Here is a 245,333-nt window from a genome sequence, read left to right as displayed (position 1 = left end):
TTAATATATACTCATCAATTTTCCTTTCTTAAAACTGATAATTAGAGTATATGATCTAATTTTTCAGATCACTGCATACCGGGAATAATTTTTGAATCCTTTTCACTCCTCTCTGAAACTGATGACGTGCAATGAATGATTTAAGTGCGTCTTAAGTTTTAAAATGGCCTTGTTCATTGTATGATTGTCCGTACGAGATAGTTTAGTAATTAAAAATTTTCAGTTGTAGGTTATATAATAAATATATCATCAAAACAGTAACTTTACCCAGAGTGGATCACTATTGGTTGCCAGACGCAGATCATCAGATCAAACTCAATGTTTACATCTTAATTGATCAGATGTTCAGTGCCTAGCAACAAGACATAATCTGACCTTTGGATCAGGTTACAGTTACAATAATTTATATGTATTATACTCTTATCCATAGGGTAACCTTGTATGGAACCCAAAACTGAAATTTTATCCAAGGGCTTGCATAACATGCAATACATACCACATAATTGTTTTATGGTTTTTTGTGGGGTGATGGTATGTTAAACAACTGGGCCCAGTTTACATGAAATTTTCAGGTACATTAAAATTTATATCAAATGAGTCTCCCTTGCCAACAACTTGTGTTTTGTACCTTATTTCATATTGGTAAAATTATATCCATCTCAGAAACAGAATGAATAATAAAAATAAAACAGATTGAAATGTTTTATATGAAATCAATGACATGAAAGTACATGTAGGTACATGTACATACATTCATTTTACAACAGTCAGGTATAATTAACTCTAAAAGGTACATTAGACTTCAAAATAGTCAGGTATTCTGTCATATAATAAATAAAACTCTTCAAAATCATGATAAATAGATAATCATATCTGCACCATAACGTATTATATAACTACAAAATGTAGCAAAATAAATAGTTATACAGTCATGCAAAAATGCAACTCTATAAACTCGCAAAATTTATAGAGGAAGAAGACTCAACAAATTGCATCAAATGCAATGTACAATACTAAGAGATACATGTATCAATACAAAGGCGAGAATCTGTCAAACAAATATCACAGCCATATCTCCTTACACCTACACATCCCTGTTTCACCTGACAAGATACACCATAGAAATCTAGCTTGACTTCATGTCAACTGCAGGTTTTAATTAATATGAATGTTAGCTGCAATAATGTAGCCCTCTCCGATTTTTTATACCCCCCCCCCCAAAAAAAAAAAATTTGGGAGAGGGCTACATTATTGCAGCTAATATGAATGTATAAAGACACTCTCTTTTAAAAAAATATATGACTACATTTCATAGGAAAATGAAACCTTAAAAGTGCAGATGGTCATGGCTATTTTTTTTTTTACTATACATGTATTTAGAAGGAGAGCTTGTTTGAAGAAAAAGGAACATTAACTAATAATAGTACATGGATATATATGTACATTAAAAATATACGGGTAGTTTAAAATTTTAAGGCAAATTTGATGTTACTTACTCTGTTGACCATTCAGTCTGGTTAAAGATGAATGAGCACAGGAATATGAAAAAAATGTAATGTTTTTAACAGTTGACTCACTTGTCAAGAACAGAACTAATTGAAGTGAAAGTTTAAGAAAAACACACACCTATAAAAATCAGCAATACACATAAGTTACATAACACATTGAACTTTGTTTTTCTATAGAAACATACATGAATTTGAGACAGACTTTCATGAGAGAAAAAAAAACGAATTTATAAACAGTGATAAAAACAAAATTTCATCAAATTAAATCAAAGCATAAAAGAAATTACTTATTATTCAAATATACCTTAATGTACCAACTTTTATTCGTGTGCGAGAAACTTTTGCGAGATTCACAGGAGCCTCATCATTGCAAATATTTCTTGTCGCGAACCAAGTATTGTTGTATGGTTAATTGACCAAATGGATGTTGATAAGGCTTTGCTTCGAAAATAAGTTGCCATTTACAAGTTTATTTCTTTTAAATCATGAAATAAAGTTGTCGCGAATTAAAGTTGGTTTGCAGTATATATCATGCTGTGACATCAAGGGAGCTAACTGAGAACAGAGACCAACTTAATCCAAGATGAACTTACGATGGGATAAAAAATGAATACTGTAGTATATAAAACACAGAGTATTTTTAAAAAATACAGCTACACAGAAACTTTATTTTCTAAAAGTAACAAATACATAAATATTTAAGTAAATAAATGTACTTTGTTCAAAAAAATAACTCTGATATGATAGAAAAATATATTGACAACATGCCATTCATTAAAATAAACATAAACAAAATACGAGCTTTGTCAGTCTTTGCTCTTTGTAAAAATACATTCATTTAATTATATTCAAATATTTTTTTACAGACATTCTAGAAAAGATTGTAAGATTGTGACAGAGTAAGAACCTTTGTTGAATTCTAAGTACAAAAAAACAAAAAGTTTTCCAGTCTGATTCAAGCCATTCTGCTTCTCCTTACACTCATCAAGGCCCATGACCATTGTTAGGAGAAGGGGTGGTTTTAATCAGACTGTAAGTTTTCCTACATCCATTTTACTAAATGTAGCACCTGTTAATTATTCCTTATATAATGTCTATTAAGCTTTTATACCCTTAACAAAAACTCACAATTTGTTTACCGGTACATTATGTAAGGTTGACACTAAAGAAAAAAGAGAAAATATCTTTAAAGATAACAAACTCAAAAGTCCTGGTACTGTAAACCAAATAATAATTTTTAAATGCCTGAAAATTTCCTGATAATTATTAATTGCCAGATCTTTACCGTAATTTATGTTCCTTGCCATCCGCTTCCATCCATCTTGCCATCCACTCCCAGGTTTTCTATATGTCGCGACATATAGAAAATCTGGGAGCGGATGGAAGTTCTAATTTTAATTAGATTGGGCGAATTCAAGACAGGATGAAACTGATTGCAAGTGTAAAAGGGCAAATATTACAAAGGGCAAAAATAACCCTGTATAAAGTACCCGTTTTGTTGAAAACCAGCCATTCTTATTTAATTTGACTAGAAAAATCAGCCTGCTCTGTAATGTTTATAATGTGTGCGATGTTAATGGTCATTAAGTAAAACAACCTGATAATAAATAACAGGTAACCATGGCAATGATTTAGGTTCTGTACATCTAAAATGTTATGATCCACGTCACTAATACAACAAAGAAAACTCAGTCCTTACTAAATGTATAACAAACATCTACATGTAACATAACTGAGGTAAGAAGGGAAAATCAACTAATATAAAGTAAATAAGGGAAAAAAATCACAGACTGAGGACCTTGATGTCCTACATGTATAAACATTGTATAGTACCCTGTAAACACATTGCTTATTTTGTCATCATGATTTCATCAACTTCTTGGCCTAATAAGTATAAATTAATGGCATAAAAATGGAACATTGTGCCAACCAGGACAAAGAGGTGCCAGATGGCATGAGCAAAGGGAATGACGCCATCACTCTTGAAGAAGACAACACCAGTAATAAAAGACAGTCCTCCCAAAAACAGCTCATATATTCCTGAAGGTTCTCTCTGAAAGGAAACAGATGAACAAATATCCAGTGAAAAATAATTTTATAATTTTTAGAATAAATTTAAGAATTGTCTTACAGATAGCTCTATGTACACTTTTACATGATAAAAATGTTCTAAATTTACATACCATCATAAAAGCAACAGCAGCTGGACACACGCCAATAATAAGATAGAGAATGATCTCCAGTATCTTGTACCTGTGACAAAGGCAGACCACAGTGAGACAGAGGTAAAAATGCATTTTTAACTAAATTTAGTTAAATATCATTCTAATTTTTCAAATTCTGGTAATCTTCAAAATAAATATACCTATAAAATATAAATACATGTTATTTAGCTACAAATGTCATGTTGCTTGGTTCTTTAACAGCAAGACCAAAATGTCAATGGTTTTTTTATGTTATAAGCATAAACATTATATCAACAGGATGATTTTTAAAGAACCAAGTCATTAGTTTAGCTTTTTATCAAACATTACAATACAGTTTTTAATCTAAACATTTCAACCAGTAAAATGTTATAAGCAGGCATACAGTGTTATAAAACACCACTGTACTTGGGTTTTTCTTACTTTTCATGAAAAGTGTATGAATAAACAATTCCAATCACAGCCATAATCCAAATGAGCCACATCATTTCATCTTCAATTCCACTAAAATCTCGCAATGTTAACCTTCAATACAAACAATACCTACTTATTATCATAATGGTATTAATGATGGATAACATTTAAGGTAGTATGGGACACCTCCATTTTGTGACGTATTTTTGATCAAAAAAACAATAAAATCAAGCATAATTTATAAACTTTTTCTTTCCCAAAACCGTTAACTAATAGCATAGTGCAATTGGTTAGAGCGTTTCATACAAATCTGTAAGTCATAAGTTCGAATCCTGCTAGGGCTTTTATAATTTTTACCTTTTCCAAAAATTTTGAAACATATTTGTTAAATATTATAAAATTTAAAAAATTTACAGCAGTGAAAGTGTTTTGATCATAACGTACTTTTATCCACAATAATATCGAAAGATGTTACCACCTTAGCTATCTTCTTGGAAAATCAACATGTCTTTGACATACCGGTACTCATTATTTGTTCACCATTAAACAGTTTAAATTCTTATTTAGTCTTGATCAGATGTTGCCTCTGTCCAGGATATTCTTACCAAGGTGAGTAGGAGGAGGCTATGAATATGTAAATTACAGCTCTGTCAGCAATATGGAAAAAATTCTTCAACCGTCTACAATAAAAGGAATCTCAATTGAATGTACTCTTGCATTCATGAATATTTTGCTTTAAATGCAAAAAAAAAAAAAATCCTCTGAAAAATATTTTAGAAGTTTTCTTCTTTAGCAAAAATGGACATAGTAGTGTTCTTTAATCTTAGTAAAAAATAAGAATGGGTAAAAATATTGGTTATAACACTCTATACATTTCATATACATACTGAAATTTTCCGCAGAAAGCCAGGGAGTGAAATGTACAAGAAACAGAAAATAGTGCAATTAGCGCCCATCCATACACCAATGCAATCACAAACTGGAGCCGAGTCTGAGAGATGTACAGCATCCACAGCATGGCTAGAACACTGAGAGGAATGCAGCCCTGTCAATATAAGGAAGAGCAATCAATATTCAAAGATCTTATCTATTCCATTCCTATACAACAAAGTCTCCCAATTCCTATACAACAAACTGCTGCATTAAAGGCTCTTACATTATTTATCCCTTACCCCATGTGTAATTATGTTTGCCATGTGCTCAACATCGGTAGGTTTATATGCCTCCCCTTTCTTTGCTCTTGGATTCATCAGCCTGATAACAAATGAATAAATCTAATTAAGACAGTTAAACATAAATGAAAATAAATAACAGTATACCAGTACATGTGTTTGGGTCATAGGATGTTTAGTTATAGGATTGGTATTCTAACTTTTTTGCCTGCACTGATACCTTCTAAAGTCGTAGTGAGATGATACTCTTTTGATCGTTTTCATGGTGATCCACTGCTCTGTTTCTATAATTGTAACAGAAGTCAAAGTTATCAAATGTCATAAATAAAAAATCTAAGGATCTAGTGACATGGTACACAGATAAACTAATTTAATAAATATCATATATCTAAATCCAAATCAACGTTCATTTCATATTGACCACAAATTAATTCACTTACTTCAGCAAGAGATTATCACTATTTCATTTATCTGCATGCTTGACTGGATGGAAATAATACTGCACATCTCTATAGAATCCTAGGTTAGAAAAAAGTATAATTCAAATACACATGAAATGAATAGAAACTGCTACCAAATATTAACATACTAAAACCATTTTATATTTTAATGTTTCAGGTTAAGTGATACAGATCTTTTTTTATTTTCTGGTACATGTAGACACCATAAGTATGACACATGATTATACAAGTGGAAAGTACACTGCGACATCAGCTGTCAGCAGTGACAGACATCGGCTGTCAGCAGTGACAGACATTGGCTGTCAACAGTGACAGACATCGGCTGTCAGCAGTGACAGACATCGGCTGTCAGCAGTGACAGACATCAGCTGTCAGCAGTGACAGACATCAGCTGTCAGCAGTAACAGTATTAATCAGTACTAATGGAGAGCATCTTGTTCAACACCGTATTGTCTTCTTGGAGTATGTCATTGTGTTCACTGTCAGCCAAGTAGCCCACAGTCTGTGCAGTTGTTGGTGAGCTACCTCATACCCTGTCATACACTGTCAGTCATAACTGAGCCCGTCCACAGTATTTGCAGTGGCAGCGTGTAATGTCAGTCCTGAATATCAAAAGGCAACTTTGGGGCATGTGGTTAAAGGATTCATTGCTTTAGTGGGAGTGTAACTATAGGGTTAAACTGTCTTAAAATAACAGAACCAGAACAACCTTCAGAGACAATTATGTACAGTGTATACACTTCTGACATTGGTATATTGTACTTCATACTCTCCCATATTCATATATCGTATTGGTAAATGATGCTGATTCACTGCAATTTATTGTTTGAGTAATAACTAAAACAGGGATACATTTATACCAATCATTAGAAAATCATTATACCGTGAAGGATAGATACTAAGATAGTGTACATACTAAATCCCCTAGGGGCACCAGGTGTGAACTCAGGAGCAGGTTCGTCATTCATCAGTAATGTTTCAGAATATTAAAATCATATTTGTCCTTTGTCATCAGTCTTTTTAGGGACTTGAAAGCAAGGGTACTAAAAAAATATACATGCATATACAACATTTACATTGTCATTAACCCCCAGATCCCGTGCCGGAAAGCTATGTGAAAACTGAAACTATACTATAGAAATTCTCACAGTAGGCTAATCCCGAGTGATACTGTGATAGCACAATAAAATATGCACGTACATCAACAGCACCAGATGTGTTGTTAATTATATTTCAACGAAGTAAATTTCGGAGGCCGAAAATAAATGAACGATTAACATCCAGAGACAAAAAGAGTGATTCACTGATTAACATCAAGAGTGGATATAGAACATGTATGAACCGTAAAATCAAGATTCATGACATTGCTGTCTGATTATCAAAGACAAACTCACGCCATTATGTCAGCATATCACGCCTAGAGCATGATCAACATCTTCTTTTGTTTTAAAGGCAGCCCGCGCGTATTTTGTGAAACTCCCCAAGTTTGTTCACCCGTTTCTAACGGTCATACTAAAACACGCCTGCCGACGCCTGCCGAGGAAAACACGCCTGCCGAGAGAAAACCGCACGCCTGCCGTTTACCTGATGGATTATTTTAATATTTTCTTCGATATTTTATTTAACTTAACTAAATTAAGTATCATAATAACAAAAAGTTGACTTTATATTGATTATTTAGCACAAAATTAGCAAAAATGTTTAATGTTGGTAAAGATAGATAACTCTTACGTAGAATTCATACGCCTGCCGAGGAAATCTAGACGCCTGCCGTTTATTTGATGGATTATTTTACTTTTTTCTTTGATATTTTATTTCTTTTTACTAAATAGATGATAATAGAAATCAAAAGTTGATTTTATATTAATTAATTAACACAAAATAAGTAAAAATCGGGTAAGCTGGTAGCTCTTACGAAGAAATCATACGCCTGCCAAGAAAATGTATACGCCTGCCGTTTATGTGATGGATTATTTTAATTATTTCTTTGATATTTTAGTTTACCTAGCTTAGTAATTGATAACAGAAATAAAAACTTGACTTTAAATTCGTTAATTAACACAAAATTAGTAAAAATCGGTAAAATAGATAACTCTTACGCAGAATGCATACGCCTGCCGAGAAGAGTACATGCCTGCCTGTTATCTGATAGATAATTTTTTTTTCTTTGATATTTTATGTTTCCTAACTAAATACATGATCAAAGAAATAAAAGGTTATTTAGTAGTCGCTGTTTAAAAAAAAATTGTATTAAAAATGTTCAAAGTCTGTAAAGAAGACAAAGAGTTCTTACCCTGCTTACGCCTGCCGAGACACTGAGTTGTAAGCCTGCTGATTTAATCATTTATCCATGTCTTTTATTTTTATTTCTTGAAAAACTTCAGCTTTTTACATAGTTATCGTTATACTGTATTAGTGTTTTCATACCCTTATTCTTTTGTTGCAATTAATTAAACAGAAACTGTTTAAGATATATTACAAACTCGAATCAGGGACATCTGTACTGTTATATGTATATGACTTTTGTATGTCTCTGCTCGAATTTTAAGATTAAAGATGGTCTCTAGTTTTTCGAAGAACCCTTAAAATATGCATGTATTTTACGTATAATCAAAATATCTTATGTTATATATTCATACGATCTAAAAGTGGTGTCTGAAATAAGAAGGAAAGTATACTGATGTGAATATATATAATTAATGCACTGTTATACCAAGTTCAGAAATACGTATGGAGTCAAACTGTAAATACTGTGTTGGGTGAACATGTAAATACAAAATTCAAGACATGTAATGGAAATTAATATTTACACCAACTCAATCAATTCAAAAGATGCAATTCGACAATTTCATTTCTTTAGAGAAGTGGACTAGCATAACCTTTATCCGTGTATGAAGGCTATATAATGTATTTCTTAAACAAACAGGCTAGCGTACTTAAATTGTGTAAGCTTTCCAGATTTTATAAATATGTATGGTCCTAAATTATTAATTCTAGTAAATGTATATGGGGAAATGTTAGACTTTTTAAGCAAAGTGCATTTACATTTTCGTACACAATTAGTTCTGTACAATGTTCGTAACTGTTTACATCTTGAAAAACTTTTTCATCTCAAGACTTTCACTGCCTAGTTCACCAAACTATATCTAAATCTCTAGATTCTGATTCTGTTTCGCTGCGTTTTCAAAATCAAATATTACACAGGACATTCATAAGCCTGTAGCAAAATTTTACTTTGCATGATATCAGTGTAGCGGATAATTATTCCATTCAAGGGAAAGAGGGGTAGGGGGTATCAGTTTGAATATTTAAAAAAAAAACCTGGCTTTTTCTAACAAGAAAATCTAACATAGACTCAATCATACCCCACTATAGACTTTTGAAACCCAATACACGCTTAACCTTCCAGTGATGACTTATTCTGTTCGTAGAAGAAAAAAAGCAGACTTATAGAGCATGCAGTAGAACTCTTTAGGTTGATTCAATATTCAACACAATCAATATACCGGTATAATTGTTACAGCTACATGTTCAGTATATGCTTTATTTTGAGGTTATCATTCAATATTAAGTTCGTTTAATATTTCCAAGCTGATGAAAATGTGACCGGGTTAAAACTTTACGATTTATGGTCTCAGTTTTTAATGGAGAAAAAAAAAGAACCCTGGTTTATTGATTAACGTTGTAAAGTGATTCAAATTATGTCAATATTCTTGGTTATAAGCCTGGACTGTCTCGTAAATAATAATGAATGATATTTTCCCCTACAAAATAAGTCTTGTTTTTCTGTATATTTTATAAGCTTCTCGAAGATATATAGTAACACAAATGTTTCAATGTTTACGGCTATGAATGGACTATACACGTTTTATGAAGAGACGTAAGTCTGACCAATTAAAAACTGATGGCTTATTAATCAGAAATAGTTTTTTTTTATTAAGTGCGTGTACATGATATATACATATATAAGGATAAAATGTTAGTATTCTTCAATTTCATATAGATTCATAAAAAATACAGATATAAGAGTCAGAAACCATGATATGGCGACCTTGCTCTATCAGTTGGAATAATTAAAGTGGACTGCAAGGTTTTAATAATACTTTTGGGTTAATAATTAGGTGCAAGTTCAAAGGCTATACATAGTATCTTAAGACATACTTAGGTAAATCGACTCGTTCATAACTATTTTTCTCAGTCACCTAAAACACACGAGAGAGAGAGAGAGAGAGAGAGAGAGAGAGAGAGAGAGAGAGAGAGAGAGAGAGGTGGCTTGTGTACAAGGTGTGTGCTTCACGGGCGTCTTCCAATATACAGGTAGGTAAGGTCTATTGTTTCTTAAGAGACAAAAAACCGTTCAATTCACACAGAATACACAAGAAACTAACACGTGTATGTATACACGTGTATCAGTAGAGCAACGATCACTAGTTATCTTTGGACATGTAGCCCCAACCCCGATTCGCCCAAAATATTATAGCAAAGAACATAATGAGTAAATTATTTTGTTATTAGTACATGATTTGTAATAAAATGAGATAAAAATACATTAATCTGTATGTGCATGTTCAGATTGTGGTCCCGTTTTTTTATTAACAAAACTGTGAGTGAAACTGTTTGAGGGATAGTGAAGTGAATGATATTGTAAGCCGTATCGTATGATTATATACATTGAAGAATCAATAATAACGAATGCATGCATTAATCTTTTTTTTTTATCAAAACCTCCACGAAGTGAAGTTCAAAGACAACCGATCTGCATAGAATATTGCGTTCATTTTTGACTCAGAAATTTTTACTCATGAAATAAATTAAAACCGAAAAAAACCACCACGTTCAGATGTCAAACATTTGGAATGTGAATGTCTTACGCTTACCGACTCGCTGCAGTTTTCTCCATATTTTATTGAATTTTTTTTTTATGAAAAATACATGTACTAGAACAGTTGAACGCAGGTGCAACTACATTTATTAGTATTTTTTCTCTTGATATTTGAATTGTTTCCGTTTATGAAGAGAGAAAGAAAGAGGGCAGTGGATGGAAAAGACAGAGAGGAGAGAGAGAGGAAGTGAAAGAAGGAGAGGAGACAAAGATAGAGGGAGAGTGATAGAGATGCAAGAAAACAGCTTAATTTCTTGCTTTAACACGCAAACAACTATATATACACATATGAACACGCCACGTTTCTAAAGCACTCTCTTTTCTCATAAAGGTTTCCGTATATAGCAGTGGCGTCGGAAGCAAATTGAAAGTGGGGGGGGGGGGGGGGGGGGGCTAAACTAATCCTCTGAAATCTTGACAAGGAAAAAAAACCAAAAACCTAATCCCCAATTCCCTAAATCATGAAAATCCTAATCCATGGGGGGGGGGGGGGGGGGAGAGACTATAGGTAAAAAAAAATATTCTTACCTACCAAAATCCCCCCCCCCACAAATCTTGAAATTCCTAATCTGTGGGGGGGGGGGGGGGGCTATTATACCTGTGACTCCAACATCTCAATATTTCAATGTTTCCATCTTTTCATTGTAAATTTCGCAAAAATTATCTTTCTTGCGAGAAAAAGTTGGGGGCTGAACCCTCTATGATGCTATGTGCCCATTGGTTAGGTCTAACTTAGCAAAAAAAGTGGGGGGGGGGCTCACCCCCCCCCCGGTTCCGACGCCCATGTAACCACTGGTATCACCATTTCTGTTGGTTTACAATTTTATAACACGATTTTTTATCCAGTATTTAGAAAAACTTTAAAACAGGATTGGTCTATAGACCATAAGATCGTGGAACACTATTATAGATCGACCCTTGTGATCAGTAAGCTGTTGTAGATTGGGATGTTCTTGCTAACAATGTTAGTATAACTCATTGGCGGATCCAGGGGGGGGGGGGGTCCGAACCCCCCTCCCCCTTCTCTGGGACATATGATTTTTTTTTAAAACTTGTAATTCCTATTTAAAGGCAATCTTTCCCATCTATAATATAATTACTGTAATTATCTCAAAGAAATGCTTTTAAAATTGCTTCTTTAAAGAATGTCTTACAACATACTGTAATTTACATGTATTTCTTATATGAAAAAAAAACCCTAATGATTTTTTTTATCGACAAAAAGTACTCCCCTTCATCATCCAGTGTTCACTTCCATAAGTAAATATGTGGGAAATAAAAAAAAATACATAAACGTAAGCAGTATCGCTAAAAACACAGATTAAAATAACAACTACAATGTATTTTCTGTTCTATTTCTTTAAAAAAAAAATCGATCATAGTTCATACAGTTTTGAACTGACAAGCCATCAAGTAAAACGACGTTCAAGTACGAGTACATGCATTCGTTTTACTTTTAAAAGCTGCATTCAAATGTATTTTTTAGTTTATTAACTGAAGTAATTATAATAGAAAAGTTTTACTTCGTTTCATACGAAAAATATCTAAGAATTTTTCTTTGGCCTTGTAAATGATTTTCACTCATTCTTTTTATGAGTTGATCTACTCGGGGGGAGGTGGGTAGGGTTACCCCCCCCCCCCCCCCCTCGGTAAAACTCAAATTTCTTACGGAAGTGGGGGTGATGGAGTCCCCACCTCCCTTGGAAAATAATTTTTTTTTTACATACTAGTAAAATCACCAAAAATTTGCCTCGACACCCCCCCCCCCCTCGGGACAAACCTAAATACTAACCCCCCCCCCCCCCCCCCCCTGAAAAAAATATACTTGATGCACACGTTTCGTGTTACGTTTTAATATCATTGAAATCTAATTGTTGTGTCTTTATTCGTTTACTTGGTAAAGTTAAATGAAATATGAAATATTGTTTGAAAATACCAGATTATCAATTTTTGCGTTAGGCGAAAAGTTGTGATATTGATTAATAGTATCCCTCTTTACAACACAGACAGTTTTATTTAATTCTTATTCTATGATCATGTACACAGTTGACTGAAGAAAAAAAATAATGAGAAAATCATATCAGGCAATAATATAGGTATTCGACAAGCGTAAAAGCGTACACATGTATATTCCTTGGGCGTTTCGTATCTATAGACGTGTTGATAAATCTTACCCTGTATTTCTATCATAAAACGCTTCAGTGACAGGCGTAATAATCAAAATATTAAATTCTGATAGAAAACAAAACTTTGTCAAAGTTAAAAGGGATGACATACATATTATATCATACTCGTATCACCCGACTTCATATAATATGATGAATCAATAAGTAAAGTTATGAACATAATTATAAGGCAAAATGTTAAGTCTATATAATTATATTCATAAATTATTTTATACAAATAAAAATGACATAAATAAAATGGCAAGCGAGCATATTAAATTGACAGTCGTAAGATTTCTACATAAGAGGTCTCCCTTTATTTTTAAGCCATTTGCAATTTTTTTCCTTTTTATCTATGCTTGCTATTTAGTACAGTAAAATAAAATACTAACGTAAGAAAAATATCAAATCATCTTCAGGTAAACGGTAGGCGTATGGATTCCGCCTATATTTACCCATGGTTTTTTCTCATGTTGTGTTAATTAAAAAATGTGGTAAATTTTTAATTAATCTGATCATTTATCAAGTTAGAAAACATAAAATATAAAGAAAAAAATTAAAATCATCCACCGGGTAAGCGGCAGGCGTGTTCTCTTCTCGGCGGGCGTATGCATTCTGCGTAAGAGTTATCTATTTTACCGATTTTTACTAATTTTGTGTTAATTAACGAATTTAAAGTCAAGTTTTTATTTCTGTTATCAATTACTAAGCTAGGTAAACTAAAATATCAAAGAAATAATTAAAATAATCCATCACATAAACGGCAGGCGTATACATTTTCTTGGCAGGCGTATGATTTCTTCGTAAGAGCTACCAGCTTACCCGATTTTTACTTATTTTGTGTTAATTAATTAATATAAAATCAACTTTTGATTTCTATTATCATCTATTTAGTAAAAAGAAATAAAATATCAAAGAAAAAAGTAAAATAATCCATCAAATAAACGGCAGGCGTCTAGATTTCCTCGGCAGGCGTATGAATTCTACGTAAGAGTTATCTATCTTTACCAACATTAAACATTTTTGCTAATTTTGTGCTAAATAATCAATATAAAGTCAACTTTTTGTTATTATGATACTTAATTTAGTTAAGTTAAATAAAATATCGAAGAAAATATTAAAATAATCCATCAGGTAAACGGCAGGCGTGCGGTTTTCTCTCGGCAGGCGTGTTTTCCCCGGCAGGCGTCGGCAGGCGTGTTTTAGTATGACCCGTTTCTAACACAGTGTTTCTATCACCATGTCACGTTCATTAAAAATCACGTTTAAATAAGCGTTTAGATGAACGCGTCGTTCAAGTATAAAATAAGATTTTCCGGAATGGCGATTGAAAATCCGGAGAAGATTTATTTTATCCCGAAAACCTTCAAATGATATTAAAGTATCCGATCCATAAAAGCCCCCAGATTCAATGAATCTGGATGCATAGCAGATTTGTATTGGCTTAATACTCAGTATACTTGAAACTTATTTTCATATTTAAGTATCAAGATGCAAGAGTGGAATGTGTCCTAATTATACTAATGACCTTTTCCTTTTCTTGAAGAGTTGTTCCCCTTCGCTTTTATTCTATAAAAATTAGTTTTAAAAAAATCTATACGATATAAAATTTATTTTCAATAGTTTTTTTTATTTCTAATGATAAAATACATCTTTCCACCAAAGCATTTATTGATATTCAAAGTATTTAATTTTATATTTTAAAAAATGTGCTTGTTCCTATAGACCATAATGCAATCTTCATTAATCAATTACTGCTTAATTAATAATATTTTTGAATAACTCTCTCGGTAAATCTTTTTATACTCTAAAATGCTTTAAATTAATATCAAAGTTTTAAATACATGGCGGATATTCAAGGTTGGAAAAATTAGGTCCTAATATGGATCGGATACCTTAAATTGAGATTCAAATAAATTGAATATGACCCAGGGTCATTTTTCAACGTTGAATATTGATCTGGGAGTCTTTTTCAACGTTGAAAATTGAGAACAAAAGCTGTGAAATTTAAACCTCGGATCATTTTTCAACAGCTTAAATTTTAATTATTGTCTTATCTCTGATGAAATGCACCCATTGAAAAATGATCTTGTTGAAAATTGACCCCAATCACAAGTCCCTGAATAACAGACATGAAATAGATGATCGATCATCAAAATGATTCAAAATGAACAATAAACCATAAGTTTTGAGCTGTCGTTGAACTGGAACTTGCTCTACCAAATTTAAATAAATATACTTAAAACTTTCAGACACTTTTTCGTGGGTGTGTTACCATTTTTATTGTTGGAATTTATAAAGCACTAGACATGTCAATTTCATTAACGAAATTGCAACTGAAAAATCTACAGGAAGGGACTGCACCTGATACTTACCTACCGTTACGTACGCATGTAACCATCTTTTTAAAGCAACAAGAGTTAAAATTTTATATGCAAATTGTATTGTAATATTGTAATTTACCACTTTAGTGTAAGCAAAAATACAACATGCTAGATAAGTAGGTTGTACTGTACGTACTTGTTTTTAATAGATAAGTAGGTTTCAGTGTAGAGTACCATACAACTCGCAGGTATTTTATATGAGTATATTTTACTTTGACTGACTTTGTTACTTTACTAATCGAAGAAAGACTTTTTAACCCCCTCACCAACCCCAGACTTTTTCAAAAGTATCTGCATCTATTGTAGTTTTGTTTTCATAAAAAATGGCGATCATTGATCAGTACGTAAATTGATCACACTTTACTTTTATAAGTTGGTGAAAGTGTCAAATACGATTTCTGAGACAGGTAAAGAAATAAAAATTGTAAAGTTTCAAAAGAAAGAAGATGGGTGAATAAGGCGTGTAAACTGCCTATATGGGGAAAGATAAGATACTATAAAATTAAAATATGAACAAATCTCATAATTTCTTTCTAAATTATTGAAAACAATGTATATTTACCATAACATCGATTTATAACCTTTAAATATGTTAAATATTTAGAATAAGTTGATTTAAACTGGCGTATGCGTGTCAAAACCTCCAAATAGTGTCATTTTTAGAACTTCAATGCCTTTTCTTTTATAGAGTGGGTCTGGGCTCCATATTTTTGTCAAAGTCTATAAAAGGTTTAAAGGAAATCAAATAGATTTCAATCAACAAAAACGTGGAGAGATGACCCTCTATACTTTAAAAATGTCATTTTGTATCCCAACAATTGAACGTTTTAGAGAAATACTACAAGTCCGTAAATTCGTGGTTGAAGTTGCTTTTAGCATTTAACACTGAAGTTTGTTGTGGCCGAAATGGCTCAGTGGTTAGAGCACCAGATATTAGGTAACATTATAGAGCTAGGGTGTTTAGGTTGTGGGTTCGATACCACCAGAACTTTAGAGTTTATTTTTTTTCTTATCGTTTGATAAAATATTCAACACTGAATGTAGTTAGAAATTGAGCTTTTGTAAACTTGTAATATAACATCATCTAGTATATTTGGTTGGAACAAATAATTTTGAAATTGTTTTTTACGACAAAACCAAATGGGCATTTGCGCTATCTTGTTCCCCCATCTTCTTTTGAGTCAACTATTTTTAGACGTAGAGTATAAGTAAATAAACTAAAGAATTTAGTCCATATTTTAACACACACTATTGTGTGCAAGGAAATGCTTCGTATTTAATGAACAGTAGTGATATGGCTAAATCATTAATTTTAAATGCGACTTATAGACTTCTATTATTTTTCTAAAACGTTCGATTGTTGGAATACAAAATGATATTGCTAATTTAATGGGTCATTGCTCCAAGTTTTTGTTGATTCAAATGGTTCGTTCTTCGTAAGGCTATGACAAAAATATGGAGCACAGACCAACTCTTTAAAACGATAGTAATATTTAAGTTTCACGTTTATTCTCGAAAGTTAAGCGCTATATCGTAGCATATTTGCGTTATAAAGCGAAAGGTACGCGTTTATTCGCGAAAGTATGGCAAGGGTTCCGCGTTTTATCGCAAAGTTGCGCACTGAATCGCAAAAATTAAGTGTTTTTTTCCCTTTTTTGCGAAAAATTTATCATTATAGCTACAAAAATGAGCATAATTGGATTTCGTTATCAGACACATAGTTTCTAAAATAAAAATTGACGTTTAAAATACTTCTTAAAATACCTATTGCTTTCATTAGCAGGTATCCTGTGTAAATCAGTAAATGAATTTTTATTAATACATAAGTCACCTAAATTGTTCGATTTTTTTAATATACCGGTATAATGTACTAGGCAATGGTAAATACTACCATATAACAGACCTACGTTATACAGAAATTAATGTAAGTATAATATATTGGAAATATGTGTTTTTCCTTAAAATAATTGAAATTTATACATACACATGCACTGACAATGATTTGTATACAATTCTAAGTTGTTATTAAAATAGTTTGGTTGTTAGAATGCCAGAGACAGATCTAGAGACAGAGGTTTGCTTTCATTATCCAAGTTGTCATAAAAAATGCCAGTATATAAATTATTTTATTTTAACAAATCATTAATGTAGATTTTCTTCTAACTTTGGAACTTCAAGATAGAGTTATCAAGAAAATCAAGACATCACTAAAGTAGGGGGCGTTTTGCTGTCAGCACTGGTGTGGGAGGTCTAATTCACCAACCAGCCCCCTATGTACACTGACTCCTTCTAGTATCCCACCCCTCCTCCTGTTCCAAATATTGACTCATTACAACTTCAATTCACAATTACCAGGCAAACAAACTGTAGAAAATCATGTAATTAAGTCACATCAGAGTGACACGATTTTCATTCTGTTTTATAATATGCATCTGCGAACTGTTAAAAAATTCATCACTGTACAGTGAACATTGTTTATGAGGAAAGCTTTTTTCAAAATTCTTTTAAAGACAACCCACTTTGTTTTCTATTTCATTTGCATATAACTGGATATGACACACAGAGATTTCAACATTCTCAAGCATTAGCCATATTTATTTTTTTAATTAATAAGCTGATGAGGTAAATGAAAAAAAAAATCTACATTATTAAGAACTTTTAAACTAAAACCTAATTTTTGCTGAATGGATGTATTCAAAAACTATTCAATACAAATCAAAATAGGAATACATAATTATACAGTGTTTCCACACAGACTAGTTACAAAGTGAAAAAAAATGAAGAATCTATAAATCACTAGATTAATGATAATGTACTGTCTGATACACAAATAAATAACATATCTTGTAACTAACGGAAACCAAAAGCATTCTCTCCCACCATTTATCTATCAGCAGCCACTCCGAGTTCAACATCACACATTAAAACAACAAACAGATCTGTTGCCATACATCAGAACTGAAGGCCAGTGAAAACAAGTCATGTGTTCGAGAAGTCCGTTCTGTGTCGCCCTGTTCTACTGGCGTGGGCCTCAAACAGAAGTCTATTAATGCTGAAGTAATGAGGATTGTCTTCTTCCCTCAGCTCGGGGTCATAACCTTGCATTAACTCCTGGTAATACGGGTCACCTTGACCCATATTACAGGCCAGGCAGGCGGGGTTCTCAGCATTGAGGTTGTTATTGGTGGAGGTTGATGGGGGGTTTACTTCTGACAGGTGATTGGCATTGTGGGAATCACACTGGATTCGGGTATTGCTACTACACTGGGAGTGTGAATGAAGATCAACCGGTTCATTTGGGAGGGCTTTAGGAATACAAACTCTGAAAAAAAATAACAATCTATTAATATCAGAAAAAAATATTAACAACACCATTTATCCATAATATGATTTAAAAATATGGAATCTGCAATGCTTTTTAATAAATTCAAAACAAACTTAGATTCTAAATTGATTCACTTTTTTTAATTCACCCTGATCTATATGCTGAAAAACAGTCATTAAGAATACAATGTAAACATGAAATTCCTAAATATATACATTATGAATTACAATTTACGAGTTTAAAACCCTCACTTACCCCATTGTCTGAGCTGGATGTACACAGCTAGTACTTGGATTGGAAACTGATCTGCAATGACAAGATGAAAAATAAAAATTATTGAAAATCACACAAATTATGCAACAAATTTAATCCTTTAATCACAAGTCCAGTTAAGGGAGTCTGTCCTAAGAAACACCCTGTTTATAGTGTTCAACTATTTCACTGTGGCATGTAACATTGCTTTTTTTTAAGTGAAGAGGTCGTTTTATAGGAGTTATGAGGAAGATAAAGAGATAAACTCAGTCATAAAATTTCCAAAGAATTTTTCTGGTGTCAAATATTTTCATAAGCTTTGTAAAAAAAATAACTTAGAGAATAATAAATCAAAGTCCAAATTTTAAAATTATTACATGTATAAGCAAAGGACTATATAAGATAACGGCCTAATATGGCTCCCTATATTCACTGTAATTCTTTGATTCCTTTGAACAAATTTACATGTGAATTTTCTTCCTAATTTTCATTTTGATCCAAATGCCCACAATTTTGAAATATGACATCAAAAAGTTACTAGTAAGTTAGTAACCTTTTCCCACCATTTTCGCATTTTAGGCATAAAATGGCGCATTTTCCAAGTAGTTTTTCAATGTACCTGAAACACTTTTTAAAATGCCAAATTATGGAGGCCAAATTTGACTCATATCAAATATAACGGTAGTTCTTTGCATATTTTATTTACATGGACAGTAGTACGGTACTATGGCTAGTCAACTCTTTAGCCAGATTGTTCAGAATGTTCAATTACATGTAGAATGATAAGATAAAATTAGACACCGAGAACAAACAGTAAGAGTATCTTTCTTCGAATTTCAGCTTGCATATCGATACTTCTTGGGTGAAAGCTATCTTAAAATCAAAGTACAATAGGTCTACATACTCTATCTGTAATCGGTTAATTCTTTTAGAAATGGGGTAACAATCTTCACAGTCATCATTTCTTTGTCTCTTTTTACCTCTGTAAAATAAAAATCATCAATTTATTGATTAAATACTTCTTGGAAAGTAAAAAATGCCTATAGTAACCACACCATCCCATAACTATTTTTGGCCTATCCCTCATGATATGTACACTGATGTTAAAAAAGTTATCAATTGACCATCACATTCAAAATGAATTACAGTCAAGTCGTACCCAACCCGACTCGCACCCAAACCAACTCGTACTCAAATGGTCAGGTCGTACCCAAAACTATGTGGTTCACTACGGGCAGATCAATATTTATTATAAGAAAATAAAATGAATGGCTTTTATTCTTATGTTGTTATGTTTTGTATATTATCGATAACATTAATATGCGAATTGTATAACAAATTTAAAAGAATTTGTTATAAAAATCTAGCATACTATAGTTCTGTTCTTGAATGTGGACGGATCAAAGAATGACAATGAGCAGGTTAACTATCATCAATTAAAAATAAAATTAATTGCACTCCACCGAACGAAACTTCCGGCGCATATGGGTAGGCGAAGGGAGGCCACGTGGCATGGTCTTTGACTCCTATCGCAACTATAAGCGCGCTAAAAGACGCTTTAGAGATGCGCTCACTAAACAATACGAAGATCACATGCGCAAAGTATATCAAGATCTAGATGAAGCCGCTGAGTGCGATATACGTCTGTTTTGGAAACTTGTGAAAAAACACAAAGTTAAAACTTCCCGCACATACCCAGAAATCATTTCGACAGAGGGCGTATCCTTTCGCGATCCCCTGGGCGTCGCAAGTGCATTTGCGACGTACTATGAAAATATATATACCCCGTCTAAGGATTCGTCATTTGATGAAACCTTTTATGTTCAAACTGAATCTAAATACACGAACATCGAAACCGAATGTACTCAGTCGCATGACGAACTACCTGGTGGCCAAATATCAACCAATGACATATTAGCAGTGTTCAACAAACTCAAACGCCGCAAAGCTCCGGGACCAGACCTTGTTACCTATGAACATCTAATTTTTGGCGGTGACCTTTTGAATATGTGTCTCGTTAAACTCTTTAATGCAATTGTATATATCGGGAAAATCCCAGAATTCTGGAAACGTGGATTCATCGTACCATTATACAAGGGAGGAGACAAACCTAAGACATCTTGCAATAGCTACAGACCAGTTGCCCTGTTGTCATGTTTCCTTAAAGTTTTTGAAAATGTTATCAATTCAAGAATATCAGAGTTTGTTATTGACAGACATTTCCCCTGCGGACAACAGCAGGGTTTTCAAAAGCACCTTGGGTGTTTAACAGCTTCCTTCAATATGCAAGAAACTATATACCATAACGTTGAACAGGGCAGCAATATTTACGTATGCTTTTTAGATATCTCAAAAGCTTTCGATACGGTTTGGAGGCATGGCCTCCTTATCAAATTACGCGAAATGGGTATATCTGGAAAACTTTGGTCAATCATTAATGATTGTCATACAAACACAACCAGTGCAATTGTTGTCAATCAAACCCAATCAGACTGGTTTCCCGTGTCACAAGGTGTACGACAAGGTGGAGTTCTGTCAACCTATTTATATCTTGTGTATATTAACGAACTTGTTGTTAACCTTGAAAAATCCTGTACAAATACTGGTATTTTTAGTATAACCAGCAACTGTCCATCGCTTGCTGATGATATCGCGTGTATTGCAATAACACCTACGGCGTTACAGCGCATGCTTGATGTCTCTTCCGAATATTCCAGGAAGTGGCGTTTTTCCTTCAATGCTCAAAAATCGTGCATTTTACAAGTCCGCTCCAAAGGCTCCAAACTAGATTTTGATTATATATGGAAACTTGGTGATACAATAATTCCATGTGCTGACAACTATAATCACCTAGGCATTATTATCAACAACAAACTTACACTCTCAGATAGGATTATAACAGCTTGTAGAAAAGGACAAAAATCATATTTTGCTCTCAACGATATAGGCTCCAACTATCTTAACCCGCTTACTTTGTCACACCTCTATAAGACGATCGTTCTTCCCACAGTCCTCTACGGTTGTGAATTATGGAGCAGTATATCTACCAACGATCTTCAACGCCTAAATGTTTTTCAACATTTTGTTTGCAAAAATGCACAAAATCTTCCGACCAAAACAAGATCCGATATCTGTGAAAGTGTTTTCAACGTTCTACCTATCAAATCGGAAATAGATATCCGCAAACTCTTATCTCTAGGCCGACTCTGTCTCATGGATCACCAGTCTCTTTCAAAGAAGATATTTTCAACACGCCTATTTTCATTCCTGGAGAACATTTCCAATAAACAGCGAGGGTTTATTCCGGATGTCATCAATATTTTGTCCACTTACAGCCTCACTGAATACCTACAAACGTGGCTCCTTGATTGCTCATTTCCACCGAAACAGACTTGGAAAAAGATAGTGAGATCTGCTGTATCTAAGCTACACCAAACAAACCGTAACATTAGAATGATAAATGACAATGATTTTTACCGTTTCAAATCCATTATCCAAAACCAAAACCCAAGTTTCATCTGGTCTATTCCGTCCAACTCATACGAAATCTCTCTTTGTAAATTTATCTGCAAGCTTATAGCTTGCCCTCCGGAACAGACTCCCTTTATCTGCCTACTATGCAACACCATGTTTGTAGACGTTTTTCAACATATCGCTTGTTCCTGTCCCTCTACTAATGACTTACGTACATACTGGTGGGATCAGATCACCAACTCTTTTGATATTCACCTCTCCGCGGACCTGTGTGCCATGACTGAGGATGATATATTCTTCTTTCTTCTAGGTGGGAAATACTTCACATGGTTGTCAGAAAAAGATCTACGTGCAGTTCGTATACTTAATTTCCGTTACATCCGAGACACTGCTGCACGCTATAATCAGACCCTCAAATCTCAACCTAACCGAATGTTAGCAGCATAACCTGTGTACGTGTGTGCCCCGTCCCCCGTGTAGGACCTCCCCCCCCCCCCCCCCCCCCTTATTATTATTTGTATATATGTAAATACTTATGCTTTGTCTTATAATGATTTTTGTTGCATGTATGTATAATTGTATGTTCTGAAATAATCCTCATATGAGGGAAATAAAGTATGAATGAATGAATGAATTCAACCGATCAACCAATGAGTTTGTCAGCACAAAATAAACATGCTGCTCATAATTAAGTAGAAACACATATTTGCATCCCATTTGGAAGATCAACATGGTTCAAGAGAGGTGTGTTTCCTGCAAGAAAACGGTAAGTAAATCACTATATTAGATATTGTTTTATAATTTAAACATATTTTTTGAGTAATCAAATGGATTAGGCAACAGGCAAAGTTAATTTAAAGTTAAATAAAACAGAAATAAAAAACATAACATATGAATGAAAACTATTGTATTTTATTTTCTTAGTATAAATATATTTTTCCCTGTGGGTACGAGTTGACTAGTGAAGTCGTACTCAAATATTTGGGTACGAGTTGGTTTGGGTGCGAGTCGGGTTGGGTACGACTTGACTTGATTCCTTCAAAATCACTGCTATAGGTCAATCATGGTTTACAAATATCATCTTAAACAATATATTTTCTATGCAAGAATCAAAACATCATGTAATAAACAACAATACTACATGAGAAATTTAGAGGTTTGTCATAGTTGTGATCGCAGCAGCAATAAATACCCTATTCTCTTTTGAGAAGTGGACAGGCATAGCCTATGTAGGCTATGCCTGTCCACTTCTCAAAAGAGAATATAAATATCCATGTGACGAATACCATGAAATAATTACGTGGAAATTTGGTAAAGAAACAAAACATATTTAAAAAAAAATGAACATCTGGCATGCACAGAATTATGCACTCTGTAAGTGACTAAGGACTAAACTTAATCTGTAATTCATTAACAGAAAGTTGTCTAAAGTCAATGCGCCCTGGAATAACTATTCAATAATTCATGCTTTTTCAATAATTCGTTTCCAATTATCTGGTACAAATTGTTTACCTCTCGGATGTCATGTGCAACAGCTTAGCATGGGAGTCTTTGAATTGAATAAAATAGAGAGATCATATATTGATCATTGTCGTAAGGGAACAACCGGATGTACAAATATGATGAGTAACAAATCCCATAGCATAAATTTCTCCGGCAAAATATATGGAAATAGACCAGATTCAACATATTTAAAAAGTCGTTCAAAATTTATTCTAAAATCAATTCTATTATCATTGTTTTTATACAGCAGAAAGTAATGTTTACGTAGTTTTTACATCTTTAGTATTTTTAATCGGACTCGAGATTCCTTGGCCACATAATAGAGGAAATTCGAGATACGATACCCTGAAAGTCTGTTAGAAATGGAAATTCAGTTTCAGGGTAAACGGGCGCTTGTCACAGGTGCAGGGAAAGGTATACAATATCTTTGCGTCTTAGTGTATATTATAAAACTTAATTATATGATACTTAATTGACATAAATATCGTTCTTGCAGTATTTACTTTTCAGGATATGCTGAGATATGTCATCTACTCTAAATCTCGATGTAACTTTCAGATAACGACAGGTTATTATGTGTCTGCAAAGCTTGATCAAATCATTTTTTGAATATGTGATGTTCATTTAGCCTATTAATGAATGATAATTCGTGTCGTGTTTTATTTGTGATTCACTTTTAGCTCACCGGAGTACTGCAAGAAATATGAAGGGGTCTATTAAATTGTAGTTTTTAAAGCAACGCATAATTTCCAGTGTTTCTGCATTTTTTCATACATTTAGGAATAGGAAGAGCTATTGCCAAGAAGCTAGTGGAATGTGGTGCAGAAACTATAGCACTGAGTCGGACCCAGGCTGACCTAGATAGCCTGAAAGCCGAGGTAAATTGCAGTCAGCTGATCAGTCAGTTGGTTCTCTCAGAGAAGAATATCACAGGTCATCTAAAGATGTTTACTTTAGTTCGCCTTGAATATTTGTATTTGTATGTTTATTTTATTTCAAAGTACATAAGTTGTTTTAGACACAACCTTGTTCAGTTCTCATATACTTTAATTTATAATCCTGTTGTTTTTTTCATTCCAAAGTACATTGTTTTATACACAACCTTTGTTTAGTTCATGCAAATGTATTGGCAGGTTAGATAACAATTGTGTTTACTCTTGACAAGGTTAAAGGGATTATTCCAGTTCTCTGTGATGTGGCAGACTTTGATGCCACCAAAAAAATTGTTCAAAGCCTGGGTCCAATCCATCACCTTGTCAACAATGCAGGGATTACACGTCTGGGCAGTTTCCTGGAATTCTCCATGAAAGATTTTGAGGAGTAAGTTGGTTTTTTTACCTCGTCATATTCCCAATTTAATACTTTGCTTTAAAATTTTCATTTACATAATTAAAAGAACTTGAATATATATCATGGAAAACATGCAACCAACTCTTTCTGACAACTGGCAAACAGACAGAACTAGTACTCTTTGTAGTATTGTAAATATTCATAACTGTATGCAGGGTTATTTTTGCCCCGAGTAATTTTTGCCCTTCAACACTTGCAAACAGTTTCTACCCATGTTGGAATCGCCCAAACGCAGTTGTGTTTTAAGGGAGATAATTTGAGACACCTTGGAATTTGCTTACTCTTAAATTCGCTCACTCACATGATGGAGAAAGGGCCAAAAACAAAGCAATGGCAAATATTTCCCTGTATACAGTATTTTCAGTTTTAGAATGCTTTTATTTCATTTCAGTGTTTTGAATGTAAACACCAAGGCTGTATTTAACATGTCTCAGGTAGGCAGTTTCTGATTTCATGCTCATTTAAAATACCATATAAAACAAGCTGTTCCTAATTAAAAATACTATACATGATGTAGTTCATACAGATATATATATTGCAAAGTTGCAGAGGGATTGTGCACATTGAATTGTAGAATACAACTCAATTCAAAACATGTTTCAGTTTTAAGAGAGAAGTTGATAAGAATGTAATTTAAGTACAGGTGGTGGCAAAGGGTATGGTGGAGAGAGGAGGTGGAGGCTCCATTGTAAACATTTCTAGTGTGGCGTCTACACGGGCCTTGGACGAACACATAGCCTATTGCACCAGCAAGTCTGCAGTCGACTCCATCACTAGAGTCATGGCTCTGGAGCTTGGCAAACACAAGGTACCCCTTTATAAACAGTGTTGTGCTTATTCTCATACAATAAACACAAGGTACCAGTATATATATAGGCCAGGCTCCGATTTCTCAAAAAAATTAGGTTTTTCTCCAAGTTTGATCTCAAATTGTGAGAATTTACTCAGCGGAGATTTTTCTCGCTTCTCAAATCAAACTTCGTTAATTCTCAGCTGAGTTAAATTTTTTACATAGCTGAGTCATTAGAACAATTTTAACAAGACCTTGGACTTCAGTCGGGCATAGCTATCTATTTCTTGCGTCAAAACAAGTTAAAAATGACGTGGTTCCAAGCGAAATATGCACCGATTGTGTAGTCTTAGCTCAAAAGCCAGACAAATCTTGTTGATTTCAAAGAGCCACGGGTGAGTGGCCAACAATGAAATAGACAGGCCTACGTCACAGTGCTGTTTGATATAACTACCCAAAGTCCAAGCTCTTGTTAAAATGGTTCTAATCATCATATTAAATTTGGCTCAGTGGTTCTAGAGAAGAAGTCAAAAATGTGAAAAGTTTACAGATGGATGGACAGACGGATGACAGATAGGAGGATCAGGAACGCTCACTTGAACCTTCTGTTCTGGTGAGCTAAAAATGACCAAATATCCACTTTAAAAGGTTATAAAATCTTGTATTCTCTTCCATAAATTGCATTTTGGTGTATTAATGCAGTGAAATGCATGTAGTGTTATACATGTGTTTTATTTTGTAGATTCGTGTGAACTCAGTCAATCCCACAGTAACATGGACAGACATGGCCGCATTTGCTTGGAGTGATCCAGCCAAGTCAGGGCCCATGCTGGCCAAAATACCAATGGGGAAGTTTGTGGGTAAAAAAATTCTGTTCAGATGTCTTTATTTCTGTAATTTAATACTTGTTCACTGTAGAAAGATCATATGCAACTCTGATGTTTAGGATATACTTTCTATCAACATGCTTGTACATGTATGTGAAACAAAGCACAATTACTGGATATTCAGGCAACCTTTCTTTCTACATGTATTTATTTAACAAATGTTGGAGCCCAAAATAAATAAAACACTATGACAAATAAGTTTTAAAACTTAATCCTCCTTATTTTTCAGAACTGGAAGATGTTGTGAATACCGTTTTATTTTTGCTGAGTGACAAAAGTGCCATAACCACAGGACAGCACATCATCTTGGACGGAGGAATGTCCGCTTGTTGACTGCCCAGCCAGATGAGGGACATACTTTGTGTTTTCTCCCCATTGATCATACAACAGCCACTGATTGGCTGATACATGATAACCAAATTTTGTGCTACGCAATAATTTTGTTGATTTGATCTACTCTGTGCATGGAATGTACTCCGAATGAAGGGATCAAACTTTTGATTGATGACAGTGACTGTGATATATTTGATCATTGTATGATCTTGTGTGAAGACATTGATTGTTGAAGAAAAGACAGTAAAAGAATTATTTACATGTTTAATGATGATATACTGGTACATGTACCAGAACCAATGTTATGGGGCTCAATAAAATTGTGCAATTACAATCACAAATGTTTTTATAAAATTATATACATGTAGCATAAACAATCAGTCATTTGATGATCATTTAAGTATTATATATCTATATGACTAACGTAAATTACACGAAAGTCCAGACATCTATACCAAGTGTGATAGTGAAGAGACAATCTCGTTACATGATTACATGGAATTATACAATAATCAGATAAAATCATACATTAATTCATTTTGTAATAATGATATGGTATTGCACACTGTCTAATCATTGTTGATATCATGAAGCTGCATTTTCCACTAGGGTTGAACGAAGCTTCTCAAGAATTCTTATGATCTACCAAGATAAAATACTGCTAGATAATTCTTCATAATAAAAAGACACATGTATCTTCTCTGAATTCTTTCCTCTAGAAAACATTACTCATGTTTACTTTAGATTTGTGTTATAATACGTAATTGTGATAAAATAACTGAAAATTCTATCACGATTTTTATTTACCTTTTTGGCTTTGGAGGTTTGTGGACTAGCTTTTCCCTCTGATATATTTAACAAGTATTTACCACAAGCTTCAAAAATTTGATTGATACCATAGATGTCTGTTCTTAACAAATACTCAACCAAAAGCAGAGCTCTCTGTAAATAAAGTACAACATGTAAGAAAAGCATGTTATTTCTTTGATTCTGTGTATCTCATTCTTTGAGGTACCTACCATCAGTAGGGGTCCGTCTGTCGACTGTAGACTCTGACACAGCAGCTCCAAAACTTTATCACAGTTACAGGCCTGGCAGGACTTTATGAACTCTGTTATCTGAGAGTTTGTCAGCAGACGATCATTGCCAGTATCAACGGTTGATTTCACCAGGTTCTCTTCAGTGCTCCAGTCCTCGTAACTACTGCTGTCTAACCTATCGTCAAAATAGCTAAGATATGAAGTTGCTAAATAGTTATATTGTCCTGAACATATATATATAAAAGCTAACATCAAACTGAATATGATACATTTTTAAATTGTCCTCCATATTAAACACAGAGAAACAAGACTCTGTATAACAGTTGGTGCCTTCCCTTACCTAGACCTAGTGTCAGTATTGGAACTGTTGTGTTGTTCTGCCACGTTGTCCTCTACATTTTCATCAGTATTATCTTCGTCATCGTCCCAGCCTCCTCCTGCTTTACCAGGGATGTGAACAACCTCTACAGATAATAAAACATAAACTTTCCTGTTATAACAAAAGAAAAGTAGAAATGATATCCAAGTAAAGTACCTGGTAATGATTAAATCAAATTTTCTGGGATTTTCCAAAAATTCAAGATTCAAGGAGGATAATTCAACAGAAGGATAACGTTATTAAATTTTTAGGGGGATGAAATTTGAAGGTACACAAACTCTGATTGGGAAGAGGTACTTAAGGTAATTATTGTACAAAGAAAGAGGTGCTCAAAAAGGACCAATGAATTACATTATTCTTATAAAAATGTGCCTGTGAAATACAGTTAGTACACTTATTATTGTTTAAGAGCCAGGACCCATAAAATGGTATATGTACCCACAAATACTTTAATACACTAATTCTGGGGGTAAATGCATGTAAATGTAGGTATCCTTGATATAGAAACTCTCTATTCTAATTCTGGTGGTTATGAGTTACTCATGAATTTGGTAAACAAATTCTGATGGGTAAAAAGTACTTAAAAACAATTCACAAAATCTGATCCCTGAGAGAATCTCATAATGCAAAATATTTTTGCATTCAGCATGGCAGCTTCAGATTACAGTTTTGCTCCATGAGATTACCATGCATACATTAACTATAGTTTCCACTGACCTTACCAAAAAACATTCAAACAGAACTTGCCTTTCCGTCTTGTCACAGGCTGTATGCCCTCTAGGGTGTTTCCGGGGGGACAGAAGGTCAGGTCGACTGGAGGTTTATAGGACCCTGGGTTCTCCAGGGAGGATAAGACCGCCCTCTGGGGGTTCTCTGGCTCCTCCCTAAGCTGCTGGGCAAAATCGCTGATATTTTGTAGCAAGGATTTCCCAATCCCTACTGAAGAAGAGGAGAATCTCAACAGCTTAGTCATAGATTGCTAGAAAATGACATATCATTACCAAATTGTTACAATTATGATTAAAAAAACTTTGCTTTTTTATGTACATTTACGTACCTTGTGTTTAAATACTGCCTGTGTGGTGTACATTTTCAGTTTATAAATCATGATAAAATTCATGCATTTATTTTTCAAAATCAATATATCAAACTAATAATCCCAGAATACTAGTAGATTGTATAGGTAACAAATACGAGTAAACATAAAGAGCAGTCACAAGCTTTCGGTATCAACACAAAAGGAATTTAAGAGGGCTGGATGATCACTGCCATTACATGTATTAGACTATATTTATTTCCTAAAATGAAGAGCTCTGGATTTAAATAAAGGAAAATATTCCAAAGGTAAAATATTTGGATTTTTCTTGACTAAATAATAGTATATGGTCAAAAATATCATGTTTAAAAATTTAAGGCAGATCTGAGGGGCCAGCCACCTTAAAAGTCCTCTAACCTTTCTGAGGCGAGGCTGTATTTCCAAACCCTTCCATCTTGGATTTTGGACCTGACTGGGCTCCATAACCTGTAATATACTCTAAACAATTAGAAGATATTTAGGACTGATAATTAAATCAAAATATATTAAGTTTGTTTGAATAAAAACTTTGTACCTGGTAATAAAAAATATCAATGCCAATATATTGTGTGACATTTGCTCAGATTATATCAAAATTATCACCTGAGGATGCCGGGATGGGTTTGCTTGTAGTTGGAAAGTTCTCTGTGTCAAAAAGCATCTCCAATAATTCCTGTAAAACAATTGGATAGAAAGAGTTGCCAGAATTCAACACTTCATGTTGCTGAACTATCAGGTCATCAACCAATCAAATTATAGGAAATCACAACTGCCATTAAAATTTTAATGTATCTTTTTGTAAGAGGAGATTAGCACAATTCATACTCTTGGGTATAATCTAGCTAAAATCCTACAGAAAATACTTAACTTTGTATATATGTCCAACATTTAAATAAAGGGAGTATATATATTTCACTATATATTTATTTATTCACCAATCAAGGGCCCTCGGGGGGCATATACATTAAAAAAAAATAAAAAAAATAATATTATGATTATAACAAATAATGAATGAAATAACAGCTCACAATGTCCAGGTTCATATTACAGGCAACAATATGCAAAATGATTCATTAATACAATGAAATATATGTATGGGATTTACGCATTTAACTGTGTGAAATAATGCGTTAACACAACAGCTATACAGAAACAAAGTGGCCTGAAAACAGAGAGTACCAAGGGACAGTGTCTGCACAGTATAATATAATAATTCAAAACATTTTACAGAAAATATTAAAACATGTTTCTGTTACTCCTTCCTTAATATCATTAATTATACATCAAGTGTAATAAAATGTCAAGATTAGAATTACAGGTATCAATTTCACACTTTTACTAAAGCAGCATTCCTGCTTCTCAATACCTTTGCAGTTTTTCTCACAGCAAGATAAGGAATGTTCCCATGTAAGGGATCTGGTGGCCCACTGTGCTCTACAGTAAGTTAAAAAATTAGTACCGTACATATATATTATCACCACGGTATACAATTATACATATATACAGATCGGTTCATAGTAACATTTCAGAATGAATCAATTATTAATGAAATAATTTCCTTGTAAACCTACTTTTGGCTTCTGTGATACCCTGGGAGCACTTCATCAAGCCTAGCTTGAATTGAGGGTTCCCATGCATTAAGATGTGTTTCATTAATTTCATTACCTGAAAAATTTTAGAACTCTTCATATTTTCTGTTTTCTCACACTAGATTAGTAGTTGTTCCTAAGATGCACTAAAATTGTTTTTCTCAACAATTCAATTCAAGCAACATTTCATTAAGTCACTGACTAGTGTTAACATATAGGATTACAATACAAATGATGTGTCTAGAATATGGTGTATATATTTATACACTTAAACACATTGAACACGTTGATGGATATTGATGTTACCTTGATTTTAACATGACAGGACTTTTTGTTTAGTCTATCTACTAGGTATTCTAGCATGGAATCACTATACCCATCTGACTCCAGAGTGATATCTAGGTACTTATAAAGGAAACTGTATACTAAGTCAACAGCAAAGTTTCCATACTTTGATATTGACCACATCTTAATGATTTCATTGAGCAATAAAACAATACATAATTTATTCGGGTAAGTAAGGTATATAATATATAAATGATAAGTTTAGAATGTCAGCAATATAAAAAAAACTAATTACAACATAATAAGACTCTTAAAAAGATAAATTATTAATGCAAATTATTCAGTCATACAAAAGTGAGGCAGATCACAACTCCTTGAAACGGTAATGAAACCCACGATAAATCTTTAAAAGGATACTACAAACTTCCATGTAAAGATATCCTGGTATGGCAGATTCATCATCAGATGTGGCTTTCAAAACAGTACTGATCTGACAAATACATGGTACAGAAAATTTATTAAAAACACATGTCAATTTGTCTTTAGGATATATTATCTGGAACGTATATGCATGCATATGTCCCTCCTAATATCTAGCATAATATTTCAAAGTAACGTGTTGTTTTGCACAAAGCTGATTAATTAACTGGGGGTTTTTTGAAAGAAAATTTAAATATACATACTGTATATGCCATGAAAATCTCACAACTTGTTTTTGATTTGCATCGCTTGTCAATTAACCCAATTAACAAAATTGTGTTATTATGCAAAGATCTAACGTTAAATTGATTAGCTTATGTAAACTCCCTAGCCATGTCGATTTTTGTTGCTGAAAGAGTTACATAAATCTTAAAACTTATCAAAATACCTTGCTCACAAAAGAAACTTTTTCAAAGACAGCATTTACAGCTCTGTTGTCTGTCATTTTTCGAAAATGAAAGTAGAAAGAACAACGATCCCGATGACATTTTATGTCGATTGATCGAGTTGTTGGCCCTTTGACATTTCTCAACTTCCTCTGAAATTTCGCTATACTTTAGAGTTTTCTAGACTGAAATCTCAATATATTATTTAAATGATGATTTCTGTTCGTTCTTGAAAGTGGAAGGTGATCCCATGACTAGATTACGGAATTACCGACCGTTGGAAGTTACCACGATCTGACTGTAGTAAAAATTGTCACTAAGCAGAAAATGCCAACAACTAAAACTCTTCAGTTATCTAAATATGTCCGCATGGTACGTATATAATTTGTTAAAATCTCAATTTCTCTCTCTCTCTCTCTCTCTCTCTCTCTCTCTCTCTCTCTGCCCTTTTTTGTTGATCAAGAGATTACTTCCGATTAACACATTCTTCTACAGGTGCTAGAGAATGAGCTGAAACTAACATGTAAGGAGTTTGACGAAGAAGACATTAAGGCATTACTGAAGAAGAGCAATAGGGAATGTACACCAAGGGAGACAATCCAAGGATATCCTTCCTATCCTTTGTACAGAGAGATTGGTAACATGTTGCAGCAATGGATGGAAAAGAGGTATTTTCTTCATATCATGTTCTTATTGTTGCCTTGGATGTCTAAGTAACTCAATGGACTAAACGCTCACTTCTTACCGAAAAACCCAAATCAAATTAAGTTATATTCTTGTGATCGGAAGTGGTTGTATTGTAATAGTGAATATTAATTATATAATAGGCTCAGTACTGCGATGCTTCTACTAGTGGGTCAACCCTTTAGCTCAGTCGGTAGGGTGTGTTTTTAAACTGAATTGTCCCGAGTTAGAGCCTAGTTGTGATCTTTCCTCTTTTATTACATTGGCGCCCAACAAAATAACCCACCTGGAGTGATTTAGAGAGTCCTGTATGAGATTTCTAAGGGATAGAAATCTCAAAAGAAAAGGGGGAAGAGTGTAATAGTGTGTTGACTTACTTGACTTATTCCTGTTCGCTCCTTGGGGAGCATAGGGCTGCAACCACTCCCCGCCAGCAGACTGTTTTGGGTGACTTCCTTTAACTAGGCCCAGGTTAATCCTGCCTCTTTTGCCTTGGACTCCACTGATCTTCTCCAGGTTTGCCTAGGTCTCCCCACCTTGGTTCCAGTCCAGTGCCTGTCTTGTGATGTTTTCTGTGGATTTACGGAGAGTGTGGCATATCCATCCCCATTTCCTCCTTTGTTTTAATGTAGATGGGATCTTGTTTGGTCTTTTCCCAGTTTAATAGTGTTTATTTGGTGTATTATAGGTTTAAAACTGCTACGCTTTTACTAGTACTAGATAGTGGGTTAACCATTTAGCTCAGTCAGTAGAGCATTAATTTTTTAACTGAAAGGTTCTGAGTTCGAGCCTAGTATTGGTTATTCCTCCTCTTCTGTTACAGTATGTTAGAAGGTATGGTAGTTGCCTGTTTGGATGTGTGGATTTTACTGGGTACTTTGGCTTCCGCCAACATCATTGGTCTCCTCCCATTAACCATGTTAACACCCAAGCCAACAAGAGCTATTTAATGATATAAGTGAAAGTACTTGTGTTTCAATCATTGTAAAAATAAATATAGTTAAATATTAATACAATGTATTGTCTCTTTCTCAGTAATTTTAAGATTTGTGATAACACTTTGCTCCAAGGAGTTTTTAGCTCACCTGAGCCAAAGGCTCAAGTGAGCTTTTCTGATCACAATTTGTCCGTTGTCTGTCGTCGTTGTCGTTGTCGTCGGCGTCGGCGTTGTAAACTTTTCACATTTTCATCTTCTTCTCAAGAACCACTGGGCAGATTTCAACCAAATTTGGCACAAAGCACCACTAGGTGAAGGGGATTCAAGTTTGTTCAAATGAAGGGCCACGCTCTTTCTAAAGGGGAGATAATTGAGAATTATTGAAAATTTGTTGGTATTTTTCAAAAATCTTCTTCTCAAAAACTATTCGGCCTGAAAAGCTCAAACTTGTGTGGAGGCATCCTCAGGTAGTGTAGATTCAAGTTTGTTCAAATCATGGTCCCCAGGGGTAGGGAGGGGCCACAATGGGGGGATCAAGTTTGACATAGAAATATATAGACAAAATCCTTAAAAATCTTCTTCTAAAAAACTATCAGGCCAGAAAAGCTCAAATTAAAATGGGAGCCTCCTCAGATAGTGTAGATTCAAGTTTGTTCAAATCATGGTCCCCGGGGGTAGGGTGGGGCCACAATGGGGGGATCAAGTTTTACATAGGAATATATAGAGAAAATCTTTAAAAATCTTCTTCTAAAAAATTATTAGGCCAGAAAAGCTCAAATCAAAGTGGAAGCTTCCTCAGGTAGGGTAGATTCAAGTTTGTTCAAATCATGGTCCCCAGGGGTAGGGTGGGGCCACAATGGGGGGATCAAGTTTTACATAGGAATATATAGAGAAAATCTTTAAAAATCTTCTTCTAAAAAATTATTAGGCCAGAAAAGCTCAAATAAATGTGAAAGCTTCCTCAGGTAGTGTAGATTCAAGTTTGTTCAAATCATGGTCTCCGGGGTTAGGGTGGGGCCACAATTAGGGGATCAAGTTTTACATAGAAATATATAGACAAAATCTTTAAAAATCTTCTTCTAAAAAACTATCAGGCCAGAAAAGCTCAAATTAAAATGGAAGCATTCTCAGGTAGTGTAGATTCAAGTTTGTTCAAATTATGGTCCCCAGGGGTAGGGTGGGGCCACAAGAGGGGGGTCATGTTTTACATAGGAATATACAGAATTTTTTTTTAAAAATCTTCTTCTCAAAAACTATAAGGTCAGAAAAGCTTAAATTTGAGTGGAAGCATCCTCAGATAGTGTAGATTCAAGTTTGTTCAAATCATGGTCCCCAGGGGTAGGGTGGGGCCACAATTAGGGGATAAATTTTTATACAGGAATATATAGAGAAAATCTTTAAAAAAATTTCTTTTCAAAACTTTATGGCCAAGAAACCTCAAATTGTAACCATCCTCAGATAATGTAGATTCAAGTTTGTTCAAATCATGGTCCCTGGGGGTAGGGCGAGGCCACAATGGGGGATAAATTTTTATATATAGAGAAAATCTTTAAAAATCTTCTTCTCAAAACTATAAGGCCAGGAAAGCCCAAATTTAAGTGGAAGCATCCCAAGATCGTAAAGATTCAAGTTTGTTTAAATAATAGTCATGGGGTATGGTGAGGCCACAATGGGGGATGAATTTTTACATAGGAATATATAGAGAAAATCTTTGATATCTTCTTTTTAAAGACTATTTGGCCAGAAAAGCCTAAACTTGTGTGGAGGCATCCTCGGATAGTGTAAATTCAAGTTTGCAAAATCACAGTCCCTAGTGATAGGGCTGGGCCGTGATGGCGGTTTGAATTTTTACATAGGAATATATAGAGAAAAATCTTTAAAAATATTCTGGGAAAGTTTTCGGTCCAAAACTCAGTACTTAGTGTGAAAGCACAGGTTATGCAGATTTAAGTTTGATGAAACCATGATTCCCTAGAGAAAAGGGGGGCCACGAAATGGAGGGGGGGGGGGTAAATTGGAATAGAGAAAAATCTTCTTACAGGTACAACAACAAAAGGGGCTTGGTATTTACCCACAAAAAGAGGTGGATAAAAATTGGCAGATTTTTCTATTTTTTTTTAGCAAGATCTACTGTACTTAGTTGTCAAGATATTTTGATACTGTAATGCTAATTTGATCAGAATTAAGGCAATTGTTGCTCAGGTGAGCAATGTGGCCCCTGGGCCTCTTGTTGTTTATGGTGTCATAGAATTCAGAGTTTGTTTTTTTTTTTACCAGAAAATGTGTGATGATCTAATAGCATTTATTATCAATTGATATAAACTTTCAAATTAATTTCAAAAGTTTATGCATGGTTTGAACCACAAGTCTGCCTTTCTTTTCAATTTAAAATTTGCATGATTTTCCATTTTTTTTTTTATTTTATCGTTACAATTCAGTTGAGAAACAGATCTACATGTATAATTTTGTTAAACCTCTGGACAAGTTGCTACCTCATCCAAGCATTTGACACATGATTAGGAATGTCTCTAAAAATTGAAGTAGAAGGAAGAAATAAACAAGTAGAAGGGGGGATCTGGGGGTCTAGCTTATAGCTAAATTGTGTTTGAAATGCAGTAGTAGCCGGGTAAGTAAGGCATTAGGCAGGGTAATTCCCCACCGACCCACCCACCCCCCCTTCCCCACCCCCACCCCTGGGTCTTAGAGATAACCCTGCATGATATATTTCGAAATGCACAAAAAGCCTTTTATCAAATTCACAATTTTAAGCCCCCCTCTCCCCCAAACTCCTTCTTGAGGCTTGATCTATTGGGCCTCATCCTAAAAAAGAGAGCAAACAAACTCTGGTGAAGTTGGCCCTCCCCCACCCCTATTGGTTATATTAAAAAATATATAATTGTAAGCACTCCTTCATTTGTTATTTCCTAACACCTGATTGATTGAATAGGAGGAAAAAGTAAATGCACTAGTTTAACATCATAACATTGTACTAGTTGAACAAGGAATCAGTGTGGTAAATACAGGATCTGCAACATTTAAATATATTTACCGGTATATAGGATCTGCAACATACTGTAGATTCCTTATTTTACGCGAGTACTTAATTCTGTGATTCAGCCGTTTTCCTTCAAATAGCGAGAACATAAAATCTTGAATGCAGAATTTTTATCATAGTTTCATGTAGTTTACATAAAAAAAAAATATGAGATTTTTAAATTCGTGAGTTGCGCTTAAATAGGAATCTACAGTACATATACAGTAAAAATTGTTATGCTCTCCCCCACAAATTTACATCCTCGCTGAAAACAAATTTGAAAAGAGTTATCTTTTTTACGAAAACTAAAAACCAACGCATCCACAATATTACATCACCACGGAAAAGCAAAAAACCCACACTCCACAAAAATTGGCCCCCACAAATTAAAATGTTTCCACAGTCTGTTTGGGATACATATCAAACAACCAGTCACTTAACAATGTAATGTAGATATTTTAAGACAATAAATAAAAAAGGGAGGAATTAATAACGGTGTGTATTACTTGAACTCAGTGCAATACATGTACTACAACAATTTCTTCACCGTTTAGATATTGTCCAGCCCTAGATCTCCCAAAGTATGATCTACTGGATGAGAAGTCATACGCTGAATCAAGGTGGGTAGTTGTACAATGCTCTAAAGAATAGACAACTAGATAAGTAAATAAGAAGTTTGGTTAAAATTAGTCCAAATATATTTTTAATTTTTATTTTCTTAATGAAAAAGGTGAATTGGGGTGCCTTGGCAATGTGAACTAATTTTAATTAAATCGGTACTAAGTGAGTCACCAAACAAGGGACTTATCATGCTTATTTCTTGTTGATTCTGAATTGTTTGTCAGTCTCTGGTCCATTTTGTGAGTGATTTTACTTTATTTTACAGGGAGGCAAACTTCAAGTCCATCACGCCACTTCTGGACGGCCTTCAGACTTTGTGGGAAGATTGGAATGACGAAGAAATAGCTTACAGGGTCAAGGAAATAATGATTGTAAGTCTAGAATTTCTCTTTTTCTGAAAGTTGCCCTCTAGCTGAGAATGAGGTCATATAATAGAAGATTGTTGACAGAAGCAGCCATGTACTTGAATGTTATTCAATGATGGTAGTTTGTGATAATTTGATTGTATAAAAAGGAAATAAAGGTCTGCTTTAGAATAATTTTAAGATTGAATATGCCGAGTCCAATTCGATAGCTTTTTCAGTTCAAGATAATGCTTTCACTTGCAAAAAGCATCCTACAATTCAGTATACAATTATATGGGCATTTAAGTTCATCACAAATTTACTCAAAATATAAATAATGGCAGCTCTTCTCATTATTCTCAGTAAAATTATCCTGAAATCTTAGAATCATGAAAAGTATTAATTTTTAGAAAAAATATCACAAAGAACTATATATGTTATTAGTCAAATTTGGCCCCCATAATTCGCTATTTTTAAAGTGATTCAGATTCATCAATTTGTTGTGTTATATTATAAAAGAGCTGACATAAAATATGTTTTTCACCTATTTATTTGATTTATATGCACTCACTGGCAGTATATGACGTCAGAAGTGACGCTATTTTTTTTTAATTCAATAAAAATCAGTACAAAATTGATATTTTTCTTATCTTTTTTCGAATGGGAAATACAGAGCGACTCTTTGAACAAGAACGAACTTTTGCTCACTTATAGGTACTGGGTAGATACATCTTTGATGAAAATATTTTGTTTGTTCAAGCAGTTGCTCAATGTTTCCTTAAAGAAAAACTGCTTCAAAACAAGCCGTTTTATGCTAAAAATGCAAAAATGGCGGGAAAAGGTAAACTTTATGATGTCATATTTTTATATTGGGGGCATTAAAATCAAAATTAAAATTATGAAAAAACTACAAATGTATATCTGTACAAATAAAACAAAGAATTACAGTAAAATGACGATGTTCATTTAAAGGGGCCATTTTAGGCTCAAACCATATATAGTCCTTTTCTTTACATCTTTTAATTTCTTTGATTATTTAAACTCATTATTTTTATAATATGCCAATATATGATAGATTCATCTCATAGAATATTACAGTAAATATGATGTAAGTAATAATAATCATAATTAACATGCATAGCTCATCTGGTGTAAGTATAACCCTTAATGATCATAGCTCACCTGATGTAATAATCATAATCATAACTCACCTGATAATTTCATAATCTATCTGTAAATGGAATTAACAGCTATCACTTTTTACACCAATATCCATGTATAGATATATTGACGTAGGTACTCATTTATGACTCCCAAATTCCACCAGAAGTAGAATTGAGATGGGTCTGTTTTGTTCAGGTGAGCCACCAAGGCCTGCACCTTTTCTGTTGCTGTATTATTATTTCTTTTGGATGTATTGTACTTACGTTATTGAGGTAGAAAACATAGGGAGCTGTCCAATGAATTATTCAAAATGTAATTATAAACAGCAGTTCTCCATGTGTCAAGAACCTTTCTTAGAACCCTATTCTTTTGAAATATGCTTTATGAAGTCAAACTCTGAAAGGCTGTCATTTATATTCAGTGCCCAAAAGCATTATGCCTATTTTGCTGCTTGGTGGCTCTAGGATTAAACTACCCAGTGTCCTGACTCATCAGTACTTGATAGAGTTGTCTCTTATCATCCTTTTCTTCTCAAGGTCACAGCATATAGTAAAGAAAATCTGAGAGCAGAGTAAAATGTCTCTTATCAAATGAGATGTTACGACATGTGAAAGCTCCACTGATATAAACCCATAAAGTAATCGGAAAGAAAAAAAAATCCCCATTAGATCTAAAATCTGAGAATAGTCACAGTGTACCTTATTTGTCCATTTTGAAAAAAATATCCAACTTACAATTTGCCCCAATCTTATAAATATCCCAGAGCCCTAAAAATCTATTTCTTTCACGTTGTTAGATTTTGGGCAAAAGAGGGATGTTAGATTTACTGGGTGTGAGGAAGACAGTGGGAACTCAAGAACTGTGGCCAGTGGATAGAGAGCTGATGGTGAAATCCTTTACAGAGAGGCACAGGTCAGACACACACCAATGTGATCCCTAATCCCAGAATCCCATCATCCCTCTTTCAAACAATTTACAAAATGAGTAAAATATTGTCTTGGCCTATTTTGTAGTCCAAATGCTGAGATCAGTGTTGGAGCCCGGGCATTGTCCAAACACTACCACCGAGACAGCTCAACCTCCTGGTGGGGAGGGTGCACCGGAAGTAAGTCTCTCTCTCTCTCTCTCTCTCTCTCTCTCTAAACTGAAAGGGACAATATCCATATTCACATATTCATTCCTGTACCTTATTCAAGAATGTGAATACAGAATTGATTTAAAACTTTAATTCTTCCCTGTAAGATTCAAATAATTCTTAGTAATATCTTAAATCCAAATATGCTACAGATAGTTGTGTACATGTGTTGGTTCAACACTTTTTGTTTCTCTTTTTAGCTGAAAAACAGAAGAATGACTATGCACTGTCAATTATGAATAAGATTTTAGACGGTGCAACATGGATTAATATCCACTGGTTACCGGTATGTAACATGGATTAATATCCACTGGTTACCGGTATGTAACATGGATTAATATCCACTGGTTACCGGTATGAATGGATCAATAAAAAAATTCACACAGCACTTCTGTATGAATTATATCAACTTGTTACAATGCAGAAAAAGTAAAAGACCCACTTCTAGATTTTATTATCTTCTCGGAGATACTCTTGTCACAGATACTTGTATATTATCATAAGATGGCTCTCTGGCTACCTATATGATTTTTTAAATGATGTAGAAGAACGTGAATTTAAAGCATATGGTAATTTTTCATAATTCTCTTTTTTGTTGTAGCATGATGTTTATATCTTAGAAGTCAGACAAGAGGAAGGTAATAACACAATAAAAACATAAACCATTCCTAAACTTAATTGTCCCCTGACAGACAATATTCTCATTTTATTTGTACAAAGAGTGGAGTGAAAGATGTATATAAAATGAGAAAAAAATTGCTTTTTGTACAATCTTCTAATAATGGACCCACTAGCTTCCCAACATACTTGTCAGCTGAGATAGTTTTCTATTATTCATGGCTGTTTCTTTTCTATATAATGCCTACCAATATTGCTCATATATCAAGGTCCCTGATTATGTACCCAGTTTATTGTTGGATGGTACCAGTAATTGGAAAGCCAGCAATTTATGAGCAAATAAATTTGTTATTTGATGAATCTGGTTCATTATTTACAGAAGAGTTTTGAGGGATGTTGCAAGCATTTATCATTTTAAGACAATAGATCTATATTTGGTATTGTATTTGGCTGTAAGCAGTTACATTCATCCTTATTTCATTCAACAGAGATGTTGTTCAATAGAACCTTATGGCTGTTTGTTGGTTATGTTGGTTTTTAGAAGACCCCTCAGCCTCAGTTTATCTGAGAGAAGTGTAAGAGGATCCCAATGGCTTTAGGTGTTTTTTTGTGGGCGGTTTTTATTTGGGGGTGGGTAATAAGTTGGTTGCTTTTAGGTTACAGTGCTTGATTTCTACAATAGAAATGTTGAAATAAAGTATTTGATGTGGCTATTTGTAGGGTTTGTTGTTGTTCAGTATTTAAATTGACTATTTGTAGGTTATATTGATGCTCAGTGGTTCTCTTTGGTTGTTTGTAGGTTATGGTGCTAGATGGACTGCAGACGGCTCCAGCTTCAGAGGTTTCTTGGAGCCACAAATGGTTGACGGGCACTCTGTTGGCTGGAAACACTGAAAAACTTATCAGGAGGTGACAGGCTGAAACCTGAGGTCTTAAACACTGAAACCAATGGACCATGAACACTGAAACCAATGGATCATGAACACTGAAACCAATGGACCATGAACACTGAAACCAATGGACCACGAACACTGAAACCAGTTGACCAGAAAAACAAAAATGTTCAAGAAACAAGTCATTAGCAGAAATCTGATGAGTGTTTTCATTTCAGTGGTTCAGGCTATCTTTGATAGATTCATAAGAAAGTTTTAATTATAAAATCAGTAGACATAGTGCAGTATTAACTTTGTCACAATGTTGTTAACCTTTTTTAACAGAATTAAGAATTTTTTTAAGCCAAAATATGCTTCAGATAGATTGTTGATGTTTATTATGTAGTTATTTAAATTGTTGGCATTGTATTTTTCTCTGAATCTTTATCTTTTTTTGTTGTATGTCTATTGTTTGATAAGCTTGATATGATTGCATAGTTTTATTTTAAATTTTAATGTTGTTATTAAATCACACGAATACTCAAATGCTGTATTTGAATCCTTAGTTATATTTTTTGGTAAAAGAATGGTAGATCTTTACTTTCAGGAAATTATCTGTGGGGGATTGGTCATGTATCTGGTGAGATACTTTGGAGGTCTTCACTTTTAAATCATTTCATACACAGAAAGTTTATTCAAGGACGCCCCTGAACAATAATTAAAGGAGACTTCTAAGGCTTTAATTAATTAGCAGGAGACTTCTCAATAACTTTAGGGGTTTCCCTCTCAGACAGCTAAGGGAAATCCCTCAAGGAACTTTATTAACTAATCAGTTTGTGTAATTGACGTTAAGGGAATGTTTGCACTGTAGATAGGCACAGGTCAACTAAAAAAAGGACACAAGATAACAGATTTTTTTCCCTTTCTATTTTGTATTGTGATGTATTGATTGTACATGAAGAAAAAACATGAAGTGATTTCTTGATTTATTTTTAAACAAGTGAAAAGCTGTCAATGTGACAGCAAACTGGGTTTTCTTTTATGTGAACTGTATCCATAATCCATGTCAACCTATATCCAGTGAAATGGTGTACCCTATATGCAATATTTTGCCAAAAAATGACTAAGTTCAAAAGCTGGTATTTTTTTCATAAATTATCAGAAATCAAAATCCTAGCAATATGCACACCTCTGATATATGTACAATTGATCTGCAAAAGAACCACTTCCTATCTTGAAAACTGTAGGAGAAGTTATCCGAGAAATGAGGGTACCCTATATGCAATATTTTGCCAACAAATGACAAAGTTTAAAAGCTGGTATTTTTTTCATTAATTATCGGAAATCAAAATCCTAGCAATATGCACACCTCTGATATATGTACAATTGATCTGCAAAAGAACCACTTCCTATCTTGAAAACTGTAGGAGGAGTTATCCGTACAATGAGGGTACCCTATATGCAATATTTTGCCAAAAAATGACTAAGTTCAAAAGCTGGTATTTTTTTCATAAATTATCAGAAATCAAAATCCTAGCAATATGCACACCTCTGATATATGTACAATTGATCTGCAAAAGAACAACTTCCTATCTTGAAAACTGTAGGAGGAGTTATCCGTACAATGAGGGTACCCTTTAGGCAGCCGCCCGCCGCCATTTTCACCATTTTAATAACCGGTTTTTTCCTTCGGAAAACCCGGTTAAAAATTGTTTAAAAAAAATACATTTGTAAGATCAGGATATTTAGACTTGAATAGCAAGAGTATTTACTTTTTAATTGTTATTGTAAATAAAGGGGGTATTCTAGATGGCAAATTCTTAATGGTATTCCAATGTCTGATCCTACACATAAATCTTCCCTTGTTCCACTCCAACGGTCAAAGCCGATTCTTGAAAAAAAAATTTAAATCAGAAACTACCAGGCTTCTCAAATACTTCACAACATGTCGGAAACTATAAACGCCAGAATCATGAAAACAGCATGACAACTGTAACAATATCTCAACACATCTACAGCATCATCAACATATCTACAGCATCATCAACACATCTACAGCATCATCAACACATCTACAGCATCATCAACACATCTACAGCATCATCAACACATCTACAGCATCATCAACACGGAATATCTACAGCATCATTAACACTGAAACTTGTCAGCCACACGACCCACTTACATGTTGCCATGAAATCAATTAGGTACGCGAAACAAGTCTTACCTCTCCAAACCATATTCATACGATTCTATCTATTAGGTTTTGTCGCTGAAGTTTTTAATATAAAGGTAGTACCTATGATATAAAGCTAAACTGCATGTAATAATAGACAGGCAGTGTCGATAAGGCTGCAGCGCAGATTGCAAGTACTAGTTAATGGAATTTTAATTCGGTCGCGAAAATAGTCGCCGCGAACCGGTTCATCTCAAGGAAGTCATTGCGAAAAGAAGTTACAGCTTGAGAGTTGTTATCCCTCAAAATCAGGGTTATTGATTTTAAATTAGTATCTTGTAGCCATGTCATTCCTGGAAGTCACGATAATTTGTCTTAGCGTGCTACTCATGACTAGCGCTGCAGTTTTAAAAGAAGATGCTGTCTATGAAAGTAGTTCGAAGAGGCCATTGACGACGTTTAAGCGTTTGATTGTAGACACACGATACCTCGCTCTGCTTGGAACTGTTTAATCAGACTCTTTCTTTGCCTAAGACTCTGATTTTAAGGCTAATTAAAAATCAAAGACAAACATTTGCTGGTTTAAATTCCATTAGAAAGACCAGACCCGCAGAAGAGGCAGTAATGATGCTGGTTTATGCGGCGTCCTTTGATGTTTGTCGTCGAACAATATCGTCTGCTCAGAGCGGTTCTGATTTTTAATATTCCGCTTTGTTATTAAGTTTTGTTCCCCTGTTATCAGATTTCAAATGAGTAATTCGGTTAGAGAGACACCAAACTCCTAAACTGAAAGTTTGTAAAAATGGTCATTGATACCATCAGACCTTCATATTGGGTTTCACAATTCTTCGTTACTCGGAATACTCGTATTGATGAATAAAAAATGCAACAACTTATACCTTTGTGTTTATTTCACATTAAAATATTTCAATTTTTTGACATACAAAGGCAGTCTGAAAATATAAAACAAAACAATATCGAAATGACTTTCACAACAAAGGGAAGCGAAGTCATGAACCATATAGAAGTGTCCATTTTGCGATGACACATCAATAAATAGAGAATTATTACACTACTCTGTGTAAACAGAGATCTAAATTAATAAGTACAATGGCTAAGTACGGTGTAAGTACATGTACTTGATTTGGGGGCTGTGTTTTGTTTGCTACACCCAAGTAACCCTTGTTTGTTCATCTGTCTATCCGTCTTCAGACGTTAATCACGCCACAGGTAGCATCTCGTGGAATTGTTTTGAGAATATCAAAATAATATACGTTTAAAACTGGAAAAATTATATACCTATAAATTTGTATATACATTCAGTCGAGTGACAATTATAAATCTCCATAATGGTTCTGCCGAAAATCACAATGAGTTTTAGAAAATCTTCTATATGTTAATAAGGTGCAAGTTATACACAAGTGTTTGAAGCTGTTGTAGTGTACACATTATCAATACTAAAATTATATCAAAAGCCGTGTTCAAAACTGAGTGTAAACTATTAATTATTATACTAGTACTCGAAGAACGTGTCCTTCAATCAGATACCACCTGACGCTGAAAAAGTAACACTTTTACTGGGTCAAATACAGCGCCATCTAGTTTCTGGAACAGTACAACTTTAATTGGAGGTATGGGAGAATAACAGAATTAATGTATCACTTACAGAATACTTGGTTTTAAACATTATTTGTTTGAAAAGATATGTATTTTGGAAACATTTCAACTCTTACGGAAAGAAATAAAAATTCATCCAAAATAGTTTCACATATGGTACTGTCAATAAGAGGCTTTCTAACCAGTTTACAAGAGCAAATGATGGACTGATAATCAAACATATGGCTGACCTTCAAAGAACCCCTCGTACAGGTGAAACAACAAAATTTTCCAGTAAAAATGAACACAACAAGTGTTCAAATGATGTATACAAGACAATCTGTCATCAATACGTAAAAAAGACCAGTATTCTTTGGTTCAGTTATAACAGACTTCGTAAAACGAAGGCAAAGTCGAGTTTACCAAGGCCACTTTCTGGACAGTGTCGTCAAGTGATGTAGCCCTCAACTTAATCGTGTAAACAAGGAGTCCGTTTTCTCACACGCAATTTGAGGGGTACTAATGGTGAACACGAAAACACGAATGTACTGTACGAGCTTCCTGATTGGTTCGTTTTTCGACAGTTGCTGCACGACTGAAAAATCCAAACCTAATGCTCCCATTGCGCAAGCGCGGCATCTTCGGAAGCTGCTCCCATGTTAATCTCTACCGTCTCTGCCAGCCTAGAAAAAGCACAAGAAATTATATAAGAAAGGAACGAGAGAGAGAGAGAGAGAGAGAGAGAGAGAGAGAGAGAGAGAGAGAGAGAGAGAGAGAGAGAGAGAGATTACAGGAACTTTTCTAAATAACAATCTTGCTTTATGACTACCTACTTATTTTCGCCCCGTTTAAATTTCGCCCTTTTACGCTTGCAAACAGTTTCGCCCCATCTTAAATTCACCCATACACAGATGTGTTCAAAGAGAGATAAATTGAGACACTGGAATTCGCCCAGTCTTAAATTCACCCGCTGACAACGAGGGCAAAAGGGGCGAAAATTAAAACGGGGGTGAATATTTCCATGTAAACAGTGTCTACCTTTGAGGCCTTTCCTGAGCGAGGGTAGCATCCTTCTCTGCCTGCTGCTGTTGTTGGCGATGTAAAGATGAGTGGGAGGAGTGTCGTCTGCTCTTACTGGAGGAGTCATGTGACTTGTCCTTGCCCTCCTGTGCTCTCTCATTATTCACGCTTGAGTAGGCAGTCATACCGTGATGACTCGTGTTTGATTTAGACTATAATATTAGATAAGAAGGTCACACAGCTATCTCTCTGCATTTCATACAATAAAATGCATGGTTTATAAACAAAAATCAAAACGGAACAAATCATCATTTCAAATAATTCTATATGTAATTAGCAAAATTGTGTTAGCCAGTTAGCTAGTATCTTGATGCTTCTATGTGTTATAATCTACTTGAACACACTCATCTTTCACTAACTAAAACCGTAGAGGGGTTTTGAAAGACCACTTTCCTCTATTATGCGATTCGTAGGCCAGGTTAATGTTACAGGGGCTGATGGCAGTACACTGTTTTTATTATATTCCTTACTATTTAACTACAGAAAGTTAATAAAGAACAATTTATATGACTCGCAAGAGTACGTATAGCAAAGCCTTGGCTATTTACAAAACAAAACAAAACAGGAAATGATACACACTGATCGGACAACTTACACATTGTGGTTTTATATAAAAATATCTTATATAATATTCTAACTACCATCAGATCTTTAAAACTTTTAAACTTCTTTTTACATTCTGTATGTATTATTCCATATATTAATCTTTGTAACTATATTCAGCAAACTAGCGCCATTCTACGTATCATATGATTTCAGCAAACAGACTAAAGCCAAAATCCATACATGACAAATGGCACACTAATTTTATTAAGCAGACATTTTTGTGCAGGGTGGCAGCGAGCTCACAAATGCGTTCATCAAATCAGCATCTTCAATTCGCAATCTGTGGATTATGTCCTTGATTCTAATGACAGATGAATAATACCAACAATGGTACGATGTGGCTTATTGAGATTTACCGATAGTTAGAGCGGTTCATTGGGAGGGATAGATTAATATCTCTATATAAACCAAAACCTGACTAAAGGGTTAGAAAGTCCGCATGCTACCTCATTGCAGTCTGATTTATTAGTAGAACTAGTAATACACGTACCGCCTTCACCAAGTACCATACCTTTCTTACCCAGACAGAACTCTCCTTCCTTGCTTGTATTACATATATCTGGTGAAATAATACACAACTTTACAACTCTGCATTAAGTTGGGGGTAAAATGAAACTGACCATTCTTATTTCACTAGAGAGGTCTAATATAGCAGGTGCTCGGATTTATAGAAATCCTTGGCGCCGCCAGCTCGGATGCTGGAGTCACTATTTTGTTTCTTAATTAAATCAGTACACACTGAGAGGATTCTTGTTGAGGCTTCTAGCAAAAAGTTTCTTTGTAAATAAATCTTATTACATCAATACCAAAATACGTTTTTAACCAAAACTGCGCGTCTATAAGACGATTAGTTGTGTTAATCTTTACAGACGTACATCATGATTTTCAGTAATTACCCCGTGATGCCTCGTAAAGTCATTAATTTCAGCCGTTTTTTTACATTGTATCATAAAATGCCCTGATAGATAAAGTGCAGAATATTGGACAAGAACTGCGTCAACATTTAAATTTGCGACAAAAATTATCGAAATGTACGACCCATCCCCCGGAGACGTGCTCTAAATTCGTCTGTAATTGGGAAATCCTTGTTATCATGACAACTGGAGCTGTCACAGATCTCGCCTGGTCGCGGTCCCTGGTGAGCACAGCCACAGGACATGAGTCGGTGAGACCGATAAGTCGGCCATTATACCTATAGGTTTTACTTACCGATGATGTGTGACGCTGGCGTCCGGACTGCTCCGCCAGTCCATAGCAGCAGTAATAGAAGATGGCGGCGACCAGAATAAAGCCCCCCACGGCACAGGATATTGGACCCAGAACCTTGTACAAGCTGAAATTACAACAATAACAAGCCTGCTAATGACAGATATGTACAGGATTCACCCTAAGATATGTGACAGACATAAACGTTACCAAGACAAAAACAAATATCAAGCATTATACGGTCAGCGGAAATTGATTTAGTTTCTGCTAGAGTTCTAACGTAAAATTGATATGCTTATAAAGAAAGGATTGGCAAATTATAATAAAGAAGATTATAACCGGTGAAAATGTCATTATTTCACGACGGAGGGATTTGTATGGTTTTAGCTGACAGCAGCATGTAGAGCCGAGGCTGGCTTTATCGTGACTGCAGACTTGACCGACTCCGGCCCCTCTAACTCGATCAATTTCATCGTGGCGGGGGTGAAATTCAATTTGTGCCAATTTCAGACCTGAAACTTGACTGGATACAGACAGTTACTGAATTTTAGAGTTTATTTTTTTTCCTGGATTGATTCCACAAGTAACCGTTTTGCACCGAAATGATACTGAAATCTAATTGGGTTTATTCACACGCTCGTTTATCTTAATGCACAATTTATACAGTACTCTACAACAATTAGATCTGTCTATCTCTGAATGGTTATAAAGGTCATCGTAAAACGTAATTACAAATCAGTAGAAAAGAATTACAAACTGTAATAATTGCGTTGTCGAGATTGTGGCGTGGCAGCGTTAGAGTATAGACGAGAGATAGTGCATCTAATTGACTTCATCCAAAATACATTATAGAAAAATAGCACGCATTCATCACGATCAAAATGAGTGGTCACATTAGCAGAAAATTCAGAAAATCATGAGTGGTAACTCTGAACAAACTAAAGAACACGTCATACATGGGTTCAAGGAATCACATAGAACAAAATGACACGCCATACCCTGGATCATTGGTGATTGCATAAAACACAGTAGCACGTAATACACGGGATCATGAATGGTTACTGTAAACACAATAGCACGCAATACACGGAACTTAAAAAGGTAATCTTACGCAATAGCACGCCATGCACGGGATCTTGTGTGGATATTGTAAACATAATAGCAAGCCATACACGGAACATGCGAGGGTACACAATAGCACGTCATACATGGGACGTGTGAGGTTATCCTACACAATAGCACGTCATACACGATGATGAGAGGTTATTCTACACAATAGCACGCCATGCACAGAATCATGAGTGGTTACCTTAAACACAATAGCAAGTCATACACGAGATGATGAGAGGTTATTCTACACAATAGCACGCCATGCACGGGATAATGAGTGGCTACCGTACACACAATAGCACGTCATACACGAGATCATGATAGGTAACTAGTATTCTACACAAACCACGCCATAGACGGGATCATGAGTGGTAACGGATATCATAATATATCGTCACCCACTTATATCATTTTCTGATGACTTTTACAAAAAATATTACGTCGTGAAAAGGTGAAAAGAAGTAGAAGTTATATATCATTGACAGGATCATTTGTTACCACAGAAAAATGAAATATCGATAACTTAACGAAATCGATCATCATTTGATACAGTATTACGAGTATTTAATGGCGGCTGTAAGTTTAACGTTAAATATGTGAAGCATGGTCCCCTGATCAATGATGACACATATAGAAGCTCATATTCCGACCAATTCACATCAGCATTGTTGATGTTGTCTCATTACTGTGACCTAGTTAGCTCATCACATAACATTAATCATCTTCTAATAGCCACTATAGATTCTCCCCGTCCTATATTTCACCACCTTATTCCACACAGCTGATACAATCTTTTCATAACATGAATCTAGCAGGCAAATTTGCTACACTGACAGTAAGTGAAAATTAAAATAATTAAAGGTTGTCACCACAGGGGCCAAGCCCGTTTTAACATTAATTTCAATGTAACCATATTTACTTATGGTTACATTGAAATTAATGTTAAAACGGGCTTGGCCCCTATGGTTGTCACATACTACTCGTATGTATAATACAGTCTTGTTTATATAAAATCTGTTGGTTACTTTTAACGTCTAAAAATTCTAGTACATCATTTTTGGGAGTTGATTTTAATCAACTCTCCTATGCACTTACTCTGGCAAACCGAAAGTGAAACAGTGTTTGGACCTAAGCACAAATCATCACCGCTGACAAGACTTAGTTCTCGAAAATAATCGATAAATTCGCTTTAATGAATTATGAAGCACTGTTTTTCAAGGAAACTTATTTATAAATACCGTGAAAATAGTCAGATTATAAATGGTAGTAACAATTAAGATATTTTTTGAAGTGGTATGTATTCATACGCTAGAGATTACTATAGTCTGGTTCAACCAGACGATCGGTGGTTTCCGTAAATTTCGACAGGCAGAGAATCTCTCTTGCTTGTCGGAGATTTACGGAGAAAGCCGAGCGTCTGGTTGAACGAAATTAGAGTCCAGTATTGCTTGGATCCATACAATTTTTCAGAAATATTTCGATTACTGATACATACATATGTACGTATCTTTAAATATTACACGACATGATTAATATTCATATGGGTTTTATCGAAATTAATTTCGGAAAAGTCCGAGTTTTGATATTATAAAAATATGCGTAATTCAAATACATACATGTGTAAGCAGAGACATAAATATTTATGTCTCTGGTATAAGAAACTACTTGCCATGCAAAATAACGTATCGTTGATTCTAAAATAAATAATAATCGATAAAATCAAAAAATCAACTCCCGTCAGTACTTCAGTACTTTGATTTCACTTGGCATGGAATCTATTTCACTTGAAATAAAGCCATGTTCTACGAAAGCCCATTAAGCTCATTTTCGTAGGTAAAAAAAAAATTATTTTTCGCGAATAAACGTGAAACTTTCGCGAGTAAACGCGTAATTTTCGCCTGTACACGCGAAACTTTTGCGAATAAACGCGTTACTTTCGCGAATAAACGCAAAATTTTCGCGAATAAACACGTAACTTTCGCGATATAACGCGAAACTTTTGCGAATAAACGCAAAACTTTCGCGTATAAACGCGTAACTTTCGCGAATAAACGCGAAACTTAAATATGAATATTGTCATTTCATACAAGGACCCCTATGAAGAACAATGACTGAAAACAAACATATTAATTTTAAATAAAACAAAAATTTAATTTTATTTTATAAAGACTTAAATAAATCAGATTAAACCTGATACAAATTGATATAAATTTAAACGTAGGAAATCTTTAAAATCTTAGGACTGATTTTCAAAGGACATAATGCATCGCGCTTCTCACTTTCTAATGGGCCATGTATTATAGAAAATGAGGCATCAACATATTTTAATTATAACAGTTTTAATTCAAATTAAAAGTAATATTAAGTATCATTTTAGAATTGAAAGGATTTCATTGTTCAATACATAATAATATATGTTATATCGCCGCGACATAAATCAACGTCTAGTTTAATATCACATGAATAAGTCAAGCTGTGAATTGAAATTTTTAAGCTATTGTTCGAATCTAGTTGACGTCAATTCGTCCTCTAAATTTATTACATATGTCATTTGAAAATCAGTACTTAGATTTTTAAGGCTTCCGACGATTGAATTTATATCAATTTTATAAGAAGATAATCAATGAATGCCTGTTCGAACACAGGGTCGGCGAACAAATGAAAAATGATAAAATGATGCTCTAACTTAGTATCTACTTGGAACATATAACATCTAAAAATGTTATGAAGTTTTTTCAGATTTATAAATATCTACGTGTAAAAAAGATAATTTTGTCTTCTTAAATCAACATAACACGGATATTATTATAATAATGCATAATAAGTATTTTATGATTATTAAAAACTTAAAATGTGGTTGTTTTCAATCGTTTTTCGTTATAAAGGTTCTTGTATAATATGACAATATTTATATAACGGTTTCGCGTTAATTCGCGAAAGTAACGCGTTATATTGCAAAAGCTTCGCGTTTATTCGCGAAATTAACGCGTTATATTGCGAAACTTACGCGTTCATTGGCGAAAGTTACGCGTTAGTACGCGAAAGTTTTGTGTTTATTCGCGAAAATTACGCGTTTATTCGCGAAGGTTTTGCGTTTATTCGCTAAAGTAAAGCACTTTTATCGCGTAAGTTTCGCTTTCATTCGCGAAAGTTACGCGTTATAACGCAAAAGTTACGCGTTTATTTGCGAAACTAACGCGTTATATCGCGAAAGTTTTGCGTTTATTCGCAAAAAAAATATTTTTTAACCTACGAAAATGAGCTCAATGGGCTTTCGTAATGTTCCTCCCAACCCCAACGATATTATAATGAAGTCAACGGCACGTATTTTCATTCATTCATGATATGATTATATTGCAATAATTTTTATAAAGTGAACTAAATAAATAACAGCCGTAAGAACTGTACTTTTACGGACCTATTATATACATGTACATACTGCACACTGATTTCCTGATATTTTGGGGTAGTTAGATGGATCTGTCATTGTAATAGAGATTTTAAAAATCTGACATTTCGGTGTATGCCATAATTTGTTAGCATGCATTTAAAGTGCTTTGAACTATAGATCAGACAAAGATAAAGTAGTAGTAGTTCCATTGTCTAACGAATAAAATATATATAGAATGTCAACAGTCACTCTGGAAGCGGAATATAATATGCTCTTCACCGCTCCTTTACACAATATTAGATTGGATATAGGCATCCAGATTACTTTTACATAATTTCCAATGAAACATGAAGAACATTTTTCATTTTCTACAGAAGTTCCCTAACAGATTGAGACTAATCATACAAATGGGATATAATAGCTCGTATGGAATATAATATCCCAAACGGGATATAAATTTAATGTACAAAAAATGGATACTGTTGATTTTGCAAAAAAGTATTGTAAATCCGCATCAGACTAAATAAACTCGGACAACCTTTTAGTAAACAAGTTTCTCTGTAGCTTGACTGTTTTGAAGATTGATCTATGAATAGATCCAAAACTTCTTGAGGATAACATTACAAACTGTAGGCTTATAGAATAAACCTATTAACCAAAAGTTGTTGCAATTAATATATATTAAAGTGGGGTTGTACAATACATCATCAAATTATAAATGTTCAATTTTTGCACTTTAAATCTTTATCCTATTTGGGATATCATGTCCCAGTCGTATCAATATAACTCATTTGGGATATCATATCCCAGTCGTATCAATATAACTCATTTGAGATATCATATCCCAGTCGTATCAATATAACTCATTTGGGATATCATATCCCAGTCGTATCAATATAACTCATTTGAGATATCATATCCCAGTCGTATCAATATAACTCATTTGGGATATCATATCCCAGTCGTATCAATATAACTCATTTGAGATATCATATCCCAGTCGTATCAATATAACTCATTTGGGATATCATATCCCAGTCGTATCAATATAACTCATTTGAGATATCATATTCCAGTCGTATCAATATAACTCATTTGGGCGATTGGTCCTAGCTTGTTTAAAGCTGCAAAGTTCTGAAAACGATGATCATGCCATAATTAAACTGCATTTTCTAACTTGCACAAGTAAAGAATTTTCCTATTTAATTTTTTTTTTGGACGATTTTTTTCTACGTTAAATGACACATACCTTAAGTTAAAATTGAGCTATACAAACTCTTAATGCAAACCTTTAAATTATTAGTATACTATTCTAGAAGTATTTTTAACAAGCCTCGTAAGTGTATTGGAGGTCTCTAGGTGGGCTCGAAGTACTGGCCATTTTTATGCTATATTTACCCCAGTATGAAGATAATCTTTGTCTTTTTGTAGGAGTCGTCTTTTAATGCACTGGTAGTAAACAAGATCTCCGCATCGAGTAATATTATGTCACATTTACATGTCTATAACCCACCCCCCCCCCCTTCCCCCAGCACAACAACAGTATAAAAGTGTAAAATATCAACACTCACATTCTTTCGGATTGAGCAACTCTTTCATTTTCATTTTCTGTGTCATCTAGACCAAGGACGGTCAAGGTCAAACCTGGAGCAAGCATTATAGCACCAACAAAGACCATGGCTAGCAGTCTTCTCATGGAGAAGCCCTGGGGCTGCATTCTGTGGGAGCGGTCGGAACGGGACTTGTGCCTGTTCCGGACCACACTGGCGTAGACCGCGGGGCGCATGATGATGTGTACAAACTCCCTAGTTCTTTTCTACCATCATTTTCCTAAAGCGGAGTGATATCTGTGAAAGAAAAAGGTTATATTTGTTAGGATAATCATGCACATGATTCCCGGTGCTTGCCTGCTTGGTTAAGATGATTTATTAACTAGAAAGAAAAATACAAGATCTTGTGGGACTAAAACTATTTACTACAACGACTTACTCCTGCATTTGTTATCTGCCGGAGCTCATTGCGTCCATTACCAGAGGCGAGTGAAATCGACCCGGGCCATTCCGGTGATAATGGGGGGAGTAGTCGACAGACCGATGGTTATTTATTAAGGACATGTTGGGAGTTACCTCACGGAAGTTTATCGATCCCGGAACATCAACCATGCGGGCCAAGTGATTAAGTTGTGATCAAAGCCAATGCCACATTTTTAATAAAATGCACTTGTGAAGCAGATAAGTAATATCGTTTTTTACCCACCTAAAGACTTTTCAGTCTGGAAACTGCTATAGAATTTGTTCAGCCGACGCAACATATCATGATGTGACCGACTAAATTTTTCAAAGAACTTTATTAATTTTTAATTTCAATTGCTGCGCGCCCAATCAACTGTAACGATGTACGTTTGATATTTCTACGACCTTCTCGATCAATTGCAAATTTGAAAAATATATTTATCCAGATTAAATGCCATAACCTCACAGCAAATCTCACTGGGGAATACAAATATACCTGTTTGTTTGCTTCGTAAAGACTGATCAAACCTTTACCTCAATAAATCCGAACGAATATCATGGCTATGGTGACATCTATTTATTTAGTAACTTATCTCGACATTTGGGCGAGTATGATGATATTTGCCCACAGTTATATGTGGTGACATCTTTTGACGTTATAGCATTAGCAAGCGATGGGTATAAGGTGACATTGACAAATAGCAATTGATGTGGTTACATGTTTTGACATTTAGCATTAGATACTGAAAATCTGTTTACATATTATAGCAATGAATATTGTGACATGGCATATAGCGTTGGCAATTGTGACGTATGTGGAATATCTTGACATAGCAAATGCTTGTGACTTCTCATGGCAAATTCAGTGATTTTATCCGAGGACATAGCTTTCGGATATTGAGAGCGTTAAAAATATAATTTTGTCAAAAAAAGCTCTAAAATTTGAATAATCTTCAGTCATATCTGGCGGCATTTTCTGATATAAAACTAAGTGGAAAAAGGTTTTTTTTAATATCGGTTGAATAAAATACAAATAAAGCACAGTAACGGCAATTTGGTTAGAATAATTCGATTAAACTGATAAAAAAGAATCCATGAAAGTTAAAAAAGCTTTCCATAATTTTGATCATAGGATAATTAATCACAAATCACTCGACTCAATTGTTTGAATTATTCTTAACTTCAATTTGGATAAAATGCGAATAGTGCCATATCTAAAAAAAAAAAAAGTCCTCGTAGTGACGATAAAAGATCACGCAATAATTTAATTCTGGTTGTAACGCGCTTTCTGATTGGCTAAAAAATTATTTTATAACGTATAAAGAATGTTGTCTACGTCAAACATGAAGTAAGACTAACGTCAAAAACGTATCAATACGCCTGACGTTACGTTGGAATTTTGTATAATTTTACGTCATTTTAAAGGTCAAATGACCGTGTTTATCTACAATGAAGAGTAAAAAAATTAAATTATTTTAATTAAGCAATGAATTCAATATACGGTTTATAAAGCATAAACTGCCAAAAACCATTTTATATCGTATAAAACAAATAAATATTGAATTCATTCCTTAAATAAAGAGAGTATATTATCGAATTACAATAAGTAATATCGTTATTAAGAGATAAATATCGCGCAACTACGTTACGGTGATTTTCGTGTTGTAGCCAGTGATTTTCGTGTTGTAGCGGACTCTTTTCGCAGATAGTCGTCATGGATAAAAACAAGGTCATCATAGAAACTTGCCATGGAGCTAACAGTGTATATTTACTAATGTTCCACAAGTAATTCAGCTCATGTATGCTATATGGTAAGTTTTAAAGGGCGTTACTCTGAGAATTACAGTTTCTAACTTAATAATTAATGCCTTACAAACATTTATATTTAAAAAAAAATGTTTGGTACAGGTAGATTTTAAATTTCACTATTGATCAGCAGAGTGCCTCCAGGGCGGAATGTAATGAATTGTGTTTCCATTTTTTGGAATCTGAATTATTAACTTAAAATATCAGTCGAACAAAACACATTAAGAATAGTATCATATTTGTTATGAAAGTTTTTCTTGTACCTAAGTATGGTTCTGAAAAAATACGACATACATGCGATCTATTAATTTGATAAGGCACTCTTTCCCCGTTATTATATCTAAAGACGTTTTCTTGTTAATGTACATGCTTTCACAATGCCATACATTCTAGTATATGCCTGCCATGTTTCAGATTGAATTCTCATGGGCTTAATGTTATACCAAGGACTGAGGTTAACCGCTCAGACCGGCTTTTATTAATCCGAGGTGCTGAGACAACTCTGTTTCACGAACGACGTCACGGCATTGGCGGACTGTCACGCAACAATAATGTTTATGGTTCTGTTACAAAACGACTGCACGACATTGGGACAAGTTTTTGACACAGCCTGTACTGTACAAGGTTTTGATATGGCAACAAGAGCTGATGTGGAAGGATCGATCGAAGCGAACTGAAAAAAAATGTGATCTGAAAAAGGAAGTGTTAGCCTGCTTTTGCTTTCAGCTCCTATTGTCAACGGGTGCTAATTGAAGGTTCTATGCGTTAGTTAGTGCTATTGTGAGAATATATCTTCAGGGCCCAGTAGACAAGGGAAATGTCTCATTAAGGCCCCCTCCCCTTGTTACAGTATTTTGTATACCCGACTTCAAATATTATATCTTTCTGTTTGCGAGGAAGCGATGCTGATTATCTCTATGGCGTAATTGTATCATTAAAGAAAGCAATACATGTCATATTCTGACAACATTTAACAGTTTTTATCAATATTATTTTTGTTTCATTAAGAAGATGGGTGGATAAGGGGTCTAAAATACCTATACAAGGACGGATAAGATCTGAAAAATTTTAAAAAAAAGTCATCAAATCTGGTATATATTTTTAAAATTATCCAAAACAATGTATATTTAACATTACACAGTTATATGGATTTGTAACCCTGAAATATGTTTATTACTAAAAAATTGTTGATTTAAATTAGAGTATACGTATCAAAACTCTAAATAGTGTCATGTTTTAGAACTTCAATGTCTTTTCTTTAATAGAGTGGGCTGTACTCCATATTTTTGTTTTAGTCTACATAAGGTCTAATGGAAAACAGATCGATTTCAATCAAGCCGTGGAGAGATGACCCTCTATAAATTAAAAATATAATCTTGCATCCCAACAAGAGAACGTTTTAGTCCGTAAATTCTTGGCCAAAGTAGCATATAGCATTTAACTCATGCACTTTGTTGTGACTGAAATGGCTCAGTGGTTAGATCTTAAGTAACCTTTTAAAACTAGGCTTTTTATGTTGTTGGTTCGATGTTACAACAACTTTTTTCACTGTTTGTTAAAAAATTCAAGACTAAAAAAAATAGTTAGAACTGTGCTTTTGAAAACTTGTATTATAACATTATCAAACAGATTTAATTGAATTTGCTGTATCTTATCCCCCCACTTTCTTTAATAATCAAAAGTCCCAATTCTAATTAAAACAATTACTTATGACAAAGCCACTAAAACAATGCATGTATTAAAATACTTTGAACTTATCATATGTTTGATATGCGGAACATCGTTCCAGATAGCCAGTGGTTCAAAGTAATTGGCTGGAAACAATAGATGTTAGAGAATGAGTGAGGCTTAAAAGCAATCTAACCAACCGAATTTTTTTCAGATTTAGAATATGGTTTATTGCTAATGCAGATGTGCTAGGGAGGTTTCATATTTGAACAAATCTGTTTGGTAAGTGGTTAATCCGTCCTCCCCCTCATTTGACAATTCCCGAGGGTCTGATAACTGTACTACACATTGGGAAGAATATATTAATATTAAATTGTTATTTGTTTAATCAGAGAGAGAGAGAGAGGGGGGGGGGGCAGAGAAAAAAGGGGATTCATTCGGGTTAGACAGACACACAAAAGGCAATACATTAAAAGCCATTAATAAAAGACGAAACAAGTCAATTAGCGTCGGATAATTTCACCCAACTATTGTTGACATTTGGATGTTGCGTTTTTTTGTCCTCAGACTATCGAGTTTATACAAATTAATGACACGGCTGCTTTGTCAATACACGTTAGTCTCTATCCAGTCTGTTGCTTTTACTTCTTTTGTCATTGCAACACCTTCACTATACAAGGTTCGACTTTCAAAAATCGTCATAAAACGTGCTGAAAAAGCGCAAAATATTGATTGAAAGAGACCCATGTATTTTTCCAAAACGTTTTAAGGTTTTGAAGGTACATTATCCTTAAACAGTAAAATAATTTTATCGGCGATCATTTCCATTGACATGAACAAGTTCAGGCAATCTGGGCAACGAGAAAAACAAACCCAAACAGCGCTTTCTCAGAGAGAATGATCGAAACGCTCTCATTTAGTGATGGATGGAGTTTTTGAGAACATTAGAAGAAATCTTACTTTTCTGATTTTATCTCGACCATGGCCATTAATGGTTTTAATGATTTCCTGACAAATTATACTCCCCCGCCAGTCATGAATACAAATCTAGTAATGGAGCCAAAATATGGGGTTTTTTTTAATTGTATCGTGTATGGTTGAACAATAAATATTACGTGACAACTTTTAATAAAAACACCCCTTAACGAAGCCTACTTGTCAAGGTGATATTTGTAAAACTTGTTGTCATTTAATCGTCATTCGATGTTATTACTGATGATGATGATGATGATGATGATGATGATGATGATGATTTTGATGATTTTGATGATTTTAATGATTTTATAATTAACATAACTAACGTTGTATACCAATATTGCGATCGGTATAAAAGTCTTGATACAGTACATATTATTTAGATAAATAGGTTAAGGTAATAAAGAAACGGCGTCTGCAAGTATTTTTTATAAAACTTCATTATTATACATGTACCTAAATTCCCACGGAAAACTCGAATATGCTTTAATAATAACATTCATGCAATGTATTATTATGAAAAATTAATGGTTAACCCGTTAAGTTTTGAAATTTTCTTCTTTTGATGTATTTTAGTCCATTTTTTCAGACACAAGTTGCCATTCACTGGGTATTTTTGTTCACCAAGAAACTTAACGTTAATGCATCAAATGCCGATAAATTTGGGCAACGTTTTCCCATAGTTAGAAAACATTACGTACGACGTCTTTCAGTGAATCATACCAAAGATATCAGACAAGGGTCGGATCAGCCGATAAGTGACCTCAGTTTTCAAAAGGTGTCGGTTTTGATGGTCTATTAACAAGATCAGGTGCTGGTATTGCGACTCGATGACTTATCTTTGTCACTACTCGACTAAATAAAAGGCACACTTATATCGAATATATTACAACACTGGTTGTCCGAGGGGAAGTCTTTTGAGTATCGGACAGAAATCAGTTTTCCTATCAAACCTTCATCAGAAAAACGGTGTCTTTTACGGGAATCGATCAAACCAACGATCGCCGTGAAACCTCTTCAGAATGACTGCACAAAAGAGAGCAGTCCGTGCTTCTGATAACAAGTCTGTTTGGTAAGAGATAAAGCTGAATGTTAAACTGACTAGGAGACCTCGATCTCCAAGTCTTTAACAGAAGAACAAATAACCAGGAACGGACCAAGGTCAGTTTTCCGAGGTTAAGGGGCGAGTATTACAAGAGTATTTCTGAAGTGAAAATGGTAAAATGAAATCTATTTGGGAAGGAGGGTCAGAAAACTGCTCTCTCAGAATCTACTATATAACCATTATTTCACCCCATACACCCAGGTTTGCTATTGTCACGTTTATAATATCTTAAATATCATAGCGGATGGTATAATGGTTGTTTTGCCATTGTTGCCTAACAAAAGACTGTATTAAATATTTTACGCAAAATATGAAAAATTGCAGTGCCATTGCAGCTACATTTATTAACACGATCTTTTCATGTAGTGTGATAATTCAAACAGAAAAAACGTGTATTAACAACGCATAATACCTTTTGGCAATGGCAGCTAGACTAAATGTTGAAGTTGACACAAGTAGCACGTTACCAAGCAAAGCCACAGAAATTCCGACAACTGAACAATGGCGCCCTGTGGTCCAATGAAAACTGTGCTCAGACATTGCTCAGTCAGTGTTGAGAATAACGGACAAGAAACATAAATGTAGATTCCGGTGGCCTGGGGCGAATGTCACGTGATTTGCGAAATCGTGTCACAGTAGTGTCCACACGATGTTAATAAAACTCACAAGCATGTTTACAAATAAAAGTCAAATATTGAATTATCTGCATATACGTATATGGTAGTTGTCAGAAAAAGAGAAATAAACGTCATTCAGAGTCGTAAGAATTAGGAAAATGTTCTCTATTTTTGCACATATTTTAAGACAAGCACCCATTCAATAAACATATGTATTTCTTTAAAATTAGCCACCAATAAGATGTCAGCATAGGAATCACCTAGGGCCAATGGAAGAAAAATGAAAACTTTGAATAAATAGCACTAAAAGTATTCATTGAGACAGAGACTTATGTGATAATATTAAACACACACACACACGTCCCTGATTGGGGGCTGTACACAAATGAATTTTTTTTGTTTGCATGTAATTAAAAAAAAAAACCATTAACACCATTTTCAAAATAGGGTATGCGCCATTTTAATCCAGGAAATCTTTCAAGATAATTAATTTCTATATCAAAATCACGTTTACATTCTTACGTGGGGAGAGTGCGTGAAGATCAAGTTTTAGTTTATTCGTTTTGGTATAAAATTGTTATTAGAATACTTGATGGGTTGCAAGTTATGATATTTTACTAAATATTGCAGAAATTTTTTCTCTAATTTTTATTTTTTTTTTACGTTTTACGTTATTTTATAAAGAACCCCAAAATCAGTGTCCAGTCTAGAGAGGTCCTTGTTGTGTTATATGTTTAAAGAATCAAATTTGAATAAATTAAACGAAAAGCACGGTAATAGAAAACGCATGCGTTGACGGAATGTGTGTTTGGGGTTTGTTTTTTTTATGTTTTCTGATTATTTTTTGGGTTCGATTTTGTCGACTTCTAAATAGTACTAATTTTCTTAGATTTCCTGTTTTTTATCGATAGTCGCTCGACGTGCAGTACAATCAAAAAGCCCAAACAAGCGAAAATGATTTGCGCTCAGTTTGATTTCCTGATACGTTGAATGAAAGAAATCAATTTATCTTTTTTGAGTTTTGAGTAAAAATATGTTAGAAATTGTCAATAAGTGCAGAATTAGTTTATATTGCAACACATTACAAGCCTTTGACAAAGAGAATTATATCAATAAAAGTAATAAACAAAACAAAACGTCGCCTTTTTATCGAATTTGCCTAGAAACTGTGCAAACAAATTGTCATGGACTATAAAGCAAGATTAAATGGTTGCAAAAGCTAATTGCGCGGTTTTCTTGCGGATCCACGGGGCCATGAAACCCGTCGACATTAAGGAAAAATCTCCCAGGAGAGCTGAATGACGACATCTCTTCATCGATTTAAGGATATCAAGATGAATTAATTAGCTAGCGGAGATGACGATAAAATGTGTCAAAATGCACAGCCTTATCAGGTCCCACATACATACCTGTCTGTTGACAAATAAACAGTCACTTTTCCTTTTAAAGTTTCGTTTCAATGCAGTTACAAAATATAAGTATCCATTGATTGTGAGCCCGTAAGCATCAATAATTCCAGGAGACTGGAAGAACAGCAAGAGGAACAAAAAACACATCCTCTCCGGACTGAATGTCCATTGTATCAAGAGCCGGTAATCAATAGCTTACCTTAGGACAGGCAGTCACTTCTGGACAGGGACGATGTCAGGGCCCCACGCTGTAGCAATCAATGCATGGCCAAAGTATCCACTATACGGATCCGAGAGCTGTGCTGGAAAAATTAATCTCTAAAATAATTAAGAAATGTCGATGGCTTAGACCCGGTTTTTTGCTAAGGACTTCTTTGCAATTCGAATACCGTGTTCCTTGAACGTACGCACACAGGAGAGGGAAAGTAAGGCTACCGAGAGACGGTACCCAGTATATGTGTGGCTCGGGCGACACGGGGATATCGACCGTACTGCCGACGACGGTGTGTTTATGCTATGTATTAATAATCGGAATGTCGATATTCAGCCTATCAATTTTCAGGGTGACACACCGAGCAGAAGGACATCTTTTTGATGCTGACCTTCTTGACCCGAACAAAGACCGCCGACTTCCGCTTCTGGACATTGATTGGTTCTCCCAATATCGGTATGAGTAATGTTCTTGAGGACCCTTCTTCGGAAGATATTGCTCTCATAAAAAAATATATATGTTAAAAATCATACAAGAGTTTCTCTCAAATGGTAAATAATACAGATTTCCAAAATAAGCTCTTCCAATAAAAGTAGAGGGAAAGCGGGTCTTTTTTACAGATCCATTCAACAAACGTATTTTACATATTTACTTTACATAAATATCGTCTTATATAATTCTTTAACAAACACAACCAGTAGGTACTTTATAAGTAAGATAAATTGCATTTCAATTCTGGTAATGTCTCTCAGTTTTATTGAAAAGTAAATTAACCCTTTTCCATTGTTTACCGATCAATCTTAAGGGGTTTTTTTTATCGTGTTCGCTGCAAAAGGAGAACTAGAACTTGTTTCGAAACATTTAATCCCTCATCTAATCGAACATGAACACAGTGTTTAATGAGACAAAGAAGTTCATTGATTGTCGAATATCAGTTACTTTGGAATTATTTCATCAAGGAGAGTTGTCCTATACAGTGTCTCCGGGGGCATAACTTGCTTCTCTTCGATCAATAATTCTCTGTTTCATTAGATTTGAAACAATACACACTTTTTGTTAATTAAAATTGAATATTCCATTCTCGGCACATTAATTTTGAACTGTAGAAGGCAAGAATGAACCCCCGATTTCATTAGTTAACGCATGGGTTGTTACGTCGTGTTTACAGTTCCGGGTTATTGCGTCCTGCTTACAGTCCCGGGTTGTAACGTCGTGTTTACAGTTAAAACAGTTCCGGGTTGTTACGTCGTGTTAATAGTTCCGGTTGTTACGTCGTGTTTACAGTTCCGGGTTGTTACAGCCCCGGGTTGTTACATCGTGTTAATAGTTCCGGGTTGTTACGTCGTGTTTACAGTTCTGGGTTGCCACGTCGTGTTTACAGCCCCGGGTTGTTAGTTCGTGTTTACAGTTCCGGGTTGTTACGTCGTGTTAACAACCCCGGGTTTACAGTTCGGGTTGTGACGTCGTTTTTACAGTCCCAGGTTGTTACGTCGTGTTTACAGCACTGGGTTAATACTTCGTGTGTACAGCCCCGGTATATTACATCGTGTTACTCCCCCAGGTTGTTACATCGTGTTTACAGTTCCGGTTTGTTACTTCGTGTTTATAGTCCCGGGTTGTTACCTCGTGCTAACAGCCCCGGTCTATTACGTCGTGTTTACAGCTGGGTGATTGGTTCCTCTGCATCTTCACAACGTCAAGGTTTTTTGGAGTTCCGTATTCACAAAACCTTGACGTTGTGAAGATGGGTCCTCTGTTGTTGTATTCGTTGTCGTATGCGTCATCCTGTTAGAGCCATCAATGGTAGTTCAGATGTATACTTCGTGGTCAGCACCGACCTATAAAATGATCTATTGTAAAGTATTGATTCCAATGGATAGCATCGCTCTTGACGTATTGGGGAAAGGGGATAAACCTTTTCTGTGTAAATGCACCAGGTCGAGTGGTTTCCCTTTTGTGCTTGCATTACACAATTATCGAAAACCAGTTTATTTTTCAATAATCGGGTTGTACTCTTACTCAAAAACGAAAAGGATATTTTTTCAAGAAGCTTACAAGTTTATTGTATTAGTCTCAGTGGGATTATGGTATCGATGATTAAATTGTGTCGAGAAGCATAGACCTACGGAAACCGAATTGACACAAACTTAACCATTTAAAGTGGAATCAATGGGGATGTAAGCATGAAAGCATTTGTAATCAAAAATTAAGATTGTTTTCAACTAGTTATTCCATCGAATTTTTGGTTCACCGCATAAGGATAGCAGAAGAAGATAGGAAAACGTAAAATGAATGGAGATGGGTAAAATGAAAATGCACCTTGACCTTTAAGCTTTTGTCTTAAGATCAAAGGTGTTTATTTTTCATTGTTGAATTAAAAAGCTTCTACATGTATAAAGAAAGTTAAATTGTCATCTGAAAACTATGTACTAGGCATTATATAGGAATTTCTGACATCGACCTTCACATGGTATGCATGTGACATGGTTACCTTGACCTTTAATTTTTAGGATTAAAAAATAATACACTGTGCAGTGTATTGTTTAGAATGTTGATTGAAAAAGCTGAGAAAAAATATGAAAATTTATCTGTATTGTCTCTGTTTACGCCACAATGAGAAATGGTATCAAATACTTCCATTCATTCTGTAGCAGCTTATCGGGGTATACAGTTACAACTAATAAACACAGTAAAGCACATAGGTGGGTGTTTTACAGCTAGGAGACCCTAGTACATACATAAATAAGGAATATGACAGAAAGAAAAAAAATCAAAAGAACAAAAATTTATTACAGAAATTGGTTCTTAATTTCATACTAAAGTAAATATATTTGCCAATGTTACACATATCTTTAAAATTCTCATTATTAAAAAATTGCAGCAGTTTGAACATCGACGGTTTCTCATAGAAATACTTTTTAATATTTGTTTACGGTATTTAATATATACTGGACACACATGTGCTTAATATAAATAACAGTTCCTTTGGGTTCTGTGAGAGTTATTGTTCCTTCCAGTTTCGATGACTAGACGACGGGAAGACAATCTTAATTTCGATATACACTGTTGTAATTTTACAAGAACTGATTTTCTTAGTTTACATTAAAGATCAAATCCGTCAACTAAATATCTATTAAACTGAAATTTCTTCGCATTTTCTATTTTACCGAAAATATATTGTTAAGCCCGGTCTGCGATTCGTTGATCTATGACTTTTGGAGTAACTGCATCAATTTGTTGCTTACACCAAACTTCACTGAACCCAATCTCATTTAATTAAATTTTCTTCCCATCAGAAGCCCAGTTTTATGTCCGTGTAATTCACAGTTAATGTGCATTTCCTCATACACTTTTGAATAATATAATCATTACTTTATATAACACATCTTTCAAAATTTGAAAAGATCTTTTTTTTTTAGTAATAAGGGGTGGTCTGCCTAACGCTGTGCACACAAGAGCATAAAAAGCAGACCTATTCCCACCTTGCTTACGAAATCAAGATGAAGTTTTTCAGCATAGTTACCTTTCTGAATACCCCAGATTTCTGATGCATAATTTATGATACCACCAACATAACAATCAAAAAGAAGTAATAATGTTCCATGATTAAGGAGAATTTCGCTATTATTTTTCCTTAAAAGCAAACATTGGCTTTCTGTCCTTTTCAGATAATTGCTGTCCAGTCTTTTAAAATTTAGTAATACATTAAAAGATAATCCCCAAATAAGTAAAATGTTCCATGATTTCTAATACATTATTGCAATAAATCATTTTTCGTTAATTTAATTTTGCTCTTATTTCAAAAAAACCACATTTTTTTTCAACATTTATACACAAGTTCCAATAATGTGACAGTTCATATAAAAGTACATGTAGGTCTTCAATAGATTCAGAGAAAAGCACCCGTCATCTGCATACATTAGCAGAAACAAATTTAATGATATTGATTCGTGCGGTATATAAGATATATAAGAAAGATCATTTTAATTGAAATCATTTACAAATAGATTAAACAAAATTGGAGATGACACTTCATCTTGCATAAGACTGACATTGTTACAAAAATAATCATATATCTACATCTACCAAGTATGATTCCCTCTATTTCTTACAGATATTTATATTTAATTCATAGCCCTGTATATACTACATTCAGTGTATATTTCCCCTTATGTTTGCATTGGAAATCTGCTACGTTCAAATTTCTATATTTACATCTACCAAGTATTATTTCCTCTATTTCTTACGGAAACTTAAGGTTAGAGCTCTCTAATTCATTTAAGCATTGGATGCTTATTTTTGGATGTCGTCGGCTCTATGACACACCAATGCGGTGCAGACAAATTGAATACCGCGCGTAATCTCTAAGATTATATATTTCCATGTATGTCTCATACCCCTGACTGAGAGCCTATATATAGGCCTAATGGCTTTACGGCGACAATACAAATACATGTATATATATATACACATATATTTCATAAAAAATAGACAGTGTGAATATAAATATACGTTAAGCAGAGGCGGATCCAGCAATTTGGAAAGGGGGGTGGTTCCATTTGATGAAAACCAATGTGAGCAAAATTCATCATTTGTCAATAAACAGTGATTTTTTAAAACGTTTTCCGTGCGTATACAACTGTATTTAATAGACATTTATCTCAGCACTATCTAATTCACATCAATTTCAGCAGCACAGTGCACTGCATTATTGAGCGTTTTGCCGTTTTGGTTTAGGTAAGGAAGATAGGCCTCAAGAAACCCAAGTATCCAGCAATGAGAAAGTGAGTCTATGCTTGATAGAAAAGAAACACTAAGAAACAAAAAATAACTCAGACTAATTACGACAAACTATTATAAAAATAGATATTTTGGTAATTTTTTTTATGTCTTTGATGTTTTTAAATTCTGAACTATTCATCGATTTTGATTTCTATCGATTGCCTTCTTAAATAAAGGTCTAAATGATAGGATATGACAAAAAAAATGGGGATAATTTATCTGCTGAATAGATGGTACGTGTGTAATACAATGGTAAAAGTAATTGTCGTGATGCACAGGGAACTTGATGTACCTCTGTAATGGGTGCACTACATCATCCGGCACTAGTACAGATGCGATCATATTTAGAAAAGTTTTGAAAAGTTGGGCATTTTCATAATGGTTTATACTTAAACCCTTTACACGGTATTTTTGTAACAGAATTTCCGATTCTTGGAAACAAAACAAAAAAGGCTTTCTTTTGTGTTTCATGTGGGTATGAAGGTAGCTAGCATTCCAGAAAAATAGCATAACCCGCATAAGCAGGTCATGTAATTTTCATTGTATTTTTCGTATAAAACGAAGTAACACTCATCTATTATGATTACTTTAGTTAATTAACTAAACAATACATTTGAAAGCGGCTTTTTAAAAAGTAAAACGAATGCGTGTACTTGTACTTGAACGTTGTTTTACTCGATGGCTTGTCAGTTCAAAACTGTATGAACTATAATCAATTTTTTTTAAAAAGAAATAGAGTAGAAAATACATTGTAGATGTTATTATAAATCTGTGTTTTTTAGCATACTGCTTAATTTTATGTATTTTTTCTTTAATTTTCCACATGTTTACTCAGTGTAGTAAACACCAGATACTAAAGGGGAGTACAATGTACTTTATTTCGATATCAAATAAGCAATTAAAAATTCATGTCCCAGAGAAAGGGGGGGGGGGGTTCCGGGGGGATCCGCCAATGTTAAGCATTGAATGATTATTTTATTTTGGATGTCGTCGGCCCTGTAACACATCAAGCGTTGCAGTCAAATTGTATACCGCGCTAAACTAAAAGCTCTCTAAACAAATCGGATAATACTTCACGAATCGGATTTGGTTTTTTCCTTCCGGAAGTTCAAAGAAAGGGGGAAACTATTACCGAAGAACATGATATGATTTTGTTTATTAAATTACTGTGTAAAAAGATGGAAAAGTTTAATGATTGGTAAAAAGGTAAGCTTTGAAAAGTTTCAATATACACAATGATTTTTGTTTAAAACTTGACAACCTCCTCTGTGATAAAGGGAAGTAAACAAAACATGCGTCGACCACACCAGACCATGCCGCCTGAACATCAGGATTTTTTTTTAAATATCAAACTATGAATGGCGTTTATGCATTGTCGTTACCAATACTTGCTCGATGTCATTTGTAACGATAACATTTTAAATATTATAATTCAGTTAAGCAATAGATGACGGATGTAAGCCAATTGGAATGAATTTGTGAACAGGTGAACTCTGCTTAGGAGCTTAGGAGCTAACGTTAAACTCCGTGTAGGCAGGTAGACTTTGTATGCGATCATGCCACAATTGATTGAATTTTACACTGTACCAGAGGATGATCACTTGGTCGTTTGAACATTTGCTTTTTGGTTTAATTATTATTCTAACACTGAATCAGCCCATCAATAATTGTTTTTATTATTATTTTTTGGCGTACACTTTCAATAATTATTACTCAACTGAATACTGTGAGTGTACTTGAGGTCTACTTCACCAGTCACTGGTCTTAGTCTGGGGATTTTGAACTTTATCCTCATATAACCTTGCTTATCTTAATTCTATATGACTCAGCAGTAACTTTGATATGATCTAAAGGTCAGTACTGTCATACATGTGTATTGTCATCAGTGCTCATCACTATTCTAGGTGTTCAGAAAAGATTGACCCTTCAGATTTAAAGCCTTTATCTCTCCTCTCTTTATTGAACATTTTTATATTGCAGTTAATTGAATATGGAAAAGGCATTTCAGAAAAAAGATTGCAATAAGAGTCAATTGTAGTCTTGTAGAAATATTTCCTCCTAGTTAAGTTTGTCATGCTTGTGGTGAATTCCAAAATAAATCACAATGCTTCCTTCAATTGGTTTGAAGGGCAAATCCATTGTAAATAATCGTGTAATCTCATGAATTAAATTTTAAAAAATCAAGGGTAGGGCACCACCAAATAAGGTCAAATGCTGCTGCATTGAGAAGTATTGAATATGGATCAATACATGTACAATATGTTAGTTTTCAGTAACAAACTTAGAATGAAAGTATTCTCCTTTCAAATTTTTGCAATACCTGCCTGATGCATCGATGTAATATTTTGAAAATATGACCAGCGAAACTAAATATTAGTTTGACTTGTTAAATTATACATTATTAAAATATAATTTAAAAACAAGAGCACTTTTTTATATTTCAGATTTTACCGTTGATAAAGCATTTCTGCAATATGGTGATTAAATAAATATGAATGTATAAAAAGTAACATGCAAATGTTACTGATACAGCAGTTTTAATTGCAAATAACATAAACATATGTTTTTCGTATTTGAGTAGGTCCGATAAAGAAATGGACCTCCCGTGGTCGGACGGGATATACCCAAGTGATGTCCCTCGGGATTTCGAGGAGGTCAGAAATCGTGAAGACAGGAAGGAGAGAATCTCCCTCTACTGGGAGTCCATGGTGTAAGTCACCCTCTGATTGGCTATTCTGTCTTTTTTGCTGGGCTCTCTGATTAGTTATGATGTGTCTTTAGTCAAAATTGTTGTGTTCTCTGTTTGGTTATTATGCCACAATGTAGCGATATGACCAAGGTGTATATATTCTTAATGAATGGGCAAATTATTTGTTATACGAAAAAGCTGTGACATTTTAGATGAAGAATGATGATATAAAATTATTATGTTTATATAAGTTATATAAAGTTATATCTTGTTATTAAATAACCTCCATGATCATGATGATGATAAATTTCTTTGTTCCCAAAAAAGGTATCTTGTTAGAATATGTTTCAATTTAAGAATGAATCAAATTTCAGTCATTTCTTCAAATTTTGAGTCGTTCCTTTCAATAATTGAGTGTCTGACAGACCTGGCTTTAATAAATACTTTGAGTGTCATATTCCTTTGTTGAGTTACCTTTGTAAGATGATTTTTAAAACAATTTCAGAAACGATCAGGAACCAAAAGTACACAAGGTATGACTTGTATGGCATGTTCTTTTTTAAGTTTATTGGAGTTTTTTTTGAAAATTTAATTTGGTTGCTAAACTATGTGATAAACATACTGAAAATTAGAATCAAAATACATGTATGTTAAATGCTGTTATTTTGTTGTAGAATGCTCTCCTTCATCTAATGCAAGACCTGAAAGATGAGGGAAATGATTTATTTAAGGAGGGGGACTTTGACAATTCCTGGATGCACTATCGTAATGCCCTGTTCATAGCCCGGATACTGGAGCTGAGATTCTATCACATCGTAGATAAGGAGTTTAAGTCTACTCTCTTCTCTAATAGAGCATTCTGCTGTCTCAAAAAGGTATGATGACACCAAACAAATGAAAACCTACACTTTTTTCTCTTTCTCTCCATCCATGCTAAGTACTATTAGTACTTTGTGTACTTGGGGTTTATTTATTTATTTTTTACTTTTTACAATTCCAGGAAATGTATATAGAAGCTATTAAGGACTGCGAATCAGGTATCAAAAGTCTTCATTCAGAAAAAATGTTGAGTGATTAACTGTCTGACATGTTATCAATTTTGGATTTGTTGTTACAGCTTTACAGATTTTTCCTGGCAATATAAAGGCCTACTACAGACAGGTTCTGGCCCTGAAGGCACAGAATAGACTTACAGATGCTCTGTCAGTAGCTGAACAAGGCATGGAGATCAAGCCTGGGGTAAGCTTTGTGTATTTATATTCTAATCAGGGTATGATTGAAACTGTTGCTCGGTAAGATCCCATGCACTTCTATGTTCTTACTATTATTGTGTTGTTAGGTTGATGACACTAATTACCCAAACTGTGTTGATTTTTGGGAGTGAATTTTAATCAACTCTCCTATGCACTTACTCGGGCAAAGCGAAAGTGAAACAGTGTTTGGACCTAAGCACAAATCAATACCGCTGACAACACTTAGTTCTTGAAAATAATTAATAAATTCGATGCTATGTATTCTGAAGCATTGTTTTTCGAGAAAACTTATTTATTAATAGCATGAAAATAATAAGATTTTAAATTGTACAAACAGTTTAGATATTTTTTAAAGTTGTATGTATTCCTACGCTAGAGTTCAATGTAGTCTCGTTCAACCAGACGCTTGGCTGTCTCCGTTAATATCCAACAAAATAGAGTCTCTCTTGCTTGTCGAAGATAGACAGAGACAGCCGAGCGTTTGGTTGAACAAGACAAGAGTTCAATCTTGCCAGGATCCATACAATTTCTCAGAAATATTTCGAGATTACTGATACTACTTGCCATGCAAAATCACATATCGTTGATGAATAAATGATAATCGATAAAATCAACTCCCGTCAGTACTTCAGTACTTTGATTATCTAGTATGTTTTACATGTACTTTTATTCTGCTGCTTATAATATTAGGAAGTACAAAACCAGTATTGTTCATGCATCACACATGAGAGAAGTTCAGTGGTGTAGTTTTAAAAATGCATATATATTCAGAATATACATGTACATGTATTTAAGACTGTCATTACATAAGACTTACTCACATGTGCACTATTAATAGATAGTGGTAATTGATATATTTAGCAATGGGGATTTCCCAGAGTTTTTTTTATTTGTGTAATCCCACAGGTATGTTTATTACTGTTTTCTCTTTGTGAATTAATAATGTAGACAACTAGTAAGAATTGGTAGTTTTTACTTTTTCTTTCTTTGCCTGTCTGTTGTATACAGTGGTTGGATCATATCTTTGGGGAGGGGGGGGGAAGTTTCAAGTTTCTGTTTTGTTATAGCTAGTTGGAAACTAGATTTTTAAATGCAAGGTTTGATAAGCCTTTTCTTTTGTGTGGTTTTTCATTCATTGCATTTGTTGTTGGCAGTGATAAGCATTAAAGGTAGCTATAGGATTTTATGACTTCTGTCTTTCTGATTTTATAATTTCTTTTTTTTTTTGGATAAAAATTTGATAAAAGCTGCTTGGTCTAATCTTATATCAGATTTCATGTTTGCTTTAAAACGTTGGGTTTGTTTTGGATATGTATAATAATGGACATTAACTATATATATGAATATACTATAAACATGATAAATGAAGGAAATAAGTTTTCAAAAATGTTTTGGCAAATCAAAAATAAAACTTAAGTACGGTACATTATTTCACTAATCTTTCTGAAGTTTGTTTTGTTTACAAAAAATTGTTTCCTGTTCTTGACCCGCCCATGATGCATTTGGTTTGTTTTTTTGTATTCCCATAAATAAATGATTTTTATTTACCTTGAATGTATCTACCTTTGAAAGAAGGCTGATTCTGTTGGTGTAAATAGGTGAAAGTCTATAAAATTTAAGATAATTGGATTGTTTGGAAAATTAATCGATACTGCAATATCCCAAAAATTGGCACTAAGCAACTTTAAAGGAGGTTTTGAATTTCTTTTTAGAGTAGACACTCTAGAGTCTCAATGATGATCAGTTTAATGGATTGCCTTTAGCCTTGACTTGTGACAAAGTAATTGGTAGCGATCTGTATCACTAGCATTTACATGTACAATTACTTTTTGATGCTGAAATTTCTTGTTTAACTAACCAAGGATGTACAGTTTAGTTGTAAGACAATAAAATGTTTTGGTTTCGTAAGAAATTCATTTCATGGTCTACATTATTCTAAATCAGCAAGGTCTGTTGTAAAAATATAATTTCATTTAGTCTTAGATGTGTGTATATAATGAATTGTTAGTTCATATCATTCATAGACAATTACAGTCTATCTTTGAATTAAAACTTTTTATACCCCCGCTCCGAAGGAGAGGGGGTATACTGTTTTACCCTTGTGTGTCTGTCTGTCCGTCTGTCTGTCCGTCCGTAACAAAAATTTCTGTCGCATTTATCTCAGCAACTATTTATCGCAGATGCTTGAAATTTTAACACAGTGTTTGTTAAGGCATGCCATATCGTGGGATATATTTTTGTACCAATCGGACGTCAACTTCCTGTTAAATGACGACTTTGCTTATTTTTTAACCAAATTTTCAAACAAATTTTCGTCAAAGATTTCTCAGTAACTATTTATCGCAGATGCTTGAAATTTTAACACAATATTTGTATAGGCATGCCATATCGTGGGATATATTTCTGTACCAATCGGGTGTCAACTTCCTGTTAAATGACGACTTTGTTTATTTTTAGCCAACATTTTCAAACAAATTTTCGTCAAAGATTTCTCAGCAGCTATTTATCGCAGATGCTTGAAATTTTAACACACTATTTGTTTTGGCATGCCATATTGTGGGATATATTTCTGTACCAATCGGATGCCAGCTTTCTGTTAAATGTCGACTTTGCTTATTTTGCATATTCACATCAGAGCGGGGGTATCACTAGTGAGCATTGGCTCACAGATATCTTGTTCAAGGATGAATATTTTGATTTAATAACTTTCAATACAGTTTAGTTGTATACAATCTAGGAACTCTTGCACGCTGAAGTGGTTCTTGTTTCTTGTCCTGGTCTCCACGACCTATTAAAATTTTGTGTCATTAGACACGTTGACAACATCAGGTGTATTGAAGCCATTATTTCATGATATAACAAAATGTCTTATATTGTACACTCTGTCATACTGGTTGTTTAATTTCAGGTTTTTAAAGAAATATTAGAAGAATTGAAAGAATTAATAGAAGAAGAGAATAATACTGCTAGTGTGTCAGCCAAGAATGCTAAATCTGTAGAGGACCAAGAATTAGACGACGAATGGCTACAGGGAACCAATATTCACGTTAATAAGGTAGGTTTATCTGAAATTTTAAAATATTAAAATTAAAATAAAGTTAATTTTTGCTACGTTTCATTCAGACACTTTTGCTTCATTTGTTTATATTCAATTTATTTTTTTATTCTAGCAAATTGAAACAAAACAAAAAATGCCTGCAAAGAAAAATAAAGGTAATCATCATCTTTTGTGTAATCCATGCATCCAATCTGAAGATCATTTGTTCAGTTTGAGGTGTATGTATATATAAAGTGAAACCCTGTTATCTTGAACTCAGTTGGACAGAGAGAGAGAACTTTGATATGTCTAATGTCAAATATATGAGATTTATCAAGAAACAGTGGCTAGGACCTCCGACTCCCCTCGACATACCTCTAATTTTTGAGATTTCAGTGTTTGAAATACTGAAGTTGATCTGTACTCCATAATTAGACTACAGAAGACTTTGATGATTGATGTTAAATAAATAAGTTTTCTTGCCCTCAGGAAAGTCTAACAAGCAGCGTGCTCAGACCAATGGAACCAGTAACAATAATAATGCTAAGGTGGCGATGAAGCCGGCACAGGAAATAAAGAACGGGGACATGGAATCGTCGGGGGCAGAGTCTGGTGACACGGACGGGACGGATGACCGCCTCAGTGAGGATGAAAACTTTGTCAACAACTTCATGAGCATTCGTAACACTACACTGGGCAATCCCGGACACACCTTTATGCATAATTTCGCTCCAACAGTTGATATATCTGTAAGTTAAAAGTTTTTCTATTTATACAGTAAAACAGACAAACATGTATTTGAATCCTTATTGGAAGATGAAGAATTCAATTTGATTTTTTTTTTCAGGAACCAGAAATGAAGAACCAGGCAATGGGATTAGATTGTTTTTCCCCACCAGCAGGTATCAAAAGCTTATCTTCAAGTGTATTTGTGAAAACAATACTTTATTCCAGAACCCTTTTTTTTTTATAATCAAAACCTAACAAGAAATCTTTATGAGTTCAGATTAAAATGGTTTTGTAGGTAAATCTCCTTCTAAGGTCGAGTTTCCTCATCACACTTCTACCATCTCCAGTTCTGCCTCACCCCTGTCCTCCAGAACTTCTACACCAAGCATCAGGCCAATGAATCCATCAGCCATTATTGAAATAAAGAACATTAAGTTTCCATTGGATGATAATTATGACTGGAGGTTAGCCTGTAGACAGTGTTTTGTAAAGATAGGAGAGGGTATAAGGGGATTTCAGTATCGTGGGAACTTACCACATGAATGTACCAGACACATACTGCTAGTAAAAGTAAGAAGAGAAGGGATGAATTGGATTAAGGTTAGACCACGCCCAGAGTCTAAATTTCAGCAGTTTGGAAGTTACAAGATCTGTACCCACTTCAGCAGTGGCAACCCCTGCGCTGTCGGGGAGGAGAAGTGTACATTCGCTCATAATACAGCTGAGAAGACCCTGTGGAACATGGACAGGATAGGGAGCTTTCTTCTCTTAGAGTTCATTAGTAAACTCCAGCAGTATAAAATAGGTCAGAATACATGTAAAATGTTTTGTTGTTATCTGTGTAAATTCAATAATACTGTGAGGTTGATGAACATCCTCCTTTTGATGAGACTTTACTGATGGAGATCTGTCAAAGTTTGCCCTGAAGTGTGAAAAATTGTGTTCATTTGAATTTTAATGATATATACATTTCACCCTTGAATATACTGGTATATTATTTATTTAATCAAAAGAATGTGTAAATGTTGGGATGATGAACAATAAATGAATTTGAATGTGTTATTTTTTATTTCTCTTCCTCCATTGGCAGATAACGGTGAGGAGTTATCCCGATTACAGGCAGTAGAGTCCAATGAGGATAAGTCAGCCAGCATTCCAGGCCTCAACTACAAGACCAAACAGACAAAGCCTGCTCCGTTTGTTCCTGTGGAGCCCAGTCCGGCCCTTGTGAAGCAGCCCCTCCTGCCAACCCCACCTAGACACCAGGCCCCGCCCAGTAGTCTGCCGGCCGCCCCTATAATGAACAGGCCCCCCATGCCTGGACCCCCACCTCAGCGTTTTCATGACCCTTATCGTTTCATGATGCCTCCCCCTCCCCCAGGAATGGGACCCTTGCCTCCCCGATTGCCATATCCACCTCTTGCACCGAGGAGTATGTTCCCAATGCAAGGTATGGCCAAGTCACAAAAATGAAAATAATGAAATGACATTTTGATTTTAATTTACATTTCTGCTTTTCTTTCCACAGCTGTACAAAACAATATCTTTGAACGTTAGTTACATATCAACATTGGTCATCAAGTTCATTCATTACTTTCTCTCAAATGATATTGACTTGCCAAATCTGGACATCATACTTGATTACAAACTCTACATTTAATTGTTTACAATTGAATGCTTGTTTAGATATTCTGAGTTGACATTTAGTTTACTTGTATGTTTCACTACAGGTCCACCCAGAATGATGCCCCCATTTAATGCACCCACATCCCAGGCACAGATCCGACCTAACATGATGAGGGCACCTGCTCCCAGGCCAGTCGCTGACTCTGCTCCTATGGAGGACCCCTCAGAAAGTGTCTCTAATTTTACACAAGACTTTCCTCCAAGTCTGGCCTCAAAATTGGAATATAAACTGGTCTGTAAAAACTGTTATAAGGTGAACACTCTTAAAGGAGTATACATGTACCAACCAACTCAGCATGTATGCGAGGAAAATGTTCTGGTAGTCAGAGAAAAGCACTCAAATGATTTATGGCTAAAAATCAGGGAGAGGAAGAACCACCGGGTATTCTTTGGCAGCTACATAATGTGTAATAGTGTAGTGGTGGGAGGATTGTGTCGCTATGGTGAGGACAATTGTAGTTTTGCTCATAATAAATGGGAACAACTGTTATGGACCATGGAGAAAGATGAGGAGTTTAATATCTCAGAATTCATCATACAGAGTAGGTCAAAAAGTCTAGATAAAGGCTACTCCATTGCTGATATTCTGCAGAGACATTCAGGATACCTCAGCTTTGTATGTAAGGCCTGCTTCTATAATACACCCCAAATGATAAATAGAGAGGGAGCCGAAGGTAAATGTAGTGGTAAAGGGAAACATGATTGGTCGGACTATAAAATCCTGGCCCACTTCAGCACTGACGGCACAGTCACCATCATCAATCCCAGGGGGTTCCAACACAAGACGGCATTTTTCAAAGTCTGTAAATGGCTGCATTATTGTCGTAATAGGATAAATGCTGAGTGTAGGTTTGCTCACAGTTTGGTTGAAAGAGACTTGTGGATGTTTGAAAGAGACACAGGATTTTCTCAGGAGAAGATAGTTGAACTGGCCAATAAAGAGCTGGGTATATCAACAGGTGCCACTGAGATGAAGACTTACACATCAGAGATCACACCATCGGCTACTCTGTTCCAGGCCCCTGCTATGAAGACTCAAAATGTAGCCCCTAAAGCTGTCCCCCAGGTACCCGACACCAAACCTCTGGCCAGCGTTGACGAAGAGGGGGATGATCTGTGTCCTTTTATTATACAAGAACTGTGTTTAACTTGCTGGAAAAATGGCAAGAAAAGCTTTCAGGATGGAACAAAAGACAGGTGTGTGAAAATCCACTCCAACTGGAAAATGAACCGGGTGTACTTGGTGTCTCCCTCCAACAAGGAGATTCGGGTTCTTCCTAGGAAAATTCCCACTGGATTCCGGTTCATCCTGTGTAGTTATATCGAGAAGCGCGGGAAGTGTGGATACACTGGAGGCGGTCCATGTCAGTTTGCTCACAGTCAGGAGGAACTGGAGATCTGGCAGTGGATGTGTGTTCACGATGGTAAGTCAGCCTCTGTCTATACTGTAAAGCAGGGTTATAGCAGAGTGCAGGATAAAGCAGTTAGAATTCTTTTTAAACATTTTAAAATCTGATAAGTTTACAAAATAATTTTAAGATTAGGGCTTTGAAACTGACTTTGCTTAAAGCATGTTATACCGTACAAAGAGCAACCATACCTATTGCTACATTTTGCCCTGTATTTCATTTTTGATTCGTATAAATGTGAGTTTTATTGCTTACCAGTTAAGAAATTGGAAGATCTGTACATAGCTAGTAAGGAAGCCCAGATCACCAGGAGTGCCCAGAAGAACAAGGCGATTAGTGGAGAGTCGGTGGTGACTGTCACAAAGAGAGTCAACCTGCCCACTCAGGTCAAGTACAGTATGTACTACTGCTCGTACTGTGGGAAGCAGTGCAACAGCGAGAAACAGTGGGACGAACACACCGCCTCCGAAAAACACAACTTCAACGTCAACTCAGACAAGGAGCATCAGTGGAACCACAGACAGCCCCCGTGGGGACTACCCGGCACCAACTACGAACTCTGCTTCAAGTAAGGATCACCAATTATATCTTACCTCCTGCTAATTTGTAAGAAAATCATTAACAGAAATCATGTGGAAACCATATATACATGTATTCCATACAATGTCAGTGCGAAATATACCTCTCCTTGAGCAATATGAAGTCATTCTTAGAGCATCATGATGTCAAGTTTTGTACCCAAGTTGACATTTGTAACTGCTTGATTTTCATTATTTTATTTACTTTTTGTCATAAACACAAAGTAAATTCCATATGAGGCGATTCCCATTGGAATTTAATGATCATACATGTATATATATCATACATGTTTATTATACCTCTGTGAATATTTTCTTTATAAAATTACAACAAATAAACATCCTATTCTATCTAACGTGATTTAGTTTCCGTGCTATCTACCCATGGTAAATAGTCATCAAAACTATTCACCTACGGCATTTGATTTCCCCTCTTTGTTAAAATCGGAACACCTCTGATGTAAACCGTTCACTACATTAAATTCAGAGTCTGATAACTCTAATTTGTTTATCATAAAAAAATCTGCATAGCAGACAAATAAAGTTTTTTTTGGTATAACAAGATACCTATTTACTGACTATTCGGATTATAGCAAGTTTATTGTCCCCCTCGACAGCAACTATTTCACAAGGCGAAGCCAATGGAAATAGTTGCTGTCGTGGGGAACAATAAACTTACTATCGTCCTCCTAGCCAGTAAATAGGTATAAAATAAGATATATGTAATATATGAAACTGTTTACTGTGTATCTATTTGTATACTGAACTTATCATAACTTGTTTTGAATTACTTCTTTCAGACATGTGGAGGGCAGGAAGTGTCCGTACTCTAACGTCCCCGACATGTACAATATGTGTCAGTACGCCCACAGTGAGGAGGAACTGGACGAATGGCGGGAGAGGTACGAGTGGCGACAGATGAAACGTGAAATGGCTCGCCAGGAGAAGGTCTTCTCCTTCATGGATGAACTGCTGGAGCAGTACCAGTCAGCAGAACACGGGATAAAAGTGGTCAGTGTCCTTTAATCTCTCAACAGATATCGGTATCCACTTAATTTGGCACCTGTAGCAGTCAACTTTTTGTATCTTGAAAAACAGCATACTGGTACATGTATGGTTTGAACATATTTTCGTTGCATTTCCCAGATTGCAGAAGATCTGCCAGATGTAGAGGTGACCTGTGATCAGGAGTTAACTATTTATGAGGAAAAGAAGAATGCCGTGTTTGCCTGGATATTTGATGTTCAATCAAAGGTAGGATGTTGGGTTATTGTTTGAATTGTTGTGTCATAGACATTGATATATCAAACACCATGTGTATTTGTCAATGTCTTAATTAGTGTTTCTTTCAAAATGTATCAATATATATACTGTGATTAACTGAAAAAGATTTTAATGGTTCATTATAAGTTTGACATTGAAAACTGTGTATTGATATAATTGATGTAATAATGATAGCTAGAAAAAAAATACTAGCAAAGAGTATTTGTAGTGAATCAATACATGTATATATGGAGTAGAATGCAATGCATATTCTAGTAAATATAGCTGACCAAAAAAGTGCTAAGATAATGTAATTATACAAATGTTTTCATTATATAGAGAACACTGGAAAAAGTTGCCCTACTGTACAACAAAGACCGCCTTCATTTCTCTCTGAAGGAGAATGAGTTAGATAAGAACACACAGATCGCCCAGGGTGATTCATTCCAGGTCACCAACGACCATTACCGTGTGGAGGTACACTTCACTGGGAACATGTTCGGCTCATTCAACCAGTGGGTGATATTTGACTTTGGCACTCTGCCAGTACTGGTCAGGAAGCTGTACGTAGAGGTAGGAACCGTTGGGACTCATGAGAGGGTTAGGTCTCTCAGGGAGAAGCTGCAGTTTGACCACTGGACAGCAGAAAACAGGGAGATTGTTCGGTACGAGGGGGCTAATGTGGATGAGCTTGAAAAGAGATTGACCAGTAAGTATAAATCTCCAACCTCCTCTGACAGCGTGATCAGTCAGCACAGTGTGACCACAGAACTCAACTGGAACAACTACCACCACAAAATGCATCAGTTACTGGAGATGGAGGAGATGAAGCGACACCAAATTATATCCAGGTAACGACCATTTCTGGCATATTCGAACACCGGTAGTTTGTATGTACCAGTAACACTATAACCTAATGGTTAATACCATGAAATTTTAGCTTACATTAAGTATTTGAGTGTTTTTTCTCAATAAGTTAGTTGCAATTTTTTCTTTAAAGCTACAACTTGTGTAAGACTATCACAGTGTTGGGATCCATTCAGGAGCAGATGCTTGTGTTTCCTGCACAGAAGGGTGAACTGTTCGCCAAAGTTCCTCTGGCAGAGTACCTGACTGAGGACACAGACGCAGGCAAACTGATTCTAACCAGTGTCCGCTCAGTGCTGCTGGCTCCGCAGAGCCAATCTGGTTCCAACGTATATGAGGGAGTGATTGTTGGGAAGGATAACTTTGATTTTGATGGGCGTGGCAAGGAATACCTTTATTTGTGTCTCTCCAGTAAATGTGTGCAGGGTCTGAAGCTGAAACCTGGAATGACCCTGAATGTGGAGATACAGTTCCAGATGGACAGGAGGTGGTTCTGTATGATGCATTATGCTGTAGATAATCTCAGTTCCACCGACGTTGTATTCCCAGACCTCTCTAAGATTAAACCTTTCCATGAGAAATCTACACTAAGTATAAAGTAGGTCTACATTTTTTTCTTTATCATCCAAATAACAAAGTCGTCAATTTTTTAATGATTTTATAGGATTTATTTTTGATGAATTTTGCTTGTAGCTCCTCTATAACTGACTGGTGTATCGTATATTGTTTTTATTGTATCAACCAATTTTACAGCCATCAGTTTTTTATGATTTATGCATCTTGTTTACTTTAGCTCCTCTGTGTTGAATGCCGACCAGTTAACAGCAGTCCAACACATCGTCACAGAGCGGTCTGAATACAACCCACCATTTGTAATCTATGGTCCTTTTGGCACTGGTAAAACAGAAACTATTGCTCAGGCTGTAATGGTTCTTATCAAGGAGAGGAAAGACTTTAAAATCCTCATATGTGCTCAGTCAAACAGGTAAAACTTGAGATGTTTATATGTAAAGATTATCACAACAGTTGCTGAAAGTTGGTTGACTAACAGTTGTTGAAAGTTGGTTGACTAACGATTTTATTGTTTTTTGACTGTTATTTCAGTGCTGCTGACCTGTATATCACGAAACACCTAGATCCTTTCATAGAGAAGACAAAGAGTAATGCCAAAATCAGAAGAGTGTACTTCAAAGACAGACGAGTTAACACTGTCCAGGACAAGGTCAAGAAATACTGCATGTTGACCCCAGATAAGACAGCCTTTGAGTTCCCAACTCATGAAGACATTACTAAGCACAATATAGTGATAGTGACCCTATCCACCTCCCTGTTGCTGGCAGAGTTGGGGCTCCAGGATTACTTTACACACATCTTTGTGGATGAAGCGGCCCAGACTCTGGAGGCTGAGGCAATCATGCCCCTGACCCTGGCCAGTAAGAACACCTGTGTGGTTCTGGCTGGTGACCATCAACAGATCAGCCCGAAAGTCTACAGCCCCGAGGCTTGTGAGCAGAAGTTTGACATGTCTCTGTTAGAGAGACTATTCCAGTACTATGACTCCTTCTCCCACAAAATAGATCCTGCCAAGCCACTGAACATTCTGTTGAGGATCAATTACAGAACCAAGATGGAGATCTTACGGTTTATCTCTGCCATATTCTATGGTGGCCCTGATAAACTAGAGTCCAAGGCCAACCTCCCCTCTGTGTTGGAGATCACTCCTCTGATGTTTTATGCTGTGCAGGGGATGGAGATCCAAGATTCTGACAGTATCTCCTTCTACAACATGTCTGAGGTTCAGGAGGTGGTGGAGAGGGTTTATGAGCTGTACAACAGGTGGCCTACAGAGTGGGGCGAGAGGAACCCCCAAACCATTGGGGTAGTCACTCCATATTACGACCAGGTTAGAACATAACTTCATTATCACCTGAAACTTTATGAGTAAACTGTATGCTGGTAGTAAAACTCTTTGTGTTACAACTACATGTATGTCCATTTTCCTAACAGGTACTATTTATAAGAAAGTCTCTAAGAAAGAAACACCCAGAACTGAAGAATGTGACGGTTGAGAGGGTCAATAATGTTCAAGGTAAGAATTTTGTGGTTTTGTTATCAAAGAACAATGCTTTTTTAAAAACAATGATAGCCATAAAGAGTAAACTTTTGAATTCTGTTTTATAGGAAAAGAGTTTCGAGCACTGTTTATTTCTACTGTGAGGACTCGCAGCTTGATTGACAACAATTATAACCCGGATAAGGAGTGCGAAGGGGACGGAGGTAACTTTGGCTTCCTGTCAGATCCCAAGCTTCTGAACACTGCACTGACCAGGGCCCAGTCCTTTGTGGCGGTGGTTGGGGACCCTGTAGCCCTCTGCGCTATAGGAGAATGTCTTAACGTCTGGAAGACCTATCTGAAGCACTGCCAGAACATGAAGAGTATCCATCCCACTAGTTTGACTCTAGACTCCATCAAACAACAGGTGTCCAATCTAGCCCAGTCTCCAGCCAGGCAGAGAATGGTGGAAATGAGTGGACAGAACAGACCTCAGGCCTTGTCACTACCTACTCAAGGTCAACTGATGCCAGCACCCCTCTCTCATCCCAGCATGCAAGGTAAAGCTTGGAGCCAAAGTAAGCTGACTTTAGGGGGTAGTCCTGTAGTAAATGCAGAAGTTAGGCCTCTTACAAGGTCAGTGTCACAGTTAAATGAGATCAGAGGGAGACCTACACCTCACACCCAGGAGGACAGGATTGTGTACTCGTACGACTGGAGTGAATGTTATGATACAGCCACAGATGATCTGTTGAAGCAGATGGCAGAGGAAGCTATCAGAATGGAGAGATCGAAGAAGCAGAAAGAAAGCTCTCTGTTCCCTGATGGCCCAGTATATGTAGAACATATTGACTTTATAGAAACTAATGGTCACATTGAGCTGTGTTATAGTAAGGACACAACACAATCTAGTAAGAGTGAAGATTTTAAGGAGATTCAGTTGTATGATGAGGCGCATCTTCAGACCATGATGCAGAAGTATCCTGATAAGTTTAAGAGATGTATCTTCAGTAAAGACTCGGATAGAATGCATGCTGAGGTGACAGAGCAAAGGGCTAGTCATAGCGTAATAGAGATTGGTAATGTCCGAGACTGTGGAACAGCTATGGATGGAGATGAGGTAGTGGTAGAAATTCTGGCAACAGAGGATATAGATGAGTTAGAACTAGATAACATGGACACGTGTCTTCATGGAAGAGTGGTGGGAATTCTGAACAGGAAGATTGATCCGGAGTATAAATGTTTCGTGTGTCGTGTAGATCCAGATAACACAGGAATAATGATCCCCATCAACCCCGGGGCACATCAGATGTACTCTCTGTCGGCGTCGGGGGAGAGGTGTAACAGTGAAGTGCCAGTGTATCATATCTCTAAGGAAGGACAGGTTGTACAGAGTCAGGCTGTGAAGATTAACCAGATAAACTGTCAAGAAACTTTATTTGTTGTGAGGTTCTTAAAGTGGCACCCTAAACTCTACCTGCCGCTAGGATTAACAGTGGGAGTAATTCCTGCAGGCACCACTCAGCAGACAGCCATTAACATTCTGAACTTAGAATATGATATCAAGAAAGAGACTAGCAAGGCTGTAGAGCAAGAGGTCTCTTCTAATTTCTCTTCCGATTTCACCATCCCAATTGAGGAATACAGTAAACGCCTGGATTTACGTGAGAAGTGGACTTTTTCGATAAGCTCTGGGGACTCTGAAGAAATTGGTCAGGCATTAAGCATTGAAGAGACGACTGATGGAAATTATTTTATAGGGGTTCATGTAAGTGATGTGACTTATTTTGTTAAGGTGAACAGTAATATTGACACAGAAGCTAGGAACAAAACAGAGTCTATTATTCTTCCTAACAAAGAAGTAATTCACATGCTACCAGAAAAACTAAGTACGGATCTCTGCAGCATCAAACCAGAAGTAGACAGACTTACTCTGTCCATCTTCTTAACTGTAACCAAATCTGGAGAAATAATAAAAGCTGAACCTAAAAGGTGTATCATCAACTCCAAAACAAAGTTCACTTTCAAAGAAGTAGCAGACATTTTAATGGATCCTGATGCAGCAGCTGATTATCTGAAGAGCTGTATAATAGTCTTGTTCCACATGTCGCGAGTTTGGCGGAGGCAGAGACTGGGTAACGCGAGTCTGTATCAGGAGGCTGACATCACACACCAAGATAAACACTCACCCGAGGCCTACTTAATGCTACAGGAGTTAATGATACAGACCAATCACAAGATGGCAGTGTTCCTGCTTCAGCACTTCCCCAGCATGGTGCCCCTGTATTGTCAGAGCGAGCCTAATGAAGCGGAGCTTGAGCTATGGAGACAGGAGTATTTTGCTGATGCCCTTAATTCTGTTGCCCTCACTAAACCTTTCCTGGATGGTAACAAGACATGTCAGTGTAAAATGGCGTGTACTTGTATTATAAACTATATGAAGCGTACCAGTAACATTAAAGTACATGATTCTTTCGATGTTTGTCAGGCACTCTGGCAAGCTCTCTGTGAAGCAGCAGAAACAGGAAATGTGAGTTTTGTACAGAATGTAATCATTGCAGCCGAGAGCCACCCTCAGCTAGCTGTGGCCTTGGTCAAACTAAATGCAATTCAAAGAAAATCAAAGTATGTGTGTTCTGCTGATGGTACAGAGCTTGGCCATTATTCCTTAAATCTTGCTCCTTATGTCCACTTTGTGAATCCATTAAGTCGCTATATGGACCTGGTTATGCACAGGTTGTCCTTGGCTGCTATAGAGGGAACCGCTGTAGGCTATAACCAGTCTGATATAAAACAACTTTGTTCTTACCTTACTAACTCCAGTGATATTGTCAAACAGTACCAGCAAGCTGTTCAAGGTATCCATCTCTCCCTGATGCTAAAATCTAAGCCAATGACCATGTTACCATCAATAGAAAGGATAAATGAGGAAGAAATTGTACTCTGTTTTCCTCCAACCTTGGGGAAAATCCCAGATTCTAAGAGAGTAGTAAAGATAAAGACACTGGCATTGAGAGAACCTGCTAAACCATTGGACAGTAAAGCAGTACAGTTGTGCTGGCAGGAGCAGATATACGACCCGGAGGCTCCGTCTGAAGAGATCGCGACCAATGAGGAGGAGGAGATTAACCCGAACCAGTACATCTACCAGATCCCCTCATTCCATTGGCAGAAGCTCCTTATGTCCATCAGAGATGAGAACCAGTCTAAGCTACAAACCACTGTTATGTCTGTAAAAGACCAGGTCAAAAACCCCGCTCATAATAAAAACTTTGCCACAGAAATAACAACTGAACGCCTTGTAAATGGGAAGATGGTCCCGTATACTGATTTTACTGTCAAGTATGGTAACTCTGTCCTGGTAGAAGTACAGGTGGTTGCTGAGACATACAATGGCTTGCTGACGCCCGCCATTCAACTCCTGAGTATTGTTCCAAACTTGGACATTTGCCTTGAGCATCGTTCAGACCCCAGGCAGTGCTTTGCTAAAGAACGAGTTCAGTATGCCTCTAAGAAAACGTATAAAGATGAGAATGACTATGTGGATTCCTGGTTAAGTGTTCTTAATATTGAGGCAGCTAAAACTGCTGTAGAAGAGACTAGTTCTGTTGTAATAAGGAATGTATTTCTACACTGGAAGACTCAGGGGACAGGGAAGAAGATATACACAGCGGAGTTCAGTTTACCCCTGGAGTTTTGTAAGAACAGAAACATCAAGTTCAGTAATGACTCAATGTTAGAAGATTTATTTAATCCTGATAATGTACACTATGCTGAGAGCTATTTCATGGACTTTGTGTGTGTAAGGTACTGTAACCTCCAAGTGACTGGCCATAAAGAACAGGACAGATCAGTGGAGCAGACATTGAGTGGCGATGCGATGGTAAAATGGGTGGGGCATTGTGTGGTCACCTCGGTAACACATAATGATAAGGAGTTCAAGGTCAGGCTGCTGTTACACCAGAGTAATGTGGAACCACCATCTTATCTACGGAGTCCACAGATCAACAAGACACCCTGTACCATAGAGTGGGTCTCCAAGACTGAGAAAGCTAGGTAAGTGTAACACAACAATGCTCACAGATCTAACATCAGAATCCAGTATGTTTGAATTCTGTAAATTATTTTTTTCATTAATATTTTTTCAGACAGATGGAATGTGCCATAAGGACCATTCCTGACAGTGGACAGTTAGTTAAAGATATTGCTCTTGGCAAAACACCAGTTGCCTCTGGTATGTATCAAGTTTTTAGAAGAGGATTTGAAGTTCTGATTTATGTTATTTCACATTTTTAGTTAACTTTTCTATTACTTTGTTGCAGTGGACTACCGAGATGTCGAGTTACTGCAACAGTTTCCGGCTCCTGGATTACCTCCCCTTGATCGTGTACAAGAACAAGCAGTCTCCATGGCAATGAAGCAGCCATTCACTGTCATCTCTGGACCCCCAGGGACGGGCAAGTCTCTGATGGCTGCCCGCCTAATATATATGCTGTCCCTCAGGAACAAGATGGTCCCTGTCAGTGGGACCAAGCCTCAGATTTTAGTTTGTACTCCCAGTGACCAGTCCCTTGATGTGATTGTAGGTAAGAGAGAGAACAATATACACCAGAGTATATAACAGATCTGAATCAGTAAATTTACGGCAGATGGCTGTAGACAAATTAGCTATTGTAACTTTGTACTTGATCATCATTTTTCAGAACAATTAAACCGTCTTGGACAGAGCTGTCCAAAGATTTTAAGGGTGTATGATAAAAAGGTAGAACAGCAGGAATTTCCGAGTCCAAGACTGGTACCGAAGCTGAAGCTGGCTGTAGACAGTGGTGACGAGACTCTGGTTGTGGAGGAAAGGTTTGCTCTCCACCACAAGATCAGAAACCAGGATACATTGTTTGGGCAGTCTATCGTACAGTTTGACATGCTGTTTAGGTTGTATCCAGATGACATTACAAGTCAGCAGATTGAGGAGTATGAGGCGACATTGAGGAAGGCTGAGGTGTCTGAGCTGAGCGAGGCAGAGGTTGTGGTGTGTACCTGTATGACTAGTGCTAGAACCCTGATGAAACAAGGCTGTAATGTTAACCAGGTATGTCTGCAGATGAAACACTATAATGGAATTATTTTTTTTATTAGAAATTATCAAATCAGTTGAATATTTAACTGTGAGAGTAATTCATCATGACCTGTCTCTTTTCAGGTGGTAATAGATAACTGTGGCATGGCTTCGGAACCAGAGTGTATGATTCCCATTGTAACATTCAGTTCGTCTAAGCAGGTGGTTGTTTTGGGAGACTGCCAGCAGGTGCCTCCTAAAGTCAGCAGTCCGGTGGCCAGGAGTTTGGGACTTGGTGCCTCCTTGTTAGACAGATACAGGGATAGGGCTCTCACACTCAACACCCAGTACCGCATGGTGAGTCCAGCAGGTTCAATGGACATTACTCTGAATGGGCTGATGGAAAAGAATGACAGAGGCATTGAAAGCCATCACATTATAGTGAATTATGGAAAATCTTGCTATTCTACTCTCACATCTCATTAATGTACTGACAGTAGTTGATAAAAAGTGTGCCTCATATTGGGAATACATCCTTCCAAAAGAGAGTAGTTTTTAAATTCTTTTTCAGCAACAAGGCATCAGTGATTGGGTATCTATGGTAACATTAGGGAAGACTTTGGAGTTTGGTAATAAGGATCAGAAGCAGGAGGTGGCTCTGTTCAGTAATGATAAGTCTGTGACCTTCTGTCAGTTCTATGGTAAGGAGGAGTCCATCAGACAGGACGCCATTAACCAGGAGGAATCCAGCCTCGCGGTGAGGACACACTGTAGACAGAATTTAGTCACTTCATTTATAGATCCCTATCTGTAATCTGATAGATGTTTAATGATGGCAATTTTTCTATTCTACAGGTTGCTGTGGCCTCTAAATTGGTCAATCGTCACCGACTGACAGAGGAGAGTATTGTCATCCTGTCCTTCTACCAAGAACAAAGCGGCCTCATTTCTAAAAAGCTCCAACAAAAGGGCCACAAGAACATCACTGTGTTGACTGTAGACTGTTGTCAAGGTACGTGAATTTCTTGTCAAAATATCATGTTCATGAACTGTTTAGGGTTAAATCTCTTCTCAGAGAAAATTGTAATTAAAGTACTGGGTATTGAATAAAATCTTAAGTATAGCGTTCTTATTTCATGCACTTTAATTTTGACTGCATAGTTTTTATCTTGCAAATTTTATGTGTATGTTTATATTGCTTATTTATGTGTTTATTATTATTTTATTTTTATCAGGACAAGAATGGGAGAATGTTATCTTGTCCACGGTTCGATCATTGCCTGCACACAAAGTAGAGGTTAAATCCACCACTGAATGGAAAAACCAGCATCTAGGTCACCTGGTTAATCAGGGCAAGGTCAACCTGGCCCTGACTAGGGCCAAGAAACGACTCATTATATTAGGTGAGATTGGCAAACACGTAGAAAATAGTGATGTTTGTATGGAGAATAAAATGCAGTACCTTGTTTTAAAATTTGAAAGCAAAAGCAAAAAACTTTGTGTAATGAGCTTTGTTGTGAGAATTTAATTACTGGATGCATTACTTATTTTTCTATAACAGGAAATGATAATTTGCTGAGATGTGATGCATTATGGGAGAAGTATCTACACTTCTGTAAGAGTAAAGGCCAGGTTGTGGATGGCAGACAGTATTTGAAGTGGCTGAATTAGCGAGTTGTAATCAGAAAGAACTGGATGATTACACTAGGGTTCAGAAATGTAATAAACTTTAAATATTTCACATACCAATGTTATTTGTAACACAGAGCTTGAGATGCTTGTGGATCATATATGTACTATACAATGTACACTGATAAGAATACTGTTTATTCAGTTACATATGATTGATGAAAAAAACCATGTACATAACCTGTATACTTATTATGTTAAACATATAATAGGTTTGCTTATACAATTTAATAACTGCATTTTTGCATATTTTCTAATTATAAACTTGAATGCTTATGATAAACTTGGTGGCGGAACTGAAGTTGAAAACATATTAAAAGATATATTTGTAATCCTGTGTGTTAAACACTAGGAGCTTCCTATAAACAGAGAAACTTAAACTTTATACTATGCCAATGATTGACATGTATTTACACATTAAGCATTGAATGTTTCACAGAATAGTTTCACGTTCTTCAGATCGTTGGTTGTATTTTGTAGTAAGTTAACACGATGGATGTAATGCTATACACGACGGACATGGATGTACTTGTATATTCATGTGCAACAGAAATGAAACACTTCAACCAGTTTGTCTAAGTATTGATTCTGTGAAAGTGATGTTCATGAACATGTTGATGTAAACTAGTTGCCCAGATTGTTGTTGTTACACAACTAAAGTACATGTAACTTTATGAACTGGATTGTTTGAACATGGTGTTAATTAGTGGTGTTAATTAGTAAGCTTGATAATTTCATATACATGTATTAGTTTATGCATGAAATACAAGATCATAAGGTTAAGTCATTTTAATTTTTAATTTAATATGAATTATATGCTTTCTATTATAAAAGTGTTGTGTTTAGAAAAGATTGCAAATAGATATATAATGATTGACATTATTTCAATTAGTAACTGTTTGTTTGTTTATTTTTAACAGTAATTTTTAATGTATGTAAAATTTAATATCTGCTCTGTATTATAAACAAGATGTGTTTATAAAAGATTGCAAGAAAGATTTAAAATGATTAACAATATTTTAATAAGTAATGGTTTGCTTCTTTTTTTTTCTTATACTTGTTTGAAATTTTTTTTTTTGTAATGAAATAAAAATTGACAACTTCAAACATATCAAATTACCTTTGCTTGTTTCTGAGTATAAACAATAATAGTTTCCCGCTTTTTTCAATGCAAAACATTTAGAGGTGTTTTCTTGAAAGTTGGGATCTTAAACGAAATACAGTTGAATATGATATGCATAAGACTGATTTATATTTTCAGGTCAAACAGTTAAAGTTAAGGAAAATGTTTATATACTCCAATCCAATGTTTTTTGAGTTTTTACATTTGAAATCTGGTCAGCCATGAAATTAATGGATGTCCTCTCTTGATTTGAAGGTCAAGGTCACTAGATATGTTGTCAGACCAGCAATTAAAAGATGATTTACATGACAAGTGTGTAATAAATCAAAGTACTGAAGAACTGACGGGAGTTGATTTTGTCGATGTTTATTTATTTTAAAATCAATGATATGTTATTTTGCATGACAAGTACATGTATACGTAGTTTCTAATTTGAATACGAATTTTTGAACTTTTTCGACTAAAATGTCGAGAAACCTCCATATGAATCATGTTAAATAATATTTAAAGATAAAATTAATTTAATCAAACTATGTATCAGTGGTAGAAATATGTCTCGAAAATTGTATGGATCCAAGCAATTATTTTTAATTATATTGAACTCTAGTCTCGTTCAACCAAACGCTCGGCAGACACCGTAAATCTCCGACAAGGGTTTACGGAGACAGCCGAGCGTCGAGTTGAACGAGACTATATTGAACTCTGGAGTAGGAATACACATGACTACAAAAAATATTTAAATTGTTCGTACCATTTAAAATCTGACTATTTTTAAGGTATTTGTAAATAAGTTTCCTTGAAAAACAATGCTTTAGCATATATTACATCGAATTCATCAATTATTTTCAAAAACTAAGTCTTGTCAGGAGCAATGATTTGTGCTGAGGTCCAAACACTGTTTCACTTTCGGTTTGTCCGCGTGACTGCATAGGAGAGTTGATTAAAAATCAACTCCCAAAAATGAGGTTAAAAAATAACTATATAGTAAGATTAACTATTGATTAAACAAGGAGATGGCATATTGTGGATGGTTTTCAAACTATTCTTGGCTGTTGAATTAAATTGATGTTTGGCCACAGCGAATTGACTTGGTTCTCCAATCATTTTCAGCAAAGGCAGCTGAACTTGATGGTGATATGCTGAACTATACAGTTTTTATATATATATAAAAAAAGAAGGACATAATAAATAAATATATTATAAAGGACATAATAATACAATATATAATAATATATATATAAAGGACATAATAATGGTGTCATTAACAAAGACACGTATTATCTTGTGTACATGATATTATCTCATGAATGTGCATGACATTGTCTTGTGCTCATGACTTATTTTGCGTGCATGACACAGTGGTTATTATCTTTTGCACAATATATTACATGTATCTCATGTACATGACTTATTTTATCACTCGCATGAAATAATAATTGTGTACATGAGATGATATGTCTTGCTCTCACAAGATGTTACGCCATGGGTACAAAATAAGTGTGCATTGTGAGCACGAGATATATTTTGTTCAGTATATTTAGTATATTTATTTCTAATCAAAATTTGTCCGTTATCTGTCGTCGTCGTTGGCGGCATTGTTGTAAACTTTTCACATTTTCTTCTTCTTCTCCAGAACCACTGGGCAGATTTCAACCAAATTTGGCACAAAGCATCACTGGGTAAAGATGATTCAAGTTTGTTCAAATGAAGGGCCACGTCCTCTTTAAAGGGGAGATAATTTAGAATTATTGAAAATTTGTTGGTATTTTTCAAAAATCTTCTCAAAAACTATTAGGCCAGAAAAGCTCAAATTAAAATGGAAGCATCCTCAGGTAGTGTAGATTCAAGTTTGTTCAAATCATAGTCCCAGGGGGTAGGGTGGGGCCACAATGGGGGGGATCAAGTTTTACATAGGAATATAAAGAGAAAATCTTTAAAAATCTTCTTCTCAAACACTATTAGGCCTGAAAAGCTCAAATTTAAGTGGAAGCATCCTCAGGTAGTGTAGATTTATGTTTGTTCAAATCATGGTCCAATGGGCTAGGATGGGGCCACAATCGGGGGATCGAGTTATACATAGGAATATATATAGAAAATCTTTAAAAATCTATTTCTCAAATACTATTAGACCAGAAAAGCTCAAATTCAAATGGAAGCATCCTCAGGTTGTGTAGATTCAAGTTTGTTCAAATCATGGTCCCAGGGGGTAGGATGGGGCCACAATGGGGGGATCAAGTTTTACCTAGGAATAGATATAGAAAATTTTTAAAAATCTTCTCAAAAACTATTAGGCCAGAAAAGCTCAAATTAAAATGGAAGCATCCTCAGGTTGTGTAGATTCAAGTTTGTTCAAATCATGGTCCCAGGGGGTAGGGTGGGGCCACAATGGGGGGATCAAGTTTTACATAGGAATATATAGAGAAAATCTTTAAAAATCTTCTTCTCAAAACTATCAGGCCAGGAAAGCTCAAATTTAAGTGGAAGCATCCTCAGGTAGTGTAGATTTATGTTTGTTCAAATCATGGTCACAGGGGGTAGGGTGGGGCCACAATTGGGGGATAAATTTTTATATAGGAAATTATAGAGGAAATCTTTATAAATATTCTTCTCAAAACTATTAGGCCAGGAAAGCCCAAATTTGAGTTGAAGCATCTTCAGATAGTATAGATTCAAGTTTGTTTAAATCATAGTCCCGGGGTAGGGTGAGGCCACAGTGGGGGATGAATTTTTATATAGGAATATACAGAGAAAAATCTTTAAGAATCTTCTTTTTAAAAACTATTTGGCCAGAAAAGCTTTAACTTGTGTAGAGGCATCCTCAGTTAGTGTAAATTCAAGTTTGCAAAATCATAGTCCCTGGGGGTAGGGCGGGGCCGCAATGGGGGGATGAATTTTTACAAAGAAATATATAGAGAAAATCTTTAAAAATATCCTGGAAAAGATTTCAGTCCAAAACGCAGTAACTTGTGTGAAAGCACAGGTTGTGCAGATTAAAGTTTGATGAAACCATGATTCCTTAGAGAAAAGTGGGGCCACAAAAGGGGGGGGGGGGTTATAGGAATAGAGAAAAAATCTTTTTACAGGTACATGTACAACAACAAAGGGGCTTGGTATTTACCAAAAAAAAGTATGTGGATAAGAATTGGCAGATTTTCATTTTTTTTTTTAGCAAGATCTACTGTAATTAGTTGTCAAAATATTTTGATTTTGATACTTTAATGCTAATCTGATCAGAGTTAAGGCAATTGTTGCTCAGGTGAGCGATGTGGCCCCTGGGCCTCTTGTTAAGAATTCTAATATGTGCTCTTCTATGTTACACCTTAGAACTAAACAGAGAATATTGTTATTAACGTCTATTTTAAATCTCTTGTTTCATTATAGGAGAAAATATATATTCTGTGACCATGCATGTGTTTGATATAACTGAATTCAATGGTTGTAAATAAACAGCATCTTCATTGAATGATCAGAATCGTAGACAACCTATAATCATTTGATAGTTATTTTGCATCAAATTTATATCAGATCCGTGCGAAAATAAGTATACAACTTTTATTTTGAGACATTCAACGTGTAGTAAGTCAGGAAGTGTAAGGAAAACATGTTACAATACAGCCTTTGGCAACTCTGCGCTGCCGTAATTCAAAGAAAACGCTAGGTGGCGCTGCAGTGCTGTCGTGTCAAGTATGGCTGCTCCCGCAGAAAGCATGACTGAGGAAAACCCGGAGGATGTTCCTCTGGAGAAAACATACACCGTCGAGGGTAAATAAGTTTTAATTTATAATAAATTCAGATACGCCAATTTTACGGTTGAATTTCGTGAAGTTCGTTAAAGCTTGCAAAACGGTGGCCAGAGTCTTTTCTGTAGGAGAAAAGTGCATGTTGACCTGGCACCGGGTTGGTTGTTTGGGGGTAAATTTCACGGTTCTTCCTTCAGAGGTCTAATAAAATACAGACAATATGCTGGTATCTTTGAATCCACAAGTGATGAGTGCGGTGAATACCAAAACGTTGAACACAAACACGAAACAGCTGAAAATTACTATCAGGGGTGATCCATATGTTAGCTTTGCATATGTGGTACTGGTGCTTGTCTATTTGTAATACTGTATTACTAGATTTGATGAATTCATGCAACGTGTTGGTAAAGCGTGAGTGATTTGGGAATTGTTATGATCGTGACTAGAAATTTTTTCTATATCATCTGAATCATTTGTCTTTTGGATCTTTTGCTAGCATGAGTCTCAAGAAGGTACTGTTATTTCCTAGTCAACCTCACTCAGCACTGGTCTAGGACCAATTCTTGCTGAGTACCATTTCTTGCCAGTGCATAAAACGTCACAATATCAACACATAAAGTTTCATGAATCATTGATGACACTATTTTAAATGTAAAAATGGAAGCGGTTCTACTATGTTTAAAAGGAAAATATAACTAATTGATGAAGGAATTTTATTAATGTCCATGGATTTAAACTGAACTTTTCCTTACCATGACCCCTTATTGTATAAAAATTGTGGAAGTAAATGTATATAGGTTAAATAGAAGGCAAGTGTTATGTAAAAGTTACAACTGTTTTTAAAGTTTTGCATTAATATTAAAGAGCTCTGCTGCATTGATTAGCATTTATATGTTACGCATAACATTGTATATCTTGTTGTATTAAGAACATCTATTACAAATGAAAATGATGCAAATGCTTTGTAAGATAATCATGGAAAGTTTGATGCTAATAAATACTTTTTATATTACATGTAATAGGAATATGATAGCATGTAATAGGAAAATAAATTTGCTCTTTTACTGTCTTTAAAGACTTACATGCAAATGAATTGATTTTAGATATTATGAATACTTTTTCAAAAATTGCTGTTAAAACTATTTGTTGGTATTATATATTTATACAAAATGATTTTATTTGTAGTACTCCAGTTAGTGAGAGAAGCACAACAGCAACATGGGTTGAGGCACGGTGATTTTCAAAGATACAGGTAATCCATAATCGGTTGTCTTTTACTATATATTACAAGGTTTTGGTACATTTATTTGCATAACTCATATTGATCAACAAAACATCTCAAGTCTCTTTATTTTGCTGTTTGCAGGAGCTACTGTTCCAGAAGAATCAGGAGAATTAGGAAGTCCTTACATTTTCCTCAGGGAAACAAACATAAAGTCCAACCAAAGAAAATAACAGTAGAAAAACTGACCGATGTCAGGTGAGAAAGCCTAGAAACATTCAGCTTAATAAAACCACATGCAATCCTTATGTCAATTGTAGATTATTTAAAACATTACTGTAAGTAGTTAAGAAAGGTAACTATAGAAATATGATTATCTAATGTACAGATGTTATATATGAATGAATACATACAAATAGGTACCTACACCTTCCATTGTTTTGTGCTGAGAGAGCGTGGTATTATGCCATGCAGTTGAAATCCGAGGCCAACACAGAGCCCCGGAAAAGGTTCCACATGTTGGCCCGCGTAAGGAAGGCCCTGGTGTATGCCGAGGAGTTCACTGGTCTCTGTGAGAGTTCTAAATGTGATGCCAGGACCAAGCTAGAGAGTCAGGTCAGTTTACTTAAAGATCAGAAACGTTGTACTGAAGTTAAACATTGCGATGATGAACATACTGTTATGAGGCCTATGTACAATGCGTTTTTCACAGGCATATTTATCCCTGATGAAAGGAGGATTGTATTTTGAACAAGAAGACTGGAAGGCAGCAATGGAATACTACACAAAGGCAAAGTAAGTGTAGTATAGACTTTATTAAATTCCAAAGATTCACATGGAAAACTTCATCTGTAAACCTGAATATGTTGAGATTATGTATGTGACCATTTATTGTAGAACTATCTATGAGAAGTTGGGAAGTGCTTTCTCAGAAGATATTCAGCAGCTGTATCTTCAACAAGTTGAGGAAATCACGCCCAACTTAAGGTACTGTGCTTACAATATTGGAGACCAGTCTGCCATTGATGAACTGAGGCAACTCAGAAGGAAAGGCGGAGAGGATCAACTGACATCTCATCTAGATGTAAATACCCTCTTGTTATTTCACAGTCCATCACAAGCAATGATCAATCTAGCATTTTAACAATTATAATACATTTATACAGTCATGCAAATAATTTCCGAAGCTCTCACTTTATCTCTTGACTATTACATGTATTTAGTGATGATGTGGCTTCTCTTTTTCAGGATCTGCTTTCTCAAACGAGAGAGAAACAGACAGCCACACTGTCTGAGGTGAAGTGGCAGGGCCGCACTGTACAGGTGAAGAATGAACCGGTGCGGCTGTTTCTGTTGAATTTACAGGATAGCACCAAAGAAATAGAGTCTGCTGAAGGCATAGACAGCAAGATATCTATTTATGAGAGTTTGTTGAAACAGTGTATCGATGCCCAGCAAGTTCTGAGGGACACGCTGCAGGATGATCAGGTATTTCTATTGTTTTTCATTTTGAAAAATGCTAAATTTTGTATGCAATTTGCTCATTTTTTCCTTTTAATTTTTCTTCAAATGGATAAATACGGGTTTTGCACATTTCGATAAAAATTCATGTCTTTTATACTTGTAGAACTTCAAATTAGCTATTAGGGGACAAGAGATAGAAGGTAAAATTTCCAATCAGCACTACCTGCATACCTACCTGACCTTTATAAGGCTGAGTAAGACCGTGGAACGTAACCTGCTGCTGATAGAGACCATGAAAGATTACCTGCCAGGTAAAAAGGTGGAGGAGGGCCACAAGATCACCAAACCCCAGGACCTTGTCCGACTCTACGACATCATTATACAAGTAAGTAAACTGGACTGTATGACATCATCTTTCAGGTTAACAAGTTGGGTTTTGCATCATTATCCATAAATGTGTTGTCCCTATGACATCATCTTTCTCCTGCAGTCTGTATGACATCATACAAATGAAAAGTCGTTAATACTTTAAGACATTGTGAAGTAGACAATATGTCAGAATCAATGATACTGTTCAATCAACAACAGATGCTTCTGAAAGTAGTGATGGAATGCTGATATTACTTGGACTAATGATGAGCATTTGTTTGTTGTAGAATTTGAATGAGATCCCTAATCTGACGGGGTTAGACGTAGGTGGCAGTCTATCCGAGGAAACAGCTGTCAGAGTCCTAGGATTCAAAGCATTTAGGTAAAGTTTTAGACTGTTTGATTTTGTTATATACCCGGTAAATATACCCGAAAGCTACTGTAGTCTGCAGGTAGTTTACAATGTTTGAGAACACTAATTTCCATTGACAGGTCGTACTACATTGCTCAGTCCTATCTGGGAGCCAAGAAGTGGAAGGAGACAATATCCCTGTATGAGAGAGTGCTACAGAACGCACAGAGTGCCTTGAAGGGCTACAGGTCACTCCCGAAACCTCAACAGGCCCAGTTCAAGGTCAGTCCAAGTCCTACTTTTATAAGAGTAACAAGACTCATTCTGCTAAAGCATGATTAGTGTTATCATGCATGTGTTGCTGTCTTATGCTTAATACTACCTCATAAACAAAACCTTTTTGTTTGTTATAAAAAATCAAATAAAGAAACATGTACCTATGTAGTTTTGTGTAACTGATTTCAATGTAAACTAAACCAGCACAAGTAGAAAATCCTGTTTTTGTGGCTGTAGGTGGAGATGAGTAATTTAGAAGATCTGATCCACACTGTGGACGGAGAAAAATACTCTTGTCATGCCACCAGTGTTTTGGACATCAACCACGTGACGGATCAGATGGGAGCCATTACAGTCAACCCAAAAATGGTTCGTGTCATTTTGATATTTCATAAATTCCTAAAATAACTTAAACAAAGAGGTATATTGTAAAGAATTGAATTTACTTATAAGTGTTCCTCTAAGAATTTGTAGTTTTCCACATGGCCACCTGAGGCCTGTCCAGTGGCTTCTTGTTAATACTGTAAAATTACTACATGTACATTTGGCTGTGTATTCTATTTAGCACTTTTGGTTAAATGCAGCTTCCACTAAATCAAGTACTTCGCTAAATGCCATGCATATATGTATAAAAAAAAGTCACTTTCAGGAATATGCTAATTCAAATCCAGGCCAAATTGTTCAAAAACTAATTTCCGCCAAATATCGTACACTTCAAATTTAATATGTTTATAGTAGTAGTACATACATATATATGGCTGTGAAGGTGCTTTATTATTTGTCTTATTTACACAGCCGCTGATTGAGCGTTTGGAGGACTACGCTGAGGACTCCTCCCTGACCAGTAAAAAACCCAACCTGGTGTCCTTTCCGCCGGACTTTGAACCCATTCCCTGCCGCCCCTTGTTCTTTGACCTAGCCCTGAATCATATAGACTTACCTTCTCTAGAGGAACACTTGGAACAGAAACAGAAAGCGGCCAACCCCAAGGGCCTCACAGGGTTCGTCAAGGGATGGCTCTGGGGAGGGTCCAAATAATTGTTTTATTAGGAAATTAACCAATTTTTTTATACATTGTGCATTGATTAGGGAAGATAACTCTGTAAGCTGTGTTCAGTAGTTTTACAGAGTGGAAATATTTATTTTGGCTCACAACATTTTGTATCATTGTTTTGAAGCCATTATTGAAATTATGTTGTAAAATTGATAAAGTAGACAACAATATAAACTGTCATATAGATTCATTTTAAAATACCATTTGTTTCAAAGTGCAATTTCCTTGTAATCCTTTTCATGAAATACATCTGTACAGTAATTCATTCTATAAATGGATATGGTGATGTTGTTGACGAGTTGTGTATCTGTTGATATGATATTCTTCTGATTCACTTGTCTCAGAAGATTCTAATAACAAACATTTGATGATTTTGTGAAATAAAAGAGTAATTCAGAGTTATATTGTAGACTGTTTCTCAACCTTGTTAAAATTATCTTGTCACAGTTAGACAAGAAAAATATTTAAACAATATGCTACAGGTACAAAGTTTGGCACCTTTAATGTTAAATACAAAAGTATTTTGCAGGAAGATTTTCGGAAGTTTTGCCCCTTTATTAAATTATTATGTGTATTTAATCCGCACTTTTCCATTTAAGTGTGTAGAGCGTTAGCTTATTTACTTTTTCGTTCATTTTAAAAGTTTATCAAACTTTTTAGCTCACCTGAGCCAAAGGCTCAAGTGAGCTTTTCTGATCACAATTTGTCCGTTGGTTGTCGTCGTCATTGTTGTAAACTTTTCACATTTTCATCTTCTTCTCAAGAACCACTGGGCAGATTTCAACCAAATTTGGCATAAAACACCACCCACTAGGTGAAGGGGATTCAATTTTGTTCAAATGAAGGGCCACACCCTCTTTAAAGGGGAGATAATTGAGAATTATTGAAAATTTGTTGGTATTTTTCAAAAATCTTCTCTAAAACTATTTGGCCTGAAAAGCTTAAACTTGTGTTGAGGCATCCTCAGGTAGTGTAGATTCAAGTTTGTTCAAATCATGGTCCCCGGGGTAAGGGAGGGGCCACAAGAGGGGGATCAAGTTTTACATAGGAATATATAGAGAAAATCTTGAAAAATCTTCTTCTCAAAAACTATTAGGCCAGGAAAGCTCAAATTTGAGTGGAAGCATCCTCAGATAGTGTAGATTCAAGTTTGTTTAAATCATAGTCCCTTGGGGTGTGGCGGGGCCACAATGGGGGAATGAATTTTTACATAGGAATACATGGAGAAAATCTTTAAAAATCTTTTTCTCAAAAATTATAAGGCCAGGAAAGCTCAAATTTGAGTGGAAGCATCCTCAGATAGTGTAGATTCAAGTTTGTTTAAATCATAGTCCCTTGGGGTGTGGCGGGGCCACAATGGGGGAATGGATTTTTACATAGGAATACATGGAGAAAATCTTTAAAAATCTTTTTCTCAAAATCTATTGGGCCAGGAAAGCTCAAATTTGAGTGGAAGCATCCTCAGGTAGTGTAGATTCAAGTTTGTTCAAATCATGGTCCCCGGGGGTAGGGTGGGGCCACAATTGGGGGATAAATTTTTATACAGGAATATTTAGTGTAAATTCAAGTTTGCAAAATCACAGTCCCTAGTGGTAGGGCAAGGCCGTGATAGCGGTTTGAATTTAGGAATATATAGAGAAAATCTTTAAAAATATTCTGTGAAAGTTTTCGGTCCAAAACTCAGTACTTAGTGTGAAAGCACAGGTTATGCAGATTTAAGTTTGATGAAACCATGATTCCTTAGAGAAAAATGAGGCCACGAAATGGGGGGGGGTGTATATAGGAATAGAGAAAAATATTCTTACAGGTACAACAACGAAAGGGGCTTGGTATTAACCAAAAAAAAGAGTTGGATAAAAATTGGCTAATTTTCAATTTTTTTAGCAAGATCTACAGTACTTAGTTGTCAAGATATTTTGATACTGTAATGCATATTTGATCAGAATTAAGGCAATTGTTGCTCAGGTGAGCGTTGTGGCCCCTGGGCCTCTTGTTATTTTTCTGTACTTCTACATTTTAAATTTATACCATGTTAGAATATACACGTGACACTCTAAAGCTATATTTTATTAGCCATTATCTACTTCATTTGTTAAAGTATTTCTTCAAATTTCGTTGCTTTTCAAACAGGTAAGAAAATATCATCGAGTTGATTTATTAATAAAGAGATATTATAATATAGTGAATACCATGATAAAACTAAATATGTTGATTGAGAGAAACTACTGTTTGGACAATCGAACCTCTATAGATTAAAACACGTCTGATCACGATTTTCTCCAATAAAAGATTTTTTTGTGCGCACACGCGCAAATATTTTCAATGCATCTGCGTAATTGTGATAGAAACTTACTCAGTCCTCAGTAGAGCACATACAAACGTGTTCGACGAGGAATACTCAGGCTTAACAAATTCACGACGTGTCAAGTCTCTTTGACGAAAGTGATTTATGAATATGAGGGACAGTTTTTGATTTAGCGTTATTTCCACGTGTACTCAAGTTTACTCGTGCAGAAAGGTTTATAGAATTGTTTGATTTTGAGTTCGCTGGATATTACAACCCTCATACAAAATAAATGACTTTAAAGCAAGCACAGTGTATTTACATTTCTATTGCTGTAAAGGGCAATGCTTCAATTAAACTCAGTGCGGGTTTATCTCCAATTATTCTCATAACAAAGAATAACTCATAAGTGATATTTCGGAGCTGACCAATGAATAAAATCGACCCAGAACAAAACTTAATATACGTCAGTGTGCTAGGATACAAAACGACAAATGTTTTATTTGACAAATAATCTTATTGACATTTTGCATCATCAGGTTGGAAGGCAACGTACGATATCTCGACCTTGGGGCCAAACTTTCGTTCTTTAGTATATAATGCATTGTATAACACTTTGTCTGATAATAATCTGAAATATTTATTTTTAGATCATCGGAGTTTGTCTACTTTTTCTCCTCCTTATAAAATAGTTTCCAATTCGCTTAATAAAAGGAATAAAATTATTCCTCTCGTAATTTTTATGATTAATTCAAAATGATGGATTATGATGTGAAACTATGTATGCCTGAATTGTTATCAGTATCAATGTGAAAATCAACAAAGCTCATACCGGTAGTGACAGACGTTCTTGGAATCGTAGTTCAGAGAAATACTGATTTTGTTGCAACGTAGTTAAATTGCCCGTCTGTTTGGAAAAAATCGTAGCTCATCGCGGAACCTTCGGATTTGAATACGAGGTGATGCGAGTCGAATGCTCTTCTAAGGCGGTTTGTTGAGCTTTGATACGGTACTTATCGCAATATTTCAGCTGACGCGGTCTGTCACGATCTCATTGCCCGTTTATAAATACGAAAATATGTACGATCTGGTAAAATTGTCCACATAGAATTCCCGATTGGAACTTGACTGTACGATTCGACTCCGGCGAATATATGTAACCACATTGTTCAAAACCTCGCAACTGAACGCAGCGCAGCAACTTTTCCAAAGTTGATCCAGATCGTCACCATTAGGGGACACGACTAAATGCGACACGTTGTGCTTTGTAAAGATGCAATGGGATCTGATGACGATTTAATATTTGATCGTAGAGAATTTTATAATTTCCCGTCATTGGCCGTCAAAAAACTTTCTACTTTCTAAATTTTTACCACTGTTGAGATTTGATACGATTACTACGGTTACTCTATGTATAAACGGCAGTTTAATAACTAGAGGCCCACAGGCCTTGACGGTCACCCTAATACCATAGTTCTTAGATTGACATGTCAAATGTTTGAATTTTAATTAACCTTCATTTTGAAATCTAAACTCTAATATGAGACTCGATCCTCTGACTGTTACCCTGCTTTTATTATTTGATGTTTGAAAAATATTCATTCATGAAAATATGGAGGGGCGCTGTGTCGCGATTCAAGAGTCGGATGAATTTCGGATTATCTATTTTAAATACCTTAGCTCCAAGGGCCAAAAATGGTAAAGTTTGGTAATAAAAGACCTGCAGGCATTAAATAGTCAATCTTATATAGTACTCACAGTTTCATTTACAATGCACACAAAATGCATACAGCTTATTTCTACAAATATACAATTCCTAAAATAGAACGCATATGTAATTCAATGTTGCCATGTGACAATTACCACGTATAACGTTGTTTTCAAGATAAACAAATTTTTACAATGTATGATTTTATCTCCCACAACTGTGATAGTACAGAAGAAATATTATTAAATCAATACATGTTCATAATGACCCCCACCGAAGAGCCTAAACCCATGACCCAGGGACCGCGAATTTCTTTATTTAGGTAAAATACTTCATGGACATCATAACTATCCTTTAGTATTTCTAAAATATATATGAGGAGAAAATATTTTTAAAAGATTAATATATTTTCAATATATGGCCACATTGGCCTCGCTATAGGGCCTGACCCTGTTGCCGTGAATTTCACAATTTGGGTAGAGGACTTTCTGGACTATATAACCATGTTATAATTATTATTCAAAAGTTCCACATCAAACTGCGTGAAATTAATGTAAAATATTGTATTGATACAGCACAATTCGTTTGTTTCATCCACAATGCTCTTTCATCTTGACGGCGAATTAACGAGATTAAGTAGATGCGTATATCATGACATGAAAAGTAGTTCGCAAACACGCTTAGATCGCATTCAATGTCCGCAGATCATCGCTAAAGCCACGCTGCAAACGCTGTGAATGCTATCTCTAGTCCAAATGACAGTCGCGAATTAGTTTCACGGATACAAATTATATTTACATTTGTTTGGAAAACTTCAATATAGAGCCCGGAATTCTTGAATGAGTAATGAAGAAATTAAAAATAATGACGATCCTGAATGTATTTTTATTGAGACAACGCCCGATAATTACCAAGATACCAACCAACAACACGGCACTTATAAGATCGGTCAAATCAAACAACTTTGGTTTTGTTGTTTGTGTCATATAATCCTTGTCGCATTGGTGCCAATTTTCTGCACGTATTAGGAGAAACATTCGCAAACGAATAAAAACACAACGAAACAAAACGATAGAATATACTTTAACGACTGCTTCTTCTCCCTACCATTTAAAAACTTTAACACATGTTCATTACTAAACAGTTATATATTTTTTGTTCATCAAAACCCTTTAGCCCCAGAAACAGTAGCATTGGTACTGTACGCCCATGTAGCATCTTTCGGGAGTAATCGGGCGTATTCATCAGGCTAACGCTTAAAAAAAGTGTTCTGATATTCACTGTTCACGTTGATAACTGATGTGAAATTTTAAACTCATTCAAATTCATTTCTTTTGAGTAAAAAATGAAATGAATAATTCAGTTTCACATTTCGTCGCATTTGGTTACATGTCGTTTCGTGTCATTTCATGTCGATTTCTTTTTGATAAAGGGTTGTCCCGAATGTATGTTGAATTGAGCACACATTTGCACGCACTTTTTTAAAATTATTTTTATGAAATCTGTTAAAATTGTGGGAAAAAGTATACCCCAAATGCTATTTTTGATTAATTTCTATATCAGATTGGTACAGTATTGTTCAGAGGGATTATTTTATATTATAAACGAAGAAGAAAAATTAACTCCCACTTCTTAATATTTTCATCTCTTTAATTTACCGAAGTGTCCTATAAATGGTTATTTTGGTCAAACTGACCTGACTTTTAAATGCTCGACATAACTTGACCACTTTTAGCTTATTAATCTGCTAATACACTCCCAACCCAATAATATACACAAGTATATGAATATAAATAAGTTATATTATTGATATCATTGATTAAAACACACAGTCCAGTCTATATACAGCCCATGCCTGTACATGGATTTTGCTTCCATACAATTCCAGCTCTTTGCAAACTCCGAGTCTCTAGCTCCCCCTTTATATAATCTTGAAACATATAATCCCCCAAATTTTGGGTTTAAACGGTATGGCATGTTTACTTATTACCTATATAACCTGGATTGAACATGTTTATTCCGGTGAGAAATCTTGATTTAAAGCCCTTTCTCCTCCAAAGAACGTCGTCGAATAGCTCGCTATTGATCGATCGAGCGGAGCACAAACCCGTAACCATTCCCTGGGAAGATCCGGGCGCCTTGTTTACACTGGTGACAGCACAGCTACGTCTAGGATAGCAGCGCAGTAGTCTATAGTCTGCATTTAAAGGGTAAGCATTATCATTTGTTTTTTAATCTCAAGATATTTTGTTTTATATCGAATGCTGGGACGCCAATTTTCTGGTTTTTCTGAATTTCAGCCTACCTCAAACTTCTACGATGGCTTCCTCCGATGATTACGACTACGATGCTCTGGTAGAGAAGATGAAGGCGTTTGCTCTGACACAGACCAAGAATGCCTCCAAGATGGACAGCAAGACAGTGGGCAAGCTGGCCAAGGAATGCTGGCCCAAGGCGCTGCAGCCGAGGATCGATTCCAGTGTGTTCCCCAAAGTGATGGACAAAACCACCAAGTTAGTGTTGTCCTGTTATATGTTTATTTCAAGATCGTGTCCAATTTTGTGTGAAATTGATTGCCAGTTATTCGGCGACAGAATGAGACCGTAGAGTTGGTCATCGTCCGAAACCCATCGCCGGTATTGCATGCTATACTGGTCTTGGATTCCCAACAATGGCACAGAGAGAGAGAGAGAGAGAGAGAGAGAGAGAGAGAGAGAGAGAGAGAGAGAGAGAGGGGGGGGGGTATGTATCAATCCCAATACCGAACAGGTCTGTGTGGACCCCGTATTGTTAATCGTATTCAAAATAGAATGTGTCCGTTCACTGGCTGGCATTTAAACTCATTAGTGTATATTGAGCAAACTTAGTTCATTGTTGTTTACAGTGATAAATAAATGTTTATGAAATGATGCATTTGAAGTTTTCAACTTATTGTCTAAATATTTTTTGAAGACCAATAGATACTTTAATTATTAGTACCATAAAAATCGATATTTCCGCCTGCTGTTTAAAAAAAAAATATATTTATATAGAATTATTTATTAATTGTTGTTATCCAGGAGCATCAATCTGGACAACAAAGAGCAAGTTCAGAAATTCATTGCGGAGGCTTCAATTCAGTACGATGACGTCACCAAGAAAACCAAAGAGTTCAAGAAACACGAGAAATTTTTGGCTGATAAAGTCATCGCCTCTGACCTTGGAATCAAAAAGACGGTAAATGACAAAACTTTAAAACACAAAGCAAACACTTAAATTTATCGAAATTTTAAGTATCTGCTTGAACAATCAAGCAGTTCAATTGAAGGGTTTTTAAATGCTTCTCAAATTTTGCTGATCTTAAAACATTTTCCAATGTCATTTTATAAAGACCCTTTTACGTTTTTCTGTTGGTTTAGGCGATTTCCAAGACCGGCGGAGTTGACAAGATGACGGACGCTTCCAAGTACACCGGGGCCCACAAGGAGCGGTTTGACGACTCTGGGAAGGGTAAGGGCGCGGCCGGCCGCTCGGACAAGGCGGAAAACACCGGATACGTGGGGAACTACAAGGGCCAGGGCACGTTCGACAAAAAGTAGGAACGGATAGAAACGGATCTCCGCAACACGCACCATAAATCTATTTATTTGTCATGTGAATTGTTATAGACGCTGTGTGTATATATATGCATCCATTTTATACTATTCATCGAGTTGAACTTTTGAGTGTCTTTGAATGTAGTTTCCGTCCTTTAAAATCTGCATTGAATATCTTATACAATTAAGTCCGATATTTGAATGTTCTTAACAATATTTATTGTCCATCTAGCAATAAATTTAACTTATCGTGCAATAGGTGTGTTTAAACTCGACATTCTTTGCAGTTTGTTCCGTTGAAATATATGTTTACGAAGTAAGTCAATTTAAATTATTACAAATTCTAAGATTTGTTCTTTATAAAATTCCTGCAATAAAGTTTCTTTGTTCTGTATTTGTCAAGTGCGAATTTTAAATGTTAGACTGAAGGAGAGGTTTAATCATGTTTATATTTTATGCACTTGAATAAATCGATAACGCAAACCATGTTTCTTGTTGTCTATAGCAACTTCAGCAATAAAAACAGCCCGAGGAAGTTCACTAAAAATTATCCCAAGTGCAAAACATTGCCAATCAGTATTCTGTTGGCAATGTTGTATCATTCGATCGGGTATAATCGAAGCTTCAATATAAAATTCTTTTTCTACGAAGATGAACTAAATAAGTGAGGCGGGAAGCAATCTGATCAAAGCACAGAACTCTAATTACGATAGCGTAATAGAGGTCTGTATCGATAGCGTAATTAGAGGTATGTCCATGTCTGTTATGATAGCGTATTAGAGGTATGTGCAGGTCTGATCCGATAGCGTATTAGAGGTCCGTGCAGATCTGTTACGATAGCGTATTAGAGGTCTGTGCAGGTCTGTTACGATAGCGTATTAGAGGTTTGTGCAGGTCTGTTATGATAGCGTATTAGAAGTATGTGCAGGTCTGTTATGATAGCGTATTAGAGGTCTGTGCAGGTATGTTCCGATAGCGTATTAGAGGTCCGTGTAGATCTGTTACGATAGCGTATTAGAGGTCCGTGCAGATCTGTTACGAAAGCGTATTAGAGGTATGTGCAGGTCTGTTATGATAGCGTATTAGAGGTCTGTGCAGGTATGTTCCGATAGCGTATTAGAGGTTCGTGCAGATCTGTTACGATAGCGTATTAGAGGTTTGTGCAGGTCTGTTACGATAGCGTATTAGAGGTCCGTGCAGATCCGTTACGATAGCGTATTAGAGGTTTGTGCAGGTCTGTTACGAAAGCGTATTAGAGGTCTGTGCAGGTCTGTTACGATAGTGTATTAGAGGTCTGTGCAGGTCTGTTATGATAGCGTATTAGAGGTTTGTGCAGGTCTGTTATGATAGCGTATTAGAAGTATGTGCAGGTCTGTTATGATAGCGTATTAGAGGTCTGTGCAGGTCTGTTATGATAGCGTATTAGAGGTCCGTGTAGATCTGTTCCGATAGCGTATTAGAGGTTCGTGCAGATCTGTTACGATAGCGTATTAGAGGTCTGTGCAGATCTGTTATGATAACGTATTAGAGGTCTGTTATGATAGCGTATTAGAGGTCTGTGCAGGTATGTTCTGATAGCGTATTAGAGGTCCGTGTAGATCTGTTACGATAGCGTATTAGAGGTATGTGCAGATCTGTTACGATAGCGTATAAGAGGTATGTGCAGGTCTGATCCGATAGCGTATTAGAGGTCCGTGCAGATCTGTTACGATAGCGTATTAGAGATCCGTGCAGATCTGTTACGAAAGCGTATTAGAGGTATGTGCAGGTCTGTTATGATAGCGTATTAGAGGTCTGTGCAGGTATGTTCCGATAGCGTATTAGAGGTCCGTGTAGATCTGTTAGGATAGCGTATTAGAGGTCTGTGCAGGTCTGTTACGATAGCGTATTAGAGGTTTGTGCAGGTCTGTTATGATAGCGCATTAGAGGTCTGTATTAATAGCGTAATTAGAGGTATGTGCAGGTCTGTTATGATAGCGTATTAGAGGTCTGTGCAGGTATGTTCCGATAGCGTATTAGAGGTCCGTGTAGATCTGTTACGATAGCGTATTAGAGGTTTGTGCAGGTCTGTTATGATAGCGTATTAGAGGTCTGTATTAATAGCGTAATTAGAGGTATGTGCAGGTCTGTTATGATAGCGTATTAGAGGTCTGTGCAGGTATGTTCCGATAGCGTATTAGAGGTCCGTGTAGATCTGTTACGATAGCGTATTAGAGGTCCGTGCAGATCTGTTACGATAGCGTATTAGAGGTATGTGCAGATCTGTTACGATAGCGTATTAGAGGTATGTGCAGGTCTGTTATGATAGCGTATTAGAGGTATGTGCAGGTATGTTCCGATAGCGTATTAGAGGTCCGTGTAGATCTGTTACGATAGCGTATAAGAGGTCTGTGCAGATCTGTTACGATAGCGTATTAGAGGTATGTGCAGATCTGTTACGATAGCGTATTAGAGGTATGTGCAGGTCTGATACGATAGCGTATTAGAGGTCCGTGCAGATCTGTTCCGATAGCGTATTAGAGGTCCGTGCAGATCTGTTACGAAAGCGTATTAGAGGTATGTGCAGGTCTGTTATGATAGCGTATTAGAGGTCTGTGCAGGTATGTTCCGATAGCGTATTAGAGGTCCGTGCAGATCTGTAACGATAGCGTATTAGAGGTTTGTGCAGGTCTGTTACGAAAGCGTATTAGAGGTCTGTGCAGGTCTGTTACGATAGCGTATTAGAGGTCCATGCAGATCTGTTACGATAGCGTATTAGAGGTTTGTGCAGATCTGTTACGAAAGCGTATTAGAGGTCTGTGCATGTCTGATACGATAGCGTATTAGAGGTCCGTGCAGATCTGATCCGATAGCGTATTAGAGGTCTGTGCAGGTCTGATACGATAGCGTAATAGAGAGATCTGCGCTTTAGTCAGATTGAGTGGGAAACCACGCAGTTATATAAACATCAAATGTTCACTCCCCCGAGAAAATTAATGGAACATCCAGAATTAACCCAGTTAATTCACAAGCTTAAAATCAAAGGCCGGAACGGCCACAAAGGCGTCAAGCTGACATTTTCTTTTATATAGAATGATATCAATAATTTGAAATTCTGTACTAATATATATAGTCGTTTATCAAATAATATTAGAATAAACAAGGAAATGAATTACGTTTTGTGCTGTTTCAAAAACAATAATCAGTATATTTCGTTATAAAATATGTAGTGATGAGTTTATAATACAATAACTTATCATGGTTACAAAAATCGAAGAAATTTCAAAGTTAAAAAAAAATTATTATTTTCTTTCTGCTTTAAAAAGTCTTTGCACATTTCACAGGCTCATAATTTGAATACATTAACAGTGTGTCCCTAATTATAATAATAAAACATACTTTTATTTATTTCAATTCCCGTTTGAAACAAGATTACCTATGCTATGGTTGTTTACAAACAAATCCACAACACGTGTTATCTAAAATGCTCGACCAAACCAACTGCATTATCGTGTTTATTAATTGCAACAAAATCTCTAGATAAGTTTATCGCTTACAATTATTTTGAAGACCATGCCCGATAACAAATACATTTACATATCAAATTTTATTTCTATCGGGCACAGTATCCAATCAAAATGTAAGCGATAAACTTAAATAATATTTTAGTGAATGTTTACATTTCACCTTATTGTATTCATCCGCCATTTCTTGATTAAGCAAATTTATACTAATGCAATGAGTTGTCAATAACCAGGGAGGCAAAGTTGGGTTTCTTGTACACAATTTAGTTGAATAAAAGGAATACAAATCTTGTAATACGTTTAATACTTCAAGGAACTTATTTTTTTATGCGCATCAAAAAGGCGGTGCAGTGCATGAATTTTTGGACGATTGCCAATCCAGACGATCGCTAGAAGGCTGCCGAGCATTAGCTCGACGCCTTAAAAATTAACATTTAAAAAACTGCATAAATCTCAGAGAGAGAGAGAGAGAGAGAGAGAGAGAGAGAGAGAGAGAGAGAGAGAGAGAGAGCGGGGGGGGGGGTACATATGTCTGTATTTAAAATCATCTTTGAATTTGAAGGTCTCGAGGTTCGACATTTTAATTAGTAAACTAAATTAATTGTACCTAGGATCGCAATATTCATTTTCTGTTTGTTATCCATTTTAAGTCAATAAACTGCAGTACAAATAATATATAAGACATCGAGTTTTGTGCCGTGCATTGTATCAATATTCATTGAAGTACGTTCGACGACTTATGGAGAATGATATTTATACCATTCTAGGATTTTATGGTATACAAATTTTTGTCAGAAGCTAAAACAGATGTTAGCAAGTTTTAAGTAACATATGCATTGTTAGATAAAAGAAAATGAAACTATTAAACAATTAAAGCAAGACAGCATTGCTCGTATTTCCATTCAATAAAATCATGTAGCGAATCTAATTTCAGAAGCACACCCGGCATTCAATACCCGTATTAATCACTTCACTGGACACGTTTTGTTTGTTACAATATACAGTGTAGATAGTGCAAGCTGAGTTTTGCAGTGTTGGAGTTTGATAACAAAGACATGTATTCAACTTTTTACTTTCCCGGCCGTTCCTGTTGATACAGTGCAGCAGGCCCTACTTGTGATTTAAAGTAGCCGACTCCACCATCTTTTGATTATAAACTTTTACACAAATCCTCAATCTCCATAGACCCCCCCCCCCCATTTTTTAATCGATCGGTACACAGAAGATTTTACATTAATTTTAAAGATTTAGGATTTATGAAATCCATTTTTTCTTCTCTTACTGAAACATGAAGTATTCAACATTGGTTACGTGTTTAGACAATTATATTTAAATGATCATTTTATGGGGAAATAAACCGTAATAACAAATTATTTAAAAGTTTGTGAAAAGCATGCAAGTGGCAAATCTGCTATTTTTTTTTAGTATTAGCAAGGCTTGTAACGTACCGGTATACAAGCTGAAAATCAAACTCAACAATCTATACTTGTGGCAATTGATTTTTTCCTTGCATTTAATGCACCAGTATTTATAAAAGTTTGTTCTGTGCAGAGCAAAGAAAAGGGAGATAACTACAGTTATAAACCTATGTTAAATGTTCTTTTTAAAAATGCTGCTGCTCTTATATTGGTTACCCTGTACAAAAACTGGTTTTCTATATAGTATATGGTACAGCACGTTTTTTGATGGAATTCATTGCTTTGTCTCTGTCTTATTAATCATAAAGGATCAAGTCACATGCCGTATTATCATAAAGAATTTTTTTTTTACTGCAAACCAATATTCTAAAAACAATACCTTTCATGGTGCTCTGAAGATACCAGTACCAGCACCTTGGTTATTTAATGCAGTGTCCCACCTGATCTTACCAAATCCAAAAATGTACAAATATCCTTAGCTTAACACAATCTCCAATTAATAATTGATCTATTTTTTTTCAAATAGAAGAAAAATTTTAATACCGGTATACTGCTATATTAAAAAGATAATCTTTCTAAAAAAAAAAAAAATGTTGGTATAAACTTCCTTTATAATGAAAATCTTTTTACTTTATTAATATTGAACAATGGGTATAATCAAAAGTTGCAGAATATTTTAAAGCACTTTATCATTCAATCATTACACAAGAGATCCAGTGACAAAGCTAAACAGAAATACATTGTAGGACCTTAATAGAGTTTAGTTTGGCCAAAGCTTATATTGAAATTGGCACACTGTACAGTTGAAATTCATTGAACGGTAAAAGGAAAACAATAATACATCAAACCAATGGAAAGATCAGGCTAGATAGAACATTGCTAAGTCAGTTTTAGAAATGCCAATGTTTAAAGCTGCTTGGTCCGATTTTTTTAGTAATTACAGTATCAACATTTTTTTCATACAAATCATTTATCTTAGAAAGTTATGGACTTTCTTCTATTTACACCAGCAGAATCAGTCTCCTTTCAAAGTTAGAAATATTCAAAGTAAATAAAGATAATTTCTCTTTGGGCAAACGAAAAAACAAACCAAAATGCATCACGGGAATGTTTAGAAAAGGAAACTGCTTGGTTTCGTCCCCCGAATGATTGGGGTTATTCAACCCGCATGCTATGCATCGATTGTAAAGAAAGCAAACTTCAGAAATATTAGCGAACAAAACGTACACATGTTTATTTGTAATTTGTCTGATCATTTCGACCTTTATTTAAAGCGATGTCAAAATCGTAATACAACCATACCCGTCTCGTCGTCAGGGGTGAAATTTAACATGAGGCGAAATAACGCGGTACCTTTTAATGTCGTTTGTTTTGTTAGCAAATTTTGTACGTATTTTTCTTAATTGAAATTTGGCATAATTGACGGGTAAAACTACTGCAATGTCTATTATTATACATATACTAAGCATAGCCATCGTTTAAAAGCATGCATAAAATTTGATATAAAATCGGACCAAGCAGCTTTAATGTTAAGATATTAATGTTATGGAACATATGTGATAATATCATGCACTAGTTCTTTAAAGTACTGAACTCCTCTGCACATTTTCTTTAAAGATGTACTGGTAAACAAGATAATTAAATTTAAAACTTTTATTTTATATAAATATAACTGATGACTTCAGTAACAATGCACTGCAAAAGTACAAATTTTGGTCATTTTTATTTAAAAGAAAAAAAATACAAAACTTCTGAGGCAGATAACCCACCCTGTCACACATCCACACAAACTGAGAATTAGATCTGGATAATGTCTGCAAAGTACCGGTACACAACAATCAGATGACCTCACACACTGCAAGTTGTGGCCCTTTGTTGGGTGTCTTAGCTCTTCCTCTTCAGCACCAGGGGGCCTACATTGTCCCCGGTCTCCTCATTGTGCTTGTTGTGGCTGCCATCACACAGGGGGAACTGGAAAAGGGAAAAAATAAGGGGGGTAACTCAGGGACAACAAAATCAAGTTTTCTCTTAAATCTTCATAGTATTACCATAATCATCAGAACTGTCGTTTCAATGTTGAGAGAGAAAAACTTATTTCCAGTTTCAAAGGAGTAATAGAAGCTAATTCCTTTTTAACAACTATGAACATTGGTTTATGATATAATCTGTCTTCTCTACCTTCTTTGATCGCCAACACCTGCAATAGGTGACCTTCTCACCCAGATCTTCAATGTCCACCATGTTAACCACTTTAGGGGTCTCTTTCTGAATTTTCAGGTTAACTGGGGATTTCTGAGGTGGTGGTTTAGGTTTGAATGTCTGCACACTCATGTAAACTATAAGTGAGACAGCTCCCACAAATGGCACAAGGGATGCCCATTCTGTGACTGAAAATTAAAGAGCCATTTCAATTACTTCATTGGATTAAAAAAAACTATTTAAATCAGGAACATAATTGACCTGAATTAATTGTTTTCCAGGAAAATCTGACAAACATTTTCCTTGAAATGTAATAATACTGAAATACAGTACCTATACCAGTTTCTTTGCGTTTATTATAGCAAAAATGATTGGATATGAATATACTGACATTATTGCACATAATATTGAAACCATTAAATTAAAAAAAAACATTTCTAAACTTACAAAATTAGGCATATATAGTATTTTGTTATGGATAATTGTCATATCGCCGTTTATTTATACGGAGCTTCTTATGTCATGAAAGTCCGCTAACCCTCGGGTTTTTCTGGATTGCTGCCATCAGGACACACTTCGCGTTCTACATAATGACTTTACAATCCCCATTGCGTCAGGCGATGCAAAGATGCAACATAAAAAGGGAGACTGGGCTGTGTACCCTTATTTACATGCGCAATCAAACGTAAGGCACATGGAGTTGAAGAAATTAAAAAGCTGTTTTGAAATGACCTACGATCACAAAGTAAATAACAACCACAAATGTAAGACTGCGGCGTGATCCTAATTTTAAAGGTGTCTCTCTTATCCAATGTCTTACACTTAAATTGCAACAACAGTTGTTATACCTGATAAACGTGCAAAACCAAATAAAGACTTTGGAACCGGCAAATTCTTCAGATAATCTGAGAGAGATTCCGTCAGAAGACGGTTGACCACCTCCATTGCTTTTCACAAGATTTCACTAACTACCAGAACAGATGACGAAAAACATGATATGTGTGTTTATGAATAATTCAACAGTCATTGACATGGTTTTAAGCCCAGCATAATTTTAATTTATAATCATAATGTGGACAAAGCAATGACGACACCATTGTGTATTTGTATTGTTTTTGTTTGGATTTTTTTCCATAAATTAAATTGTATCAGTTTAATTCGTGTCCTAATCAATTCGTACCCCCAGTAAATCGAGTCCAATAGCATCAACGGACAGGCACCCTCCCAGTTGATAACTTCGCCATCTCAGGCTCAAGTTTGTCCACATCCTTCTATTTGGTAGACGTCGACTATAGTTGCAAAGATGTTGACCGAAAAAGCTTCTATGCCTTTGAAGATCTGAATTGACAAATTTCTCTACCTGGAATTTTAAAAGGGAAAAAAATTACCACATGAAGTGGCTCTAACACGCTTCCGTCATTATATGATATTTTCCTGTACTGTATTTTACCAGGGATGTATATATATATAGTATATACGTCCCTGATTATACAATAGCAACTTCTTGGGCCTTTCCGGTCTTGGAAAAACCACCCTAGAAGCTGCCCGGCATTGCTATATATATTATCATTGAAAGATATATCTTAACGCTAGGCGCCTGTATTGTCTACGATAAACAAATGTTACAATATAGAAAATAATTTATCTCGTAATGAAGATTTTTTTTCTTATCTTTTGATGAAGTTACGTAATTTCATTTTTTCATCTAAATTTTTCCTTATACCTAACTAAATTGCACATGCAACATTACAGGCACGTAGCATCGTTTTTTGAAAGGGGGGCAGACTCATCCAAACAATCTTGACAAGCAATAAAAAAAAAAGAGAAAAGAAAGAAAAGGTTACTCTCCAAAATCCTAATCCGTGGGGGGGGGGGGGGGGGGGGGTGAATGGATGGGTAGGTATACTTTTCACTTCAATTTCACTGTTTTCCTTATTTTCAGTTCAAATTTGTACATGGTCACAGAAAAGTGAGGGGGACCAACACTTTGTTAATTCAATTTTTTGTATGTCAATTTAAGAAAAAAGCCCCCCCCCCCGGCCCCCCTGATGTTACGTGCCTGCATTAAAATTAATTCACAACAGTATGCTGCTGACATATGAGAATACAATGTAGGTGAATAGTTTCCGTATTTACTGTACTACTGGCCTTGTATTTAAGACAAACGTTGCTTCGCTACCTTGCTCGACTGTAATATACATGTAACTGTTTTATGCATTCCATAAAAAATGTAGCTTGCTAAAACTACAAGACTAATCAATATAAACACATTTGTACATTAATTATCGTAATTATACATACTGCCACTTTACTAAAACCAATTCCTTCTTTGTCAAAGTTTGAAAATAGGCTAACATAACATGACAATAAAGCATTTGGCGGAGGACGGAACAAAACTCTCATATATGCCTAATATAAGTACAACATTTCTTGTACATGTAGTACGTTTACAGTAGTATTTAGTTCCTTAACTGTTAACATCAATCCAGTGACAAAGACGATCTTTCTCTTCCTTGATAGAATGTAAAAATAGGAGAGGAAAAATGCTTTTATAAATTATTTTTTTTCTCACATTTACCATTGATATTACTTATATAAGTAAGTGATTTATTTATTTATATATAGTACTTGTTTGTTCGACATGTAATCTGGCTATGCTGTAAATTTGATGATTAACAGTACAGTGTATATAATATTTTATTTAATTTTACCCCACCTGTAAATTTCTTCCATATTTCACATTTATCTGGATTCAATCAAGGGTACATGGAGATAAATAATAACATTAATTATTAATTTGTGTCGATGTAACGTTATTCATTATGTGTATTCTGGCTAGAAGTGTGAATTATTCATATCATTGCCATTCAAACTTTGAAGACGTGTTGAAATTCTGTATGTAGACCAAGGCACACAGCATGCCGAGCATGGCCAAAAAGGCCAATCAATATATATACCTTCATCTATAATGTTTATGTAAATGTATAGTAGCGTGGAATATAATAAGCTACGATAAGGCCGAGCATAGAATGATAATTATATGAAATTTTGGGCGGCTGGCGTAGTGAATAACTTCAATTTCAATCTTAATTTCCTTATTTTCATATAAATTTTTTATATGCTTCCAAAAAAGTGGGAGGGGGGGGGGGGCAACTCCATGATAATTAAAATTTTTATATGTAAATTTAAAAAAAATTGTTGCTGTGAGAAAAAATGGGGGGGGGGGGGGGGGGGCAGGTCCCGTCTGCACCCCCCCCCCCCTCCCGATGCCACGTGCCTGTATGCTATAATGCTATATAATATGTTATTTATGTCTCTGTTGAAATGGATGAATAAGCTATTTTAGAACATTATTTATCTTATCTTAAAAATTCAATAGAAAAAGCTTGATGGCTACTGGTACCCAAAATGCTGTCCATTATATGATACCCGCACCTGCTTTTTGGGTACACTGAGGACGTATGTTCTCGGGTACAAATTGCCCAGGGGGCGATACAAATATATATACGTGTAATTTAAAAAGAAAAGAATAATTTTTTTATTTTTATTTTTTAAGAGATTAATTTATCTTTTTATATCATACAAAGAATGATGTCATATATCTATATACCCGCTCATCACCAGCAACCAAGCATTAAGGATAACATTTCATTGTTGGGTTATTAGTAAAGTCCTTGTGGACAGGGTAAACATGGATTTTGTACAAATATAAAATGTCGCTCGACTGCATATTTTAAAACAACTGGTTTACAAGACAATCACCAAATGGTTTTTAGAATTATCCTGGTTATATGATACAGTCCAATAGCAGTGATCTGAGAGGAGATAATTAACTATAACAAATAAAGCCACTGTCACCATCATCATGGCTCTGAAATTAATTGCAAAGGTAACGTTATCTCTTATATTTATTTTTATTAAGGAATGAATTCAATATTTATTTGATTTATACGATATAAAATGGTTTGGGGCAGTTTACGCTTTATAAACCGCGAAGCGAAGCGGTTTATAAAAAAGCGTAAACTGTTTCAAACCATTTTATATTGTATAAAACAAATAAATATTGAATTCATTGCTTATAATTTAATTTTTTTAATCTTCATTGTAGATAAAAAAAGGTCATTTGACCTTCAAAATAATGTAAAAGTGTACAAAATTCAAACGTAACGTCAGGCGTATTGATAAGTTTTTGACGTTAGTCTTACTATGATGAAGGCAACATTCTTTATACGATATAAAATAATTTTTTAGCCAATCAGAAAGCGTGTTACAACCAGAATTAAATTATTTACAGATATTATATTTATATTTACTTTGTAACTCATATATTTTTTGTAAACATACGTAAAATAGTCTCACTCTTTGCTACAGCAATTGGAGAAGTTATACCAGGAGATTCCCGAGGAGTGTGGGTTCTCAGCAGGTCCTCTTGAGGATGATAGTAAGTGCTCGCTTCGTTTGAATCTGACATAAAATCTGGAAAAATATAGGCTATCGATGGAAAATGATTGGAATGATTTACTTAAAGCATTTAACCATTATAGTCAAGGATTATGAATTGAATGGCATCCCTTCTTGCTTTAAAGTTGCGTTGTGTGACAGCTGTGTTACAGTTAGTGTTACTGAATGTTTTGTAAAGTTGTATTAGCTCAGTGGCGTTTTGTGTAAAGTTAAAGTGAGCACAGCTCACCCACTGGTGCAAAGTGCTGGCAAGCACTGCAAGTTGTAAGTTAAATGCCTGGACAAAGAGAAATTTCCAACTATTGCTCCCTCTTACGTCGTACTAAATTTTCTGTTGTCAGAATCATTATCACCATTCCATGTAAATTGCACATGGCAATGTTCTTGTGAGAAATAGGTAAATATGTATTTAAGAATGTCACATAAGAATGTCACGCATTAAAAAGATGAAGAAAACATTCTGTTGATTCTAATATATGGTTTGCAACTACTCCTTTTAATCTATAATTTGCAAATTGTTCGAAGGGTTGTAACTTTGTGGAAATTGTTGAGTGATGTCTGCTCTTCTAACATGATGTCACAATGTCAAGACTGAGTAGGCAACTATTAGGGTCATGAATAAATAGATAGGTGGATCATGTTAAAAAAGTTGTGACAGTGTACAGAGTGAGTGTTAAGTAAATTTGTGTCAGTGTGAAAGTGTGTTAAGCAGTATTTGCCAAGGTCTGTTGGACCGTCGGACAAATCCGATAAAATTTCACAAAGTCCGATAAAATACCTATAAATCCAAGACCAAATGTCCAGAAAGGTTTTTAGTTATATTTTTTAGTATCGGTCATTGAAAGTCATATCCCGAAGATTATTTTGTAGCAAAAAAGCTTACAAAGATTAAGAAACCAGCAACCATGTTGGGCTAAAAGTATCATGAGGGGCCATTCCTGGTAAAAAAACAACTTTTAAAACGATCAAATAAATCAGGGAGTGAAAGCTCCAAACAATGGAAAAATACGAAGAGAACAGAAAGCCACCTCACCTTTTCTGTGTGTGTTTTTTAATACAGTATAATATTCTAATTTAATTTACCGGTAATGTAAATTTGGTCTGGTAAAAGTGTCACAGGTCTTGTAAATAATTTGACTGTGCCAGAGCAAATGTCTTGTAAAGATCTGAGGACCTTGGCGAACACTGGTTAAGTAAAATGGTGTCTGTGGGACAGTGTGTTAAGTAAAGTGGTGTTTGTGGGACAGTGTGGTAAGTAAAGTTGTGTTTGTGGGACAGTGTGTTAAGTAAAGTGGTGTTTGTGGGACAGTGTGGTAAGTAAAGTTGTGTTTGTGGGACAGTGTGTTAAGTAAAGTGGTGTTTGTGGGACAGTGTGGTAAGTAAAGTTGTGTTTGTGGGACAGTGTGTTAAGTAAAGTGGTGTTTGTGGGACAGTGTGGTAAGTAAAGTTGTGTTTGTGGGACAGTGTGTTAAGTAAAGTGGTGTTTGTGGGACAGTGTGGTAAGTAAAGTTGTGTTTGTGGGACAGTGTGTTAAGTAAAGTTATGTTTATGGGACAGTGTGTTAAGTAAAGTTGTGTTTATATTGTGACTGTGTGATAAGTAAAGTTGTGTTTGTGGGACAGTGTGTTAAGTAAAGTTGTGTTTGTGGGACAGTGTGTTAAGTAAAGTTGTGTTTGTGGGACAGTGTGTTAAGTAAAATGGTGTTAATGTGACAACTTGTTGTATAAAATTATTATAGCATGACAGCATGTTGTGTAAAATTGTGTTTTATGAAAGTTTATTGAGTTAAGTTATGTTAGCCTGTTTTGTAAAGTTGGTTAGCATGGCAGCATGTTGTATATATTTGTGTTCTGACAGCTTGATATTTAAAGCTGTGTTAGGCTGACAGCTAGTTGTGTGAAGCTCTGTTAGCAAAACAGTGTGCTGTGTAAAATTTGTGTGAGCAAGACAGCATGTTGTATGAGCATGACAGCCTGTTTCGTAAAGTTGTGTTAGCTTGACAGTGTGTTGTGTAAAGTCATGTAAGGGTGAAAATCTGTTGTGTTAAGTAGTGTTAGCATGTTGTGTAATGTAACATTAGCAGATAGTGTGTTGTTTAAAGTAGTGACAGCGCTTTGGCTTTTTATTTTATTAAAGTTGCGTTGGTGGAATGGCATGTTGTGTGGTAGGATTTTGTTTTCTCAATGGCAATTGGGCTCTTGCAATTGTACTCTCCTTACAACATTAGCTCTGAATGAAGTGGTAACCCTTTAGCTTGATCACAACTGTAGAGTTGTTTACCAAAGGTCCCAAGTTCAAACCCCAGCAGAGGCAAGATTAGTCATAACTATGCTACAACAGCAAGACCATGGGGTTGGATAGTAATGTGTCTAACGTAGCATTTACTGCTTTATTGTTCCTGTATATACATATAAACCATGGTTTACAAGAAATACAGTACCTTAATGTCTGTCATAAATATCAACATTCCTAAAGCTCTTTGGCCAATTTCCTCAAGATTGAGCAAATAAATATTTCTAAAAGAGTGAATGGACTGAAAAGCTGTCAATTACTGACACGTGGTAAATAAGATCATTGGAAACTTTATCAATAAATCACTAATGTTGTTTTATACAAAAAATACCACAAAATATTAAACATGCAAAAAGAACACTTTCACAAGATCAAACTTTTATCCTGATATAAAGTCAAGCTAGCAATCAACCAATTAAAAAGCAAATAAAGAGGGTCCAAGTTTAATTGAGTTTTTCCTTATCGAAATAAAAAAAAAATGTATCATTGGTAGTCTCTTGGGCAGTTTATCATTGATCAGATGCTTGATGCTTGCCTCTTCAGACTCACAACAGTGACTGTATTTATCTGTTTCAGTGCTACACTGGGAGGCCTCTATCCTTGGACCGGTGAGTCTTTGACGCTGTATATTCTCTGATTTTAATACAAGTATAGTACAGCAGGATAACTTTTTAACTTGTGTTGACTGTTGACAGGAGGATAGCCCCTATCATGGAGGGAGATTCTGGCTACGCATCGACTTCACTGCCGACTACCCATTCCGTCCTCCAAAGGTTCAGTGGCAGTTTCTATGATATCCTGTATTTCAGTGTTTGTTGACTCAATCTTGGAGTGCAGCTTTTGATCTGCATTGTACATGTGAAGGATAAATTTTTTAATTTCCATTTTATTTGACAGATAATTTTCCTAACAAAAGTGTTCCACCCCAATGTGGAGCCAGATGGTAAAATTTGCATTGATTTTTTACAAGATGAGTGGAAACCATCGTACACGATTGGATATCGTAAGTGTTGAATGGAGCTGTTCTTTAACTTACTTATGCACATTATAGACAATATCTGCAACCTTCATATGTAATTCACATACCTGTCCTGTACATGTATTAAAAAAATGCAGTCTTTTAGAAACAAAAAATCATATTTGTAGAACCAATTTAACAAGGCCTTGGACTTTCAAATTCAGTAGGACTTAACTTTTGTTGCGTCAAAACAAGTTAAAAATGACGCTGGTTTGAAGTGAAATATGCACCGTTTGCGCAGCTCAAAAGCCAGACAAATCTTGTTGATTTCAAAGAGCAATGGCTGAGTGGACTTCAATGAAATAGACACGCCTACGCCACATTGCTGTTTGACACAACTACCCAAAGTCCAAGCTCTTGTTAAAACTGTTCTAATTTGTTTAGTTTGTTTGAATCATGATCCCCAGACCTCTATTTGGGAAGGGGTCAAGAAGGGTCCAAAGTATCCTTTGAAGTTTTCTTCCAAAAAACGCAATACTGTGGAATCATTAAAATTCATGGTGGCTCAATTATCGTGGTATTCGTGGGTATCCCTCCCCCACGAATTTACAACCTCAACGAAAGCAAATTTAGAAAGAGTTATCTTTGTTACTGAAACTGAAAACCGACGCATCCATGAAATTACATCCCCATGAATAAGCAAAAAACCAACAATCCACGAAAATTGGCCCCCAAGGATTTAAATGACTCCAGAGTACTGTACTATAATTTAAATGTTACATAGCAAACATCCTAATGTAGATAAGATTCAGTTTGATCGTGATTTTTGGGCCAATCAAAGGGCTTATTGAAAGATACAAAGTTCTTCATAACAATTTGAAAAAATTCTGAACAAAATCTTTATATAAAGCAGCACATATGCTGAAATATGAAAACAGGTACATTGTAAGCTAATTTATATGGTAAAAAATTCAAACTTCCAAGGGCCAAAATATTTCAACAGTTGCAATTCAGTTTTTTTTTCACATCAGAAAATATAAAGGTGGATGAAAACACTTATCAATAAGTGTAAATTTGGTGGGTGTTGTGGATTGTTAACATTCCTAATTGGACTGTAAATTGTAATTTCAGTTTTAATGGCTATTTGTTCATTGCTGCTGCATCCTCACCCAGACAACCCAGCTCACCAAGAGGCGGCCAATATGTACCTCAGTGACCCAGAAAAATTCAAGCAGACCGCGGAGGAATGGACAAAGCTTCATGCTCCACTGGACGTCTGACACCAGTTTCCTTATATCCACTTAATTAATCAGATGGCTGTAACCAATCACTTCTCTCAAGACATCTTTTTTGGATGCTTTTGCAGTGATGACCTGATATCTTGCTTACTACAGTGCACACTCAAAACAAAACTACATAAAAACATATCCCAAGCCAGTCATGTACTTACATTCTAATGAAAGTTATCTTTGTACAAACTTCTGAAAAAAGTTCTTGTTCATAAATCTTTAGATACATTCCAAAAGCAGGAATTTTATGTTGCAAATGAACTATCACACTGATAACTGATTATTTGCTTTTACAAAATATTTCCAATAGGTTAATTGTGATTCAAATAATGGTAAGCTTAACTTAATAAGATCCTAGGCTTCTTAATATTATTTAATTTTTTTATTTTGAGACATTCAGGTACTTGTACATGTATCTTATTTGCTCTCTTGCACTGTTTGTATGAATCAAGTTTTAATTTTGACCTTCATTTTAATACTTATTTTTGTTTGACATATGTTAAAGCATTGCCATAATGATATTGCAAACTGCTACTTGTGTGTGATATTGTTGCATGATATCATTTTTTTATACACAATGCTGTATTAAATTTATTTAAGAAATAAAGAACGAGTTTTCGTGAATGTTGCAGGAATAACCTCCGAGAGAAATGTTGTTTAGAAATATAAAAGCCGACGCGTGGTATATTGGAGAATAATGTTAGCGGCATCTCTTTGATCTTGGCAATAACTGTAGTAGAATTAATGATAAACATGATTTAAACAAAATATATTTGTTCTTTGTTCAATAATTGCAGAGAATCGGAGTGCATTTTTCTTTCAGATATAACATCATTACTTCATGGTATTACCTTTAAATGAACATTTTCATTGTTTACCACAAGAGCTAGTTGCCTACAATGCTAAGCTTGGCTTTCAATTTGAAATTTTGCAAGCATTTTAAAAATAAGCATCAGGTTGTTAAAGCCCCATGTCCATTATTAAAGCCCAAGTCCACTGATTAATTAATGCATAAAGTGCAAAACACATACGCACGTCTCAATAATGTGCACCATGGCCCTGTAAATTATTCATGTTTAATTAAGCTAACTACCTGTAGAACATAGTTGGGTATAGTCCATTAATTGAATAAATTTCCATAGGTGGTAATGTTAATATTAGGATAAATAGCTTCAGCTCTAATTTTCGTTCAGCAATGAGGAACCCATTGAATGAAAGCTCATCAAATTGTGTCTCTCGTTAAAATTTCATGGTGTGAAGTCAAGATTCGTTTTCTGGCAAAATATGTTTATTGAAAAATTCTAAAAATGAAAGAAAAAGTAGGGAAGTTCACAGTTTTTGAAAGGGTTTACAAACAATTTCAATTCTTTCATTTAAATGATACATGTAATTCAATGTTGGTAACTGCTTTAAAAATTGCAAATCCTCTTTTCTGATATGTGTCAAGCATTCTGATTTAAAATATCTCAAAATATGCATATACTACTTTCTTTTACCAATTCTAAAAATAGGGGGATATATCCAGTTATTTCTAAGTCATCTATCTTACTGTGGCCAATCTAATGGTTTTAAGATTCAAATAAATAAACAAGCATTGATATAGTATGAAGTCATGCTTCATTTTACCTGCTTGTTTTAAATGCTGAAGATCTGGCCAGGTAAACTGATAATTTCACTATGCTGAACTGATGGTCTTCTGTGAATGGTTTAACTATTTACAAGTATTATATTATAGGATCAATCCTCATTAGTGGAACAAAGTTCAAGTCCAGTGTATTTTAATTTGTATGAAGACATCAGTAAATATTATTCATACCTGGCTACTTTTCTGATTTTTCCCATTTTAATCTACCTGGTACACTTTGTATGTTAATAGTAAATCATAAAACTCGCTGTAAATAATCTGTTCTAATAAAACACGTTTACAAATATAAATTAACAATCACCAGACAAGATATACAGATAAACAATTTATTTCCAAATTCTACCACACAACACAATCTCTATTGTGAAGCAAAATTATTCTGAGGTTGATAAAAAAGTAATGATTGAAATAAAAATGAGTCAATTCATGATGTTTGTTGAAGTGTGTGTCGACATGTTGGTCTCTTGTTGTGTTCAATTCCCATGGCATGTTTGTAATTAAAACTCTCTTCGATGGTACTTGTCAGGGTCGTAGTATGAGGTCACCACCACACGATTCGAGAACTTCCTCCCTGTCAGTGCCTGCTGAGCTTTCTGACAATCGATTATTGAATTAAACTCAACGAAAATCTGTGGAATAAAATAATATGTGTCAAGAAGCTGTTTTTTAGGATAAATACCTATTGCATACATCTTTGAGTCCACAAAAAATGCAATTTTAATAAACAAATTAGCACAAATGAAAATAATGAATGCTAGTTAATGGTAGGGAAACCCGTAAACAGTATTTATCAGATGTATTTTTGTTGACTTTACCTTCCCACATCCTGGAACATCTACACCCTTTATAGGTCTCGGGATTTCAATACTACGCACAACTCCATATTTAGAACATTCTTCTTTAACATCTTCCAAGATATCTGTTCAAGAAAAATATGATAAAGTATTATAACAAATTTCAGTTTAATATATGCAGGGGTGTTTTAAAGAAAATATTTCAGAAAGAACTAAAAGTACAAGATATTGAATCCCTTAATATGCTTCTACAGAGCTCTGTCACAATTGATATTGACTTATATTAATAAAGTCTCTGGGTAATTATAGTGTTTAGCGCATTGGTCTCCCTGTCACTGGTTTGCGACCTTGACCCATTTACCTTCATACTCCTCCTCGTCCTCTAGCTCCTCTGGGACAATCATGTTCATCAGACACAGAACCTCTGTGGGAGGACCTGCTCCCTGGTTCAGGTTCAAACCAGGGATCTGGAGCTGAACCGGCTAAAATTGTAAAAGTAGGTAATGTGAATAAAATACAGGACTCTTTCTTGCAACTAATATAATTTAAAATTTAAGTTCTAAACAAGAACAAATACATATATATAAATAAAATCAATTTTGACATGACTAATACGCAACTTACCACTTGTGAGTTCTTTGCTCCTAAACTGGCCCTTTGTACAATCAACTTTTTGTCTCCTAACTGCATTCCATTTAATCCTGCACATCCCTGTTCAAACACAGTGCCATGTCAGAACAACACATTTCGGATTTCTACCCAATAACTACTTCACCACATCATAATTAGATTGTGCAGTAAATACACATGCCATATTTTGATTTTTCTAGAATAAGAAATACAGGTATTTTACACACCTTACATATTGAAACACTACAATACCTAGTTGTGTAAAAAGACAAACCTGGTCAGTGACATTTGGGTCAACATATTCACAGAAAGCATAACCTTTGGATAAGCCAGTGGCACTGTCCTTCACCAAGTTAAAGGCCTTCAACGGTCCAAATGATGTCAACAGTTCCTTCACCTACAACAAAAACGCTTTCTCTCAGAAAATAGTAACAATAAAGATACTTTCAATCTCAAGTTTGTAAATTTATTTTGAGTCATGTTTGCTATTATTTCTCAGATTATCATTTACAAGTTAAACTTACCTATTTGCACACATCTGGGGATTAGACTATACAAAACATTCCTCACAAATAAAATTGTCACAATGAGCAAAACCCCGAAATCAATACGACTGTTAAGTTACAAATTCAATGTTAACAATTTAAAACACTTATTGGTATTTTTTTATCTTAGTTCATAAGACATGTTTTATTCAGTGAGGAATCTTTGTTTGTTCTTGCTCTTGTATATTTTGACAGGCTGCATATAACAGTCTCTTGTTTTCGTTTACCTCCATATCTGATTACTAGGGGATCCTAACTTTATTTACACACGATTTCCGCCCTGAATCATATACAAACCAAGCAGTCTCACCCACAAAAACGAAGACTTGCCTTTTGTTGCTGATGTGCTTAATTAACCATGGGAGGAGCAACCTCTTCCCCTAGGCTAGGGAACAAAGAGGGGAAGAAAAATAAAACGCTATCAGTCATATCATACATGTACATGTTAACAACTGTCAGAAATTTCTAGCTTACAGATCTGTTTTGAAAATCTACGTTTTACAAATTTAGAATGCATTAACATAAACCATTACAAAAAAAATGCCAAAGAAAATAATTTAATTACCAAAGCTGAAAAAGAATTCCTGCAAGAAATTCCTGAAAAGAAATTTTTGACTGCTTCAAAGGGACTGAAAAAGAAAACTTTACCCTCTTCCCACCCAAAATTTTACCCCAGGGATTCTAAATCATTTCTGAAAAATTTAGCTTTTTGAAAGGATGATAACTTGCTGAAAAAATAGACGGGAATTTTCTGACAGCACGGCAGCCTTTGTAGAGAGTCCAGTCCGCTGGGACCAAACACAGGTCACCTATGAAAAATTCAAAACGGTGACCTACAAACATTACCTGTAAACAGACACAAGAGCTTTCTAGGGATTGTTTTCTATATTTGTCTTTATACCTGATCCTCATTGAGATAGTTAGGCAGTCCTCCAATAAAAATTTTGTGTGGCGAGTCTTGTACCACTGTGGATACCACCCCTGTAATGCAAAATATATCTCTGTTAAGATTACTTTTAAAACTAGGATTTTTTAAAAAAGTTTCTGATAAAATAATGAAAGAATGTATAAGCATTTCCCCAGTTCTGAGCTGGATGTAATATGATCAGCTCCGATTCCCTACTGTTTGAATTGACTGGAAATTTATCTCCAAGTAACAAAACCAATCATCATTCCTTTAAATTTATCTGTATCTAAACCAGTTTCATAATTCCTATAAATTCAACTGTAAATATCTGAACCTATAAATTTATCTTTAAGTATCTGAACCAGCATCATCATTCTGATCCTACCTGGAACATTGACTGAGGGAGTCTCGGCCATTCCCGGCAGAGGCTGGTAATCCCGAGGTCTCCTTATTTTGAGGGACTGGCCTTGAAAGTTGATTCCATCAAAAGCCATGGCTTGTGTCGTCTCATCAACAGAACGGAACTGAGCGGAAAAAAAACAAGTTTATTGGGTTTTTTCCTAGCATCTAACTACAGATAGAGAATACAACAATACTATGTTCTTGACACTTTTTGAGCATCGTTTTTAAAGACATGTTTATTTAACTTTGAGTACACATATCCTGATTTTGATGTTTGAAATTAAAACACATTGTAGATTTAAGCAATAAACTGATACTGGCTACTTCACTGCCAACAGCATGTGAGCAATCTTCTTTTATGTTTAAGTCATAAAAATCACCTCAAGGAAGGCAAAGTTTTTGTCTAGATTGATCTGTACAGCAATGACAGGACTTCCCTCTGCCTGAGCTAACCCTGTCATTTTCATCTGATGATTGAAAAAATCCATCATGGCTTCCTATAAAGAAATAATAACAAACCTTGAAAATTGAAATTAAAAAAAAAAACACTTCTGGGTGCTATGAAATAATAATACAAAATCATGTTTAATGTCAATGTAAAAACCTAACAAATTACCTCAGTAACTCCAAATGGAATGTTGCCCACGTACAATCGCCTGGCCTGTCTACTGATGGCACTGCCAGCGAAGGGAACAGTGGTGTTGGTCAGGGCAACATTAGGCACCGATATAGCCTGGGGAATTTGACCAGCACCTGCAGCATATAAATATATGTTGTAAAGTATCAATAATTCAGAGATTGGGTGTGAATTACAAAACACAACTAGAACACACAAATACTATTCTTATGCAATCTTATAAGTTATAATAATTAAATATAACAGGCCAATGGGCCACATGTCCATCGCTTACCTGACCAACAACAGCCAAAATAAAATCAGCTTTATACAAAATATCTGGACAAAGTGTAGTAGAATAGATCCTGTATATGAAGATTTTTTTCTCCAGATATTCTTAAGTTAAACATTGAGCCTCTTTGTAACAGGATGATTTCATGGTCATGTCACATATTGAGAATTGCAATTTAAAACACTTCTTTATGTATTAGAGTAATTAATAATGTTGTATCAGAGTGTACACACAACCTCTTTTCCATGTTTTTTTTTTAGGACAGAAACTTAAAATTAACGATATTGAAATCTATGTACTCACTCTGCATAGCTTTATACTGCATTGGAGAGATGTGTTCAAACCCTGCAGGAGGAACATCCCAGTACTTGTAAGGCTTCTTCCTCTTCCTTCCACGTTCTCGAGAGCGACTGTTGTAAAAAAATTATATACATACTCTATTATTTTAAGCTAAATTTCTAAACTGCAATTCCAAAGAATAATAAGTCTTCAAACTTTGTTTGAGATTCTTATGTCTTTATTGGCATAGATTTATGGTTGGCTTTGTCGTTACCTTCTTGATCTCCGTTTCCTTTCTTTTTCCTTTGATTTAGATCTTTTCTTCTCTCGACTGCGTGACCTACGTCCCCTGGAGCGTGACCTTGAGCGTTTCCTTCCACCACCGCCACCGCCACCGCCTTTGTCTTTTTCAATTTCTATTAAAGGTATTTGTGGCATATTTTTAGTGAATAACATTAGCAAGATCTGATTATTTGCTTTATTACTTCATATATAGATAGGACTTTTTACGTGAATTACACTGTCCAAGTCATGTTTGTTATATGAGAAATAAAATAATTTATTTTATTTTTTTACATGCTGTAAAAAATACAAATGATTCAAATAATCCCGGCTTAAATGGGTTATGTGACATCAATCTTGGTATAAAGTTATCAACAGCAATAGTGACGACAAGAAAGAGGGGTAGACCGTTAAGATCGACCGATTTGGCAAGGAACGAAAAAAGAGAGACAAGCTGTGAAGGATAGCAACAAAGGGAAGATTGTCATCAGCGACCATGTAGATTGATGGAATAGAAATTAAAGCCAAATTAAACTTAAGTGTCCATCATGAAGTTGTAGGGGTTTTGCTAGTCATATTCATGTTCCATGTGTTCAATGTCTTAACTTTATTAGTTATAAACCACAAATGGATTTTCGTCTGGTTCAAACTATACCAAAATTATAACCTGGTAATTTGTTATTAAGGTGCTAATTTAAGTTGTAATGTCTGAATCACTAACAGAAAAAGGTGACTTCTAGTATTTTTCAATGTATGTAAATTATGAGATCCACTATCTAAATTTAGTTAAATTTACTATTTTAAGTGCTTTTTTAACTACAAATTGTTCCAGGTTAAATAATGGAAACGTCATGGCCAAAGTTCTGATCTAAATGCAAGGCAGGGCATTATAATGCAGAAGCTCAGTAAGACTCAGAATTATTCTCATTTGAGAAGTGGACTTGGAAAACCTTCATCCACTTCTCTTCTCAAGCCCTCTCTTCTCAAGCCCTCATATTTTGATTTTCGAAAACTTGTAAATGTCAAAACCCAAGACGGTCTACACAAGCCTTCACCCAACGACCCATGTTTTGACTCTAGTTTTCCTGAATTTTCATAACGACTTATCATTTCTACATTTCAAGAATAAATGCATGCATATTAAATTAACACTGTACTTCTTCACTCCAGGTGTGAGCATAGAAAATTTAAATTGAGAGAAACGTTTTTGCTGAACTATAATATGCCCATTTATCCCGTCCTATAAATTACAAAAATTAGCAGTCAAGCTGGTCATGTTGCTATAAATGATGTCTCTGAGTCGGGAGACAGAACTTATTTTACCCAAGGTCTTCTCAATAATCGTTACAGCAGCATGCTGAAGAAACGAATCAAAGCAATACCGTGCATTTATGCCACAGTATGTTCTTGGCCAAACGATCAAACCGTTCACAAATTAGAAATAATGTTCTTAATCACAGAGTGCAAGACAATTTTTAACTAGCGGTATACTTAATACTTAATGGAAGTTGACCTAACGCACACTTTGAAAACAGATCGAGACACCACATGAAATGCAACACAGTTGGTTTTCTACAAACATTAATGATATGTCTTTACATTGTATTTATCAAACATACCAGATCGATTTTCGGCGAGTTGACGCTCAAAATCTTGGAAATCGTTGTCGCTCATCATGGCCATTTTTCTTTCTTCTACAAAAATAAAATGGCGTCACTAAAATACCGGAAGTTTAAAATATTGCCTACGTATTTTTCCGGAAAACTAAGAAATAAATCATATTTCATAAAATCAGATCATAATCAAATATCTGTGTTATTGTTCATTGTGCATGTGAAAGTGTATGTTCATCCCAGGGTAGATGAAACAATACAGGTATGTATATCGTGGAATACCTTTGGACAAAAGCAAATTCATAACATATATATTAGTAATTTGTTAATTATAACAAATTAATTATTATCTTTGATGTATAATATCAAATTATTATCAATTTGATATAACAAGTTTTTATAAAAAATCTTCAATATTTTATATCAAATTAATAATTTGTTAAAATATATCATTTGATGATGTTACTTACAAGAAAAGCAATCAAGCATATAGCCATTCTGTCATGCGTGTTCCGGCCAAAGCGAAAACTTTATAGAGATCCCTTTTCAACCAAATTAATTTTTATTTTGCTCCTTATATTTTATTTGAAGTTTAATGGTTGAACTAAGATGAAGGCCCTTGGTCATGTCCTACGCTTCCAGTTCACTAATGATCTGAAGATTCAATTCTCAAACTTTGTATTTTCTTGTTCTTATACATATGTGACAAGTTTCACAGAAGATAAGGTTCTGCATGGTGCTTGTCATGTCTTAGCCTGATTATTTTGATACATGAGATTTCTAGACCTATATAAATCCAATTTTCTTATTCATAATGAACTTTTTTTTCTTTCTTTTTTTTTTTTTTTTTTTTTTATAAAAGCCGTCCAAATTGTTCCCCAACATTTTGTTTGACAGTGAAAATCATCTTAACAAAGACTTGAATCTGTGGTGGGCAATGTGGCCCATGGGACATACCGTTATTGATTTGAAAGATATTCCGTAAGTTTTCTGATCCATCAATTATTCATAATTTGTAACATATCATTAATTTTTCTACAATAAATTACTGATTTGTTTTTTTCCATTGGACTGTGACAAATAGATGGAACACAGACCCACTCTAAAATATAAAATGAAGTTCGAAAATGTGATCTTTTTTGAAGATTTTGGTATGCATGTACACCGGTTAAAATCAATATCTCAAGAATTGAGCCCATATAAGAGTTACAAATCGATGCTATGTTAAATATACATTGTATGCCAGAAAGATTCCTCTCTAACTAAGAATAATTAGATTTGTTGATATTTTTTGGTTTTCAGGTATTTTATACGTCCTAATGTAGGCATTTTACACGCCTTATTCCCACGTCTGTTTTTATAAGACAAATCAATAAAAGATACTGCTTCAGCCATAGTGTGCCTCTATATCTCATTTGGTTCCTGCCAAAATACTTTTGCACATGTGCTACAGATGTTATACATCATTTAATTTAATTTAAACAATATTTTATTATACGATATATATATCACATAAACGGATGGGATACATCATTTGACGCGCAACATGCCAGATCTGTATAAAAATATCAATGCAAAATTCGTGTTTCTCATTTAAAAAAGTTTATTCATTAAGCATATTAATAGGCAAGTTGAAATTTAATGACACAAGCTTTAAAATTTAAAAAAAAAAATTAAAAAAAGCAATTTCAGACCCAAGTAATCAACCTTTTTCTGTACAGCCTAACAAGGAGAAATTAAAAATTATCGGCCTTGATAGACTGTACATAAAGACGTTGTACTAGTACATATGGGTATCGTTCTGGTCCCCTCAAATCTATTTTTTTGTGATCCCACTCTAACCGCGGGGATCATGATTTAAAAACTTCTGAGGATGCTTTGACACAAGTTTCAGTTTTACTGACCAATTTTTTTATTGATAAAATGCCATCAAATTTTCAATCATTCTTAATTACCTTCACTTGAAAAAAAGGGTTTTAGAAAACTTGAATACCCTTACTTAGGGATGATTTGTGCCAAGTTTTATTAGTATTAGCCCAGTTTTTCTGAAGAAGTCAAAAATGTGAAAATTTTGCAGACGAACGGACAGTCTGATGGATGCCAGACAAAAGCTCACTAAAGATTACAAGAGGTGTGAAACACATATGCACCCTCCTTTGGAGACTTCTGCAAAGAAAATGAACGGTAACTGCAAATAATTGTAATTTTTCTAAGTCCAAGGGGCATAGCTCTACCAACAATTGCTTGATCTTACCAAAAAATCGAACTAGACCTAAATACATATATCTTTATGATAAATCTGTATACCAAATTCTTTCCAGTATATGTAACCTCTGCGGCGAAAATACACGGAAACTGTAAATAATAGGAATGTTTCTAAGTCCAATGGGCATAGCTCTGTCAACAATTGCTCAATGTACCTAAAATCAAACTTGGCCTATAGATATTACTGTGATAAATCTATTTCAGTATGTGCAACCTCTCCAAAGAAAATGAATTGAAACTGTTCGGGACCAACCGACAGAGAGATGAACAGAAGCAAAGCAATATGCCCTCCCTTCTTTGAAGATGGGCAAAACCAAGTCATGTAAAATAATAAATCATCATTCATACTACATACATGTATCTGCCAAACTGGTTTTTCTGCCCATGTTGAAGTAACTAGTAAGATTAAAATTTAAGGTTTATATTAGTGCAATAATACAAGATACATGTATCAAGTATGAAAACTTTCCTTGCGATCATCAAATTTTTCATAATCTGACCAAAAAAAATAAATGATTGAATTTTTCCAGTTTTTATTTTGAACAGATGAAAAACATCTTCATGGAGTTTGAATGTCATTCAGTTTCACAATCTAGCTCCAGTTCTCAGCGGCAGTGCCTCCCCATTCTGGGGCCCCAGTGGTTGGGGCTGGGCCTGAGGCAGCAGCGGACCAATCATCGGTAGTGGCTGACCAGTCCTTGGCGGTGCCTGCAGGCATGAAGGGCTGTGGAGCCGGGGCCACTGGCATGGCCTCTGAGGCCCAGTCGGTGACCTCCTGGGTGGGTGCGGGCTGCAATGGAATCTCAGGTGGGGCCCACTGGTCCTGGCTCTCATCCTTGACAGGTGCTTTCTCAATAGCTCCCTGTTCCTCCTTCTCAGCCTACAAGTACACATAAATCAGTCATAAAGGGTGAAATGTTAAGCTTCTTTTTCTCATTACAGCAATAATGATGATGCAAATTTTATAATGATACAAGACAGTGCTTACTAAATTTACTTTTTCTATATTGATCAATGTGAAATAATTAACTACAAGTACATAAAATGTTTAACTGATGGATTTATCTTTCATTTAAAAAGATATTTCATTTTTTTGTCAGTGTCATTTTCTTCAAGGGAAAATAAACATCTGTCCCTACTGAAATACATGTAGAGGTTTGTAAAGTCCACCTATCAAGTCCATGATCAACCAATTACCTCCTCTGGGTCCCTGTAGAAGTACAGATCCACCATGACATCCCATGGGTGGTCACGGCTGATGGTTCCACGCAGACGCAAAACTTCACGAGCCAGAAGCCACCACATCAGACCCACAGAGTGCAGACCCTTGAAAATAAAATAAAACATTTACTACAACTTCAATATTCAAATTATCCACAAAATGGTCTTATTTCATTCTTTCTTTATTGGAGTTCTCTTGCACCATAAAAAGATATTTCAATTTTCTGGATTTTTACACAATAGAAATTGAGACCATGTAAGGTTATCAGTTCATCAACCACATTTATGTTGATAAGACCTTGGCCTTCCTCAATGACCTTAGGTCAGGGCATGACATTCCCTCAGATTACTTGCTAGGCCTATGATACTGTATACAGGGAAATACTTGCACCCATTTTATTTTAGCCCATTTCACCCATGTTACCAGTGGGCGAATTTAAGACTGGGTGAATTCCAAAGTCTCAAATTATCTCTCTTTAACACAACTTTGTTTGGCAAATTTAAGACGGAGCAAAACCGTTTGCAAATGTAGAAGGGCGAAAACAACATGAGGCAGAAATAACCCAGTATACAGTATTTCTTGAAATAAAAGTTAAGGACCAGACATGAAAGTGGATTAACAGACGGCCTAACAAACTCAAGGGGGAAAAGTTTGTGGGTGTATCAGAAACAAGTAATATTTATTACCTTGTTGTTGCAAGGAATACCGATGTCCACATATCTGAGTGGAGAGTCAGTGTTGCACAGAGCAATGACTGGGATGTTTACGTAGGAGGCCTCAGTGACTGGCTGATGGTCAGTTCGGGGGTCGGTGACGACCAACAAACGGGGCTCACGGAAAGCAGCCTACAAAAACATGACATCATTCAAACATCAACGATTAAACACTGAAAATTAACATGTTCACATATAAGTATATATTAACATCTACCAAGTATACTTCCCTCTATTTTTTACGAAAACTGACAGTTAATACCTAGCTCTAAAGAAACAGCCAGATTGAAATCTACTCACACCGTTTATAGATTGGTCGAAACCTACATTGACCTAGCAAATTATCACGGACTGCACAAAATAATCATGATATCAGACTCAAATTCCCATAGGAGACGATTTGCCGTTTCTTTCAGCTAAGATACTGATGTACATTTACAGTAATTCAGTGAATTTTATCTAATTTTTACAATATTATTAAATTTTTAATAGAAAGATGTGAATATAAACAATGAAATGTTTCTTTGAGGAATAACGTGGGTTATGTATTCTTTCTGCAATGTTGCCACCTTCACATCATGCATGAATCACCAAAGAAAACATTTCATAGTTTAAATAACACAACAAAGTATAAGACATATTAAATATCTATGTGAAGTATACCTGGATCTGATTGGTAAAGGTTCCAGGTGTGAAACGGCCAGCAATGGGGGTGGCACCAGTGGCTGATGCAAACTTCAGGACAGCACGCTGGCCATAGGGCCTGGCAGAGATGACACACACATCTGCAGGGTTCTCAATGGCAGCAATGGCACGTGCAGCCAAAAGTAGCTTCTCCCAAGTTTTCCTTAGATTTAGAATGTATACACCTGTGTGAAAAGAAATGCAATGTACTGAAAATAATTTTGAATACAATACATTCAAGTTAGATCATAATCATTTCGAGTACTGTATTCATAATTTTTTTCAAAGAATACTGTTCTACAAACCATCAGGCTTCCTCTTGAAGACATATTGTTCCATCTGGTAGTCGACATTGGTGGCTCCAAGATGGGTGTTACAAGCCAAAAATTTGGTAATATCATCTTCCCCGAGGGCAAGTACATCTAGTCCTCCGGACATCTTAGCAATGATCTGAGTTACGGCGATCACTCTGATATTAAAAAAAACCCCAAAATAATCATTACAAATTAATTAAAATGAAATCTCTTACACTGTAACTTTAACCTTTGAAAAAAATCACGCCTTTATGTTAAACTCTATATATCTATATATTTTCTATGTCCGTTTAATTAAAATTATTCATACTGACACATGTTAACCAGTATTGTATGGCAATTGTTAAAGGGGGGGGTGCATTATTGCATTTTCTTTTGAACAAAAAAAAAACAGCAATCATTTACGTATATGTTTGAATAACTGTGTTTCATTTCTGCTCATAAACAGTGAATTCTACTTAGAATCATGTTTTGCTATGACTTATTGTAATGTTCTTTCATAAAACGCGAAAAGCAGCATGTCTTACAAAATGCGTGCGATGCCAATGGAGTGGGACAGAAAAAGGAAGAACAACGTGCACCGGGGTTTACATACTTCCGGTAAGTCGATTCCCGAGCCCGACTGATTGAAAGTGAAAGTTGATGTCTTCTGGTGTCCAAGAATTATAAACAAAGTAAATTCATTTTTATTGATCACTTTATGCACCAATATATCCACAATGTACTAAGTACTTAAGAAATAGAGAACGTAGCAAATCTGTATCGAATTTCCATTTGAACTGATCTGTAATTTAAGATCCAGCCAATTATATCCCCGAATACCCAAACTCCGTCACCATAAGCAGAAAACCTTCCGCGTTTCTCTGTAAATTATTTTTTGTGGTTTTTATCATTTGCAATCACTAAATATAATCTGAAACAATATAATTTATAAAATTATTAACAAAAATATTTTTATTTTTATTCAAATAGCTCTCTGAATACGACGTTTATCACGCGTGCTTATTATATCTATGAACCTAACTCCGTCACCCACATGCTCTATGATATGGCAGGGAAATATAGATACAAATGGAGTTTTAACAAAATTGTTAATGTGTCTTCATTCGGAATTTTTACTTATTATAACTTGGCCTAGATACAAATGGAGTTTTAACAAAATTGTTAATGTGTCTTCATTCGGAATGAAGACACATTAACAATTTTGTTAAAACTCCATTTGTATCTAGGCCAAGTTATAATAAGTAAAAATGGTGCATACAATTTAAATTGTATTTAATTTCATCGAAATGAAATGATCGCCAGAATAAAAAATGGGTCCATGTAACAACAATCACAATGGCCTTTTCAGAATGTATGGATGCCGTTTGATTTATGTCCTTACATATTTCAAATATTTTATATCATTAATTAATATATTACTTATTATATTATTTATTTATTACATTTTTAGAAATGTAGCATATTCTAAATAGCGATATACCGGAGATATCTATATACCCTGTATAAGGCAAAAGTATCGGCATGAGCCATTTGACGTTATCATCAAGAGTAGTGCATAAAGGCTATTGCGGACTGAAAAAAATGTATTAATTACCTTAATAAAAAATGTATTGCATGTGAAATGTTTTATCTTGACCTCTCTAAAAATGGCTGACCACCGTAAATGGTTGAATGGGCCCGCATGTCAGAAATATAGATTTTTAAGTGCACCCGTGAAAATTTTTTAGCTGATTTCACACAATTAATGGTGCATAAAATGAACAAGGTTTAATTCTGTTATTTTTTGACACATTCTTAAATTTAACCGTTGCAAATTGTTGACATTTGATTAAAGATTTTTGACATGTAAAAAATGACGTTATAACCGTACTTGATTTCAAACGGCGAGGAGTTTCCCGAAAGTGACGGAGTTAGGGTAGTGACGGAGTTAGGGGGCTATGCGATACTTTTTGGATTACAAAAAACTTTAAACAAATATGAATTATAGTTTAAAGATGCGAATCAATAATTATCAGCAAAATCTATTGTTATCGTTTAATTGCACACAGATACACGATACAATTAGATTGGCATTCATAGAGTAATGTTCACAATCGACGTTATCGTTAAATATGGTTTTACTGCACACTGATGAAAACTATTCTTGTTGAATTGTTGAACTGTAGTTTACAGTTCTTAAACTATAGCTTACACTATGTTAGCTCATTTTTGTGTCAGAACTTGTTGTCATACATTGTAGATGTAGGTTGATCTCACAAGTTTTAGTAATACATGTATCCCCATCTACAGTCTAGTCTGGACAAGAGCGTCTTCTAATGATGTACTTTTGCCTGATTGATATTTATCATAATATTCATAAATGACCAACAAGATTGTGCCTCAGAAGGACCAAAAAAGAGATTGTTTGCAGGTGATGGTGCCCTCTATATATAATGATGTCAGGAAGAGGGAACATGTCATAAAACTTTAAGAAGACATGAGATTGCCCTGGGCAACAACTGTGAGAAGGGAACTGGCTGATGGTGTTCCATCCCAAGACAAGCCATGTTTTACATGTAACCTATAATACGAAGTACATTTGTACATGTATATAGAACACTGTTCCAACAGTCAGTGCTGACACAGCCTTGAGGTGGTTGACTTTTACAAGTATTTTGAAATGCTCCATCTCAAAGGAAGCAAATTCAGCCCTTCTAAGTTCTAACACATAACATCTACCATTGTACATGTGAGTCTAAATACCTCTACTACTAAACACAATTATAATAGTCTGTCCCTTCGTTAAGGAAAGGCATCATCTGGGAGCAGCATCCACAGGTTAGCAATGGTTCAACAGAAAGTTGCCTGAATGGTGATAATGATGATCAAACTATCAGCAGTGTCTTTGACATGATTGGGCAGACGCCTTCAATGGTAGATAATACAGCAGTAAAGCTGGGGATGCAAAATCTTTAAAAAGGTCTTCAAAAACCAGACCCAGACCATAAGCTTAGAAGACCTTGATCGATCTTAATCTTGTTATGCATTGTAAATACATTTCAATCACAGCAGGGATGTATATACTTAGTATATATATCTCCCTGATCACAGAAAACTTCCTTGCATCCCACGATAAGGTACTTTACAAGAAAAAGAGGAAGAGATGTGTAGAAAGCTATGAGAATGCTATATCTGTTATCTCCTCTAGAGAAACTAGCTAGTATTTGCCCTGCTTTTCATTTGATGGCCAGATTTTTAATATCACAGGGACAAATTGCAGTGTTCTCATCTCAGACTAGCGTTTTGCACTCATTTCTGTCTCACAGACAATGTCAGATTGCCATTAACTCCTTATCCAAATTATCTCCCTGCCATTTTACTAAAATTGTAAATTATTTAGAGATATAAGGCAATATATATTCCAATGAAAATATTTTAATGATTGATATTCTAATTTGAACATGATTGTTTTAGCTCACCAGCAAGGAAGATTTAACAACTAAACTGCCATAAATCAATCATAAAGTTTGATTGTTTAAATTAATTACCATGTAGTTAGACTGAAGGATCTGTATACATACTGAATGGAGTATTAAGGGGGATAACTCTGAAATGCTATTTTTTCAGCAGACTATCATATGCTATAGAATGATTAAAAACTTGGAATAAAGCAACAGAAGTTCTCAAAATATCTACATTTGTCTAAATCTAAAACAAACAAAAAATCTGTTTTTTACAAAGAAATGCAATAATGCTTTATATTCCCACACATTTAACAGTAAGAATGAGCATTGTCTATGCATGTTCAATTTTTCTCCAAATATTTTGGATAACTTTCAAAATTTTATCACAGGTCAGTATTAGGCCTATGATTATTCTTAATAATAAATTAAGTGTTAGATGACAGTTAAAGTTTTAATATGACAGTGTTTGTCCTTTGAAGTTTTTAGCTCTTCCCATTTGTAACCATTTTTGTTATAAACACCATTCGAGAGCTTCTACTGGGGGTTTCAATAAATTATAACAAAATTCATGATTGATTTTGAAATGAAGATTTTTAAAGAGACCTAAACACGATTTGAGCTTAAAATTTTCTACATTACATTATTTGTAAACAACCATAAGACTTGAGCTTTGTTTATTTAATAATGATTTCTTTCACCTTTATCATCTCTCTTACCTTTAACATTTAACATCTTGTTCAATCATTCAAAATGCACCAGTTAATCATTTACTACTAAAAAAAATAAAAATTTTGATCTCAAATCATGTCTTAGTCCCTTTAAAACATCTTGTAGATGATTTATCACTGTAACAAAGTCAAAAGTCAAAAAGAAGGGGGACCAATGCTTAACTGTTTTAAAAAGATTGCTTCATTCAGACCTTTTTTGAATCCCATTTATAAATTTTACTTTGAAATAAGCAACAAAGAATTCAATGTTAACTTGTGATGCAGTAATGTTCAAATATGTGTAACGAGATTAACTCCTGTATAATTTGAACAATTAATAAACAAAAACATTGATAAAATTTTCATTTTTGAATTTTAGTTATATAATATTGTTTATACTGTAGATGCACATATATTCGCTGGGTTAAAATTTCGTTTTTAAAACCAAATACAATTGCGTTGGGATTTAATTTTGTCATATCGTAATATCTAACGTGTATTATGTATCAACTCTATTTATGAATACTTGGGTTAAAAATTTTTCATGGATCAATTTCGTTGATAAATACCGCCAACGAAAAAGACAAAGTTAAGTCATCAACGAATATTTCTGCTTTTACAGTATTGATACATTATTTTCTATAATGGAGTGCCAGTTAACATTTCAGCACACTGAGTGACATTACTTTTGATTAGTCCTTGTAGTGGTCAACATTACAAGGTTTCTGAATAGAATATAAACCAGTGCAGAGTTTTTATATAAAGTGTTAGAGGGGTAACTGGAGGTTTATCATGATTATTGTTTCCTGTAACTGGCATGGTCTTATCATTGTGTAACTCGGTGTACAATGTCAACACAGGAACTATACCCAGGCGATTGATTATGGCCCTGTGTGTAAAACCGTGTACTCTGTATATTCACAGATATGGGGAGCCCGGGCCCTATTAATTGATCGGAAAACAGACGACTGTAGACTCTACCTGTACACGGCCTGGCAAGCTGTCAAGTGAAAACTCATTGTCTTCAGCCAGTGTAAGTATTTAATTTCTATAAAGTTTTGACTTTCAAAGAAAGCATTAAACTTCTATATTTGCGTGATTTTTCAGAATGACTTGAAAAGCTGCCTAAATAAAATATTTAACTGCGTTATTGATCTGTGTCATAAGAAAAGGATATAACATTTGAATAGCTAGGCTATGCATGACTTTTTTAAAATTAACCTGAAGTTTTCTACCATTGCATCTTAAACTTTGATTTTGCTTCAATGTCTACCATAAAAAGTATTGACCAAACATGTTTAAAAACAGGAAGGCGCTTTAAAAACCAGTGGGCCATTCACAAATGATTGTTATGTATTAAAGTATCTAAATTAATACCATTATTAGGCTATACAGACATTTAAAGCACCTGACTGGTAGATAAACATAGAGGAGCAGACCTCTGGGAGAGAGTTAATTCTGACAACCGGAGTTATACCCTTCACTCTCTGTGCAAGTATTGACCATGCCTCTGATGGTAGAAGGAAAACACATGGGGGTGCCCCCTGCATCTATGGGTGAATTCATGGAACGCTTCCCCCACTACAAGGTAAGGAAGGGGACTCTTTTGGATCTTTTGCACTTGCAAGTTTTTGCAGTAAGACATACTGCAAATATTTACAGTACTCAATAACACTATAGAATTGCTAGTGTGTTGTAAATGTTATACTGGTAAATGAAAAATAATGCTTATTTCAGCAACAAAATGATTAGCAGATATACTACACTTAATTCATATATATGTTTACCTATAGACTTAAAACAGAGGGAGTTTAATCAATTGTTTAAAGGTTTTAAGTGTGTGTGTTGAAATTGTTTACCATATTGACCAATCACAAACACTTGGTGGCTTTTGTTGACAAATAGAGGGCTGTGATTTATCAGGATTATCATTACGTTGTAATGGATGCTGGGTGACAATGACATAGGGTGATACGAGTCACCCTTTAAATGTTTTCTTGAATATCGCAGGGCCTTTTATCATTGTCACCATACAAGCCTCATAAAGAACAGAGTCTGATAAAAACTGGTCTCTGGGTGACCCTCAAGTAATCCTTTTAAATCTTTTTGGGGGTCTTAGTTTGGGAGGTGTCATTACATGAGTCCCGATCCACAGCTTTTTAAGCCTACAATGGGGAATATTTGTGTACTTGATCCCAATCAATTGCTATTGATCACAACTGTGATTTTTAACAATAGTGGTCATATTGTGCATATCTGTTGTTCATTTTTATCAGCACAAATTAATGATAGGGTACAGATTTTGTAGATCTGTCAACAAAACATACAAAAAACACTGTTTGCAAGGGAAATATGGACTGAAGATTGTTCAGTTTTAAAGTTATAGGTGCAATTGCATGTATTTCTACTAAAGAATATATTAACTTCTTATTTTTCTTATACATTTTTTGTTTTATGTTATTCCCTTCCTGTAGCCATTAATATTTTAGTAAGTAGATATATATGCATTGTCTAACATGTATTGATTAGCTGCTGCACTCCGTTTGAAATTTATGAACTAATGTACTTAGCAGACGCGACCTTTAAAATCTCTGTCTCTATCTGCAGCAGTACCCCGGTAGTTGGACATGGCTGTCTACTGGTACTGTAGTTATATCAAAATATATGTTGAATCCATACCAATTTTCATGGATTTTGTTCAGTGACTTGATCCACAAAATTTGATGTTCATCAATTGAAAGTACAACTTTTGATAACACATTGTAATAACAGGATCCTCATTCAGGAGTTCATGAAACTATGATATTCTTTAAATTCACGATAATTGATGCCCTCGAATATTGATAAAACTACAGTATAAATCACCAGTCTATCTTTAGGTACACTCTGATTTCTTGTCACTCATTAAAGACTGTCTGTACCTGAGACACTGCGCACCGTCCAGTGTCCTTAGTTGTTATTGATACATGTACAAATGTATAATACATGAAAACATATCATGGGTCATGTTTATAACATGATTGATTTTGAAATCCATTCACATTATTTAAATAGTGCTTGTTTGGGAGGGTAACTGTTGAAATTGACACCCCGTGACAACCATTGTCAATCGACGCAAAGCGGAGGTTGACAATGGTTTTCGAGGGGTGTCAATTTCAACAGTTACCTTCCCAAACAGGCACTGTATATTTTATTATACTTAATGTCTTAATCTTAAAGAAAATTTTACTGCTTTTATACAGAAATGAAGTGAATTCTACGGCGAACCGTAAGCGCAGAATTTACGCGCATGTAACAATTCGTTGTGTTACCCATTACCAAGTGTGTTGCTAGCGCTGAGGGTTATAGAACGGATTACCAACTGCGTCTAAACCAATCAGATTTCAGTATTTGACATGAAAGTATAATAATAGATTATATTAACATTTTACAAGTTCATTTGAAAGTATGAGTATTTCTCTTTGTATGTGTACATGTATTTGATAATGTTTCAATGTTTCTATCATATGCCAGTGCTTTTCTCATATTCCCGTTCCTTAACTTTCAACTCTTAACCATTAGAACCATTTTAACAAGAGCTTGGAGTTTGGGTAGTTGTATCAAACAGCAATGTGACGTAGGCCTGTCTATTTCATCATTTGCCACTCAGCCATGACTCTTTGAAATCAACAAGATTTGCCTGGCTTTTGAGCCAAGACTTCAAAATCGGTGTATATTTCGCTTGAAACCAGCGTCATTTTTAAATTGTTTTGACGCAAGAAATAGATAGCTATATCCTACTGAAAGTCCAAGGCCTTGTTAAAATGGTTCTGATTGTGCTTCAGAATCATGGCAGTAACATTAGGCGATAAGACAATGTTTTATGTTTTGACAGGAAAATTCCCAGAAGTACCTGGAGCAGAAATGTCGGTCCATCGTTCCCATTGGACTGCTGTATGTAGGTCAGAGAGAAATGGCAGCCACCACCCCTGATGATGGTGAGATATTGGATGCACAATAAACTTAATATGATTGTTGATTCACCATATCATAACCTCTAAACTTTCAGACTAATCCTTATCAAAATATATCACTAGCATTAGTGAATTAGGGACAATTAGATGATTCAGGTCCTATGTCAGATATAGAGAAGAATCAATTAAGTTGAAGTGGTTCATTTCATATAGAATTTTGGATTAGGTTATGTTACAGTCTTTTGGGTATTCCAAATCACTTTTGACAACTTGGTTGCAAAATATGCCAAATACATGTTTAAAATTGATTGTTTGGTATCAACAGAAATATATGGGAAACAAGATCTTTGTCACAAAATATTTTTACACTTATGACTCCATCACTTTAATATATTGCGGGTCATCTCTGGGTATGTTTCAAATCAGTAGCTAAACTGGTACAATACAGTCCAACAAAAAAAATATCTTAATGATTTAGTTCATCTTACTTCCTTAGAGTCTAACAACAGTAAAGATGTCATTATTTTAGTCCAGATTTTGACTACTAAAATCTGATAACATCCCTATACATCGCCTGCATGCTATCTGTAAAAACACAGAGGCTGTAATTGTGTACACATGTCATTCAATATACCCCAAACTGAAGGGGGTTGAAAATGCATGAATTAGTTCTACATTTGATAGTTTTTGTGAAAAACTTTTCCAGTTCTTAAAAGCTTTTATCAACTTACAGTTTATTAGTTTTCTTAGATTATCAAAGCTACAGCCTAATTATTATGAGAAATTCAAGTTTCCTCAATTGTCAGAGATCAGATATCGAGTTACATTCATTAAATCACAAATAATTTTATTTAAGTATGATATTTCCTGCCTTTAAAACTTTTGTGTATAGATAGTTTATATATCACTGATGATTACTGTAGGGTAGATTTAATTGTTGACATTTTGTACATTGCAAAGCGACACTTAATTCAAATATCAGAAAACACGGAGCACAAGATGATCTATTCGAAATTACCCCAAATTACTGTACATTTACATTAAATATGTATGACTCTGATTAAAACAAAGAATCACTGATCCAGAGACAAACTTATAAGAATGTTGTGTACCACTAGTGTAGTTAAAGATTTGATGGGCTGTGTTGTAGCCGTGTGAATCGAAAGGTTTTGTATTACTACTAGCTGTCAGTGCTTTCTAATATCATAGAATGTGTAAATTGTGATTCAGCATATAAACTTCAGAGATCCAATTTGTATCCGTAATAATTGGTGTGTTTATACTGTGAGCATACAAAAGTTAAGTGAGGTAATGATGCCTGTTGTTATACGGTTATTGTTTTACAACTGGTCCCCTACAGATTACAGTACCTCATAAAACAAGCAACATCTCACAACCTGGTATAAGTGCATTTTCATTAAAGTGCATGTATACTTTTTTGTGCATGCTTTGCCAATGATAGTTTTAAGATACTTTTTACGAGAGATTAAAAATAGGTTATTTTGTCAAATTCTATATAATAAAGAAAAATATATGCTTAACCCATTTCTTAGACATAAGTCCCTATACATTTTCTAACTGTTCTTGTCATGGTTTCATTAGATGATCACTTTGTTTGTTGATTTTATGGCAGAAGTAATTCTAGCAAACACTACAGCAAAATTTGATTATGAATAACAAATGGGGTTAGAGAGTAAAACAAAACAGGTGAAAAAAGAAAGTTGTATCAAGAATTGATGAAAGAGATTCTACATGCAAAGAAATGAGCATTCACAAAACAATTATGTACCAAGGATATTATAAGAGATAATTTAAAATTTGAAGACTTTTTATCCCCACTCCAAGCAATGTCTTCAAATGATGGATCAAACAATGCAGCTGTCAGTACTGATGTTTTGTTTGGTTTGTACAGAGATGATTCAGATGATGGGGACAGAGGATGCTACCACCTGCCATATGGCCATTCTAAGACACACAGGTAAGACATCAATTCTCAGACACACAGGTAAGATATCAAATCTCTGAAACAAAGGTAAGACATAAATTTACATCCACACAGGTAAGGCATCAATTCTCAGACACACAGGTAAGACATTAATTCTCTAACACACAGGTAAGGTATCAATTCACAGACACACAGGTAAGACATTAATTCTCTAACACACAGGTAAGGCATCAATTCCCCAATACAGGTAAGGTATCAATTCATAAGCATCAATTCACATCCACTCAGGTAAGAATCAATTTACATCCACACTGGTAATGCATCAATTCTCAGACACACAGATAAGATCTCAATTTACAGACACACAGGTAAGACATTCATGAACAGGCACACAGTTAAGACATCAATTCTCAGACATGCAGTTAAGACATCAATTTACAGATACACGAGTAAGGCATCAATTCACAGACACACAGGTAAGGCATCAATTCTCTAACACACAGGTAAGGCATCAATTCACAGACACACAGGTAAGGCATCAATTCTCTAACACACAGGTAAGACATCAATTCACAGACACACAGGTAAGACATCAATTCTCTAACACACAGGTAAGACATCAATTCACAGACACACAGGTAAGGCATCAATTCTCTAACACACAGGTAAGGCATCAATTCACAGACACACAGGTAAGGCATCAATTCTCTAACACACAGGTAAGGCATCAATTCTCTAACACACAGGTAAGGCATCAATTCTCTAACACAAAGGCAATGCATCTGTTCTCTATCACACAGGTAAGACATCAATTCACAGACACACAGGTAAGACATCAATTCACAGACACACAGGGAAGACATCAATTCACAGACACACATGTAAGACATCAGAAGACATATTACTGCCATAAGTACAGCTATAGACACATGAAAAACATCACTGTCCCATTTCCATGTTCAGACATACCCTATAAGGCCTCACTGCAATTTATTTATTCTTACACTGTATCATCCATAATATGTGTCATTTTTATAGACAGGAAAACAAACAATAATGAGTTTTAATTAATGACTGTTTCAGTGTATGTATACATGTAGTTTCCTGGGTGACATTTCTCTATCTCTGTATTCAGGATCTGGAGCCGTATGTCTCTGTCACTTTGATTCCTGTGGAACTGAGACAGGCTGTAAGAAGATGCTGGGTTTGGTGAAAGAATTGTCAAAAGACAAACTACCAGGCAGGTCAGTGGGGATAAATGGCATGGTATAGATTACAGTCAAAGGAAAGACAACCTCTCCAATGCTTCTGTTTATCTGTAGTGAAATGGCACCCTCAATTATTGCTGTAGCATCATAGAATATATTTTCTTTCTTACAAAAAGCACAATAGTTTGATTGATTAGATAGACATTAGCTGAGGATTGTCGTTTGTTAGTTATTTGTAAACATTAATGTAACATGCATGGAGTAGAAATGGTTACACAGTCATTGAGTAAGGAGCACTCTGAATAACGATAATAGATATAGTTAACCCTGAGGTCAACAGCTGATCTGAGTGTATACTGCAGATTCATTAATTTACACGAATTCTTCACTCCATTATTCAGTCATTTTGTATGGGATTGCGAGAATACATATAAGATTGAGAATGCTGAATATTTGTTTTAATTTAAAATTTATATTATTCAAAATTGTGAGATAAAAAACAAATTTTTAAAATTTGGTAGGGATGCATCAAACGATTTCATTTGGATGTTAAATCTTCCTATTTGATAAGGAATTTACTGTACACTGGATATATGAACATAGATTAAGGAATTTACTGTACACTGGATATATGAACATAGATTAAGGAATTTACTGTACACTGGATATATGAACATAGATTAAGGAATTTACTGTACACTGGATATATGAACATAGATTAAGGAATTTACTGTACACTGGATATATGAACATAGATTAAGGAATTTACTGTACACTGGATATATGAACATAGATTAAGGAATTTACTGTACACCTGACTGGATATTTGTACATAGATTGTGTACATGCAATTATAGTTTCAATACTGTGGTTTCATTATGAATCGCAGGCATCATTTATTGTGAATATAGTGAAACTCAAAGTTTTGAGAAAACCTTAATTTATGGAAAATGGTCTTAATAATACAACTTTACAAGGAAATTTGCAACAATTATTATTTAATGATTCTTGATTAAACCACAAAATATGTTTTATCCATGATTGTATATAACGTTACATGTAATTTGTATGTATATATGGTACATTTATTTATATTATATATGCATGGGTTACATATTTTTCTAGGTTTTAAATGTAAACATAGATTGTATACATATTATTTACTTTGAATATATGTATACCTTGTACATTGTATGTGTGTATTGAATATGTAGGTTATACCTATTGATTGTATATGTAGGTTATACCTATTGATTGTATATGTAGGTTATACCTATTGATTGTATGTGTAGGTTGTATAAACATGTAGAAGTTTGTTTGATTGTTACAGTGAGGAGAGGTAAGCTTTACTTTGTTTCTCTGTAGAAGTGGCTGTAGTTCATGTTTCACAGCTGATGTTCATGGTCATTGCCGCTGGTAGTTCATGGTTCATGGCTAAGTTCATGGTAGTAGTTCTTTACTTGTGACTTTAGTTCATGGCTGTAGTTCATTGTGTATGGGTTTCGTTCATGACTCTGACTGTTGTTTGGTTATAGATAGAAGTATTCTTACAGACTCTATGTAACATCTGTAACAACTTATCACACGATATTCATGAGTAATTTCTTTTTATCAATTCAAGTATGAATGTCCATTTCTATGTCACTTGGTTAATTGGTGTGTGGCTGTTAATATATATATCAGGTCTCAGTAACCCAGCGTTTATAGCACTGGCATGGCCAGTATGATGGAGGCCCTGGGTTCAAGTCCTGATTGAAATCTGAGCTTTCACCACATGGTACATTCATGTTGGTATTACCGCTGAATAGGAAACTGCATCTTCGCTAGCCAAGGTTTTCTGATCCACACCGCTTCTCACAAACCGGTGCAGATCAGAAAACTTTGGCTAGCGAAGATGAGGTAACTGTGACAATGAAACCTTTTATATTGTAATCTAATCTTATCATATTTTATCATATATTTATTTAACAAAACATACATGATTTATTTAGGTTGTTTGTGTAATTTTTCATACACAAGATTGAGTTATCTCCCTTCTCTAAGTAACTTTTTTTAAAAGGGGAATTTTGTATTTATTCTTTAACCTGTTTTCTATTTATCATCATGGATAATGCATTGATTCTTTTTTGGGTTTGAGAAGAAACAGTTTTGCTCTATATGCTAGTTTTTTTTCGTAGATAAATTGCCTCACCGGATGAGATAAAATCAGATTTAACAGTTCATTTCTTTGATCAGTGTTGGTATTTGTGACAGTAACAAGAGACAGCTCTAAATGATCTAGCAGCTACCAACAAATAATATACAAATAAACAAACACAGATTTCAGATAATATGGAGACTTTATTCCAATACCTACAAAAAATTGGGAGGGCTTGACATTCTGACCTCTGTTCTTGCCTCCCTTTGGAATATCTCTGTTTTATCTGACTGCATCAGCTGCAGCAGCAACATCTGTAGTAACAGGATTTGATTTGATGTGTATTTCGCAGGATGGAGCTTCATTTGTTCGGAGGATTCCGTGATGATAACGGGACGTCAGAGGGCCTGTCAATCAAACTGCTGAGTAAGATTTCACCTAGCCCTCATACAGACTCCAGTTATCTTTGTAGTACATCCATAGAAATTAAAACATGGGAATAAAAGTGTCTAGGGGTTTTATCTATCAACTGATGCTTCTTTATGAAATTAGAATATGCTGATTTTCAGAAATAGCAGAGATATTTGAATTTTCATTATCTTTAATGACTTAATTATAATCATGTCAGCAACTTTTATGAATTTTTTATGTTGGCAGCTGCATTCAACAATTTACCAGAAGAGATCCACCTACAGACTGCATGTATCACAGGTAAGGCCAGGTGTCATATTCCATCTGTGTCACAGGTAAGGCCAGGTGTCATATTCCATCTGTGTCACAGGTAAGGCCAGGTGTCATATTCCATCTGTGTCACAGGTATGATCAGGTGTGTCAGTCTTTGTATTTCACACACAAAGACTAATATTGCATTGTCCTACTTCCACAAGGAATGATGGCCATTGCATGAAAGAGATTTTACTTCATTAAATACTAAATTATTCAATTGTGATGATGATATTCATTATCTTAACTTTTTGAAAATTCATTTGTCAGCATTTGGCTCAAGAAAAAAAATGTAAATTCTCATCAGTTTGTAAACAATCAATTGTAACATTTATGAGATTGCTTTTTTTAAAATACTTACTTATAAAAATTGAGAACTATTATAAAATCAATTATTTGAAGGTTGAAACGTAATATGATATTGATGTTGTTGATAAGAAATTAGACAAAGAAGTTATTGATGCCTCCCAGTGAAATAAACATCACTTCATACTTTGTCAACATCTATCTGTAGATTATTATGCTACTGGCCCAGCCATCTGCAAGTCAAAATCTTATTGTATAAACACTTTAATATGCACTACTTAAATACAAATAGTTTGAATTTAACTTTAAAATTTGAAGAAAATGCCAAATTTCACCAATCTGATCAAAATCAGATTCCTTGGATTCTTTGATCTACACTCAGAAGAATCTGAAATTACCCAGTAGGTCATGTTCTGGGGACATCTCAAATTTGAATATAATGATAAATTTAACCAATCACTATTTTCTGAAATATGGAAAATAATTAAGGAAAAGGACCATGTACCATGTTTTGTGTTCTATATTCATTTATAAAGAGGTCAAAACAGATCAAATGTAAATGAAGGATCAAATTTTACTCAAATGGTGAACATAACTTGTTCAATACTACTGTATACAGGGAAATTTCCCCCCACATTTTATTTTTGCCCCTTTAAGACTGGGCGAATCATGTGTTGGAAATATTATATCTGTTAACACAACTGCATCTGGGTGAATTCAAGATGGGGTGAAACCTTTTGTAAGTGTAAAAGGGCGAAAATTACACAGGGCGAAAATTACCCTGTATACATACAGTATCTATAATTTCATGTAAATCTGTAATATTTGCAGACATCAACAACACAAAGAAAGGGTCAACCAATTTTCCAGTAATATATGGCATAGGTAAGTCATACAGGTGACAGTTAAATTTGTGAAGTGTAAAATACATGTACATTATAGGTTTTAAAGGTATTCTACTGACATTTTGTACCTGCATGTATGGCAGAAGTAGTGACAGGTATATAAAGATAAAATCTCGCAACTCTTATCATATTTGAAACTTCTCCTCTTAGTTCTTCCCTTCTGAAAGATAATAAGGCTAATGCAGATTTTATCTCATTCTCCATTTTTTTAACAATGCTCAAAAGATTTTGAATGAAATCAGTAATCAATTATAATCTATTGATCTTTTCAGTGATACACCTGAACAGTGGAGAAATCCAGAAGGCCACGTTTTTAGACAGGGGACCAGATCAACCAATCAGATCAGCCCGTCATTTTACAGGAAGTGAGGAGGTGGGGAGAAATGCTATGCACAGCAGATCTCTTCACAGTAACTGCAGTACTGCTATTTTGCAGAGCAAATTGACATAATTTAGTAAAATATGACATAACGTTAAATGTTTGATTAACATAATTAAATAATTTCGGCAAAATGTATCAATTTGCCCTGCAAGAGAGCAATACCGCAGTTATAGTGAAGGGGTCTATTGACGTAACACTTTTTTGACTTACTAAAAGGGTCTCATGAAATGAGAAAAAATTTGAATGAAAAAAATTTCTAATGTATTAATACTGAATCTACAGCTTACTGCTGATTATGTACAAGACATGAATTTATATCAAAGATTTTAGTGCTATAAAGAAAGCTGGAATTTTTGGTGAAACATTCCAGGTATTCAACAGTATGTTGGTGTGATTTTTTAAAATAATTTTTTTTTGCTTTGCTCAGATCATCAATATCTATGACCATAAGAAGGGGGTCCTGTCCATTGGACCCTTTAACTACAGCACCATGGATGAGATCGATCTCCTGTGTCGACTTCCTGATCAGTTCATAAGGGAGGTGGGTGTCTCAATGAATGACAGACCAAAAAAAGATAGATAGATAGATAGATATATGATAAGAGAGAGAGAGGGAAGAGTTAGGGGGATATCAGTTCATAAGAGTGGTGGATTATCTCAATGAAAGACTCGGGTTGTTGATGAATAACGGAAAGAGAGAAAAGAGATAGAGAGAGGTCAGTTCATAAGAGAGATGGGTATCTCAGTGAACAAGACTTACATAGATAGATGGATAAATGAACAGAAAAGGAGAGAAGAAGAGGGAGAGAGAGAGATCAGTTCATGAGAGATGGGGATTGAAGTGAGTGACAGAAAAACAGGTACACAGATGGATAGAAAATTCTAAGAATGGTTAATTGTGAATGAAAAAATAAAGCAGCACTTTGTTATTTTAACTGTATGTGTAGAACTTAAACAAGGGTTTAGTCTTTTACTAGACCTTGTAATCTGAAATTCAATCCAGGTTTTGTAGACATGAGTTATTCAAGTCCACAAAGGACAGCTTTTATTGTTGTTCTCTGCTCTCTCTCCTTGTCCTGTCAGATACTAATGTGAAGAGAAGCTACTTAAAAAAGAAGTGGTTATGAAGAATTGATTCCAATGAGGTTCTGATACACGAGTGAATGCACAATCTGCTTAAAATTCTAAATCAAACAAATTTTATGTAAAGCCTGTACGCAGTAAGTATCTGGCTAAAGCAATTAGTGACAGATTGTGATACACAAGGGGTTGGAGAGAGTAAGATTGTACAACCATGGAACTGAATATACAGAAGAGGTTGTATGAGGATGTCTTCTGAGGGACCACCAAGCTAGGTTTGTAGTAAACTTTCATCGAATCACCCAGCCAGTAATGGATTGGTTATATAGGAGAGTGTCGGAGACAGGAAACAGAGGGTGGTGCCTGGCTCTCAATGGAGCACAGGAGCTACAACAGGAACTGTACTCCCTGGAATAACCTCACACTGGCATCACTCAATATTAATTGGTCCACTGTCATTGGAACCACTCAACTTACATTGGAATCACCCTGTAAACATTTAAATTGCTAATCATTCGAAACAAATCCTTAGTTGCTCTTCAATCCGTGAAAAAAGTATGCAGACAGTAAAACCACTTTTAAGCCATTTAAACAACCGGTATTTGCTGCTTCAATAAGCTATATGATTCTTGATCGATTAATAAGTATTTTTATTGATAATAGGTTTTTTTGTTGATAGATGTATTTTTATATTGATTGACTGATGGATAATTATGTCGATTAAGTTATTGATTGATTGGCTGATCGATTGTTTGGTCGATTAATTGATTTGTAGATCAAATTATTGTAGGATTGTTGGATTTATCTGTTGATTGATAATGTAGTCTCATGTTGATTGATTATTTCAGCATCTGTCCACGTCACCGGAGCAGGAGCCTGCGCACTTCGAGGATGCTGTTCGGGCCGCCTTGGTCCAAATCCGAGACCACCCGAAACCCCTCCAGACAGTGTTCAAGGAGGGCAAACCCCGACAGTACAAACTGGAGGCTAACGGCGCGTGGACGCGATGTAACTGAGGAGACAAAGGCGTGTCTGTGATTGGGACAGCAATCTGTGATACGTTAAATCTGTACATGTTGACTTCACTGTGTGTCATTCTGTCTCTGAGTGGTAGACGTTTAGTTAGCGCCACATTTACCTGCAAAAATGTAGAGTTCTATCTAAACAAGATTTTGTTTTAATGTGATGAATTAATGTAAATTTTTGTAAAACTATTATATTTATTTATGATAAAGACCACGTTTATCTTCAACGAATGGTTTTGTTGTTACCTTAGATACGGGGTGTTGGGGTGTCCCGAGACGCACTTACACCAATCTATGCAGAGAATCTCTAACAAATAATTGTATTGGAGTCCCCGGTAGTCTATTTTATTTGCTCTGGACTCATTAAAACTTCCGATATATGTATCAACTCCCCACATTATTGCATTGTCAACAGCGTATCCGCGCTGTTGAAGAATTTGACGGCGTGAGCCACATGGTATAGTGTATCGCGGAGAGCCGAGGTCACAGCTTGGCTTACATATTTGTTACACAACAAAATTTTTACACTAACAAAAAATTAGAAATGAATGTGATCATACATGGAAATCAATAGTTTAAAAAAAATTGAATTAGGACACGGTAATTAAAAGATGATAAAGAACAATAACAAGTGAAACGTGGTTAAAATATCATATAGAAATAAGATAAAAATTAAATTAATTATCTTAATGACGCTTTAGGTAAAATTATTGCGCTATTTTACAAGTAAACTTATCATATTTCCCGCGATTTTTCCAATAAAACACACATTATAAATATTTGAATAATTTTTTTTTTTAATTTCTAGTCAAAATTATAGTTATTACAGGTTTCTATCATCCTTCGTGCTCGTGAAAATACATACATATTGTCTCACACATGAAATAGACCCGCGAATCGACTCTAACAGAGATCACACTAATCTATCACGTGGGATATACAGAGACACTCACAAAGTGTCGACTTCAACGTGCAGACTGAATACTGGCTGGTGGTCAATTAGTATAAAGTCATTACGATATACAATTTAACCCTGCAATTAACCAATAACAGGAAATGTAACCTCTATATTGTGGGTATCTTGTGTTATTTTTGTCAATTTTTACGTTAGTTGATCAAGACGTCTCCTCCTTATATAAAGATGTTGTATATTTGAAAGGAGCCATTCGGAAGTGAGTACACGGCCTCGTTTGTAATTTCATGTACACGCACAACATTTTTGCCTCTAAAAAACGAGACTGCGAACTCACTTCCGAATTGCTCCTTTTACAAACTCCATAAAAGTAATTTTTCTGGTCTTTCCGACAAGCGGAAAAACAACTGTTTTCCCAAGTTTTCCGGAAAGACCCGAGAAGTTGCAAATTTTCATATAAGGTGAGAAGACGTCTTGATCATTATATTGTAAAATTTTTAAGAAGGTTCGTAATATTTGCTTAAACTTTAATTGTAATCGAGATTTGAATCGGAAAAGTCAGGCATCTTAAATAAGTACAAGTATGCAACAATTTTCAAATGTATGAGCCATGAAATGTTTTAATCGCTTTCCATGCTCATGCTTGCATCAACCTAGAGAAGCTGACACGAACCACAATAAATCATGCCCGGTGGTACCGCTAACTATTGGTACATCATCTGGTGTTTGTATTTTCTCGGTTTTTCAATCATTGCTTTTAACAGCAAAAGTAACATCTGTTAAGATTGATAAGAGTAAGGTAAACTCGGTTCATGGAATCCGCTAGGAAAAACGCCAACCATGCAGTACCAAATAAAAAAGTACCGACACTAAATAGACAAAAAATATGACGTTTAGTTTGTAATAATCGCAATCGAACAAATATATAGTCTGCGATGATCCCTATAGAACAAATATATAGTCTGCGATGATCCCTATAGAACAAATATATAGTCTGCGATGATCCCTATAGGACCTGTATATAGTTTTTCATTAACATTGTAGACGGCATATACTGTAGTCTCTTATGTGATTACTATATAAATGATAAAACATTTTGTTACTAGTTATTATCCCTAATAGGCATACTGTGGTGATCTCTAAAGGCTGCAACGATCCCTCTATGACTGACATACAGTCTTATCCGATCAGTATAGTATCTAAAGGCTGCAACGATCCCTCTATGACTGACATACAGTCTTATGACTGACATACAGTCTTATCCGATCAGTATAGTACTGACCGACTGTCTCTCCTGATTACTTTAGGACTGACATACAGTCGTTCGTTATATCTACAGGACAGAAATACAGTCTTTTCTGATCACTAAAGTATTGACATACGGTCTTTGGTGATCCCTCTTGGACAGACATTTTGTCTTTATTATCACACTAGGACTGACATACAGTCTGTCTTGATCACTCCAGGACTTACATACAGTCTTTTTTTTATCACTTAAATACTGACATACAGTCTTTCCTACTCACTGCAGAACTGACATGTGCATAGTCTTTCCTGATGCCTATTGGACTGAAATACTTCTGTAGGACTAGCAGATTTAAAGATTCCTGTATGACATACATGTAGATATAAATACGACAATTCAAATAGGACTAATAAAAAGAATACCAGTGCTTCTTTCTTTTAGAAAAATATTGACTGAACGGCTGGTTCGCATGTTATTTGGAAGACTGACATTCGCGTTGCATTAATATCTATACATGCATGTTTACTATTGAGTGATGCAGGTCTGCCTCACGTGTAGTATTCGTTATATAAAAATATTATGCTCCTGTAGGACTGCTGTGTTCCTTTAGGACTGTTTTCGTCCTGTTCTATAATTTTGGTGCATAACCTTGGGACCGAAAAGGCTTGCAATGATTCTCCTACTCTTATCGTACATTGTTCCATTCTGAAAACATCTTTTATCTTATACAGCCACCAAATTGGCATCAATCACGTCCGATACGTTATGTTGGGAGCTCAATTTGATAACAGTTTGTATTTTCAGGAGTTTCCTTCTCAAACGCGCTGGATGGGGTGGGAGTAAATAACTCAATTATACCTGGGCATTGAAATGCACAGACTGCACCGAAATCACCAAAACTCCACAAGCTCTGGGATTAGTCGTTATCTGTGATCTACTGCCAGACTTACATGCAGTTTGTACGAGATTTTATCTACATTAGGTTCAAGCAATAGTTACGTGTAGTTACGTGTACCTACTAGCCCCAATACCAGTCCCAAACCATGCACTCTCCTGATATACATTTGCCCGTTTATTTAAACTTGATATAAACACCTTCAATTTATCGTCCACACTATTTGTTTTTGCGGTGTTTTTCAGTAATTACGATAAATTTTGCGTAATTTCAAGTAATTTTGTTACGTAAATCAAGTGATCATATAGTACAGTATTTATTCATCAATATCTCTCGAAGTTAATTACAATATTTACATTTGTAATACTACTAAGATGTTGAAAGTTAGGTTTTTTAATAAACAAGCTCTTCGTAGTATATATATCCATAATATCTGAGTACAAATCAAACATATCTAATGATAGACAAGCAGACGAAGTGAAGATGATGAACATCATTTTATACACTAACTAGCATAAAACAGTGAACATGAACGAATGGTTATTAGATCGCATTATCAACCATAAAAAGTAAAACGGCACAATTGTTGATTTACCGGGTTGTATGCGTTGGTCAGATGTTGGGTCCTTTGATATAGGTGCAGATTGGACTATAGTTATCTTGATATGTTGATGATTGGTTACTTTTTTGGCTACCATACACAGGGAACATTGCCCGTACTGGAATGTAGATATCTAGACCGATTGATACTTGGTACTTCATTCCAAGACCTCGCTACCATGCACAAGTGATGTGGCACGCCATTGCTGAGTTTAGTTCTTGTTGCTATTTGGCAATAAAGTTGAATTAGATTTATCTTAATTAAACTCGTGACCTCCTTGAATAAAACTGTAAATAAGACCCATAAAGAGGTGTACTAGAACGGTATGTGTTTACAGGTCTGACAAGGGATGTTCTACCTGTGAACTCGTTAATCCCATCATCATACAATCTTGTTGTATACTGTACATAACACTTTACTTTGAATCCTGTACACTAGACTATTTTTGTGACATGTACATTACATTATACTTTGTATCATGAACACTATATCATACTTTGTATCCTGTATACTAGACTATTTTTGTGTCATGTACATTGTATCATACTTTGTATCCTGTATTCTAGACTATTATTGTGTCATGTGCATTGTATCATACTTTGTATCCTGTATTCTAGACTATTATTGTGTCATATACATTGTATCATACTTTGTATCCTCTACTCTGGACTATTTTTGTGTCATGTACACTATATCATACTTTGTATCCTGTACTCTGGACTATTTTTGTATCATGAACACTATATCATACTTTGTATCCTGTATACTAGACTATTTTTGTGTCATGTACATTGTATCATACTTTGTATCCTGTATTCTAGACTATTATTGTGTCATGTGCATTGTATCATACTTTGTATCCTGTATTCTAGACTATTATTGTGTCATATACATTGTATCATACTTTGTATCCTCTACTCTGGACTATTTTTGTGTCATGTACACTATATCATACTTTGTATCCTGTACTCTGGACTATTTTTGTGTCATGTACATTATATCATACTTTGTATCCTGTACTCTAGACTATTTTTGTGTCATGTACATTATATCATACTGTATATCCTGTACACTAGACTATTTTTGTGTCATGTACATTATATCATAATTTGTATCCCGTTCTCTGGACTATTATTGTGTCAATAACATTATATCATACTTTGTATCCTGTATTCTAGACTATTATTGTGTCATATACATTGTATCATACTTTGTATCCTGTACTCTGGACTATTTTTGTGTCATGTACACTATATCATACTTTGTATCCTGTACTCTGGACTATTATTGTGTACATTATATCATACTTTGTATCCTGTACACTAGACTATTTTTGTGTCATGTACACTATATCATACTTTGTATCCTGTACACGAAACTATATTTTGTGTCATGTACATTATATCATACTTTGTATCCTGTACACTAGACTATTTTTGTGTCATGTACATTATATCATAATTTGTATCCCGTTCTCTGGACTATTATTGTGTCAATAACATTATATCATACTTTGTATCCTGTACTCTAGACTATTTTTGTGACATGTACACTAAATCATACTTTGTATCCTGTACACTAGACTATTTTTGTGTCATGTACATTATAGTATACGTTGTATCCTGTACTCTAGACTATTTTTGTATAAGGTACACTATATCATACTTTGTAGTCTGTACTCTAGACTATTTTTGTGACATGTACATTAAATCATACTTTGTATCCTGTACACTAGACTTTTTTTGTGTCATGTACATTATATCATACTTTGTATCCTGTACTCTAGACAATACTTTGTATAAGGTACACTAGACAGGCTGATGTACTGCAAAGTGCGATAAGGATGATACAAGGTGAACCCTGCGTTATACTTGAAAAAAATATATATATTAGTACTTGACCTAATTAATCCAGCTTTGAAGCTAAGAAATATAAATTATTACATGGGATCTATCTTTGAAGTTATTTATGAAATAAATAATAAATTGTCATTGATGTTGCATTGATTACACCGACATTGTAACTGATCACGCACCTGTTGATATATAACATTAAGAGCACAAGGTACAAAATATGCAAAGGTACTAAACTAGTAGTTTATTTTTTATGTTTTGTTAGGTTGAATGTTTTTTGTTGTATATCTGATATTGGGGCCGCTGTCATGACTTGTTTGAAACGAGGATGAAATTGCCTTGTAATGATGAAGTAAATAATCCCTTGAGGAAAGCAGAGACATTTGCAAATAGTATCACAACTACGGCAACATCTATAATTATCTAAATTAAATTTTAATTGATATTTTTATAATCAGCTTCTGCTTTTCCCAAATAACCACCTGACACATATCTTCAAAGGCCTGTATTATCACATCATACAAGACAAGGACATAATGATAAAATCTCAGGTCAACTGAACTTTTGAAGAAAAACTGACTTTATTTTGTTTTTCTCCTGATTAAAATTTTCAGTCGTCTATATGAAGGGAAAATGAATATACATAAGTTTTAATTGGTGATTCTGAAAGACATATATTGATGTTTCATGGAACAGGCATTTAAAATTAAATAAATAAACACAGGAAAGAAATTTGAAGAGAGCAAATCTTTCTACCACGAACGATGCATCTCCTCATCTTTATGTATAAAATTTTGAATCGTAGAACAACTCTTTGAATTCTAAATATTGAATATCAATGAACATATTCAAAGATTAATTTCAGTGGATCAAAAATGTTGTTGTGTACTTCCAGGGAAGTATAAGAACGTCCGCGATTTGTCTCAAGTAAAGAAAAAAAGTAACATGTCTTTATCATCATTAAGTTTGAAATGAAAATAAAATGTTATTTGCTCATTTTTTTTCTACTATCTGATCAACATTACCTCAGATTTAATAGTCCTGCTGAAACTTTTCAAAAGACAAAAATGAAAATGGAGCTGAGATTTTGTGGCTTTTTAATGATAAGTTTATATCTATACATTCACATGAATGATAACATCAAAACTCTTTATATCAGTTACTTCAACAATTGCAATACAATAAGAAGAGCTTTGCAGATAAATAAAAATGCTAATATGTGTAAAGGATCGTCTACAGTTTCATGCGAAAATCAAGTAAACCGACTACAGAAATTGAACAAGTCATTCAAACTGAGTCGTAATACATGTGTTAGATGATGCCGTCTCAATTAAAGTCAGCCCTGAAGAAAACCTGGGGTCCGACGACAACTTTATTTATTTATTCATCAGCTATATCCAGGACACATGTTGCGGTAAGCTTTCGACAATGGAAGATTCGATCGTTTTCCCATTCGCTGAACACCAAATCGTTGTCAACACATGATTCTCTGATGTAATATGCAAACCCCCAGGGAACTAGGCATTCTGCACCTAATTCGTTCAATTTCCTTTTTGAAAAAAGAGTTTTAAAATTAAAACGCTTATATTTTCATAAAGCCACTGAAAATTACTATTTGTGCTCAAATTGGGCTTAAACGAGAAACGTCCGTTTCCATCTACCTCATTGCTTATTTGTGTTTCAGTGATGTTTCAAAGATAAAGGAACCAAGAAATTAATGAGCAGGGCGCCTAAAAATAAAACCAGCGCAGTTCCTGAGAAGACTCATTGGAAAGACTTGAAATATTTTATATACAAACGGAACTGTTTCATTACAAACACTATCAGCAGGGCCCGAGTCCCTGGATCCAGCCAGGAACCTAGCGCATACATGGTGGTTACAAGCGCTTCCAAAACGTTGTCACACATTCCTCTCAAACGTATCGAAGATTACAAGTCTTTGTAGTTTTCGATTAAGTACTGTCTTCTCTTGGAGATCTAGGTAATTATCTAATCAGGACTCCCGTATTTTCAGGCCCAAGACAGCAAATGTACAGGTAAAATTGGCGGCTATATATATACAGGTGATACATTACCTGCTCTTGATAACGAGCAACTCCACAGGTCATGTGACAACAATGAAAAAAAAAGGTTGACTCTGTGGAGATGGCCAGATGCAATCACCTGTGTACGCGTTGCCGTACAGCGGAAATAGAGATTTATAATTTATTTTCATGATGGAGCTTATGTTGTGGAGGAAATTCACGGAGTGTGTATACACTGGAGTTTATCTTTCTGGCTTCTTCACGGGGCTTTGTTAATTTATATCTTTCCTACTATATGCAAGTTCTATTCTGATGAGTGTGAAAACGGACGAAAATAGAAATTTACACAAGGGGAACCTCTCCCCTCGTGTGTTGGAGGATGACAAGCTGCCCCGTGGGGTGGTTGGCCCCTCCCTACACGTGGGTCACGAAAAGGATAATAACAATGTGAAGATGGGCAGCCTGCAGGAGCTACAGGCCTTGATCCGGAGCAAGGACGAGAAGATCCGAGAACTCCAGAAGAAGATCCATGACCGGGACGATGTGATTACCCAGCTCCGGAGTCAACTGGACAAGTACCAGTCGGTGCTTCCCCAGTCCTTGAAGGTCACGGCCCGACCCAGGAAACAGAGGGCCCAGGGAATCTCTGCCGAACCCCACAGCCCCAAGGATCTGGTGAAAGCAAACAACAAAAAGCACTCCAAGTCTGAGAGGTAAGGACTATACCACGGCCTTCTCTCACTGACAGAGAGTCGTACATTTACATATGTCACATTTGTCTTTCTCTAATTTTAGCTGAATTCTTTATAAGCTCGTAAAGTAAGAGGGTTGTGAGGAGATGAAAGGATTGCGATATAATCTTCTGAACAAACATCATATTTGATAATTTCACTTCACACGTCTTGGATTTAATAAAAGTATTAAAAGATTTAATTCGTAAAGAGATACCAAGAAAAAAGAGATAACCCGGGTCACTCTCCACGTGTAGTTAGTTACAATTGGGGCTGATCGATGAGGGTACCCTATACTCGTATCATGCAGGCGATGGTCACTCAAAATGTTCGCAGGCCACAGGGCCACGAGAACTATGTCAGCGGTACGCCCGGGGCCATGGTAATTGTCTATCTTCGTGTTTTTATTGAAAGGTCATGATCCAGGGCAATCTATCATTGTCCCCTGTTATTAAATAGATTTACCATTTAGTTGAAAATTCCATTAAAAGATGATATACTGGAACAAGTTCTTGCGAACTTTTGGTTACGCAATAGATAAGGTGATATCAAGGCAGATTGGCAAACTCTTTCAGTGAATTAAAAGTAGACCCCTTTGAAAATTTAAAATTACAAATGAATATTTACCTAACACTCGAAAGAGAAGTTTGTTAATTCGTTTTCCTATCCACAAGTTTGCGTATTTCTCCCTTGTTAAAGTCGGTTATCTCTAACATCGCATCGCAGTCCTTTGTCCGTGTGTCTGTAAGCAATTCGTAACATTGCAGTGCAATGAAAGCATCAATTACTATATTAGGTATAAGTAATTAACAGACGATTGTGAGGAAAGCCTTCGGCCAGGTTAAAGTGTGTATACTGAGACGTAAATCTGAATAAACCTGTCTCCGTGAGTATAAATGTCCCTGGAGGTCAAAATCAAGTCATTAAAATATCCGCCGAGCGGACCAGTTGGACAGGAGACGGCGTGTTCTAATCTAGTTACTTCCTTAAACTGTTCAAAAAACAATGTCTTGAAATTGTGAAACCATTAAACAACTTAAACAACAAAGTGAACATTCTATTCTTCTTGTATTCAAAACCAAGCTGCCCTGAAAATCATCCTATCTATGAGAGAGAGAGAGAGAGAGAGAGAGAGAGAGAGGGAGTGATGATGCTATCTATAGTATTTGTTTTTAAAAATAAATTTAATAGCTTTATATCCGCTAAAACGACATGATCAATGACCTTAACATGGTTCATATGTACATAAGGAGGATATCATTACGCTAAGTTTACAACTTATCAACAAATTGATTACTTGGGTACACATTTATACAAGGCTGTTGACAGTTAGTTTGACACCAGATTACATCTGCGTTCCCGCCATATGCACCCTGTGCAGCAGACGACAGATCAAGTTCCTCGGTCGTCTGTTGTAACTCGAGTCCACATATTGATGGAGTCCCGTCCAATTGTTGGTATCCATAATTGCAAAACAACATAAAACAGGGATGACTTTTGCAGGGAAATTAAAACTGCTTTCAGTAGTTCATGTAGATTTGATCCTGTTTGTAAAATAAGTGTGTCCCAACTTCGACCGTCATTCCTTTTCTCTGTTTGTTCTATCTTTGGTCTTAAGGAAATTAATTTAACAATCCCAATGAATATTTTGATAAGTGTCATGCTATTGTGAAGTTTTTATAACGTGGCTGACTTAATCATTATTGAAGATGCGAGTAATAAAATCTCTTTTATAAAGCTGTGAAAATGTAAATTAGACCCGTCATCCATTGAGAAAGTTGTGATGGTAATTGGAGCAAGGAGTTCGATACGGCCTGCTAAATAAAGTGTTTATTCCGGCGTCTATTGTGAAGAATTCCATGTCATTTTAACACATGGGTGTCACGGATGACCCAATGAGGTATCTCAGAATAACCGGATGGTATAAGACCCAATTTCTTGTATGCAAAAGGGGCAGGGGGTGTCCACCCTGTCTTTCGGCAAAATTAAAGCAGATTCTTTTAATATATTCCCGGTATGGTTCTGTAATTTTCATATGTTATTCTGTATTGCAGTTTTCAACCCACTCCTTTTCTTACAATAGTAATATGCAACGTAAAAAAATCGACGTCCAAGTTTATCATCATTAATTCCGATGTCTATAACTGGAACATGCAGTTTTCTATTAATGTATCATTTAAAATTAGCATGCCGTTCTTCAATTCTGTTATTGTTTTTCGTTAATTTACAATTTGCTATGTAGTAAAGTAATTGATAGGGCCATTTATCAGGAGGGGTTAACACAAACAGGAACAAAATAATTAGACAAGGTAAATTAGTAATAGAAAAAGAGTTTCAATTCTATATTGTTTAATTAGAAAACCCCCCAAAGGTTTACTAGAGAAAAACACATTAAAACCATTTATGCAAATTTAATTACGTGAAATGTGTATAAAACTTTCATATGTTAATCTAAACTTGATAACAACGATTCCCCTTTACTGTGGACCACTTTCCTCTGTGGAATGGCTGAATGAATCAGGGTTTTAGACTAAATACTAAATAATGTATGCCCCTGTCATATTTCAAGAACATTTAACAGCTTCAAAAGCATTAGTTGTTTTTTCAGAATGTCTGTCAGATAAATTATATTAACTTGTTCCTAAGAACCCAACCGCGCGTGAACGAATGTATCACAGTTTTCCGGCGGAGTTTTCCAGCGATTGCTCTAAATTGGACGTGCACCAACAACAAACAGTTTGATTGAACCATTCCGACTATTATCTTCAGTGAAATTACGTACTATACCAACACATTCTCCCAACTCCAAGTTGTATAAAAAGTCAAAAAAATATGAATAAATAAATGGATGAATAATTACGTAAGAAAAGATAAACAAATAGTTTATCAAACTCTTAATTCAGTAGCTGACTGGGAGAAAGATTGAGATTGGAAAGAAATTTAGCTGGATTGCAAGTCATATTCGTGTATGAATAATTCATTTCAAAACATTTACTTTCATAAAACTCAAGGATAAATTATTTCGGTGAATATAGCATGCATAATTTAATTTAATAATTTCACGTATTTGTGAAGGTTTTATAACGAGTAAATGGATATTTTTTACGCATTTTTCGGCAATTTTTGTCCACACGTCTTTTGGAGTTTGTTGAAGCATTGCTACATAAAGCGTTTATCGCGGATTGACGAGTTTTCTCGTGTTTGTGTGGCTGTCCCTGTATCCTATGTAAAAGTTGACTTGGTCCCCGCTGTGGCGAGAGGGGCATACCTGTAAAGTTAGCCAGTTCGGGTCCTCAAGTGTCTTGTATCGCACAATCTTAGATTCATATTGATACCTGTTTTCCAAACTATGAAGTGGGGTGTCGAGATTAAAAACAAATCAGTTACATTTATATAAACAGCTGAAATGACTGCAAAGAAATTATCAGGGCCCAAAGTCCGGACCCCAGCACATTCCGCACTGAGAGGCACTAAGTAAACACAGGCCTGGGTCCACAGCATTCTCTGATCGACACCCGGGAAGTTTGTTAACCAAAAAGACCGAGTTTGAGAGGGAACTGTTGGTTTGTTGTGACGATTATCAAATAAACACGTGTTGAAGTAAACACCGCAAAGTCAGGAATGTCCTCATTAATATACAAATGAAGGATTCCAATTAGAATCTTGTCCAGCTTATCTTAAATACTAATCGTGCTTTCTAATGTCTGAAGAACTCAATTATCAATTTTATCCAGAAAAATCTTGATATTTATGATAAAATAGAATTAACACTTGAAATGATAATTAGATTTGGACCTCGTGCTGAGTATAGATGGCGCTACGAAGAACGCGTTACAATGGATGTGTTTTGCAAACATATTGCTAATAACATGGTTTAATTGATATAAATTCATTATTATTCAAAAGATTGAATGTACATATCTTCCATACATATGTAGGAGAAGCACTGAGGTTATAAATCAGTCAGCGCGTGTACGGTGAAAGAAAATACACATGCATCATTCATTCATAATTGAACCGCGGAAGTCATGCAAGCAATGACAATGGAATGTTGATAATATATAGAGTCTTTATGGAGAATATGTGACGGGTCATCGACTATTAACCAAAACAAAAGACTCATCTCTGGTAAAATTTCGCAGTTTGCAATGCGTCATTTCAACCGAATAACGTCAAGTCTGAGAGAATTGGATAAATACATGTATAAACAGGATCAGCAAGACAGTAGCTTAAACAGTTAAATGAAAGAAGGAAAAGTCACATACATATAAATGAAACTTGGAGTTAAGACGTCAGAGTATACAGAACAAGCTAGAGACGAAGTTGAAGGAGAACGAAAAAGAGGCTACACAATGATGTATGCTTCCTGTCATGGCGCTTGTCAGAATTTTCACTGAAATACAAAAATGTTAATGTGTGTACTGAGTATGTACAGCTAACGTAAGCAGTCAAGATTTTTTTTAAAATTAAAGCAGTGAAGCAATGTCAAAGAGGAAACGTCGGCGTAACTTTGTTGTCCTTTTGCCAGAACGTTGTATTCCTCGATGTAACCTTGTGGGTATTCATTTGTCATTTCGGTAATTGGGAACGTGAAACTAAATTTGCCAGCATGCAACAATATTCAAAATCTTTGAGTCTGAAACAGTGTAGGGGTAATGGCTTCATTAAGATGAGAGTTACGTGTTGGCCCACAATCATACCTATGCAGTCATCCCCTGGACATGATGACGTATAACATTATTTTCTGGCAAATGATCGGCTATGGAAGAGAAACTATTTTACCTGGATACCTGGAAAGGAATACAGATACAGCTTTATCAGATGTTACTTGAGATTATGATACCTGGGCTTAATAGCTTTGCCATGATTTCTACATCATGTCATGTTTGAATACTTCCTGGCTTTGCCATGATTTCTACATCATGTCATGTGTGAATACTTCCCGACTTTGCCATGATTTCTACATCATGTCATGATTTCTACATCATGTCATGTTTGAATACTTCCTGGCTTTGCCATGATTTCTACATCATGTCATGTGTGAATACTTCCTGTCTTTGCCATGATTTCTACATCATGTCATGTGTGAATACTTCCCGGCTTTGCCATGATTTCTACATCATGTCATGTTTGAAGACTTACTGGCTTTGCCATGATTTCTACATCATGTCATGTGTGAATACATCCTAGTTTAGACCAGCCAGTGTCACGACTTTCCACAGATAATACTGCAATCAATTTCAAGAAGGTCTGAAGAAAACACACATTTTTGACATATTTTGTTTGTGGCATTCACTAGGAGAGACCATTAATTAATAAACCAACAAAAACCTCCACTATTACTGCGCATTGACGATACCTAGATAACCAAGTAGCTGTTTTTTGTCCTAATTTACCGAATCATTGCCTTCAATTGTCCCTGTTCCAAAACAATAGTACCCAAAACTCTCTGTCGGGAATTTATACCTTGTTCCAGTATACTTTCTCCTTTACTTCCGATGGAGTTGCTCTGTCCGACAAAATTGTTTTAATAAGGGGGCGTTGGACACATGACCAGGAAGGTGTTTGTTTCGTAGTTCACCGACAGTGACCCCGAATCATGCAATGTTAATACACCGCCAAAATACCGAGCCACCTGGAACGGATCGGAGGAAGAAGCCTTGTTTTACGTAGAAACATTCCAAGCTCCCCTAATTGAAACAAAATTTTGACGAGTTTTAACCTGATTATCTGATACGATGTACGGCTAATGGCGGGAGGCTAACGCTATGTCTTGTCTTTGATCTCATCGCTTATTTTAATCGTTCTCATGCTAAGAAAATTATATTTACATTGAATCAATTATATGCATCATAAAATAGATGTATTTCGTCAAATTTATTTTTAAGTTATATTAAAAAAGATGATGATAATTGCAAACAATGAAATGAATCTCTCTGACAAGTTGGGATCTCTGCATTTGTTATCGAGAATGTTTCAGTGAAAATTAAAATCACACAGCTTCCTGACGTTGTAAAGGTTCATCTATTTTCTTCAAAGTCAGAGGAAGAAAAAAAGTTACATTTTTGGGTTGCAGCAGAAAGGGAATCTGGCTGTTTGTTACTAATAACAGATGATAAACAAACAATGCAATGTTAGATGGCTATCGCGGATGAAGTCGTGTACCGGTTGTCAGCATTGCTACTAGAACACGCGTGCAAACCTCACGATGAATGGCCTCTGTGACGTCATATTTGTACTGCTCTGTAATATGTGAGATGAAGTGACACCGTCTCAAGAAACAACTGCGTTTGGTGCACTCTTGTGATGCAGAATTGCACCAATATCGGCATGGAAAGATGCAAATTTATCAGGTTTCTCGTTGTGTAAAGTTTGACCACAGGAGGAATAGAGGAAAGTCCATTAAACTGTTCAAAGGATAACCGCAGCATGAGCCGTGTTTGAAAGGTTTATCTCGTTATATCAAAGATGAAACTAAATAAATATGGCGGGCAAGTGAACGTTAAAATGGTTTATGATTTTTAGTGATAGTTAGACATTCAAAGATAAAACCTTTATCAATTTCGAATTAGAACAACATTTTGAGAAACATTGCAATACTTCCTCAGACCTCAGAAGACCGGACAAGATGGGGACTCTCCGAGATCTCCAGTTGGCTCTTTGTAGCAAGATAGAAGAACTGAACCAGAGGGACAGACTTATTGACGAGCTAGAGAAAGAGCTGGACGAGAAAGATGAGCTTATCGAGAAGTTACGGATGGAGCTGGAGAAATGTAAAGCAGTGTTGAATTCAACAGTTGTGAAACCGGTCCAGGAAAATGTCACATCGTACAAGGAAAGGAACAAGCGCTGTGCGATTTCCGCCGAACCGTCACGCAATGGCGTCACTGTGTTGGCACCTTTGATACGGATTGATAAACCCGAGACGTAAGTAGCCAGTCTAGCTGCAACCTCTTGGTGACGATGAGTACTAGTTAACTACAGCCTAGTTGTTGTAAGCAAAAAGGGGGGGGGGCAAAAGGGTACTTGCTAGTTTTAACCTTATGGGTAATAAAGAGGCACTAATAACAGCGGATACCGGCAGTTTACTGCAACCTATGAGTGGGTGAGAGAGGAACTAGTTAACTACATACAATTTGGTGACAGTTGGGGTACTAGTTTATTAACCTTTGAGTTTCAAATTAGATATTTTATTAGATATATATATTTTTTTAAGTTTGATATTGCATTGTATATCTCAACTGAAGATAAATACATTCAGCAGTACGTTTATAGGGTTATGCAATATCATCGGGACACCCTCAATTAACTCCACTCCACACCTCTCTCATTTAGAAAAATAATCCCCACTCAAACCAAAACAACAGCAGCAAGAATTAAAGAAACTCAATGTTTATGTGTGCAGTGTATAACAGTATGTCTGTACATTTTCCTGTTTATTTTTGATAGGACTGTAAGTCTTCTCTAAGTCAATCTTGCACGTGCAACCCATTGACTAGAAGATGAGTAAGTGAAAAGGTGATTAGAGATAGATGTGCAATATGTTTCATCTCTGTTCACCTGAGTTTATATACATCTTCAAAATTACAACAAAAAAATAATGACAATAACAAACAGCCAATCGTCTCAAAAATACACGGACCTCTAGAAAGATAGAGGTGTGATCAGGTGCCTAGGAGGAGTCGGCACCCCCTGCCGACCGGTCGCACCCGCCCTGTGCTCATTGTCATGATCATGGAACACGGAAGAACCGTAGTGTTGTTAATCGGTGTCATGATCCAGCTTTAGTACGGAACAGGTGCTTGGCAATTGACGACCTTGTATTGGTGATTATAACTTACTCAGACAGCCATTCCACAGGACCACTTGGGGCCCCCACACCAAGAGATTCCAGCGTAAAATTCTTCTCCTCCAATAACATTAGCTTGGTATTCACAAGTCATAACACAACATTCTCGCCGAGCACATATGCATGATGCACGTGAGATGTGTTTTTATAGATGTAAAGAACATTGAAGTCAGATACCATGCAGAGGGAGGGGATCCATCTTATCTCTAAAGCCAAGATGTCAGCTTCAAAGGACGCTGAATTAACTAATGATAGTCTTCTATACACAAAGATCTTCAACAGCATCCGTTTGATATTTCGTCACTTAGTTGACATAATGGTTTGTTATACTTTCATGTTAAATACTGAAATCTGATTGGTTAAGACGCAGTTAATAATATTTACTATTACCCTCAGCGTTAGCAACGAACTTGGCAACGGGTAACATTAAAAAATGTTACATGCGCGAAAATTATGCGCGTACGGTTCGCTGTAGAATTCACGTTATTCCTATATAAAAGCAGTAAAATTTTCTTAAAAATTTTAAAAAAGACATTCAGTATAACAAAATAAATAGTGCCTGTTTGGGAGGATAACAGTTGAAATTGACACCCCTCGAAAACCATTGTCAACCTCCGCTTCGCGTCGGTTGACAATGGTTTTCTCGGGGTGTCAATTTCAACTGTTACCCTCCCAAACAGGCACTATTTATATAGTACCGAATCTTGTGTTTATTTTGTTCTACCCTGTAGTTTATCAAATTTACGAGTTTTTAGAAAATTATCTCAATTTGGAAAATGCGCAGTATAAGTAATATAGATTGTAACAAATAGACGAGATTAAAACGAAACCCAAAATTTATTTCTTTTAAAGATAGAGAAAGCACTTTTTGGTGTCTGAATACTGAATCGATTAGTTTTGAACTGTTCCCTCTAAAGGACATTGGTATAAATGTCCGCTAGGAGTCGCTGTGTCTCGGGGTCGCTCGGGGTCTGGGGCTGACAAGTAAGGATGCATGTTCAGTCCGTAAAACCAGTGTTAGTGAGAGCTCCCTGATAAAGACAAGGTATAGTCTGGGACATCTATGTTATCTACATTCACAGCTTCTGCAGGGGTCGGCAGGTGCACATTTCTATTCCCCTCACAAGAGTTGCCTATGTAATAAATAAATAAGCTTACAAAAATAACGTAAAAATCAACCACAAATCTCAAGGAACACGTAACACTGATGGTTTCTGTCCTCTGAGCGGCACACGAGCGAGATTTCGAACCGGTGATGTGGGACTGACATTGTAAACATCTTTACCTTAATCAAAGGATCTCGAAAAAATCCAAATACACACACTTCAGCTTATCTTTTAAGGGAGTTTATTAAATTTCTTCTCTGTATTACGAGCAGTTTCCCTATAAAGTGGAGTTTTCGAAGTTTTCATGGTACGTGGTTTGATTTGAACAGTCTGTTAAAAGAAGCCCTGAGAATGTTTGAATTTGAGCGGAGATAAGCTGTCCGTTTATCACCTGAGCTGCTCCGGTTATCCATCCTAGTCGACATGTACACCAATGATACGCCATGTTCACGATTCTTCCTTTGATCAGAAACTAAAGCAAACGAGGCACATTTTTTCTTCATGTGTGTACTAAAATTAATTAATGGCAATTCTGAATGGCGCTTGCTCATCTTGAAAGCTAAATAAACAAACATTCGAGTCCCGACTCCTGCAGTTTGAAACAAGATTTTCAACATGCCTAACACTCTCATTGGAAGACACTGATGAGCCCGGAGATCAGAAGCGGTTTATTGTAAAGCGATGGCCATTGCACAGGAGTATATCACTGGTCTGTCGGGAGAGGGAGCTGGGCCGGCCAGGTAACCACGGAGTTCCTTCAGCACTACACTCCAGCAGGTGCGCGATCTGCTCAATTTTCAATTTTGAAGAAAAAAAATGGAATGTTTTGGCATTTTTTCCTCGGAGATCCTCAGAAGAACACGCGACTCGTTTCATAGACGTTCGATGCCGTCGCAAGTCTTAAGAGCTTAGAATTGATCCGTTTTATTTGGATTGATTAGAACTGATACAGATAATTAGTTGTTAATTGTCGAGAGACATTTGTGTAAACATTCCGTGAATGAGAACATCTGAAGCGGAGACAGGAGGCAGTGAGGGGCTGTGTGATTGCTCTCCAATCCACCCGTCAGATACAGCGACATCTCACCTACTCCACGGACAAGTGATAATTGTTTCTAAGCCTCTTGTTATCAGATTCCATCCCTTTGTCTCTGTATGACGTTAAAAAAAATTACACAGATCGATTGTCTTTGCGACAAATATATACCAATATTTCATACGAAATTTATTTCTTTTCTTACCTGTGAAATGTTTGCGGAATTTAGTAACATCTTCCAAACTGAGCCGATGTGACGGAAGTGAGGCGGTGATATAGCGAGTCTTGGGAGGGAGATAAGCGTTATCAAATGTTTGTAAGCCATTGCCCATTGCCACGGAATTAGCCTCATCAAGACCAGACACTTGCACAAGCGATTATTCTTTAATCATTTGTGAAATATCATTATCAGGAGGACTCGCTGGAAATTGTTTCCGGAAATACTACAGATTTACTCTTGTGTACGATAAGGACCTACAAAAATTATGAATGGAAGCTGAGAACGAGATGGGAACGCTTCGAGATCTTCAGTTGTCGCTGAGTGAGAAAATCCAGGAGTTACGACAGCGCGACGTACTGATCGACGAGTTAGAATCTGAGTTGGATGAGAAAGATGACTTGATCAAGAGACTTCAGAACGAGCTGGATAAATACAGGTCCATTCTGAAGCCTGCGTCCACAGTGGTGCAGCCTGCCAAAAAGAGGCTAGCCCAGTCCAGGGACCGTATCAAAAGGACTGCCATCTCTGCTGAGTCACCAAACTCGAGCCAAATTCTGGCTACCTATAAAACTGTGAAGGTGCCCAAATCAAATGAGTAAGTACACCTTGTTTGACACGAGCACAAGGTCTGTATATTTTCAAAGTTCATTGGTTTTTCTTCAGATTCATCACATATACAGATAAGACTTGGTGATATTGTACACATGTTCACGCATATTTCATGTGTATTGGTAAGTTCTAAAATATTAGCCGGTCATCGTTTTAAAGATCTGATTTGATACAATCTCAGAAATGTACCGAGCTATCTCCCAGATTGGGGCCGGTGCCGTTGGAATTCTTGACTTCCGGCTTATCTCTTGTATCCAGATTCTGATGGAGGTGATTTATTTTCAAAAATCACTAGTTAAAACGAACAACTGCTAACAATAGACTTTATCACCTTCTATATATCAAGCAAGGAACTTTCAGGCAAGTTCAAGACTTTAAGTAACGTTTGCTGTTGCGCTATTGGTAGCACATAATTAAGACCGAAACATGTGCTGGCGTTACTCTTTTCAAGTTCTTTTGAGCACACTGTCTTGAAAAATGGCTACATCAAGGGTCGATGCTTGATTTTTTAAGATTTTTTCCAACTTCTGACTCATTACAAAGTACAATGCTATGCTATCAATTAACGGCGGCAGGTCGGCCCTGTACTGCATGATAAAAACGCATATTTCAAAGAGGGATTGAATTGCATATGTGCATCATTAAAATAAAAGCTTCATTTGGAATCGACAAATGATGCCTAGATGTTCATTAATACGTCTCTTCCGCGTGGATTCAATGTGTATCTCATTAAAAATGAAATTTCACGGGAAAATAGTCACAGTATATTTTGAGTCTTACCAACTGTCGTTTGTTCATGCGCCTATTGATTAACAGTAACTAATGAAATTTCAAGAATTTTTCATTAAATTATAAATCACTCGGCGTTGCATTCCCTCTTTAGGTTCTTATATATTTCACCAAGATATTGGATAAGAAAGAGGCTGCTAGCTATTGAGTCCCAATTCATTATTATTCCGCTCCCAGCAGGCATTATCTTTTTAGTTGATGGGACAACGTCAGGATTCAGAAAACGATATATCCGTCTTTTTCAAATATGCTGGTATTTTGAACATATTCCTCAATCTATATGTGTGTTTCAAGATAAAATATTGAATTCATTCTCAAGACATAAGACAAAACTTGTAATATATCTTGCGTCCGTTGTTATCTCTGTTGAATCGGTAGTCGTATCATTGTCACGTAAACCATATACGTTACAATCTTTAATACTTAGTATACTTCATTATTTAACAACATAACCTATCAAATATCAGTAACAAGTATAACCTACAATATATACACGTGTCTCTCTACAGTGAACCCTAGATAGAATGTTCTATCGTTAAAATGACAGATGTCCTACGGACCCGGTATAACGATAGAATTCGTCCCATATACTCGCTTCGTAGCAGATGAAAAAAAATATCGTGTTGTATATAGCCAAAATTTTCATATGATTGGTCTCTAATACCTATTATGTTGCTCTTTTGTAGTCCAATTTTACCACATTAACTGTTTTTGCAACGAAATCACTGCCACTTTTAACATCACGTTTGAAAATTCGCTGTTTACGGTCGCCATGTTAATGATAAAATCCGAGACATTCCGAGCGCGATTTCCGACAAAATGGCAGGCAAATTCAAACGTGTATGTTAACAAATTGCCTTGTTACGACTCATTAAATGGATATTTTTCGGACTTATCTACATGTGCAAGTTCAAAAAGCTTTGTTATGTATAAAAATGTGTTTTTCTTTAACAGACTTAAAATCGACACGAAGCAGATTGCTACATTGCAAGATATGGGACGAATTCTTACTGTGACCTGAGCGTAGCCTGGTCACGGTAAGATTATTCTTTCTACAGTGTAGCCATACTTTCACTTTCTGTTTGTAGTTCCCGGGATCTGATCCGGTCAGCCATCCTTGACAACGACTTCATGAAGAACTTGGACATGGGGCAGATTCGGGAGATCGTGGACTGCATGTACCCCGTGGACTACACCAAGGACAGCCTCATCATCAAGGAAGGGGACGTGGGGTCACTGGTATACGTCATGGAAGGTAAGGTCAAAGTTTAACATTGGAGTCAGGGGTCAATCAACATAAAATACATGTGAAAGTCCGATTTTAATTAGATTTGGCCAGGGTTCAATTCGAAGGAATAATTAAAATTTGAGATGAGGAAGCATCAGTTTTATTATACAATTTTGATTCCAGTAGAAGGAAAAACCCACCTTTATGACATTCGATCTCTTTCATATTATAGAAAAGTACTGGTTTTGGATTTCTTCGTGTAATTTTGCTTGTACACATACGGATATCGACGTAAGCATTCGAGGAGCACGTGATTTACCAGCAGTAAAAGAATATCCTTTGGATCTGTAATTATTGTAGAATATATAATTAAAAACCGATATAATTATACACTGGAAAGGAAATGAATGCGATCTTGTTGATCACTATGTACGTCTGATCAGTAATAATACGTGTATAAAGTCTAGGAGCTCGGAATCGGCTTCATCATGTTACATACATAACCACGGTCATTGCAGACATAGGGAGCACTTATTAGTATATTATACCAAAAAAAACCCCCAGAAATAAAGGATTAATATGGATATTATAAAATGATATCATTATTACATATCTATTGTGTGTATATAGACACTCAACGTTACATTTATTTTCGACGTGTGTTGTTTAATCTTGGTTATGTTAATGGTGTAAGGGGAATTAGAGCGAATTTTATGTACGTAAGGAATCATTTGTAAGGTCAAGGGCATGTGCAGTTTCTACACAGTCAGCGTCTATAATAATTATAATCAAACTGGACAGGTCTAAAAAGGAGAAGGCCTATCAGGTTTCCGTATACATGTTTAATAGTATCAGCTGTTTAATTAATATGAAGACGGGAAAATACTATCAACATATTTTTGATTGTCAAGGGTATCCAATAATTCTACGATTTTATTACTCGTTCCGCTTTTATTTGTTTCAATTTTATGATAAAACATGACATATGAAAAAATACACATGCCTCTAAAAAAATTACTGTGAACATAATTTCAAACACACGAAGATGGCACAGATATTTTTTAACATACATTTCTTACATTCCACGTGCTTATCGGTATCAACGCTGGCTGATCTTCATAATATCTGACCTAATACTTAATGCGCTGGATATTAGCTGTCATCATTTATAAATCGATCTATACCTCAAGATCATAATTTGCCCAACAACAATATTTCGTGGCCCAGATTGTCAAATGCAGGTTACGTTAAGTGGTAGGTGTTTTATTTCCAGTCATATATACATACATAAATTCTTTCTACAAAATTTATGGAAAGTCCGTGTAATAAAACAAAAATGAAAAAAATTGCAGAAAAAATTGTATAGTGCATGCGCTTTTTCGGCCGGAAGATCCAGTTTCTCTGAAATTTCCTGTCTGCTGCGTGGAATCAGGCATTATCTTATTCAATCTACCGAAAAGTTAAATGATTTTCAGTTTTCCAAACACCGCTCTTGTTTACATCTGAAGATAACTCTCTCAAGAACGGTAATTGAAAAGCCAAAGGGGATGCTATTTCATCGAGAGCGGGGACTGACGGCAAACACACGCCGGAGAAAGAAGATCTGGTGCGCCTCTCTTAACACCAGCCTCATCCAACATTTTACACCCCATAACTCAGCACTATAATGGCCACTATTTATTCCACTTCCGTACAGATGTATGTATATGTATCTTAACATTGTTTTTGTTCTTCTCTTTGCGAGCCGGGGGGGGGGGGGGGGGGGGGGCTCCGGTAGGGAACTTTGAAAGGTCATTTGAAGTAGAACCCACTGATCTCGTTACACGTCAAAAACAGTCAATACAATCTCCACACCTTTCATACTCAGATATCGAACATTGACTATTAAACGTTGAAATGAGGTAAATAAGCTTGGCCAGCTTTCGTGTGATCGCCAATAATCAGTTTGAATGAAATACACGCTTCCCACTCTACGTTCATTTTGATCAGTCTTCGACTGTTATTTAAGAATATGTACAAATTGATATAGAATTATAATTGATATACAGGTCAATAGCACAAGGCACAGTCTCTCTGCGCTTTGTGCTATTGAAGAGATCTCTCTGCGCTTTGCGCTATTCTAGAAAACTGAATTTTACTGGCATCTTCCGGATGTCAGTAGCAGTGGGTCGGATCACCACACCTTGTGTTACACGGCCAGTATGCCTGGTCATCCATGTAAACAAGACTGATCAATCGTCACCTAGGTCACTGAACACACCGGAAATATTCTACTGAACACGCTCAAAATAAAATTCACTGCACTTTATACACACGGGACTTTGGTCAATTTAGAATTGACGTGTGTGTTGATCTCTTTTCTTACCTGTCTGTTACCTGCCCGAGGAACGTGTGCAGTACGCACGTTGATGGGCGTGTAAAGCACCTTTGTCTAGCATTAAGCATACACAAGTAAATCACCATGGTTATTGTGTGTTTAATTAATCAAAATCATAAATTGTTACATTCCCTCATTAAAAGAACGTACTATACCGTAATTCATTACTGCTAAAGGTGTAATACTAGCACTAGTGAATATAGATGTACATGTATAACATTGCGCTTACCAATACATTTCATTTAAATTTCTGTATATATCATCCATTTTTTAACACGTACGTCAGTATACAAGTATGTAGTTTATATATACATAATTATGCACGAAGATAGATGTATACTATTATACACATGCATTTGATTCTTCGTTCTCCGTCTGTTTTAGTCTTTTATAAGGTATACATATAAACAGAAATATATATCATTGGTAAATGTCAACCGACTTTTTTACTTCATTAGTCGAGATAGCCTATAGCCCTCCAGAAAACAAAATTTTATTGCCAATACAATCTCATAGTTGTTTTTTATTGACTTTTTTTATGGCACAGTCATTTGGAATGAAAATTGAAAAAATAGAAATGTTTGACTAATTTCCCCCCTCATTATTTCCAGAGGGAAAAGTGGAGGTGACGAAAGATGGACAGAAGCTTTGTACGATGGGTCCCGCCAAGGTGTTCGGGGAACTGGCCATTCTCTACAACTGTACACGGACAGCAAGCGTCAAAGGTAAACCCCCAAACAGGAACATGGGTGCTGGTAGAATTAGATATCATCTTTTAATTAACACGAATATTAATAGAACCATTTTAACAAGAGCTTGGACTTTGGGTAGTCGCCGTCAAACAGCAATGTGACGTAGGCCTGTCAATTTCATCGAAGACCACTATGCCATTGCTCTTTGAAATCAACAGGATTTGTCTGGATTTTGATCAAAGACTACGCAATCGGTGTATATTTCACTTTTTTAACTTGTTTTGACGCAAAAAATAGATAGTTACGTCCTACTGAAAGTCCAAGGTCCTGTTAAATGGTTCTAATTGCGTTTTATTTTGCCTTGTATCCAAGGTCATATAAGGACAAACTCCGTCGTATTGTGAGTGGAAGTCGATTTTGGTAGGATTGTTTGAAGACGATGTTGTTACAGAAATTGTTCATAATATTATCGTTTTCAAGAAGCTGCGAGATGCACCAGTACAACGTCAGAAATGAAAGGAGGATAACTCATTTGAAATAAATGAAACATAATGGCCGCTTACTCGTGTTTTCTTGAAACATGCATTCATATGAAAATTATGTAAATATTTTATAACTATTCAATGCTTTAAAAACTGTTGTTTGTCAGATATTTATTTTATAAGAAGCAAATTCCAATGGACTTACATGTTACCGTTAAATATTATTCAATTAGTTGTCTTTTGTTTGCGTAAATTTATAAGTAACGGGCAGTAGTTTATCGGATAATATACACAAGATGGTAAACAAAACGATTTTTTGACTCTCAGCTTTGGTGAACTGTAAGCTGTGGGCTATAGACCGGCCATGTTTCCAGAGCATCATGATGCGGACGGGGCTGATGCGACACGAGGAGCACATGGACTTCCTCCGAAGGTGAGACTACTGCTTGTTTACGACATCATGTCGAAAAATTACCGAAATTTTACGACAACAATTTTTTTCTGATTATTGATGAGTACTATGAACAAGTTTAGCTTTTTAAAAAAAAAAAAAAGCTTACCGTCGCTAGAGCAGACTCTTATTAGTAATAAATTATCAAAGAAAATTTAATTCCCTTTTTACACTGTTTTAAACTGTTGCCTTCCTCTACATGTCATGGCGTGTGGAACTTTTGCCTATATAATGTGTATGATCGATAATAGTATGTAAAAAAAAAAGATCTTAGGAAGGGTCGTATATTTTAATTAAAATTAAAGTTACAGTAGTACCACTGCATTCAGCATTTGTTTTATTGATATTAGTTTTACCGTATGCAAACAGATATTCAGCCATACTGATTCAAATTTTTACATTTTTTGTATTTGCATAAACAATACAAAAAGCGAGGACCAAATGATTTCAATAGATATTTTAAAATATTGCTCTAATTAGTTTTACAGAAAAATTTAAGACTGAATTTCATTTGATATAGCAATTTTTATTAATTGCTCCTTTGAAAATTTGCAATCTACGAAAACTATCAAGTCGTACGTAAAAACAATAATCAGAAATTATATCCATTTCGCCGTAAAAACAATAATTAGAAATTATCTCCATTTCGCCGAATAGTATTTCAACCAATGATTTTCACAAAGGAAAGGAAGTTCACAACACGGGGACTGTGAATTATTTCAACTCTTTATAACGTCTGCCAAGGAAGTCACGCCATTTTATTGCTTACATGTGGATTTCTTAAAAAAATAGAAAATTCTTTGTCAAAAGAAAAGAAAATTTGACAACATAACGAACTTGGAGATAGAAAAAACTCTGCTTTTTCAATGTAAACAAAAACATGGCACGAGACTTGTTTAAATAACAAATAATTGTGTCTTGCTTGGAATTCGAAAACTGACATTCAGATTTAAGATAAAAGTTTTGGGTACAAACACCTTATTATCATTAAAATTAAAAGCAAAATACTGTAATTCAGCTCAAATCTTACCATGACTCTCTATTGTCTATTACTGGCTGGAACTATCACACATTCAGACTGAATCTTTCACACAGTGCTTCGTCCTGGTAAGTAAAGTTTGTTTGAATAAGAAGAACCTGAACCCGACAAACACCGCGCTCTGCTGTGTCTTGTGCACTCTGTATGGTTGCCACATCATGTTCACCGAGAACCTTAAAAGCAATCAGAGTTATCTTTCTTTGTTCCGATCTAGTCTAACGGCCTTAAAATAATGATGTTTTATCAAACCCATATCTCAGTCAGTAATTACATTTTATATTAACCCATATGTTAGTACCAACGTACTTGACCATCGGTATTGTTACTACCGTTAACTGTGAGTAATTTGTTTTGCAAGACAGTTATCAGTGTGACTGGTTCATTGACTGAACATTTAAAGATTCAGCAAAAGTGCTATATACTACTGAAAGTTTAATTCAACAAAACAGACATCATGCTTGATAAGTTAACAAAATGCTTGAGTATAACAGTTTAAAATGAATGTTGTATAAAAATCACGAAACACACTAGTAAGTAGTTTGTTTCTTTTACAAACATGGCTAAGTTTTGAGTGACTCTTTATATAACTAAAATTCGGAGAATTACCCTCTTTCTTGTGTCTTAATTGCGATGCATGGTATTTCAAAAAATTACGAGGTATGTTATGATTTAGAGTAGAATTCCAATCCGTCCCCATCACATCTTTGACACAGACCTATCTATAGGTTGTATGTTTGATCGACACAGACCTATTTATAGGTTGTATGGGTGATGAGAAAGGTGACTCAAAGTCTATCCGCTCCGACAGAGGGCGCTGATGACAGAGGGATCTGGAGGGTCTATTAAACAAGATAGGAGGGAGAGACAGTATGATCCCCGGCAATTGTCTGTGTAGAGAGGGCTTTGGAAAACAAATGATGAATCTAATAAAAATTGAAGGGCACGATTTAATAAAATCGTGTACGCCCCCTCTTAGCAGGTATTTCTCAGTGGGGCATCTGCTCATTCTAAAAGGCTACACCGACTTCAAAAAAACCCCGGTGTTGTAATATGATTGAACAAATGAATGTTGTTCTTTAATTAACCCGATTTCAATAATTATCTAAATTGTTGGGTGAAGTTAGGTGCTGAATTGACGGAGTAACCGAATTCAATAAAGAATGCGGTAATCCGATTGTGCTATAATATCAGCTATAATGGGAGGGTGTGTTCAAGGACCCAGCGTCAGTATAGGTTATCAAAGGACATCACTGTGAAAGTACCTTGTAGATAGATTCAGTAGATAATTAAAAGTAAGACAGGAATCTGATGCCTATTGTCTCATTGTCTTTTAGGTAAATAATAAAAAAAATCTGGCGATCTACAATTGCTGCTGTCTTTGTTCCATGATCACTCCTATGTATAATTTATTGTATCCTTTCATATTAACCTAGTCGTTTGTGCGTTAGTATCTCGGAACACAAGATCTCAATATCTCTGTGGCATCAGCACGTGAGTAGATGGAGAGCCCCCGCCGCCTCTGTCCCAGCGATATCTCGCAGTCAGGCCCCGAGCTGCTGAGATACAGCGAGCCTACAAATATCGTTTATCATCCATTTATCATTATAAGAACAAAAACGTAAACACGGTTTATTTATAGTTCTGATAACTAGAGGAAAGTTAAAAAGCCAACCTTGAAGTTAATTTTCGGCTGATATTCCCCGAGAAAAATGTAGTTCGATCCCAGTCACTGTTTTTGAAAGAATTAGAAACGAAGGAAATGATGCAGTTTGCACGAAGAATGTTCTATTTTTACACTTGTCAAATAAACACAGATTGCAACATTCTATAATTGTGTTAATAAACAGTTTCCAGTTTGATTGGAATACAGCAGAAACCTGAGTCATCCCAGATCTCTCTCTCTCTCTCTCTCTCTCTCTCTCTCTCTCTCTCTCTCTCTCTCTCTCTCATGCGGCTAAAAAGTCAGAAACTTTTGTAACGTTGAGGTTGAGAGAGCAAAACGTAATGTCTGGACTATAATGACTGAAAGAACAAAATACATATCCACTTTTTCCGCCTTGTACTATTGGTGTTGTGTGGCTGATATAGAAAATTGTCTTGTGAAGTTATTGTGAGGCTAATAAAGCATTTTGGGGGCCGGTATTGTTTTCATTGTTATGATGTTGATATAGCAAAATTTCTAGAATAATACTGTTTCAGTTATTATGAGGTTGATATAGCAAATTGATTGTACATTTGTACATGTAGTTATTATAAGGTTGATTTAGCAAAATGCTTGTACTGTTGTTGTTTATCGTGAGACATCCGCGCTAGCCAAGTGTCCGATTCGGTTTTTTCATCTCCCCAAAAATTATTTGGACACTTGGTTAGCGAAGATGATTGTGAGGTTGATTTAGCAATAGTCGGTTCAGTTGTGGTTATTGTGAGGTTCATATAGCAAGATGTCTGTACTGTTGTGGTTATTGTGAGGTTGATATAGCAAGATGTCTGTACCGTTGTGGTTATTGTGAGGTTGATATAGCAAGATGTATGTACCGTTGTGGTTATTGTGAGGTTGATATAGCAAGATGTATGTACCGTTGTGGTTATTGTGAGGTTGATTTAGCAAGATGTATGTACCGTTGTGGTTATTGTGAGGTTGATTTAGCAAGATGTATGTACCGTTGTGGTTATTGTGAGGTTGATATAGCAAGATGTATGTACCGTTGTGGTTATTGTGAGGTTGATATAGCAAGATGTCTGTACTGTTGTGGTTATTGTGAGGTTGATTTAGCAAGATGTATGTACCGTTGTGGTTATTGTGAGGTTGATATAGCAAGATGTATGTACCGTTGTGGTTATTGTGAGGTTGATATAGCAAGATGTCTGTATCGTTGTGGTCATTGTGAGGTTGATATAGCAAGATGTCTGTACCGTTGTGGTTATTGTGAGGTTGATATAGCAAGATGTCTGTACCGTTGTGGTTATTGTGAGGTTGATATAGCAAGATGTCTGTACCGTTGTGGTTATTGTGAGGTTGATATAGCAAGATGTCTGTAGTACTATTGTGGCTTTCGTTAGATGGTACATGTCACTGATTTAGCAAAACGTTTGTATTGTTGAGGATTCTAGTCGTATGGATAGCCGGACACTAGTGTTTAGTATCTTGAAGTCGATATGGCACATTGACTCTTGGGATCTTGCTCAATATTCACCATACACTTTAGTCAAGATCGGTATTGTACACTAGAGTACACAAATTGGATGAATTGTCCATGTAAAACTTCAGCCGGTGACCACTTTATTCCTTGTCCGGCTTCTCAGTATCTGCCACAACGAATATTTTCCCCATTTTTCAAGGCGCCAAATGGTTAACCCCTTGTATCATCTATTGATACGGGGCTTACTGTATATTTACAACTTAAAGAAAACATAATGATTTGTTTGCAAAAATAAAAATACTAAAGCTATCAGATTTATTGCCGTTTGAGTGTCTGGGAGTCAGATATACATTATTGTACTTGACTTTATACACATTTCAAACAGTTGCTAACATCACTAGAGAGGGGTTGCTGGCAGCCCAGTGTGGATAGTTCACCGGGCACAGGACATTTCCCTTGTATTGTCTTGTTTTTATCATGTTTACGATGTAAATTGCTTGTAGCTGATGATGAATTATAGAGATATGCTCAGAGGTCAGTCGTTGTAAGGGAATACTTGCTCAAGGTCATAGCAACGAATCACGAATTGTTCTAAACTTATAACGATTTCTCATAAAATTGCAATTTGGTTCCTCGTTGTAAAAAGTGCTTCAAAGACGATTGAGTAGTATTACATCATTACATATTTTGCGCTGCTTATTCTTATTATAGATAATCCCTTAGATCTTGGCAGAATACATGCATTTCTCATAAAATCTAAATATTGAAACACTTCAAAGAGGCGGTGTACACATAGCCTGCGAGCTGAAATATTCTTCTTTATCTGTGACAAATGCAGTCTTCTGGGGGTGACGATGGGGCTGGAGGCTAGAGAAGCATCATCATCCCTCAGCCAACAGTTTGTAGATATTATTATTGTCAACTCCATACAGTAGGACCATAAAACGATAGCGTATTCTCTTTTGAGAAGTGGACAGGAATAGCCTCCATAGTGGATAAGGACTATGGCTGTCCACTTCTCAATAGAGAATAAACCCTAACGGTGCCCGCGATTCCAAATTCACATTGAGTTTGTTTTGGCAAAACGCTTTATGTTTTTCCATGAGAAAATGAAATATAATTATTTTGTTATGATTTAGAGCTTTCAAACAGCGAACAAGACACAAAAAGGAAAATATTGTCTGGCGAAGTGTTTATGATGTTAGGAAATGCTGATATTGTTATGCTCACCCTCATAGATAGATTGGCGCTATGATGCATAGGGAACCCTTTTGAAAGTTTTAGATCAAATATAATCATTCCTGTGGATACATTTATAGTTACCGTCATAAATAATCTACAATTTAAGTTTCATTTCTTCATCGTTATTATGCAAGCATCCAACAAATTTCATGGCATTGAAATAAGTTTGTTATACAACATTATACCATTCTAACGATATTTGTCTTCCACCACATTTGGGTATTTTTTTTCTGAACATCAACAATATCTGCTGATGCAATCTCCAATTTCACGCCTTGACTTTACATTTTGTTTGGGTGAGCAGGTTATCCATCAAATCAGTCGTACGAGGTACACAGCGCCGCGTGGTGGTACCCTTGCACCCCACCGCCCCGACATAGACCCTGCTACATACATCTCTGTCCAGCATCAGCCATAGACGACACGCATGATCTGTCAAGCCGGTGTTTGATCCCCCTGAATCTTGGCGCAGAATGCGGTTCTGTCGTGTTAGTCGCTTTGATTGTAGCGAACACCACAGAATGTACCAGAAGGGCTTTCTATAATCCTATGTCAATCAAGGTCCATAAAAATCGTCTTGAAACAAAACTTATGATAAAATATGCTAAATGATAGATATGAAACATACTTTCGTTGTCTGACACTAGTAACATGCCATTTAAGATTTGAATAATGAAAAAAAATCTTAAAATAGTCCTAAATGATCTTCAAGATTATCTTTGTGATACCTCGAGTAATAACGTATCACCCTGTGTGAGAGTTATATTTATTACCTGACGTTATAATCGCCATAATCTCGGGATTTCACGGGCAAATGTTGGTATCAGTGACGTAATCAACAGCCCCTGAGCAGCGTAGCAGAACTTCTGAGGTATAGCATCAGCAGAAAGCTGTCTTTACGGAAGGATCTCAATGCATAGGAGGCGATAGGTTGTTAGGCTTTAATATGACTCCGGTTCACTGGCTGTTCAAGGAAGGGAAACTTCCATTATAATATTATCTAGAATGGTAGACGGTCGGTAGTTGATATTCCGGGGTAGCATGGTTCTGTTATATCCCATCAGTGAGGAAACATGTAGTTCAGTACGGCTGGGATGAGAGTGCAGGATAACCACTTGATTAGGAGACGTTTTGAAAGAATAGCTAGAAAGTAAGCAGTCTGGGTGTCCGGCTGTTTAATTACTGTTGTGAAGCTTACGTCGATTAAATCCTAATTCCACGTTTTATTCTGTTTTCCAGTGTTCCAACTTTCAAACATCTTCCAGAGGAGTTAGTTAGTAAGATTGCGGATGTCCTTGAAGAGGTAAGTTTGTTGCATGCAACTTCACCAAAATTTTTTAGTTTAGTGATTTTATTAGATCATAAAACGTTGTCTGTTTTCAGTTTTACCTTTAACAAACCATTTTCTAATTTTTTATCGGTAAAAATATAAAAATGCTATTTTTTTTTGGTTCGATTCAGTGTTTATTTCAAATATTTTTAAGTTTATAAAACTCTGTTAGAAATCCAACTAAGTGAAAATATTGAATAAAAACCACATGTTTTACAATAAGACCTCGTTAATACTCAAATTGAAGATACTGCCAAAAAATCCAGTTTGGATGTACTACAGAAATGTCATATTATGGCTAAGGGGTTCTGTTCAGTGTTATAGACAATTCACTGGCAAGGATTTTTTTTAAATTTGATTGGCATCCACATAGAAAGGACACAGAGAATTCATTGTCTGATTTAGTATACCGGGGGCTGGGCACACATTTCGCTAATGATGTTTAATGATTTCAAGCAGACCTTGCTCCTGTTCACCCATCTTTTTTTTTTATTATTTGTCTTCCAATTAACGCTTTAAACCTGTTGGGCTTTCATGTTCTTGAATGCGGAACAAACACACTTGCCACTTACCCTGCTTTCTGTACTCAACCTGCCGGTGAAGGTTGTCGTAAAAACTGCAATATTGTTCTAACAGTAATCTGTAACATATTTTTTCAAGTTTTAAAATAAGCACGTTGAAATCTGGATTTATTTTAAATAAAAAAAAAATGGTGTTCAAGTGGTTTTTCTCAACTATACGATGGTGTCGATGCTAATGTCTTTATACGGTCAGTACGTGTTAGAGTGCTGGGTTAAAGGGGTAGTAGAAATTACTGCACTTTTATTGAGAATGTTTTCTGTTAGTGGATTATTAAACAGGATGATAGTACTAAAATTATTGTTTATTGTTTTTTATTTACTGGGTTTGAATAAATTTCAATAAACATGCAGTAAACTGATACCTCAGCTGTTCGCCGTTTTGTTTTGCTTATCTAGTAACTAATTTCTTTATACTAAATTACAAAGTATGTTTATAAAGATTAATTCCTGTTTAAACTTAAAATGGACGTATTGCATATGAATCGTTAGGTGTTCTTTAAGTAAATAAAAATAACGAAAAAAAAATCCTTAACAGCAACAAACGCCCTCCCCATAAAAAAGCAAAGAAATTAACAATAAAAAATAAAAGTTCCAAGAATTAACCGTAACAAAGCATCCTTTTGCATTGATGTTAGAAATTATTTAGAAGCATTGTTTTAGTAAATCAATTATTATCACTTCTATTAACCCTGTACATTTGTCTTTGTATTAAACATACTTTGTTTTGGTAATTTCATAATAGAGTAATAAAAACCAAGCTGTTTGTAATGCTTAATAGCGAGCGCAGCTCGCCGACGCGCAGCGCCGGCTAGCGAAGCGAACTCTAAGAACCAGTGTGCGCGGGAAAAAGAACGAGCTAAACCTACAGTTCATCAAACAAAATTTTTTGTCTACGTCCCATAATGCTCTCTAATGTTTTCACCCGTGGTGCTATGCCAAAAATGGCCGATTTTTAACTCGCAATTTACGGTGTCTTAAGGTTTGAAGACACGTTTAGAGTACCGCATATGCTTTGGCGAGACTCATTTGTTACTTGCTTCCATAACTTCGTATTGAGTCAATATATGTAAACAAAGACGAACAAAGTTATGAATGACGTCACAGTGCTCTCGCGCTATATTTCCCGCGATAAATTTAGAGGTGGATCAAACATCTGTAATGCGTGTCTTAGCTATTTCAGTATAGACTGCGATACCTGTCTTATTGACATATGATTTGTTTTTTTTTTAATATAGAGATTATTTAAATATATACTAGCAAGAGCCATACTTTACTGTCATATCGATTCATTTTTAAGCTAATTGCGCATGCATGTATGATGTACAGTAGGCAGGTAAGTATATGAGTAGGGAGGAAAATTCAAAAGGATATTTTGAACTAAATAAAAAGGAATAAAGAGAAAAAATAAACAGTTAAAAATTTATGTAAATATTGCATATAGTCAAACCATTGAATTTAAAAATGGGAAATTACACACCTACAAACAGGGACCAGGCTCTCTCTCTCTCTCTCTCTCTCTCTCTCTCTCTCTCTCTCTCTCTCTCTCTCTCTCTCTCTCTCTCTCTCTCTCTGGAGAGGGGTAGGGGGTTGCGCTGTATGTATCATGACCATTTAAATTAGTACTTTTGCCCCGGTTTACTTAGGCCTATAAAAAAATTGTGTGTTTAGGGTAACACTGATGAAAAAATAAGGTTAGGTAGGTAGGGATTTTTTTTTATCATTTTTTTTATGCATGAATCCTAAGAGTGTTTGTTTGTGTCATATTTAAAAATGGGTTTTTAATAGAAATAATATAAAAATCACAATCTGATAACAACAGACATCTAAAAATGGTAGGATCGGGGCATTTTTGTAGGTTAGGTAGGGCTACCCTAAACACGCAACTTTTTTTTCTAGGCCTTATTGTAGACAAATAATCTCTCAAAAATTCTTTGACGTTCGTTGATGCAAGGTACATGTATGTGTAATTCTTGCTGCGCTCGCCAGAACGGTAGCACCGTAAAACATATTAAATATGAGATTGAATTTTCCTAAGTCAGGGTTTAGTTCTGATCGATTGGGTTTTACTGCTGCTATGATTGATACGTCAGCATCCACGCAACAGAAGTACAAATCTCTGTGTTAGACTTCTTTATCGCTTCATCGTTTTATCGTTTTATCGAATTATTTCAGATGATAAAAACCAGATATGACTGATAACGCCAATGTTTATCTCCTGTGCTATATATTTTGGCAGTTTTGTCAGGTATTTCATAATGCAGTGAAGTTTTTTGTCCGACTCGTTTACAAACTGCACATAATGCGCTGAGTGAAGGTGTTGACGGCTGAGTTCGTGGGGGCAGGTGCGCGAACGTAAACGGCAATGACAACACTTCCCTGTTGTTGCTGAGCACTATTGTTGCCAAGGTTCTTGAACTGTTCCAGTAACCTTTGCTTTGAACCTGTATGACGGACGATTTCTTTATATATAACACATCTTCCCTCATCACACGGGGTCGATCCGTTGTCGTCTGTATATCTTGTTTTTCTCCGAAATAGACATGCGTTCTGTGTGTATTTATTTTGGAAAGAAGCGAGCATTTTGTGCGAGCTATAAAGATATAATTTGTTTGTTTATATCTTTCGCTAGCTGGTTTTGCCAGAAGATATAAATGCTAAGTCATACAATATGAGAGTAACAGTATACTTAGAACAGACAATAGCTTCCTTGTTATAATTTTTGCGCACTTCTTTTCGTGAATCCATAAGATATTTTAATTAAAATCCTCAACCTAATTAAAATCAGATCCTGGATGCCCCCGTTTATATAATATGTCGTAGCGGTGTGATTTTAATCCCGTTGTTAAAATTCCCTTGTTGAATTAGTTGTTTGCTTTAATGCATTGTTCTTCAAGAATGACATATTCTTTGGTATCAACTGGATTTCGGTTTGCTTCCTGTATTCTTTTCCAGAAATTTACACATCATCGGTAAAGCGAATCCTTAAAAAATGAGTCGCTTTTATATTTTTGTGGATTATTTTATATTTTCTGTTTTTACAAATGTTACACTTTTACTTACAGGCCCACTACAATAATGGAGAATACATAATTCGGCAGGGAGCGCGCGGGGACACGTTCTATATCATTGCAAAGGGCAAGGTACGCTCAAAGAACTGTAATCATATCTAATTCTGTTAAAATATCTGTTTATTGATACTTGAGATCAATAAAAAGAAGCCGTGATCTATCACTCATCCAGGTGTGCTACTGATGTTCAAAGTGAGGTTGTTTGTTTTTAAAGAAAAACCTGGGCATACGCTAGATTTTGCCTTTAACTCAAGATAAATCACTTCAAGTCCAAAGCACTCAGAGAAACCAGCAGATAAACCGATGTTTACAAACCTCAAGCAGCAAAAGCAGATTTCACTTTGATTTCTGCGAAACAGCAACTGAAACCCGAGGCCTTATTGGATCCTCTCATTATCACCGCTATCACAAAACACCTCCCCTCCCTTGTTGCCCCCTGTGCCCTTATCGCTCAAGGTCATGTTTCTGAATGACCTTCTAGCCTGTAGATATGGGGGGATATTTTGATTTTTGGTGGATGACTAATCCCCGGTTTTTCTGTTTGCTCAGGTGAAGGTGACCAGGCGCCATTCGAAGACAGGAGATGAACAGCTGATTCGGTGTCTTCAGAAGGGCGAGTTCTTTGGAGAGCGGGCACTCCAAGGGTATGTGGAAGCCTACTCAAATGTGCATGGTGCACTTTATAAGTAACAGCTTTTGAAACTGAAAGTCACCAATTTTAGAGCGTCATTTTTTTAAAAAGTTTTTTTCTCTTCAGACTTTTGACCCAGAATTCTACCTGAAATGTTTTTAAATGCGTAATTTGTCCTACTGTTATAGATAATTGTACAAAAACATCATATTATAGACTTTCGGGATAATTGTAACGCAATGAAAACCATTAAAAGAAGAACCAGTATCTTATGTATCTGGGTGAGTTTATAGCGAGTGGCCCCGAATCTCGATAATCCCTTCATAAAACAGCCCTCTCAAATCATTACCACGCCGTCTTTCAATTTCAAAAAAGCAATGTGGTGTGAATGAAGAGGGTGTGTTCCGTAACCACAGAGCCCCCACTGTTGGATGATATTGTTCACACCATACAAATATCGCTTTATGCAATTATAAGTTCCATCATATGTCTAATAAAACTATAATGGAGACTGGATCTCTCAGCACGTTGTTTATGAGAGAAACCGAACGTCATTCACTTTTAAAAATCTTTGGATCCCGGGCTGAAGTTCTGTACGCCATTTTTTATTCGCGGCGACTTTATTTTGCGCTTTGACCAGCGATAGCCTGATTGCTATGATCCCATTTTTCGCGATAAAGTCGATGTTGAGATTATTTTAACACTTATGAGAGAACGAGGCGAGAAATGTTCGAGACAACAAGATAATTGCTATTCTTGCGAAATACTTAAAGCAATATGAGCTGTATTTTTCAGAATTTTATTTTGCTGCAAAAACCTGCTAGTATGATAAGTCTGTATATAACTTAAACTTTTATGATAAATAAGGTTTGAAAAAATGATTAATTTTTGTCAAAGGAAATATTTCTCTTCTAAGGAATATATAGCAAATCAATTTTTGTACAGGACGACAATAATTCACTTTTGCTCCAAAAAAGGCTTCTTAACGGCCTTTTCCACAAAAATATGGCTTACAGAAATTTAAAAACCATGATATTTTTGTCATTTTAGTAGAAAAGAACATTTTAGTAAAAAAAAATTCAACATGAAAAATGCAGCTCATATTGCTTTAATTTAATTACATGCACAGTAACACACCATTTACCCGAAATCACTAAATATAGTTGACATCGGTAGGTTTTCGATCTACCCTACTTCATTAAAGAAAAGCGGATCGGATCGAAAACCATTGGCTAGCAAAGATATAATCCACAGTTATAAGGATAATAGGGTTTTCAGAGAACGAAATTGCGGTGTTTTTTTAATTTTACGTGTCTGATTATTGCGTTGTTTCCTCTGGGAACTCTCTCGTTAACAAAATTCGCAGCAATTTGATTAACACACAATAAAAGGGTCGTTAGCTGCCTCTCCGAATGTAAAAACTTTCATAACTCCATCAAACTCCCATTTGAAAAAGTCACGTAATGGGAGAATCCGTCAGAATTTTCAGGTGCTCTTTGATTTCTGACACGCTGCGTGCACCTCAATACGTTTTCTCATTTGTCTGGAAAATGAATCAAGTAGTATCAACAGTTTCATTTTATCTTAAAACATTTACACTCTCAATTCCCTCAAAAAATAGGCGATTCCAAGGGATAGCTCTTTGAATCTCATTCAACGTAACTGAAACTGTGTACTAAAAATAGATTTGGAGCGGGCATAAGAAGTGATTTGAATGATGGAAGAGATTGGTGTGTACATTTATACCCAGCTAATTTGATGCCAATCTGAGGCGATCGTTTGATACTTGCTTCCCTCTGAAACCTTGACTGGGAGAGTTGCATCACCAAATCCTTTATGTGTTTTATTGATGTTAAATCTGTTTCGTGCCTAGATCAAGAGGACCTCTATCAACAAGCCCCGAATACTGCCAATATCAAACGGCCCATACATTTACACTGTTATTTGAAGTCGACTGGTTATGTAACAAGCACTCTTCTATTTTTTAGGGAGGATGTTAGAACGGCCAGTATCGTGGCGGCGGATCCAACAGGCGTGGAATGCCTAGTCATCGACAGAGAGTAAGTGGCATCCTCCTGATGGGACTCTCATAATTATCGGATTTAGTTTTTTTTCTCCAGTATTTTGATTCATTGATTACAATTGTATCTGTTTAATAGCTATTTTTTATAAAGCCAATGTTAAAAAAAAAGCCAATTTGCCAACTGAAAATTCGCCATGGTCTTTGGAAAAATGCATGAGTTACATTAACTTATAAAAACTGCTTCATCATTAGCTCTGTTTCATGTGCTTGTTTGAACATGAACGTTCTTGAGTTATTATATATTTTGGTTTATTTCCAGATCATACTTGCAGCTCATCAGTGACCTAGATGAACTAAAGCGAGTTTACGAGGATGACGAAGAGAAAGCAGTGTAAGCATCTGTCAGACCTCGCAATCTCTATCCTCTTCATAATCTTTATCCTCTTTTTTATTTAATCATGTCACTTCATTGTGTAGTCATTTCTTTCCTCCTCATTGTGTAATCATGTCTCTCCTCGTTGTGTAATCATGTCTCTCCTCCTCATTGTGTTATCATGTCACTCCTCCTCGTTGTGTAATCATGTCTCTCCTCCTCATTGTGTAATCATGTCACTCCTCCTCATTGTGTAATCGTGTCACTCCTCCTCATTGTGTAATCATGTCGCCCCTCTTCATTGTGTAATCAAATCACCCCTCTTCATTGTGTAATCACGTGACCTCTTTTTCCTTCATTGTGTAATCATGTGACATCTCTCCTCTTCATTGTGTAATCATGTGACCTTTCTACTCTTCATTATGTAATCATGTGACCTCTTCTCTATTCAGGGCTGACCAAGAGTTCATGAAATTGAAGCTGAGTGACCTGAGCATCGTCGCCACCCTGGGGGTGGGCGGGTTTGGCCGAGTAGAACTGGTACGTTCTCACGATCTTGTATCCCTTACTTCTCTTTGTTTAACCTTTGATTTTTCGGATTACAATGTCTCATTCCTGTTCCCTAGCTCGCTGATCTATATCACCTGGGCCTATTACTACTATACTATGAGCAGACATTAAGTACTCCGAGTAATTAGTTGTGACCGCCGCTTCTGCGTTTTACACCTGTGCCGCCGGGAGAAATCCTTCGATCATTAGCCTAGTGAACCACCATTTATGTATAGTAGTAGTTGCAGAAGCAGAAACATGTGTCGCTTTACGTTGCCCGTCCGTCAGTTGGTGTCTTGGCATAGTCACTTGAAATATTGTCTAATAGATGTTAGTCGCTAAACGTAAATATCACCCCTCCTCTTTACATATATGTAAAACAGGTGATAATAGTATTTTTCGTCTATGACTATATCGACCTATATATAAAACTTTGTGTTTTCTTGTAAATCGAACTTTTCAGTATTCTTAATTTCGAAACAATTTTTGATTTTGATAAAACCTACTTGTATATGTTGTATGGATTTGTATTTGCATTCGTAGTAAATTCAAGTTTATATTGTTAATACTGAAAAAACATTAAAATTTTGTGATAAAAGAAATATACTTGAAACATTCATTTGCTTTAATAGTTCGAACATTATTTCACATGAAAGACCCTTTATTTTCTTTTGCCAAATAATGAAAGGTTTGTGAAGATAATATTGTTAAAAGTTGTTGGTATTGTTGAGAAGTAAGATTCTTTTTATCTCGGTCCCTTTGTTTCTTTATTTCGCTATGTTATGTACTGTTACAGTGGGTAACTGAGTATGAATTACCTCGCCCCAATCAATGCCCAGTCTACACGTGAACTAAGAGTACACTTCTTGTGAGGGTCTTGTTCTGTGGAAGCACTTGCTATCTTAATCAGGCGTACTTAACTGTAATTAAATAACGAAGGGACAGTGCAGTGAATCTGCAATGGCGGACGTGTTTGGTGTATTACTGCGCGCCATTTCTGATGACCTAGAATAATCCTGTTCATCCATCAGTGAAAAAGAATGAAGAACCAGGATCAGATGTTCTCTGTGCGGTCGGTGGTAATTGTGCAGATTCTCGGGGCATCAAGATTGCCTCCTCTGAGGTGTCAGGACGTTTGAGTTCAGATCATAGTGTCGTCTGCTGAGTTTAATGAGTGAACAGCGGGGCGTATATGAGTGTGATGGCACTGTAACTCTAGATTATTTTAACAGAATAAGCATTTTTTCAAAAAATATGTTTTTAATTAAGTTGTCTAATTAAATCCCCAAATAGTAGAAGTAAAGCCCTTGAAGGTGTAATAAGTGCGATACCCGCTCTGTTTGGTATGCAGATTGAGGGGAAACTGCCAATATCGACATTTATAACATTCTGGAGTTTTTTCTGGTCTATGTCGGATAATCCAACTTCACTAATTGTCTTTGACAGCGTAAAAAATCTTCAGCTAATCAGCTGTTTCTTTTGTGCTCCTTCTTGACTCGGTGTATTTCGGTGTTTACATTTTCGAGGTGGTCTTTGAAGACTTAACTACTAGCAGGGAATGTGGTGTAAGAACATTACTCACGGCAAGAAAACGCCATCACAACATGCAGCAATTAATATCTGTGTGTTCATAAACGTGTAACAGTGCATCTTGCATAACATTTCAACACAGCATTGGTTTAATATGTCGCTTTCAGCGTCATCCTATCGAGATGCATTGATATAGAATTGGAACTGGAATGAGATATTGCGTGCGTGGTTCTAATTTTACACGCTAAGACTTTATATTATGTACTTTACTTTAGTTACTAACAAGTTACTAGTATTTTCCCTATGCTCATAATTAAGAGGCTTATACAGTTATAAGTATAAGAAATCTTCTTTGACATATATATATCTGATTGATTATAGGTTCAGGTCAACAACGACAATTCCCGGACTTTCGCCCTCAAAATCCTCAAAAAGCATCACATTGTGGAAACGAGGCAGCAAGAACATATCATGAACGAGAAGAAAATAATGTCAGAGTCTCGGTCTGATTTTATTGTCAGGTATAGTCCATATAAACACACCAGAATTATGTCTTAAAATGGTGATGTGGATGTTCTAGTGATGGCCGTTAGAACTTGCATAATTTGAACAATTGAAAAAAAGGTTGCAATGATAATGAATTGTGTTCTTTATTTTTGGAACAGACTGTACCGGACGTTTAAAGACCGGAAGTACTTGTACATGTTGTTGGAGGTTTGTCTGGGTGGAGAATTGTGGACCGTTCTCCGTGACAAGTAAGTGCGAATAGTTCACCCTAGGACCATCTTTATTCTGACTGATCAGCTGTCAATGATACACAGAAAATACCCCTGGTGTTGCATGCATACTAATTTTCATACCATATCTTGCATATTTTAAGAAAATGCATTTATCCTCTAACTATTGATATCATCTTTGGAATTGCATTTATTTTAAACTATGTTGATGAGTGTTGATTTAGTATAAACTATTTTAATTAACATTATTCAATTTATTACTGACCTAATTGCTGTTCTGTTTAGGGGTTCGTTCGATGACGCCACCACCAGGTTCTACACGGGTTGTGTTATAGAGGCGTTCGCCTACCTCCACAACAAGGGCATTGTTTACAGAGATCTCAAACCAGAAAACTTACTTCTGGATTCTCAGGGATATGTGAAACTGGTGAGAACTCGTCATCCAATTTGTCTCAGCACCAAGTGTCTCTATTAGCTTAATAAAATCGCAATATTTACGCAATATTTACCCAGTTGTGAAAGTGCGACAGTATTAAGACGATATTTGTAAATTTTTGCCTGTATATTCATACACAAGAGAAGGAAGATTTTTGGGCCGTGATTCACAGATACATAGTTTCATGAAACATATTTTGGATTGAAATCTTTTTGTTTTCTAACAGGTTGATTTTGGTTTCGCCAAAAAAGTTGGTCTGGGCCGGAAGACGTGGACGTTCTGTGGGACGCCGGAGTACGTGGCCCCGGAAATCATCCTCAACAAGGGCCACGACATCTCTGCCGACTTCTGGTCCCTGGGCATCCTGATGTTTGAGCTCCTCACTGGCAGGTTTGTGAGAAATGGACATTAATACAGCAGCAGTGGAAATTGCCATTAGTTACATTTACATTGGCACCGCTTTTTTAAAGTATGAATTATAAATTTATGCACATTTTCTTTCAGTCCACCATTTTCAGGACAAGATCCAATGAAAACTTACAACATTATCTTAAAGGGCATTGATGCCATTGATTTTTCGCGGAAAATCAGTAAAAACGCCCAGAATTTGATCAAGAAGCTGTGCCGTGAGACGCCCTCCGATAGACTGGGATTCGGTAGGGGCGGGATTCGCGAGATCCAGAAACACAAATGGTTCGAGGGCTTTAATTGGGACGGGCTTAAAAAGAGAACCTTAAAACCTCCCATTACACCTCAAGTAAGTTATACGTTTTAAAAAAAACTTAAGATACACGTGCAGTTCTCAAGATATCACATTTCAAGCCGTTTGTATTCAAACGTGTTTGTGCTGTTTTGAAGGTCAAGTCTGCAACAGATACCTCTAATTTTGATGATTACCCAGACGAAGAAGATGACCCTCCGCCGGATGACGTCACGGGATGGGATAGAGACTTCTGATGACGTTATGATCAAATGAGTAGTTTTAAAAACTGTCTTTCGTGAAATCCCTCGACTGTCGTGGAGCTACAACAGCGAACAAGCAACACAGGTCGCATTCAATATGCAACGTTCAGGGCTTTCATAGAACTGGCGATCAGTGACGTCACACAAGTTCGTCCGTGTCCAGCTGATTACAAAGTGTTGTTTACAAAGATCTGTGATGAAGAGAGGATACTGACAACTTTTATACATGTATAGTATTTTTATATCTCGATTGCTACTGATGTGCCTTTTTATGCAAAAGTAGACTGATCTGTTTTTGAGTAATTAGAGAGAATTGTCTGATCTTACTGAAATGATAGGTAAGCAGGCATACAGATTGCAGAAGTTACCTGTCATCTCATGCGTGTATTCATGATTCACATTACCGTCATATCGACCACATTAAATAAAGGTGACTACATTTTGTAACTTGTGTCAGTGTTTATTTATATCAATATACCAGTGGATTGTTTTAATAGTACTTGCTGTCGCGGTGCATTAGTTATTTAGTTACCCTGTGTAAATCAGGTGCCAGAACTAACAACATCACCGAGAGCTTGTCAGCTCTGTATCATTCTTTAAGACCTTCTGTTCAGAAGTGTGAGACATTATAAGGAAATCGGAAGTGGCAGTAGCCGAGTGCTCAAAGATCGGTCAGAGAGAACTGCACAGGGAATAACACCACGTGGATGTGGAAAGCACGTGAATTCTGTATACATACATGTAGTAAAATTGGTATCTTTCATCTTCGTTATAAAAAAGATAACCCTCACTGGGATAAATGACTTTTCCTTCATAAGCTCCCAAGAATTACTTTCTCAGCATAGTGTGCTAATGGCGTATCGTAACTAACTTCGAAAAAGATAATAAATGAACGTTACATTCCTTTCAACGGCACTCACTGTTGCAGAAGTATAGCAACTGCTCACACCCATCTAATTTATATTATAAAAATAATAATGTTTAAATTTTGGGGGTATGCTACTCTATTATTAGAGGAAATGAAAAATTTAAGTTTAATCGATCTCTCTTTATCAGTAGATGTAGGCACAGGGGCTTGGTTGTTGGATAGTGAATTTCCTAAGTATTTGTTCCCGAAGAAAAAAATGATTAAAATTGGTAATCTGATGTGTATTTCTGTGTATTGCAATAAATAAATTCACTGAAATCCCCCGTTTCAGTCATGTTAGAAATGTGTATTCAATGTACATTAAAAAAAGTAAAAGGGACGACGCTCGCCATCTTGGATTTATAGGGGGTCCTCGTTTCAAGCTATGTTTTAAACAAGTTCTTCCATTTCTCCAACGATTTCTGACGAGATCTAGGTTGGAAAATATTCAACTGACTTATTCCTATCGTCTGACTACATCTGTACGCTGCATAATAAACACATCGTTCCGAAATGTACTAGATACTTGCCAAACTTATCGAAAGCAACGGAAGTTTACTTTTGAGTGACGTAAATTCTCCATATAATCACTGAGATGTTCCGAAAATGTAAGATAAATCTAGAGAGAGCAAAAATTCCGCGAAAAGTTATCCTCTTGGTTTATCCAATGCTTTCGGATATTCTCAGTGATTACATGGAGAGTTTGCATCAACTTCCGTTGCTTTCGATAAGTTTGGCGAGTATCTAGTACATTTTGGAACGATGTGTTTATTATGCAGCGTACAGATGTAGTCAGACGATAGGAATAAGTCAGTTGAATATTTTCCAACCTAGATCTCGTCAGAAATCGTTGGAGAAATGGAAGAACTTGTTTAAAACATAGCTTGAAACGAGGACCCCCTATAAATCCAAGATGGCGAGTGTCGTCCCTTTACTTTTTTTAATGTACATTGAATACACTTTTTTAACATGACTGAAACGGGGGATTTCAGTGAATTTATTTATTGCAATACACAGAAATACACATTAGATTACCAATTTTAATCATTTTTTTCTTCGGGAACAAATAATTAGGAAATTCATTATCCAACAACCAAGCCCCTGTGGATGTAGGCGTATACCAGCGTATGCTGATAGACAATAATAATTTAGGTACTAGGAACAATGTTTAAAACAAATTCACTATAGTCTGTTCCAAGTTATTGCTTCCATCACTTTTTTAACATGACTGAAACGGGGGATTTCAGTGAATTTATTTATTGCAATACACAGAAATACACATTAGATTACCAATTTTAATCATTTTTTTCTTCGGGAACAAATAATTAGGAAATTCATTATCCAACAACCAAGCCCCTGTGGATGTAGGCGTATACCAGCGTATGCTGATAGACAATAATAATTTAGGTACTAGGAACAATGTTTAAAACAAATTCACTATAGTCTGTTCCAAGTTATTGCTTCCATCACTTTTTGATGATTTTTAATAAAAATACACATATACCTGTGAAAGAAGTACAGTTGAAATCAATGAAATGGAAATATCCAAGATATCTTCATTGACAAATTATCACTTTCACTCATAAAAGTTTACAGAAACGAAACAAATTTCTTACGGAGATTTATAATGGGAAATGTTTACATCTTTTCTCCATTCGGGAGTTCTCGGGACACCTCGCGCAATTTTTAAATGTTATCATCCGGGGTTATTAATGGCTGGTGCAATGCAAAATCCCCTTTTGGGATGTGTATTGAAACCTGAAGCGGTAGAGGGGGCGTTTCAAAACAGAGAATCTGGACATTTTTCATATTAGTGGATGAACGTAGTTTGAGCACAAAGGTTTTTATAAAATTTTATCGAAATATCAAGCGAAAAGTGGTGGAAGCAAACACTCGGGACAGAGTATAAAAGATGTTATTGAATATAAACAAAAATACAATGTTTTCTTTGTTGCTTCGTGGGATGGGGATGATGATGAAGGTATAGCGAACTTTTTTTCTGCGATGGTTGCTACTTTAATGCCCGTATGAACCACCGAAGGAACTTCAAGGAAGCATTTAATTTTTTTTTAGAATGAGTTGCAATTGCTTTAATGATTTCATATTGAAAGGACACATAGATGCTATTCAACACACCGTCCTAATACTGTGTGTTGGGTTTACCTATCGTATATAATCGGCTAACCATCAGGGATAGCTTTACTACTGTATATAATCGGCTACACATAGAGTTTCTGGGTTATTCTGTACCAAGGCGCTTTATTTGACATGTATAGTATAGAAATATTAAGCCGCATACCAGTAAAATGTAGACGGTAGGTTTTTTTAATCAGCTTATTTCATGATCACTGATACCAACGTAAGTACATCACTACTCAGCAATATTATTCTGCCTATTGTTCACGCTCATCCCCTGGTTAGAAGGGATGTTCCCTGGGCTGAGGGACTGATATTGTCGGGTTGAGTATCATACATCACATATAGGATGTTATTTAAGCATTGAATCATTATTTTTTGAAAGATATAGTCTCATAACTGCAGCGGTGTGTGCATACAAATTGAGTAACGCGCGCTAGCGCGTTACTCAATTTGTATGCACACACCGCTGCAGTTATGAGACTATATCTTTCAAAAAATAATGATTTAATGCTTATATTTACATTTTTTTAACATCTTGCCATGTCTGCAAATGTGATTTATACGTCAAAATTTCTGTTTTATCCTAAGGGTAAGTTCAAATTAATGGAAGAGCCACTGTAACAGCCACAAGCGTGAACTTTGATTCTCGTTTGTGACGTTGCATTTTACAGCGTTCAACGTTTGTGACGTCATAATAAAACTAGTCATTCTAACCTTTGAGTACCTTGTGTGTATTACGGTCTTATAACTGCAGTGTCTTTTCACACACTTTACATGCAAAAAATATTTGGAATGTAAATATACCGGTATATATATAGGACATATAGGATACCACTATATACGATATCACATAAAAGATATATTAGATATCACATATAGAATACCATTATATAGGTCTTATAGGATATAAGATATCACCTTGACTGGTGAATAAACGATTATTATATCAGATATACATCTGACAGGTATCAACATCGAATTGATACCTACACCTATATTATCTGAAAATAAAGGGAAAAGGGAGGTAACCTTTGCAATGCTGCCAATACGTTTTACTTTTATAAGCAGAGCATTTCATAACTGACGTATTACACACAAAAATTTTTTTTTATATAATACTGCACTGTTGGTTTTATAAACATTTTTTCTTCACATAATAAGATGATAATCACAGATATACTTGAATCACACATACACAGACAGACAGTCATTCATGATAAAACACAACACAATGATAAATAACATTACAGTCAACGGGGATCTGGCACAGTGTTGTTGGTGAATAAAAAGGAAGCTTATAACACAGTAATAGGGACAAGGCTAGGCGGGGCAGGGCTGACTAAGTCTCCTCCTCTGTGGGGGCGGGGTCACTCGACTCCTCCTTGGAATCCTCCTCCTGTAAATAGTCCCAATTCAAAAGCATTATACACAAAGACGTATGTCTTTCAAAATTTATTTATGCATCTTCTGACTGAATATGCCACTGAGTTAATAGTTCCAGCTTTAGATATAAATTAATTTTCAAAAAAAAAAAATAACCACTTATGACATATTGTTTATAAATACCCCAAGAGGCTGCAAGAAAATTAACTTAATGGTAGATGAAGGTCAATTACAATTTTGTATAACATAATACATGATAAAATATGGCTTATTTCTGACTGTTACCGTAATCAAAGAGCAACCCAGTTAGTGTTGGAGAATACCTTAACAATATCAAAACAAATATAACTATACCTTCTTTTCCTCTGAGCTCTCCGCTGGCTTTTCCTCCTCTTCGGCCGGTTTTCCCTCTGCAGGGGCCTCAGTGGCTGCTTTCTTGCCTTCCTCCTCAGGTGGTTCCTGGGCCTCCATCACTGGGGGTAGCTTGGTGGGGGAGGAGCTTTCCTTGGCTGCTCTCTCTTCCTCAGCCTGTAGCATAGTGAAACAGAACTGACATTCTACTCAATTTGAATTTTAAATGCATTTTTACTAGATAGCATAATTTTTGTGAATATATATGTAGTGACTATTCCTGTGACATGTCTCTCTGAGAGATACTTATCATGACTTGATATATTTAACTTATTATTACAAACCACCCTTGTGTTTCAATTAACTCATTTACAATATTGAATCTGCCAAACATGATATAAGAAGCCGGGGACATTTCCTTGTACTGGACACCCACCTTTCTCTTTTCATCATCTTCTTTCTTGATCTGATCAGCCTCTTCCTTCCTTTTCTCCAACATTTCTTGTTCTTTTTCAAATTCTTCCTTTTCTCTCTCTAACTGACTCTTTTCTTCCTCTTTCTATAAGAAATGCAAGCCTTTAAATCTTATATTTTTGTTCATTTATTAGATCCATAATAAAACCTGTCCTAACTCATATTTCCCTATTTTATCATTTTCTTCTCATATGCATTTTCAACAACCAATTCATTTATAATTCATCTTAAAATGTTATGATGTACATAAATGTCTAGACAGATTTGACTTTAAAAAAAAGACATTTGTTGAGGGGTATAAATGCATGTACAGAGAGAATACAGCAGCTATCACAACCAGTAAATTTAACTATAAATTCAACTATTAATACTTGACTATAACTTAGCAACGCAACTACATCTTAGAGCAGTTTATTGTGTGTATTGTGATATGCTTACCTTACTGATATACAAGACATTTTCTTTGTATTTGTAAAGCCACTGGGCCATGAACTCGATTGGATCCCGTGGTCGCTTTTCTGATATTTCTGCTAGACATTGCGTTAAGCAGCTACCGAGATTATTCTTTAGATATGCTGTATCCATCGCTTACTGTTTTAAGGCACTGAAATATATATAGACATGTTACATTTCGTCCAATGAGAGAATGAACACGATGAAACAACCCCCTTCTCTCTCCCTCTCTTTATACCTTGTTTATAAAATTTAACAAACATGCATATCTACAATGTATAGCTAGAACGTAAAAAGAAGACCTCTGTTTAGATATGCAGGATTTTGACATAGAAATGGTACTGATAACCGTGAAATTACCTTTATAACAAACGTTTGTAGCCTCTCGTTTCGCTCTCGTTAAAGCGACTTCCTTAGTAACATTTACATTGTGACGTCACGTTGCTACTCAGCTTGATTGGGGCTCCCTACAGGTAGTTTAATACGTGTGCTGCGGGTGGCAGTTCTTATTAGAAGAGATGACGTCCACTCAGGAGAAAGGAGTTGTTCCGGGGGAAAGAACGAAAAACTATATTTATAATATCATAGAATCCGATGAGCCATGGAAAGGGAGAATGCTTTTTACTGGTATAGTACATAATTTCATTTAATTTCACTGTATATGACACTCTATAGGTATTTGTATATTTTAGAATCGCGGGAATATATGAAAAGTGTTGAAGAATTTGAGGAAATCGATTTTAAAGGAACTTTTAACATAAATAATTAATAAGCTTACATCGGTGTATTTGCATTACCTACCGTTGAATGAAATGTGCACAAATCAATATCAGTTGATGTTTAAATATTTATCATTAAGATCGCTAAAACAACACTGCACAGTGTGCCAACTCTTATCGATAAAGAAAAGACGGAACAAATGGCTGATTAAAGGGCTGATGTAATGTACATATAAATTCTGAAATCAGATAATTAGTACCCACAATAATTTGCAAAAAAGAAATTTTTTGTGTAAATAATAATATACAATGAAAATGTATTGCACGTGCGGGAGGGGAGTACATTATTTGAGGGGATGGGGGGGGGAGGGGGTGTCGGACAACCGTAATACTTTCCTTTAAAGCATTCTTTTTGGCACAGCAATATTACTTTTGTTGAGATTTTAATTTGCTCGCGAGAGAATTCCATCGGTTCTTTGTTGATTTAATAGGCGAGTCTCTTAAATAGTTTGCGTTCATGTAATTTATGTTGAACACTTGAACGATAAGAAAAGGGTGACTGTAAAATCATTGACTAAGTTTTTACAATCATGATTAATGTCGCGTTGAAATGAACGTATCTGTACATTGAATATGGTATGAATGGTAGGTGCTTTTGATCATTAACGTATAGGGGCTTATTTCCATTTCACCCACTCATTCCTGTGAATATTTATGATTTTAAAAGGATAGGATCAATTATGATTGGAAGTATGGTAATAAATATGGATTTAATTGTAAAACATCTTAGTGTAAAGTGTCAATCAAGTGCATCGCCGGTACCGAATTTATATACATGTATTACATTAAGTAGCATTTCTATACAAGGTTAAATTGAACATGAATATCAAAGAAACCCAAGGTTACAAGTTAGACCGAAAATTAAGATATTGTATATAACATGTACCATTTTGGCCCTCTTATTGTATATAGGCCCTGATGGAAATTGTGACCATCGTGTAACCGTGGAGACCGATCATCGGTACACCGGCATTGGCACGATGTCCGTGGAGGGCACGAGCGAGGCCAACTACCTGTGGCGACCCGCCACGGCCACACCCTTCCCTCGCCCCAGGACCAGCAACGTGGGGGAGATCGGCTGGCAGGTGCCCCAGAGAACAGACTGGTCCCTCCCCATCACGGGGCGACAAATCATCGTAAGAATACATATCACATGCTTTTCGAAGAAATTTCTTCTTCTTTTTAGATCACCTGAGCCAAAGGCTCAAGTGATCTTTTCTGATCTCAATTTGTCCGTTGTCTGTCGTCGTTGTCGTTGTCGTTGTTGTAGTAAATTTTTCACATTTTTATCTTCTTCTCAAGAACCACTGGGCAAATTTCAACCAAACTTGCCATAAAGTATCCTTAGGTGAAGGGGATTCAGGTTTGTTCAAATGAAGAGCCACGCCCTCTTTCAAGGGGAGATAATTAGGAATTAGTGAAAAAGTAATAGTGTGTTTTAAAAATCTTCTTCTCTAGAACCAATTATCCAGAAAAGCTGTAACTTGCGTGGAAGCATCCTCAGGTGGTGTAGATTCAAGTTTGTTCAAATCATGATCCCCGGGGGTACAGTGGGGCCACAATTGGGGGTCGAATTTTTTGCATAGGAATATATAGAGAAATATCTTTAAAAATCTTCTTCTCTAGAACCAATTGGCCAGAAAAGCTGTAACTTGCGTGGAAGCATCCTCAGGTGGTGTAGATTCAAGTTTGTTCAAATCATGATCCCCGGGGGTACGGTGGGGCCAATATTGGGGGTCGAATTTTTACATAGGAATATATAGAAAAATATCTTTAAAAATCTTCTTCTCAAGAACCAAATGGCCAGAAAAGCTGTAACTTGCGTCTAAGTAGCCTCAGATAGTGTAGATTCAAGTTTGTTCAAATCATGGTCCCCAGGGGTATAGTGGGGCCACAATTGGGGGTCGAATTTTTTGCATAGGAATATATAGAGAAATATCTTTAAAAATCTTCTTCTCAAGAACCATCTGGCCAGAAAAGCTGTAAATTGCATGGAAGCATCCTCAGGTAGTGTAGATTTAAGTTTGTTCAAATCATGATCCCTAGGGGTACGGTGGGGCCACAATTGGGGGATCAAGTTTTTACATAGGAATGTAAAGAGAAATATCTTAGTTTTGAAAATCAATTGAGCAGAAAAGCTGTTATTTGAGTGAAAGCGTTCTCAGGTAGTGTTGTATATATAGAGAAAAATCTTTTAAAATCAAATAAAAAGGATGAAACTATAAAAGGGGGGGGGGGGGAGGGGGCAAATTTTTACATTGGAAATAAATTTGATCATTCTCAAAAATATTTAGTATACATGTATAGTATTACTAATATGCAATCATATTGACATTTGTTGATTCTCAGTTGTTTAGACTGTGGTCCTGGATAATTGTTGTGCCACATATAAGGTTCAAAGTTTGATGTAGGTTTATATTCAGCTGATTTTATTATGTCTAGTGTTGCTCAGGTGAGCGATGTGGCCCATGGGCCTCTTGTTTTGTACACATTGTAAATTGTTTCAAAAAATGATTTTATTTCTGCACATTGCAGTTGAATGTTGTTTTATGTGTATTACGTTTTCAAATCATTTCTGTGTGAGAATCCTAAAGTGTTTTTTTTTAATTACTGTCAAAAACGTAAATAACAATGAATTAACATAATTATACATAGTTTAAAGAAGGAAAAAAAAATAATGTCTAAATAACGTAAAAAATGGTGGAAAAAGCATTTTCTTATGTTTCACAAATGAAATTTTTTTCCCGTCATTCTATAGTTATAAAGTGTGTTTATATGATATCAGTTCGATTGCAAAAGGAGTTAAATGTTCTGTTACGAATCAGGGGAATGTTTAAACAACCCCCCCCCCCCCCCAAAAAAAAAGGCCATGTCGTCATTAACAGAGTGCTATAGATTAAGTACAACCCCGATAGGAGAGCTACACTGCTCTACTCCTAAATTATGTCCCTTTTGTTTTCTTGCTTAAACCTGGTATTTCATCTGTAAAGCATGGGTACATGAACGTTTGTTCTCTGACGTTTATTGTGCCCGCTGTATTAATTTTACATGTAAACTAGACTTTGACCCGTGCGTGCACGAGTTGACATTGAATTATGATACCGGACATTTACGAAATAGATACATCAACGCACCGTATTGTTGTCCGATTTACATAACCAAGCGTTAAGCCTACAACAATGCTATTAATTTCACTACACTCTACTTAGTTAAAATAATCTCACTGTGTCTCGGGACAGGTCATTGCCACAGTTAAAATGCCTCCCATATACCCGTAATGTTGCAAAAAAATCAGTGCAGACTCGGAATCGCTCCGAAACGATTTTGGAGAAAATTAATGAAACTGCTGCATTGAAAATAAGTTAGATTATTCATAACAAACCATTTTGAGGCTGTAAATATCTTTCATCTAAAAATTCAATTTATATTAATAAAAAATTCAAATCTTTTTCACCAACGGTTTTTACTTGCTTCGAGTTTACACACCATGTTGACATTCGAAACTCTCGGGATTTTTCATATTAAATGCACTGAGTTAGAGTTATTTTCCGTATTTCCTTTGATGAACAGTTTTCAATGAAAATTTACATGTATTTATAATATCGTTTCTAAGTTTATCCATGCAAATGTGACATTGTGGACACATAAACTAAAGAGCCTCTCGTGATATGGCGTGAATGTAAGGCGTATGAGCAAGATTATCAAATCCCAAAAAATCCAGATGATTTCCGGATTTTTTAAAGGAATTTTCGTTGATTATTAATTAGCGAAGCTTGATTGAGAAAAAATAAAAACAAATTGGTAATCCCTAAGTACCAATGATGTTTAAAATGTATAAAACAAAAGACAGTACTCTTCCGATTTCTCGGTATTAAAGCCCAAAAATTCGAGTCTATTATTTTAATATAGTAGTATAGATAGACGTAATCTGTCCCGGTAAACCAAAACTAGTGTATATATTTGTATAAATTTTAAAAGGGAGCGAGATACTAGATAATCTTATGATCTATTTTATTTAATTACATGTATCTTCATTAAGGAAGGCCACGAGCTTGCTTGTTTCGTTTACCTTTAAGTTCATCTATTACAATGTTCATATGTAGTAGTTATTACTGGGGATTTGATTATATAATTTAAATGAATGTGCGGTACATGTAGAATATGAAACTGTTGTTTTGATATCGGCCCTTCGGGCTGATGTACCATTGTCGAGATCAAAACAACAGTCTGGTTCTCTCTCTCTCTCTCTCTCTCTCTCTCTCTCTCTGCTTACTGATCTGATGGGGATCTGCAAAGGTGAGAATAATTCGTACCGCCTCTTCTCAGAAAAAACCCCAGTAACACGAATTATCCGTCGTTGACCGTGTAATATATTTTAATTACGTATTTCAAATCTCTTAATCGTTGAAAGTAATTAATTTGTAAAAACTACAAAAGATAAATGAACATTGGGTAAAGCCTAGAGGCCATTAAAAGACTGTGGTTAGGCTTGATGCATTAACAGTGTATGTAAACGCCAGAGGACTCCCGATGGGTTTCATAAAATCAGGGTTTATTACCGTGTGACTATTGGATTTTATTTATTTGACATTTGTTGAACAATGTGTCCGACGCACGATCACTTTACCCCTTGTGATGCGCAATCATACTAGTATGTCAACAAAAAAACCAAAAACCAACTCACATAAATAGTCTTTCTTCCTTGATGGAAAACGTCTCATGAAAAAGCAATTGCATATTTATCTTTTAATTTGTTTCCTTAATCATTTTATTATTTTTTTTCTTTATCAGCTTGGCGATTTTAGACAGGAATGTGAAAATAGACATTCACACATGTATCAAAATCCATGGTAAGATTTCAAAGCATTTCACAACAAGTGAACATCAGATAAATTAGAGTGTTAGAGTCAGCATTTCTTCAACTTTTCCAATCACAAAAATAGATGAATATCTACAGACATTGATCTTTTAAAAGTTGTGTAATAGCGATAGGGATATTTTTATCCTAGTAAAACCTGTTTGTTGTCCTTGACCTTCTACACAGTTTGACCTCTTTATTAAGGTACCCTGGTCCATACGACGAGATTGTTCCCGGTTCAGATGCTTCCATCGTGATGAATGTTTACCGCCCACACACCGTTCCTGCACATGCGCGGACAGGTAGTAGTCGATATCATCATCGGTCCCGACGCACCAGGCTAGCCCCACGGGCCACACAAATCACGGACTTTTATTCTCAGTCTTATTCTAACAAGCGCCACGGTATATCGTGTGCTAGCGTGGTAGCCGCTCTAGACTAGAAATAATGCGTGTTGAGCTCACCATGACGCCTGCATGTCTGAATGATTGCATGCTCTCTCTCTCTCTTTCTCTCTCTCTTTTCTCTCTCTCTCTCTCTCTCTCTCTCTCTCTCTCTCTCTCTCTCTCTCTCTCTCTCTCTCTCTCTCGCCTGATTAGTTTACACAAAGACCACAGTTTGAGTTTTAGAGTGTTAGAGTGTTGCATTTGCATGTTTTACCTGCTTTTTTACTATTGATTTTGAGTTTTAATTCATTTGGATATATATAATCATAAATTCATTACTTATGTTAAGGTATTTAATATCTTTTATAATTTCTTAGGTTTAGAGGATCAGGAATCTTCTTCCTCAGATAGAACTCAGAACTATGCCTACTAACAAAGTAAGTAATGATGTCACTTATATAAACCCAAAACTTTGAAGTCATGATGTCACTTATATAAACCAGAAACTATGAAGACATGAACTCACTATATAACTCAAAACACGAAGACATGATGTCACTTATATCACAGTAAACCAAAAACCATGCCTATTAACAAAGTAAGACGTGATGTCACATAAATACACCCAAAACTATGCTTATTAACAATTTAAGTCACGATGTCACAGAAATAAACCCAAAACTATGCTGATAGAGAAAGTGAGTAATGATGGCATTTATATAAACTCTGAATTATGCTTATAGACAAAGTAAGTTATGATGTCATTTAAATGAACCCCGAACTATGCCTTATTACAAGGTAAGATTTGATGTATCGTATATTAAGTCCGAACTATGCCTGATAACAAAGTAAGTCTTGATGTCTCATAGTCTAGAAGTCAGCAACGTTAGTTTAAAATAGTAAGATAAGATGATGCAGTTTACATTGTTTCCATAACCTTTTTTGGGAGTTGATTTTAATCAACTCTCCTATGCATTAACTCTGGCAAACCGAAAGTGAAACAGTGTTTGGACCTAAGCACAAATCATCACCGCTGACAAGACTTAGTTCTTGAAAATAATAGCAAATTCGATGTAATGTATGCTGAAGCATTGTTTTTTAAGGAAACTTATCTATAAACACTTTGAAAATAGTCAGATTTTATATAATACGAACAATTTAGATATTTTTGTAGTCTTATGTGTTCCTACGCCAGAGTTTAATAAACAATCAGACGCTCGGCTGTCTCCGTAAATTTCCGACAAGCAGAGAGGCTCTCTTGCCAATCGCAACTTCTCGGGCCTTTCCGGCAAGCTCGGAGACAATGTGGTGTTTTTTTTAGCTTGCCGGAAAGTTGCGCTAAGTTGCGATTAGCTCTATTGCTTGTCGGAGATTAACGGAGACAGCCGAGCGTCTGGTTGAACGAGACTAGAGTTCGTTATCAATAGTGCCTGGATCCATACGATTCTTAGAATTGTTTCAATTACTAATACATAGTTTGAAATCTATCTTTAAATATTACACAACATGATTCATATGGGGTTTCTTGAAATTCTTGTCGGAAAAGTCTTAAAATTCATAATAAAAAAAGCGTAATTCAAATACAGACTAGAAACTAATTGCCATGCAAGATAAGCTGATTTTAAAATAAACGATAATCGATAAAATCAACTCCCGTCAATACATCAGTACTTTGATTTTAATAAGCGAACGAACTCAACCAGACAAGGAAATCATTTAATTATGCATGTACATAGATTATACATGTACATAGATTCATATACTACAAGGAAACGAGTGCATGATATGAAAAAGCGAGTCCCACCTAGGATCGATGTATTATTGTATACTTCTCGTACTGTCAATATCCAAACATAAAATCAATAACTCAACTTCTAGTAAAACCAACACAAGTTGCCCCCTGACCCATTACATGAATTGAAAGTTGAAAGGATTTTAAACATTATAATTAAATTCAACATTTTAAAATCTTTAAATCTCGTCATTGAATTAAATGCTGTAAGTAAACTGTTGTGTACGAACGACGGGTCTGCTGAATTGAGCTCTTGTAATCCTTCCCTGCCGTCACTAACTGAAATTCCTTGTCATTTCTAATGGATCGGCGCTAGCAAATGAAATCATACTGCGTCCGTAATTGAGCCAAATGCATATCTTGTAACTTAACACTGGGCTTGGATCTCAGCAAAACCAATACTTGTAAACATAAACCTACAAAGCTTCCCGTCATAAGAGTTGTTTTAATTCATCGTTTTATTTTCAGGATCTGGCCAGTAGATTTTTTCCGGACTGTGCAATAAAAGAAATATTACACCGCTACAGTATTAGAAAACAGATATTTATTTTGCTTCTTATTTGTTTATTTTGCACATATTCTGTTGTATTTTGTTATACTTAATTTTCACAAAAAGTGCTAGTTACTGCTCATATTGCAAATAATTGAATTTGATTGTTTCAACGCATCGAATTCTCCTTTAATATACTTGTATATTAAAAAAAATTGTATTGTATTGCTTTGAGAATGCCAAACACTTTTTAAAAAGGCATTTGAAATAAAAGTTGATAACGTCAAACAACTGGTTGCTGATTATAAAATAATCGTGGTTTGCTTCAGGAATAAGGAATCATCTTTGAGTATTATAAGGTGATCAAATTCGGTTGGAGGTGATCAAATCTAAAATGATAGATTTGATCACGCTCGACCGTATCTGATCACCTTATAATATTAAAAGAATGATTCCTGATTACTTAAATTTATATAATTTTCAACAACTGTACAATTAAATATTAAAATAATCATTGATGAAGTCTATTAAACTTTTACATTACAAAATCGATTCATATAGTTTTATCACAGACAAAGACGCTGGGAAAAGTAAGTATAAGTAAATGCTACTGATATTACCATAAATCGGTCAAGTTCTCCAAGGCAGTTTTGGAATGTAGTAAAAGGTCTCGCAAAATAATTAAGTTGTTTGGCTGTTCACTGAATATTCAATTTTTCTTTTATCGAAACAACAGCAAATTTTTATGAATTCCGCTCGAAACCCTATGTCAAAATATCCGTAAATGAAGGGATTTACCACGTGATTTAGAAGCAGAAAACGGGCACAAAAGAGCCACAGGTTAATTCCAGCCGTCGACAGTTCCAGATAAGTGAAGTCACTCAGGGTGTAGGTGGCGATCAGAATGGCCAGGGTGGGGATATAGGACAAAATGTACACCAGGATGATGATCAGAAACATCAGGTTGATGGTGGCTTTCACTTTGTCTTTCTTTGACTCGCACGTGCGAGTCTTCTGGTGAACTTTGGCGGCCCTCTTTGGGGAGACTGTCTGTTTTCCGTTATTGGCGATATCGGATGTTTCGTGTTTAGGTGATTCCTGGATCTCTATATGGGAGATTTGGGTAGTTCTACTATCGGACATGCGCCTGTCTCTACTCGTATAGCTGAGTGTCCGCTTTCGGAAGGAGAATGTCCTGTATATGGCTCTGGTTATTGGTACGTAGAGAGCGACAGTAATCAAAATGTTAGCAACACTGATCAAAGCGATCAGTCCAAAGTACAAGACCGTTCCCGCCGACTTCTCCACAGACAAAACGCACTCGTGACTTGGAAACGTTCGATTGAGAAACGTGGAGTTGGAGTGGCGAACGCCACCAATACCCAGCAGGGGAGAGGCGTACCCAAGACAGACCACGGTGATGATCCCCAGGGAGACTCTCCTCCAGTATAGGGTCAGTTGCTGTCCAAAGGGGCGACAAATCAGTAGATACCTCTGTAAGGCAATAAGCAACAAGACGTGGGCGGAAAATCCAGACGCAAACGTCAACAGGAATATGAGTACTCGACACAGAGCATCACTCGGGAAAAGGAAAAGGTATAAGTTGTCTATCGTGTAGAATGCGCCGTTGGCTGCACAGCCCAGACAGTCAATGAAGGCCAAGACGGGGATAAAGTAGCGGTCGCCTTTCTTGTCCTGCATCTTTGACGCGTACAGTGTGATGACGGCGACGTTCCCGACCGCCCCCACCGTCATCCCCAGGGCCAGCAGCACGGTGTTTGGGAGCACCACCCCGGCGTATCTCTCGTTCAAGATCCGGGTTACGTTCTCCATTACGGTAATGCTGCCCAAAGTTCTTGCAGTAACTTTCAGAAAGTAAATCACCCGCTCAGGTGTCCTGTTTAAAAGCTAAGAAGCAACCACTTGAATTGCACACATGTAAAAAATAGCAATTAACTTCCGCTCCTCTGTTCAATGAAGTATTTGTTTTCATTTTGTCGTGTTCGCTGAAGCAAATCGTTTTTGATCTGGTTTATCAAACAAAATAATCTCTCCTCGGACGTTTTTTCCCCTGTATACTTATCTATATATATGAAGTTATAGATATTCACAACGGCAGTTTAAAGTTTAAATCATGATAAATAGAAAGAATAAATAATGAAATGCCACTAAGAAACCTGGACCAACGAAAATGTTACAGAGGGATAATGGTGCGTTTGATGACAGCCAGCATATGGTGACATTTTCAAGACCCCGGGGACGGGACTTGGAATTTGGCACACCATCATATTCTGTCAAATATATATGACCTATATAACTCACCACATTTATAAAAAATGAATAATAATAAAAATAAGCAATATAATGAATGCTTATCATGTGACAAACATAAGTAAGAAATTGATATCATGAAATTGAATTCGCATCATAAACATGAACCAATCTATTTAATTCCTGTACATTGAATAGAACGATTCAGGAAGAACCTTTTATCAGACAAATGTAGGCAATCTTCCGACTCGTCCTGTTTTTAGCCATTGATTATTTTATGGTCTCGTAAATGGAGAAGAGGGAGATTTTCCCCAATTCCATTTTGATATAACGTTCATACACTTCATAAAATTGCATGTCCCAACTGGTTTATCATTCGAAAAACTGGAATTAATTACTTTAACAGTAAAAAAAATGATACGATATATATGCATCTACGCGTTCCTTTGGAGATTTGAGGAACATTTTATCCTGAAGAATATCACCAATTAAAGATCAAGGTTATAGCTAAAACTTGATTTGAATTTTTTTTAAAAATCTTCTTATAAAACTTTGCTGAAAAGTTGATTCCCTAAGGGATAAAAAAAATATTAGATCAAAGGCATCGTCGAGTTGTTTTATTGTTGTTCAGTTAGATGGAGGAAGCCACTTTTTTCAGTAGGCTTCACTAATTGAACAATACTCCTCCTCCATGTACACAATTCAATGGAAAAAAAACACATCAAAATTTGTGTTTATTATTCATAAGTTTTACGCTATATATCTGTCCTAGGACGACGATTTCTAATAAAGCATTGCCAAATTGTTTCGGAACAATCAATGGATATGTGCATATTTTCCCATGTTAAGGGGAAGACTTGATGATTGAACCAACGCGGACTTGCATTTTACGAAATCGGGAATGTAAAACAGGTGTATAAGCACTTCAGGAGTGATGTTGAGTTTTTGTAGAGGTGTATATCTATCCCTTCACGATTCCAGTCAATTTTTCAAGGTTTTTCGACTATATTATTATATATATTATTACTATATATTAATTGGTGAACCAATAAAGATTCACTCTGAAATATGATTCGACAAAAAAAAGACCTGCATCGGCTTCAATGATTTTAAATGAATTCTTAGTATTTTGCAGAGAACCGGAAAAAATTGTTTTGGCCACAACAGGATATCTCATAAGTTAAGATTCGGTCTCATTTGAAAATAGGTATTCATTTTCAGACCACTGCAATAACATGTAATTTCAGACTTACTTTGTATGCGAATTTAAGCATAACGTACCCTCATAACATTGTATCTTGCAAACCCCTGTGTCATAAAATGTTAATTAAAGAATGATTCATATATTTTTGCAACCAAAAGCCTCAGAAGAGGGCGTACGAACGTAAGTATTTTTTATATCTTGGGGAAAAATCAAAATACTAGCAATCATTCTTTTTGTTTCATAAAAAAACAACAAAGCTAGAGTAAATTCTGCTTCAAAATCAGCTTATATGTACATTTTCTCCAAAACACCTTCAAATATTCCTTTCAAAATTGATATTATATTTGAGAATTGGAATTTGATAGCCAGTCTAGTATTTTAACGTCATAACCACGCGTTAGTCACAAGTAGAAAATGATGGACGGTCTAGCTGGTTCTGATTTCATCACGTCTGATTGAACCCTCTTTAGAGTCCCAGCGAGAGTATTTCTCCCACATAGAGACGAACTCACTGCAAAACACCGAGGTCTAGAAACGTTTTCTAGGCATGGAATGAAAAATAAATCACGGTAGAACGTTAGATACCTGTGTCACAGTATGCTGTTTCCCCATATAGCCTTTCTCCTGGACATCAGACATTGTTGTAGGCTCTCTCTCTCTCTCTCTCTCTCTCTCTCTCTCTCTCTCTCTCTCTTTTTCTCTGAGAAACGTTTGGCTTTTTAGTAGTTATCCCGTGTTTAACACCCCCCTCCCGGGACAGTTTTTGTTCAAATTTATGAATACTCTTTGGGAAACATTACTTTTTCTGAAGTTGCCGTATTTGCACTTGACCACAACTTTCTTGACTTAATACATTGATTTTACTAAAATGCAAGAACTGTTACTTAATTATCCTTAGGGTTAAGCACAGGGGCCAAGCCTGTTTTAACATTAATTTCAATGTAACCATAAAAAAAGAAAGGGGTCGAACTCTGATCCAGATAAAAAACTACCAGCTCGTTTCAAAAGCCTAAATCACTTAATTTTTTAAACACTTGCAATATGCATGCATTTTTCATAAAAGTAATGTCTGAGATACACTCATGCCGAATTTCAAGTTGATGGGTCTTAAAATAGCGGAAATATACGTCATTATTCTCTCGAAGTCGCCAGTTTATTTTTACTCGGACATTTACCGGTCCAGGGCTCACGATGGGATTTTGCATATGACAACAGCAGTATTGCAACAAGTCGAGAAACATCCGCACTAATCTTTTAAAATCTCACATCAAACGTATGCTACTGACATCCTTAAATTCCGATAAAATTCCTTAAATACTCTCCAAACTGAACTTTTATTCTGCAGCCACATCAACTTCTGACCAGACCGGCCATTGTGATAGCTAATGTTAAACTCTGTTTCATTGGTTAATATTCCTGATGGTCCAATCAGAATTAGTCTTTCTTGAAGCCGTCAAAATGGCTAGCCCTGTCAGAAGTCAATGTGGTTGCAGAATAAAAGTTGGGGGTGAAGGCGATGACTTGGGAAACACAAACTAAAGGTCACTGTAGAACATTACATAAGGAATAAGGAATCATTCTTTGAGTATTATGAGGTGATAATTTTGGTCGGGGCGTGATCAAATACAATAAAGCCCGACCGAAATTATCACCTCATAATATCAAAAAAATGATTCCTTATTACTTATATTTATATAATTTTAAGCCATCGTACGATTAAATATTTAAATATAAATAAGCAAACCCCGCTGGCGCCTCAATTTGGCGTCATTTGTATTATGGGTTATTTAGTACAAAATCGATACGTAGTGTTATCACAGGCAAAGACACTGGAAAATTTACATGTAAATATATGCGTTTAAAGGTCTAAGAAAATTTTTTTGATTGAGTAAAAATGATTACAGATGTCTCTTTTTAAAAGACGTTTTGGTTGCATGCTCCCGTACAACGTCGACAATACATAGTCTGTTTGAAAACAGCAAAATTTTAATTAGACAAATAATTTTTTTGAAACCCTCGTAAAGGGTGAACAATTTATCATACCGTAGATTTTCATAAGGGGAAAACTTGTTATAAAAGAAGAAGAACAACGTGTTTTTCTTTGGAATGAGGCTTAATATACATGTAATAGGCATTTCCCTTTCAAAGCCATTTTTCCCATTTCGAACATCTACTATGTTGTAGTTTTCCCCTCAAGAGAACTTGATTTTTTCTTCCATCATTCATTTCGGGGAAAATAGCATTTAGAAAATGTTTTAATTTAGATACAGTATGATTACGATTCCGGCTTTACTTAAATGATCCATGTTCTTTATAAATATAGAGATGATGCAACAACAAACCAGTCCCTATGGCCAATTATTTTCCAGCCCATCTTATACATTTATTGCATAATTGTGAGGGAAATATGAAGATTTAATCCCTCATGAAAAATCATATTTCCCGAGGGCAACGCCCTCGGGAAATATGATTTTTCATAAGTGAAAATAAATCTTTTTATGTTTCATCGTGTGTCACACACAAAAAAGATTAATATTGAATATGAAATCAAAATTAACTGTTGATATATTATTATTATTTCTTTTTAAAGGATTTCCTTATTCAATATTCGAGTTTGTAGAAGGAAGTATTACATAGAAAAAATACCAAAAAATAATTAAAACAAAAAACAGCCCCCCCCCCTCCAAAAAACCCCCAAGAAAAAACAACAACACTAAAACTATGTATGGATGACACAGGTTTTGTTGCTAAAAGATAAGCTTGTTATTCACGGAGGCTGATTAGGTGACAACTACTGGAGTGATTAAATTGGCGAGCTGTCGATCATGGCTGTCACGCAGTCTCCGTGAGGCTGCTATCGATTTTCGCTCTATAATACCTGTACAGCACTGCCACCTCGTCTTATTCCCGGGGTCTCCTGCTCAGAGCGGATCGTCGGATCTTCTTTTTCCCGGAGTCTCCTCTACATCTATAGCTAATCATCGGACTTCGTCGCGCGAATCCTCGCCGCCTCACTCTCAGACCATGGCTGCAGTGACGGGGGAATTCTCGGAGGTGGAGCACAAGGGTGTGGCTATCCTTTACTTCATCTTCGGTAAGTAGAAACTTTAGCGAGGGGTTTATTTATCCAAATGCATAATTGATAAGCTATGTACACTAATATACCTCGGAATTTTTTTTAGATATTGAAATAAATATTTTGCTGAGAGCGGAACTTGCAGATTCCACCGGCTGCTATCTAAACATTGCCATTATTAGGAGCTAATGTTAGTTGTTACATGTTTTCTTTGCTCTTTTAAAAGTTGGGGAAAATTTGATTAGCAATGATTAGAAACTAGATCAACATCACCACAATGCATGTTTAAAAGATGGTCTATCTGAGACGGAATGGCCAAACTCTCGCTAACATGATGGAGATTTGTACAGACAGAACTTGTAACTACTCAACGAAAGATTTTTTTTCTAACTTTTAGGATTATTATGTCTTTGCGTGTACAAAGAAATTTCATTAGTATATTGTACGTATTCTGAAAAATCAGTCGCATCAGCTAATGGCTTAAGATTAATTATTTTTTCTTGTCAACATTCACATGTTGCGCTATTGCATAATACTACTTTGGCGATTACTACAGCGATACAATCAAGACCAATGACCGATGGAATCTCTTTATCAATTAATATGAATATATTTTCTTATTCTAGTTCAACTGAATACGCATCAATCATCAATGTACATGTATGATGCATTTTAAAGGGGCAAATTTCTCATTTAATTTCACATGCAACAGGAGTGAGCGGGGTACTGGCAAATTCATTCGTGCTCAAGACGTTTATGAAGGAGGGTGTGCTGGTCTCCCCCAAGAACATTCTGCATATAAACCTGGCGATCTCCAATATCCTGGTAGTTCTTGGATTTCCCTTCTCCGGTCTATCAAGCTGGCATGGAAAGTATGATCTTGAATTTTTTATTTTCAGCTAGTTATATTGAGCACTATTTTACAAAAGCCTGATAAGCACATTTTTTTTAGATGTAAAGATATATTTAATTCGTGTTAACGAGATGATTATCTCGTAACGAGTTCTTATCCGGTTTTAACAATCGCGAGTTCACATCGCGTTGCAACGGGTAGGTATCTCGTTAAAGCGAGTTATTTCAAATTCGCCCCCCCCCCTTTATAATATGTGCATTGTGTGTTAACCTCCCACTAGGGCAAACCATCCTTTACCTAAATCAATTGATTCAAAGTTCTTTATTTGTACACAAAAGTATTTATGGAATGAATAAATCGAAGTAAAAAACAATTTCATAATAATTATTGATGATCTTTTTATGCGTTCCGTTGCTGAGACAATAATCTCTTATTGTAAATGGGATGGGGTGTACAGACGGGTATGCCTATACAATAATATAACTTATTAATGATTCATTTTTATTGTATTGTCAACGTATAATACATTATGATCTGTTATTCATAAAATACTATTGTATAGTATGCATCGATTGAGTTTGATCAAATTTATTGCTGTCTGCACTATTGACTTTACAAAATAATTGATTTTGAAATATTGATCGCTATTTGATGATATTTATATATTTAAAAAAAAACAATAAAAATGTATACATGCTAATCATATCGGATGCTAGATGTTTTCATTTTTGTGAATAAATTGCTCTAAGGATACGTCACAATGTCATGGATGTCGTTGTAGGTGGGTGTTTGGTATTCGTGGATGTCAGTTGTACGGGGTTGAGTCGTACACAGGTGGTATGGCGTGTCCGGCGTTTATCTTCACTTTGTGTTTGGAGCGGTACCTAGCCAATCGACAACGACACATCTGTAAGGATGCGCGCGTCTTTTGGTGTCAATTAAACTGAACTACAATTTGACTGAGTGTTAGTTCACTGAATGATTTCTACTGTTTAGATGACACAATGACGACAGGGACGTGGTGGCTGATAGCGCTCGCTGTTTGGTTGCATGCGATCACGTGGGCTATACTTCCGATTTTAGGATGGAACAGGTTAAACCGATTGTTGTATTTAGTTTAGCAAAGTGTCAGTCATTTATTTTAGAAAATATGCCGATGACAAGATATATTTGTTTAGTTACTCCATGGAAGCGTCGGGGGTCTCCTGTGGCCTGAGCTGGCTAAAACACGACTTCAACCACGCTTCGTTCATCATGGTCATGACGATAGAATACGCCACCCTGTTCTTGTTGGCAATACTCTTCCTGAGATCCGCCAAAAGTTACGTGGACTCTCCAACAGTGCTGGAGGTCAACACGAAAAACTGGTTCACGGAAAAGCAGCTGGTCTGGGTAAGCTACTCGATACTAATTTCCGGAATACTTCTAAATTCTCCTTTTTATCACTTTATCACATGAATAAATGAACTGTGGAATCATTGATGTTCGTGGGGGACCAATGTTCGTGACTTTCGTGGGTAACCCTTGCCAACGAATTTACATTCCCATGAAAGTACATACAAAATTTTCTAAGACTTGCTATCAACAAAATTACGTCACGACGATTCAGAAATATGATGGCTACCCACGAACATTGATCCACCACGATATAAAAAGGATTCCACAGTACTTATACTTCTCCCTCCAACGCTGTAGATAACGTTCGCCTTCCTGATGATAGCCGGTGTCGGCTGGGGACCGTACGGATATTTCGGGATCTGGAGTCAGCGTACCAAGATCACCAGTGTTTCTATGCTTGCTGTCACATTGCCGCCATTATTTGCCAAAGCTTCAGCCTCTTTATACATTGTCCCGTATCTTGCAGCCAGCGACCATTTCCGTGAAGCTATCGTAGGAGGGGCCACACCAGTCAAAAAGGATCAATAAATATCCCTCCGCGTCTTTTTTCCTCCCCAAGTTTCCTTTTATTAAGGGATTGGGTTTCGTTGCTCGTAGTAGCGAGATTTTGTATGAAACTACATGTGGGTATATATATATACAGAGGTTGTTGTGTGAATATATAACTGTATTCCTATACTGCCCGTAAAAGATAATAGAAAGTGACCCTAATGTATATCACCTAACGAAATTAAGAATATTTATGGTCATAATCAACGATTTTTGTCATTACTTCTATTGTTTCATATCCTATAGGATTTGATGTATAATGCATATATATCGTCATAAATGCCTGCATAAAGAAATCAGAATAGTAAAGAATCCAAAAGAGCTCTACATGAACTGATTTGTAACATCCTCTCTCTCTCTCTCTCTCTCTCTCTCTCTCTCTCTCTCTGTAATTAAATACAACTGTTGAAACAATACTATCAGCCGTTTTTTAAGTACTAGTATATGTTTTGAACTTTGGTTTCATTTTTGCACGACGAGTTTGCAAGGACAAATGTCCAATATCTCCATTTTTATCGTTCTTCTCACCTCTCAGTTTGACCTCTCTGTGTTGGTTTTCCTTTAACACCCAAAACATTTCCTTACTAAGAACTGCATTATCAGGCTGATACATGGCTTTGCCATTTGATTTCCATTTTCAGTCGAAAACAAAATGAGCAGTTACTACCATGTTAGCGACGCGACATTATAAAATCATCGACACTAAGCCGAATATGTCTTTCCACCGCGGTAAAGGTTATACTTTCATTTGGTCATGTAAAAGGGAAAGAAGGCATCATATAGAAATCAAAGTACTGACGGGAGATGATTTTATCGATTATCATTTATTTTAAAATCAACTTATTTTGCATGACAATTAGTTTCTAGTCTGTATTTGAATTACGCACTTTTTTATTATATGAATTTTAGACTTTTCCGACAAGAATTTCGAGAAACCCCATATGAATCATGTTGTGTAAATTTAAAGATAGATTTCAAACTATGTATATGTAATCGAAGCAATTCGAAAAATTTTATGGATCCAAGCACTATTGATATCGAACTCTAGTCTCGTTCAACCAGATGCTCGGCTGTCTCCGTTAATACGGAGACAGCCGAGCATTTGGTCGAACGAGGCTATATTTAAACTCTGGCGTAGGAATACATGAGACTATAAAAATATCTTAGTTGTTCGTATTATATAAAATCTGACTATTTTCAAGGTGTTTATTGATAAGTTTCCTTGAAAAACAATGCTTCAGCATACATTTCTTTGAATTTTTCTATTATTTTCATGAACTAAGTCTTGTCAGGGGGGATGATTTGCGCTTAGGTCATAACACTGTTTCACTTTCGGTTTGCCAGAGTAACTGCATAGAAGAGTTGATTAAAATCAACTCCCAAAAATGAGTTCATACCCCCCTCCCCCTTCCAAGAGGGTGATTAAAATAGGTACAGTCGTCGGAAGGATATACAATATGCAGGATCTAGATATAGATGGGAAATTCTATTCTTTGCATTAGCTTTTGCATTAACTGGCCTTGAACACAAGCAGAATATTGGCAATAGCTCATCCGATGGAGAGAGATGTTTCCACCAGACAATTATGATTTGATAAAATCATGCATGCTCCTAGGCAGACTATTCTTATGTCTGCCCGCAAGTAATCTATTTTTCGCTTTGAATTCGTGTATTGATAGGTTGTTAATAAAAAGAATTTTTCTAATTGTAAAATCGAGTCAAAACTAAGAGTCTTAGTTTTAGAACAGGCTTTACATCATATGTAAGACATAAAGAAGATAATTCAAGATCGTACATCGTGGTCACTGTAAGATGTCGTGGTCACTGTAAGATGTCATTAAAACGGAGTGTTTTTGTTGAATAAATAAAGAAATTCATAAGTTTTAATACTCGTTCCTTTATTTTTTGTCATATTTACACAAATTCTTGATAAATTTACGTTCTTTAAGGCAAGTTTTTATAGTTGGCATTGCAAATGTGTTCCGTATAATTATGAGATGAGGGCCAGCAACATCTTCTTGTAGTCTCCAGAGGTGTCGTTCTGAAAACAGAGGGATCAAACAAGGCAATAAGTTAATTACTGCAAGCAAATTAATTCACATTTTTACACTCGAGTGCAAACAAGTTTTTAAAAATTCTTTCATTAAATATTAGATAACAAAAATATTATTTTTTCCGATTGCTTAGAAAAGAATTTGTATACCTCGATGAACTGAGCTAAGCTTTGTCCATAGAGTTTTTCAAACTCTTTTTTTATTGCGTCCATATTCCTCTCTGACCTTGAGACTAATACCCTGATTAAATCATCGTCATTTGTTCCGGCGCCCTCAATAAAACAACGTTAACACTTGTTATGTAATAAAATTCCATGTAATGCAGGACCGAAGGTTTATCTGGTTAGTTTAAAGCTTACCTTCATGGACTTGTAGAGTTTTTTGGCGAAGAATTCTGCGCTGTTTTTGACGATTCTGACTAGATGAAAGAAAAATTCAGTAAATCAACTAATGTTGTAGAATGGATCTTACTTTTGATAACATTAAAAAATAAATCATTATTAGCTTCTATATCGAACCAATTTTATCTAACATGAATTTTACACGAAAAAAACCAAAACACGAGATATTTTCCCACGTGAAATTTTTGAATTAAACTGTATGAAATTTACACGAGGCCAACATTTCTTAGTACCTATCGCTAGCATTCCAGCCTCGAGGTCCCCTGACATTTCGCTCTTAATGGAGTCCTCAATGTCCTTGTTGGCTACCTTGACGTACATATCGAACACCGCCCGTAGCTGGGAGTAACTTTGTAACGCCAGGATGGAGTTGAATACCGCTTCATCCGTGCCCCACCTCTTCTCGCCAGCATTGTATAATTTCTGTCAATACTTACAAGTGTTAATTATCTCAAGGACTAATCAGTGAGGCTAATCTGAAATCTATCTTCTTCGGCGTCTTACTGTAGTTTTTTATGAATGAAAAATATAGCTATTTCATTTGATTTTTTAATGATGGCTTGATTAGATATGGAGTATGTGATAAAAAGACATGTATATACAGTTCCGTTACATGTTTATTTTCATAGAAAGCAAGCTCCCTGAATCAGCTCTGAATTAATTAAGGTTTGTTTGTAAACAATTCAAGTAATTAACTCAAATATTTTATGCGTCAACCCCGTAGTCTTATGACGGACAAAAACCTGACTCGTGTTTTAACAAAATTCTTGCATTCTTTCATTGAATTATTTCCTTTGTATATTTTGTAATTCTGTTACTATAGTAACCATTTCAGATGTAGGGCTACCTTAGCATCTGCTTCTGCTTTCTGAAGGTCCACAGCTGAATCCTCAAAACGACCACACTAAAAAAAAAATAAAACGATGTGAGAGAAATCCGAGATATCACGTGATAAACAAATGCTTTAACTAAAATTATCTTTCATATGATAGAGTAATGTCCTTATTATTTACCGTTGTCAAGGAAACCATTAGTCTTTTGAAATCCCCAGACGTCTCGCTTTTCAGACTGTCTTCCAGAGTTTTCTTGTATTCTATAATTGTCGCGGAAAGCCCGATTACATACGGTATTTTCAGTAGAAAATGCTAAGTGTTAAAGATCTACAACACTTACGTCTACATGGAGGAGGTAGTCTTAAATCAACAAATGCTTACTTAATGAGGACAAAATTTTGAAAAAAAAATGGAGCCTTGATACAATCTGATTAAAACGTCACATCAAAATGACTCTTCTACTCACTTTTTTCATACGCCATTTTAATTGCCCGGAGTTCGTCAGTAGTCCTGCTACACATGATTTCAATCAACAGTTCCTCGTCCGTTCCGAGGCCCTACAGAAATTAACATTGCACAGTTAATGTTACCTGAAGCACTGATGCACCCCAAAACTCACTCTGATTTCCTACAGAATATGGGCGACTGACCATATCACATCATATCATATATCATGTGTTGTCATGACATACCATCGTATTATAATTATATCATTAAATATCGTATAATCTATCAAATATAATACGGTATATCATTTTGTCATATGATATCATTTCATATGATTTACTATATCATATCAATATTGGTTATGAGACATCTACAAGCAGCATCAGCCAAGAACATTCACGGGAACCAGCAGACTTTATACACATCTGTAGTTACAATTTATCAACAGAATGTCATATTACTTTACGTTAGTATATGTATAGAAAGTACCAAGATATCTTTCAAAAGAACTATAATTTCTATCGACAATATCCAGTAACCATGGACAGTAGCAGTCGATATATATCAGATGCCTAGAATATTTAATTATCAGAGATTGCTTCAGTGGCAACAGAACCAGTTAAATACAACAACGAAACCGGAGTATATACGAACAGAACACTACTTAATTTGTTAGGCAATCTATTAATAAAAAAACATTCAATATATTCATGGCATCTGATCAACAGTTAACAAATGGAACCAAATTGTCTGTTCAGAATCTATACTACTATATTAAAATAATAGACTCGAATTTTTGGGCCTTAATACCGAGAAATCGGAAGAGCACTGTCTTTTATTTTATATATTTTTAACATCATTGGTACTTGAAGATTACCAATTTGTATTCATTTTTTCTCAATCAAGCTTCGCTAATTAATAATCAACGAAAATTCCTTTAAAAAATCCGGATATCATATGGAATTTTTGGATTTTACAATCTTGAGCATGCGCATTACATTCTCGCAAAATCACAGTAGGCTCTTTAGTTTATGTTTCCACAATATCACATTTGCATAGATAAACTCAGAAACGATAATACAAATACGTGTAAATTTTGATTGAATTCTGAATGTCAACATGGTGTGTAAATTTTGAAGCGATTAAAAAACGTTTGTGAAAAAGTGTTGAATTCTTCATTAATATAAATTAAATTTTTAGATGAAAGGTATTTACAGCCTCAAACTGGTTTGTTATAAATAATTTTACCGTTATTTTCAATGCAGCGCCTTCGTTGATTTTCGCCAAAATGGTTTCGGAGCATTTCTGCAATTTTCTGCTACATTACAGGTATATGGAAGGCATTTTAACGGTGATGAAGACCTGTCCCGACCAACAGTTAGATTATTCTAACTTAGCAGAGTTTAGTGAAATTAATAACATTATTGTAGGCTTAAAGCTTGGTTACATAAATGTCAACAATACGGTTTGTCGATGTATCTATTTCGTAAATGTCCGATATAATATGCAATGTCAACCCGTGCACGCACGGGTCAAAATCTAGTACTAAATCAAAGTACTGAAGTACTGACGGGTTTTGATTTTATCGATTATTATTTATCTTAAAATCAACGATATGTTCATTTGCTTGGCAAGTAATTAAGGTCTTCCGTTTTCCAACGGAAGACCTTATTGTTTTCGTTCGGTTTCTTTTTCCCTATTATTAAGGTCTTCCGTTTCCAACGGAAGACCTTATTGTTTTCGTACTGTTTATTATTAAGGTCTTCCGTTGGAAACGGAAGACCTTATTGTTTTTGCTTTGTTTCTTTTCCTCTATTATTAAGGTCTTCCGTTGGAAACGGAAGACCTTATTGTTTTTGCTTTGTTTCTTTTCCTCTATTATTATTATTATTTTTTTTTTCTCCCACGTTTTCTCGAAAACGCTTCAGTCGATTTTGATAAAACTTTCAGATCTTGTTTATGACAACATTTGTAAGAAAAGTACGTGGGATTTTTTTGGTCGTCACTTCCGGTCCCGAGATATTAAAGATTTTATGTTTTTGCTTGTTCACGAGTTTTCTCCAAAAGTATTTAAGATAGAACTTTCAAATTTTCAGAGATCATAGAGAGTGAACGGCCGCAGTGTACTACGCATATCCGAACGTCTGCCGTCACTTCCGGTCGTCAGCGGAAGGAAATGAAAAACCTTAATTTTTCAATTTTTTGAACTTGAATTTTTTTTATGTTACTATTCGATAGAGACACTCTAAAAACCTCTGAATATGAAATCTGTTTTAAAATCGATCCATGCATTCTTGAGATTTTGGGCTCCAAAGTTCTGAAGCGAGAGTCCGCGTAGCTCAGTCGTTAGAGTGGTGGACTTGTGTCCAGGCGACCCGGGTTCAGTCCCCGAGTGCCGATTATTTGTTCTTGCTTAACTGTGTTTTGTTTAACGATTTTATCTTTATAATGATGGATTTGAATGTTTTCCGTTTTCTTTTTGTCATAAATAAAAATAATAGCGGCTTTTTTCAGTACAAATATAGAGCTCTTTTCTGTCAACTGCTCGCTAAATTCGGACGATTGTCGCATTGCCGGCATCAAAGACATGCCGCCGAAGCACCCCTGCAGTTTGACCGCATTAGAGTTCACTGGATCGCTTTGCCGGCATCAAAGAAATGCCGCCATTTCAATGATTGTATACACACAACATTTAGCAATGCACCAACGTTTTTAGTATTTCACATGGCTTAAAATGAAAGGTTGTTTTGTATTTATTCAAACATTTAGATATGTACATGTATGCATGTATACATGCGTTTATTGACAAATGTTGCGTTTATATTGAATTCCTCAACACTAAAATCTCTCTCTCTCTCTCTCTCTCTCTCTCTCTCTCTCTCTCTCTCTCTCTCTCTCTCTCTCTCTCTCTCTCTCTCTCTCTCTCTCTCTCTCTCTCTCTCTCTCTCTCTATAAAAGATCTACTACAGGTAACATGGAGTAATGAGGCTAGAGGCTAATGTACATTTGACGTCAAAAAAAGTAAATGCGTATTTTTTTCTAGTTACGGGATATTGTCTACGGATGTTATTTTTTGAAATTCACTGTTCAATGATTTAATAACAAATCTATTGACTGTCTGGGATTTAAAAAAAACCGATTTTTATTATCAACTGAATGCTTAACATTGGTCATTTAGACATAACACTTGGGTATCGTTTGGATTCGGGAAAATGGGGAATAAATAATCTTACTATATTTCTAATGATGTAGGTTATTTTATTTGCTGACTTACCAGAATTTTTTATTATGCAGTTATTGTCGGCAAAGAAAAACTTGAGACAAAAAGAAATATAATACATATGAAAAAGCAGATAAAACAATTATAAATTTCTTTATCAAATCAGAGACGTAAATGTTATTTATGTCTCTGATCAAATCGATTTCTGATTAATCTCTCTCTCTCTCTCTCTCTCTCTCTCTCTCTCTCTCTCTCATCATACATATGTAGTGTTTAGCATGTAAATGTTATGGCATTTTATATATTTTATTTCTGAAAACTTTAAAAGTAAAAAGTAAATCCATAAATTGCGTTTGATGTAAGATTTTAAAAGATTATTGCAAATGTTTCTCGACTTGTTGCAATACTGCTGTTGTCATAGGCAAAATCCCATCGTGAGCTCTGGACCGGTAAATGTCCGAGTAAAAATAAACTGGCGACTTCGAGAGAATAATGCGTATATCTCCCCTATTGTAAGACCCATCAAGTTATATTTGTTGGACTAATAGTCATACAATAATTGCTGTATCTAGAAATGAAACGGAGGCGTGACGAGTGCCCGCAAGGGCACGAGGTAACGACCCCGTTTCATTTAAAGATACAGCAATTATTGTATGACGATTGGTCCAGCAAATGATTTGTGGCACGCCTACTTTCACGAGCTGCATTTTTCGCGCAGCATTTCAGTTTGGACCGCTTTGACAGATGGACGTAGATTTCCTTGAGGATGAATTCAAAATTGAAAAGATCGACGACTTGACATCATCTCAAGTTTGTGACGAAATGGAAGCTTTCGACAGATTACTGAACATGAGCGTTACGTAGACGCTTGCAGAGTACGAAACAGAATTGGATCATCTCCGAGTGTTCCGTTTTTCCGGAAACATCTGCAACTGCCCATAGTAAAGAGGAGCCCATGAGCAAGAGGCCTAAATTCCCGTTTGGATAATTTAAAAACTGCAACGTTACGTTTCAGTTTTAAAGTATAGTTAGTAGCCAGATAGGTTGTTAAACTAAACGAAACGTATTTTTTTTTTCATTTTTGTTGTTGAATTTTATGTTGTCTGTGTTAAAAATTACACAAGGACGTTCAGCAGCAGTTCAGGTGTTTATGGAGAAGAATTTGAGTTTAGAGTTGTTTTGAAATTGATTAAAGCATAAGTTTTGTGGAAGTTTGCTTCTTCTTTTTTTCAGTGTACAATAATTCAAAAATTATTGTACGGTACTATCACCATGCCTTCTTTCATACAGAACAATAACTTGTAAATTCTAAAGTTATTGTACGGTGATAAGCCACGCCTACTCGGGTGAAAGACAAGTATTGGAAATTATTGTACACCAGTCATCAAAGGAAAAACGCCGCATAAGTGCCACAACTTAAAATTCGGCAGGAGTGTATCTCAGACATTACTTTTATGAAAAATACATGCACGTTGCGAGTGTTTTAAAGATTAATTGATTTTTTAGGATTTTGAAGCGAGCAGGTAGTTTTCTATCTGGGTCAGAGTTCGACCTCTTTCTTTATGTATGGTTTCTTTGAAATTAATGTTGAAATGGGCTTGGCCCCTGTGCAGCCACGTAATATTTCTGTTGCATGTATATTTCTTTTTTTCCGTTTAGTCTGAATCTACGATAGCGTGTGAACTACTTATGAATGTTAGAACTGTGGAAATTACTGCATCAAATTTTTACCGAATAAATTTACGTGTTACTGATTTCGTTATTTCTACATTTATAAAGATTCTATCAATCCTGCTGAAATAAAACAGTCAAACATAATAGTAAACGACACGAACAAAAATTCTCAACACTGAAATACATGGGTAAACTGCATCAGTCATTGTTTTAGGACTTCCCCTAATAGTTGTTACACGAATCCGAGATCCACACCTCAAAATTCTATTTTCGATTTATTCACGACGAAAATCAAGCTCGGGTCTTTTCACCCCCCTCCAGACAAAAACACGCGTCAATATTTCAAATGACCTCGCACTGTTACCAAACCTAAATAGTCAGACATCTTACACTTTGTTTTTCATCTCATACAAAAACTTCTCCCGGGCGAAAACGCCCCAAATTCAAACACAAATTCGGGAATTATTTCGCGTCAGCCATGTTTTGAGACACCTGCAAAGGCTGTGTGTTCTAATCTCGCCGGAGCCAAGATTTTTTCTTTCTCTCTATTTCTTTCTCTGCTTTTTATTTAATTTTCTAACTAAAATAATCAACATAAAAGGGTTGTTGGACTGTAGTACAAGTTGAAAAACACTCTTCAATTAAGATTTAGACAAATACAGTCTTTTATTATTAGGGTCTTCCGTCTTCAGCGGAAGACCCTTCTATTCTTATTGTTATTAGGGTCTTCCGTTTACAAAGGAAGGCCCTCTTTTTTTCTTCGGTTTCTTTTTATTACAGGTTATTAGACCTGTTATTAAGTCAATAGACCTCTTATTTAATATGAAATAAAATGGGACTGGTCCTTAAAATTAAGGATCCTACAGGTGTATAATCCTTCATCCATCGCTCTTTTAGATCACATCTGCATTTCCTGATATGTTTCGTTGATGAAGATAAAAGGCAAGGTCATTTCCTCTTCTAAAAATCGGACGGAAGACCTCCTCGTTGCTCGCAACGAGATCGTGTCTAGTTATTATTATTATTATTTTTTTTTTCTGTCACGTTTTCTCAAAAACGCTTCAGCCGATTTTCGTGAAACTTTCAGATCTTATTAATGACAAAATTTGTAAGAAAATTACACGAGATTTTTTTGGTCGTCACTTCCGGTACCGAGATATTAAAGATTTTATGTTTTTGCTTGTTCACAATTTTTCTCAAAAAGTATTCAAGATAGGACTTTCAAATTTTCAGAGAAGGTAGAGAGTGAACGGTCGCAGTGCCCTTTGCATATCCAAACGTCCGCCGTCACTTCCGGTCGTCACCGGAAGGAAATGAAAAACCTTAATTTTTTAATTTTTTGGATTTGATTTTTTTTTATTTTTTCATTCGATAGAGACGCTCTCAAAACTTCAGAATATGAAATTCGTTTTAAAATCAATCCACGAGTTCTTGAGATTTTGGACTCCAAAGTTCTGAAGCGAGGGTCCGCGTAGCTCAGTCGTTAGAGTGGTGGACTTGTGCCCAGGCGACCCGGGTTCAGTCCCTGAGTGCCGAATCTTTTTTCTCTCTCATTTGTGTTTTGATTAATGGGTTTATCTTTAAAATGATGAATTTGAATGTTTTCCGTTTTATTTTTGTCATAAATAAAAAAAGGTAGCGGCTTTTTTTAGTACAAATATAGAGCTCTTTTCTGTCAGCAGCTCTCTAAATTACGACGCTCGTCGCATCGCCGACATCAAAGACATGCCGCCGAAGTGCCCCTGCAGTTCGACCGCATTAGAGTTCGCTGTGTCGCTTTGCCGGCATCAAAGAAATGCCGCCATCTCAATGACTGTATGCACACAACATTTAGCAATGCACCCACGTTATTCTACTCGGCTTAAAAAAGAGTGCTTAGTATTTAATCCCATATATAGATACACACATGCATGTATACATGCGTTTATTGACATAGGTTGCTTATATATTGATTTCCTGAACATTATAGAACGCTCTCTCTCTCTCTCTCTCTCTCTCTCTCTCTCAAGTACAAATGTTTTAGCATTTGAATAAGAACTAGTACAGGTAACGTGGAGTAAATTGGATAGAAGCTAAATGTACATTGGCGTCCAAAAATTATACATATTTTATATCAAGTTACGGGATAATGTCTATGGATTCAAATAATTTGAAATTCATTGTTAAATGATTGTCTTCTTATTGATTGGAAGTCAACGCTAAAAAGTCATTTTTATTAAAGATGGTGTACTTTTTCCTTTTTTGTGCATGTCTAGATACTGATACAAATCTGTTGCCTGTCGGGATTAAGATAAGCCTCCGAAGTTTATACACGTAACTATACAAACGAACGGGTGACTGCGACAAGGTTTAAAAACTGACCACCCGTTTATGAGTGTTTGAGCCTAAGAATAAATAGATGTAAAAAAAAATCAATAGTTACATCTTTCAAACAACGCTTATATATTGTTCTAACATATGTATTTTATTTAGAAATTATGTAATATGTGATATTTAGAATTTAATATTCTACGTTTAATATAGCAGTTAACGACCGACCCCCCCCCCTCCCAATTCATAAATCATTTAGTTTTTCTGGCCCGATTTTACTTGATCTTTGATCTTGGGCCTTTAATTTTAACTAATTACCATTCTAGATTACTGTACTAATTCCCAGACCAATTCGTTCATTAATAACAGAGTTATGAAGTTTTTGGCATTTGAGTTTCAATTGTCGTGTTTGACATGTACTATAAAAAAAATTCTAACTCCCAAGCCCTTCACTCAATCCTAATGAAAATTTGTGAAAATGAACCTCGGACCCCATTCTTATTGTCTGTGAAATATGCAGCGGATTGAACAATTAAGACATAATTCCTGAAATTAAACGGGGCTTATTGCCTATACCTGGAAATTAAATTTACACAGTACACGCACCGACCCCCCCCCCCCCGCCTCTTCCTATTCACAAAATCATTTAGTTTTCCTGGCCTGATTTTACTGGATCTGTCATCTTGAACCTTTATTTTCAACCTAGTTCAAGTCTAGATTACTGTACTAATGACCAGACCTGTTTGTTGATTTTTAAGAGAGATATGAATTTTTGGGCATTCGAGTTTCGATTGGCGTGCTTGACATGTACTGTAGAAAAAAATTCTAACTCCCGAGCCCCTTACTCAATCCTAATGAAATTTTGTGTAAATGTACCTCGGACCCCATTCTTATTGTCTGTGAAATATGCAGCGGATTGAACAATTAAGAAGAAATTCCTGAGATCAAACGGCGAGTATAGCCTGTACGGGGACTTAAAATTTACAGAGTACAAGGGATGTAAGCAGCCGCGTAATATTTCTGTTGCATGTATATGTCTTGTTTTCCGTTTAGTCTGTATGTACGATAGCGTGTGAACTACTTATGAATGTTAGAACTGTGGAAATTACTGTCATCAAATTTTTACCGAATAAATTTACGTGTTACTGATTTCGTTATTTCTACATTTATAAAGATTTTATCAATCCTGCTGAAATAAAACAGTCAAACATAATAGTAAACGACACGAAAAAACATTCTCAACACTGGGTAAAATGCATCAGTCATTGTTTTAGGACTTCCCCTAATTGTTGTTAACCGAATCCGAGATCCACACCTCAAAATTCTATTTTCGATTTATTTAAGACGAAATTCAAGCTCGGGTCTTTTCACCCCCCCCCCCCCTCCAGACACAAACACGCATCAATATTTCAAATGACCTCGCACTGTTACCTAACCTGAATTGTCAGACATCTTACACGTTGCTTTTCATCTCATACAAAAACTCAGCTCCTCTCCCGGGCGGAAACTCCCAAAATTCAAAGACAAATTCGGGAATTATTTCGCGTCAGCCATGTTTTGAGACACCTGCAAAGGCTGTGTGTTCTAATCTCGCCGGAGCCAAGATTTTTTATTTCTCTCTATTTCTTTCTCTCCTTTTTATCTAATTTTCTAACTAAAATATTCAACATAAAAGGGTGTTGGACTGTAGTACAAGTTGAAAACACTCTTTAATTAAGATTTAGACAAAAACAGTCTTTTATTATTTGGGTCTTCCGTCTTCAGCGGACGGAAGACCTCCTCGTTGCTCGCAACGAGATCGTGTCTAGTTATTTTTTTTTTCCAAATTTTGTGCACGCGATTTCTCGAAAACTACTCAACCGATCTGAACAATTTTTTCACAGATGATGGGAAATTATCTGAATTTTATATGTTTTTGAATTTTTTGTCGTCGTCACTTCCGGTCCGGATTTACGGTCGATTTTGTAATTTTTTACGACCAATTTTGTGCAGAGTTGATCTCAGAAACTATAAGAGATATGACTTTGAAATTTTCAGGATAGGTAGAGCATGGTTTGAAGTTGTGCACTATTTAGTTGTTTTGCACCAGTGGCGCTATTCCTTGGAGCTCGCTTAGGCACAAAAATGGGGTACAGATTTCGAATCAAAATTTCCATATGTTTTGATCAGTATCTTTTTATCAGTTGATATTTTGACAAGACATATAGAACAAAAGTAGTAGAGAATCAAAAGTTCTATCCAATAAAATCAAGAAAAAGGGGCTGGCCCCTTTAATTAGGGACCAAGAGACTCGTAAATTCTATTACGAATAACTTGAAAACGATAAATATTTTGTTATGCATTATAAAAATCAAAGTTGTTGATCTCTACATTATCGGTTTGAAAGAGTCATCGTCAGGCCCATGTCTGACGTAATTAGGGTTTTTATTCTTTATCTTCAATTTTTTTTTTTTTTTTGGGGGGGGGGGGGGGTAATTTTGAAATTGTATCGATATCTCATGGTATCATTTTATCTAAAAAAAAAAAAAAATCGGACGGAAGACCTACTCGTTACTCGTAACGAGGTCGTATCTAGTTATTATTTTTTTTTTTTTCCAAATTTTGTGCACGCGATTTCTCGAAAACTTTTCGACCGATTTTCAACATTTTTTCACAGATGATGAGTCATTATCTGAATTTTATATGTTTTTGAAATTTTTGTTGTCGTCACTTCCGGTACCGATTTATCGACCATTTTGTAGTTTTTTACGACCTATTTTGTGCAGAGCTGATCTCAGAAACTATCAGAGATATGACTATGAAATTTTCAGGATAGGTAGTCTATAGTCTGAAGTTGTGCACTATTATTTTGTTTTACGCCAGTGGCGCCATTTCTTGGAGCTCGCCTGGGCACGAAAATTGAGTACGAGTTTTCATTCAAAATTTTCAAACGTTTTGATCTGTATCTTTTTATCAGTTGATATTTTGTTAAGATATATATAACAAAAGTGGTAGATAATCATAAGTTCTTTCCAACGAAATCAAGAAAAAGGGGCTGGCTACTTTTTTTAGGGGCCAAGGCACTCGCTAACTCTATTACAAATAACTTAAAAACGATAAAGATTTTGTAATGCATTATAGAAGCAAAGATGTTGATCGTACCAATATCTATAAGAAAAAATCATTGCCACGCCCATTTATTACGTAATTAGGGATTTTTAAGGGCAAAAGTACTTAAACTTTGACGAAAAATAACTAGAGAAGTATACATATTTTGTTAGACATCATAGAAGAGGAAATGTTTGAATAAATGATTTAAATTAATTCCACTTATCAAAACACGAATTTCTGTCCCCATTAAGGATCTAGAGGGCTGGCCCCTAAAATATTCAATCATTTGTATCTCAAAAATGATCAACAATTTCACATGACTGTAAGAACAAAAAATGTTTGTATTCTTAAGACCTTTTCAACGAAATCAAGAAAAAGGGGCTGGCCCCCTTTTTTTAGGGGCCAAGGCACTCGCTAACTCTATTACAAATAACTTAAAAACGATAAAGATTTTGTAATGCATTATAGAAGCAAAGTTGTTGATCGTACCAATATCTATTTGAAAAAATCATTGCCACGCCCATTTATTACGTAATTAGGGATTTTTAGGGACCAAAGTACTTAAACTTAGACGATAAATAACTAGAGAAGTATACATATTTTGTTAGACATCAAAGAAGAGAAAATGTTTGATTAAATGATTTAAATTGATTCTACTTATCAAAACACGAATTTCTGTCCCCATTAAGGATCTAGAGGGCTGGCCCCTAAAATATTCAATCATTGTATCTCAAAAGTAATCATCAATTTTAGATGGATGTAAGAACCAAAAATGTTAGTATTCATGAGACCTTTCGTATAAAATCAAGAAAAAGGGGCTGGCCCCTAAAATTAGGGGCCAATAGACTCCTAAACTCTATTACTCATACGTTAAAAATGATCAAGATTTTGTAATGCATTATAAAAACAAAGTTGTTGATCGCAGCAATATCAGTTTGTAAAACTCATTTCCAAACCCATTGATGACGTATTTAGAGATTTTAGGGGACTAAAATCTTAAATCTTTAATGTGTTGTATGTTAAAAAGCAAAACTCTTTGTTAAGCATTTTAAAGGATATTGACAATCGTATACATTATCTAAAAGTAAGTGGTTGAGGGAGAATTCTGAAATTTCATTGATATTTGAATCGAATCGTTTAAAAAATTGAACGGAAGACCTACTCGTTACTCGTAACGAGATCGTATCTAGTTATTATTTTTTTTTCTTACAAAATTTGTGCAGGCGATTTCTCGGCAATGGCTGAACCGATTTTCGTGAAACTTTCAGATCTTATAGATATTAGTCCGAACTTAATATACATTTTTTTGTTTTGATGACGTCATTTCCGTTCTTGAGAAAATGACGTTTTAGCGATTTTCAGAGGGTCGGCTTGTCCAGGGATCTCCTCCTAAACGGTAAAAGATATTGAGTTCAAACTTTCAGGGATTGTAGACAAGAGATTGTAGATATGCAATTTGGCATTCATATTTGTCATGCTCAAAAGGCGTTAAAGCTCGCCTGGTCCCGAAAATTGAGACTAAAAAAACGTCGTAATTTTTCATGGTTTTCTTAGTTTATATCTTTTCTGAAAAATATTTTGTTAACACATTTAATGCAAAAAAAGTTTATATTTACAAGACCTTTCATTTCATATCGAGAAAAAGGGGCTGGCCCCTAATATGAGGGGACCAAAGGGCTCTAAAGTCTTTCATCTGTAGCCCTTTACTGAGGGATATTTTGTGAACAGTTATAGAAGCAAATATGTTTATTTTACAGTTATGTATCCAAGCAATGTAATGATTTTATCATGTGTTACGTAATTAGGGGTTTTTAGGGGCCAAAAGTCCAGAATTTTGATCACATATATCTCAGAAAGGAAAATATTTTGAAATGCAGTATAGAAGAAAAGATGCTCAAAATGGTGTATCAAATCATATGCAATTTTCAAAATTTCGTTAAAATGTCCCTATAAGGAGTTCAGGGATCAGCCCTTAAAATGTTCTTTCCCATATATCTCAAGAACGGTAATGAATTTCTAAACAGTTGTTTAACATAATGTGTTGAGATTTAAATGACCTTTTATTTGATATCGAGAAAAAGATGCTGGCCCCTTAAATTAGGGGACCAAAGGGCTCTAGAGTCTTTTATCTGTAGCCCTTTACTGAGGGATATGTTGTGAACGGTTATAGAAGCAAATATGTTTATCTTACAATTATGTATCCAAGCAATGTAATGATTTTATCATGTGTTACATAATAAGGGGGTTTTAGGGGCCAAAATTATAGAATTTTGATCACCAATATCTCAGAAAGGAAAAATATTTTGAAATGCAGTAAAGAAGAAAAGATACTTAGAATGGTGTACTAAATAATATGCAATTTTCAAAATTTCGTTAAACGGCCCCTATAAGGAGTTAAGGGATCAGCCCCTTAAACGTTCTTTCCCATATCTCTCAAAAACGGTAACGAATTTCTAAACAGTTGTTGAACAAAATGTGTTGAGATTTAAATGACCTTTTATTTGATATTAAAAAGGGACTGACCCCTAGAATGAGGGAACTAAAGGGCTCTAAAAATTTCAACTGTAGCTCTTTACTGAGGGAAATTTAATGAAAGGCTATAGAAGCAAATATGTTTATCTTACAGTTCTGTATCCAAGTAATGTAATGATGTATTCATGTGTTATGGAATAAGGATCTTTTAGGGGTCATGAGTCCATAAACCAGCTATATCTCAAAAATGAAAATATTTTGAAATGCAGTGTAGAAGAAAAGATGCTAAAAATGATGTACTTTACAAAATGCAACCTTCAAAATTTGGTTCAGCGGCTCCAATAAGGAGGTAAGGGACTGACCCCTAAAACTTTTTTTTCTCAGATATCTCAAGAACGGTGACGAATTTCTAAACACTAGTTGAACAAAGCTCTTATACCTGAAACCAAATAGTATCTGGCCCTTAGAATGTAGACCCCGTTTTTCTATTCTAAATCATGTTTAGCTGTTAAATAGCAAAATCAAGATCGAACATGTATCTCAAATTCTAAAATCAGACGGAAGACCTCCTCGTTGCTTGCAACGAGATCGTGTCTAGTTTATAATCTCTATTTGAATTACACACATTTTTATAATATGGATTCTCGGACTTTTCCGACAAGAATTTCGAGAAAACCTCTTATGAATCATGTTGTGTAATATTTAAAAATAGAATTGATTTCATCAAACTATGTATCGGTATTCCAAATATTTCAAAAAGTGTATGGATCCAACCAATAATGAACTCTAGCCTCGTTCAACCAGATGTTCGGCTGTCTCCGTTAATCTCCGACAAGTAAGAGATACCAGGTCACATGATAGCTTGATGATGTGACCTCTAAATGTAGACTGACTCTCTGCTTGTCGGAGATGTACGGAGACAGCTGATGGTTGAACGAGATTATATTGAGCTCTGACGTAGGAATACATACGACTGCAAAAAACTTCTAAATTGTTCATACTATTTAAAATCTGACTATTTCTTAGGTATGTATAAATAAGTTTCCTTTAAAAAAATGCTTCAGTGTACATTACATCGAATTTATCGATTATTTTCAAGAATTAACTCTTGTCAGCGGTGATGATTTGTGCTTAGGTCCAAATACTGTTTCAGTTTCGGTTTGCCAGAGTAACTGCATAGGAGAGTTGATTAAAATCAACTTTCAAAAATCCATTGATAATGCTAAACGTCTATTGATATTGGTATTTTTTTCGGCTAGTAAGATTTTTTAAATGAGTCTGCCCCCTCCTCACTTTTGAAAACGATATGCCTTTAATACCAAACAATCTATCAATGATGCCAAACATTCTATTGTAAATAAAAACAATGTATCGTAAGTACCAAACATTCTACAGATAATAACAAACAATCTATTTTTAAACTATATGCTTCGATGCTAAAGTCATTAAACCTTCTACTAACATAAATCAAAGTACTGAAGAACTGACGGGAATTGCTTTTGTCGATGTTTTTTATTTTAAAATCAATGATATGTTATTTTGCATGACAAGTACATGAAGTTTCTAATTTGTATTTGAATTACGCACATTCTTATAATATGAATTTTTGGACTTTTTCGACAAGGATGTATAAAAAACACCACAGGAATCATGTTAAATAAGATTTAAAGATAAAATTAATTCAATCAAACCATGTATCAGTAATAGAAATATTTCTCGAAAATTGTATGGAACCAAGCTATATTAAACTCTAGTCTCGTTCAACCAAACGTTCAGCTGACACCGTAAATCTCCGACAAGCAAGAGAGACTCTCTGCTTGTCGGAGATTTACGGAGACAGCCGAGCGTCAAGTTGAACGAGACTATATTGAACTCTGGCGTAGGAATACAAACGACTACAAAAAATATCTAAATTGTTCGTACCATTTAAAATCTGACTATTTTTAAGGTATTTATAAATAAGTTTCCTTGAAAAACAATGCTTTAGCATACATTACATCGAATTTATCAATTATTTTTAAGAACTAAGTCTTGTCAGCAGCTATGATTTGTGCTGAGGTCCAAACACTGTTTCACTTTCGGTTTGTCCGGGTAACTGCATAGGAGAGTTGATTAAAATCAACTCCCAAAAATCTACTGAAAATGAATGGTTGTAACACATAACCAACTGGTTATAACAAAAACCTAAAACCAGAATTGAACAATAGGTTAAAAAGCTAATCCTGATTCTTTTTTTCTCGCCATGCACACGCCTTGTTTTTTTGGTTGTTTTTTTTTTTGTGATTGAGTGATCTTACCTCCATGGCTTTACTGAGCTCCCTGGCGTCAAACTCGGCAGGGGGTCTCATACAAGCAAGGATGACTTTCAGAAGATCTCCTCCCAACTCGCTTTTCAAGTCTTTTATTAGATTCTGAAGTTCAACAAATAGTCTAAGAATATGTATGTAGCAATGGAGAGGGGGCTTGTGAGATTTTTTTTTTAATTCATATGCGACAATATTGGTAAAATAATATAGTTTAATACTTTTTTGAGACAGTGTAAATATTATTTGGAAAGATGGCATTATTCACAGATTAGATTCCCTCAGGAGGCCATTGCTTTTTTATTCTGAAGAATTTTGAGGATTGTTTAGCATTAAAGATATCTATATATTTTTGTTACCCTTGCAAACATGACTTCGTAGATTCTCTTGATCTCTTGTCTTTGAGCGTTAGAGCGGTGTCCCAAAACCTGTATAATGGCATCTTCGTCTGTACCTGTGTACAAACATTTTCTCAAAGCTCAATTTATTAAGTAAATTATTCAATGCTAGAATAATAATGTTAATTATATTAATATGTCAGCATTTTATGTTAATAGATACATTGATATTGTACCCCAGTACACCTAACAGTAGACCTTAAAACTTAAAAAAAAGTTCATTGTAAGAACTGCAGCATAATATAATTAATTAAACAAATATAGTTTTGTTACTTTTACACTTAAACAGTATATTTTATAATAAATTGATTACTGTTACAGTAAGTAGCGTATCGTTTGATCTGATGGTCCCCAACTTGTTTGCTCTCTGGGACCAACATTGGAAAATAAACTAGCTTACCTTGTTTTATCGGTTCTTACCTTACCTTACTTTGTCTTATCTTATCTTATATATTTACACGGTTTAAATTAGTTGTACAAGTAATTTTGTTCAGTCGTTTGTATGTTACCTAGTCCTTTCATCGCCTTTCTGAGGACGCCAGCGTCATCATCGGGGTGGAAGTCGGAGCCTTGACCAGTCTTCCATTAGATGAAAATCAAAGAATAAAATTAACAATATACCCGAACTTTCTTTAGTAAGTGCGGGTATAAAAACAGTAAATGATTTTTATATAGTATTAATCTTTATGGGGTTTTGAAGAATTTTAAGTACATATAGACCATCATATGTAAGCATCATTTCAAAGTAATATATGATAAAAAAGTTTCTTAATTTTCCTGCAATTCTTCGAACAAAGATGGTAAGGTGTCATTCTTAATTAAGCACGTTAAATACACGCTTGTGTATTACATTGTACTAACAAATAATCATACCGCCATTGTGAGCACTATTGCTCCTGTCTTCTGCTACAGATGTGGTCCTGTCGTCTGCTACAGATGTGGTCCTGTCGTCTGCTACAGATGTGTGTGTAGCAGGAAGAGGATATTGCGTCACTATCGTTTCTTCATCCTCCATCTTTCACATATATATCCTATTTTGCTTCCTACATTAGTTGAGCGTAGTACCCGGTATTATCAAATATAAGCATACAATATCATGCGACAACATTTTACACATTACACGATTTTTAACAGGTTTTAAGATTTTCAGTAAAGAAAATGTAACTAGTTTTAAAGTTTTGGGAGTACATCAGTGTGAGTTGAGCGAAATACACATGTCCATGTCCTTATTCAAGACTTTTATGACCTTCTGTGTATCCCTAATTCCAGCGTCATAAAGATATTAGGTCCGTTTTAACGTGAGCTTGGACTTTGGACAGAACGTGATAAACTCCGATTTGATGAAGGCGGATTCTACTAATAGTTAATTGTCCAGCCATTGGCTAATAGATATGCATACATTGAACGCAATGACTCTCGTTCGACTTCATCCAGGATATATGTAAAGTTCAAAATGATATAACATAACCAAAGTAATTAATATTCTCAAGGAGTTTAAGAATGAAAGATCTTTTAGTACGAATTAAAATTTGATGAGTTGGTTTATCACCACGAGCAGTCGATGCGATTTCCTTAAAACGCTGTTAATCGAAGTTTTCTACCAAGGAAGACAATATTAACAAAACCGGTGTTGTATAGCAGTTTTCCCCCATAGTAGCTTCTCCCCCCGGAAAACCTACTATATAGTAGCCTTTTCCCCTGGGGGGAAAAGCTACTATATAGTAGCTTTTCCCCCATAGTAGGGTTTCTCCCTCACGTTTTTGGTTCAGATTTTATGAAAAATATTTATGGAAATCCAGTAAGGATTAAAATTAATGTTTCTACACTCCCAGGTTGCATACATGTACAACTGCATTCATCTATAAAGGCTAAGTTTCGTTTTGCCGATTTATTATTTTATAGACTATGCTGAAATTTGAACATTTGTGTAATGGAATTACACATAAAACTTAATTTAGGTAATTAATTGAGAAAAAATACTTGGTTTTACAAGTTAAACACTTATATATGCATAATTCTGTGTTCTGAAATTGTACTAAGCGAGAATGTTTTAAGAATTTTTTGATAAATCTATCAGACTGTCTGTCTGTTTTTGAAAATTTCATCCAGGCTAAACCTCTGTTTTAAAGAGATTTTGTTTCCAATGTTTCAGAGCCCGATTTTTAAAATCCTATTATAATGATTATAGTGCATATTCTTAAGGGTCCAATGTATCATAAACTAGAGATGACCATATCACCATATTTTCATAGTGTAAGTGGTTTACCACTTGTAGATGACTCTGAAAATTTCAGCCTTCAGGGTAGGGGCCATTGATGTTTCAGGGCCCGATGTTTAAAACCCCATTATAATGATTGAATAGTGTTCTATAAGTGGGGATCCGAATCTCATATTCTAGAGATGACCACTTAACCATATTTTCACAGTGATAGTGTTATACCACTAGTAGATGACACTGAAAATTTTAGCCCCCATGCAGGGTAGGGGCCTTTGTTGTTTTCGAGACCTTTGTTTGAAATCCAATTATAAAGAAAATGTATTTTTTAGGGCCCCATATCTCAAAAACTAAAGATGACCACATGAACATATTTTTACGGTCTTTCAAAGTAAAAACATCATTTAAAAATACACAATTGCTCATATATTTCCTTATCAAAATGATTGAAAATTACGATTCTGGTTTTCTTTTTTAAGAACTATATATAATATGATTTAAATTTGGCCCCCATAATTCGCAATTTTTTGAAGTGTTTCGGGTACAATAAATTGTTATGTTGATTTAAAATATATTTTTTACCTATTCATTTGATTTATTTGCACTCACTTGCAGTATATGACGTCAGAAGTAACGCTATTACTACAATTCAATCAAAATCGGTCAAAAATTGACATTTTTCTTATCCGTTTACGAATGGGAAATATAGAGCGCATGCTTGAACAAAGATATTTTTTTGTTACTTATTAGTCTTGGCTATATATATATCTCTGATTAAAATATTTTGTTTGTTCAAGCATGCGCTCTATGTTTTCTGAAAGAAAAAATGCTTGAAAACAAGCTGTTTTATGCTAAAATTGCAAAAATGGCGGGAAAAGGTTGTCTTTACAATGTCATATTTCTTAAATGTGAACACTTGAATCAAAATGAACATTATGTATAAACATCACATATATATATGTACAAAGAAAAAAAAAGAATTGAAGTAAAACGACGATGTTCATTTTAGGGGGCCATCTAAGGCGCCCATATCATATATTATAATAGTCCAAAGTTTACGAACAATTTTCTTTAAAAAGGTACGCAGGTAAATTCATTATTCTTCAAAACATTTAATCAATTCATGGGATGACTAATGATATAATAAATAACTAGATAAATAAATCAATAAACTTTTATTCATAAAAGGAGGAACCGAAAATCAAAAAATAAATAACCAACCTAAGCGCATACATGTATACGACTTTTTTAACTTGTTAGTTGATTAGAAGACCAAGCTTATATTAAAAAAAAGGTAAGTCAGTTCATCACAATAGTTGTGTTGGTTTTTTTTTTTGGTTTTTTTTTTTAAATTACCCTTGTTTCATTGTTCGAAGAAATAATATGGTACACAAGTAAATCTTTATTGCAAAAATATGAAGCAAATAGTAATATACGATTTTTAGGTAAGTGAATCGTATATCTTGTTTTATAAGGCATCGTTTTCAAAATTGTATATTTATAAATCACATTGCAAACTTAAAAGTGGAAAATTAGCAAATACTGAGTGTAAATATATACATAAGGTTAGTTCGGGCTCCATTTCACATGTTCCAAAGTAACCAGCAAAGATACCGACATTGTTCTTGTTGTGAAGACATTTCCTTTTTTTAAACAAAATGTTTACATCATAAAATCTCGCGTTTCGTAAAAAATGTGCTAAAAAATATGAATATGCGTAACTTTAAAACAAAATTGTAAACACTAACTTTTCACATGCTTTTAATATATAATCAATTAAAATACCCCTTACCCATGATTAAGAACCCCATCAATCAAAATAAAACTAAAACATTTCAGTTCTCATCACATCATTGCACCCTGTCTCCCGTTTGATATTTAGAAGAAGAAATATATAATTGTTTTTAAGATCGTCAATTCGAACGGTATTAATTTAAAATTGATAGCTTTTTGGACGAAGGGAGTTTCCACTTTTTATTACCTTCCTCTACAAAATTAAGTCAAGATTGTACAGTTAGTTCCCTCGGAGAAGCTTATACAGAGGTGGTAATACATTGCATGGAAAATTAAAGTTCCAAACCAGCTTATTTTTACTCAAATGTGTTCTCACGTGTTCTTAACGTCGAAGTTGAAACGATTAGATGAAAAAGATTCGAGGTATTCCGAAATCCGTGTAAAAGGTGTTCCAAAAAAGTGTAAAAAAAAAAAGGTGAAATAAACGATGATGACACATGAATGTTATGGAGGCGCGTGCCTTAGTTCATATTTGGGGTTAAAAAACCATGAAATACTATTTTATTCTATGTATTAATAAATGCCATAATTATCCTTTTTTATGAGAAATTAATATCATATCAATTTTTGCAAATTATTGCCACGAATGGTCCACCATATACATGGCCGGAATGTAAAAAAGGGGGAAAATCCACTATATAGTAGGTTTTCCGTGGGGGTAATCTGGCTATAAAAAGGGGGAAAGCCCACTATATAGTTAGCTTTCCCTGGGGGAAAAACTGCTATATAGCCATTTTTCCGGGGGGAAGAACTGCTATATAGCCATTTTTCCGGGGGGAAAGATGGCTAGGGGGAAAAGGCACTATATAACACCGGTCCTACTGCTGCAATTGTAAAACAGTAAACACGGTGAGATGAGATCTTATCTGTGATACAATACAGCTCCTTTTCTGCCTCGCACAGTGTTTAAAAATAACAATCCATTTCATAACATGAACCAATACTGAAAACCTGAGGACAAATAGATTTATGTTAATTACATTAATGTACAGATTATTCACTGATTTCATCGCCTAAAGATATGAAAGTAGGTCATCATTTCAAATTTGCATTGTTTGCACTTAACTCAAACGCAAAATTAACTGTGTTTGTCTAATACATGTAAAACACTATGCATGTATATAGTGTACAAACTTGAACTTTTCTTACTGCAGTTCAGAAGTTATAACCAAATAACAAAGTTTTGATTTTGACAAACAAAAGGACGGACAGGACAAGTTAAACAAGCTTCAACCTTTGGGCATAAAATGAAAGATTCTGTCAAATAGAACTTTATGTGTAATCAACATATATTCACTATATTTATTCAAACATTCTCAGTAAAACCTATTATACACATTTCTAATCAAAGCAACCTGCATATTTACTTGTACACCACCTTATTTGACTGTTGAAAGAAAATTCAGGTTCATGATCAAATTCTTGCGTTCTAATCAGTAAATAATCAGCATTAACAGTTTCTCGGTCTTGATTCCATTAATTCCCCCATCGAGCACAGAGCGAATCTCCGTAATACAATCAGCGAGATGACTCCAGACGACAGCAGTGAATAATATTCAGCTGAGGTAGGCTTTACTAAGCATATGTACTTGAATAAGGCTCTTGTCTGATTCTTGTCATCTGGTTATCTCAATCAAGTTGTATAAAAGATGCATTTACATTAAGATTGCAAAATTGATAAAACGTATTTTTATTCAATTCTGAGAGAGAGAGAGAGAGAGAGAGAGAGAGAGAGAGAGAGAGAGAGAGAGCATTTACATGTATACAAACTGCGACGGTCCTTCTGAAGTATTTTAATTTTAGCAAAAAATATGCATTATGCCTACTAATCCATATTATTTTGCTAAAATCAAAATATGTCAGGAGGACAATAGGAATCATCTCTCTGTAGGATTTTTTATG

The 245,333-nt window shown here is 35.5% G+C and overlaps 20 protein-coding genes and 2 long non-coding RNA genes across 35 annotated transcripts; 12 read left to right on the top strand and 10 right to left on the bottom strand.

Moving 5' to 3' along the window:
* Positions 1–1,211: 1,211 nt before the first annotated feature.
* LOC105347772 (monocyte to macrophage differentiation factor) lies at positions 1,212–7,264 on the bottom strand. 3 transcript variants are annotated; one of them, XM_034455362.2, is made up of 10 exons: positions 7,154–7,264; positions 6,676–6,802; positions 5,739–5,817; positions 5,519–5,582; positions 5,299–5,380; positions 5,014–5,171; positions 4,732–4,806; positions 4,136–4,237; positions 3,692–3,761; positions 1,212–3,561 (listed from the first exon to the last, which is right to left on the bottom strand). In XM_034455362.2, exons 4-10 carry the CDS (start codon positions 5,560–5,562, stop codon positions 3,358–3,360), a joined length of 735 nt encoding a protein of 244 aa, XP_034311253.1. In that variant the 5' UTR covers positions 5,563–5,582; positions 5,739–5,817; positions 6,676–6,802; positions 7,154–7,264; the 3' UTR covers positions 1,212–3,357. The 3 variants fall into 3 exon arrangements, with proteins under 3 accessions (XP_034311253.1, XP_034311252.1, XP_065922606.1); XM_034455361.2 differs by lacking the exon at positions 6,676–6,802; XM_066066534.1 differs by lacking the exon at positions 6,676–6,802 and having other exon boundaries at positions 5,519–5,590; positions 5,741–5,817.
* A 9,760-nt stretch (positions 7,265–17,024) lies between these two features.
* On the bottom strand, positions 17,025–23,902 carry LOC105347773 (uncharacterized). The gene is made up of 4 exons (XM_011456974.4): positions 23,754–23,902; positions 19,672–19,749; positions 18,771–18,821; positions 17,025–18,512 (listed from the first exon to the last, which is right to left on the bottom strand). Exons 1-4 carry the CDS (start codon positions 23,765–23,767, stop codon positions 18,170–18,172), a joined length of 486 nt encoding a protein of 161 aa, XP_011455276.1. The 5' UTR covers positions 23,768–23,902; the 3' UTR covers positions 17,025–18,169.
* A 49-nt stretch (positions 23,903–23,951) lies between these two features.
* LOC105347776 (D-erythrulose reductase) lies at positions 23,952–28,067 on the top strand. Its single transcript, XM_011456979.4, has 7 exons — positions 23,952–24,158; positions 24,525–24,622; positions 24,910–25,064; positions 25,486–25,528; positions 25,738–25,902; positions 26,627–26,744; positions 27,001–28,067. The coding sequence occupies exons 1-7, from the start codon at positions 24,107–24,109 to the stop codon at positions 27,102–27,104; spliced, it is 735 nt and encodes a 244-aa protein (XP_011455281.2). The 5' UTR covers positions 23,952–24,106; the 3' UTR covers positions 27,105–28,067.
* Positions 27,353–32,466, bottom strand: LOC105347775 (AP-4 complex accessory subunit Tepsin). 2 transcript variants are annotated; one of them, XM_066067293.1, is made up of 12 exons: positions 32,341–32,466; positions 31,890–31,962; positions 31,494–31,585; positions 31,170–31,263; positions 30,965–31,032; positions 30,202–30,271; positions 29,977–30,045; positions 29,271–29,462; positions 28,485–28,608; positions 28,124–28,319; positions 27,912–28,046; positions 27,353–27,746 (listed from the first exon to the last, which is right to left on the bottom strand). In XM_066067293.1, the coding sequence occupies exons 1-12, from the start codon at positions 32,395–32,397 to the stop codon at positions 27,690–27,692; spliced, it is 1,227 nt and encodes a 408-aa protein (XP_065923365.1). In that variant the 5' UTR covers positions 32,398–32,466; the 3' UTR covers positions 27,353–27,689. The 2 variants fall into 2 exon arrangements, with proteins under 2 accessions (XP_065923365.1, XP_011455280.3); XM_011456978.4 differs by having other exon boundaries at positions 32,350–32,429.
* On the top strand, positions 32,439–42,024 carry LOC105347774 (uncharacterized). Of its 2 annotated transcripts, none has more exons than XR_010707995.1 (9): positions 32,439–32,710; positions 32,834–33,006; positions 37,548–37,613; positions 37,880–37,985; positions 39,919–40,034; positions 40,136–40,227; positions 40,458–40,611; positions 40,859–40,895; positions 41,675–41,843. XR_010707995.1 is itself a non-coding variant. In XM_034455360.2 (9 exons), the coding sequence occupies exons 1-9, from the start codon at positions 32,666–32,668 to the stop codon at positions 41,767–41,769; spliced, it is 816 nt and encodes a 271-aa protein (XP_034311251.2). In that variant the 5' UTR covers positions 32,439–32,665; the 3' UTR covers positions 41,770–42,024. The 2 variants fall into 2 exon arrangements, 1 of the variants encoding a protein (XP_034311251.2); XM_034455360.2 differs by having other exon boundaries at positions 40,458–40,543; positions 41,675–42,024.
* Positions 42,025–44,811: 2,787 nt separating this feature from the next.
* On the bottom strand, positions 44,812–63,069 carry LOC105347777 (uncharacterized). 5 transcript variants are annotated; one of them, XM_066067294.1, is made up of 6 exons: positions 62,704–63,069; positions 54,484–54,759; positions 48,415–48,538; positions 47,726–47,764; positions 46,558–46,751; positions 44,812–46,202 (listed from the first exon to the last, which is right to left on the bottom strand). In XM_066067294.1, the coding sequence occupies exons 2-6, from the start codon at positions 54,696–54,698 to the stop codon at positions 46,130–46,132; spliced, it is 645 nt and encodes a 214-aa protein (XP_065923366.1). In that variant the 5' UTR covers positions 54,699–54,759; positions 62,704–63,069; the 3' UTR covers positions 44,812–46,129. The 5 variants fall into 5 exon arrangements, with proteins under 5 accessions (XP_065923366.1, XP_011455283.2, XP_011455284.2 ...); XM_011456981.4 differs by having other exon boundaries at positions 47,717–47,764; positions 62,704–63,068; XM_011456982.4 differs by lacking the exon at positions 62,704–63,069 and adding an exon at positions 62,505–62,656 and having other exon boundaries at positions 47,717–47,764.
* Positions 63,070–68,600: 5,531 nt separating this feature from the next.
* LOC105347778 (3'-5' exoribonuclease HELZ2) lies at positions 68,601–90,905 on the top strand. The gene is made up of 30 exons (XM_011456986.3): positions 68,601–68,703; positions 70,079–70,207; positions 70,692–70,719; positions 70,861–71,061; positions 71,187–71,223; positions 71,304–71,425; positions 74,348–74,494; positions 74,610–74,652; positions 74,966–75,225; positions 75,324–75,378; positions 75,501–76,010; positions 76,296–76,655; positions 76,936–78,315; positions 78,559–78,868; positions 79,679–79,889; positions 80,025–80,132; positions 80,481–80,992; positions 81,142–81,606; positions 81,802–81,993; positions 82,113–82,911; positions 83,016–83,097; positions 83,190–87,117; positions 87,210–87,295; positions 87,384–87,647; positions 87,765–88,150; positions 88,262–88,474; positions 88,689–88,874; positions 88,973–89,129; positions 89,353–89,520; positions 89,679–90,905. Exons 2-30 carry the CDS (start codon positions 70,092–70,094, stop codon positions 89,786–89,788), a joined length of 11,436 nt encoding a protein of 3,811 aa, XP_011455288.3. The 5' UTR covers positions 68,601–68,703; positions 70,079–70,091; the 3' UTR covers positions 89,789–90,905.
* Positions 90,906–94,532: 3,627 nt separating this feature from the next.
* Positions 94,533–99,804, top strand: LOC105347779 (signal recognition particle subunit SRP68). The gene is made up of 12 exons (XM_011456988.4): positions 94,533–94,691; positions 95,855–95,921; positions 96,036–96,149; positions 96,311–96,506; positions 96,604–96,686; positions 96,789–96,975; positions 97,140–97,379; positions 97,519–97,740; positions 98,012–98,106; positions 98,217–98,358; positions 98,590–98,721; positions 99,148–99,804. The coding sequence occupies exons 1-12, from the start codon at positions 94,616–94,618 to the stop codon at positions 99,388–99,390; spliced, it is 1,797 nt and encodes a 598-aa protein (XP_011455290.1). The 5' UTR covers positions 94,533–94,615; the 3' UTR covers positions 99,391–99,804.
* Positions 99,805–105,463: 5,659 nt separating this feature from the next.
* Positions 105,464–107,456, top strand: LOC105323555 (tubulin polymerization-promoting protein family member 3). The gene is made up of 4 exons (XM_011422615.4): positions 105,464–105,608; positions 105,699–105,911; positions 106,458–106,614; positions 106,797–107,456. The coding sequence occupies exons 2-4, from the start codon at positions 105,718–105,720 to the stop codon at positions 106,974–106,976; spliced, it is 531 nt and encodes a 176-aa protein (XP_011420917.1). The 5' UTR covers positions 105,464–105,608; positions 105,699–105,717; the 3' UTR covers positions 106,977–107,456.
* A 5,208-nt stretch (positions 107,457–112,664) lies between these two features.
* Positions 112,665–113,860, top strand: LOC136270136 (uncharacterized). The gene is made up of 2 exons (XR_010707846.1): positions 112,665–112,798; positions 113,416–113,860. It is a non-coding gene; the product is annotated as an uncharacterized lncRNA (long non-coding RNA).
* On the bottom strand, positions 113,533–115,097 carry LOC105335777 (CDGSH iron-sulfur domain-containing protein 2). Its single transcript, XM_011439863.4, has 3 exons — positions 114,942–115,097; positions 114,073–114,281; positions 113,533–113,865 (listed from the first exon to the last, which is right to left on the bottom strand). Exons 1-3 carry the CDS (start codon positions 115,036–115,038, stop codon positions 113,779–113,781), a joined length of 393 nt encoding a protein of 130 aa, XP_011438165.1. The 5' UTR covers positions 115,039–115,097; the 3' UTR covers positions 113,533–113,778.
* Positions 115,098–117,764: 2,667 nt separating this feature from the next.
* Positions 117,765–123,594, top strand: LOC105335778 (ubiquitin-conjugating enzyme E2 D2B). Its single transcript, XM_011439864.4, has 6 exons — positions 117,765–117,982; positions 118,465–118,534; positions 121,423–121,454; positions 121,542–121,619; positions 121,744–121,849; positions 122,936–123,594. Exons 1-6 carry the CDS (start codon positions 117,959–117,961, stop codon positions 123,082–123,084), a joined length of 459 nt encoding a protein of 152 aa, XP_011438166.2. The 5' UTR covers positions 117,765–117,958; the 3' UTR covers positions 123,085–123,594.
* Positions 123,595–125,050: 1,456 nt separating this feature from the next.
* LOC105335780 (splicing factor U2AF 50 kDa subunit) lies at positions 125,051–131,234 on the bottom strand. Its single transcript, XM_011439865.4, has 12 exons — positions 131,105–131,234; positions 129,478–129,619; positions 129,228–129,334; positions 128,633–128,769; positions 128,397–128,513; positions 128,000–128,138; positions 127,609–127,688; positions 126,437–126,559; positions 126,157–126,243; positions 125,894–126,014; positions 125,554–125,657; positions 125,051–125,367 (listed from the first exon to the last, which is right to left on the bottom strand). Exons 1-12 carry the CDS (start codon positions 131,166–131,168, stop codon positions 125,236–125,238), a joined length of 1,353 nt encoding a protein of 450 aa, XP_011438167.1. The 5' UTR covers positions 131,169–131,234; the 3' UTR covers positions 125,051–125,235.
* A 9-nt stretch (positions 131,235–131,243) lies between these two features.
* On the top strand, positions 131,244–133,704 carry LOC117684190 (uncharacterized). 2 transcript variants are annotated; one of them, XR_010707898.1, is made up of 4 exons: positions 131,250–131,360; positions 131,961–132,079; positions 133,176–133,282; positions 133,568–133,704. It is a non-coding gene; the product is annotated as an uncharacterized lncRNA (long non-coding RNA). The 2 variants fall into 2 exon arrangements; XR_004598052.2 differs by lacking the exon at positions 131,961–132,079 and having other exon boundaries at positions 131,244–131,360.
* A 175-nt stretch (positions 133,705–133,879) lies between these two features.
* LOC105335782 (small ribosomal subunit protein uS2) lies at positions 133,880–136,930 on the bottom strand. The gene is made up of 6 exons (XM_011439869.4): positions 136,824–136,930; positions 136,288–136,451; positions 135,962–136,167; positions 135,272–135,430; positions 134,561–134,689; positions 133,880–134,243 (listed from the first exon to the last, which is right to left on the bottom strand). The coding sequence occupies exons 2-6, from the start codon at positions 136,418–136,420 to the stop codon at positions 133,956–133,958; spliced, it is 915 nt and encodes a 304-aa protein (XP_011438171.1). The 5' UTR covers positions 136,421–136,451; positions 136,824–136,930; the 3' UTR covers positions 133,880–133,955.
* Positions 136,877–154,340, top strand: LOC105335781 (protein N-terminal asparagine amidohydrolase). The gene is made up of 12 exons (XM_066066851.1): positions 136,877–136,970; positions 141,374–141,482; positions 141,836–142,037; positions 144,324–144,426; positions 146,315–146,380; positions 147,483–147,591; positions 150,045–150,118; positions 150,350–150,403; positions 151,553–151,606; positions 151,899–151,999; positions 152,436–152,549; positions 153,937–154,340. Exons 3-12 carry the CDS (start codon positions 141,954–141,956, stop codon positions 154,102–154,104), a joined length of 927 nt encoding a protein of 308 aa, XP_065922923.1. The 5' UTR covers positions 136,877–136,970; positions 141,374–141,482; positions 141,836–141,953; the 3' UTR covers positions 154,105–154,340.
* A 6,988-nt stretch (positions 154,341–161,328) lies between these two features.
* Positions 161,329–197,308, top strand: LOC105335784 (cGMP-dependent protein kinase 1). Of its 3 annotated transcripts, none has more exons than XM_011439870.4 (16): positions 161,329–162,358; positions 175,074–175,240; positions 178,202–178,315; positions 179,092–179,197; positions 185,876–185,939; positions 189,610–189,687; positions 190,165–190,259; positions 192,235–192,306; positions 192,589–192,660; positions 193,095–193,182; positions 195,103–195,242; positions 195,387–195,476; positions 195,744–195,885; positions 196,121–196,284; positions 196,399–196,651; positions 196,753–197,308. In XM_011439870.4, the coding sequence occupies exons 1-16, from the start codon at positions 161,958–161,960 to the stop codon at positions 196,849–196,851; spliced, it is 2,145 nt and encodes a 714-aa protein (XP_011438172.1). In that variant the 5' UTR covers positions 161,329–161,957; the 3' UTR covers positions 196,852–197,308. The 3 variants fall into 3 exon arrangements, with proteins under 3 accessions (XP_011438172.1, XP_011438174.1, XP_011438173.2); XM_011439872.4 differs by lacking the exon at positions 161,329–162,358 and adding an exon at positions 168,669–169,303; XM_011439871.4 differs by lacking the exon at positions 161,329–162,358 and adding an exon at positions 172,857–173,182.
* A 3,719-nt stretch (positions 197,309–201,027) lies between these two features.
* LOC105335788 (DPY30 domain-containing protein 1) lies at positions 201,028–203,065 on the bottom strand. The gene is made up of 5 exons (XM_011439877.4): positions 202,925–203,065; positions 202,550–202,715; positions 202,074–202,196; positions 201,641–201,814; positions 201,028–201,299 (listed from the first exon to the last, which is right to left on the bottom strand). Exons 2-5 carry the CDS (start codon positions 202,694–202,696, stop codon positions 201,243–201,245), a joined length of 501 nt encoding a protein of 166 aa, XP_011438179.1. The 5' UTR covers positions 202,697–202,715; positions 202,925–203,065; the 3' UTR covers positions 201,028–201,242.
* Positions 202,994–211,115, top strand: LOC105335786 (uncharacterized). Of its 2 annotated transcripts, none has more exons than XM_034455352.2 (6): positions 202,994–203,191; positions 204,256–204,479; positions 208,135–208,193; positions 208,406–208,605; positions 208,965–209,024; positions 210,848–211,115. In XM_034455352.2, the coding sequence occupies exons 1-5, from the start codon at positions 203,083–203,085 to the stop codon at positions 209,018–209,020; spliced, it is 648 nt and encodes a 215-aa protein (XP_034311243.2). In that variant the 5' UTR covers positions 202,994–203,082; the 3' UTR covers positions 209,021–209,024; positions 210,848–211,115. The 2 variants fall into 2 exon arrangements, with proteins under 2 accessions (XP_034311243.2, XP_011438176.2); XM_011439874.4 differs by having other exon boundaries at positions 203,000–203,191; positions 208,406–208,503; positions 210,848–211,007.
* Positions 211,116–211,550: 435 nt separating this feature from the next.
* On the bottom strand, positions 211,551–212,702 carry LOC105335789 (thyrotropin-releasing hormone receptor). Its single transcript, XM_011439878.4, has one exon. It carries the CDS (start codon positions 212,700–212,702, stop codon positions 211,551–211,553), a length of 1,152 nt encoding a protein of 383 aa, XP_011438180.4.
* A 4,501-nt stretch (positions 212,703–217,203) lies between these two features.
* LOC105335790 (visual pigment-like receptor peropsin) lies at positions 217,204–220,214 on the top strand. The gene is made up of 6 exons (XM_011439879.4): positions 217,204–217,438; positions 218,133–218,292; positions 219,055–219,182; positions 219,270–219,366; positions 219,452–219,665; positions 219,969–220,214. The coding sequence occupies exons 1-6, from the start codon at positions 217,369–217,371 to the stop codon at positions 220,197–220,199; spliced, it is 900 nt and encodes a 299-aa protein (XP_011438181.3). The 5' UTR covers positions 217,204–217,368; the 3' UTR covers positions 220,200–220,214.
* Positions 220,215–222,105: 1,891 nt separating this feature from the next.
* LOC105335791 (annexin A4) lies at positions 222,106–240,449 on the bottom strand. Of its 2 annotated transcripts, none has more exons than XM_011439880.4 (11): positions 240,296–240,449; positions 239,932–240,001; positions 239,384–239,478; positions 239,019–239,132; positions 223,975–224,065; positions 223,689–223,768; positions 223,523–223,579; positions 222,909–223,098; positions 222,634–222,692; positions 222,424–222,546; positions 222,106–222,261 (listed from the first exon to the last, which is right to left on the bottom strand). In XM_011439880.4, the coding sequence occupies exons 1-11, from the start codon at positions 240,299–240,301 to the stop codon at positions 222,211–222,213; spliced, it is 936 nt and encodes a 311-aa protein (XP_011438182.3). In that variant the 5' UTR covers positions 240,302–240,449; the 3' UTR covers positions 222,106–222,210. The 2 variants fall into 2 exon arrangements, with proteins under 2 accessions (XP_011438182.3, XP_065922475.1); XM_066066403.1 differs by having other exon boundaries at positions 239,932–240,005; positions 240,297–240,364.
* Positions 240,450–245,333: the final 4,884 nt, after the last annotated feature.

The sequence above is a fragment of the Magallana gigas genome, chromosome 7, assembly GCF_963853765.1.
Source record: "Magallana gigas chromosome 7, xbMagGiga1.1, whole genome shotgun sequence".
NCBI classification, from domain to species: Eukaryota; Metazoa; Mollusca; class Bivalvia; order Ostreida; family Ostreidae; genus Magallana; species Magallana gigas.
Note: the sequence above shows the minus strand (reverse complement) of the source record. Positions and strands in the feature narration are given on the sequence as shown.

Bases quoted from the DNA above. Each gene is read 5' to 3' on its own strand.
- LOC105347779 (XM_011456988.4), top strand. From the start codon at position 94,616: ATGGCTGCTCCCGCAGAAAGCATGACTGAGGAAAACCCGGAGGATGTT. The intron at 96,507-96,603 runs GTCAGTTTACTT...CGTTTTTCACAG, and splicing joins GGACCAAGCTAGAGAGTCAG to GCATATTTATCCCTGATGAA. The intron at 97,380-97,518 runs GTATTTCTATTG...TTATACTTGTAG, and splicing joins ACACGCTGCAGGATGATCAG to AACTTCAAATTAGCTATTAG.
- LOC105347772 (XM_034455362.2), bottom strand. From the start codon at position 5,562: ATGAAAACGATCAAAAGAGTATCATCTCACTACGACTTTAGAAG. The intron at 5,172-5,298 runs GTAAGGGATAAA...TTATATTGACAG, and splicing joins CAAACATAATTACACATGGG to GGCTGCATTCCTCTCAGTGT. The intron at 3,562-3,691 runs GTATGTAAATTT...GTTTCCTTTCAG, and splicing joins CTGCTGTTGCTTTTATGATG to AGAGAACCTTCAGGAATATA.
- LOC105335790 (XM_011439879.4), top strand. From the start codon at position 217,369: ATGGCTGCAGTGACGGGGGAATTCTCGGAGGTGGAGCACAAGGGTGTG. The intron at 217,439-218,132 runs GTAAGTAGAAAC...CACATGCAACAG, and splicing joins TATCCTTTACTTCATCTTCG to GAGTGAGCGGGGTACTGGCA. The intron at 219,666-219,968 runs GTAAGCTACTCG...CCAACGCTGTAG, and splicing joins CGGAAAAGCAGCTGGTCTGG to ATAACGTTCGCCTTCCTGAT.
- LOC105347778 (XM_011456986.3), top strand. From the start codon at position 70,092: ATGGACCTCCCGTGGTCGGACGGGATATACCCAAGTGATGTCCCTCGG. The intron at 70,720-70,860 runs GTATGACTTGTA...ATTTTGTTGTAG, and splicing joins AGGAACCAAAAGTACACAAG to AATGCTCTCCTTCATCTAAT. The intron at 78,316-78,558 runs GTAAGTCAGCCT...ATTGCTTACCAG, and splicing joins GTGGATGTGTGTTCACGATG to TTAAGAAATTGGAAGATCTG.
- LOC105335777 (XM_011439863.4), bottom strand. From the start codon at position 115,038: ATGGAGGTGGTCAACCGTCTTCTGACGGAATCTCTCTCAGATTATCTG. The intron at 114,282-114,941 runs GTATAACAACTG...TTTAATTTTCAG, and splicing joins TGGTTTTGCACGTTTATCAG to TCACAGAATGGGCATCCCTT. The intron at 113,866-114,072 runs GTAGAGAAGACA...TCCCTTTTCCAG, and splicing joins GGTGTTGGCGATCAAAGAAG to TTCCCCCTGTGTGATGGCAG.
- LOC105335791 (XM_066066403.1), bottom strand. The intron at 223,769-223,974 runs GTGAGTAGAAGA...CGACAATTATAG, and splicing joins TAAAATGGCGTATGAAAAAA to AATACAAGAAAACTCTGGAA. The intron at 222,693-222,908 runs GTACTAAGAAAT...TCTTTCATCTAG, and splicing joins GGCTGGAATGCTAGCGATAG to TCAGAATCGTCAAAAACAGC.
- LOC105347777 (XM_011456981.4), bottom strand. From the start codon at position 54,698: ATGCGCCCCGCGGTCTACGCCAGTGTGGTCCGGAACAGGCACAAGTCC. The intron at 47,765-48,414 runs GTAAGTAAAACC...TTATTTCACCAG, and splicing joins GCCAGCGTCACACATCATCG to ATATATGTAATACAAGCAAG. The intron at 46,752-47,716 runs GTATGGTACTTG...CTAATATTATAG, and splicing joins GTTCTGTCTGGGTAAGAAAG to TCTAAATCAAACACGAGTCA.
- LOC105335784 (XM_011439870.4), top strand. From the start codon at position 161,958: ATGAGTGTGAAAACGGACGAAAATAGAAATTTACACAAGGGGAACCTC. The intron at 195,886-196,120 runs GTGAGAACTCGT...GTTTTCTAACAG, and splicing joins CTCAGGGATATGTGAAACTG to GTTGATTTTGGTTTCGCCAA. The intron at 196,652-196,752 runs GTAAGTTATACG...GCTGTTTTGAAG, and splicing joins AACCTCCCATTACACCTCAA to GTCAAGTCTGCAACAGATAC.
- LOC105335789 (XM_011439878.4), bottom strand. From the start codon at position 212,702: ATGGAGAACGTAACCCGGATCTTGAACGAGAGATACGCCGGGGTGGTG.
- LOC105335781 (XM_066066851.1), top strand. From the start codon at position 141,954: ATGCCTCTGATGGTAGAAGGAAAACACATGGGGGTGCCCCCTGCATCT. The intron at 150,119-150,349 runs GTAAGATTTCAC...TTATGTTGGCAG, and splicing joins CCTGTCAATCAAACTGCTGA to CTGCATTCAACAATTTACCA. The intron at 152,000-152,435 runs GTGGGGAGAAAT...TGCTTTGCTCAG, and splicing joins ATTTTACAGGAAGTGAGGAG to ATCATCAATATCTATGACCA.
- LOC105347775 (XM_066067293.1), bottom strand. From the start codon at position 32,397: ATGACAGACAACAGAGCTGTAAATGCTGTCTTTGAAAAAGTTTCTTTT. The intron at 31,963-32,340 runs GTATTTTGATAA...TGTATTTGTCAG, and splicing joins AAGTTTCTTTTGTGAGCAAG to ATCAGTACTGTTTTGAAAGC. The intron at 28,047-28,123 runs GTAGGTACCTCA...CTTTATTTACAG, and splicing joins CAGACGGACCCCTACTGATG to AGAGCTCTGCTTTTGGTTGA.
- LOC105347774 (XM_034455360.2), top strand. From the start codon at position 32,666: ATGCCAACAACTAAAACTCTTCAGTTATCTAAATATGTCCGCATG. The intron at 37,614-37,879 runs GTGGGTAGTTGT...TTTATTTTACAG, and splicing joins AAGTCATACGCTGAATCAAG to GGAGGCAAACTTCAAGTCCA. The intron at 40,035-40,135 runs GTCAGACACACA...CCTATTTTGTAG, and splicing joins TCCTTTACAGAGAGGCACAG to TCCAAATGCTGAGATCAGTG.
- LOC105347776 (XM_011456979.4), top strand. From the start codon at position 24,107: ATGGAAATTCAGTTTCAGGGTAAACGGGCGCTTGTCACAGGTGCAGGG. The intron at 25,529-25,737 runs GTAGGCAGTTTC...ATTTAAGTACAG, and splicing joins CTGTATTTAACATGTCTCAG to GTGGTGGCAAAGGGTATGGT. The intron at 26,745-27,000 runs GTAAAAAAATTC...CTTATTTTTCAG, and splicing joins ACCAATGGGGAAGTTTGTGG to AACTGGAAGATGTTGTGAAT.
- LOC105335786 (XM_034455352.2), top strand. From the start codon at position 203,083: ATGACGTCCACTCAGGAGAAAGGAGTTGTTCCGGGGGAAAGAACGAAA. The intron at 204,480-208,134 runs GTAAGAATACAT...TTTCTTTATCAG, and splicing joins TCACGGGGCGACAAATCATC to CTTGGCGATTTTAGACAGGA. The intron at 208,194-208,405 runs GTAAGATTTCAA...CTCTTTATTAAG, and splicing joins CACATGTATCAAAATCCATG to GTACCCTGGTCCATACGACG.
- LOC105347773 (XM_011456974.4), bottom strand. The intron at 18,822-19,671 runs GTATGTAGACCT...TTGTCATTGCAG, and splicing joins ATTAACCGATTACAGATAGA to ATCAGTTTCCAATCCAAGTA. The intron at 18,513-18,770 runs GTAAGTGAGGGT...ATTTTTTTTCAG, and splicing joins CATCCAGCTCAGACAATGGG to AGTTTGTATTCCTAAAGCCC.
- LOC105335782 (XM_011439869.4), bottom strand. From the start codon at position 136,420: ATGTCCGGAGGACTAGATGTACTTGCCCTCGGGGAAGATGATATTACC. The intron at 136,168-136,287 runs GTTTGTAGAACA...CTTTTCACACAG, and splicing joins CTTCAAGAGGAAGCCTGATG to GTGTATACATTCTAAATCTA. The intron at 134,244-134,560 runs GTAATTGGTTGA...GTGTACTTGTAG, and splicing joins TCTACAGGGACCCAGAGGAG to GCTGAGAAGGAGGAACAGGG.
- LOC105323555 (XM_011422615.4), top strand. From the start codon at position 105,718: ATGGCTTCCTCCGATGATTACGACTACGATGCTCTGGTAGAGAAGATG. The intron at 105,912-106,457 runs GTTAGTGTTGTC...GTTGTTATCCAG, and splicing joins GTGATGGACAAAACCACCAA to GAGCATCAATCTGGACAACA. The intron at 106,615-106,796 runs GTAAATGACAAA...CTGTTGGTTTAG, and splicing joins ACCTTGGAATCAAAAAGACG to GCGATTTCCAAGACCGGCGG.
- LOC105335780 (XM_011439865.4), bottom strand. From the start codon at position 131,168: ATGGCCATGATGAGCGACAACGATTTCCAAGATTTTGAGCGTCAACTC. The intron at 129,335-129,477 runs GTAACGACAAAG...TTTTTACAACAG, and splicing joins AGGAAACGGAGATCAAGAAG to TCGCTCTCGAGAACGTGGAA. The intron at 125,658-125,893 runs GTAAATGGGTCA...TTTCTTGAACAG, and splicing joins GGACGAGGAGGAGTATGAAG to ATATCTTGGAAGATGTTAAA.
- LOC105335778 (XM_011439864.4), top strand. From the start codon at position 117,959: ATGGCTCTGAAATTAATTGCAAAG. The intron at 117,983-118,464 runs GTAACGTTATCT...TCTTTGCTACAG, and splicing joins CTCTGAAATTAATTGCAAAG to CAATTGGAGAAGTTATACCA. The intron at 121,850-122,935 runs GTAAGTGTTGAA...TTGTAATTTCAG, and splicing joins ATCGTACACGATTGGATATC to TTTTAATGGCTATTTGTTCA.
- LOC105335788 (XM_011439877.4), bottom strand. From the start codon at position 202,696: ATGGATACAGCATATCTAAAGAATAATCTCGGTAGCTGCTTAACGCAA. The intron at 202,197-202,549 runs GTAAGCATATCA...CATTTCTTATAG, and splicing joins ATGTCTTGTATATCAGTAAG to AAAGAGGAAGAAAAGAGTCA. The intron at 201,815-202,073 runs GTGGGTGTCCAG...ACTATGCTACAG, and splicing joins AAGATGATGAAAAGAGAAAG to GCTGAGGAAGAGAGAGCAGC.